General features: G+C 57.9%; 22 protein-coding genes across 48 annotated transcripts in view; 12 read left to right on the top strand and 10 right to left on the bottom strand.

Moving 5' to 3' along the window:
• Window positions 1-48,294, bottom strand: part of CTNNBL1 (catenin beta like 1) — a 56,172-nt gene extending 7,878 nt beyond the window's left edge. The window contains exons 1-13 of the mRNA XM_075768506.1: window positions 48,162-48,294; window positions 39,217-39,405; window positions 36,802-36,908; window positions 35,303-35,442; window positions 31,114-31,211; window positions 28,674-28,767; window positions 27,687-27,778; window positions 24,336-24,408; window positions 23,995-24,053; window positions 23,103-23,251; window positions 17,016-17,197; window positions 6,213-6,310; window positions 5,004-5,084 (exon numbers count right to left, since the gene is read on the bottom strand). Coding sequence (XP_075624621.1) covers window positions 5,004-5,084; window positions 6,213-6,310; window positions 17,016-17,197; window positions 23,103-23,251; window positions 23,995-24,053; window positions 24,336-24,408; window positions 27,687-27,778; window positions 28,674-28,767; window positions 31,114-31,211; window positions 35,303-35,442; window positions 36,802-36,908; window positions 39,217-39,405; window positions 48,162-48,191 — 1,392 coding nt within the window. The 5' untranslated portion in view covers window positions 48,192-48,294. The remainder of the gene's footprint in view (window positions 1-5,003; window positions 5,085-6,212; window positions 6,311-17,015; window positions 17,198-23,102; window positions 23,252-23,994; window positions 24,054-24,335; window positions 24,409-27,686; window positions 27,779-28,673; window positions 28,768-31,113; window positions 31,212-35,302; window positions 35,443-36,801; window positions 36,909-39,216; window positions 39,406-48,161) is intronic.
• A 13,622-nt stretch (window positions 48,295-61,916) lies between these two features.
• LOC142604150 (uncharacterized) lies at window positions 61,917-64,691 on the bottom strand. Of its 3 annotated transcripts, none has more exons than XM_075768782.1 (5): window positions 64,504-64,687; window positions 63,951-64,091; window positions 63,415-63,555; window positions 62,936-63,328; window positions 61,917-62,068 (listed from the first exon to the last, which is right to left on the bottom strand). In XM_075768782.1, exons 1-5 carry the CDS (start codon window positions 64,589-64,591, stop codon window positions 62,052-62,054), a joined length of 780 nt encoding a protein of 259 aa, XP_075624897.1. In that variant the 5' UTR covers window positions 64,592-64,687; the 3' UTR covers window positions 61,917-62,051. The 3 variants fall into 3 exon arrangements, with proteins under 3 accessions (XP_075624897.1, XP_075624899.1, XP_075624898.1); XM_075768784.1 differs by having other exon boundaries at window positions 63,185-63,328; window positions 64,504-64,681; XM_075768783.1 differs by lacking the exon at window positions 63,415-63,555 and having other exon boundaries at window positions 64,504-64,691.
• Window positions 64,692-67,017: 2,326 nt separating this feature from the next.
• WFDC2 (WAP four-disulfide core domain 2) lies at window positions 67,018-72,930 on the top strand. 2 transcript variants are annotated; one of them, XM_075768801.1, is made up of 4 exons: window positions 67,018-67,171; window positions 71,208-71,342; window positions 72,477-72,629; window positions 72,726-72,930. In XM_075768801.1, the coding sequence occupies exons 1-3, from the start codon at window positions 67,087-67,089 to the stop codon at window positions 72,626-72,628; spliced, it is 372 nt and encodes a 123-aa protein (XP_075624916.1). In that variant the 5' UTR covers window positions 67,018-67,086; the 3' UTR covers window position 72,629; window positions 72,726-72,930. The 2 variants fall into 2 exon arrangements, with proteins under 2 accessions (XP_075624916.1, XP_075624915.1); XM_075768800.1 differs by lacking the exon at window positions 67,018-67,171 and adding an exon at window positions 70,222-70,944.
• A 12,426-nt stretch (window positions 72,931-85,356) lies between these two features.
• On the bottom strand, window positions 85,357-86,621 carry LOC142604083 (eppin-like). The gene is made up of 4 exons (XM_075768262.1): window positions 86,489-86,621; window positions 86,112-86,285; window positions 85,586-85,753; window positions 85,357-85,504 (listed from the first exon to the last, which is right to left on the bottom strand). Exons 1-4 carry the CDS (start codon window positions 86,601-86,603, stop codon window positions 85,491-85,493), a joined length of 471 nt encoding a protein of 156 aa, XP_075624377.1. The 5' UTR covers window positions 86,604-86,621; the 3' UTR covers window positions 85,357-85,490.
• A 14,803-nt stretch (window positions 86,622-101,424) lies between these two features.
• Window positions 101,425-106,746, top strand: DNTTIP1 (deoxynucleotidyltransferase terminal interacting protein 1). Of its 3 annotated transcripts, none has more exons than XM_075768625.1 (13): window positions 101,425-101,568; window positions 101,639-101,709; window positions 101,956-102,052; window positions 102,247-102,345; window positions 102,840-102,908; window positions 103,268-103,324; window positions 103,999-104,060; window positions 104,532-104,577; window positions 105,049-105,107; window positions 105,293-105,353; window positions 105,758-105,829; window positions 106,215-106,270; window positions 106,552-106,746. In XM_075768625.1, exons 1-13 carry the CDS (start codon window positions 101,482-101,484, stop codon window positions 106,688-106,690), a joined length of 975 nt encoding a protein of 324 aa, XP_075624740.1. In that variant the 5' UTR covers window positions 101,425-101,481; the 3' UTR covers window positions 106,691-106,746. The 3 variants fall into 3 exon arrangements, with proteins under 3 accessions (XP_075624740.1, XP_075624743.1, XP_075624742.1); XM_075768627.1 differs by having other exon boundaries at window positions 101,444-101,559; XM_075768628.1 differs by lacking the exon at window positions 105,758-105,829.
• A 338-nt stretch (window positions 106,747-107,084) lies between these two features.
• UBE2C (ubiquitin conjugating enzyme E2 C) lies at window positions 107,085-108,562 on the top strand. The gene is made up of 6 exons (XM_075769012.1): window positions 107,085-107,323; window positions 107,396-107,423; window positions 107,517-107,603; window positions 107,799-108,003; window positions 108,151-108,210; window positions 108,352-108,562. The coding sequence occupies exons 1-6, from the start codon at window positions 107,223-107,225 to the stop codon at window positions 108,408-108,410; spliced, it is 540 nt and encodes a 179-aa protein (XP_075625127.1). The 5' UTR covers window positions 107,085-107,222; the 3' UTR covers window positions 108,411-108,562.
• A 196-nt stretch (window positions 108,563-108,758) lies between these two features.
• On the bottom strand, window positions 108,759-109,783 carry LOC142604170 (regulator of G-protein signaling 9-binding protein-like). Its single transcript, XM_075769009.1, has 2 exons — window positions 109,449-109,783; window positions 108,759-109,343 (listed from the first exon to the last, which is right to left on the bottom strand). Exons 1-2 carry the CDS (start codon window positions 109,639-109,641, stop codon window positions 108,898-108,900), a joined length of 639 nt encoding a protein of 212 aa, XP_075625124.1. The 5' UTR covers window positions 109,642-109,783; the 3' UTR covers window positions 108,759-108,897.
• Window positions 109,784-110,455: 672 nt separating this feature from the next.
• Window positions 110,456-112,384, bottom strand: TNNC2 (troponin C2, fast skeletal type). Its single transcript, XM_075769013.1, has 6 exons — window positions 112,279-112,384; window positions 111,463-111,514; window positions 111,201-111,344; window positions 111,002-111,116; window positions 110,788-110,924; window positions 110,456-110,708 (listed from the first exon to the last, which is right to left on the bottom strand). The coding sequence occupies exons 1-6, from the start codon at window positions 112,288-112,290 to the stop codon at window positions 110,677-110,679; spliced, it is 492 nt and encodes a 163-aa protein (XP_075625128.1). The 5' UTR covers window positions 112,291-112,384; the 3' UTR covers window positions 110,456-110,676.
• A 1,538-nt stretch (window positions 112,385-113,922) lies between these two features.
• SNX21 (sorting nexin family member 21) lies at window positions 113,923-116,470 on the top strand. 2 transcript variants are annotated; one of them, XM_075768963.1, is made up of 4 exons: window positions 113,923-114,232; window positions 114,465-114,762; window positions 114,919-115,066; window positions 115,384-116,470. In XM_075768963.1, the coding sequence occupies exons 2-4, from the start codon at window positions 114,479-114,481 to the stop codon at window positions 116,053-116,055; spliced, it is 1,104 nt and encodes a 367-aa protein (XP_075625078.1). In that variant the 5' UTR covers window positions 113,923-114,232; window positions 114,465-114,478; the 3' UTR covers window positions 116,056-116,470. The 2 variants fall into 2 exon arrangements, with proteins under 2 accessions (XP_075625078.1, XP_075625077.1); XM_075768962.1 differs by having other exon boundaries at window positions 113,933-114,232; window positions 114,465-114,758; window positions 114,919-115,073.
• Window positions 116,471-116,838: 368 nt separating this feature from the next.
• On the bottom strand, window positions 116,839-119,088 carry ACOT8 (acyl-CoA thioesterase 8). The gene is made up of 6 exons (XM_075768964.1): window positions 118,913-119,088; window positions 118,696-118,832; window positions 118,313-118,538; window positions 117,896-118,053; window positions 117,333-117,524; window positions 116,839-117,233 (listed from the first exon to the last, which is right to left on the bottom strand). The coding sequence occupies exons 1-6, from the start codon at window positions 119,047-119,049 to the stop codon at window positions 117,115-117,117; spliced, it is 969 nt and encodes a 322-aa protein (XP_075625079.1). The 5' UTR covers window positions 119,050-119,088; the 3' UTR covers window positions 116,839-117,114.
• Window positions 119,089-119,266: 178 nt separating this feature from the next.
• Window positions 119,267-125,172, top strand: ZSWIM3 (zinc finger SWIM-type containing 3). Its single transcript, XM_075768959.1, has 2 exons — window positions 119,267-119,527; window positions 120,817-125,172. The coding sequence occupies exons 1-2, from the start codon at window positions 119,373-119,375 to the stop codon at window positions 122,681-122,683; spliced, it is 2,022 nt and encodes a 673-aa protein (XP_075625074.1). The 5' UTR covers window positions 119,267-119,372; the 3' UTR covers window positions 122,684-125,172.
• ZSWIM1 (zinc finger SWIM-type containing 1) lies at window positions 123,052-125,172 on the top strand. The gene has a single exon (XM_075768960.1). The coding sequence runs from the start codon at window positions 123,052-123,054 to the stop codon at window positions 124,744-124,746; it is 1,695 nt and encodes a 564-aa protein (XP_075625075.1). The 3' UTR covers window positions 124,747-125,172.
• Window positions 125,173-126,858: 1,686 nt separating this feature from the next.
• Window positions 126,859-130,477, bottom strand: NEURL2 (neuralized E3 ubiquitin protein ligase 2). The gene is made up of 2 exons (XM_075768965.1): window positions 129,360-130,477; window positions 126,859-127,299 (listed from the first exon to the last, which is right to left on the bottom strand). Exons 1-2 carry the CDS (start codon window positions 130,039-130,041, stop codon window positions 127,184-127,186), a joined length of 798 nt encoding a protein of 265 aa, XP_075625080.1. The 5' UTR covers window positions 130,042-130,477; the 3' UTR covers window positions 126,859-127,183.
• A 141-nt stretch (window positions 130,478-130,618) lies between these two features.
• CTSA (cathepsin A) lies at window positions 130,619-135,253 on the top strand. The gene is made up of 15 exons (XM_075768961.1): window positions 130,619-130,723; window positions 130,967-131,124; window positions 131,225-131,336; window positions 131,459-131,509; window positions 131,770-131,856; window positions 131,960-132,115; window positions 132,495-132,586; window positions 132,943-133,027; window positions 133,165-133,256; window positions 133,472-133,550; window positions 133,700-133,848; window positions 133,921-133,996; window positions 134,106-134,195; window positions 134,352-134,453; window positions 134,571-135,253. The coding sequence occupies exons 1-15, from the start codon at window positions 130,673-130,675 to the stop codon at window positions 134,652-134,654; spliced, it is 1,464 nt and encodes a 487-aa protein (XP_075625076.1). The 5' UTR covers window positions 130,619-130,672; the 3' UTR covers window positions 134,655-135,253.
• A 367-nt stretch (window positions 135,254-135,620) lies between these two features.
• On the bottom strand, window positions 135,621-143,078 carry PLTP (phospholipid transfer protein). 2 transcript variants are annotated; one of them, XM_075769006.1, is made up of 16 exons: window positions 142,950-143,078; window positions 139,155-139,270; window positions 138,840-138,939; window positions 138,635-138,763; window positions 138,319-138,474; window positions 138,084-138,147; window positions 137,886-137,949; window positions 137,676-137,767; window positions 137,377-137,553; window positions 137,165-137,224; window positions 136,902-137,063; window positions 136,632-136,699; window positions 136,507-136,549; window positions 136,249-136,312; window positions 136,085-136,161; window positions 135,621-135,970 (listed from the first exon to the last, which is right to left on the bottom strand). In XM_075769006.1, exons 2-16 carry the CDS (start codon window positions 139,261-139,263, stop codon window positions 135,830-135,832), a joined length of 1,506 nt encoding a protein of 501 aa, XP_075625121.1. In that variant the 5' UTR covers window positions 139,264-139,270; window positions 142,950-143,078; the 3' UTR covers window positions 135,621-135,829. The 2 variants fall into 2 exon arrangements, with proteins under 2 accessions (XP_075625121.1, XP_010304621.1); XM_010306319.2 differs by lacking the exon at window positions 142,950-143,078 and adding an exon at window positions 140,020-140,158.
• Window positions 142,452-155,314, top strand: PCIF1 (phosphorylated CTD interacting factor 1). 2 transcript variants are annotated; one of them, XM_075769004.1, is made up of 18 exons: window positions 142,452-142,588; window positions 142,829-142,937; window positions 145,790-145,928; window positions 146,128-146,252; window positions 146,723-146,860; window positions 147,279-147,409; window positions 147,640-147,794; window positions 148,016-148,163; window positions 148,374-148,457; window positions 149,012-149,116; window positions 149,236-149,335; window positions 149,541-149,703; window positions 150,937-151,109; window positions 151,596-151,682; window positions 152,211-152,395; window positions 152,907-153,000; window positions 153,221-153,396; window positions 154,212-155,314. In XM_075769004.1, the coding sequence occupies exons 3-18, from the start codon at window positions 145,805-145,807 to the stop codon at window positions 154,459-154,461; spliced, it is 2,238 nt and encodes a 745-aa protein (XP_075625119.1). In that variant the 5' UTR covers window positions 142,452-142,588; window positions 142,829-142,937; window positions 145,790-145,804; the 3' UTR covers window positions 154,462-155,314. The 2 variants fall into 2 exon arrangements, with proteins under 2 accessions (XP_075625119.1, XP_075625120.1); XM_075769005.1 differs by lacking the exon at window positions 149,012-149,116.
• A 3,036-nt stretch (window positions 155,315-158,350) lies between these two features.
• LOC104640538 (E3 ubiquitin-protein ligase RNF182-like) lies at window positions 158,351-160,658 on the top strand. Of its 2 annotated transcripts, none has more exons than XM_075769007.1 (2): window positions 158,351-158,610; window positions 159,058-159,947. In XM_075769007.1, exons 1-2 carry the CDS (start codon window positions 158,418-158,420, stop codon window positions 159,813-159,815), a joined length of 951 nt encoding a protein of 316 aa, XP_075625122.1. In that variant the 5' UTR covers window positions 158,351-158,417; the 3' UTR covers window positions 159,816-159,947. The 2 variants fall into 2 exon arrangements, with proteins under 2 accessions (XP_075625122.1, XP_075625123.1); XM_075769008.1 differs by having other exon boundaries at window positions 158,480-158,614; window positions 159,058-160,658.
• Window positions 160,659-165,358: 4,700 nt separating this feature from the next.
• ZNF335 (zinc finger protein 335) lies at window positions 165,359-175,981 on the bottom strand. Of its 10 annotated transcripts, none has more exons than XM_075769048.1 (28): window positions 175,751-175,981; window positions 174,973-175,204; window positions 174,320-174,593; window positions 173,841-173,918; window positions 173,334-173,663; window positions 173,056-173,187; window positions 172,820-172,978; window positions 172,444-172,702; window positions 172,161-172,338; window positions 171,965-172,077; window positions 171,741-171,759; window positions 171,418-171,534; window positions 171,253-171,329; window positions 170,974-171,134; window positions 170,607-170,836; window positions 170,424-170,532; window positions 170,240-170,334; window positions 169,803-170,086; window positions 169,557-169,695; window positions 169,096-169,485; window positions 168,864-169,006; window positions 168,406-168,545; window positions 167,775-167,878; window positions 167,564-167,641; window positions 167,297-167,380; window positions 167,059-167,124; window positions 166,783-166,864; window positions 165,359-166,185 (listed from the first exon to the last, which is right to left on the bottom strand). In XM_075769048.1, the coding sequence occupies exons 2-28, from the start codon at window positions 175,171-175,173 to the stop codon at window positions 166,067-166,069; spliced, it is 4,161 nt and encodes a 1,386-aa protein (XP_075625163.1). In that variant the 5' UTR covers window positions 175,174-175,204; window positions 175,751-175,981; the 3' UTR covers window positions 165,359-166,066. The 10 variants fall into 10 exon arrangements, with proteins under 10 accessions (XP_075625163.1, XP_075625168.1, XP_075625162.1 ...); XM_075769053.1 differs by having other exon boundaries at window positions 172,459-172,702; XM_075769047.1 differs by lacking the exon at window positions 175,751-175,981 and adding an exon at window positions 175,630-175,719.
• A 510-nt stretch (window positions 175,982-176,491) lies between these two features.
• Window positions 176,492-191,669, top strand: MMP9 (matrix metallopeptidase 9). Of its 2 annotated transcripts, none has more exons than XM_075769059.1 (13): window positions 176,492-176,614; window positions 187,449-187,687; window positions 188,064-188,212; window positions 188,484-188,612; window positions 188,695-188,868; window positions 188,945-189,118; window positions 189,257-189,430; window positions 189,560-189,715; window positions 189,805-190,024; window positions 190,146-190,285; window positions 190,399-190,549; window positions 190,656-190,759; window positions 191,058-191,669. In XM_075769059.1, exons 2-13 carry the CDS (start codon window positions 187,536-187,538, stop codon window positions 191,165-191,167), a joined length of 1,833 nt encoding a protein of 610 aa, XP_075625174.1. In that variant the 5' UTR covers window positions 176,492-176,614; window positions 187,449-187,535; the 3' UTR covers window positions 191,168-191,669. The 2 variants fall into 2 exon arrangements, with proteins under 2 accessions (XP_075625174.1, XP_075625173.1); XM_075769058.1 differs by lacking the exon at window positions 176,492-176,614 and adding an exon at window positions 186,360-187,228.
• A 983-nt stretch (window positions 191,670-192,652) lies between these two features.
• On the top strand, window positions 192,653-226,453 carry SLC12A5 (solute carrier family 12 member 5). 3 transcript variants are annotated; one of them, XM_075768574.1, is made up of 27 exons: window positions 192,653-192,839; window positions 207,574-207,668; window positions 207,920-208,051; window positions 208,256-208,402; window positions 209,046-209,100; window positions 210,149-210,279; window positions 210,479-210,720; window positions 210,797-211,008; window positions 212,923-213,090; window positions 214,005-214,103; window positions 214,271-214,328; window positions 215,055-215,229; window positions 216,004-216,122; window positions 216,461-216,559; window positions 216,691-216,810; window positions 216,960-217,064; window positions 217,152-217,320; window positions 218,209-218,404; window positions 218,496-218,665; window positions 218,759-218,890; window positions 219,132-219,239; window positions 219,414-219,536; window positions 219,617-219,804; window positions 220,133-220,147; window positions 220,738-220,871; window positions 221,407-221,515; window positions 221,655-226,453. In XM_075768574.1, the coding sequence occupies exons 1-26, from the start codon at window positions 192,731-192,733 to the stop codon at window positions 221,496-221,498; spliced, it is 3,393 nt and encodes a 1,130-aa protein (XP_075624689.1). In that variant the 5' UTR covers window positions 192,653-192,730; the 3' UTR covers window positions 221,499-221,515; window positions 221,655-226,453. The 3 variants fall into 3 exon arrangements, with proteins under 3 accessions (XP_075624689.1, XP_075624688.1, XP_075624690.1); XM_075768573.1 differs by having other exon boundaries at window positions 221,407-226,453; XM_075768575.1 differs by lacking the exon at window positions 192,653-192,839 and adding an exon at window positions 199,965-200,252 and having other exon boundaries at window positions 221,407-226,453.
• Window positions 226,454-228,508: 2,055 nt separating this feature from the next.
• Window positions 228,509-248,737, bottom strand: NCOA5 (nuclear receptor coactivator 5). Of its 5 annotated transcripts, none has more exons than XM_075769070.1 (10): window positions 248,626-248,737; window positions 245,051-245,237; window positions 244,403-244,510; window positions 240,336-240,399; window positions 236,406-236,765; window positions 236,022-236,137; window positions 235,744-235,870; window positions 233,241-233,440; window positions 230,958-231,281; window positions 228,509-230,529 (listed from the first exon to the last, which is right to left on the bottom strand). In XM_075769070.1, exons 2-10 carry the CDS (start codon window positions 245,211-245,213, stop codon window positions 229,874-229,876), a joined length of 2,118 nt encoding a protein of 705 aa, XP_075625185.1. In that variant the 5' UTR covers window positions 245,214-245,237; window positions 248,626-248,737; the 3' UTR covers window positions 228,509-229,873. The 5 variants fall into 5 exon arrangements, with proteins under 5 accessions (XP_075625185.1, XP_075625187.1, XP_075625186.1 ...); XM_075769072.1 differs by lacking the exon at window positions 248,626-248,737 and adding an exon at window positions 248,126-248,238; XM_075769071.1 differs by lacking the exon at window positions 244,403-244,510.
• A 1,990-nt stretch (window positions 248,738-250,727) lies between these two features.
• CD40 (CD40 molecule) lies at window positions 250,728-257,228 on the top strand. Of its 2 annotated transcripts, none has more exons than XM_075769077.1 (9): window positions 250,728-250,808; window positions 252,331-252,412; window positions 252,998-253,123; window positions 253,236-253,379; window positions 253,600-253,699; window positions 254,638-254,699; window positions 254,973-255,071; window positions 255,491-255,513; window positions 255,841-257,228. In XM_075769077.1, the coding sequence occupies exons 1-9, from the start codon at window positions 250,761-250,763 to the stop codon at window positions 255,991-255,993; spliced, it is 837 nt and encodes a 278-aa protein (XP_075625192.1). In that variant the 5' UTR covers window positions 250,728-250,760; the 3' UTR covers window positions 255,994-257,228. The 2 variants fall into 2 exon arrangements, with proteins under 2 accessions (XP_075625192.1, XP_075625191.1); XM_075769076.1 differs by having other exon boundaries at window positions 254,970-255,071; window positions 255,491-255,546; window positions 255,841-256,143.
• The last annotated feature ends 11,141 nt before the right edge of the window (window positions 257,229-268,369 follow it).

Genomic DNA, 268,369 nt, shown 5'->3' with positions numbered 1-268,369 from the left:
CTTTTCCGTTCCTCCTAGAAATCTAGCTTGCCAGTGAAAGAACAAGTTAAGTTTTAAAAAAATGCCTAGTTACCAAAGCCATGAAGTCAACTGCTTTGGCTACACTCCAGGATGCTTTAGCATCAGATCCTCTAGACTCTGGCACTTGCATAAACATAATTTACTTCAGGTTCTCAAAATCATGGGCACAGGCATGACTGGGCAAAACCTGCATACAAGTTCTCGCCAGTGAAAAAGAAAAATCCAATTTTGTGCAAGGAGTTACTTTCCTCACCCTATATCTGTGCCAAATCACATGAGTCTGATCAAATCTGGTCTCCTAAGCTAAGCAGTGGTGACTCTGGCTAGTAAGAGATCAGAATACTGACTGAAATATCCAAAAACCCCATTCCAGAAAGATGACAAGGCACTTGTTCCCAAAACTACCGCTTACCCTCCTCACTGAACACGCGGTCATTGGCTACTCTTCTCAACAGTGCTAAATTCCTGAACAGAAAAACATCAACAGGCCAGGATTTTGAATCTCCAGAGCAGGAAACAAAGGCCATGTCTGTTCTGTATTCTGATCCAAGCACGGCGATCACAGGAGCCGAATCCAGGCAACTGCTGTCTTGATTACACAGAGAAGGCAGCAGTTATAACAGCCCCTCTCGACAGAGAAGCAAGATTATTTTGTGCCAGTAAATTAAGCAGATATGAATTAGAAGACAAGTACAGTTTTAAGGTGCCTTTTCACAGTCTGTTTTTTTTAAGCCACAACCACCCTTTAAATGCTAATCTGCCTCCCAGTACAGTACCAAATAGCCACCTTTCCACTTTGTCTCTCTTTCAAAGCTGTCAAGTCGCTAACCTCCAAATGAGCACTCAGATGCCATTTCTAATCTGCCAACAATATGTACTGAGAAGCCCCTTGCTGATGGGAGAAGACAGCAATAAGATGGGCTTCTGTGAAGCTAAAATGAGCTTCTCTCACACTAATGAGGCAGGACTGACAGGCCTCGAGGTGTCAAGTAGAGACTCGAAACCTAAAGATACAATGGATCTGCCAATGCTATACAAAAGATCACATCTGCTTCACATAGTCACTGCCGTTGGGCCCAAAATATTCTCTGCATCCTCCTCCTTCCTCACCTACCACTCACCTTCCCCAGCACACACAGCAATGCTGGGCAGAGCAGAAGGGATGGGCGCTGATCGAGAACAGAGAACATCGCCAGGATCCTGGGTTTATTTCCTCACTGGGTGGGATCCAGGGCATCAGAGACAAGAAGGCTCCGAATGGCCATGCACGAAAACAACTGTCCTAACTTGTCTCCTACACTAAGTGCAGATTCTCTCCCCTTACTACTTTCTGTCCGTATTACTGGGCAGGGACAAGCGATGCAAGCCATGCTCAGGAGGTGCTTTCAGACCACAGGCAGGTAGTGAAATGCAAGGTCATCTCTAAGCCTTTGGTCAAAAAGGACACACAGGAGACAGAGATGGACACTTGCAAGAGGAGAGGAGCAAGCAGAAGCCTCTGGTGAAGTCAGACCATCATAACAAGGACGGCCCAGGACCATCTGGTTTCGGCTCACAGCTGTGACAACAATTTCCCCAGGAGTCTCTTTCACACGCAGAGGCTGCAGACCGCGCGGTCTCTTCAGCAGACTGACCAGCATTTTCCTTGAAACTCAGAATGGTTAGGACTGAGCCCTAGTCAGGTCATGGACTCGACTGCAGCCTGGAGAGCAGGCAGACATCCAGGTCACACCAAGGTGACCAAGCTCTCAGAACCACACAAGAAACCATCAGAGCCCTCTGCCGCGGGAAGGACTTTCTTAATTTCTGCCTTACAAGCAGAAACATGCTTGAATTTCTGTCAATTGAGCCTCCAACCTGCAAGAGCTGAAAAGCTCATTGTGATTGCTACAAAGCATACCATCGCTTCCCAGTCAGGAGAAGCAGAGCAGCAGCTCCTGCAAGAGCGTGAGCTCAACTTCAGCAGCAAGAAACAGGAACCATGTTAGGGCAGTCATCTGAAAAGGCCCACCAGTCTCAGCAAGAAAGTTACCTCAGCTTGCTGGCCGTTTGCTGGAAGACCTCACAGTACAGACAGTGCAAATTCAGCCCCACTCCAGAACACTACGTCCTGTTGTCAGTACAACGCCAGGCAATTCGGTCTTTCTAAACCAAACTGAAACAATGGGCAAATACAAATTCCTATTTCAGTTATCCAAATCTGTGGACACTGCTCTCATGCTAGGAGTTCCACCTCTCCCTTTCAAGGATGGAATGACTTAACTGTAGCACAATTAGCATGTAATTTGTAAGTCATTATAGTGCAAAGCGTCTGATGAGAATATTTTATCGAATAAACCTGCTGAGCATGATTTTCTGTGGAACTATAAAAATATTAAACCATCTCCTGTCTTTTCCTACCATTTTTAGAGATCACTAAGGCAATTGCTGCTGTCTGTAATTATGCCTCATTTTAGAGGGAGTTAAAAGCAATAGGGTTTTGCACCATTTCCTACAGAAAGAATTAAAGAATTTGAGAGGGGATAAAATATTTTCTAGGTTTTGTTAACTAACTCTGAGAAAAGTGCTAAGACAGGCATCAGGTGTTGGAGACAAATGCTCACATGGGCTTTGCTCCTGGGTTTCACATGGCAATTAGGGTAATCACTAATATAACCTCTGATCACTTCTGAATAGATTCCACAGAAGCAAACAAGTGGATAACACCGAGAAGAAGGGAAGCTCTCCCTCTGGACCTCATCCTGTTTCCTTGTCCAGATTCAGGGAGCAGTTTCATTACAACCGTTCTTCCTCAGAAACTTCAGAAATTCCTCCCCTCCCTTCTACCTCCAACTATTCCCACACCTTCAAACCACCAGAGTCAGAAGGGCTGGGCTACAAACCAGATCACTACAATAAGCCAAGTTAAAAGAAAGAAAAAGGAAGAGAGCTGCAGGAGCTTCTTATGCCAGCTGCACTGCTAAAGATAGAACATCAGGTATGATAAACTCAGGCATTCCTTGTATAATCAGGTTTTAACTTCTTGTAGTGCAAGACTTAGAGCAGGATACTCTGTCCACCAGACTTGGATCCCACTCTCATCAGTATAAGCTGAATCTGCAAAATCTCATCAGCCACCTTTTTTCTTTGGGGCAGGGAAAAAGGTGAGGATCTTTATTCCAGATTTTTGGGGTACTATGTCCTCTACTGCAAGAGAAAGGTCAATAGCCCCCAGGTGACATAGCACAGTTTCTAAAGGACCAAGCGTTCATACCATCCACGTCAATGATTCATGTGCCAAACTAGAAACATTAAAGTGCTCCATAAATCCTGTCACAGCCAGACAATGCCATGATTTGATGGACAGAATGATGGCTTTTGCCTACTTCTGCATGGGAAAACTGCTTGAGCCACTTCAGATCTCAGCAGACTGTGTCCCACTGACCACTGAGGACACTACAAAACAAAGCAAATGATAATTCCAAGAACATTCCAAGCTAGGAACAAACCTCAACATCTATTTCATACACATTGTGCCCAATATATTGCACATATGAGATGTTTCTGCCAAATCCTATTATTAGCTCTAATAGGAGCAAAGAATTGAGATCCATTTATTCTAGCCATTCCAGCCTACAGAGACCTGCAGTGGGGCAAAATCCTTCTGGATACAGGAGGAAAACCTGAGGTTCTTTTGATTTCTCTTCTCTTACGCATCAGTAAACATGAATAGGTTAATATTATTAATTAAAGAGCTTTTACACAAGCTTATTCACAAATTCTCCTCACTCCTGCTTTGTGTTGGCTGCTTGCTACAGGTGTTAACATTTGTAAACTGCTTCAGGATCTTTGTGGATAAAGGGCACGTACACCAGCTCTGCATGTTGCATTTAAGGGCTCTGTATAGCAGCTGCCCATATGCTGCCCGACTTCAGCCAGAAAAATCCATTCTGGTTTTTGAGTTCTAAAACCCACACACCAACACTGAAATGTAAAGAATAAAAAATTTCTTGCTCTGTTCCAAGTAGGATGAATGGAGTGTGAAGGGATAGCAGAAAAGGGTAAAGGCTGTTTTTCTTCAGGCCACCGTTCATTTGTGAAGCTGCAGTTGTCCATATGGAGCATGAATGCTGGCAGCAAAAGCAACTCCATTCACCGCTCACCCCCATGCCTTTTAGAGCAGCAGCAGCGCTGCTGAGCTCTGATGCCCTCAGAATGTTTGCCAGCGCCCAGAGAAGTGGCCTTGGCCGTGGGTAGACAGCTGTTTGTCGGAGCCTGGTGGGGGGCTGCAGCCCATGGCACGCTGAGCTCGCCCACGTGCGGGGACGGCGGCTGCAGTGATTACTCTCCGTCAGTGCTAATCAATCTCACACCCTCTTCAGTGCTGATACAGATAATCTTGTGGGAAGCTGGCCAAGCTTGCTAACAGCTCTGCAAGCTGCTTCCTGACTCCAACAGCTCGCTCTCTTTCAAAAAGCCTGTTCCAGCTTCAGTTCCAAGAAAGTACTGTGTGGTACCAAGGCTCATGTCATTCAAAACGATTCACTGTTGGTGTGCAGAGAGCACACCAGCCCTTGGCTGCAACCTCATCTAACTAATCAAAATAGACACTTCCTCGCAGCTGATCAGAACTCTGAAGACCAGGGTAGGAGGCCTCGAACATTATCATGTAATTGTCTCTCTGCATTTCACTTACTCTCCATCTGCCAAACCAAGCAAGATTTCAGTCAAGTAAAAATGAAGGCAAATTGAAGCACAGACGTAGGCCTTCCTAGTAAAATTCACTCTGAGAAAACATCAGAAGCACTTGCTATAGAGAAGTTCTCAGCCCATCTTATTCGAGATTAACTGGAGAGTGGGGCAACAAGAATTAAGAGGTAATAGCACAGGTATGAGGGCTCAGCTCAGAAGAGTGACGTGGCTGAGCCAGAAGTTCTGTGCAGAGAACACACCTGTACAGAGGTATCATAGACGTGAGCTGGCAAAACTTAAGCAATACATACGTGTTTCTCTCCATCAATCTTCTTATCTGCTGCCTGCATTGCATCCAGGTACTTAAAATACAGTTCCATCAGCCTATCAACCTGCAAGAGCAGAAGAGAGAGACCTAAGCCAAAAAAAAAAAAAAAAAAAAAAAAAAAAAGAACAATGCAATCATCTTTAATCCTTCATGCAATGTTGTTTTCCTCCCAGCTGCAGTCTTCACAAAGTAACAGACAATTCTGTCACTCTCAGGAAGGAATACATTACAGAAGGACGGTACAAGCGTTCGTCAGATAAGCACGCTGAGTCTGCAGGCATTTGAATGTATCACATATCACAATATGGTCTCGTCAGCTCCAGCTAGAAGGCAGCAAACAGACAGGTGTCCCCTGCTCGCTCTCCATCCCGTGCTGTGCTTCTCCAGGTCTCCTGGTTTCTTCAGTGGACCTTTCTGCCTATGCTGTATGCAGCCAAGCTTACGTTAAATATATCAGACATGTTATGGTTCTCCTGCTCTCCTCTGAACCGTATTAGGGAACTGAAAGCCAATCTAATAATGGGAAATTTTCTGTAGTTGGTAGACCAGGTTATGAAAAACACCTTTAAGACACACTAATGAGGAATACTAGAGAACCAGTATTTCCCCAGTGGCAGAATTTACAAATCCCTTGGGAATTACTGGCTTGCAAAAGCTGCTGTTTCTGTTTCACAGCTGTTTGATCTATCCATCACCATGTAAATATTTTGGAAAGAATTTCCCAGAGTAAACACCACTAAAGTGACACATTCTAGGAGAGGAATGGGGAATGTTAAATGTCTACTATAACAATTTCTAAAGTCTCTGCAAAAGAGCTTCATTAGAGAAAGTGGCACCTTTCCACACTGCCCTGGTCTCACAGAGCCAGCACAACGTACCACCACACAACACGTGCTGTATGATCAGGCTTCAGCCGAGACACACAACCCAGGGCTGAGAATCGCTACTACCATGTGCAAGAGCACCAGAAAACAAGAGCACATATGATGTGGGGAGGCCAAGCACTAAAGGCATTTCCAGTTCTTCAGTTTGTAGATATGCGAGAATGATTGCCTGCGAGAGTGTAAGACTCTATAGGCAGGTACAGTAACGGCTTCTCAGTAACTTAGTGAGCGTAACAGGCACCCTGCCGTTATCAAGTATCCTCCCAGCCTGGTAGCCCAGAGACTGCAGACACACATTCAGCACTCACCTTCTCACTGTCATTCTCTGTGAATTTATTCAGTAACCGTGTCCTCTGCTGCCCTCTCAGGTTTCGCAGAAGGGAGGCCAGGATAGAACAGACATGTTCTGGAGATACAAAATGAAAATTGCATGCTGAGATCAGGAACAGGAGCTTATTTTCTCCGTAACATGCCATTAAATTTACTACTAGCACGCCTGCATGTAGCCATTGATAAGCGGAACCCCAGTTCCTTCCCATCACCGGGGAGCAGAGGCAGAGCGGTGCCAAGAGCAGCAAGCCATGTCTGCAGGGAGCACAGGCAGCTCCTCGCCCATCACAGCCCAGCTAGCAAGGTCTCCTCTGGCTCTGCTGCACTCCTCCTGCCACACTGATCCTGCTTTTCCTCGGCGACCTGAAAAAAGCGCCTTATGTAAAGCACAAATTCTGCTCCGGTTTACCTCCCCATGCTGGCACACCTGCCTAGCAGCACACGGTCTCTTTTTGGCACCCTCCATCACAGCTAAAGGCACAGCACATGCTGCCTCCTCCCTTGGGGCTAAAAGGAATCCAGGCCAAAGCCAGCACTGTCACTCAAATGACCCTTAGTCTGACAAGCAGGGAACAGTCACTGAAACAGGAAAGCTTGAAAAAGGAATAACTGCCAGTGTGCAGCTCCTGCAGAGACTTAACCGGTATTAGCTAGAGGAAAAAAAAAAAATCCTCAAACAAACCACTTGTATTTACAGAAAATCCCGTGGATTGAATATGAATGTGCCACAACAAACCAGAAACCACCAACTAAACACGTTCTACAGTCTTCTCAATTGCACTTGGGGGTCATACTTTACAGCACAAGCCTTGGAGCCAAGTAAAAAGTCAATGTTGCAAGCACAGAAGAGACAACATCTGTGTAAATGTCCAAGCACAGCTTCACTCCGGAAGGTGACTGAACCAACTGCCCCGACCCCACAGCAGCACTGGTTGTCTTGAGGAGCGGGACTGAGCTCTGAGGAGGTGTGCAGGAACACAGATGTCCCTCAGTAGGGAACCACCAACGGAGGTACCAAAGGGCCATGTGGCATTGCTGCTTCTGTGCCTTGCACCCCTTTCCGAAGCTGCTTCTTCCCAGCACGCCCCCCCATACGCCGTCCCTCTCCAACGCGGTGCACTGCCTCAGCGCAGCCAGCTGCTGCAAAGCGCCGGGTTCAAGCAGTGTTCAAAACCACAGCTCTTTGCTCCTTGAGCGACAGAAAGCGACATGACCTTCTCCAAAAGCACTATTTTTTACCTACGGTGTCTTACACTTCTTTAACCACTAATATTTGGCTGTACCAGACTTCAGTGAAGTACAAAAGCAACTGCTTCTCTGTGTCCTTGTTTCTTCAGAAGGATTCACCAGTTTTATATGCAATTTATATACAATATACATATAAATTCATACCGGGTTTGAAACATTTCAAGTCAAGCTCTCAAGTTACAACTCTCATGCTCTGGCTCTTTTTCATTTTGCCCACGAACTGTTTCCAGGGGAGAAGAACCCAACTCACCCCTGGGAGCTGACACGAGGTGAGGGAAAGAGCCCAGGGAAGGCGTCCGCCTTCCTTCTCTCGTGAAAGGGAAGCAGAATGCCCACACCATGCTCGTCCGTACCCCCAGCATCACTCCTACACGGGCACAGGAGATGCGGAGACACAAATTATTTGCAAAACGTATGCCAACACCAGGAACGATGTTGGCAGTATCAAAGAGTAGATGGTTTTAATATGGGGAAATAAAATCAAGCACAAAGGCGCAAAGCAAATGAGAGAGGCATGAGCTTCTCTCCCTTGCTAAATCATTTGGTATTGCTTCCTGCCTACAGGTCTGCATTAAGCACAGACCTTATGTGTTAGATATCTCAATATATTCAAAACTAACTTCTCCAACACGTCCTCACTTTAATCTTGCTGATTAAGACTGATGAACAATAATGGCCATAAACATTTCCGCACCCACAGCCCACAGGGATGGGGAGAGGAGAAGGGAGCATCAAGATTTGTTGTTTTCAGAGAGGAAAATGCAATGTGCAAAGGAAAGGGATCATCATCTTATTGCCGTCAAACCATTTTAACATGCATTTCCACAGTGCTGCCTAGCCTGGAGCCACAAGAAGCCTTGATCGATTGCACCAGCGTACAAAGAACAAGCGACACCAATGTGTTTGCAGGGAGCTTCTGCACTAACTGCCAGCTTACGCTTCTGCGGAAAGGCGAAGTCACAGAGGCTGCTTGTCCAAGTTGTGTCTGCCCTCTCCGTAGCACAGATTATCTGCATACTACACAAGGGCAGCAAACAGAAGAGGCTGTACACGCGCACGCACACCCCCCATTTCATTAGCTACTTATAAATGTAGCTTCCTTAGAAACAGATTTCTGCCTGAGGTGGTGTCAATTTTTCATGTACCAAAGAGATTGGGAGAGCTGCTGGCAGGAGGAGCAGAGGAGATAACAGGTTTATCGGGTGGCCAGCACCGTGCGGCTGCTCTGTCATTTCGACAGGATAACACGGGGGTGAAGGATGGCTCTGGGTATGTCAGTGCACGCTCTCGCTGCAGAGACACAGTTATTCCACAAAAAGAGACACCAAATTAAGTGTCTACCTCAAAAATATTGTAAAAGCCTCCGAAGTCCTTGCAGATCCTGTTTTCTTAAGGTGAAAAAAAAAAAACCAAAATTAAGACTTTTTTTTAAACTACATCCCAACAGATGCTCTGCTGTTTAAGGAAGAAGTCAGTACTCTGTATTTCACACTATTTTTTTCCAAACCTTTCTTTAGAAGTGTTTAGAAGTGTTGACACAGTATTTTAGTAGTAATATTCTCACCAATGATATATCTTCATTGCTTTTTTTCAATACTCCTTTACTAGGAAATGTATTTTAGCCATCATTTTTGCTTTGGTGCTCATATGCAGATATTTATCCATTTTATCAATAAAATCTTTAAAACTACTGAGAAGCCTAAAGAAGCTGACACAGACTTTTTAAGAATGAGGTTATTCTTTCAACATACCACTCCAGAAAAGCCAGGAAATATTTAGTTGCCTGGTCAAAATGTTCAAAAAAAGAATTCTATAAAAACATTTCTGAACTACCTAAACCTTTTTTTTTTTTTTTTTTTTAATCAGCTTCCTGAAAAAATGCACCACTGTGTTTTGTACTCCTCCCCCCGCCAAAAATAATGACAATTATGCCATAATGCAACTCCTGGCCCAATAAACACCAACATCCATGTGCAAGGACACCAGCCAAAATCAGGACAAACCTTGGGGTAAGAGAAGTGCGATGGGATAATTCCATTATTCAATGAATTAAAGCACAAGTAATCAGAAGGGAGAGTGAAGGTTTCTGCGGATGGGCCGGGGGGTGTGTGTGCATGTGTCTTGCCATTTTCCCACAGACTGCACCAATATCTCTCTCACATACACAAAATTTTTAAAGTCCATAATCACAATATCTGCTCTTCTTTGGAAAATGATGAGTAGCTGGTGCTGTTCTGAGTCCTCGGAAAGCAAAACCTGCAGCTGCCCAGCTTTGATCTCAGCTGACAGACAGAGGCCACAAGCTGCACATCGCCCTCAGGCGACACCTGGGGCAGCCTGCCTGCCTCTGAATATTTTGGGAAATCCTAAATAATCCTGCCAACGCTCAGCCAAAGTCCACATCACCTGCACAAAAAGAGTCATTTTCAAGGAGGGTAACAGACAAGGCCAGAGGCAGAAGTTGCTGCCTAGCCCTCATTTCTAAGAACGACTGAATGTATTTCCTTTGGAAAGCAAACACCAAAATGAGCTGTGCTCAGCACCACCAAAGATTCCTTTAAAGGAATAACGGTTATCAGCTAGCAGCTAGTATGCATCAAGAACAACTTTTTTTTTTCCATACAAACATCCCAAAATCTCACAAATTCGTGGATATGGGAAGACAGAAGCTTCTTTCTGCAGTGCAGCGCACCGTGCCAGCCACATCCCTGGTGCCAGGGCAAGTCACATCACACGAGCTCACCCAGCTGCACCAGCGTCCTCCTTAGACCAGGATCACCTCGGACTCTCGGGAGCCTTTCCTTTTCCAGACAGGCACGAAGACTTCAGAATGCAAGCAGTGTTTAAAACACCCTAATTAGATCGATCTTGACTTCAGCTGCGGCGTGTTGGAATACAGATTAATCTATTCCATGGCTGGCACTGGCAGCTGCAACAGCAGGAGGTCCTGTCAAATCAAGCCGTAACATTACACTCCTCTGCCTTTATTATCCCCCCCCCCTTTTTTTTTTTTTTTTTTACATTTCATTATAACAGACATCTGCCTAGCAGGGGAGGAAGCTCAAGCACGCTCCCCTGCAATACTGACGCAGATGAGGCAAGCATCCTCCAGAGGAAGGGGAAGGAATGTGCTTCTGGGTGCAAGGGGACAGCAGCCATTAGGTGGATGAGCAGGGTATTCTGGTGAATCCAGTAGAATATATTTAAGAGCCTTCTGTCTTGTAAAGAACTCTTAAGATAAATTGTGGTTTCTAATTAGAAGCAGGAAAGCACCAGAAAAAAAAAAATCAAAAGCCATCTCTTTCAGAAACTTCTACCCTTCCTACACACAAAACTCTGCAGCTCCGTGTCTGTTTGCTGGGAAACCCGGACAAAGCCCACGGCACATCCCAAGGACCAGCAGCTCCCCGGCTCCAGGAGGGAGGATGCTCATGGCAAGCGCCAAGGCCACGCTGCCAGAACACCCAGGACCAGGCACGTGGCCACCCCAGCCTAACTCCGCAGCAGAAGAGGAGTGCCGAGAGCGACTTCTGGTTTCTCCTCCACGTAGCTTTCAGATGCCTATGAAATGAAACCTCACAGAGAGATTTTGCAATGCAGCTTGTAAAATTACGGAAGACTCACCACTCCTGCACTCCACTAGTGTTTTGGTTCATTACAGAATTACGGGTAGAACCAGGGACATGCTATTCCAATGCTGTAGCATCTAATAAGCTTACCTGTTTTCACATGCATTAATACTCTTTGTATTTAAAGAGTAACCCACTCAAGTATCTCAAAATATTTTGCCAAGAAACATCTTATCTTCAGGTACTGACAACAGTAAGAAATACTGATATTACTGGTGGGTAAAGTGGGGCTGGAAAGGTCGAAAAAGCTCTACACAATGTCCCTGTTAAGCTGGAATCCAAGCATCATGCTGAATGTAAACCAAAAATCTATCAACTGAGAAAGTTTATTTTTGTGATGTTCTTGTAACAGAGAATGCTAACTTTAATTGAGATAAATTTAACTCTGCAGTCAGCATCATGGCTCATTCAAGCAACAGATTCCTGTCGTCTTCTGGAGAGTTGATGGTAAAATAACAAATTGGCATAATAAAGTTCTGTTTAAACAGACTGATGCCTTCCCTAGGTATTCACTTAGGAAGGCCACCAGATGAAAAATATTTTCTGCTGGCTGGCAGAGGGTTTTCAGTTAAAGATATTCTTTATCGGGTCATTTTTCTGTTGCTGCCTTTTCACTTTTCCATGCCCAGGGAACTTAGTTCTGCAGCAGGTATTCACTCCAAGGGCTTTGCTGCCTTTCAGTCTATGTCACAAAGGAGTAAGAGCAGATTTACTTAGAAATGGGGTTTGCTGCTGTTGTTTTTTTTTAAAAGAAGTGTATAACTGAGCATCTCCAAAAGAGGCTTCCTTATTGTTAGAGGGCAAACCGGCAAAAAACCACAGTGACAGGAATTCTCATTTGGAAATTGGCTGAACTAATTCTCAGGTTATCAAATTAAGCACTCCTAAGTAAAACTGACATCTAAGTCAAGAGAAGGCATTTAAATGAAGATGAATTGGACAAACATCCTTTTATAGTTCATTAGACTCTCCAAGTGAGCAAAACTAGACTGCAAATAACTGTCCTGAGAAAGAGCAGGAGAATATACAGCCTATCAAGCAAGTTATGATTGCTTCGCTACCGACTCTCTAATTCAGAAGGAATTTGCGTTTTCTCCATTTTTAGCTCACTGAGACTGTTCAAGAATTTCAAGTTAGCAACCAATGCTCCAATTCCACTGTTGCTGCGGAAGTCTAGTACCAAGAGACCTTGCACCCTTATGGACAGCAAAGACAAACTGACCCTCAGCTCTGCAACAGAAGAAATTTTGGAACACAGACACCCATACAGCATCCCCCACATTTCAAAATTCACGATACAGTAGTATTATTTCAAATGTTACCCCATATTTATGCAAAGAACCATGCAGTGCCAAATTTCTGTTCATTCCCTGCAAGCGCACACACTAGACACTTGCCTCTCTGCCCTCTCTGCCTTTCCAGCTCAGTTCCACCAAAGCCACAAGGCAGCCAGGCTCCTCTCAGAGTGCCCCATCAGAACACACGAACCCTGTAACACAGCAAATCTCACCATTTTATAAGCATAACGTAGTCCCCGGTCTCAGACTGACCAAGAGCACATTTTGTCCACAATTTCGCCTTACCTTTCTACCAATGCTCACTATAGGTAGGCTATATTATACTACCATGTGTAACTTACTGTATGATAAGCCACAACCAAAGGCTACAGGCAAACTATACTGTATCGTACCTCACATGCGGTACTCAGTGTCCGACTCTACACCTGTCTGGATTACACTTCTGGAGGGATCACAGTCCTTAATCAGGAAGATTACAGGGAGCGATCAATCACAAAAACAAACACTGAGCATCTAGTGGAATTAAATGGGTTGCTGCAGTAATACTTGTTATTAATTCTCCACCTCTTACAACCTGCCTCATCTGCCTTTCTATCCACTCCACACAACACCAAGCAGCATCTCAGGGGGACCCTGCTAACGCTGTTCAACAAATTCACAACAAAACCCTATCTGAGACACACTGCTTTCTACAACAACGGGCTATTTCTCTTTAAGGCTAGCCAACTCGGCTGGATACTCACAAGTATTTTGACCCCACAGACATAAGAAAACGCTAAGCCATTTCTGTCTTCAACTGCAAAATATTTGTTTTGAGTTGCTTCACTGCCTCAGAAAAAGGGAAATTGCTTCAAATGAGATTTTTCTCCCAAACCTAATACCCTCAGAAGTATATAATGATCTGCACAAAGTCAGGCAAAATTCAATGTAGATAATGTGTAGTCAGTTAAACACCACCAGCTCAATCTTCGGGCTCAGACCATCCATAAAGATACTTAAGAAATTTTCCCTTTCTTTTTTCCTAATTATGTAGTGTATATAAAGCATAAATATGTGCAGTTTGGATTTAAATTGTTCATGGGCTCCCTAGAGTAAAATAATTTTTAAACACTGACAGTGTTTAAAATGCAGCTAACCAGCACCGCCACCTTTATGCTAGCTTTTAAAAACAGAAATACATTACAGGAAAGTTATTTTTATCAAATTTAATTTGGATTATAAATTTCCGTAATAAATAAAAGCTCATCAAGTCACAGTGAGATTTTTTTCACTAGGGTATTTATTATTTTGTCACATTCAGAACATTGCCTTCGATATTATTTTATGGACTATCTCCTGTGTAAAAAGCGACATTACTATAAAATAAAGACAAAAGAAGTATTTTCCTACCACCATCAGACACATATGAAAGATTTTGTGCTCTAAAGATGGAGCATTGGACGCTCAATGAGAAGAGTGTCTCTGCAGCTAACTACTAAAGCATCCTCGAGCCCCAGCTGCTGCTGGTACCTGCAGCCTGGCAGCACTTCTGCAGCTGCAGACAAAGGGACACCCCGGACAGACTGAAGAGGTTGAGTCTCAGTGGACAAACGCTTCTGGCAGAGCTGTTTGGTACCTCACTCAGCGCTGAAGCATTTTAACAGGATTGTCCTTTAAGCAGTTGTAATTAGGCTCCGGGGTTAATAGTCCATTAATAATTTCATATTTTGCAGCATAACCACAAGTGTCTGTCCCGACGCAGTCTCAATGGCATTACAGCGAATGCGTTCACAGCGCAGTTCCTTAGAACTGCTTTTTAATAAATACTGATGCCTGGGCTACAAAGCCATTCTAGTTAATCCTTTAAAGGAGTGTGTTCCTCCATTTGACATCTACATGAACACTCTCCTAGCAGAAGAGGATCATTCTAATTCAATTGTGATTTTTATTTTTTTCAAACAGTTTGAACACAGGATAAAGTTTTTACAAGGAAGGATGACGAGAGAAGACTGAACACTAGCATTCTTTTTGATAAATAAACAAAGAGATATGCAGCATGTTCCTAGAATCGGCACAGTACAGAGGGCATCAATTCTGTCTCGCTATACCTGCACCGTTTCCTTTAAAATCAGCAGGCACCAAGGAGTCTTCGCAGTATTCCTGTTCAGCCAGTGGCTCACAGGAGCTGACCATCAACCAGCAGTGCCCCCGAGCACACAGTAATTACTGTATTGCTGGTGCAACATTTGGCAAAGTAAAAACATATACCGTGCTGCTTATGCACATGTCAGGACAATGGCTGTGACAGGCTCCAGGGGAACCCTGTTAAACATCTCAATTAACTCCCATCGTTAGAAATTCAGTAACTCACCTGCCCAGCGATGCAAAACAAAGAAAATTGGACTTACTACCACAGCGTTTTAGGGAGAGTTTATTTTAATAAAACTGATTTCTGGACTCATCTTAATGTCCTCCATTTCTTCTGAATATTAATGAGATGGAGGTATGATATGAAGACTGTTTGCACGGATCACTCCATTTTCCTGAGGGCAGATTTGCTTTTTTCCCCTATCACAGAAATAGTTAGGAACTGACCCCTTTAGGGCTTTCCAGACTGCTACCTAATCCTCACAGTAGCCAAGATTGCATAGAGATGTCATCTGCAGTCTCAGGACGAAGCAGATGAGACAGAGATTAACTCACTTTCCCAAACTGAAAAATTTAAGTCAATGACAGGAGCTACAGACCCAGATCCCTCTACTCAAAAGCTCATATTCTAGCTTGAGCTTTCTCTCAGTAAGAAGAATTAAACCTTATTTTCATACTGCAAATGAAGATTTCAGAACATCCCCAAATCCATCATCTAAGCGCAACTGCACTCTCTGCAATTTTATTACATGAACACACGACAGCGTTTCTTCCTCACCATTATCTATCCAAGACAAGCAACACAATACAAGACAGATAAGGCAGCCAGAACTGTCAGCCTGTGTGTCAATTGTTACTATGGCTGGTGCTGGGCTGCAGGTAAGGCCCTTCCCTTCTCCCGTGCTAGGACAGCAGTCGCTGCCACATGTTCCCCCCATCCTCAAGAAGGACGAGAAGAATCAGATGCCAACCGAGCTGCCCCCAGTTCTGCAGCTATTCCAGAGAAAGGGGCTGCTCAGTCCCAGCAAGCATCTCAGCCCAGGTCTGGAGGAGACAGCACCTCCCTGCCTCTGCTTTGGAGAACATCAGGACATCTGGTTACACCAGAGTTGCGAGGACTGTACCAAAGCAGGGTATTTGGGTTTAAAGCTTCCATTTTGTCGCTGTCTCCTTCCATTTTCCCTTGGTTTGCTGCAAGAGTTAAGGATGGATACTAGGCAAGCCTGAGACCCACTCACACCTCTTCTGCTTTTGACAATATTCACCCTTTATAGAACTGAGATGAGTAATGAACTGGCAAAAAACCTCAAGCATCACTGGCAGCATTTAAAGTTTCTTCTAACACACAGTCAATTATCAACAAAATGGAAAAGGTAATGTTACCAGACGCAGGAGGGACTGACCCTAGATTCAGTTCAGCATAAGGTCCTGCAGTAATACTCCACAGCAGATTTCTGGTAAAGCAGAGTTTTCCAAGGGAGAGAGGAAAAAAATAGAAAAAGGGGAAGGGGGAAAAAAAAGCAACTTCAAAAGCATGCAGTTTATTTCTGCAATGCCTGATGTTCATCGAGTCACACTTCAGTGCTCAGAGCCATGAAAACACTGCTTTTGAGGTGACATTTGTAGTTGCCTCATTACTCTTTTCAAAAGAGTTTTGCATCAAAGAGTCAGAGCTTCAAACAACAGACCCTACAGGAGTAAAATAACTTATTAACAGCACATGAAATGGAATTGCCAGGAACTGCTGATACCAAAACAAGCAGGGCAAGTGTGTCATCAAGAGCTAGCCTGCAACAGGGAGCGGGCAGGCTGCCTGGACCTGAAAGCTGCAGGAGGAGCTGTGAAAAGACTGGTGATGTGCCATTCCCTCCTTGTTGCAGGCACTTTTCAGACACTTGCCTTCCTGTCCTAGTTTCGGCTCGGACAGAGTTAAATTTTCTTACTAGCAGCTGGTATAGTGCTGTGTTTTGGACTTACAGTGAGAATATTTCAGTTGTTGCCAAGCAGTCAAGGACTTTTCAGCTTCTCACAGTGCCCTACCAACGAGAAGGCTGGGGCACCAAAGAAGCTGGGAGGGGACACGGCCAGGACAGCTGGCCCAAACTGGCCAAAGGGATATTCCATACCGTGTGACATCATGCTTCGTACATAACTGGGGGAGTTGGCCAGGAGGTGTGCAGCTCAGGAATTAGCAGGGCATCAGTTCCGAGTGGTGAGTAAATGTGGTGTGCATCACTTGTTTTGTATATTCTATTATCATTATTATTATCATCATCATCTTCCTTTTCTGTTCTATTAAACTCTCTTTATCTCAACCCACGAGTTTTACCTTTTTCTTTTCAATTCTTTCCCCCATCCCACTGGGGGGTGGGAAGCGAGCGAATGGTTGTGTGGTTGTTTTAGCTGCCGGCCAGGTTAAACCACGACACTTCCATTCACCTCCTCCATGACAATAAGAAGGATCTGGAAACACGCCTACCTTCGTGTTCTTTTTCAGTTGTTCCAACTTTCTTTATCTTTTTGGGCGATTTCATGAAGAGTGGAAAGATGGTCCTCAGACCTAGAATGTCAACAAACTTGTGACAGTTGTCGGTGCCCTCCGGTCCAATCATGGCATGGTCCAGCACCTTCAGGGCACTGCTGCGGGAAATCTTCTTTTCTCTGTGAAAAGAAAGCTGCAAGTTAAAATTTTCAGGGACATGAGGAGCTTTGGACCACACTATTTGAAAGAGACAAGATGAAAAGGGGAATGAATGTGACAAAGGAAGGTATGAAGAGTCTGAGCACAAGCTTTAAGTAAGAGTTTCTTTAAGAAACCAAAACGTTATATCAACAAATACTATTTTCAAAACTGTGGTTGAGAATATTCTCTTGGTTATTTCTTTTTTAATGTCTTTTATTTCTTTTTCTTTTCCATTTTCTTTTTATTTCATTTTTATATATTTTATTTTTATGTTTGCTTGGGCTTTTTTTTTTTTTATTTCTCAGCTATTAAAGAAGGTATTTCATTACCACCTTACAAACACTAGCACAAAACGGCAGGGGAGACTGGGCTGGGTACACAAGGCAAATACTGTCACACCAAGAAGATCAGGATTTAGATCTAGCAATAATTCAATTTAATAAAGGAGTAAGTTTGGTAAACGTAGCTTGGTGGTCAGCTATCATGAAGAAAATTCCACCTCTAGAAATCACATTTGGAAGGAAGCAGATGGATTCTGGGCAGTTCTGGTTTAATGTGAGTTCAAAATGCTGATGCTGGTAACTCACACCGACAGCACACAGATGGTCTGAAAATGATCTCCAAAAGCTCTGTACCTCTCAAACCAAAACCAGAGGAATTTGTAATTAATCCAGGGGAAAATTTAAAAAAATCTTGTGGAATGTGAACTGAAAACCCAGTCACTAATACGGCCCATAAAAGCAACAGACCAGGTAAACATCAGCAGGAGTTAACGTTGAGCTGAAGAACAAGAGCCCTCAGCGTCCCCAAAGGCCAGGCCAGGAGGACAATCCCCCAGGAAGAGGACGGTCACAAGCCCCACCACTTTCCACCCCCAGTGCACGGCAATCTCCTCTGATTTTCTCTTCTGTAAGATAATTTATTCTCTACGAATACATAGCTACAGGCACATATAAAAATAAATCCCCCAGAAACATGCCATGCTCTTCACCTGAAGTGACAATGAGAGAACAATTCTCAGACAAACACCAGTTGCTCTGTGCTACCCTAAGGTGCTCAGGTATTATTGCAGACCTGGAATAAGGATCTATGAAGATCAAAGCACTGATGCAGTTCAGCCCCCTCCTGTTTGCCCCCGGGGAGGCAGCAGCACCCACACTGCCCTTGCATGCACCTACCAAACCCAGCAGTGCAGGAGCAGCCTGCCCACCTGCAAACAGCACACGCTGAGCTGCCCGGACCTCACGTCTGCTTGTCCAGGGCTTCCCTAAAGCTCAAGCTCCAGAGAGCTGTGAAAAACACATTCCCTTCAAGGACTGAACTTTGTGAACCCCTAACAATACACAAACTAAAAAACCCCAACCATATATTAACAGCCTAGCCTAAAAGAAAGTTACTTTGCCCAGTGCAGCCACGGGTGCTTCCAATGGGCACAAAGCGGTTGTTGAAAGCACCACACGCAGCTGCACGCTGGTGCAGCAGCAAGTTCTACCAGCGAGCGAAGAGCAGTGCAAGAGGGTAGCTCAACACCCCCACCTCCCCTCTACAGGGAGCTAGAAATAAAGTACTTCTTAGGCCAGACAATGTAAGAAATGTTTTCAGGGGAAGTAATTGCATATTGATCAGCATTTAGGAAGGTTGCACAGAGCTGATCTCTGGAATATTCATTGGGTTTAAGTTCAGGCTTTTAGAGATCAATAGCTGCTTGACTGGACTGTCTAGAGTTGATTTTATTTGAAATATTTATTCTGCCAGAGGGCAAGCAGTTTATCTTAGTCTCATCTGTGCTTATTGAGGTAACTTTTAGCTGAACACTAATTCAAAGACAAGCGTACGTGAGTATCACCAAATAGGGAGTGACCTCGGTCTTCATAGGGAACTCTGAATTACAACTTTATTTGCTAACCATTGGTTTCCTCCTTTTAATACCTTTCCATCCCAGAGAACTCTGTTGGTACATTTATTATTTCAAAAAGAAGAGGTGCTAACATTATTTGGACTTTCCACATCAGCATAACACAACCTCTCCCTTTCCAAAACACTAGCAAAAGCAGAATACTAGATTTCCTGGAAAAGTGCTGCATAAAATGGTTCCGTTTAATTAACCAGAAGATTTAGTAAAAAGACAGTCTAAGTTTCCATGGGGTCATTAGGAACAGCAGGACAAGAAAACATAAAAAGATTTTAATAATAATAAAAAATATAGTCTGCAATAGCTACAGTCAAGCTTTGGGAAGCCATACAGAGTTGTCCATTTTCACCTTGCTTTTGCTGTCCAGGAGCAAATGCTTTTCTGAGGGTCAAGAAAAGCCACTTAATAGCTGCACAATAGAAGACTGTGGTGCCCAAGTGATGCACATTTCTGTAAGCTCCCTTTGCTGCATTTGTCTATGTGCATACACGCGCGCCTTCAGTTAATAACTGGGAAAGCCACATGTCATTTTTCCTATGCAACAGAGAATCTTTCTTGACACATCCCCCGGGAACCGAATGGCTGCATCTCCTCCAAACCTTAACACAATTTTACAGCAAAAGCAATAAGCTTCCTGTCAGTATGTGCAAGAGAACTGACATTACAAGCCTGCTTTTGTCTCTTTTGGCTTTGTAAGGTAAACTGCATTTAGGTTACCAAGGCAAGGCTAAGGGACTGCGTGCTAAAAAGTGCTTCCTAACCTAAAAAAAAATAATTTCATTTAATTCTATGTGACATTTATAAACTTTTCACTGGTGGCTACCACCTTGATAAACCATCTTATTTTTGATAAAGACACTCCATAAAATAAACAAGCCTCCATTGCTGTACAGATGCAAATCAAGTAATTGTATATACCCATGCTCCCATACTACTTCAAAACTTCCTACTTCATTTCTGCTGTCACAGGCTCTGTCCTTCTCAGTCTGGTCTTCTCCCAGACCCCTCTGCTCACCTCCTACGTTACCTGCTCCGTGAAGCTCCACTCCCACCTGCAAGTCCAAGACCACACCAAATCCAGGGCATGGCTTCCTAAAGACACACACGTAACACACATCAGCCACATCGTGCCCACTTTCAGGAGTCACCACCGTGTCCCCATAAACCAGTAGAAGTTCACACAAAACGACAACATCTTCTGCTGTCAGTCATACGGTTTAAGGCTCAGCATAACAGAAAATAGTCCTGTTTTTATCACCATCTATAGGAATCTCTCAAATATGTTAAATGCTCAGCTGAAAGATGCTATACTTCTCTGTAGGTCTGTGTACCTGACCATTATTAGCAGAACAACTTGGCTAGATGTATTGGGCAGATACACTAGATACAGAATGCTATGTTCTCTGAGACAGTAATGGAGATTCAAGCCTGATATCTTTATTCTCACACAGCTTATCTATCTCACATCATGTCAATAAACTTTCAACTTTGCTTATTTGTCCTTTCATCTGCACAGACTATGGTACAATGATTAACCACTTCCAAAGTAAAACCAGAAAACAACAGATCTCTCCCCCCAGTCTTCAGACGACACCGACAGGAGAGAAAAATATTCTGCCCTGTTTGTGGGCGAGGTGGTCAATCACAACCGAATGGCATTTCTATTCTTTGTTGTTTATCATGAGTGTATCAAGAAAATACAGAAGTATAATACTCCTGTGCAGCTCTCTAGATCACAACTATCGAGGTTCACTCCCCATTTACAATGTTAGTCTGTGGTTACCAAAGCAATACTAAGAAAAACTGAGCACCTGCAACAGCTTTTAAGCATACACCAAGAACACTCCCAATGATAACAGAGGTTAACAGAATTAATAGCTATTTAATGTCTTCTGGATATTAAAATATGTAAAAAACCCACAAGGAGCAAACAACAAAACCTTGCAGCATCAGTTCTCAGATACTTTGCTTTGTTTGGTGGTTTGAAAGCTACAGAAATATGCTCTGTTTTCCTCACCAAAGCACTAAGTCCAGCAGAGTTTTCTACCTTCAATCACATCACAACCTGCAAAAACAAGTAATCCCCCACAGCAGCAGCTGAGCATGCCCAAAGCTTCTCCTAAAGTAGGCACCTTCTCCCAGCATCAATTCCCTAATTTTCATCACCACAAACCAGTGCTTTTCCCTTAATCATCTCCTATGCTCTCCATAGAGCACTGGACTCATGTAGTGACTCAGTAGTAGTAATAAGAGAATGAATGATGCTAGGTATCACTGATTTCACATGTTTTAAGTTACGTGCATGATTACTTGTGTCAGAACCCTGAAGTTTCATTCATCAGGTTTATTAAGACAAAAAAAGAAAATTGCATATAGGAATGAACTGACGTGTCAACAACATAGGTAGTGTGAAATACTATGAAAAGTGCTTGGCAGCTCTTCAAAAGAAGAAAAACATCAGTCAGCAATAAAAACACGAGCTTAACACTTTCAACTGTAGTCTGAAGACATCATTAGAAGTTTACTCTCTCTGTCCAACTAGGTGCTGCTCTCTCTAAAAGAGATTTGCAGTGTAGGAAAAGTCAGGGTCAGAAGGGAGCTGGTTTGGGAACAAGACTCAGTCAACTATCAACTCACATTATTTGCTCAAACAGCCAGGTAAGAAGAATTTCAACTTCTCTACTTATCTGAACTATATTAGAAGAGTTTAAAAAAAAAAAAAAAATCAACTGTCAGTATAGTCCATGTTTATGGACAGTAGCGATATAAGTTTCTAGAAAATATTCCATGAATTGTTACATTTTTTTCCATTGTCGCTTTACCAATCTCATTCAGACTGTAGAATAAGTTAGGATACTAAGCATCAAAAGATTAAGGTCTTGGCAACTCCTTCCATTAGACATAGCTGCTGCTGGCAGCTAAGTCATGCTTTGTCCCTCCTAACCCCTTCACAACTACTGGGAGTGTTAAAAGAAAAATGCATCCAGGGAGAAATTTTCCTCTTGTTGTAATTTTCCAGCTGGGATCCTGGTACAAAAATGAGGAAAAACTGTTAAAAATCCAAACACTGAGTCCCACCCACATGGCACAAGAACTCCAAGTAATTAGTTCTGCAAGGCTTAGTACTCGAGGCAGAGGGAGGCTTCCCTCTTGTTCTTAGTTTTGGAGGTTTTCTTTAATTAGCCTCAAGAAAACCCAGCGTTCCTATTTGAATAATCCACGTTTGGTTATTTATTCAGTTCCCTGCTGCTGCACATTACCCAGCCATCCGCCGCAGGAATACATCATTTCTTGCTGGCGTTTGCTAACCAGCCACCGCACGCAGCCTGGCACACTGGGGAAAGCCAGACAGAACCCCGCTGCGCCCAGACCTGAGGTCTGGAGGAAGCCAGTCAGCTCAGAAGACACAATTCAGTACCAGGCTAGGACATAAAAGTGAAGAGAGAGCAGAGAAGCCCTGGAGATTCACCGTGTGACAAAACATGCCACAAGAAGAAAGACATGCTTATTTCACAAAAGCAATTTTTGTATCAACATCCACAAAAATTCACCAGCTCAGAGGATACACAACACAGTGAAGCTGGAGCTGTGGAACAAAAGGAAAAACATTTTCCCTAGAGACATCCAAAGGGTCCCTCTTACTCTCATAGGGGTCTTTTAAATCCTTAGAGGATTAGCGGCCTGACCTACAGCATTCTCTCATCTGGGTGTCTGCCACATAGACCTGTGCTGTTACTTTCCAGCAGCTAGTGTAGTAACCCCAGTTCTTAGGAAATGAAGCTAAAGACAAAGAGTTGAGCTTATCTGTCTGAGAAGGTTCAACTGACATGCTGGGAAAAAAAATAAATAACCAGGAAACAAACAAATGTGCTAACACAGAAATTTTATAAACAGAGAACCACAAGTATCTAGCCAGAGTGCGTGTTGGTACATCAAAAGCAGGCAAGAAAATCACAAAGTTATGTGGGTACCTAAGCATAAGATTCATAAGCTGTAGACCCTCGCCTTTCAGGAAGCGATCACGGTTGGAACTGAGCATTAAGCAGGAGCAAAGGGAGTCAAACAGGTTCTCCATCATTTCCTGTTCTTCCGCTGTACTAGGGTTGTGTCGTTTAAACACCTGCATGACAAAGAAAACACAATTACCCCAAAATGGAGGGCTCACTGTTGTACAGTATTCATGAACATTCTACATCACAAGCCTCCAGCATGTGATATGCATAAGCCTGCAGTCCTTCACATCAGTGATGCATTCTCCCTTGTAACTCTGCTGCCCTTTTTACTGCCTGACTGTATGCCAACAACCCCACAGCTGAAAGACAATAAATACAGGGCCTCCAAAAAGAAGGGGAAATTCCCCGATTGCACAATTCACAAAAGTATGTGGATAAGCTTGTTACCAGAAAACTCCCAGGCATAACACAGACCTGAGGGGTCTGCTCTGCAGCACCCTAACCTACTGACAGTACTGCCTCGAGAAATAAAAGTCAACTAAGAACACATTACCTTCAGCTACCTCAAATGTAGGCACAATGCAGCCCAGTGCTCGGAGTGGAGAATGCTGAAGATGGCCAAATTCTAACTCTGCCTATCTCCAACTTGCCACATAATTATGACAAAATAATTTAACTTCTGTGTACCTCTACATTAACACCTGTAAAACAGGGATTAACCTCACTTACCATGGATGATACACTTGCATGGAAGTTATTCAGGGACTATGCCACCACTAAACATAAAGCACTGCTATGCTTCAGTATCTGCAGATTGCCAGGACAGCGCTACACCCAGAATCTGTTCCACCTCCTCACACCCAGCCTGCAAGTCTCCTGACGGTAGAGAGGGTGTATGTGAATTACTCACAGATAACTGCTGAAGCAGCACATCGATCCCATCCAGCTCCCCAAGCAATTCTCTGTTGTCTAGACGGAGGTGGGGGGAAGGGGGAAAAGAGAGAGAAAAATGAAGCTAACTGTCAGATTTTACAGCCATCTAACACTGATACATCAGCAAACAAAATCAATACGGCTTGACAGAGTACAAAAGCTGCAGAGAAAGAGAGGGCGCATGCCTATGTGAGAGAGTACACGCGCAGGAGAGAGCGCACGAGCAAAAGGAAGACGAAGGCAGAAGAGTGCTGCTGTGATCTGAAAGAAGCCTGGATCCTACCCTAACAGAATATCGATACCAGAGGCACGTCTCACCATCGTTATTCTGGAGCAAAATAGCCAGCACCTCGCTGCAGTACAGCTTGTTGGCATCAAAAGGCATCTTAGCCTGTTGGTGAAGAAGGAACAAGAGACTCATCAGGGCACGGCTCTCAGCGTTTCATTGATTTGAAGAACACCTTAATCAAATCACTGAACGTATGAGCAACACTTAAACCAAAATACAACAGCGGTAATTTTGCAGTATGCCTCAGTGACAAAACAGTAATAATTCTCTCTGATTCAGGGGTGACGGGGGTGGGGTCTGTGCACTCATGCGCACATGTGGAGAAACTCAGCTGTGATCCTTCACACTGTCCAACAAAAGTAGGTTTGATCAAGTTGGCTCAAAACCTCGGAGAACAGTCTGCAGTTTTTTGCAACATGGAATCTCCTTCCTGTGATAAATTTTCCATGATGTTATATGAGTGTGTGGGGCTTATTCCTATTCTGAAAGTCTGCACATGTCATCAAAACCAAAATTTCAGAAAATACATCACAGTAACATTAAATAGTAACTGCCAGAGTTTTGTATGAGGATCACAATGTCACAATCAGAAGTACATGAGAAGGTTTAGCCTGCACAGTCACATAACTTTCATTTCATACATTCCCTCCATACTTTCATAATATGTTAAAAAATAAAAAAAACAACAATGAAACCAAAATGCTGAATTTGAAGGGAAAAAAAAAAATCCTGAAGTGGGATTCTCAACAGGATCCAATGCTTTTGCATGCTGCCAAAGCTGCTTCATCTACAGAAACAGACTAAACATTAACCCACCAGATAATAACGCGAACTGATTTACTGAAGAAATTCATAAAAATAAGCAAAACAATTCTAAAAATCATCAGTTACCAGTTATTTGTATTCCACTGCTCGAGAGGGGAAAAAAGCAAGCAATAAGTACTAGGCTTAAAACATATCATTTGTCACCCACAATTTTTTTTCCCCAAATGCACGACTACCTGCAGCTTGATTGAGTGAACCTGCCTGCGCAAGGTTACGTGTGGGCTAATTATCCCGACCTGCTACCAAAGAAAAGGTCACAAGACACAAGTGCCATGCAACACAAAAACATGAAAAGCAGGAAGATCCCAAGTGGATGGGATCTACTACCAAGTATTTGACTTTAAACAAAGCTTTTCATTCCAAATGATCCCCAACCACTCTTTAGATGATGGTATTTATAGCAACCACGTAACACTTCCAAACCATCAGTGGCTTGAGAGGGGGAAGGAGGCAGGCGCTCGGTGCTGTACAGCTCTGCTGGCTCCTGTCACGGTGTGTACCAACTGCTGACCAACAGCAAGCATTAGGAAATAACACTCTGTTCTCTCAAGGCTGCACACAACATCATCAAACCCTGTTTCTGTTTGGAGAAGTGAGCTATTAAGCTCTCCATCTGAGCTTTCCGAGGTGGTTCTGACAGTCAGAATACAATTATGCAACCTAAAATGTAGTCAGAAAACAGAAATTCACACTCTGTGCTGTGTGCCAGATGTCCTTACCGACACCTAAACAGAACCCTGATTTTAAAACTTATCCCGTAGACATTCTGCAGCAGCACAACACTCAGATGCTGAGATCCTGGTTTAATCCTAAACACATCTGTCAAGGCGAGAAATTCAAGATCAAGCACCAGCAATAGCAAAGGTGGCTGGGCAAGTGTTTCATTAGCATGCGGCTCCCCATGACAGCATCTAAGTAAGAAAAAGCACTGCCTGATCACATATCCCCAAACCCAGACAAAGTTAGCACGTGCCAGGGCAAAAGAAAGACACATTCGGCACCAAGTTTCGAAGGCCTTTAACATTCATTTTCTGTGGCACTAGTCAGGGGAATCCAAGTTGTGATTATTTTGTTTTCTCAAGTTGCTAAGTCTTTCAGCTGCCAGAGTAATTACAAGGCGGGCAGCAGACCTACACTCAGTACACACCTGCCTGGAATAAAATTAACTTCACTTTTTGTTTTTAAGCAAAAGGAATATAATTACGTTACTACACGTAGTGAGAAATTACAGGTTACTTCTGCTAACAAGCATATGAGGGACAGAGGGGTATCTGCACACTAACAAAGCCGGGAGAGTATTTCTGTGATTCAGAGGACTTCTAATTGTAAAGACATTTAAGTGTGGAAGTGGTAATGCCTTCCTAACAGGGTTAGGAAAAAGCCAGAATCAGTTTGCTAAATTCCCTTCACTAGCTCTGTAAGAGAGCTGAACTATCCATTCCTTTCCTACAGTATTTTCCAGGAAGTGTTTAGGCATCTTATCACACAAGACAGAGTTAAACTCTGTAACTCACTGCCACAGGATGCTAAGAATATCAAAAAGTAACTTTGAATTCAAAAGGCAATTAGATGAGTTCAAAGAAAAAGCCACCGCCAGCAGCAGTTAAACAAAGACATCACTTGAAACTGAAAATACTGTTAGAGATGTAGGGAGCAAAGGCATAAAGTGGTCTTTATAGTTTCCCTGCTCACTAATCAGCTTTTTCATTCCTCCAGGTCTTAGCCATGGACCAGAAATCCACCATACAGGAATCATACAAACAGAAAAAAAGACTCTTTCTATGGTAAGATGTTTACAATATAAAGACAAGACTAAAGTATGTCCATTTAAACTAAAACCACGGAGGACACAAACCCCGAATTGTAACATTTTGTCCTTAACTTGGCTTCAACACACACACAAAACTGGCTTATTTGAAATGATCTTTTAAGTTCATGCTAACTGGTCTATGGAAGGAAGGCGGGTGCTGGCAGAGTTCCAGCACTTTTGATGCCTGAGCTAGGAATGCCGCGGTTCTGCAGCTACAGGGACCACCACATCGGTGGCTGCAGCCCGACAGCCCGAGTGCTATTTTGCTGTGCAGTGAACAGACCAAAACTCTGCAATAAAGACCACAGCTCTCACAGCAGGACCAGGGACATGTTACCAAAAAAGAACTCCCACAGAAACAAGTAAAACCCAAAAGACATTCAAGAAGGCTCAACATTAGATACTTTCCCAGGCAAACACTATGAAAATGAGAGTATTTCTACTCACGGACTCGCATCACGTTGTGTAGAGCTTCTTACACATAAAGCCAACTCATTTAATTTTGCTCGTTTATAATAAGTTGAAAGGGACATACTTCCCAGTTTGAGGTGAGTTTTGAATTCACCTCATTCACAAATGTTAGAACCTATCACAAAGATAACCTATACAAATGGAAAGAGCCAATAATAAATAGCCTTGGGCCTTTAATGTTGTGCCAAACATCGTCTCACGCACATCAGCTTCACAGTGGCTTGTACATTTTTATTGTGATATATCCCAAATGACAACAGGAAAACAAGCTCACCTTCAGCCTCTTGAGCAACCACTGCATGAGGCCCTGCTGCGCAGCTTCCGTGCACATCTCTGGTCGGAACTCTGCCATGTTCTCAACGATTGCTGAGAAGAAAAGCACAGAAAACAGCCAATTTTCCCTACCTGCAGTGCAACTCAGGCCTGTATCAACACTGTTCTGCCAGGTCCTTCCTAGGGCTGCACTGCTTTTCTCAAAGTTACATCTTATTTGCAAAACTACCTTTTTCTGAGTGAGGCTTAAGCTCAGGTCTATGATACTCTCCCAGTTTTTACATCGCCCACACATTCCATCCTCAGAGTGACACCAGCTCCTGCTGTAAGGAGCCTAAGATACCTTCCTTTTACTCTAGCAGCAATTCTCACTGCACAAAACAAAACTAACAGTGGCAGTAAAAATTCCAAAATTCATGTTTCCAGTCTCTCTCATTCTTCCAGTCCTGAGGAGATTACCATCCCAAATGACTGAAAGGAGTGCATGATGGTCTAAATGTTAATAACAGCAACATACTGCAAAGCAGTTACTGTGTTGTGCAAAGACTGGGGAACAGAGAGGTAACGATGTACTTACAGGAAATACAAATGGTTTACTACCTGCAAGTTAAATATATTGTTAAGACATAAACAGCTCTCATAACAGAGTAAGTAGAGCTCACAGATAAGTACATAGTAAATACATAGGCAGGGTATTTACTCTCTTTCTGGTGCAGTGCACAGTCTCATCCGTGTACCAGCACCTCCCTACATAACTGCTTTGGGAAGAGACACCTTACCAGCAGCCATGCGACAAACACTGGCTCAAGAGACTAGGCTTTACCGTGAGTTAAAGCTGTGCTTCAACAAAAGCTGCACTAGGTCATCTACCCCAGTGTTGGCAGTTCAAGGGGACAGGAGGTTGGGAAGAAAGGAAGGGGAGGGATAACACGTACGCCCTTTATATAAAATACTGGAAGAAGCAAGAGGCTGTGCAACAGCCACTTACCCAGGGTGTTGTGGACACCATCAGCTTCCTCTTTCACGCTTTCATCCAGGCGCTCTAAATTCTGGACCAACAAGGCCACGACCTGGCCCTCCACCTAAATCACCAGGGTCATAGGAAAGATAAAAAGATAAGAAAGACGACTGAAAAAAGGAAGATGAAGGAGAAAGAACAGGGGGGTTAATAAATAATAAAAATCAATAAGCCCTACTGAAAAATCCTGCCAGGCATAATCAGAAGACATTAACAATCTTGCTCTAAAATCTCAGAGGAAGCAAAGGAATCACCAAGTAAATCTGCCACTATGTTTGTTCTAATTAATTAAACAACTTTTGTGTTTCAGATTAAACAGAAAAACATCTGGAGGAAAACATGCACCTTGTCACAGTCTTATTTCCTGAACCAGCCTGATTGATTTATAATCCCTCAGCATTCTTAAGTGCGAGGCACCACAAACCACCATGGATGGGCTAGCTATCAGCTCTGCAAGCAGCTCCACTTTCAACCATTTAATGCTGGTCTGCCTACATTTTTGTTACTTCTTCCACCTTAATAGGTACAGAAAGCTGAAGGAACAATGCTCGCACATGCAGATTCAAATCCAAAAGCTGAATTATCACCAGCTGAAGCTTTGCATTTAAATCCTAGCAAGATGAATGTACCAAGATGACTTCAGCAGGCTAACATAACCCAGACAAATCAACAGCAGGAGCAGGAACCCACATCTGCAGGTGGAGCCTCCTAATCAAAAAGCTAACACAAGAAGTATGCTTTTAAAGCTACAGTTGGACAGACTCCAGCTTGACTTTGGCTAACTTGCCATTGTGGATATGAACTTGGAAACGTTAAACAAAATAATGTTAAACAAAATAATGTTTCCAATTCAAACACTGTTAACTAGCTTAGGGCCCAGTGAACATGCAGAAAAAAATACAAGTATCAGCTGCTGCGGAAGGTAGTGCAGCAATCTTCACAGGTACCCTACACTATACCTACTTAAAAAAAAAAAGTAATCTAACAAGCAGATATCTAAACATTTCTCCCAAGATATGCCTGATGTTTTTTTTTCAGAGGACAATAAAACCTCTAAAACTTGGCTATTATCAGTGGGCTGGTGACAAGGAAAACAGAGAAAGAACTTCGCTTGATTTACTACCTCTCTGCACATTTTATAGAAAACATCTTCTCTAGCAGTTTCTCTCTACCACTTCATTCATCTAGCAATCTTTCCAAGAAGGCAGAGTAATTAAGAACAGCCCAGAGGCCAGCTGGAAGAACTCAGCTCTGGGCCACTGTCATTAACCTTTGAAAGGTAACATTATAGTGACTGGACAAGAAGGATTGTAGGAGAAAACAGAGCAGCCAAACAAAGCAAACAAAAGAAAACCCATAATTCCGCATCTTTCAATTTCAACATAATAGTTACAGAACAAGACACAGCCACAGTGATTCACAAACACAGCAATTCACTAGCAGAAGCTGCCCAAAGGTAGGACAGGCATGTAAAACTCAAGTTTTGCTGGGCATTGGTTCTTTAGAGGGCTTCTGCTTGGTTCGGCATCCTCCTCCCACAGCCGAGGAGCAGGAGGCATCCAGCACAAATGCCAAGAAAAGGGGAAGTCCTACACCACGGACGCCAAGAGGCGCTCAAGAGAGTTAACCAGGCAGGGAGCACTTAAGACAGAGCAACGCATTTTCTACTGCACGTAGATAATTTTCTGGGCTTGTTTAATCTCTATGCCAAAAAGAATTGTTACCTCTAAACCCTCCTTCACCCTTAAACTGCTCTTTACATGAAAACTTTCATGCTTTTACTTCTTGTTAATAAAAACACGTACCCTCACTTTAACAACGGATGTCCCAGTTCAAGCGCAGCTCAAGCAAGATTTTTTGGTTTGAAACAAGAGTTACTGGGTAGAAGATTACTGGTCTCCCATGCAAGAGATTCGACTGAAAGATCGCAACAGCCCTGCTGTCCTTCAGATAATAACCTAAGCCCTGTTACAAACCTCAACTTTTCACGGGTGAACAGAGGTCACCCTTTTCCGCAAGAAGGAAGAAAAATGCAAATCAAGCTCCTATTTTCAATAGGACACTGTCCAAGTCACAAATATTACTTCATTTTCCCTCCCTGCAGGAAAAAATCTCCCAGCCTATACAAATTTTGCAATATGAGTGTGTTCCTTCCAAAACAGTAGTAAACAAGGTGCAAGAAGAATCTACTCCCCAAACTCTGGCATTCCGTTAAAAACACCCATCGTGGTCCTCAATAGAGCATTTGAGCTACAAGAAAGCAGGCTCCCAACCTGGCTAACTTCATCGCAGTGTTGGCAATACAGACAACCACGGCTGCGGAAAGCGTGGCAGTTCAGCATATCCTCTGCTGTGCTGCATAAGGCAGACATTGTACAGGTACTAAAATAATCTGGAGTTTATTACTTACTAGAGCGTCTATGAGGACTTCAGCTCCTTCTTCACTCTCATGGAGAGTATCTATATCAGTCAGTTCTTGAAGCAAGTCTACCACAGCTATGGAAACATGTACTAGGTGTTAAGGACAACCAACGCAGAAGTAAACACATTTAATATCAAACACAGATTGCTTTTAGGCCAACATGCTCATGACACAATCCAAAACAACTGGTAATATATTACAGCAGTGGGCACAGGAACACCAGAGCCAATAGCAGAGAGACCACTTCAGCAGACAGTCTTCATAAGCACCAAAATCAGGGAATTCTAACAATTATGAATGATAAAAACAAATCTGATTGCGTGCTAACTGTATCAGGCAATTTTACTGTTTCTTGATGATACTTATTTTTTCATTGTTTCAAAAATTGTTAGAGGTGGTATAACTAGACACCATCTTGCATTGTCAAGACTGAATATAAGCGAAGAGAAATGAGTTACAATAATATGATTTGGGTATTCTGCTCTCAGCAACACCCCCGCTAACCTGATACGGCCCGCACCTAACAAGGCCACTGCAGGAAGCAGGAGCGATCAGCCCCTTCTGCCTGGCCCAATTAAGACAGCATGCTCCTCTAACCGCGGACCTCGCAGGAACAGCATAGCTTCTGCCAGCCCAATTTTCACTCATTAACTCTGGGCTGCATAACACCCGGTTCCCCTGACTGCTACACAGCTCTCTTGTACGACGAGACATATTCCACCTCATTAGACCCACTTTCCTATTCTCTCAGACACACTGATCAATCTTGCCCGAGTCCCAGTGGGGTAGAACAGGACATGCAGTTTTCTGCATGTCCTATATAACAACTTTGTGATGAATCTCTTTAAAATGCACAAGCTAACAATCCAGCCTCCCAGTTCTGCTATTTGTGCATTTGCTCAGACACACAAGCAGCAGTAGGAAAAGTATTTTCATCTGTCTTTTCTTAGCACGGTTTCAGTCATGATTTATCTAATCCCAGGAAAGACTGTAAGAGAACTGCCTATCCCAAGTGTCTAGGTGCTGCAGAAGATGTGTATCAGTAAGACTACTATGTTCTTTATACTCTACAGCACCCCTTAACCAAGCCAAAGCTAGCTGTACATTTTCTTGATGGGGGAATGTCACTTCCAGTTGCAACTGCCATCAGGAACCAAACAGAAGGGTGGTTACTCCTCCCTGGGCAGACAGTCACTGATGCTTATCGAAAAATATGGCCAAAGGTGCCAGGGTACAATTTTTAAAGCAAGTTGGAGCGTGACTCAATAAGCAAGTTAAGAGAAAATAACCTGCCTTACATTTATTCTGCAAGGAATCAACTATTAATTAACAAAAGCTGGAGGAACAGGCCAATAGGAGCCTCATGAAGTTCAACAAATGCAAAGTCCTATACAAGGGAGGGAATAAGCCCACGTGCTGGGGCTGACTGGAGAGGAAAGCTCTGCAGAAGAGAATCTGGAAGTTCTGGTGGATGAGTTAAGGCAAGTCAGCAATGTGCCAATGCAGTGACAAAGGCTAATCACAGACTGCGCTGCATTAGCAGCGGCAAAACCAGCAGGTCAAGAGAAGGAATTCTAACCTGCTGCTTGGCACGCATGAAGCAACACATAGAATATTTTGTCCAGTTGTGGGCTCTCCCAATAAAAGAGAGACCTTGACATACTGGACTCAGGAGACTGGAGGACCACTGAGATGGTCAGGGGGCTAGCACATGATGTGAGGAAAGACTGAGGGAATGGGGTTTGATCAACCTGGAGAAGAGAAGGCCAAGGGAAGAATTAATTGAAGACTACTGCTGCCTACTGGGTGCTGTAAAGACAACTAAGCCAGATTTTTCTGAGAGTGCACAGCAAAGAACTCTAGCAGTCAGAGGAGATTCATCTCACAGGGCCTTCCTGTCTAGGGAGCTTCTCTTGAGGCTTCCAGTGAGAGTATCAGTTGTCCTATAAAATTTAGGGGATAGAAAAGCAAAACCTCACTTGAAGCTCTCCTGTCTTCCATTAATAAAATCTTGCTGGTGATCATCTTTCATTCACATGTTTTGTGTAAAACTGCATGAATCATTCAGCAGATTATTTGCTCCCCCCGGACACTGCTTTTGTCTCCTTGCATTAGTCCCTCAAGACACTACATTTAAATCACATCTGAAGAGCCATTTGTTTAGTTCTGTCCTTGAAGAATTCATTTTTAAAATCCTTTTCCATTTGTTTTAACAAAAAGTCATTAGAAAACTCGAGCTGTATCAATTTAGTTTTATGTTTAGATGCTTCACTTTAATAGTGTTTCTATTGTGTGCATAAGCAGCAGCAGCACAGCGGAGAGGCATGACTACAGCCTGCGTCCTGCCTCCAATGGATCTGAAAACACTTCAGCAGTTTTATAACAAGAAATATACTTTTCCCAAAATTGCAATTCACAGGGCAAATTTCTACCCATAAACTAACTGACAGGCAAGTTGCAAACCAATTAAAAAAGAGTTCACAGTGGAAATACTGACAAGTCTTTGACAGCAGCAGTGACCCTAGGACACAGCTTTTCATGGCTGAGAGGACAAAGCAAGCTGTATTCCTGTGCTATGTGTATTCCAGCTATGAATCAGCTCTGCTATCCCAGTCAAAATCCCATTGTTTATATTTTCCCTGTGAATGAGAAATTCAATATAAGCTTTTAATATCATGCACACAAAAAGCCTGTGGTGTCTGGCAAAAAAATAAGTAATGAAACTACGGCAGCCAGGAAACTGTTTAGGCATGGTAGGTGTTTCCCACTGTACAACAGTAAATTGTTAAGAAACATTTATTTGAGAGTAATTTCCATCCCAGATCACAGATAAGGAAAGCTGTGGTGTTTGTTGTTTTGCAGGGACCAGCATTCACCACATCAAGGTTCAGCTAGATACAACTCAAAATACCCAAACACATAAGCAATGCTTTCTAATATAAACTGGTATGCAATAAAATATTTATGTTTTGTTTTTATCTTCTGATCACTGCACCCACTTAGAAAGAATGAATTAGGAATTCCTAATGCATAGTACTATAAGGAAAAGTGCTAAAAAAGAAAACCAAGATCTGTGCATTGGACCACAACACTCAGTACTAACAGTCCTTTTAACATTACATATTTCAAAACATCTCAAAAAACCTGCTAAGTATTATCTACCTCTTTACACATACAGAAAAGTAAAGAATAAATTACCTTCCTAAGTTCATGAATCAATAAAAAAGAAAAAAGAAAAGCCTGCTGTAGTCCCAACTGTAAGTCCATTGCCCTTTCCACCAGGCTTCACTGCTCCCTCCATTCACTAATGTTTGTCAGGACACAGACACACGGTCTCTCAAATCACATCACAATTTTTCAGCTTGACCTACCATAGAACATTTTCCAAGCAATGCAACCTGAGCTCTGCTTTTAAAGACTGCACAATAGTAAGCCAGACATAGTTCTATTTATTAGCTGACAGCTAAGCATCAAGACACCAGGATATTCAAAAAACGACACCGTTTTTGTTCAAAACTACCAAAATCTTCAACAGTGTAGACAGAAAACTGTCTCTGAGATGTCCTCAGATCTTCAAAGGAACAAGAGACAGCTGCACATAGGGATCGAGTTCAGCGACACAAGAACTGAGCACAGAAATGTCTCTGGATATTTACGTAACCAGAGGGCCAACCCACAACCTCAAGCTCTGAGCACACCAAATTAAAGGTATGGGCACACGAAGAATTTATCACATTTACAAACTAAGGTGTAGCACTGTGGTGAGCTAGTCCACGGCAAATAGCTGCAAGTGTGACAGCTCAGCTCTAAACAAAAAGGGGTTAATCAGATTCAATTTTACTGGGCACTATTCCAAAGTAAGTTTGCACACAGTTCAAGGCTATATGCTGCTAAGCCCAGACTTTAGCTTTCCCTGTATTGTTCATCTGTTCACACTCTAACGCAGCCACTCAAACCTAGATGAAAGGTTCATAAAACAAGAAAGGAGAATAACAGCACTGAAAAAATTCAGAATCAATATTACTTGAACAAAGGTTTTCACTTGAGGAAAAAAAAGAAGACATAAATTCAGTGTGGTGGGAAAGAAGAGAAGCCTGTGAAAGCAGGATATAAGAGATTACAGAAAAGTCTGTAGAAAGCTTCTCACATGAGAGCTACTTTAACAGCTGAAGGATATCTGTGTTGTCGTGTCCCAGCAGCCCGAGAAGAGACTGCACAGCATTCAGCTCCACCAACAGGTGATACAGGTCTGGCATCGTGGCGATCACATGCATTTCCTGAATGATGTCATTTAAATCCAGTTCAGACTCCATGAACCTGAAGCAAGACAAAAAACAGTTAATAAAAATCAGTTGTGTTCAATGCACAGCTCCTTTCAAAACAGAGACCACCACCTTCCCAGAGATACCAGGGAAGACTTGTCACCCCTGGCATTTCTGATCCTTTGTGGTCACGTCAACGTCTCCGAGTCCAGAACTCCTAGAGGCAGTCTGCGCCTCATCCTGTCCTATGCCTGCCCCTTGAAGTTTAATCACATAGTAGGATAATCCTTCCTACTTTACATAGAGCAAATAAGTAGATTTGTTCCGATCCTGTAAATCGGTTCTAGAATGTAAAAAAAAACCAAAAAACAAAAGGTTGTAGCTACACATGAAAAAAACTCTGCATATAAAATAAATTCTCCAGAGTGATGCACCTGCCCTAGCTACCACCTATTAGTATGTGGGTTGTATTAGTCTGAAATAAAGTCCATAAAAAGAATTTGGGTGAGGGAAAGAATAGCAAACTGAACAAAAAATAATGGCACTCAAGTGGGGGAAGAAATTCATTTAACATGAATAACTAAACTCCGTGAAAGGAGGAAGAGGCTCACTAGAACCACAGGTGTGGAAGCATGCACACACACACACACACACACACACACAAAGTCTGGTGGCTTTCAGACCCCATCCAGCCGTTCTGCTCACCACAGCATCTGAAAACTCCATAATATGAAATTCTTTTCTTCCCACACAGACCGCTAACTGCATATGCAAGAACGACACCTTCACACAAAATAATGGTATGAAATCTTTAATTATTTGGAAAGTAAAACTCACCAATCCAGGATCTCGCTCTTTCAGCCCACCCCCCCCAAACACCTCCCACCTGCCTATCAGTGAGGAAAAGACCACTGCTCAGAGACAGTGCAGAGAAGAAAGAACTGAAAAAGAGAGAACTGCAGCGCTGATGGCCCTGCAGTGCCAACTGCCAAGAGGACTGATGTTGGGAGAGCTCGTTAGCACTTACTTTTGAGAACAAAGCCTTAGATACCTAAACCGAAACCAACAAAACCTTATTGAATTTGCACACTCCCAAAATAAAAACGTCAACTCGAGTTTTAGTACAGAAGTTTCACAATCTATCATATTAAAACCAGCAAGAATTTAATAAAGTAAAAATTTTCCCTTCATTGCTAATTATTCTCTTTGTGCTGCCACCAGAAGTCTTGATAATGTCATTTTTAATTAACAAAGTTAGCTTCAAATACAATTTAGAAGAACTACATGGCAATAACTGCTGTTACATAAGCCTTATGTAACTGAAAACGTCTGTATATTCAAGAAATTAATTTAGGGCTGAAATCTAAAATCAAAGGAAAAAAGGGTAATAGAGAGGGGCTGAGCATAATCTTACTTCTCTGGATTGTCAGGAAACTTAATCCGCAGCTCCTGGTTTTTGTAAGATCTTTTCTCAAAGGTGAGAATCATCTTCTTCACTGAACTTTCATCCAAAGGTTCCTCCTAACCAAATGGGAAAGGGTAGAAATCAGAGCTTAGCATTTGGACAGCTGGAACAATTACCTAGCAAAACACAAAAGAGTGAGTACGGCAACCCTGGAATTCTCACTGCAGAAACGTGCCAAGACTTGTACAACCCTGTTATTCATTTATTGATTTACTCCAACTCTGACCTGAGCAAGCTCCCCTGTGCAAAACCTCCTAAATCGGGTTTTTATAAACCAGAGGTTTACCAACGGAAGGTTCTTTGGAAAAGAACCAGAAGAGCTTCCCTACACTTTCTGAAACTGACTATCAATGAAAAAAACCCAGTTTTTGCAATGGCCTGTCTTCCTTGAGCTGTTCTTGTCAGCGCGTATTGAGGCTTATTTTTGCTTCTGACATTAGAGTAAATTTGCATTAGCAACTTACACCTATGGACAGTTTCTTTTCGGAAGCTCATTGTGCTTTTTCTTTTTGTAGGTCTACATTTAACTGCCCTGAGTTTATGTTCTTTTGTATTCTCCTCACTTGGATAAGCTTTCACTTCTATTTTAAAGTCTTTTTCTAAAGAAAAAAAATAATATTTTACTCTAGTACTTTCTTTTTATTTTTTAAATTCTTCGAAGGTGTTTCTCAGTTGGCATTATATGTTTACCGTACATCAGTAATATAACTTTAGCTACCTTCCTGCCATTTACAAACACGACTCTTATTTTCCTTGTTTCATGATTATAATGCATTTCTTTTATTAAAACATTGATGAGAGATTTTCTTGTGTAACCTCTTCCCTCTCCTCTATTTGACTATGTTACAATCACTATTAAAGAGAAGTTCTCAAAACAAAAAACAATCTTCACATCTTAGGCCAAGTTGTGTGTCCCATCCCCTGTTCAGGATTAAATCAAGAGTCGCTTCTGTTGTTGAAGATTCTTTGGTTAGCGACTCTAAGCACCAATCTTGTACAAGATAGAAAATTTCAATTTCTTCAGCAAACTCCATTACCATATTAACACCAGTCCAAGTCTTCCATTATTATTGGATTTCCCACATTCTCAAGCCTGACCTGTCTTCGCACCATCCCACTCATGTCACCATCACATTATGGCAATCAATACTACAGTGCCCAACCATATTCTTCCTGCAATGGGATTTCAATCCACAAAGATATTGTCACAGATGCTGACACTCCTTCCCCCTATTTCATTTGATTTTTTGCTTTCTCTAACACATATCACTACAGTATCTCCATTAGCATCTGCTTTGTATCTGGTATTTAATTTGCATTCAGTATTACAGTATCCTACAGATTAGCTTCCTTCCATCAAATTTACTGGTACAAAGCGCATTTTGATGGCACTTACATTAACTACATAAACAAGAGATTTTGGTTCTAAAGAAACCTTGGACTTCAGCTCTTAAAATGCCAGGATGGGAGAACTCCACTTGACAAAGACAACGGACTAGTGCACTGCAGGAATCCACAAGACTGTAGCCAGTCAAGAGGACTTTTGGCTACGTCCGTTCATCTTGAAGTCAAAATGCTACAGAAATCCTGCATTATCTTTCTCTGTTATCAGCAACAACTGTAATGGCAATAGCTCAACATCAAAAAAACCGAGGGAGATTTTCAAAGACAAATGCTAGCAATGCTGTATACAATGGACAATGATATTTTACAAACCTACATGACTCTGCAGTAGTGAGTATCACTTGTTTTTTTATCAAACAGGACACAGGCAGCAAGAAGCAAATACCTTCTAGATTTATACCAATCCATGTGTCACATTTATAAAGTGATCTTTTCCCTGGCCCTTGGCAGAAAGGCCAATGCTGCATTGGATTTCTGTCTCCAAGCCTTGAAATCATTTACCCTTGACAGCTGCTACCCCCCTCCTCTGACCCAAGACCTTTCTTGTACAGAAGAATGTTTATTTGCTGCTGCTGCACAGCTACAAAGAGGGGGAGAGTGGGAGAAGCTGCATGGCTGGGGGAACTGGTGAGAATAATAGAGTTAAGAAACTGGAAGAGTTAGGAATACAGAAGCTATTTCCTAAAAATATATTTTAGGAGGTGATTTGGGTATTCTCAGCCTAAAACAGATTAGGTTTGAAAACTTTCCCTTCTCCCTTCCTTATGCCCCCACTTTAAACCTTTAGAAGATATCTTTGAGAAGCCTGTTGGAAATTAATAAATATCTGCTGGGCAGGAAAGTAAAACCATAACCTTAAGCTGTATTAGGCATGTGAAAATCATCTACATGGTAAGAAATGGAAATCATGGAGAAGTGATTTAGTGTTTGCTTATTTCCCACAGGACACTAGTGATTTACTTCCTCCTCTTCCTCTTCTCCATCCCTCTCAATTATCTGTAGAAGTTTCTTCTTCTCATCATCAGTTTCTTCCAGTGCAACAGACTCCTCTTCCCTGTGACGACTGTGCTCTCGTGCACTAGCTTGTTTCCGACGTGCTTTGATTTCTTCTTCCTCTTCATCACGGGGTCTTTTTGTCCCTCTGTTAGGCTAAAGTCAGAGAAAGAAGGTGAATGAATACACATCTTTTATGACCCTTACAAACCAGAATACCGATATTACAAGACATACTGAGGACATTCTTACAAGTTGTTTAAAACATTTGCTTACACAACGCTTAACAACTCTGAAAACTGGGAAGGAAATTAATTTAGTGAAGTGGAACATCACATGAGTAGATGAATGGCTCTGCCAAGAGCTATGTCAACATCCTACCTTGTTTGATCTATGAACACAATTCACAGGAAAATATCTTCACAGGCAGCAAAGACTAGTATTTCAAAGACAAGAATTGGCCAAACTGAACTGTTCAGCAGCTGTACAGCTGACCATCTTAAGGATCTGGAATCAGCTTAGTCAACTGAGACAACCTCATTTTTACACACAGAAGACCAATATGCTCAAGCAGATAGCAGTGAAAGATAATTTTTTACCCACCTAGTATATGAGATTATATTGAATTCTCGTGTGCATCCTAATTCACCTTGACTTCCCCAGGCCCTTGAATGCAGGATCAGACCCTAATTTAGAGTACAGGACTAGTGTTGCTTGCTGCAATTCTGCAGGGGCTCAGCACCAGATTAAGCAGTGCCCATACCTTTATGGTTTGCTTGGAACAACCTATTATGTTATTCCACAATTTCTATTTAATTGTCAAAATTAAAGGTAATTTGCCAGGGACAAGAAAAAGTCCATTAACCCTAATCCCATGTTTTAATTTAGGCAAAAAAGGATGAAAGCATTTGCAATAGAAGGAAAAAATTTCTCCCGTCAAAAACTATAAGGATATTAAATCTGGTTTCTCATATTTTTTTGGAGGACAACCAAGCTGGAACAGGAGTACTCCATCCTCTATAACTACAGGAAAACAAAGCTTAATTCTTTACTATTTAAAAGGAGCCTGTGTGTTAAGAACAATGAAAACAATAAGAAAAACAGTTTTACTTTCTATCACTGCTCAAGTTCCCTGGTAGATGATTTTGTAACCCCATTAGGTCTAACATTTGTCCAGTCTGTTTCATAAAACATTAGTCAGCAGGAAGACCTCATTCTTCTTTGTGGGACCCTTTGTCTAAAATCATAAAAGTCACATCATGCTTTCATGAACATAAAGCCTGCTTTTTAACTGGGATTTAGATTATTCGCAGTTTTGATTCCAAGAAAGATGCAGAGGGAATAGGGGACAGCGTCATCCTCCTGACAGGTCAAGGTGGGAACTTCCAGCTCCTCAGCAGGTTGGGAACTTTTGGCCCGAGAGGGCAATAAATCTTTCAGGTTCATGAGGCAATCTCACCACGATTCAGATGCACATGCTGCAGACCAGCTACGGCTGCTTCTCTGCACAACCCAGACAGCATTTATGTCTTTATTTCAATATAAATGAAAAGCAAGCAAATGAAAACTCTGCTCTCAAGAAAACTCAGCTTTCAGGAGAGATGTAAAAAAACAAACCACAAATGCAAACCAAAAAGACCGCCCAAAAAGTACTTGAAGTGTTAATTATAACGGGAAGCAAACTGGACAGCAGACTGACCAAGATCATGTTGTTTTCAGGGTTACCACGTTGTCACCACTTTGAGGAAGATGCAGAATCAAGTTTCCCAGACAACATATTAGCACAAATCAAAGCTTTAGATGCTTGCTCCCAGCTAGACCTATTCAAACTCAGTTATCTGTCTTTTTTCTCCCTACATCATCTCTGCTGTTTCCATTAAGGATGGTACATTCCTGACTTAAAACTCTTCTCAAGTGCTGTGATGCACTTTTAAAGCAGTTACTCAGCTCATAATTCAATAGCCGTGAAGTAGAAGCATACCTGGACGTTCTTTGAAATGAAAAATTTATTTGCTTGGAGGGTTTTCTGGTAGGTTTTGTGGGTTGATTTTTTTTTGTTTTTTTGGTTTTTTTTCCTTTTTAAAGCAGATTCCAATTACTTATCTTCTAGGTACATTAAAATATAATTTCACATAGGTCCATATGGAAACAAATGCATCACTGTCAATGAGTAATTCAAACCCTTCCCAATCAATCAGCAACCCAATAAAGAAAAGAAAAAAGATGCTTTTCCAAATGACATTATCTAAGGAAAAAAAACTTTGATAAATACATATTCCTTATTCAGTGCCCTTAATGGCGCACAGGTCTCTGTCCTTCCTATGTCCTTCCACTCACTCCTCAATAACACCCAATTCATCCTCAGCCATCTTTGACAGATGAATGTTACAAACAGAGATACAGAAATTAGTGACATAAGAAGTCCTGAACTTTACAGCAAAACGCCCTACAAGATCTGCCTTGGATGTTCCTAATTTAGGGAGCCAGAATCTCATTCCTCACTCTCATTTCTAAACATTAAAAAAGGAACAAAAACTTCAATGAGACTGCAGCTGTAATGAGGGATCAAGGGAACTGGTGGTTTGTCAGATGCAAAGTAATGTAGCATGGGAAGGGACTTTATCACCAGAACAAAATCTAAATTAAAACTCCATCATGAAACCAACCCCATTTCCTCTGAGTACACAATCCTCAGTATCAGAATTTACACCCTGTTTCAATCTCAATTATTTTATCCTTTTTTTTATTTATGCATTGTTGGGGAAGAGGAATCTTCTATAATACATAACAGAAATCATGATAAATTATGGAAGTGCCCAGCATGCAATTATTAATGCTGCCAACATATTGGCAATAGACAGTAATTGAATTCCCGGGCAAATGCTATTAAGCAAGCATTAAGGTTTTTCCTTTCGTTATTGATGTTATGCAAAACCTTACTAAGAATATTGCAGTTTTCCAACCAGCACTATTAAAACTAAGAAATCAAGGCATAAGTGAAACACCTGGGTTTCTGCTCATTTCACAAGACATGCACAGTCACGAACAACTGATTTAAGAGAAGCATTAGCTTCTGTTCATTGATTTTCATCTTTGGTTTGCATTTGTATTTTCTAAAGGACCGTTACCAACCAACAGGAATTAAGCCCACACACTGTTGCACTGAGACTGGTGCATTTTGCTAAGCAAACACATATATTGTGTCTAAACACATTTATTTAAATAATTTCATAGCTTCACACACATCTACACAAGTTTTGCTTTCTGGTAGAAACGGGAAAGTTAATCATTTGATAAATAAAATGTGGGGGTTTTTTTTACTCAGTTGAGCTAAGGTGCATTTGGCAGGAAGATGGAATTCATTAGAAAATGCACAAGAAAAGCATTTTTAAATTGTTTTGTTAGTTAAGCTTAATTTTGTTCCTGTTGAATGCAGTGCATTCACAGTAATTTATTCAGAAGACATTTTCATTTAAATCTAACACTGATATCACCACACAAAAAACAATGAATACAAAAGGGTTTAAAAAAAGCTGACATTTACAAAATACAATAAAGTAAACAAAAGCTGGTGATAGGTAAAGGGAGAATTATCTTCCTGCTTCTCTTCTAGTCTTGAGCTGTATTTGCGTTGGATGTTAACTGACATATCCAAATCGGTTACAGCCTGGTCCAAGGCTTCGGGCGGCAGATTTCCTCTAGAAATACACCCTGGACACAGCTCCTCATTTGTGCACGGACACGGAACGCGGAGCCTGCCCTTGGTCTGGGCAGCAGAAACAACAGCACCCCCCTTGTGCACGGTGCAGGTGAGAGAAATGACGTTCTAAATCAAAGAACAATGATCTGCCTGGGGCCTCTGCCTGGTCTCCCTCAAAGCAGTGATTGCACATTAATATCAGGATTAAGTATCCCATAGAATCTGAAAACATATTGTTTAGGTCCCTGATCGCTTCCAGCCTTCTCCAAATATCAGGAAGGTTTAGGGAAGTCTCAGTAATGGAGTTTCATATTACTAAGACATCTGCTTTGTAAGTAACCTTGTTACTGTGAAGCTCAGAAATTATTTGTTAATGAAATCTGAAATAAATCTTCGTAAGCGATGTAGCTTCTTTTGTGACCACATCTCAGCCAGCTGCAGCCTGCCCAGAAGAGCCACTGAAGAAAGCTACGCATTAGCTGTCAATTTAGGACTTCTGAAAGCTAGCCCCAAATCTCCAGAGGTATCTTCACTAACTTCTTAATTTTGTTTCTGACATTTGTGATAAACCAGGCTACTATCGATCCTACTTTTCGTTGGTTTTTTTCTTCCTGAAGGACAACATTTTTAGATGGTGCAGGATCTGAGCGTTAAAAACTGGAAGAACTGGTACCAGGAAAATCTAGTAATCTCAGGAAGTCCCAAGAGCTCCAAAATCACCCAAACCGAGGCAAATGAAATGAAAGATGTGCACTGCACCTACATGGGTACAGACTATTACTTTCAGACAGAATTAACCCCTTTCCTCTTCACTCTTCCACTCTGTGGGGTACACAAGTCCTCAAGGCAGCTTGCCACTGTGAAAAGCACGTAGAGGAAGACAAGACACAAAAGCAAAACCTGAAGTTTCATCTCCACATCATAAATTAGAGCTACCATATAATAAGACACAAAATAGATTTATAAACAATGACCAAGAGATGCATGTTTGTATGGAGGGTACAAAGACTGGTTATCCCAAACCTGTTCCTGTAGTTCCTTACTTTACTTCATTCTGAACCAATGCAAAAATAGATGAGGAGAGAGATGACAGCCAGTAAAAGCTTTAAAAGGACCAAGTCTTGTGTGAAGGTACATCAAGAACGAGCACATTGTCTTCAGCAGAGACAGCGATCTGTTTGTATTCCTGTAGGATCAGCCAGAGAGCCCAAGGCTACAGCCTCAGCACCTGGGCTAACAGTGGTCCTATGGCTAAGGCTGTTCCCACGGCCCCCTGCACACCTCCCTCCCTATCTGTCTTCTCCCATCCCTACAGAGGTGACTGCATCCATCAGCGCCCCTCAAAAAAAACAAGCAGGAAATCTGCCTCCTGCAACTGTATCCAGAAAAACCACTATTAAACCTGACAATCGTGAACCTGCAGCTGCCCACCTGAAGAAGCTCAGGAGAAGCCGGTCACGTGTCCCCGTCCTGGCTTCAGTGGCTTTGCCACGACTGGGACGGGACTGAACGAAACTCAGCCATTGGGACCCCTGCGGGGAGGTGCGCAGGCAGGGATCTGCCTTGACAGGCTTTTACACACACTCCGATTCGGCAGCCGAAGATTACACACCAAATAGTAAATTACAGAGTTGTCTGCAACCCTGTTAACGTACCAATGCAAGCTCTGTAGTGTGGGGTGACAGCTCCTCATTTTAACCCGCAGGCAGGACAAGAGCTAGCAGGGTAACAAGCCTGTACGTAGTCAACAACCTGCTCAGCTGAGCTGCCTCTGTCGTCAGACGCATCCATTACATTGCAAATTTACAGTAAATTATCTATATCAGCAGCAGAAATTATTATGTGCCTCTACAGAGACATGGAGATGCATCCCACTACAAAGGACACTCAACTCATTCAAACAACAAGGACGTCGCCCAGCTCAGTGAAGTCAGACTTTATCCCATTATTTACTGCTTCTTTTGTTATTTCATTTTACTAATATTCCATTAAAAAATTAGCAATTTGCAATGATCACTCACAGTGGTGAAATCTGCATTTAATGAGAATTAAAATAATCTCCTTTATTCCCTCCCAAGACAACTAAAAGAGATCTCTGAAAAGAAATGGAGTTGGCTTTGTCCCCTTAATTACCCTTCGTAATCAGAGACCAGACACAGGATCTGGGCACAGTCTTTCTGGGCAGAACAGCAGCAATATTTAATCATCAGTTTAGACCATCTGCAACTGTTTTGCAGCAACACATAAAGTTTATGGATTCCTGAGCTTTGTATAAACTGCCAGGTGCTGTTTAATTGTATTTTTTTGTTGCAAAAGGTTCCTTTTCCCACTCTGACAGACACTTGGTGCCGAACTGGTGGCACAGTGCCTGAAATCTTCCATGCCAAGTTTGGCACTGAGGGAGAACATCATCTTGATTAAGCAAGGGCACCGATTAGGCATTCAGAGGAGACAAATTCAAAACAATATAAGTGAAAAGCAATTATTTTGGGTTGTGCTGAGGGAAGCTGAGAAGACCAACTCATTTCCAGCAAGAGATTAAAATCAGACAGCGGAGATGCACACCACCCATCATTCGGCCCTCCCATCTGACAGTCGGTGCCACCCCTGCAGCAAGGATGGATGAGGAGATCTTGAACCAGCCCCGCTCCTCAGCCCAGCGCAGGAAAACACCCAGACCTGTGCTCAAGTTAACCTTACAGCAGCAGGCAGAAAACCGGCGCAGGTCAGGAGTTGTTGTATGAGGCACTGAGCCATCCTCCTCCCAGCAGCCGCAGCCCATCAGAGGGGTACGGCGGGTACAGCAGGCAGCCTGGAGCAACGCTCACTTTGTTTACCTGCCACGCACAGGTCAGTATCCTCTCTGTGGCACAGGCACAGCGGAAGCCTGATTATTCTGAATTTTATACGTTCAGTGGACAAGAATGTACATTTCTAAAAACGATATAGGAGGGCACCTGCTTCGCCTGCCTGTGAGAGCTGCAGCAGATGCCTGACCCGTGCAGGGTGGGAGGCAGTGAAACCTGTTGTTTCCAACTTTTGTTTCTATCTTTCAGGCAGAAGTGCCTTCACGGAAGGGAATCTCATTTTCTCAGAATCAGAGCTGTTTATCTGCCTTCTGCTACTCCACTCCTTTCACCTGTATTCACTGTTTTACCTAATTCTGGACACCTGAATTCCGTGACACTGAAATCCAACATTTACTCTGAAGCATTATCTCATCTACTAACACAAGAACTATTCATATTTGGGTGAGACACCAGAAGACCACAGAGCCAGGACAAACCCTTCAGAAACAATTCCAGTAGTTGGTTGAAAGCTGCAGAATGTTTTGTCCCGCGGCTAAGAAAAATTTCAGCAGCAAGGAAAGAAATTGAAATTGTAATACCCAGCAGCTAAGCAGCATTTCTTTACCTCTAGCCTCACTGCAGTATAGAAAGCTCATCCACCAGAAAGCTGCGCAGAAATCAAAGTGATCGAAACAAAGTGGACGTGCACTTTCCTCCCGAGCAGAAGGGAATCCTGCGGACTTCACATTTTCAGAACAAGAGAAAAACCAGCAAATAAAAACCCAAACTAGAGCCTAGTTAAAAAAATTACAACAAACAGAAGTTCAACACAGGTTTACCTTTCTGCGCTGTGGGTGTAAATTGCATCACAGAACAAGGAAAGGGCAGCATCATTAACCATAACTGAGGCAGAGAAGACCAAAGAATTAAAAGACCATGAGAAATTATCGTTCTGATTTGATATTGAAAAATCACACAGGGGGGAAAAAAAAAAAAAGTAGGTAGAGAAATACAAAAGTAGAGCAGATCTCAGAATGGCAGAACTACGCTGTCAGCACCGCACAAACGGATGAAGTAGGAAGGATGTTAGAGACAGACAGAGCAATCCACAGAAGAAAACGTCCTGGAGCTGAATCAAGTAGGAATCTAGTGGAGTTCTCAGAGAAAGACTATTCCTACGGCCATAGGCCAGAGTATTTTGGTACCACTGGGAAAAGAAGATGGGAAATTTCTCAGACCTAAAGGTAACTTTCCCTCTTCCCTGGGCATCTCAAAATAACACATTCGAAAAGGACAAACATGTACTGAAGAGTAGGATGCTCTTTTCACCTCTGAACACATGTGGTGCCCCCGCAGAATAACGCATAGCAGGATGGCACGTACGAAGGAGTTCCATAAAGCATCCTGGGTGCTGAATTAAAATGTAGTAATTAAGTAAAGTGACATAACTCCTCAATTACTTACAAGGTAGATAATGTCTTAGAGTGTTTTTCTTACCCACTGATTCAGCAGGGAAAGGCCACTGCTGCAGTTTGTCTAGGAATTAAAGTACAAGTCAACGCTATCGCGTGCACAAATCCCAGCACAGTATCAGAACATTATTACAAATCAGTGCTCTCATTCCCCGATCCACAGGGGAACATGCTAAATCCACTCTTGTGACAATAAATATGTGCTTAACCACATCTGCTTCAAAACTGACCTCCAAATACCAATCACATGCCGAGAGGGGAGAAACGCTCACGAGATAAAAGGAAGTTTTTTATAAGAAGGAAAACTTTTTCAGAAGACTTCGGTAAAAATCAAAATTAATGGGTTGTGTCATTAAACAGGTCGAAAAAAGGAAGGAGCCCCAAGCCCTGAAACAAGCAGAGGCTTTACTGCAGGAACAGGCGCACGCCAGCGAAGACATCAAACTGTGCCCGTCTGTGGAAGAACCGGCATCAGCAGAACCGTGTTCCCGAAGAGCCCCCGGTAACCGGGTCCCACCGAGGCACTGTTTCCCCGAATGGGGGGGAGAAGCCCCCAAAAGTTAGCGACACCGTCACCGGCTCCTGGCAGAGCGCACCGAGCGCGGCTGGGCCCAGGCCCGGAGCTGCCGCCCCAGCGGGGGTACGGGTGAGGGCACCTCCGCGCTCCCGGCCGGGGCGCTGGGGACCGCGGCCTCTGCCACCCCCAGCACGGCCCGGCCAGGGCCGCGCTCGTCCCTCCCCAAGGTGGGGGCAGGAAGGGCCCGGGCTGTTCCCCGCGCACCGAGCGCTGCCACCGGCACGGGGGGGGGGGGGGGGGGGGAGGGCGGGCAAGGCCGCCGCCGGCCCAGGCCCCGCGGGAACAGGCAGGCCCCGCCGCCCTGACGGGCCCCTCCACCGCCGGCCCCGCTCGGTGCCCTCCAGCGCCCCGAGAGCCGCCGCGGAGCAGCTCACCTGGTAGCTGAGCAGCTCCCCCACATCCATGGCACCGACCGGGCCCCGCCACCGGGAAACTGTCGCCACCGACCGGAGCCGCACGACACTGTGCCGTAAGGCAGGAAGCGCGGGGGTGAGCCGGGAGGGCGCCACTCTGCCGGAAAGTGAGAGGCGGGAGGAGTACTGCCGGAAAGTGAGAGGCGGGAGGCGCCACACTGCCGCAAAGCAGCCCCGGGATGTTTGCGGCCGGGAGAGGGCAAAGGGCAGAGGGCCGGGCAGCCCCGCCGCGGCGTGGGTGAGGGGTGGGCGTCCCACGGGCCGTGCCGACCCCGGGGGGGCCACCCCACAGCCCCGCGGCTGGGGCAGCGGCTCAGGGGTCCCTGGAGCTGGACCCTGCTCTGCTCCCCAACCCGGCCACCGCGGCCCTGGGGGTACCCCTGGCCTCCCGCCCGTCCCACGGCAGGCTCGGCCTGCTGCAGCGGCCTGGCCAGGGGAGCCGCCGGCCCGGAGCTAAACGGGACTGACTGATACCCAGGGAGGCGGGGGGAGAGTGGCAAAGTGTGCTGCCTGCTGCGGAACAGGGAGAGGGCGAGTCCCCTCCCGGGGCACAGGGGCCCCTCGAGCCCTCGGAGACCCGCCCGGGCCCTGGAGGGAGCAGCGTGACCGGCTGGTGCCGTGGGTGCAGCGGGGACCGTGGGTCCCATCCGCGGCTGTGCCGCCGGAGCTGGGCGCTGCGTGGGGCCGGGGCTGCCGTCACCCGAAGTCGGTGGGTGCGGTGCCCCAGCAAAGCCCCCCAAGAGCCGACCCTCACCGCTGCAAAGCGGAGCTACCTAAAGTCAGTGGTTTCTTTTGATGCTGCTTCTGTAACCTTCCGCGAATCCTTCCCGGGGCTGAGGCAGGCTTGGAAATGCAGAAGGCTGTTGCCAACGTTTATTGACAACACACTTCTATTTATATACAGCGTCATTAACCGCTTTCACCTTGAAAAGAGGCCAATAACTGAGCGCTGAATGCAGCAGGAGGGGACGTGACAATCCCTCTGTTTGCTGAGGTTGTGACAAATCTGTAATTCAACAAGGTGCAGAAACACAGACAGATAGAAGCATTTTTCAATTTAACAAATATGAATAATTAGAAGAGAGTCAACTTGGCCAAAATCTTACTGAATTTATTTCAACTATGCTTTAAAAAACAGCTTTGAACTAAAATAATTTTTCATAACATAATGATCATAGCTATTATGCAGTTATCTCAGTAGGAGTCTGGTTTGAGAACATTCACAAAATTAAAAATATATATAATGTCTTCAAAGAACTCCCTAGCATCCCCTGTTGTTTCAATAAAATATAGGAGATATCAGTCATGACAAAATTAACTCAACAAATCTGCATGTTAAAGAGGAGATAAATAGAGGATAATTATTGGATCATCTGGCTTCACTTTATTGAGTGTTCAGATAATTCACCAGCTGCGAAACCAGAACATTCGCAGTCGCTCGAGGAGTGTTGACACGTACTTGTGAACATGATACAGCTATTGGGGACCCTGACCAGCGATGGCGGTAAACACAACAAGCCGTTGTAAAACACAAGCACAGCAGGAAAGAACTGACCCTCCGTCTAAGACAGAAACACCAGGCATCATGATCTTCTCCCGCTCCGATGTTTCTCCTCCCGCTCTCTTCCCTCACTGCGCAAATGCAGGCGGGGAAACGCATTCGGTGCTGGAGGGGGGAAGTCGAGGAAGGTAAAGGGAATCGTCTTCAAATTGGAGAAAAGAAACCTGAACGCACCTAGCGAGGCCGGCATCTCCTGCCTGAAGTTTCTCCTCGTTAGACAAAGGGATAGAAAATGGTTGTTTTGCTTCCCTGGAAGGACTGCGAGGCTGGGGGGGACGTTCAGGAAAACAAAGTTAGGAATTTGGGAAGTGGCTGCTGCATTAAGCAACTTAAATAAAACTCAATAGCCAGAAATCCAGCCTCATGGGAAAAGCACAAAAGCTCAGGTGCTGTTTCTCTCTGGCCAAGGCACAGCCCAGCACCCCACGCCTGTGAAGTAAATTAATTGTGAAAACACTGGCACTGAAAGGAATGAACGCAAACCAGAGACTGGGCGTCTCCTGTCCCTTCTGCTGCATGGGGAGGACAGTTGAAGCCCCCAGGATGCGGCTGGGGACAGAGCCCGAGCTTTGGTTGTCGCAGGGCTTGGCAGGCGGCAGCACCGGGAGGGTGATGGCGACGGAGAGCGGGCGGGAGCCCCGCGGATCCATTGAGCCGTCGTGGGAAGGTTCCCAGCCCGCGCAAACCTGGTCCCCAAGCTGTCTTTAAAGCCCCGCTCTATCTGCAAATGGCATCTAGAAGTAACCCGCAAAGGCCCTCTTTTTGCTGCGATGGTTTTGCCCTTCGCTGTGCTGGGTAAGACAGAGGCAGGGTGGGGAACCACAGAGCGCAGCCCAGTGCAGTTCTCACTGAAACAACCACCGGCTCTGCCGGCTCCTCCCGTCCCCCCTCCCGTCCCCGTGCTCTACCGGCCTCATCACGCTCCGAAACGGCCGTATTGCTGCCTGGGAAACCCAATTCTCACCAAGCCGCTGCAGGGCAGGATTCAATAACAGAGAGTTTTTATCCAATAAGGGGAGTTGGAGCACAGGGACGAAATATTGAATTAAAAAAGCAAAACCAGGAACGAAATCAAAGTATAAAAAAAAGCCCTCAAGGAAATGAAACGATGGGGACGAGCCAGCCATGCTGGGTGGTGGGCTCCGGGGCCAGCACCAGCCTCTCCTGGGGAACTGAGGGAAGGGGCTGGATGCTCTGGACAGGCTGGAGCAAACCCTGTGACTTAGCTTGGTCGGGAGAGCGAGGACCCCAGGGAAAGTCGGGCTCCATGTCCCCAGGCACCCACCTTCCACAGGGCTGGGGTATTGCCAGTTCTGACCACAGCCCCAGGGCTGCCCAGCCAGAGGCAGTGGGACCTACAGCACCTTCCCCCACTTCCCTGGGGACACCCCCAGGGCTCCAGGATGTCACAGGACAGCCCAAACCGGACTTTGCCTGACCTCTTTCCCCTAACCGCACCGGCACAAGTGGGCAGTGATGGGCAGCTGGCCCCCCAGTGCTGCCAGCTGGCCCCACGGCCTCCCCAGCTGTGGCTCTGGCCCTGGAGATGGGCACGGAGGAGCTGAGACCCAGCAGCTGCCGGCGACTGGGAGAAGTCCCAGCCACTGCGATGGTCCTGGCAGCGCCGCGTGAGTGCCGTTGTGGAAACAACGGTTCCTCAGCGTGGCAGGGCCACGGGGAGATGCTCAGCACCGCAGCTGGGAGCAGTGGCAGGAGGAGGCAGTGAGGAGGAGAATCCTGGTTTAATTTTATTCCGAGTTCAGGTTTCAATCCAGATGCCTTGAGATCTAATTCCGAATAAATAATTGTACTGAGTAACCCAGGTCCCCCGGTGATTAACTAAACACACTGAGGCTCGCTGAAATTGAATTAGTGGTGTGCACTCAGCCGTTATTACCCTCCCCACATCATGAATATTAATGAGGGGTTATTAAGAAATGTAAATGATGCCTCAGGGGGTTGGGAGCACGGGGGGGGGTGCAGGGCGGTGTGGGCTGATATGACAAACCATTAGGAAAACAGCCTGATTGAAGCCACTTTTTAATTATGTCACATCTCGCTCTTTCTTGGGTGCAACGGTGTTTCCGGATGCCTTTGGTTTTATTAAAATGAGAAAAAGGGAACAAGTTATAGCTGGAATGTAAAATGAGCATTTGCAAAACGGAAAAGCTGCAGCCACTAAGCACCCTGGCAGGGGAGGGTGGTGGCAGGGCCCTGCCCGCAGCTGCCTGCACCCCACAGGCTCCCCACCGCCCCCAGCCTGGGCCAGCTCCCAGCTGGGCTTCCCCTGTGCTGCCGGCATGGAGAGAGGGACACCGGCACCCCTGCGGCACCCACACCCCAGCCTCGGGGGCCCCTGCAGCCCCTTCCCTCCCCTGCCATAGCCCCGCTCCCTGCAGCCCCTTCCCTCCCGGTTCAGCATCGCTGGCCAGGAAAGAGTGGCTGTGATAAAACTCATGCATTTTAACAGGTTCTCGCAGGCGCTCCCCGCGCCGCCAAATAAAAGCTGACAGGTGCAGCTGAGTTAATCAGAGTGGATAATGGAGGGAAAGAAAGAAATCTCAGACCAAATTGCTGGAGAAATCATGAGCCAGGGCTCAAAACTATCCAATTAAATGGAGATGAAGCTTAAAGGGGAAGACGGCCATTCTCCGAGCCCGGTGTCCCACCAACAGAGTGTCCACAGAGCCCCCGACCCCCCGCAGGACGGCAGGGGGCTGCCGAGCGTGGAGGACCCCCCGTCCCGCTGGAGGAACGTCCCGCCAGGGCCATGCCGGGCATCTCGGTCTGACCAGCGCTGCCACACCGGCGGTTTGCTTGTAAAACAAAGCAGGCCCGGGGGCTGTCTTCTGCAGGGTGATGTTGGCTCAAACGCTTTGATGGGGCGACAAGCGCGGCACCCATTCAGCCCCGGTTCTGCCACGGCCACCATACTGCCATTCTAACGCCCGCTCCCCTCAGCGGCCGCTGTGCCCTGCCCGCAGCGAGCACCCAGCCCATCACCTGAATGGCTTGGGGAGGGCTGGGCTCTCAGACAAGTGTAAAAATGTGCATTTAATGTAGTCGAGGCGCATTACTGCAGCCGGTGGAAGTCTGCTGGCATTTCTGTGGTGTTAGCATGGATAGATCGGACGGCCCGGGATAGGAACACGCACGGGAGTTTGTTAGTATTCAGGTCTCTCCACGCTGATAGCTTCATAACGCCAGGTTTGCCTCTTAATTGCACCCGTAAGTGTTGAAATTACTGAAAGGTAAAATGCAAATAGGCTGTAACCTTTCCGGAGCTCACCCCAGCACCGCCGCGCCAGCTCTGCGCCGGAGGGGAGGCACCTGCATTTCTTCCATCTTTCTTAATTGCTAATGGGGCTGCTGGGCAATTCCCTCCCAAGGCCCCAGCAGGGAGAGGAGAGGCCCCTCTCCAGGGTTACACACCAGTTCCGCCAAGCTGGAGGCACTGGGGCAGCCCTGGGAGCTGCCCCCCGCCCCAGGCTGGCCGTGACGCCTGCTCCAGCCCCGTGTCACCGCAGCCGGCCAAGCCCGGTGACAAACCAGAGTGCGGAGCAAAACTTGCAGCCTTTGCCCTTTCTTTCTGGTGCCGCCTTTCCAGCCCGAAGGGGTTCGGTGTAACACCTGCCGTGACTCCTGGCCAGCGTCCCGGGGTGCCGGCGTGCCAGGGCAGAGTGCTTGCCGAGCCGGCCAGCACCATGAGGGCCGGGAAGTGCCGGAGCCGGTGGGGAAGCCAGCTGTGGAGTAAGGTTAATGAGATTTTTATGAACCTGCCGATTCGTTTGGCAGGCAGGCAGGGGGGGACAGGACCCAGCTAATTAAAGGGAGTTGACCTGTGAAATCAGGCTGTGAGGGGCTGGGATGAGCAGAGGGGAGCTTGGGCAGGGGGAAAGGTGCAAGGGGAGAGGGCGGCTGGTGCCTGTGAGCCCCGGTGGGGTGGTCGTGGCCATGGCCGTGGCTGGGCTGCTCCCTCCTTCCCACCCGCACCGGTGCCACTCGCTGTCCTGGCACAGCTGGAGCCTTAATGCCGGAGCAGCACCTTATTTATGGCTCTGCTTCCCTGAGTTAAACTCCACAAAGTGTGACAATCAAAATTAAAGATTTCTCTAGAAAGGCAGCCTGAGGGGAAATCACTGCTGAGGCCGACAGAGATTTCCCAACGGTGACTTTTAAATTAAAGGGGAAAAAAATTTCTTTAATTTGGCGGCGTGCTTGGGATGCAGCTCACTGGGCACGTTATTATCCAGCTCAGCAAATGCTCCCAGAATTCGCTCGCGCTCCAAATTACCGATCTCTCCATGAGGCAGCACGTCCCTCCTGCACCAGCATCCACTGGCACCAGGGGCCTGTGGCACAGCCTCGTGGGTGGAGAGCGGGGCTGGGATGAGGCTGCACCCTGTCACCCCGGAGCCGAGCCCTGGTGGGTGCCCCCTCCCCATGTCCTGTCCCAGCTCCTGACGGGTGGAAAATGGCCAGATTCTGCTCCTGCACAGGACGAGCGCAGCCCCAACCAGCACAGCCATGCTCCAGGAACCCCTACACCAGCACAGCCCCGCTCCTGGACACCCCCGCCGGCACAGCTGTGCTCCAGGACCCCCACACCGGTGTAGTGGATTCCCAGCCCCGCTCCCAGCCCCGCGCTGGTATTTAGTGCTGCAAATCCAGATGGATCAGGGCTGGGCATATCGGCACCGCCGGGCACACATGTGTCTGCCTGCCCGTGGCTCACCCGCTAAATACCCGCCAGCGCCATTGGCCCCTAACAGAGAGCCGGGGTTATCGGGGGGACCCAACGTTTTAAGCCTTTCTTTCCAAGCAGAGCTTCAATGCTGCCGAAAGTGAGACCCTGCCTGCAACTCCAGCTCAAGTGCCAGCTCTGCCTCCTGCACTGTGCGGTGAGGACGATGGCTGCTCCGGCATCCCCATGATGCTGCCACGCACAATGCACCCAACCACCGGGGCGGTCGGTGCGGTCCCTTACCGAACGTGAGGCTGATTCGGGTGCTTGGCCCAGAGCCCCAGGAGCCTCTGCACACCCACCGTGTCAGCACATCCACGGGGCCGCAGGTCCACAGCTTTGCTGGCTGGACCCAAAGCACCAGTGGAGACCGTGACCATCAAAGCCTCCTCACTGAGATCAGAGGCACGCACACACCCAAGACACGCGCCTCGCCCTGCTCTGCCATGCCGCACCATGTAGCACGGTGAGCACCGCAGCACAGCAAAGCACCGCAGCACAGCGAAGCACTGGAGCACAGTGAAGCACGGGGGCACGGCGAGCACTGCGGCACAGCAAAGCACTGCAGCACGGCAAGGCACCAGGGCACGGCGAGCGCTGGGGCACAGCAAAGCACCCTGGCGCAGCAAAGCACCGCGGCACACCGAAGTGCTGGGGCATGGCAAACACTGCAGCACAGTGAAGCCCCAGGGCACAGCGAAGCCCTGCTGCTCCCACCATCTTTGTGCTACTCCAGGATGCTGCAGGGACGTGGCACCGTCCTGTGTCCCCATGGGAATGCCCCAAGGCCTTTCCTGTGCCCCACGGGTGGGGACTCAGCTTCTGCCACCCACCTCGCCCCTGGGCACATGCCAGCAGCTCTCGCCAGGCTCCGGTGTGGGGCACGGCAACAGGGTTTTTCTGCCTGAGCTGGAGAAGTTGCCACTTGTCCCTGGCATAGGAGCTGCCCCAAGTGACAGGGGCTGGTGGGACGGGAGCGGCCCTGCCCGGCCGGGGTGGGGGGCACGAGGGGCATGAGCAGCCCGAGACCTGCCTGCCCTGGCACAGCCTCTTCCCGTTCCTCTCCCCCTACCCCTTCAAGATGAAGCAATGAAATTATTTTTCTACTTGAGTAGTTTTCAATTTAGATTAAGAAAAATCTGTGCTCCGTTAGCGACGTTGCAGTAAATCACGAGCAAGCGGCACGCCGCAGCTGACAGCCCGATCGCTTATCGGCTGCAAACCTTTTTTCAAGTTGACAGGCACCAAGTGTGACATTGAGCGAGGGCAGCGGCAGCCCGCTGCGGACACCATGCAGGGAAGTGGACCCCTGCCTGGCACACACCCCGGGGCACCGCAGCTCAGCCACAGCTGCGGGCAGTGCCCAAAGCGGGTGGGCAGTCCCAGGCAGGATCAGGCCCTGGGCATCACAAGCTGAGACAGACCTGGGGATGCAGAGGGCAGCACCAGCCCCTGCCCGGTTGCAGTGCCGGCTCTGCCAGCCTGCAGCACCGCTTTTGGGGCTGCCCACGGGAGATGTGGCAGGGGGATGTGCTGGCTCGCCGCCGTCCTGCCTGATCCCCACCAGCCCCAGCACACCTCAGCGGCATGCTGGGGCTACACTGAGCATCTGGGCCGCTTGGTGGTCCAAGACCTCGGGTGGTCTCGCCGAGCCCTCGCTCTCACCCATCCATCACCGCTGGTGACATGGTGGTACCCAATACAGCTGTGATGATGCCCGTCACTGGCTGCCCTGCGGCCACATGAGGAGCGGATCCCCATCCTCGCACCCCTCTCCGTGCTGCTGCCATCCTTGTGCCAGCACCATCAAAAGGAGCATTTGACAGAAAACAAACCTTTTTTTTCCCCTCTGGTTCTTCCAGCTCGTTTATTGCTTGCACGGGGCAGGCAGAGCTGTCAGTGCCTGAACCTCACTCATCCGTTTAACCTTGGGGGAAGAAACACATTTGTGCCGGATAACGTGCATCAGATGGTGGCACGGGGAGCGCCTGTAGCTGCTGCGCCTGATGGATGGGCTACACGGGCCTCGCCTGACCTGTGCTTGTATGTTATCTGCATTGCTGCGGGAGGCTTTTCATCACGCCGACAGCTCCAGCATCACCTGCCTGGCAAGAGCTCCTCGCCAGGGATGGCTGCCGGCAGCAGTGGCCAGGAGGGGCCCAGCCACGTGGCTGTGGCTGGCACCACGGGAGGCAGCGAGCCACCGTGCCAGGGGAGGGGAGAGGCTGCCGTGCTCAGCACGGGGGGTCAGAGGCTGTGCCCGTGCCACGTACCCGGCTGCGGCAGGGCTGGAGGGACAGGGACGGCCCCACCGGGAGCGGAGCTGGTGCCCACAGTGCCCGAGGGGATAGAGGACGCCCTCGCCGCCGGCAGTGCCGCTGGCTCGGGTGGAAGGGAGAGACCGAGCCATTGCACTTGTTCTTTGGGTGACATTTTGCCAATGAGGGGTCCTACGACAGTGACAGAGAGGGTATGGAGCTGGGCAGCCCAGAGCCCCGGTGACGGATGAGCGCTGCCAAGTGCCGACACAAAAGCCATTTGGTGTGGGGAAATGATAGATGCTAACACTAATTTTAAGCACAGGCAGCCGAATTCCTCCAGACAGTCGTGGCGCTCAGGATTTAGGGCACAGCTGCTGGGTTCAGATAAGGTGTGAAATCAGCCCGGCGTGCAGGGTGTTACTTAATAATGAACGTCTCGTGATGGATGGGGGTGGCTCAGCGATATAACCTCCACATTTGGAGCCTTTCAAATATCTTGCCATCAATCCTGGTCCCTGCCAGGCGGCAGGAGGGGGAGCCGGCAGCTGGCAGCAGGCTGACACCCTGCGGGACTGGCACCACGGCTTGGGCTGCGTGACTCCCACCCTGTGCCATGGGCACCTTCACAGGCCGTTGGCAGCGCCGGAGGGGGTCTGGGACCGGATCCTGCCAGCGTGGCTGCAGCGGGTCCTTCTGGTGCCACCGGCAGCACGGCACCACGCACCTCCTCTCCCTCCCCCTATGAGGACCATCGCTGGCTGCTTCTGCGTGCCGGCGGAGAGCTCGGCTGCCACGTGAGGATGGGGACTGCGAGACGTCGTGCCCTCCCCAGGGACGTCCCTGCTCGCCCAGCACTGCGCTGCACCTGGAGCGGCTCTTGCCCTGCGAGCGAGTTCTGACCCACGTGGGCAGCGCAGGGACATGGCGCCAGCCCAAAATATTTATGGTACAAGCGATGCTGGAAATGGCAAGTGCTGTGCTTGTCTGTAGCATTTAATCTTTCTTCTGACCTTATAAAAAAATCTATTTGTGTTGAGATTTTAAATTCACTTCTTAAATCACCCACTACAGGCTTCACACCGTATTAATTTCTCCTCAAGCAAATGAGTTTGGTATTTGCTCTTTTCCAATACCACCAATACCAAAGCGTAGGGAGGATGCACGGCATGCCTGCTTAGACCTGCAGCCTGCACCCTCACCCTACACCTGCTCACCTCCATGCATCCCCCTGCATGCACGCACGCACCCTCGTGCACGTTCACACCCCCCCCCCCCCCATGCACGGTACACACAAGCACCTCGGAAGGGATCCCATCTCCTCCAGCTCAGGGGAGGTCTGAGCAGGATGGCCACTGCTGCCACCTCCCAGGAGGAGGATGACTCAGAGCTGGGGATGAAGGCGCGGGGCAGGAGCACCCAGCCAAGGCTCCACGGAGGCAGCAGCGGGCTCTCTTGGGCACATGGCTCCTGCACACACCAGCCCCCAGTTCCCCCAGCACCCCCCCACGGGGGAGGCCCCAGCACGTCCCTACAGCCGCGCAGCCCCCGAGGCGCCCGGCCCTTCCCACCCTGCGGCGTCGCGGCTGCGGGCATGCCGGGGCGGCCGGGGCAGAGCAGCACCGGGGACATGCGGCACGGCTACAGCTGGAACAGATGAGCTTTCAGACGAGCTTGCCGGCACGGTGCCATCGATTTGGAGGTGATTGCTGCCGGGGTGAGGCATGGTCAGCTCGCCTCATTATTGTGCAAATTGCTGGGAATGCAAATCTGGGTACACCTGGGGAAAATGTATTAACAATATTACTCCTGATTAAGGACACAGGGCACTCTCTGCTTGTTCAGTGAAGCCTGGGCTCCCTTCCCTCTTTGGAATCTAATGGTTGGTTTATTTTTATATCTGTGACTGTGGGGTTTTATCAGGCGCTTTCAAATCGCACTCTTGCAGTCTGTTGACAAGATCCTGCCGGCAGTGCCGGCCACCCTCCTTGGGGTGCGGGATCAGAGATTGCACTGGAGCCCACTGGGATGTTGGCCGAGCCCCTGGATTTACCCCAAAAATGCCCTGGCCGTGCTGTGCTGTGGAAGGAGCCGCAGGGACAACCATGCCACTGCCGCCGGCAGCTCTGTGGGTTCCCCACTCACTGGGCAGCCCCCTTGGGAAGGGACGGGGATCAGCCCTCCAGCTCCGCTGGCGTGGGAGGAAGGGGCCGCTGGAGCTGAGCATCGACGGACACCAGCACCCCTCCAGGCGTGGGACAGCTTGTGGCTCCTCCAGCCCCAAAACCCACCCGCTGTTCCCATCCCAAAGCTTGACACTTAGGAGGTGGGAGCACCGCCGGGCACCGCCAGCCCTCACATTGGCACAGCCCGGCCCCGGGCTGCCATGGGGCACGGCCCCTGCCACGCCGGGACCCGCCATGGGGCAGGCAGGGAGAGCTCATGATCTGCTTAATGGGCATGAGCAGGGTGCCAAACCGCCGCTGATTTATTGCCAAGGAAATACTTAATTTAGGCAATGTATTTAAAGGAGCTAATTAGAATTGTATTAATATTTATGGGCCTTATGGAGAAACTGATAGTCGCTATTCGAGGGTATTAACTGTTATCTTACACTGGACAGGACCATAGTGTTTGGAGGCAACTTTAATTGTGGTGAAAGCAGTCGAGATCTCACCAGGAGCCAGTGACAGCAGCCTACCCAACGCTGCGCATCCAAACTGTGTTTGCAGCACTAATGAATATCTGCTGGAATGAATAACCCTCCCCACGTGGCCCTTCCTCCCCGAGCATCTCTCCGATGAGGGATGGGTGCAGCCACTTGCTTGGGGCCATGCTGCGGGCAATGGGGGGCCAGGGAAGCTGGACCCACACACACTTCCAGCCCCCCAGAGCAGCAGCATGGTCCCCACACTGGACATGATGCTCCTGATCCCTCTGTTGCTGGTGCCCCCATCCATCCGCCCAGAGAAGGGAGCCGGGGGGGGGCCCAGGGGCAGGCGGCCTCAGCAGCCCCTGGCTCATCCATAACCAGCTCCCTGCCCGCGCACGACCTCTCGCTATAGCAAAGTTCACATCAATTTTCCTTCCCCTCATTTGTCTGTAAACCATGAAGAAAAATCACCGCCGTCTGCCCGCATCAGGCCGCCGCGGTGATGTATGGCTGTAATAAAAACCCCATTTTAGGAGGCCGCCTTCCCCATGCCGCCAGCCGGCGCGCCATGCGTGGCCGTGCCGCTGGCCGGGCTGCGCCATGGGGCCAGGGCTGCCGCCTGCCTGCGAGCAGCCAGTGCCATCCCAGCCCCGGTCCCCCCGGGCCTCCATCTCAGTCTCACCGCAGCTGGCGGTTATGGATAGGAGCTATTAGAGCTGTTACGGAGCAGCAGCCTCTGCGCTGTGTTCAGGCAGCCGGTGCCATTAACCCCCGAGAGCCGGATCGTGGGAGACGGCCCAACGGGGGGCTGGAGCGGGCAGCACCATGCCTGGGCTGGGCACCCTCCTCACCCCAAGCTGAGGGACAGCCCCGGGGCCATGCACCGTGGCCTTGCCTGAGCTCTCTGCACAGCGGTGCCAGCCCCCTCTGGGTCTGGCGATGGGCTGCTGGGGATGGGGTGCTGGGGACGGGGTGCTGGGGATGGGGTGCTGCCTCCCCACCTGCCCTGCACAGGGACTTTCATCTCAGCAGCCAGCAGCAGCCACGGCACCAGCTCAGGGCCAAGCAGAGCAGGTGGGGAGGGAGCTGAAAAATAAATTGGCACTTTCAGGAGGTTTTCCTCTTTTCTGTTTCAAGTTCCTTGCTGTCTCTGCCTGCAGAGCTCACCAGCGGCCACCGCCAGCAGCACATGGGGAGGGAGCGTGATGGCACTGTCCAACTGCTGCTGGTTTGACACAAAAGCTCACTTCTCCCAAAAAAACGCTGCCTCTGAGGCATTTCTGCTCCCCAGCCTCCAGCTCCCCAGATCTGTCCCCGGGGGGCTGGGAGCACTGAAGCGTTCCCAGAGTGGGTGGGCATCACCCACCAGTTTGGCATCAGCTCCCTGGTGATGCCCAGAGCGATAGCCGGAACCAGGGCTATCCTGTGGCTGCTCCATGATTCATTGCCCCCGTGCCTGGCAGCTGCTGCACCAGACGCAGAGGAGGGAGGCAGTGCAGCCCCAGTGCACCCTCCTGCTCCGTCCACCCCCCCGGCCCAGCCCTTGGGTGGCAGGCAGAGGCCAGGGTGGCACCACTGCGGGATGGCCATGGAGGTGCCACTGTCCCGGAGCACAGCAGGGTGCTGTGTGCCCTCGCTCAGCCTTCCCAGGAAGATCACCAGCATCTGCAGGCAGCGCACTCATCCACAGCCCGCTCCCCTCTCTGGGATCTCATTAATTAGCAAATTAATAAGACAGCATGAACACTGACAGGAGGCATTTCTGGGGAAGACCTGCAGGTCCCTGGCTTGCAGGCAGCAGTGCATGGCAGGGACGGTGCCACCCGCGCGGGAGCTTTTCCTGCACCTGCCCCAGCCCCAGCTGCACCCTGTGCCCACTGCCCGTGCTGAGACCAGGACGAGCCCCGGGCAGCAGTGGGAATGCAGCAACTCCCAGGATGGGCACCGGGCTCGGCTGTGCGCTGCGGGCTGTCACTGAGCAGGGAAGGACATGAGCCCTCGGCCCCAGCTCAGGGCCAAGCTGGTGGCAGAAGCAGAGGATGGCACACGGAGCATGACCTGCCTCCCCTGGCTCTGCTCTTCCAGGGTCCAAGCTGGGAGCGAAGGGCTGTGGGCGCTTGGCCAGGGCAGTGCTGGGGGCCATCACCGCAGGGCCCCTGTGGACCACGGAAGGGGCCGTGTCCGAGAGGGATGTTTCACACCAGGGCCTGTGATGCCCGGCTCCGTGCAGCCATGTGAGGTGCCAGGACCCCTGCACCGGCTGCCTGCTGGTGGTCTGGGCTGAGAGCCAAGAGCCAGAGGCCAGCTGGTGCTACCTGCCACCATGAGCAAGCCCGCGCCCCATGTGCTGGGTACAGGGTCCTCGGGGTTGGCCAGGGTCTGGGCTTGCAGCTCCAGCGCAGCTGGATGCGGCCGGAAAGGGAAGCGGAAAGGCACTGTGCAGCACATGGAGCTGCTGGCACTGCGGAGGTGCAGGTCAGGCAAGACAGCGGAGGCTGGGCTGCTGCAAGCCAGGCGTCCTGGCGGCTTTATTGCACGGGGCAGAGCGTGGCAGCCAGCACTGCCACAGACTGCAGCCCCTGGGTTGCTGGGCCCATGGAGGGGTCTAAGCCCCACTGCCGCCTCCTCCTCGGGGTCACTCCTTGGCTCTCCCTGGGGGGAAAAAGGGGAGGGTGAGGAGGGGGGGTGCAGGCAGGGTGGGGGGAGGCAATGGGCTGCCGGTGCTGGGGAGCAGAGCTGGCCCCATACTGGCTGTTGCCCTCACCCCCAGTGCATTCACCCCCCCCAGCATCCACCCTGCAGCCCCAGGCACAGGCTGCCCCTCCTGGCCCACGCTCCCCAAGGACATGGCACAATCAGGAGCAACTCTTGTGTTTCCGGTGTTGCATGGAGAAACAACCGCTGTGCCAGGGAAGCCAAGCAGCCGCGGCAGCTGTTCAACCACCAACGGCCCCAACTGCCCGTGGCTCCACTCAGAAACAAGTGTCACAACCAGGTGAGTGCCCACACGGTGTGTGTCCCCCCCCGCAGCGGGGGCTACTGTCGCTCCACCAGCCGCCTGCCCTCCCAAGCATGCACTCTGTGCCAAACACATTCGGCAGAGATATAGGAAAGCAAATTGCAAGAGCAGGCTCTTCCCTGCACCCATGTGAGTTGAGCGCCTTGGTGGTCAGGTTTCCTACTTTGATAATCAGCCTGCAAAATTATGATTACTAACACTATTGCCTAGTTCTGACCAAAGACGATGCCAGCTCCCAGAACTGAGCTGTGAGCTGGTTGGAATCACCCAGCAGAAACACCCAGAGGCCCCCGTGCTGCACGCTGAGGCCCAGAGATGCCGTGTGCTGGACGGATGTGGGATGCTGCTGCTCTCCCTGCTGCGGGGAGGCTGGCAGACCCTCTGGGTCTGGCTGCCTGGCTGCAGGCAGCGCAGCTCTGCACTCCCACTCTCCAACTTGGCCCCTGCCTCCGCCCTAGCAGGGGCAGCCCAGTCTGGCCCAGTCCAGCCCCTCCTCTCACCCGGTTGCTGGCAGACCTGCTGGCACTCCTCCACCGTTCTGAAGTTGTTGGGGTTCCCCCCACAGCCACTGTAGATGAATGGCTGGCAGGTCCCCGTGGCAGGGTTATAGGCATAGTGACGGAAACGTCCCCTGCATGGGCCAGGCACGGGCGGGAGGTGACAGATGTCACCCGAGGACACAGGGCCGCTGGAGGGAGCGGGACCCAGCTGGTGGACCCAGGCAGCGGGCAGGAGCAGAGCCGTGGTACCTCTGTCAGGAGGCAGGCAGCCAAGGCCACAGCCTGTGAAGCAGCACTTCTCGTAGCGGGGACAGTCGGTGTCGTCCTTGCAGGAGCTGCTGCAGGGGGCGAAGGTCTGCAGCACCTTTCTCTTGGGGCAGACGCCTGGTTTGGCTGCAGGTGGGAAGGGAGATCGGCTCACATGTGGGGTCTGTCCTGGCCGTGGCCCCTCTCCCACCAAGCCCCCCGGCTGCCCTTACCTGTGACCGACTGCACGCAGTGGATGTGGCAGCCCATGCTGCAGCACTTTCTGCTGCCTTGGCAGTCGCTGTCTTTGCTGCACTCCACCAGGCAGATGGTCATCATGGTAGGGTCCAGCCGCGGGCAGAAGCCTCTCTTGGCTAGGGGTGCCCAGCAGGGTCAGAACCCCACCAGCCCCTGCATGATCCCACCGCCCAGCCCACCCTTGGGGTGCCCACCCCCAAGCCCTGGGGGCAGGGAGAAACAGGCACCCCTGTCCCCCTACACTACAGGGGCTGAGAGCGGGAGGATCGGGTGCAGGGACCACCCATGCCAGCCCTTGCGGGTGATGCACCCCACAGGCAGCGGCTGTGCTCCAAAGAGCCTGGACCTGGCGCATCCCATCCACATGCCAGGATGGGGCACGGGGGCTGGCGGGGCTGCAGGACCCACTCCCCGAGGTGGCTGCAGTCCCCGTCCTCGTCCGTCCCCCCCCCCCTTGGAGGGCAGAGCACAGGCTCGTTCGGGGCTGCTGGGGGGGAAGGGACCCTCTCACCTCCCGCGGGGAGCCGGCACTCCCGTCCGCAGCCGGTGCTGCAGCAGCGCTCGCTGCCCGGGCAGTCATCGTCCGAGGAGCAGAAGTTGTCGCAGGGCTTCGGGGGGATCCTGCTGGGTCGGGGGCACTCGCCGCGCTTCCCTGGGAGGGCGGGCAGGGGGTTAGGATGCGCAGGCAGGGCCCCCCAGCCCGGGCAGGGCACCCCCTTGGCCGGGACCTGCTCTGCCCTGGCAGGGGGGCACGTCGCGGTGCAGAGCACCGGTGGAGCCGCCGCTTCGAGAGCCCGCGGGGCCGCCCAGCGCCTCGGAGGCTGCCGGCGGGTGAGGCGGGACGGGGAGAGCCCCCTCCCCGAGCCCCCGCGCTGCTCCCGGGTGCGGGCTCTGCAGCAGGGGACGGCGGGGCTGGGCAGGGTGTCCCGGCGGGCCGTTCCAGCTCGGAGCCCGCGGCCCCTCCAGCGCACCCCCACCAGCGGGGCGAGGGGACTCCGGGGACACTGGGGCGGTGGCGAGCAGCGGGGCCGAGCTCGGAGCGCATCCCCCGGGCCGGGGCTCACCTGGCAGGCGGTGCCCCGAGGCCAGCCGGCAGTGGCCGGAGGGGCCCGGGGGAACCAGCAGCAGCAGCAGGAACAGCCCCAGCTTCATGGCGCTGACCCCGCACCGCCCGCGGCCGCTTAAGTACAGCCCGGGAGCCCCGGGTCCGGCCCGGGCTGGCGCAGCGCCCCGCGCCGGTCTCCGCCTCCGGGGACGGGGATGGCGCTCCCGGAGCCCGGCAGAGCCCGGCCCCGCTCCCCGGCCCGGCCCGCTCTGACGGAGCAACAGCCTCCTCTGCCGGCCACCACCCGGGATGCCCACGGAGCCCCGGGATGGTCCCCGCAGCCCACGGAGCCCACGGAGTCCACGGAGCTGCGAGACACCACGGACGGGGGCACAAGCGGAGCTGCGCAGCCCAAGCCCCGGCACTGGCGCGGCACAGCGGGGAGGGGGCTGCAGGCAGGGAGGGGGCTGCACAGACCAGGGGCACCATTCCCCACGGCCGGGGCACGGCGGCAGGAGGACACGCCAGGCTTCACACCGCTGTGTGCCGGCAGGACTCGAACACACCGTCATTAACGACACACAGCTACACGCCATAACGTGCGCCGGGCATGCAGCAGCAGGGGCAGGAAGGGCGCGAGGCCAAAGCCCGCGGAGTGAGGAGCCACCAGTGCCAGCCGAAGGACCGGGCACTGCGTGGGAGAGGCTGGCGACTCCCCACATCACCGCTGCAGCACGTGCCATGTCAGGGTAAAGGTGTGACTCAGAGGGACCCTGTGCACATAAACTGGGGACACGACTGCTTTCACAGTCCCCACTTTTCTTGGTAAAGTTTCCCTCTGTTTTGGACCCAGAGTTTATGTAGCAACAAGTGTATTTGGCCACTTGGAGCCAAGATGATGCAAACAGGAATTTCCAAGCGGGGAAATACGATCGTTGAGCTGTAAAACCTCATATGAGACCGCAGAGGTCACGTCGGCCTCAGCACAAAGACGCTTGCTTCCTGCTGGGCTGGCCTTGCGACAAACCCCCAGGCAGGGAGCGTCCTTCCCCGCACACCAGGCCCTTGGCCAAGGCCTTTCTCCCCATCTCCAGCTCTGGCAGAGGATGAGCCCCTTCCACCAGCCCCTCAAAAACCCAGGTCCTGCCCCTCTCCGCCCACCATGGCCACGGGGTGCCCCCCATGCCGTGCTGCAGCCCTGCCAGCCCCACCTGCGCCAAGCAAGCCAGGCTGCCTCTACCCAACCTGCTGGCAGCGCTGGCCTGTGCCCTTTGCCATTCGGTGGGGCACAGCAAACTGTGCTGGCATGGCTGCAATTCAGCAGCAAGAGGTGCCCTGGCGCAGACCCCCGGCAGGGACGCGCACAGCCCAGCCATACCCCCACACTGTGTGGGACAGTGAGCAGAGAGCAAAGGTCCCGCTCAGCAGAGTCTCGAGGTGTGGCAGTGGCAATGCCACGGGGTCCCCGCAGGCACGGAGCATACCTCACCCTCAGCACGATCACCCTTTGCACGCTTGGCTGTGCCGGGCTCTCTGTCAGCTCCCCGCACCGTTAACCTTGGGCTTCCCCACCCCTTCCAGGGCTGCCTCCCGCCGGTCCCGGTGCACGGCAAGGTGAAAGGCAGCCCCGGTGCTGACCCCGCTGGAGCACCCGTCTGCCAGAACACGTCTCCAGCCGGCTGACGTGACAGCACCCAGCCGCCCGCCTGTCCCCACAGTGGAATGGTGCTTGGTGCATGGCGCGGGGCAGTGGGTGCGCCCAGCCTGGCACGTTGCACAGGCTTCCCACGCTCCGCTCCCCACGAGGCCACGCTCACCTGTGGGGACCTGGCTGGCTGTCACCCGCAGCTCTGTGGACAGACACAGTGGGACATGGGACAAAGCTGGGGCCAGGGCAGGCAGGTGCCAGGTCTCCAGGGCAGGTATGGCCAAGGACAGACCCTCAGCTGCTCCATCCCAGAACACCCCCGTGCTGTGCTGCCATGATGGCCACCACCCCAGGGGAGCATCCTCCTTAGTCCCCCCCCGGGTTCCTGTCCTATAAACTTGTATAATTGCTTGTCACACCTTGGCAGTGCTTGACGTCTGCAGTGATGAGTCCTGCAGCTCGGTGAGGAGACCCTCACCCTCTGCCCCTCGCCTGAGGGTCTCCCCCAGTGCCCCCAGCTCCTGCAGTCGCAGGAAGAAAAGTCCCGTCTGCACCTCCATGCCACTCTGGATGTTCCAGCCTCCATCCTGCCCCCTTATCCCCTCTTTCCCAAGCCGGAGAGTTCCAGCCCCTTCCTCTGGGCTCCCCATGGCCACTGGGGTGGCCCCGTCATGTGGCCTGCGTCTCCCTTTCCCCCCCCCGGGGAGGGTGCTGCTGGGTGCTGATGTCCCCGCCCTGGCTGCAGCCTGGCTGCTGGGGCTGGAACAGGGCCGTGGTAAATGATTTCTCAGGCAATAACACATCATGGGGCTGTCGCTGCCTCGGGCACAACTGTGAAATGCAGTGAGAGTTTCAGCACCCAAAGGTTATGCGCACAGCAGCCCCTCCCCGGCCCCACGCAGATATAAACCCCTGCCAACCTGCACTGGCTATCCGGCACCCGCGGGGAGCACCATGAAGACCGCTGGAATTTTGCTCGTGGGCATCCTCACCCTGTGTGCCCAGCTGCACCTGGCCACTGCGGCTGCCGGGGGCATGGGTGAGTGCTTGGGTTGCATGGGGCGGCTGTGTCACACTCACTCTTGGGGGGCTGCGGAGCTGGCTTGGGGGTCCCATGTGGGATGAGCAGGTAAGACCGATTACACCGGCACAGAGCCAGGCACTTCCTTGGCTCTGGAGCACCCCATGGTGGGCTGGGGTGGCCCTGGCCACATACTGCCATCGAGCCATCAAGGTCTGTGCTGCGTGGGCAGCACGGGCCGGGGGAGTGGGCTTGGTGGCAGCAGCAGGACACAGTGGCGCAGCAGGAGCCCTCCTGCCCGTGGAGGGCACTGGCCTTCAGCTGCCAGCTGGGTGCACAGCTGGGCCCCAAAGGGGTCAGATATTCCCTGTGCATCACCCATGCACACAGCACAGGGACCCTGAGCTGCTGACTGCCTGGGCTCGAAGTCTCCCAGAGGAAGGGGCGTCCCTCTCTATCACCGTACCCTGCTTTCCCCACTCCATGCCAACAGTGGGAGGCCGACTAGCTGCCTGGGGGGCACCTTGCCTGGCTCAGCAACGCTCCCCTTTTAATCATTGACTGCCCTCCCTCAGCAGGCAGGGAGACGTGACTCCAGCACCTTCCCTGCTGCCATGAAGGAGCCACGGTCACCCGCAGGGTTTGTGTGCAATCAGCGTGACTGGGCTCAGCGGCGGTGGGCACTGCCACCCAGGGATGCTGCAGGGAAGAGCCTTTGGGGTTGGGCTCATCTGCTGGTCCGATATCCTCATCCAGGATCCTCTCCTGGGACATGCCTTGGCACGAGGATGGCTGCCCGTGGCCACACCGGCAGACCCCTGTGCTCCCCACAGCCATCCTCAGCCTCTGTCGAGGAAGTGCCTGGCAGAGCTGGGGCTGGGACTGCAGCATCTCATATGTCGCGCATTGGGGACAGGAGCCAAAGCATTGCTGTCTCCCGGAAAACGATGCCGAGTGCATGGGCTGGAGCCCGGCACAGCCACTGGCCCTGCCGCCAGCACGTTCAGTCTCTCTCCAGCTGCTCCAGCTGGCTGCAGGCAGCTCCAGCTGGATCAGCCGCTTGGCAGCCAGCCGGGCACACTAGGGCCAAGGCACAACCTTGGGCAAACCCACCAACACCCACACTGCTCCCTGCATCTCCCGCCTTCCTCTGCATTTCGCCCTCATCTCCTGCCATGAGCCCATTTCTGGGCTCCCATCTGCTCCTGTCCAGCTGCTCCGGAGCAGCCTGGCTGCTGGCATCTGCACTCTCAGCCTCCCAGCTCCGGATGCTCACCGCCAGCACCAAGGACATCCCATACGCTGGGGCAGAGCAATTACAGGATCAGACCAGGGCAATAACGCTCAAAGGCAAGTGCCACTGGCAGTTACAGCACAGGACCAGCAGCTCAGTCGTGGTGGGACACCAGGGCAGCCCCTGCCCTGGCAGTGGGGACGGTGCTGCTGGGTGGGCAGTGTCAGACCGGCAGCAGCACTGCTGCTCCAGGTGGGCTCTGTCCCTGCGCAGCACAGGCAGGGACAATGCAGGTCCCTTGCCTCCATCGTGGAGGGCAGTGTGAGCCAATGCTCGCACTTGCAGCCACCATGTTACCATCCCCATCCCGCCCTGTCCACTGGAGCAGTGTGCCCCAGTCCTGGCGCAGGGAATACCAGGCTGCAACACGGCTGCCTTTATTCAGGGAGTTCTGGTGTCGGCCCTGGGCTAGAAACACCAGCCCAGCCCTTTTGCCCATAGCGCTGTCCCCAGTGGGGCCCAGCCACACGGGCAGAGTGGGAGCATCCTGACCAGCCCGAGTGTGGCCAGGTCCTGGCAGCCTCTCTGGCAGCTCCTCAGCACCCAGCCACCGAGCAACCGAGCCCGGAGGGTACAGAGATGAGGACTGCCCTGCCACTATCCCCACCACTGCCCTGCTGCTCTCCCTGCCGCCCCAGGCCTGTCCCCTGTCCCCTGTCCGCACGTGTCGGCTCCCGCTGCCAACGGTGAAGTGCAGAGCGGCGGCTGGGCAGGCAGCTGGGCCATCCGCATCGGCTCCTGTTACTGCATAAACACCCACACCGGGGAGGGGACCGCAGGCAAAAGCAAACAGTTACTGATTTACTGCCGCTCTGCTCCATGCCACATTGTTGACTCTGAGGTTAAATTACCTGGAGACAGACCCAGGCAGAGCGGACATCAGCTCGTGACTCGGGACAGGGACCACTTCCCCTGCCCCATGTACCCCCGGTCCCCACGGGTCTGTGGGATGCTCCAGCCCAGTGCTGGGGCTGTCCCTGGAACCTCTGCCAGCGGCAAGGGCACATCACTGGAGACGGGTCTCACCCTCCTCCCTGCACAGGAGAGGCTCATACTGCAACTGTGCCCAGGATGGGGCCCGGGGAGCTGGGATGCTCTGGGTTTCCCCCCAGCAGAGGGGTTCACCCTGTGACTCCGGCCGGGCAGCTCCAGCATGCACAGAGGGACCCACGTTGTAACAGCAGCCAAACAACCCAATGCATTAAGCTGAAACCAGGAGCTGTGAGCAAAGGGGCTGGGGCCCTTGCCCCCCGCCCCCCAGCACAGTGCTGGGTGGCTCCCAAACCGTCAGCAGCCCTGGAAGAATTGAAGCCACTGCCAACAGTGCCTGTGGAGGAGACGGGAACTGGTGGAGCAGCAAACCCTGGTGAGAGTAGGGCAGCCACTCTGGGTGATCTGGGCTGCTTGGCTAGGCTGCATCTATCCAAACAAACTCCAGCTCAACACTGTCAGGCACCACGAAGCATCCTGGCCTGCCAGAGGGCAACACACGTGCCATGGGAGTGGTATCCCGGACAGCTGCCAGGCCGAGGGGGTCTGGGATCCTAGAGCCCCTGGCAACGCCATGCCCCGGAGCACCAGACACACAGCTGGAGCATGCTGGTGGCTCACTCCCCACCATCCACTCGCCCAACCGGTGCTGCCGGCTGGTCCGGACCACGTCCCCAGGGCTGTTGGAGTCTGCAAGGATGGCGAGGGCCATGCGACAAGGCTGTGGCCAGGCAGAAGGAGCTCCAGAGGCTGCTGGGGAGGCACAAGGGAGCCTCGGGGCAGGCATCTGCCTGGAGGGCCCTTCAGTCGAGAAGCAAAAGCTGGAGGAGAAGTGGCTGCAGCAGAAGCCAGGAGAACAGCAGCTGCAGCCAAGCCACAGCTCCTGGCCATGCCACCAGCTCGTCCCAGCCTCTGGGCATCAGCAGCTCAGGCCAGGGGCTCCACTTGAGCTTGTGACCACAGCCAGGGCAGTGGCAGGGCTGGACCGTGCCCCATCCCTGGCACATCCATGCCAGCACTTCCCGCTGGCAGTACCAGCAGCATCCCCACGGCCTCTGGCGGCAAAGCCCCATGCAGGGCCATGACAGTCCTGCACCCCACTGGCTCGGAGGCCAGGGACGGCTGGGGTCCAGCGTGCGGTGCACGGGGGCCGTGGCCGGCGGCGCTTGGCGGCTGTTCCTGCCGGGCAAGTTTTCAGTATGGCCGCCCAGTCTCCTCGAGGCTCCCCCTTCCTGGTCGGCAGCCAGCAGCACCAGATACCTGATACTCGAGTTGTGCAAGCGTGAAGGGGGAGCCTGGCCCTGCCCGGCCCTTGGGAGCCACCCGGAAGGCCGAGCCCTCCCGCCTGCCGGCCCCACCTGGAGAGGAGCTTAAAGGCCGGCTGAGCGGCCCCACAGGCGCAGCACCGGCTCCCGCACCATGCCCAAGGCCCGCAGCGTGCTCGTCCTGGCGGGGCTCCTGGCTCTCTGGTCAGAGCTGCCTCCAGCATCCGTCCAGAATGTCACCAGTGAGTATGAGCGCACCACTCGGCAGGGCTCGGCACAGCACGCCCCGGGCGAGCAGCCAGCATCACTCCCAGCCCCGGGGCCTGCTGGGGTGGGGGCCAGGGCTGAGAACCAGCCAGTGCCCAGCGCGGTTGGGCTCAGCAGCATCCCTGGACACAGCCCTGGGACTGGCGGCAGCATCTCCCGCCTTGGGACAGCAGCCCTTGTCCTGCCGCAGGGCCGGCAGCCCCGGCGCCTGCCCACGCCCTCCGCCTTTGCCTTACAGCGAAAGCCGGCGTGTGCCCCGACCCGGCGACGGAAGCAGTGAACTGCACAGTGGGGTGCCAGTCTGATGGCGACTGCGAGAGCACCCTCAAGTGCTGCCCAGCAGCCTGCGGCAAGGCCTGCCAGAAGCCCGACGGTAACGCTCACTCCTGCTCCCGGCCCCACTGCCATGAGCTGACAGCCTGTCGCAGCCAGTGGCACCGGTGGTCCGGGGTGCGGTAGCAGCTGTGGGCCTGGGCGCCCGTTGCGCATCCAGCTGCAGCACGGTTATCGGGGGGCTGCGCGGGGAGCCCAGCGGGGCTGGGGTATGCTCCCACGAGGCAGCCTACAGGCATGGTGCACCCGCTGCCCAGGCTTGCCAGGGCCACGCTCACCCCTTCCTCCTCCCAGCGATATGGGGGTTGAGCAGACATCTCTGAACGATGCTGGGGCCAGTGCAGAGGGCAGGGGGGTGCACCGTTCCCCCTCACAGCCCTTGGTGCCCACTCACCCTCATGGGTGGCCGCCAGCCCAGGACACGGGCACTGTCCTGCCTCCCAACACCATGCCTGGGAAGAGTCTCCCAACGGCTTCATCCCCAGCCTTGCGACAGACAGGGCCCCACGGCCACCCTGCTGAGTACGCTCACCACGCTGGTCCTGTCGGAAAGCAGCCCAGGTAGGCAGGCACAGGATTTGGGATCTGCAGCCACAAACACATGGATGTGAACTGGAGGCTCCAGTATCTCTATCGCTACCTGCAAGGACAGAGCTGGCCTGGCTGTGCTGCAGCAGAGGATGACGTGGTGCAGAGCCGAGAGCCCAGCACTGGTGGCAGGCAGCGCCAGGCAGAGGGATGGCAGGGGCCCCACACAGCCGAGGTGCAGGCTGTCTGGTGGGGATGTGCACCCCGCCAAGGCCCAGGCTGAGCACCAGCCGGAGCCGTCCACGGTGGCTGTGGGGAAAAGCGGGGCCAAGGCTGCCCTCAGGGCTACATGCTGTGGTTGTGCATCCTGTGCTGGCCACGCACCCCTGAGTGGGAGGCTGAGCACAGGGACTGTGGGGGGCTACCACGCCACGTGGCCTCCCTGACATGTCCCCATCAGGTCAGGCTGGCAGGAGCACCAACAGGCAGAGCCATGGGTTGGGGGAGCCACCGGCTGGCACGCGGGTCCCTCCTCTGCGGCAGCCAGGGGCCAGGGCCATGCCCACGGCTCCGGGAGCTGCAGGGCCAGCCCTGCCCCTCGTGCCGGGGCTGGCGGGTCTCAGGCCGTGTCCCTTTGCCTTTGCAGAGAAGCCTGGCACCTGCCCGCCTGTCAGCCCAGGGATCCCCATGCTGGGCATCTGCGCAAACCAGTGCAAGACAGACTCCAACTGCTCCGGGATCCAGAAGTGCTGCAGGAATGGCTGCGGCAAGGTCTCCTGTGTGACGCCCCTCCACTGAGGTCAGTCGGGCACCCACCGACCCTGGGGATCCTGCGGCGCTCACAGCACAGCACTGGCACACCCGTCCCACTCACGGCCTTCTGCTCCTTTTGCAGGCACAGCCGCCTCCTGCCGGACCATCCACAGGGAAGCTGCTGCCCAACACGAGTCCCACACGCCCAGGCCCTGGCCCTGCACCATGGCCCCCGGCCCGGCCACACTCCCGGCTAGGAGCCTTCAGCCTCAGCTCCCTCTTTGGGGTCCCTTGCTTGGGGTGCACCGCAGCCCCCCACACTCACCAATAAAGCAGCCTCTCCCTGCCATGCTTGTGGCCGCCTCTCTGTCCCACTGTGCTCCCAGCTGGGCAGCAGCTCTGCCTGCTCCTGGCCACATCCTGCCCACCACAAGCTGCCGCTGGGCGCTGGTGCTGGTGCCAGGGCTGCCTGGAAGGGCTGCACACAAGAAGCACCAGCACCAACCGGCTGCACAGTGTGTCCAAGGGTCCCCAGCCTGTGTCCCTGCCCAGGGCTGCCCCACAGCCCCACCGTGCCCCATAGCCCAGGCTGCCCTAGCACACCAGTTCCCCCACCTTTGTCCAGATGTGGTCAGAGAGGGGCCATCGCAGCGCAGTCATGTCCATGTCCCATCAGAGTGGAGCTGCTCTCTGCTCTGCAATGGCCAGGGGACAGGGAGGCTGCCAGCATGTGCCATTGCACAAGCATCGCCTAAACACCCTCCTGCCCCCCCGGTCCGGCAGTGGCACGTCACTCATGGCAGGAGCCCGAAGGATCCATGGGCCCGAAGGATCCAGGGGCAGCCCACCCGCCCCTGCCCCATCCCTGCCCCATGCCTTCCCCCTGCCCCCTCCCTCCCCTGCCTGCTCAGAGCTGGGCCTTGCTCCTGCTCCTGCCCCGCTCTCCCTGGCACCTCCTGCTCCCCGCAGGGTTCCTGCTGTCCTGGCCCTCTCGCACTCACCCCACTCCCACTCCTGGCTCCCAGGACCCGAGTAAGCATTCCCACCTGCCTTCAAGGGGCCAACACCCCCAGAGCCCCTGCCTTTGTTACGGGATAGAGCACAGCTGTCCCCTGGGGCAGAGAAAGCCCTGCACCCTGCCTGGCACAGCCCGGTGCCCAGTGCTGGTTTCCCCTCTCCCTGTGGTGTGGGTGCAGACCTGTGCACCCTGGCTCAGCGCCACAGATCTCAGCAGCAGCTCTCCCTGCTCCACGTGTGCCGGAAGGCGACTGGTGACGCTCCCTGGGCAGGACCGAGTGGATGCTGAGGACCAGGGATGGCACACTGCTCCCCTGTGTCCCATCCCTGCTCCCCTGTGTCCCATCCCTGCTCCCCTGTGTACCATCCCTGTTCCCCTGTGTTCCATCCCTGCTTGCTGTTGGGAAGCACAGGCATCGGGACTCTGGGAGCACTGCCTGTCCCCCCAGCCTGGCTGCTTGCGGGTCACCGGTGACCTGGAAAGGTTGTGCTGCGGAGGATGCGTCAGCCGCGGGCCATGAGCCCAGCACTGCCCCGGGAATCTCCCCCAAGCCGGATTGTTTGTGCCCGGCGCTCCCACAGTCCCGATACGGTGCTGCCGTGGGAAGGAGCAGCTCGGCTTGGCCAGCCCCTGCTCTGGCAGGGTTTAAATCCCAGGCCAGCAGCACGGTCCCCAACAGAAGCACAATGTCGCACAAGTGCACCCTGCTCCTGATGCTCCTGGCGCTGTTTGTGGATCTGCCGCCCACCCCAGCCCAGCAGCACCGTGCCAGGGATCAGGACACTGCCCCTGCGGCCACCCTTGCACTGCACCAGGCCCTGCAGGGACGCTGGCCCCCCGCCGCCCTGCCTGCCCCTGGCAAAGCGGGAGAGTGCCCAGAAGGGGGGAGCAGGCCCCCACGCCCCCCCAAGCTGTACTGCCTCTCGGACTACGGCTGCCCCGGCGCTGAGAAGTGCTGCCAGAGCGGGCAGGTCAGGACCTGCCTTCTTCCCACCACAGGTATTGCCGGCTCCCCTCGAGAGATGCCAGTGTGGGGACTGGGTGATGGGTGGGATGCAGGGGGGGGCCAGTGTCCATGTTGGGTGCCCCTGGTGCGAGCCCCACTCCCCGGACACATTGCTGCGCTGAGCATCTCCCTCTGCAGAGAGCCCAGGCTACTGCCCCCGCGCTGGCGTTGCCGGCGGGGCGACCTGTGGGACAAGCTGCCACAATGACACTGCATGTAGCCCTGGGGAGAAGTGCTGTGCCCACAGCTGCTGTGCCCACTGTGTGCGTGCTGAACCAGGTAAGGTGGCCCGGGTGTCCTCATGCCAGGCTGGTGGTGCCACAGGGCAGCCCCACAAGTCCGCAGCCCCCCATCACTCTGTCAGGGAGACATGGGTGCCGTGGGGCCAGGCTGGGGCCAGGCCAGCTCCACGCTGAGCCCTGAGCCTCCCCTCCCCTGCAGCCAAACCTGGCCTCTGCCCACGGAAGCGTGCCCGGAGGAGCGCCGCTGCCTGCCCCAACCGCTGCACTGATGACCGGGACTGCCCCAGGGACCACAAGTGCTGCTTCTCCGGCTGCGGGCTGGCCTGCACTCCCCCAGAGAGAGGTACATCCCCTGCCATCCATGGGCTGGGCACCCGTGGGCTCTGCTCCCCCAGGGCCGGGGCTCACCAGACCCACTTCTCCAAGCGGGTGCGTCCCAGGCACTGCCCACAGCTGCCCCGCAGCCACCCTGCAGCCACCCCACATCCACTCCACATCCATGCTGGTGGTAGCATGGCTCTTCCTCCCTCACAAAGCCTGGCGTGTGCCAGACCGTGCCCGGCCAAGTGTGCAGCCGGTGGCAGCCATCCAGGCCTCAGGGAACGTGTGCCGCTGACTGCAGCTTGTGGTGCCACCTGCCCACCCCGGGCACGCCCTGGCCTTCATGAGCTCCTGGGCAGGAGCAGACCCCTGGGGTGCTGCAGGAAAAGATTGCCATGCCAGCTCCTCTGTGATGGGTGGGCCACGGCCCTGAGCAGGTGAGGGGCTGCACACCATCTGCACCCCCATCCTGCACTCCCATCCTGCACCCCACTTGGGCTGGGGGCTGGCAGGGACTGCGGCCAGGGTTATCCCTCACCACTCCAGCTGCCAGCTGGCATCACACGTGCAGCTGTGACTGGTCTCACTGGGACAGACTGGTGTGAACATGAGGCTGGCAGCTGAGGGCAACACTGGGCTCTGGGAGGGAGGACGTGGGGCAGGATGGGGGCAGGATGGAGTCCCAGGCCATGCCAGGAGTGGGGCTGGGGGAAGCAGGATCCCGGCATGGCTGTGGTCTCTGTTGTCACCAGGGAGCCGCCGTGCCACAGCGAAGCCTGGCGCGTGCCCTGTGGTGCTGCGGGGCTCCCTGGGACCCTGTCTGGAGCTGTGTGACAGTGATGGCAACTGCCCTGGGACTGCAAAGTGCTGCACCACTGGCTGTGGCCACGTCTGCAAACCACCCACAGAGGGTAAAGCCACCAGCCCTCTGTGGGGCAGAGACCCCCCACATCCCCTCCCTGCCCTGTCCCAGGCCAAGCTCCCCCAGCCAGGGCTGGCACCTCCTTGGCTGCGCCTGCCCTCCCCAGGGGCTGCCCCTCACCATGGCCCTCCCTGATGAGCAATGGGGACATGGGGACCCAGTCCCTGTCCCCATGGGGCAGGAGCCAGGTGAAGGGCTCATCCCCTATGGGCAGGGCACCCCTCCAGGGTAGGGGAGCTGCCCTGCCCACAGGAGGTGAGTTCCTCACCCCTCCCTCTCTCCACATGTGCCAGCACGGCCTGGGCTCTGTCCCCCTGCATCTGATGGTGACCAGGTGGCCGAGTGCCTCCTCCTGTGCCTGCAGGACAAGGATTGTCCCCCTGGCCAGAAGTGCTGCCTGCGGGGCTGCGGCCGGGCATGTGTCCCCCCACTGCAGGGTAAGGTGTCCCCCCCAGTCTGCCACCTCCTGGGTCCCAGCAGCCCAGGGTACCGCGCAGGTCTCACCACTGCAGCGGGTCCAGCCTGGAGGGGGCTGAGAGTGGCCCAGGGTTGGGGCATCTCAAGGCCCCCCATCCCTCAGGGTGGGAGCACCCATCCTGCACTGACTGCCTCATCCATCTCTTCCAGGCACAGTCTAGCCTGGGCTGCGTCAGAAGCTGCCATTTCGAGGCCACTCCCCACCCCGCTGCCATCACAACCCCGCGGATGAGCAAAGAGGTGCTGCTGCCAGCAGCACCCACTGTCCCCTGACCCATCCCTGCGCAGGACCATCTGCACTGCCAGGAACGTGGCACTGACATTGATCTGACAGGTCCTGGCCAGGGTCTCCGGCACTCCAGCTGTGCCATCGAGGGCCGCGCAGTGCCCACATCACCCCACTCCAGGCCAAGGCTTCTGGCAGCCCTGGCACGGAGGCAAACCCCTGCATCCCTGCTGGTCCCAGCCGCTTCACATCTCTGAAAACAGAATAAACCGGCACATAGCCACCTTCTGCTCTGGGTCACCATTCCTGTGCTCAGCTGTGGGTTCCCAGAAGGCACAGGCAGCCCTGGGCTGTGTGCAGGCAGGGAGGTGCAGGCAGGTGCCTAGCAGCTGTCCTTGCAGGCAGGTGCTGCCCTGGGGCAGGGAGAGGTTCCCGTTTCCATGCGGGTGCCCTCCAGCCACCATCACCCCACTATGACCATCCCGCCAGGTCCAGGGGCCGCACCAATGTCCCCTCAGCAATCATGGACTGGAGTGCAGAAACCAGTTCCCTCGGATTCCTTGCACCAAGGGCGGGCTCATTTGCATCCCAAAATGTGAAAACCTGGTTGGAAAAGCAGTCACGGGTCAAGGTAGATAAAGCACCCGGGCAGGGAAGGGGGCAGGGAGGAGCAGCCACGTGCCAGGGACCACGGCAGGACCTGCTCACTCCCGAGTCCCAGCCCAGCCCTGTCATTGTGCTGGGACACTGAGCTGGCCGAGGACACCTCTCCCACCTCATGGTGCTGGACACCAAGCAGTCCCATGCTCAGAGGCTACACCTGGCTGAGCCGAGCCACAGCTGCGGACCATCACCGTGGTGGCAGAGCCCATCTGGCTGCTCCCGCTGCCGCATCGGAGCCAAGATGTGGGGTCTGTCCATGACCCCCACCCCGGGGAGGCGAAAGGCAAGTGGGACTGGAGGGAAACCCAGGCAGGGGGTCGCAGGGACGGGGCTGTGTGCCATGGGGGACAGCAGCCACCCGACCCCATCTGCACTCCCCAGACCTGCAGGTCGCTCTGACCTGAAGCGCGGCTCGGCCGGAGATAAGCGGGATGGCTGGCGGGGCGCCGGTGGGTTCTGGGAATTGCCCCTCCTCCTGCTCCTCCTGCCCACGGCACAGCCAGCCTGCCACGGCTGGCAGCCCGGCTTCAGCTGCCCTGTCACCCCAGGCACCCCCGCCAGAGACTTTAAACCCAGCTCCAGCTCAGCTCCAGACACGCACGACATCCCTGGCAGCACCATGAGGCTGGGGGTGCTCCTCCTCCTGGGGGTCCTCATCCTCAGGGCAGAGCTGGGTACTGCACCAGAGGAGAAAGGTGGTGAGTACCGGCAGGCAAACCTGGCAACTGCCAGGGACAGGCATCCTGGGGCCAGCTCCTTGTACCCCAGCCCCCCTGTGCCCCTGCCATGCCCCCCCTGTCCCTGCCTGGCACAAGCTGGCACTGTCCGGCAAATGCTGGTGGGCACTGTGTCCTGGTGGGCTGCAGCACCTGCGCCGCAGCCCCGCTGCCTCGGGGACCCCACTCCCACTCTGGGCTGCACAGGCGTGTGTGCATACCCTGCACCCCTATGTGCACCCCTTGCACCCTGCGTGCACAGCAGCTGTCAGCACCCAGGGGTGCTGCACGTGGCAGGGGCCCTCCTGGCCTCCCTGGACACTCCCGCACCGACACTGGCAGACCTGGATTTGGGACGCCTGTGCCAGAGCCCAGCGCCTGGCCCGGCCCTGAGGAGGGGTCTCTGGGCAGAGATCTCTGCGTGGCAAAGGTGGGAGTGAAGAGGGTGCTGGCAGGGGCAGGTGGGTGCTGGGCAGAGGGCCGGGGCTGCATGGACCCCTGCACCCACACCCCTGCAGTGTCTGGGCTCTGCCCCTCACACCTCCCATCCCTTCCCCTCCCCTGCATGTGTTCCCCGACCACACAGACGGACCCAAACCCCAGCAGAGGTGTCTGGGCTGTGGGTGCTGCTTCCTGGGAACGGCTCCCTGCTATCGAGCCCCCCCCCCCCACCATGGGGGTGATGCCGGGGGCGGTTATGCCCAGCTGCGGTGCTGCTCTACCCACCCCAAGACAAGAGCTGGGTTCCTTTGTTTTAACGAAACAGCTGCTGTTTGGAGTGAAACCTCCCGACAGCGTCTCTGTTTGCAGCCCAAACAGCACGGCCCTGCCGAGAGCCAGCAGGGATGTTTGCAGAAACTGCTGCCCCCGCGGTATCTCCCGGCTGGCGGGCAGAAGCCGGGCACAGGCGCCAGCTGGAGCTCACCCACGCCTGTGCCAAAGGCAAGGCTCGTCCTGATTTTCCCAGCCTGGCTAAGATGAGCACAGGGTGCCAGGAGGAGGAGGAAGAAGAGGAGGAGGAGGAGGCAGCGGCAAGGAGCGTGCCACTTGCAGTGAGGATGCATTGGGCAGCAGGATGCTCAGGGACGGATCCTGACCTCCAGCTGGTGCTGGCTCGGTGCTGGCTTCTCCCTGGCAGGGCCAGGGACACTCCTTGTGGCACTCGCTGCCTTGCGAAGGCGCACACAGCCCCGTGCCGTGCCGTGCCGTGCCATGCCACACTGTGTCGTGCTGTGCTGTGCAGGTCTCTATGTGGGGGTACGGCAGCCCTGGGGCCGTGCTGCAGGGGAGGCTCCAGCCCCGCTCTGACCAGGCCCTCTCCTGCCATGACAGCAGGGCTGCCCGCACCCCAAGTTCAGCCTGGCAGCCCCAGGCATTGCCGTCGGCCAGGCACTGCTGTGCCAGCGAGGGAGGGTCAGCGTGAGCCAGGCCCCTAGCCCGGGACCCCAAAAGCTCCTGACAGGACCCTATCCCCCCGGGATGTGCTCCCCTCTCTGGTTGCCCCCGGGGGGACCCATGAGCCACTCCCCAGCAGAGCGAGGGGCTCTGCCACCCGGCGCTGCCCTAATGCCGCCGTCCCACTGCAGGGGAGCTGCAGAAGCCAGGGAGGTGCCCACGGGACTTCACACGCTGCCTGCGCCTGGAGCCCCCCCTCTGCACCAATGACTCCAGCTGCCCCGGCTGGCACAAGTGCTGCCCCCGGGAATGCCGGCTCCGCTGCACCCCCCCGGCAGAAGGTATGGCACCGTGGCACAGCCACCAGCACCACCTCTGTCCTGGGGCAGCCAGCACCCTTTGCCCCCATCCCTGTCCCCATACTTGTGCTGTCCCAGTTGCCACAGAGCAGCTCTCTGTGCGCTGCTAAGGCTGGGATGGGGCACACAGAGGGGTCGGGCAAGGGCGGGCAGTGGGGTCCAGCCTGGGTGGGTTTCCCAGCACTGCCCTGGGATACCGCTGGTGCAGCCTCACCTCTCGGCCCTGCGCTACTCGGTGTTGCAGAGAAACCCGGTGCCTGCCCAGCGGCGGCTCCTGAGGGGCTCTTTTACCCCTGCTCCTTCCCCTGCCTGGAGGACAAGGACTGCCTGGGAGCGCAGAAGTGCTGCCCACTGGGCTGTGGCCCCGCCTGCCTGGAGCCGGTGCAGGGTAAGGTCTCCGGGGGGCCCGTTGGGAGCACAGTAGCAGGAGAGCCCCGGCTCACCGTGGGGCAGCCCCATGGCCCCTCCATGCCATAGACATGTGCCACCTCCCTACCGCCACAGGCCCCCACGGCAGCTGTACATCACTTCCCCTACACTGGCAGCTCCCAGCAGCTGCCAGCGAACCCCAGCGCCAGGACATGGGCGCCAGGCACATGTGGGCCACGGTGAGGGGCCAGGGAGCCCCGGGGCGGGCAGGGCAGCCGGTCGGGGATGCTGAAGCTTCACGCTTGCTCTGCTCTGCCAGACCAGCCCAAACCTGGGGAGTGCCCTGCGGCGCAGCCGGGGCCTGCAGGGCCGTGCCAGGAGTGGTGCCGAGGTGACAGCGACTGCCCCGATGTGCAGAAATGCTGCAACAGCAGCTGTGGCCGCCAGTGCCTGCCGGCAGCCCCATCCGGTGAGACTGAGACGGGACAGGACAGGCAGCACAGGCAGGGCCATGGCTCAGGGACCAAGGGTGCCCCAAGGCACGGAGCTGTGGCACAACAGGGACCCCTCACCCCGGGCTTGCCAGGCTAGGCTCTGCCGAAGCTGGCGGGGCTGGCAGGAAAGCCACTGCCCATCCCTGACCTCTCACTGCTGTCCCCAGTGAAACCCGGTGCCTGCCCCGCCAGCCCCCCACTGGACAGCGACCCACCGTGCCGGGCCCCCTGCACCCAGGACACCGACTGCCCCAGCAGCGCCAAGTGCTGCCCCCTCACCTGTGGACTCACCTGCCTGGCCCCGCTGCACGGTGAGCCTGGCTGTGCCGGGGGCCAGCGCCACCACTGCCCCGCACCCTCCCCGTGCCGGGGCCTCCTGCCAATGTGGTGCCGCAGGAGGCAAGCACTGCCGGCGGTGCAGTGGCTTCAGCCATGCACCAGCACGGCACAGACATGTCTGTGGGTGGACACATGCTCATGGCCATGGTGCCATGATAGGCAGAAAGGGGCTGGGGTAGGGCTCATGGCTCATAGCCACCCATGTGGCTCCTGGGTGGGTGCTGGAGTGGGGAAGGGATGGTGAAGCCACTCTCCAGTGAGGCCACTGTCCCCATCTCACCTCCTCCCTGTCGGTACCACCGGCCGGGCCCTGCTCTGTGATGCAGAGGATGCCAGCCCTGCCCCAACCACCCCGCAGCCACACCACCGGCAGAGATGCCACCAGGACCAGGACTGTCCCCCATCCGAGGTGTGCTGTCACCAGCGGTGCAGACGGGAGTGCCATGTACATGGCCGAGGTGAGGGGGGCAGGAGTTGCCCCGGAGCTTCGGCAGCTCTGCCCACCCTGGTCCCTGTGGCCACACCTGCAAGCGGTGCCAGGAGCCGAAGCGGAAGGGAAGGGCTGGGGGGACCCACCCAGGCTGGGACCCCTGGGGACCTGCACCCTGTCCACCTCGGGGTCCCTGGTACCAAGCTGTCCCATGCCATGGTTGGGAGCGCTTGGCACATGCAGGGCAGACACTTCCCCAGCCCCACCACTGCTGCCGTGAGTTCAGGCAGAGAGGGCTGGTGCCAGCCCAGTGGTTCCCATGGGAGGAGATGCTGCAGCGTTGCCACGGGGCAGAGCTGTGCTGCGGTGCCTGGTGCACTCAGGGCCATGGTGCTGAGGGGGCCGCGGTGCTGAGGGGACTGTGGTGCCATGGGGCTGTGTGCCCCATGGGGGTGGCTGGGCAGCAGTTCGGGTCTGTACAGCCAGGCTCAGGGGCACTGCAGCCACCCCGCGCCCTGCCCTGCAGGGAAGGCTGGTTTCTGCCCAGCCCGCGCCGGGCTGTTCCCCAGCTACGACTGCAGAGCCTGGTGCCAGCACGACACTGAGTGCCCCGGCAAGGAGAAGTGTTGCCTGCATGGCTGTGACTATGTCTGCCTGCCCCCGTCCCGAGGTGCGAGCTGCTCAGCCCCGTGCTGGGCAGGGAAGCAGCGGGCAGGGGTCCTACCCAGCTCCGGGGGCTGCGGGTCTGGGTCACCCCCCACACCCCCAGCCCTGCTGTCTCCTGCCCCCCCAGAGAAACCGGGCATCTGCCCCCTGGCCGAGGAGGTGCTGACCACTGCAGCCCCGTGTGGCACCGCCTGTGCTGGGGACTGGCAGTGCCCGGGGGCTGAGAAGTGCTGCAGTAGCAGATGTGGCCACGTGTGCTCGGCCCCCGAACGAGGTGAGGGGACAGTCACCAGGAGGGCAGTGCTACACACCACCGGGAACACTGGCAAACCTCCTGCAGGGCAGGATGTGGGGCAGTGCTGCTGCAGGGCAGGCGCTCAGACCCCCTGGGGTGCAGCCATCAGGGTGCTCCAAGGCTCTTGGAAGGCGGGTGCCCGCAGCGTGGGGGGGATTCTTGCCCCTGCCCCTGCTGCCCCTTCCTGCCCCTCTCAGACAAACCTGGAGAGTGCCCAAAGTTGAGGCCACAGCAGACGCCGGAGCTGTGCGCAGAGGTGGACTCCTGCGCCCACGACAGGGACTGTCCCCGGCAGGAGAAGTGCTGCTTCTCTGGCTGCGCCATGCACTGCACCCGCCCTGCCAGAGGTGAGCGCAGGCAGCCCAGCCGCTGGCACAGGGCAGAGGTGTATGAGCGGGGCTGGGATGTGGGGGACCCCACGCCCTCGGTCTGGTCCCCTCCTTCTGCAGAGCACCCCGGGGAGTGCCCCCGGGTACAGCCATGCTGGGACCCCCGGCGCAGACGCAGGAGCCAGTGCCTGGACGACAGTGTCTGCCAACGAGAGGAGAAGTGCTGCGACACTGGCTGCAGCTGGGAGTGCATGGCCGTGCCCAGAGGTAGCGGGAGCAGCCTGCCCAGGGGGAGCTGGCTGCCAGCCCCCCGGGGCAGACAGGTGACCGCGGGTCGCTGTGCCCCTGCAGAGAGCCGGGACGGGGCCGGTGGCCAGTGTGCAGACGAGTGCAAAGCTGACTGGCAGTGTCCTCAGGGACAGAGGTGCACCAGCACCGGCTGTGGCCGCGTCTGCATGGACATCCCTGGAGGTGAGAGCCAGCCAGGTCTCCCGGGACCCCTGTGGGGCTGCCCTGGGGTGCCCCACAGTGGGGTGCTCCCAGCCGGCTGCCCCCCAGCTGGGTGCTTGCCTTGCAGGCAGAGTGGGAGTGTGCCCCCTCCCCAAGGACGGGGGGACCTGCCTGGACCTGTGCAACTTCGATGAGGAGTGTCCTTGGGGCCACAAGTGCTGCAGCAATGGCTGCGGCCATGTCTGCATGCCAGCCTCTCTGCAAGGTCAGCCCCTTGCACTGGGGTGTGAGTCCCCCGCGCTGGCTGAGCCCAGCAGGGACAGAGCCCAGGGTCCCCTCAGCACCAACCCCTCAGGGGCATCCTGGCCCTCTGTCCCCAGTGAGGACCCCATGCCGTTACCGTGCTGGAGTCCCCTGCCCCGGGGCTGCCGAGGCAGCTGTGCCCACAGGGTCCTGCTCCTACTGGCTCCAGGAATGCAATCTGTCCCCGTCCTTATTTCCATGCCTCCCCCTCTCCCATGCAAGTGATGAGCATGCATGGCCTCAGCTCAGAGCCGCCACGTGACTGTCCTCTCCTGCCTGCAGAGCGCGATGCCGTGGTTGCGCCGCAGCATGGTGCCAAGCAGTGCACGGAGAAGTGCGAGGCAGACTCACAGTGTCCCTGGGGACAGAGGTGCATCCACACCAGCTGCGGCCGCGTCTGCATGGACATCCCTGGAGGTGAGATGCAGCTCAGCCAGCCAGGACCCAGGCATTGCTCCAGGAGCTATGGGGTGCCCCCTAGTTGGGTGCCCCATGGCAGGGTGCTCTGCTTTGCAGGCAGAGAGGGAGCGTGCCCTGTCCCCAGGGGCCGTGGGACATGCCTGGACCTGTGCAGCCTGGATGAGGACTGTCCCTGGGGCCACAAGTGCTGCAGCAACGGCTGTGGCCATGTCTGCATGCGGGTGCCTGGTGGTAAGAGGACCCAGGGCCACTGAGCTGGGGCCAGCACCGGGGCACGTGGGGTGCCAGCCAGACCTGCATGAAGGGCACAGCCCTCAGCATGCTCCTGGCTTGGTGTCGCCACAGAGCCGGCTCCTGCTGCTGCCCCATCGCTCTGCTCCCAGCAGAGATGCACTTTTGGGGTGAGGGGACCCAAAGGGACACTGAGCAGGATGAAGCTCTCACCAGAGCTGGCTGTGCTTGACCACAACTGTGGCCTCTGGTCCCTTGCCCCCACAGCCTTGGGGCTCCCTAAAAGCTCATCTTCCTTTTCAGACTCTGTGTGACGAGAGAGCAGCAGCTCCGAGGCAGGAAGATGCCTTCGTTAGGGGACACAGGGCGGTCACAGGCCCCAGCTGGCCTGTCCTCTCCCCACCACCTCCGGCAATAAAGCGCATCCATAGACACCTCCAGCCACCTGCGAGTCTCAGCAGCACCAGGCTGGCTCCACCAGGCCCTGTAACAGCCTCTCGTGCTCCTGGAGCAGCCCCGGCATTGCCCACAGCTCGCCGGGAAAGCGATGGTCCTACCAGGGCTGGGGCCAGGGGGCTCAGCCCACGCCAGGGTCGGTGCCATGGGGCCAGCGAAGCGGTGCAGACACAGACCCACGGGGCCAGGGGCAGGTTGCGGGACAGGCAGTACCCTGGGTATCCATCGAGGTGGGGGCCATTTCTCCTCCGTTATGTCGCTTTAGCTCCCAGCCATGTCACATCAGCAGCTTGGGGACAGAGCTGGGGCCCATCCAGACACAGCGGAAGCTGCGGGGTGGTGGCCAGGGTGAGCCCTGGGGCCACCACACGGTGCTCCTGAAGGCACTCATTGCCCAGTCCCAGCAAGGGAGGGTGGCCCAGAGGGACGGGCACTGCCTACTCCTGCCCATGCAGGCAGGAAGGACCAGACCCAGACGTGCTCATCCAAGGACTTGTCCTTGTATTGAAGTGTCACAGCCCCAGGGGAGGAACAGGCTCCTCTGGCCCAGCACCACAGCACAGGAGGGGGCAGCCACACTGCCGGGGGCGCACGTCCCTGCCCTTGCACTGGCAAGCATCCCTGGGAAAACCACAGCCCCTGGAATGGCCACCTCGGGCAGCAGCACCCATGGCCACCAGCCCCACCTCCCTGTGGGGACGGGGATGTGGCTGCCGGCAGCAGCATCTTCCACCAGGCAGGGGCCGTGCAGAGGCCACCACAGTCCCTGGGCTGGCCCTATCAGGCACCTGGAACTGAGAGATGGGGGGTAAGGAGCTGGGCCGGGTATCGCCAGGGGCAGGAGCAGCTGCCAGCCATGGCACATGGCTAGTTACCGATGTGGGAGCAGGCCTGGAAGCACTCGCTCTCGGTCTCAAAGTTGTTCCTGTTGCCGCCACAGCCACCATAGATGAACTCCTCGCACTGCTGGCTGGAGGCGTTGAAGAAGAAGCGGCGGAAGAGCGCCTTGCAGCTCCCGCAGACGGAGGGCAGGTAGCAGAAATCTGCGTGGTCCGAGGGGAACAGGCTGAGCTGGGGACAGGACTGGGACGCCGCCAGGCTTGGTGCTCCTGGGGCCCTCGGAGAAGTCTGCACAGCTCGTGTGCGCTCTCACCGCCGAACCCTTCCTGCTGGCAGCCAGCTCTGTGCCCGCCTGCCCCACGGCCCCACGCACCAGCAGCCCAGGTGCTCCCCCACTGCACAGCACAGTGCCCCGCTGGACTCTGTAGGACCCAGCAAGAGCTCGGGGGCACCCCAGGAAACCCCCTTCCCGGTTTGCTTGGCTGACCCCTCCTGTCACCCGCCCCTGCGCTCACCATGCCGCCTCTCCAGAGCCCCACCACCACGGCACTGAGCCCTCACCCAGCACCGGCTCCTGGCACGTGTAGCCGCACTTGCTGGGGCAGCACTTGGTGGCACCGGGGCAGCCAGTGTCACCGGTGCAGCGGGAGCAGGAGGCATCCCTGCGGCAGGCACCGCAGTCCTCATCCAGCGGGTTCTCCACCTCCGGGATGTGGTAGCAGTACCCGGGCTTCACTGCGGGACAGAGCCGCCAAGACACTGGGGAGGGCTGTGGAGTGGGGGGCTGAGCAGCCCCCCAGCACCCCAGGGCTGGACCCCAATCGCCCAGAGCCCCATCCCCCCACAGATGCTTGGCACCACACAGGGCACAAGGAGCACTGGGCAGCAGCGGCACCCAGAGCATCCCCGTCCCAGGGACGTGCCCCGGGCGCACTCACCCATCCCTGGCTCCTCTCTTCCATCTGCGAGCGGGGCTGGGCCAGACCGTGCGACGAGGGGCAGCAGGGCTGCGAGGAGGAGGAGGAGGAAGAAGCAGCCAGGCGGCAGCTCCATGGTGCCCTGGGCAGCCGGGTCTGGGCCTCGGGTGCAGGGGGCTGGGATTTAAGGTGCGGCAGCGGGGCGGAGGGAGCACGGCTGGCGCCCGGGCCCGGCTAATTCCTGCCATGCAGGTAATGAGCCACACCCAGGCAGGGCCCGGCCTCCCCGATGGCATCCCAGCCACAGCCCTCAAGCCGGGGAGACCGGTAGGACGGGAAGGCTGCCACGGTGCAGCCCTTGGGGAGCCCAGGCGGGTGGCAGCAGCATGCCCGAGCTGGGCTGGGGGCACCACCGGCACCCCTCTGCAGCCCCTTGATGCGGTGATGGGGATGGGCAGGGGGAGGTCGGCGCCGGCCTCTCCAGTGCCAGTGAGCGTGGCAGTGCCATGGCAGGGCATGGAAAGCTGCCGGCTCTGGTGCAGGCATCAGCCCGGGAAGGGTCTGGGGGCACCGTATGCTGTGGCATTGCTCTCCCTGTGGTGTAGGTCCTCAGGGAAAGGCTGCACGAGAGCCATGCAGGGGATGTGCCCCATCTCCCATTTCTCCAGCACTCCCTCCCAATTGATGGAGAGTATCCCTGGCAGGATGGTCCCACACATGGGGCTGAGCCCATGGGTACCACCTCATCTGCTAATCATCGCTGCTGGGGAAGGGAAGTCCCGCAGAACCATGATGCTCCCGTCCATTCACACTCTGCAGGCACCATCGGTCCTTTGCCACCCACTTCATCACCCTCTCCCGGCTTGGGGCCATCCCCTTCACCCATTCCCCTCCTGAGGGACTGCCTGCACAGAGCTGCGCCACCCTGCAGCCCCCTGCTCCTGGCAGTGGGTCCGAGTCTGGCAGCTGTATGGTGCTGGCACGAGAGGCATCCCCTGGGGATGGGACGCGGCTCGCAGCCTGCCCCACTTTTGGCCAGGGGTCAGACCCACCACAGCGCAGGGCGCCCAACACTGGGCTGGGTGGCAGGCGGGTCCCCAGCATCCCGTTGATCCCACTGGCACCTGTGGGCGGGCGTGGGGGTGAAACCTGCCAAAAGGAGGGAGAAACAGATTAAGCTGTTCCCATTCATCAGGAATAATTGTCTTCCTAATTACTGCTGTAATTACTGTCCCAAGGGGGAAGTGGAAAGCGAGGAAAACTCAGTGGGGAGAGGCCAGGAAAGTTGGACACGGGCCGAGGTTTGGAGGGAGGTGCCATGACCTGTCTGTGCCTCACCACAGCTTCTCCCTGCCTCTCCTCCAAAGCACCAGGACAGAGACCCTGGCAGCATCCCTGGCATGGGACATGACGATGTGGCAAGGCCTGAGTGGGGCAGGAACAAAGCCCCATGCTGGTGGCAATTGGGGCGCACAGGGTCAAGGCAAGTGGTGGGAAGGGGACCCCTCCATGGGGACTGCGGTGATCCCAGGGCCATGGTTCTGCAGCTGACCTCAGCACGTCTTCCACAACCTTGAGCTGTCCAGGACATTCACGGTGGCACGGAGACTCCCAACCCCACACCCCAAAGGAGAGCAGGGCCACAGCACCAACAGAAAACCGTGCACCGTGGGGACCCATGTCAGTGACCCCCACCCTGCCCTGCTGCCGTGTCCAGCTCACATGGCCGAGGATGTGCAGTGTGAGTAATGGGCGCAGCCGCACGGGGCAGAGCCACCAGCCAGACCTCCACCGTGGCGGAAATAGTGACTGGGGCAGCCCGGCCCAGGGAGCACCCAGGAATGTGGCACCTCCCAGGGCGGGCACCCAGTGGGGATGGGGACAGGGACGGAGCTGTGCCACCAGGATGATGCTCCTGCCCGGACCAGGGTGCATGGCAGGAGAAGTGCTGGGGGAGACGAGGGGCAGAGCAGATCCCGCTGGCCGTGGCACGTCCCAGCTGGCCCCGCACGGAGCCCACTGGCCTGTCAGGGCTGACACTGCCTGGGGCTGACACAGGCCAGGCACTGTCCCTTGCTGCCCACCCAGGGACAGGGACAGGCCCTGCGAGGAGTGGGGACACCTCAGCACACTAGAGCCAGTGCTCCCCACTGCTCCTCTTCTCCCAGCTCCATGTGCTCCTGGGGTGTGTCTTCCCACCTGCACGTCGCCTCCATCCCGCATATGGGGACACAACGATGGGAGAGGGTCCCCATGCAGCTGGCTGCTGGCAAGCGTGTGGTGCTGCCCAGCCAGCCTGGACTGCAGACGGGCACACATGGGCACGCACAGTTTAGATGGCACGTGCACACGGAGCATGGACTGCACACACGCACACGCACACACACGTGTCCACACCTGGCCGGCTTGGATTGCACGTGCACACATACACGCACACGCAGGCAGCCTGCCCGGCCGAGCGTGCCAGAGCCCTCCTGCCTCTCGCAGGGACAGGCACTCCCGGAAGGAAGCCGGCAGGGAAAGTCCCTGCAGCTCCGGTGCCTCCATCCTTGCGACACGCAGCACGAGCAAATCCACTTGCAGCCTCACATGGCGCTGGCACGGTGCAGCCCTGGGGACAGGCAGCAGCTCACGGGACACCCCTGCCACCGGTGCTGCCTGTGGCACGCTTACAGATACTCGTGAGCAGTGTGGTGGTGGGGGTGGCTTCAGGGTCCCCGGGAGAGCCAGGGCCCAAGTGATTGCCATGGTGCTCTGGGCACGGGCAGAGCTGTGGGTGGGAAGTGCAGCCAGACCGCGGAAAGGGCCATGCCCCTCTGAGCAACGGTGCTGGTGCAGATCCATGCCCACGCCCAGGGACCGGGGTGGCCATTCCTGCCAGCCCCATGGAAGGGAGCGGGAGGCGAGAGGGAGCTCCGGCACCATGTGACAGGGACCCAGGCACCCACCCCAACCCCGGCAAGGACACAGGACCTGATGCTAACGCTGCACAGCTCTGGTACCTGGGCAGAGCCCGTTTCCCCCCCGCAGCCTCCAGCTCCCTACCCCCAGCACCGGGGCCCCATGCCCCCCCCGACCAGCCCTGGACCCCGACTGCTGCCCCAAGGCTGCTGGTGGCAGCATGGGGCTGTGGACCATGTCCAGTCACAGTATGTCCCTCAGGAGCCGGCGATTGTTCCCAGAGCCAGAACAATGCCCGGAGAGCTGCCAGGGCAGCACGGCCGCTCTGCAGCACCTGGCCAGGGAGCCACCTCCACTGCCTCGGCAGGGCCAGCCCCACACCAGTGTCTCCTGGCCCCTCGCTGCTGCCCAACCGGTACATGTCCCCTTAATGAGAAGCTGAGCCGACTGCTCTTGGCTTGTAGCATGGCATGGCATGGCACGGCATGGCACGGCACAGCTCTCTTGGGTCTGCACGGAGCCCAGTGACGAGCAGCAGCACCTTCGTGCCTCCTCATGCAGCTCGTCCAGTGGCAGCAGCCCGCAGGAGGGAGGGGACGGGGGAGTTCACGCTCAGATGGAGCGTGCCGGGTGCTGAGGCACGAACGGGGTCACTGGGACCAACCTCCAGCCCCAGGAGGATTTAAGCCCCTGCCTGTGCCCAGGCAGGCAACCCCCACGCTGCCCGCCCCACACCATGCGGCTGCTGTCGCTGCTTCTGCTCCTGGGGCTCTGCTGCCTCTGGGCCCGGCTTGTGGCCGCAGGTGAGCGCGGGGTGGGCACGGGGTGGGTGCAGGGTGGGCACGGGCAGGCGCGGGGAGCCAGTGGGATGGGGCTGTGGGAGGATATGCAGCCACATGTAAAGGGACAAGCACTGCCATGGCTGAGGTGCAGCGTCCCACACAGCAGTGCTGTCTCCCCGCACATCCTCACATGCTGCAGAAGTGACTGGCAAACCCCTCGATGGCTCCCCCAGGAGGGGTGCCTGGGGTCTCGGGTCCCCTTGCCCGCAGGGCCCTGCTGAGGAGCCAACAGCCGCACCCCGGTGTACTCAGAGGTGAGGGCTTGGGACACGGATGTTTCCATCTCCCCTCAGGATTCACCTAGCCCCCACCTGGACCAGGACTGAGGACCCCACATGTGCAGCCACCCCACCCCACCCTGCACCGGACAGCCAGACAGCCAGAGAGCTGGCCGTGGAGGGACCCACTGGCTACAGAAGGAGCACCCATCTCCCCGTCCCACCTCACCCTCCACTCAGTGCTGAGAACAGGACTCCCTGTGTCCTCCCCAGCTCCCAGTAAACCCAATCTGTGATGAGTACTGGCTGGCTCCTGCTGTGTCATTCTCCTGCCAAGCCCCCACTGATCTCCATGGGACCACGTCGGCCCCTGTGGGAGGGTTGGGGTCCTGGGCAGGGGCTGTGCCACCGCAGCTGGCATGTCCTCAGGTTCCTGCTCACAAGTCCTGCCCAAACTTCACGGGTCCATCCATCCATCCATCCCTCCCTGCTGGGCTCGTTCCTATTCCTGGAGACCCTCCTGGGAGCAGGAGCCCTGGCAGGACCCCATTGTGCCCCTGGAGAGGACGCAGGCTCGCCCCAGGGCCATGGCGGCACAGCCAGCTCTGCAGTGGGAGCGTGTCGGGGCTGCACTGAGCCCTTGGGGGTCAGCTGGGGGTGCCTCTCTCATCTGGAACGGGCAGTGGTCCCCCAGCTCCTGACCCTGCTGCTGGCATGGCACGGCACAGGTGAGACTCCAAGGGGCACACGAGCTCCCAGCACCCTGGCACACCGCCTGTGCAAAATCACCAGATCCGTGACCCGTGGCTGTCCATGCCCGTGTGGCTCCTGGCCAAGCCCTGCCACGGCAGCTGCTTTCGGAGGATGGTGGGGGGGGGCATTGGCCATGGAGCAGCTTGTCCCAGGGTACTCCAGGGAGTCAGGGGCAGGATGAAACCCAGGGAGGTTTCTTCTGGCCCAGAGATGCTCTGCTGTTGCCTGGTCAGGGCCGTCCCTCTGGCTGTCCCACAGGGAAGAGTCCCGTCGCTGTGCAGAGGGTCTGCCAAGCCCGTGCTGGGCAGGAGCAGATGAGAGAGCTCCCAGAGCCCCAGGCAGGGCTGGGGCAACCACGATGGTCTGGCCATGCCAGGCAATGACCAGGGACAGCTTGTCACACCAAGCCAGTGGTCCAATGTGGGGTTTATTAGGAAAGAGAAGGTCCTGCCCGAAATGCTGTTGGTGCCTGGGACCGGCCCTGGCAGAGTGAGGCAGAGAGGGGGCCAGGGGTGGCTGCCCCTGCACCCACCCACCGCGGGCTCTCCTCGCCCTACACACTCCTCGCACACCCTGCACGCCCTGCAGCATTGGTCACCAAGCGTAATCACCACCACCATCATCATCACTGTCATCATCATCATCACTATCGTCATCATCATCACTATCGTCATCATCATCTCCGTAGTCATCATCGTTGTCATAGTCGTCATCATCATCACCATCGTCATCATCATCACCGTCATCATCATCATCACCATCATCGTTGCCGTCACTGTTGCCATCATCGTCGCCCTTGTCACCATGGTCGGCATCACTATGCTCGTTTTTATCATCATCGTTGTCATCGTCATCATCATCATCGTCACTGTCATCATCCTCCCCACTGTCACCCTGGTCGGACTCAGGCTTCTCTCCTGCCTCAGGCTTCCCCTCACTCTCTGGCTTCCCCCCAGTCTCTGGCTTCTCCCCCAGCACAGGTTTCTCCCCAGCCTCTGGCTTCCCACCAGCCTCTGGCTTCCCTCCAGTCTCCGGCTTCCCTCCAGTCTCCGGCTTCCCTCCAGTCTCCGGCTTTTCCTTAGGCTCAGTCTTCCCCCCACATGCTGGCTTTTTCCCTGAACTTGGTTTCTTCCCAGTGTCCAACTTCCCAGCCAGTGTGGGCTTGTTCCCCGCCGCAGGCTCCCCCCCGCTCACTGGCTTCTTCCCCGGCGTGGCTGTCACAGCAGTCACTGGCTCAGCCCCGGGCAGGCGCTGGTCCTTACCCACCCGCTCCACACCTGACTCCCACTTCCCATCTGGGGTGACCCTGCTGGGCTGCGGACGGGGCACCGTGCTGGGCTCTTCCGCAGGCAAAGGGCTCTTCCCTGGCAGAGTGGTTCCAGGCTGCCCTGGCTGCGGCTGCCTGGCAGGGGCTGCTCCAGGGCACCCTGGGAGGGAGCAGAAAGCAGCAGCGTCAGCTCCAGGGCATCAGTCGTGCACTGCCCTCCCACCCACTGCTCCCACCCACAGATGCCACCCACTGCTCCCACCCGCAGCACCCTGCATCACCACACAGGGCTCCCGGAGGGGAAAGCCTGCAGGGATCTGCCCCGTGATGGCTCAGGGTCTCAGACTTGGCACTTTGATGCTGAGCTGGGGCCATGAGGGCAGGATTCTCCCCGCACTCGCAGCAGCCAGGTTTGCCAGGGTGCTGTATGGCTGCCTTCTCCTCTGCGGCTTTTCCTGGTGGGTTTTCAGGGATCTTCTTGACCTCTGCTGCCCGCACGGCCAGAGTAACGCAGCTCCCCGGGGCCATGCCAGTGCCTCCCGGTGCATGGCGGCATCATGGTGGGACCGGTGCCCAAGGGGCCCTCGTTGCCGGCAGGAGCTGCTGCAGAAGCCACAGCACACCTGCCCGCCCCGGCAGTCCTGAGCAGCTCTGCACCAGGGCCAGGACCTGCCTACAGCTCCAGCTGTGCCAGGGCACCAGGGAGAGATGGCACCGCACTGTGCCACAGCCCACCCCGCCACCCATGTCGCCCCACATCGCCCAGGCTCATCCCCACCCCGCGCTCCCCGCAGCTTCCCCAACCCTTTCAGGCAGCAACACCAGCAGCTGCCAGCGCTTTGAAAGCACCGGCCTCCCCGCCAGCTGCTCCTGCGGCACCCCAAATCCCACCCACCGGCAGGCAGCCACCGGGCTGATTGTGGGTGCAGGGCTTGAAGAACTTGGAGAGGAAAAGCAAGAAAGTGAGAGAGAGAGAGAGAGAACGTGTCTGTCTGTCTGTGAGAAGTCAGTCTACATGCTCTCCTGTTGAGCAGCAGCAAGCGATCCCGCTCAGCAGCAGAGCGGCGCAGCACAAGGCTCCCCACGGACAGGGAGCCCCTCGACATTGCTCTGAGGCGGGGAAGGGGACCAGATCACGGCGTTAGCGAAGGAGGCGCCAGCACTGCCGGCTTGCTGGCGTGAGGCTTAAAACCAGCCCGTAAGCTGAGACCAAAAGAAGCTCAAGTTTCTAGAGAAGAGCATTTGGAAAGTGATGACGTTTCTGCTGACACATTTTCATCAGCGTGCGATGGCCCCAGCGTCTTATTACAGAGTGACAGCAAACCTGGCTCCCGCTGCACAGGAGCCGTGGCTACCTCGGAGTTTAAGCCTTAGGATAAACCAGCCTGGCTTGCAACATGGGCAGGAGCATTCAGAAGGAACGGGTTCCACAGAATCTCCAACACTGCTCTCAAAATCACTTCGTTTCTCATTCAAATTCTTTTTTGAGAATTTCCCTTCTGTCAGAGCAGCACATCCCTGGGGGGGCTGGTGCTTTCGGAGGGTTCACGGAGGGGGAGATGCCCCGAACCTGTCACAAAGCAAAGCGCAGGGGCAGCTGCCAGCCCGGGCTAGGAACGTGCTGCGCTCTGGTCCAAGGCAGGCACAGGTGGGCAGGCAGCAGAGCTCAGCCTGCTGGAGCTCAGGTCTAACAACCTGCATGTTCTCATTTTGGCTAGAAATGCCCCAAGCAGGGCTGTGAGAGGTGGGGGGTCCCCATTTGCTCCAGGGGGGTCCCAGCCCTGCGGATGGAAGCTGCTCTGCCCAGCCGGGAGGGACCATCCCAGCCCCCCCAGGCAGCCCAGTCTAGGTCCAGTCCAGCCTGTCCCAGTCCTGGGGCTCTGGCCGGTCCGCGCCCTGGTCACTGGTTCAACTGACAAACCTCCTCCTGAGCATCCCTACGCCTGCGTGCTGGTACCACTGCTGTCTCTGTCCCCAGCAGGAGGTTTGCCGAGCTCAAAGATTATAAAATTTAAGCAAGGGCTAAACCTCGCAAGGGTTACAGCTCTTCACAGGAAACTTTCATAAATACAAGGATTAAAACAGACATTTAAACACACATCACTGAACAGCGTCATCAACACTGATCTAGTTAAAGGTGTCCCTGGTCATTGCAGGGAGGGTGGACTAGGTGACCTTAAAGGTCCCTTCCAACCCAAACCATTCTATGACTCTATGAAAATACAGAAAATATTGTTAAAATCTAGAGAGGCCAGGTGTTTCCAGCACGCCCATACTTGCCTGCGGTGGGTGCTGCCTGCAGCTCTGCCCCCAGGGCGAGGAGCCCCAGCAGGAAGATGCCTCTCGCTGTCATGCTGCTGGAGCCAGTGGCCGGGGCTGAGCCGGGCGCAATTTAAAGTTCCTCCCAGGCAGCCCCGGACCAGGAATGGGAGGAATCAGCTCACAGGTGACTTGTAAGAACCTCCCACGTTTTACTGTAATTCTGTTTTCTAAAGAGCCACTCCAGCTGCCTTTCTCCACCCACAGCCAAGGCAGGAGCAGGATCCAGAGACAGCTGCGTGCCGTGGGGAAGACAGCACGGGGACGGGGAGGAGGGAAAGGGGAACCCCGGCTGCAGGGAGGTGGATTCTTCACCACTGCCCTTGACAGGAGTCCCCCCACCTTGCTGAAGGCTGTGAGCAACCCCTCCACCACTGCCGCCCAGCAGCACCCAGGGACAAACCATCCTCCCCGAGCCCCAGCGTGCAGGATGCTGCCAGTGCGTCCCTGCGATGCCAGGCAGGAAAAGGCAGGGCTGCCTGCACCCGCTCCCAACCGATTCTGTTCCTGCTGGTCCCTCTGGACAGGTTCCGGGGTCCGGGATCCTTCAGAAGGTGCCGGTCCTGCCACCAGCCCTGCCTCTGCCGGGGCATCTCCCATTTCCTGAGAGCGTTCTGGGATGCGTGCGAAGGAGCGGGCCTCCAGCGCCGTTGCTTTATTAAACGGGATTTGCAAAGACAGTCCAAGTTAGCTGCAGGGAAGGGAAGCACCAACCCAGAAGCAGCCCTGTCTGGAACGGCACCGTCTGCCACCATCCCGCGGGAGTGCAGCGCTCGCTGCATGGGTCCTGTACCATCACTTCTGTGAACTGCTGTATTTTAAACCCAGCCAGAGCACTCCCCGTATGGCAGCACCACCAGTTTCTTTTCTTCATGTCACTGCTGTGTTAAAACTGTGAGGGAGAGAACAGTGGGAAGCACTTACATACAAAACCCGGTGCAGTTTTAAAGACATGAGCTCTCGATCGAGATGGGGCTGCTCAGGAGGCAGACATTTGGGAAACTGTGAGCGAGCAGTGGCCACATGCGCTGCCCCAACGCTGGGCTCTGCCCGCAGGCAGGACCCCGTTCCTGACCCGCAGTCCCAGCCGAAACGGGCGCAGGGTATGAGCACCCACCCAGGCAGCAGCGCTGGGGAGCTCCCTCCTCCCACATAGCAGCCACTATTTGCAGATTTCTGCATACCCCATCTTCAAGGCTTCATTCGAATATTGGCTCTAAATCCAATATCTCATTTGTTTGTTCCATTCATGAGCAGTGTGCTCCAGCTCTTTCAATGTTACTAATGTAAATCCCCAGGTTTTGCCATCCAAACGAGTGAGCTCAAAGTCTCCTCAGTTAATTAATTCTGTCCTCTGGCCCCACGGGGTCCTTGTCCTTTGTGCCCTCCCCAGACCCCCTGCTACTGCAGGGCAGCCCCACGCAGACCTGGACACGCATCAGGAGCAGGCAGTGCTCGGTGCAATCCTTCATCCAGCCCAACTGGAGACTCCATCAAGGCGCCCTCAGAGCAGATTTCTGGGAACTCTTGAGCAGAAATTGCAGAGTTTAGTGTCCATGCATGAGTGCCCAATTAATTTAGACATGAGCATTCAATAATTGCATGCTTGAGCACCAAATGAGTTCACACAGGAGCACGCAGTTATCACACGCACGAACGCCAAATTAGTTCCCGTAGGAGCACGCAAACGGCGCAGCACGAGAACCCAGGGGAGCACACGGCATCCGTAGGCAGCATCAGTGCCCAGCTCGTGCAGGCGTGAGCACCCTATCCATTCACCTCTGAGGGCTGTTTTGGGCACGGATTGCCTGGTTTAGGCAGCAGGGCATGTGCAGGAGGAGGCCACGGGCTGCCCTGAGCCACAGCCGGTGGGCACATCTGTTATCTCTAATCAGTGAGTAGAAGTTTGTGTTAACTGGCAATAGATTAAATTAATCAAAAATTCCCTTGAGTTGAGACTATTTTGCCCACGGCTGAGACTCCCCAGCCTAAGGACCAGGCTGAGCAGCCCCTTACCAGGTCGAATGCCCACAGTCTCGGGAGAACCGAAAGCAGAGGAACCCTTTCCCTTCGGCAAGCCACGGGCTGGAGCTCAGGCTGCTCCCCCTTGCCGCAAATCCAGCGGAAGGGTCTGCTCCGGTGAAACAGAGCTCTCTGGAGGAAAAAGTCTCAGAATTTCAAGGACGAGAGCTCACCCAAGGCAAGAAGAGCACAAGAATTTGCCTTCAAACCCCAGGGCCAAACTGCCAGCCTTCACTGGAGATTCACACTAAGAGAAAGTGAAAAAGTAAATGCACTGCCACATTTATTTCCCTTTTATTTTCATCTGTTTTCAGGGCAAAGACTTATTTAATATGTCTCAGGTAACAGATTAAGCAGTAACTTCAACTATGTGAGTGTAAACCCATTTAAATTAAGTTATTCTCATGTCACACAGGAGTGCTAGTTGACATCTGATTTTGCAATTTTTTCCTTCCCTATTTAATTATTTCTTCTTGAATTGCACAGAAAGCAAAGTGCAATCAATATTATAGGAGAACTTAAGGATTGGTCTGGCCAGGACACACCAGGCAAGAATGGGTCGGACTCAAAAGACAAAGTTTAAATCTGCAGCTGTGAGGCAAATAAAATTAACTGGTTTGAGTTTGACGTTATTTCTACAGTTCTAAGTGCACGCCACTTGACACGAACACTGAAAAGCCAAAGTTCCTGCTCAAAGAGCTTTCTATCAAATTCACATCGAAGTGATGCAGGGGCAGTGCAAGAGACATGACTCGGGACCGGGAAGGTGCACGGCTCCGTGGTGCCAAACCTGTGTGGGAAGAGGGCTCATTGCAAGAAATACGCTTTAAGTACAGGTTTAGTCTTCTCCTCCTGGTCGTGACTCAATTCGGATGCAATTTCTATGCGAACCGCCCGTGTCTGTTGAAGAACCAGTGTTCCACACCTTGCAGCTCCATGGCTTAACCTGACGGCCCGGTGCTTATCGCACGTTGCTGTCGCTGTTAATCACCGTCGAGCAGGACGCGCTGCGGAGCAACCTGTGCGTCCTGCCGGTGTCGGCAGCATCGACTCCCTTCCACGCACCTGGTGAACGATCCGGAACAACTTGCAGGACTGCGGGGCCCCTTCCAACCCCAGGACTGCCACAGCAGAGAGCTCTGCCCCTGCCTGTGCCCCTGCCCGTGCCCCTGCCCGTGCCCCTGCCTGTGCCCCCACGCTCACCCAGCGGTTCCTGCTCTTTGGGAACAACGCTGTTGTTTTGGCACATTTCCATTTTAGCAGACTATAATCTTGGTTAACATTTATGGAACTAATGAAGGAGAATGCCTTACGAGCACGTTTCTCTACTGAAATAAATGCCTCAGAGAGATGAATGCTGCAGGTCCTATTCCAGCAACACGACTTGGGTCCCGCAGAGCAGGATCATACCTGCACCCATCACACACGGCAGCGCAGGGCCATGGAGAGCAGGATGTGCGCCAGAGCCCACCGGCTCGCTCTTGGGAACGAGTAGAGATCACTGTGTGCCCACCAGGAACATTATTTGGGTCTCCAAATGGTTTTTGGTTGTGTTTCTCCTCTCCTCGTCAGTCATTTCCTGACTCTCATTGATTACCTGCAGTGCAGCACCAGTTTCATGGGAGGTCAGAGGGCGAATACAGAAGATTAAACCAAAGAAGCACATCTGCTGCTGCGGCAGAATGTGGCAGGTGTGTGCGGCCCCTCACCAGGATCTTGCAGACACTGGTACCGTGGTCATTTGCAAAAGAAGCTGCCACAAAAAAAAAAAGCAAATGCCCGTGGCGACAAGCAGCACTGCTGCTGCGCCCAGATCCTCCCAGGGACAGCTGGGCTGTGGCCAGGGCAGATCGACACTAAACCGATGCAGAGCTCGCAGCATCCGCAGAAATCCCACTTCCACGGGGCAGCAGGAGCTCGACTCAGACCCCCCACACACATCCACCCGGCTCCGCAGACACGGAACGTCCCTGCTGCCTCCTGAGGCTGACATGGATTGACAGGAAAGGGGCTCTCGCCATTCAAACCGCTCGGTTTCTCTCCCTCTTCTGTTCCCTGTCCTACCTGCCTCAACCCACTGGAACACAGACTCCTCTGCGATGTCCTGCTGGCTGTCTTTCTGTGGAGGCTGGTATAATTTTCATGTTTGATGCCAATAAGTAGTGTTATGCAGTTAAAGTTTACCAGCTACAATCCCATTCCTCCTTCCTGGCCCCCCGTTGCTGCTTGTCCTCCCACACCGCAGCCCTGCGGTGACCAGCAGGATAACGAAGCTTTGCCTGCTGCCAAACCGGGACGTGGGATTGGGTTGAACAGGCTTTCCGGTGCCACCAAAAGCCTGCCCGTGCTGAGGACGCTGAGGGACAGACGGGACTCATCCAAAGTCTCTCTGTGAATCTAAAAAGAACTCAGGTAACCTCAGCTGTGAAACGGCTGTTCACGTCTGGCAGGCATTCGCAGGCTGGCGTGTTTTGTCATGTGCACCTACCACACAGATCCATGGAAAAATTACCATTAAAAACCAGGGACTGGAGGAGATCCAGACAAGTCACCTCATCAGCTACCTTTAGGTGATCCCTGACAGACATTGCTCTGATATGCTCTTAAAAAGACATCCCTACCCCTCCAAAGATGAGGACTGCTTTATTGAGAATTTGTTCTGGGATTTAAGTGTTCTTGTAATTGGAAGGTTTTTCCAAAGATCGAATCCAAGTGTCACTTAATTCAAACCAAGACAAGGACCTCTTGTCCTCTCACGGTGACCTCTCTGCAGCACATGTACAGAGCTGACCCCTCTCTCCATCAAGCTTTTGCAGGTTAAACAAAACCACTCTTTTCACCTTTCCCCATGAGTTCCTACATCCATAGCTTTTTTTCCTCTCCTCTGGACAATGTCAGATTTTTGCTGCTCACAACTTGGAGCAATCAAAATAAGCACATAAAAATCCTGGTGCTGATGATAATGAAGTTATGGCCACACTGATGATGACTCGATTGGCCCCACATCCGCAGGGCAGGTTTGTGTAACAGCCTGATCTCATCCCAGGCTAATGCAGCCCTGGCCGAAGTGGCAGGAAGGGGACAACAAGGGTAGGAGCCTCCTCCAGCACGTGAGCCGTGAGTCACCCAGCCTCTCCTCCTGCAGCCGGCTCCGGTCTCCCGTGGGTGCCGAGCGTGGTTACTGCTGGCCCGACAGCTACGACGAAGAATCACACCGGTCACGCTGGGGGGACGCAGCCACAGGCTGCAGCGACAAATGCTGATTGACGCCAGCAGACCATTCTCTGGAGGCCCCACCACCATCCCCGCACCACAGACACGGGTCTGGAGCATCTGGCAAACCTGGCAGAGGAGGAGAATCTGCTTTCCCCTCTCTGTGGCATGGTGGAATGCTTCCCCGCTCGCACACAGAGCGCGTGAGGACAGCGATCTGGAAACCACTGCTCGAGCACCGCCTGCACGCTCAGCACGGCTCCACCGTCTTCCACAGCGGCCGCTCTGAACGCGAGACACCGAACAGCCTCAATATCGTGCACGTTGGCAAATCCCGTTGTTTTTTATCTTACAATCGTCTTGAAAGTAATAAACACATTAACAACAGAGAATAATGTTTTTTAATGTGAAATTGTTATCCAGCTGATACAACAGCAAAGCTTCTTGTTGGTGATGACAGAGGGTAAGAAGGTCTGGGAAACGACGAACACGTCATTTTGACTATTCTGCACATGTTGGACAAGCTGAGGAAATGCTGGTTTGGAGCATTACCTCAGATAAACAATGAGATTCCAGAAAGATGAAAGACTTGAGGAAAAAGACACAGAGGTGGAACAGCAATGAGTTTATTTTTCTATTTCAGAGGTAGAAAACAATATAACAAAGAACACGCAGATTGTGGAAACACAAACATTTGCATTTCTGCAGCTGCAATTACTCCTGTCTCATGGGCAAGGTCAATGCACAACCAGTTTCATCTGAGACAGGCCCAGTTCCTAGCTGGAATAGGTGGAACAGCGTCACTTTGTAAGGCTTTAGGACTTACAATAACCGTCCATCACTGCATTCACCCATGAAGCTGCACTTCTTTAGCACCAAGGATTTCTTTATTGCTGTGTGTCCTTACCTGACCTCGCACTCACGTATGTATGTGAGGGGCTACACAAACCAAGGCGGGAGGTTTAAAACAAGCCCTGAGGAAAAAACAATGGTGGAGGCACGGCGCGGGGGGGAAGCAAACCTGGCTGTGTTAATTCACAGCGCCGATGTCATCCCTCCTCGCCCCCTCGGGCTGTTTGCATTCGACTCTCTGCTCTCCCTCACCGCCCCCGATCGCCGCCGCTGCGGGGGTTCCCGGGGGGAGGCTGCAGCCCGCAGCCCGGCTGTATCCTCCAGGCCGCAGCCCAGCCGGCAGGACGGAGGCCGCTCGCCCCGCGGCCACCTCCTCGGAAACCGCCCCGCCGCCCCATCCCCATCCCCAAACACACACGGAGTTACATCCCCGCCCCCCCGGGGCTCCCCGCGCACCCCGCACCGGGCCGGTCCCGGCTCCCGCATCCCCCGCCCGGGCCCCGCCGCCGCCGTTGCCATGGCAGCTCGTCACTTCTGCCGCGCGGCCGAGGCGTCGCGGGCCGATGACGCGCGCGGGGCTCGGTGCTTCCGGTCGGGCGGGCCGGGAGCGGGGCCGGGGCCGCCGCCATGGGCGCCGCCCGCGATGCGGAGCAGCAACCGGGGCCGCCGGGCGAGGGGGGTCCTGGCGGCGCCGAGGAGCAGCTGGTCAGCACGGTGAGGCGGGAACCGGGGCCGGGGCTGGGCGGGGAGCGGGCGGGTCGCGGCTGACGCGTGTGTCCCGCAGAGCCCCTGGAACATCATGATCAAGCACCGGCAGGTGCAGCGGCGCGGCCGGCGCTCCCAGATGACCACCAGGTACGGGCGGGCCGCGGCCTCCGCGGGACGGACTGGGCCGGTGGGGAGCGGGGCCGGGAAGGGGCTGGGCTGGGCTGGGCTGGGAGGCGGGGGGGGGGGGGGCAGTCCGGGCTGGCCGGCCCCGCGGGGGAAGGATGAACAGAGGGACGGGGCTGGGCACCAGACTGGCTGGACTGGGGGATCTGGGTTAGACCAAACTGGGGTAGGGGAGGTCCTGTGCCCCCCACCTGACTCCTCCGCCATCAGTTTCACGGACCCGGCCGTGTCCATGGACCTGCTGCGAGCTGTCCTGCAGCCCAGCATCAACGAGGAAATCCGGGGCGTCTTCAACAAGTACATGAAGGTGAGAGCTGCAGGGACAGGCCACGCCACCCCGTCCCATCGTGGGCTGTGTGGGGACAGCTCGTCTCCCAGGTGCCACACGAGGCTGTCACGGCTGCTGGTGTGTGGGTGCAGTGCGGGAGCTGGGCCTGTGTGCCTGTCCCGATACTGCCTGGCTGCTGTGGCTCTAACCCCCTCCTGCCGCCTTCTCTCCAGTTTTTCCAGAAGGCAGCAATCAATGTCCGCGATAATGTCGGGGAGGAGGTGGACCCGGAGCAGCTCATCCAGGAGACCTGTCGGAGCTGCCTGGAGCAGGTGGGCACTAGCAAGGGGCTCCACTGCTTCAGCAGAGCCCAGTGCCTGGCTGAGCAGAGCAGCCCAGCTAAAACACATCCCTCATAACGGCTTTGTCATTAGTCAGGGGGTACATCTGCAGCCGTTCTGTGGTTGCTGTGCTTGGCTTCATTCTCGCCATCAAGAGGAGAGCAGTCAGGGCTGGGCAGCCAGTGCTGCTGCTTTCCACTGCTGCTGTCGGCACGTGTCACGTGGCTGGAGCTTCCACAGAGACCAGCCCCAGCGCCTGTCGGAGAGTCCTGGGGGAGGGGGATTTTTTAATTTCACGTCTTGCTTTTATCCTGCTTGCCCAGACTTTATCACGCTCAGATTGTGCTTTTGCATCTCACCATCTGTGAATGTGCTGCACGGCAGCACTCTGAGATCAGAGCTGTTACAGGGCTTCCGGGCAGATATGCAGAAGTGCAGGTCCCTCTCGGCTGAGAATTGGGTAACCCTTCTTTCTTTTCCTGCAGGCCAAACTGCTGTTCTCTGACGGCAAAAAGGTCGTTCCCAGGTTGCCCCATGAGCAAGCAGTACCAAAGGTAAAAGTTATTGTTCCAGAGGCCTGAATGACTTGTAAGAGCTGGGAAAAGGAGGAGGAGGGTTGGAATTGCTTTGTTCTCTGCCTTTTCTTGTCTGTCAGCGCACTAGCAAGGAAGCAGAGCTGGGGGATGTTGGCCTAGGAGAGAAGGGTACCTACAGGGCAAGGAAAATCCCAGGCGTGGTCACTGCTTGTTGCGGTTTGGTGCTTCTTACTGAGACAGAGTGGGGTCGGGGTTTCCCTGTGGGCTTGTGCTCTCTGCCTCGAGCGCGGCAAAGGAGAGAGCGGCTGGCTGGATGGGGCCTGCATGACTAGGTGGGGAGAAGGGCCCTGCTCATCCCACTGCCATTCCTCTTCCAGCGTGCCCGACAGATGGATGAGGAGCTGAATCGTCGAGGGAGCCCTGTTCCCAAAAAGGTAGGAAGGTTTTCTGTACAAGGGATTTTCATAGAATCATAGAATGGTTTGGGTTGGAAGGGATCTTTAAGGTCATCTAGTTCCAACCCCCCTGCCATGGTGAGGGACACCCTCCACTAGACCAGGTTGCCCAAAGCCCCATCCAACCTGGCCTTGAACGCTTCCAGGGATGGGGCCTCCACAACCTTTCTGGGCAACCTGTGCCAGGGCCTCACCACTCTAACAGTAAAGAATTTCTTTCTAACATCTGATCTAAATCTGCCCTCCTTCAGCTTAAACCCATTCCCCCTTGTCCTGTCACTGCACTCCCTGATAAACAGTCCCTCTCCATCTTTCCTGTAGGCCCCCTTCAGGTACCAGAAGACCACAGTTAGATCTCCCCAGAGCCGCCTTTTCTCCAGGCGGAACAATCCCAACTCTCTCAGCTTGTCCTCATAGGAGAGGTGCTCCTTTTATGTTTCAGGAAGCCTGTTCCTCGTTCCTGGCCATTCCCACAGAGTGTGAGGATGTGCAAGTGCACAGGCAGCTTTTGGGGTGCCTCAGAGGTGCTCGCTCTTGTGCCAGCCAGCATTTCTGCTCATGACAAAAAGAGCAGCTTCCCTGGGAAGGAGCGGGTAATGAGAGGGTTCTCTTGGTCTGTACAGCTGTGTCACTGAAGGTTTTCTTCCATGCAGAGAAAGGGGCGGCCTCCAGGACAGAGCCTGTTGAACGATCGTGGGGTCTCAGGCATGGCTGCGTGAGTATGGGTCCTGAGTTGGAGCCCCTGGTTCGGGAGGGCCGGGGGGGAAATGACGCTGCCCAAATGGGGAGTACAGAAACCCTGCGGTCTCCTTCCCCTCCTGCAGAAAGGAGAGGTGCAGGGGGTGCCAGAGGGCAGGCAGAAGGGGGTTAGGTCGAGCTGTTCCCCCTCCAGGAGGCAAAGACCTTCGAGGAAGCAGTTTTAAACGGGGTGAAGGGGTGAAAAGGTCCAGATGGACCATTCAGAGTGAGCAGTGTGAGACACAGGTGGTGGTGGGATCATGGCAGCTGGGGAGAGGAGAAAGTGCAGCAAAGATGAGGGTGCGGAGGTGGGTGCTGCAGGGGAATGAAGGGTGTAAACAAAGGCAGATCTGGAAGGGCTGGTGCTCAATCCCTGCCGCTGGTGCTGAAGTGGTGACTGCACTGGTCCTGCAGGGACTCGTTCTTACTGCATTTTCCTTCCCCTCAGGTGGAAGCTCAAAGTCTCTGAGCCCGTGAGAAGGGATGGACCAAAGGTATTGGCTGGCCAACACTGCTGGGCTCACCCTCTCCTCCCCTTTGCTTCCGCCAGCAGAGCCCTACTGCTGCAGGAGTGGAGGACAGCGCTGAGCTGTGCTCTGCTCCGACGGACCCCTGCAGTGCAGGAGAGCAGCAAGAAGAGGAGCGAAGTACCTGGAGGCCTTTGCTTGTCTCCCCAGGCACTGTAGCCTGTAGCTCTGCGGTGTGGTGCCGCTGTTAGGAGACCTGGGGAGAGCAGTAGTAGCCAGGAGGATCCCACAAGTGTTTCCCACTAGGGAAACTGCTTAGATCAGCCCAGAGGGAATGTAACTTCCCTCCTCAGTGGAAGTCCGGAGGTCTGTGGCCAGCTCCCTCCTTCCCAGGCTGGGGGCGGTCCCGAGGTTTTCTGTCAGAGAGCTGAGGCTCGTGGAACATGGGCCGGCACCAGCTTCATTTCTAATGTTGCCCCTTTTCCAATTGCTCTGTAGTGGGATCCATCCCGACTGACTGAAACCACAACCTTTGTGCTGGGATCTCGAGCAAACAAGTAAGGAATGGCCCTGTCGATGGAGGGTGGTGTCTCCAAGGCAGGAGCCCGTAAGACTCCTCCCGTCACTTCGCTTCTCTGCCTCAAAAGCAGTAGGAAGGGCTTGGGGAGGAGAGGAGGTGTCCCCATACCACCACAGCCACCCTCTGCACAGGCGTAACGCCCCCTTCGTGTTCCTCTTTCAGAGCTCTCGGGATGGGAGGAACAAGAGGGCGACTCTACATCAAGCATCCCCACCTCTTTAAGGTCAGATGCAGCAGCAGCACACTTCCTCCTTTGGGGTTTGCTCAGAAAGTTTCCGATGGGAATCGGGAGCATGTGCTTGGGCTCGCTTGTTTTCTTCCACCCCCACGCTCTTGTTTGTTATTTTAGAGCACGTACTCACACAGTCTGGCTAGCACCCTGGTACATAAGTTAACGGTTTAGTGCAGCCTCCGAGGCGGTGGATTTGCCCGGAGCCAAGGCTTGAGGTTGGAGAAACAGCAGGCAGAGCCGAGCCATGCCCCCCTGGCAGTCCCCAGTGGGCAGCACCGTGGGGGGCAGCACGCTCGAGGGAGCGCTGGAGTGGGACGCAGCGTCCCAGCAGGAGGGTGGTCAGAGCGGAAGGTCTGTTGCCTGTGTTCAGCTAGGTCCTTGCTGCTTTATTGCAGTACGCAGCCGACCCGCAAGATAAGCACTGGCTGGCAGAGCAGCAGCACATGAGGGCCACTGGGGGCAAGATGGTGAGTACGCCCGGGCTCGCGGCTCCTGCAGCCGGCGGGAACCACGCAGAGACCCACCGCAGGGCTAGGACGGGCGGAGGAGCAGCAAGCCAGGGCGCGTGCAGCAAGCGGCGTGCTGCGGTAAAGGCGGCTTTGGCAGGAGGCTAGGCAGGGCGTGCGGAGGCAGAGGGGCTCCCGGCGTACCGTGGAGGTCTGTCCGCTGCCCCTCGGGATTCAGGCGTGTGCGAGGGCAAGTAGCACAGGCCAGGAGATGCAGCCGGCTCCTGGGGGAGCAGCGGCTCTGCGCTGGCTGGGGACAGGGGATGCGGCGCTGCCCTCGCCGCCCCTCCTGGGTGCTGGAGGGGGTGCACGGCAGCCCTGAGGTGTCCCCCTCCTTGTGCTGCAGGCCTACCTCCTCATCGAAGAGGACATTCGGGATTTGGCTGCCAGTGACGATTACAGGTGAGGACTGAAGCAGAGGTGCCCTGTGCCCCACCACGCCCGTGGCTGCTCCCCCGGGGGCCTCTGCCGCACCCCGCCTTGCTGCTTCGCTGCAGGGGTGCCCCCGTGCTGGAGGGGACCTGCTCTGTGCTGGCTGGGGCGCTCAGTGCAAGGGGTTTGGGGGCTCTGTGCGAGTTCGGGGTCAATGCCCCAGGTCTGTGGTGGGTGCCAGTTGGGGGGCTGGACGCCTGGGGTCTGTGGTGGGTGTTGGGGTCCCCCCATCTCACCCCACCTCTCCCCAGGGACTCTGTCGACCTGCGGCTGGAGGAGCTGAAGCCCTTCGTCCCACCAGCGTGGATGACTGAGAAGATGCAGAAGCACATGGAGACGCTTCGCCGTGGAGGGGACGTGCTGCCCCCCGAGGGCCCCCCCGAGCCCTGAGGCCCCGCCCCCCGAGGGCTCCCCCCGGGCCCCCAATAAAGCCGCTTCGCACTCGCCTCCGCCGTCTCCTGGGGACGGGGCGGTCTGGGGGGTGTCTGGCCCTTTAAGGGCCCGCCGGGACCCGCGGCGGCTCCCAGCGGCCAATCCGCGGCCGCCGGCAGTTACCGTAGCAGCCGCATCCCCGGAGAGCGGCGATTGGCTGGCTTGAAGGCGGCTGCGCTCTGATTGGCGGAGGGGCCGCACGTTGGAAACATTCAAACGGGGCGCGGGAGTGGGGCGGGACCGGAGCGGACGGCACGGCACGGCTCGGCTGCACCGGGGGGACCCTGCGAGGAGAGCCCGGGCTGCCGCTCGGCACCGGAAGAGCAGCGGCGGGTTCCGAGCCCGGTGCCGAGGGCAACCGCGAGCGAGCGGGAGGGAGCGGAGCTCGGTACGGTGCAGCCCGGGAGCGGGAGCCGCGTCCAGCGCCCGTGAACCGCCGGGCAGCGGCGGCCGGAGGCGGGTTCGTCGCCCAGCGCCGTCGGGAGCCGCCATGGCCTCGCAAAACGCCGACCCCGCTGCCGTGCCCAGCGTGGCCGCCCGCAAAGCGGCTGAGGCGGGGGCCACGGCGGCCCGCGGCTCGGTGGGGAAGAGGTGAGCTGGGGCCGGGGCGGGGGATGGGGCTGCCCCACCGGACCGGACCGGTAACGTGTGCTTCCCCCGCAGGCTGCAGCAGGAGCTGATGGCGCTCATGGTGAGTGGGGTCCCGGGGCTGAGCCTGGGCGGGGGGGTCCCGGGGCCGATCCGGGGGGGGGTCCCGGGCCGCCCTGACGCGCTGCCCCCGCAGATGTCCGGTGACAAAGGCATCTCCGCCTTCCCCGAGTCCGACAACCTCTTCAAGTGGATCGGGACCATTGACGGCGCTGCCGGCACGGTGAGCGGCCGGGACGCCGAGATGGGGGGGCCCCGGGTCCGCCCTGCTCCCCCCGGGCTGAGGGCGGTCTCAGTCCTCTCCCCCCGCCCCTTCCCCCCGGGGCTGGGGCTCCCCCTGTACCCCGTCCTTCCCCCCGGGGCTTGGGCTGCCCGGACCCCCGGGGTTGTGGCCCCCGCCCCTGACTCCTGCCCCCAGGCCTACGAGGAGCTGCGGTACAAGCTGTCGCTGGAGTTCCCCAGCGGGTACCCCTACACGGCGCCCACGGTGCGGTTCCTGACCCCCTGCTACCACCCCAACGTTGACACCCAGGGCAACATCTGCCTCGACATCCTCAAGGACAAGTGGTCAGCCCTCTACGACGTCCGCACCATCCTGCTCTCCATCCAAAGCCTGCTGGCAGGTGGGTCCCACGGCCACTCTACAGTGGGGTGCTGGGGTGGGTGTGTGTTGTATGAGCTGTGCCCCCACCCCCCCCCCAGTGCAGCACTGGGTGATGGGGCTCAGGGGTCCAGGCCACCCCACCCGCTGACCCAGCCCCTGTCCCCAGAGCCAAACATCGAGAGCCCCCTGAACACACATGCCGCTGAGCTCTGGAAAAACCAAGTTGGTGAGTGCCTGGGGTGGAAGCCCCCCCTCCCTCTGGGGTGGGCAGCCGTGCAGCCCCCCCAGCCCTGCTGTGTCCTGCTGCCTGCCCAGCCCCACGGCTGCCCCGGGACCCTCAGCCCCCTACCCTCCCCTCTCTCCTCAGCCTACAAGAAGTACGTGCGGGAGACGTACGCCAAGCAGGCCAAGAGCCAGGAAACCTGATCCGCGCTGTCGCCTCTCCCTGTCGTACTTGGGTCTCTGCCCGCTCCCTGTCCGGCCGCTCCCCCCGGCTTTCTGTATTATAGGCTGTTTTTAAATTAATTTTGCAGTCCGAGTCACGGTTAATGTATAAATAAATGCATGTTTATAACTTTTCTTCTGGGGGTTTTGTTGCAGCCTGGCACCCCATGAGTGCCCAGAGGCACCTTCTCTCAATCACCCTGGCCCCAGGGTCCTGCTCTCCCCTCTGCAGGCGTGGGCAGGAAGGGAGGAACACACCCCCGTGGGGTAGCAAAGGCTTTATTAACACTTGGGGTGCCCAGAGCTGCTCCAGTTCCCTCTGCAGGGGGGGGCAGCCCCCAGCATTGCCTGCCCAGGCTGGGGACTGGGGGCAGGGCGGGGTATGTACACAAGGCCCCATCCCCTGCTCTGTAATGTCATGAGCGTGTAAGGGCAGTGCAGCCCTGTCACCTCCTCTCCTGCGCCCCGCTCAGAGCACCCTGCAGCAGTGCCCAGCACGAGGTCCCCCCCGAGCCACGCCGGCCACGGGGGCTGCGGTGCCACCCATCCCTGCCGGCTGCGTGGCCTCCACTGTCCACGGTGGGATGTTAGCTCTACTCTCCATCTCCACCAGCGTGGCCCTCACCTGCTCGATCTCCTCCTCCAGGCATGGGACAGCTGGAGGCTGCACAGGACCACCCCGTCGCCGGCTCCCCTTGCGGCTGGGCAGCCCCCGGCCCCCCAGCCCAGTGCGCAGCAGGGCTGTGCCACCCCCCTGCATGGAGAAGAGCTGGTAGAGGTGGTGGGCTCGGTGTAGGTCCTGCAGGAACAGCTCCAGGGCGGAGAGGAAGAGCACCCACAGCCGCTCCAGCTCCTGTCGCTCCTTGGGGCTCACCATTTCCTGCCGCAGCCCTGCCAGCAGCGCATGCTGCAGCCCTGCATACAGGGGGACACTGAGTCAGGGTGACCCTCCCAACAGCCCCGGTATGGGTGCAGGGGTGGTACCATGGCCACGGCCCAGTGCAGTAGCCTCCTCCTTACCGGTGCTGAGCTCCCGGGCCTCAGTGCTCCTTCTGCGCCGCTCCTCCCGCAGCTGAGGGCTGTCCGTGCTGCCCCCGAGCTGCAGCACCAGCTGCCGGTGCCCAGCCGTGGCATTGCAGAGGGCGGCCTGGGCTGCCACACACATCCCTGCTGCCCCCCATGCACGGCACGTATCCCTTCTCCCCGGTGCCATCGTGCCCTGTGAGGACGGGGCAGGGTCAGGCCCCTCTGCAGCAGCCCCCGGATCTCCGGGGGACTCAGTTCTCCTGTGTTGCAGCACTGCACCGCAGGGATGCAACAGGCTTTGAGCTGTGTCCCACTAGCTGCGCGGTGCCGGTCCCTGTGTATGCTGGGCGTTGCCTGGCCTCCCACCCACCCCGAGCCTGGGAAGGGTGCCCCCCTCATCCCCCTGACAGCGCTCCTCCTCCACTGGAGAGGCTGCACGGAGCCTCTGCGAGTGCCCGGGAAGGAGCAGGTCCCTGGGGAGCAGCAATGCTCAGCAGGTTGGCACAGGCTGTCAAGGCACAGAGGTTCTAGCATCTCCTTGACCCTGCAGGGAGGGAGCTGCTGCCCCCCACACCTTATAGCCAGGTCCTCTGCACCCTTCCAGATGGGACACCAGGGTCCTGGTGGAGGATGTCAGATTCCCTGTGGTCCCACACTCCTGCCCCAGAGTGGGCAAGAGCTGCCCCTCAGGGCCCCCAGCTCCTGGAGCCTCCCCGCCTGCTGGGACCCCTCAGAGCCGTGGCTGTGCTCCCTCGTCTGCTGGCATGTGAACCAGCTGCTCCGCATGGAAAGTCTGAGCTCAGCGCTGGCGCCTGCCCAGCAGCCCGTGGGAACCACAGCCCTGCGTTGCCCCTGCGCCACCCCGGCACGGCCCTGCAGGGTGAGCCTGACCTGCACAAGGCACGCACCCAGACATGTCCCCCTCCCTGGGGACCAGTGCAGGGGGCACAGCACCCTGACCCCCTCCCGACACAAATCTGGCAAAGTTCCACACCAGCAGCTCAAGCCTTTCCCCTTTTATTGAGGCTCAGACTGAAACCACACGCGACAGACTGGAGGAAAAGCTTGGCCGCCGGTGGTGGGGCAAGACCGGGGCCTCGGTGCAGGGCAGGGTCCCAGCTGGCACGGGCGGCCGGGGGCCGGGCGCTGCGGAGCTGCTGCTCCCCAGGCGGCGGTGGAGCAGGGCTGGGCGCAGCGGCAGGCCTGAGGAATGTCTGGTCCCTTACTGCACACCCTCCATCATCTTCAGGAACTCTGCAAGAGAACAGCACGCTCAGCCTGTGGCCCTGCCTGGGGCATGCAGCACGGGTGCTTAGCCAGGGCTGTCGCTCACCGTCGAAGTCAATGCGGCCATCGTTGTTCTTATCCGAGTCCTTCATCAAGTCCTCTATGTCCTCCTCGGTGACGTGCTCCCCAGTGGCCCTCAGGATCTCACCCAGCTCCTCGATGTCAATGAACCCGTCCGCGTTCCTGCAGGAGGGTGAGGGCAGGATGCAGCCCCACTCGCCCCCGTGGGTAGGGGTGGGCAGGCATCACCCCCCACTCACCGGTCGAAGATGCGGAAGCAGTTGGCCAACTCCTCCTCAGACTTGCCCTTGGCGTCCTCCTTCATCTGGCGCACCATCATGACCAGGAACTCCTCGAAGTCGATGGTGCCGCTGCCTGCAGGGAGGAAGCCGAGCATGGGTCAGGCTGCCCACCTGCCGTCAGCTGCCCACCTGCTGCCCACCGCCGAGGGCTGCTCACCGTCCTCGTCCACCTCCTCTATGATGGCGTCCAGCTCCTCTTTGGTGGGGTTCTGGCCCAGCATCCTCATCACTGTCCCCAACTCCTTGGTGCTGATGTCCCCGCCACCATCCGCATCAAACATGTCGAAGGCAGCCTTGAACTCTGTGGGGAAGGGGGTCAGGGCTGGGCAGCGTGCGGGATGGGGCTGCAGCAGTGGGACAGAGCCTGGCCCCATGCCTTGGCCGCGTCTGGCCCCTCTCCCCACTGCCCCCACGCTCACCCGCAATCATCTCCTCGCTGAGGAAGGCGCGGGCTTCGGCCTGCTGGTCCGTCTGCAAGGGAAGGGAGCGGGGTCACCGCGGCTGTCTGCATTGCGCCTGGGAGCCCCTAGCACAGCGCAGCCCAATGGCGCAGGGGTGTGGGGAGAGGACTGCCCGGCTGGAGGACGATGTCATGCTGGGGCAAGTCACGGCTCCTGGCAATCCCCACAGCTTCGGTGCTGCCTGGGAACCTGCGAGGGTGGTGGGCTGTGGGGAGCTGCCTGCCCGGGGGCCCCTGCCAGCCAGGGGGGCTCCATGGCACAGGGGCCATGGTCCCCATGTGCAGCCTTGACATCCCAGGCATGCAGTGCTATTTTTGGGATCTCCTTGCCTCCCCTTATAGGGATTAGTGAGGCTGTGGCCACAGGCACCTGTTGGCCCCGATCGAGTTTCTCCTGGAGGCGCGAGTCGGACGCAGAGCCATCGGTGCCGTCGTGCTGCATGACCCAGCGCTCAGCTTTCAGCCACCCCTTGCCATCACCGCCTCCACGCAGCTCCGAGCTCTGGCTGGTGCTAAGCCAGCGTCCCTGGGTGCCCATGACCCTCTGGCAGCCACACACTCCCCGCAGGACATGTCCCGTGGGGACCCTGCACCACCCCGATGTCTCCCTGCTCTTGCCCACCATGGTCAGCCTGGCCCCACCGCCATCCGTGGAGGCACTTTGGCAGCCCAGATCCCCTGGGCACATGCGGTGCCTCCTGCCCTGCCAGATCTCGCCTCGGCACGCAGCACATGGCATGCAGCACACAGCACACGGCAGCACGGGGGCTCTTACCATTGAAGCCATTTCTGCCGCTTCCCTCCCTCCCTCAGGGAGTCACCACCTTCTGCAGCAGAAGCCCCCAGAAGCTTCCTGGTGCCCCTGGCACCCCAATTTGTAGTGTCCCCACCACACGGCATGCCCCCAGCCACTGCCCCCCTGGCCCCAGCAGCCTATCAGCTCCCCGGTGGAAATCCGGCCCCGCTCATTGGCAACGGGCACATTTTACCTAATTTAGCCAAAGCGTTATTGGCCAAGAGCTGGGGATTAAATGTGGGTCTGAAGCTGAGATAGAAATTCAAGCCCTCTGGGGAGGGACACTGGAGCCTTGGCAGGAGGGCGGTTCTGCCCCCCCTCGCAGCAACCCCTGCTCAGGGCGGGTCAGCAAGGAGGGGGTTAAAAATAGCCCCAGAGCCGCCAGCATCACTGAGACAAGGGGGCCATGTCTTTCCCCTGCGCCAAGCTCTCCGCCGCAGCGCCATGGGCACGGACCATCGCCCACTCCCCTGCCGAACCCGCAGCCCTGCCAGGGGCTCCCAGCACGGGGCTGAGCTCCCCTGGTGTGGTGTCCCCTCCCTCACCCCCACAAGACCCCAGGGGCTCCAGCCTTGTTCCACCACCTCCCTTCACCCCCATTTTCTGCTCGGGTAGGCTGGGGCAGAGCTGCATTGCAGCACTCTGCTCCAGATGAGGAAGGGGCCACTGGTGGGGCCCGGGGTGCAAAGCCTGAGGGGTCACAGAGCATGCTCCTCCGCGGTGCGAGATCCCCCGTGACACTGGTACCCGGGTCTGGAAAAGGCCCCATCTTTCTGTGCTGCCAAGAGAGTGGGAAATCTGCCCAGGTGCCTCCTCGAAGGCTCTGCCCTTGCACACCACAGCCCATGCCAGCCACCTTTGCCAGTGCCTGGCCAGGGCTAGCAGCTTTGGGGACACGCTGGCCAAGTGGCCCATGCCCTGAGATGCTCCAAGGGGATTTCACAGGGTCTTGGAGCTGCAGTGAGGTCTAGCTGACAGCACCCTGTCCTGCAGGTTCCCAGTGTCTGGGACATCAAGAAGGTTCCCTGGCTCCTGGTTTTGCCTGGACCCCCATTCCCCGGGTGGGAGCTGGGGATGGCACCGGTCCAGACTCCCATGCATCCCACTCTACCCAGCAGCTGGGCAGGGAGGGGCTGGGGAGGCTTTGGGGCTCCCCAGGCACTGGGTGCAGAAGCCTCCATAGACCCACGCGTGCCCAGGGGAGCACAGAGGACCCTGTCTGAGCCCAAGCAGGGTGCGGGGTGCTGGAGCAGGGCACAGCGGGCGAGCAGGGGCAGAGCGATGGCAGCAGCTGGGCTGGTTCCTCGATATTAATAGACATTCCCAAGAAAGCAGCGAGGAGGGAGCAGGCGTGGTGCTAAATAAGGCAGGGCGAGTGCCGGGGCTGCAGCCCAGCCGCACGGGGCGCGTGGCGAGGCCAGCCAGGGCAAGGGTGGTGGGGTGCCAGGGCAGCCCAGGGAACATCCCGCAGCGGCTGCAGCACAGCGGGATCAGGAGCCTGGGTGGAGGGTACCGGGGTGCCAGGGTGTCGGGGTATTGGAGTATGGGATATGGGGGTACGGGGGTATCAGAACCTCGGGACCCCGCAGTGCTAGGCGCCGGCGTGCGGGGCTCCTGTGGCCCCAGGCGGGGGGACCCGGGGCCCTGCCAGGACATCCCGGGCAGGGGAGGGGCTCGGCCCGGGCAGGGGCTGGCAGCCGAGGGCAGGGACTGCGGGCAGCGCCGGGCAGAGCTGCCGCGACCCGGGCGGTTCGTGCCAGGCAGCGCCGTGCCGTGCCGATCCCAGCTGTGCCGGGCCGTGTCGGCCCCTCCGTCGCGATCCGGGTTCCCGGCGGAGGCGGAGCCGCGCAGGGAGGATCCCGGGACGAGTCGCGGCGGAGCAGCCATCGCTCGGCACCGCCCGGCTCGGCACGGCCCGGCCCGGGCCAGCACGGTACGGACCGGGCCGGCGCCGCCCGCAGCGGGGGCGCGACTGTACCGGGCCGGGGCGGGAGCGGGGCCGGGGACGAAGAGGGGGGCCCGGGGCTGCACCAGGGCGGGGGGGGGGTGTGTGTGTCCCCGGGCCGGGGTGTCCCCGGCGCTGCGCCGGGCCGTGGCGGGCAGCCCCTGGCCCTCTGCCCGTCCTGCCGTGGTGTGGCACCCGGGCCTGATCCCCCCTTCGGCAGCTGGGCTGGACGGGATGGCCGCCCGCATCCTGCATCGCCTGCGGCACGCGTTGGCCGGCGAAGGCGACCGGGAGGAGCGGGTACGTGGCGGCTCTGAGGCCGAGGAGTTCCCGGAGAGCTCGGAGCTGGAGGACGACACGGAGGGGCTGTCGACGCGCCTCAGCGGCACCCTGAGCTTCACCAGCCACGACGAGGAGGAGGAAGAAGAGGAGGAGGAGGAGGAGGACGGTGCTGGAGAGGAGCTGGGGGAGCCACTGCAGCCGACAGGAGCGGCAGCGGGTGCAGAGGACGGAGGCAGGTGCTGGGGCCTGTGTGCTGGGGGGGGGAGGCCGGGGCAGCAGCACCCTGGGGGGGGGACCCAAGCGATGGTGGGGGCCAGCAGCTCGGAGGTGTCAGGGTGCTAGGAGAGCCCCGTCCCCACGGCGTGAGAGCTGACACCCCTCTCCCGGTGCAGAGTGGGGCTCCACGGCAGAGCGCCCCGGCAGCAGCCTGCTGACCCGGCAGCTGCAGGAGCTGTGGAGGAAATCGCGGGGCAGCCTGGCACCGCAGCGGCTGCTCTTCGAGGTCACCAGCGCCAGCGTGGTCAGCGAGCGCTCCTCCAAGTACGTGGTGAGTGAGCCCGGCGGGGCTGGATGGGCGCGGGGTGGGCCTGGGTCCTGCTCCCTCCTGGGGCAAGAGTTCCGCAGGGCTGGTGCTTATTTCTTTCTGTCTTTCCCTGTGCTGCTCGGATGGTGCTGGCGGCTCAGATGAGCCTCAGGTAACTATCACCAGTGGGTTCTGCTGCTGCAGCAGCCCAGCCTGCTCCCTCTTGCCTGGGCAAGCCCCCTGTGGCCCCTCTGCGGCCGCACACCCGTCTCTGCTCAGCCCCGCGGGAGCAGTGTGCCTGCAGCACTGCCCTGACACCCAGCTCCCCCCACAGCTCTACACCATCTACCTGATCCGCTCCGGCCGGTTTGACAAGGCCCCCGCTGCCATTGCCCGGCGCTACTCGGACTTTGAGCGGCTGAACCGCCGCCTGCGCTGTCGCTTCGGCTGCGACATGGCTGGCATCGCCTTCCCCAGGAAGAGACTGCGCCGGAACTTCACCGCTGAGACCATTGCCAAGCGGAGCCGAGCCTTCGAGCAGTTCCTGTCCCACCTGCACTCCATCGCTGAGATCCGCCGCTCCCCTGAGTTCCTCGAATTCTTCTTCTTGCAAGACCTGCAGGCTGCACAGCGCCTGACCTGCACCGGCATGTACCGTGAGGCCCTGGCCACCTGGGCCAATGCGTACCGGCTGCAGGACCGGCTGGGGGTCTGTGGCTCCGGCCGCTTTCTCCTGACGCTGGCTGGGCTGGCTGTCTGCCACCAGGAGCTGGACGAGCTCGGTGAGGCCCACGGCTGCTGCGAGCAGGCGCTGCAGCTGCTCGAAGCCCAGGGCAGCCACCCGCTGCTGGGGCCCTTCCTGCAGGCCCACGTTCACCTGGCCTGGAAAGTGGGCAAGGACAAGCGGCGCTCGGAGGCCTGGCTACAGGACCTGCGGGAGGCAGGGCTGCCCCTGCAGCAGCAGCCCACCCTGAAGGAGTGCCTGATCAAGGAGACTCTGGAGTGAGCGCCCCGCCATGCTGGCACCTGCACTGGTAGGGGGGCAGGGGTCTGTGTGGGGCTCATACCCGAGGTGGCCGAGAGCAGCGAGGGTGGTACCACGGGTGGGGATGGGGCAGGGAGGCAGCGCTGTGCTCCGGTGGGCAGTGTGGCCCATGCCTGGGAGCTGCCTCGAAAATGCACTTTCTCTGTGGTTAGTCTGTCCCGTGGGGCCAGGTGCTCATGGGTGCTCGTCACCCACACCGGCACTGCTGAGTGCTGGCTCCCCCTCTGTGGGGGGCTTCTACAGTGGACGGGACTTCAGCTGGGACATACTGGCACTGCATAAGGGAACGGGAAGGCTGGGTCTGGAAGGAACTTCCCATAAAACTTATATAATACAATAAAAAGGACTTTATTTAATAAAGTCTTGGTAGGAAGAAGAGCAGGGCGCCTGCTGTGTCTGTTCAGCTTCACTTCCCCTAGGGCCCCATCAGCAGGAAGCCTCAAGCCCCCCACACTGAGGTGGGAGCTGACTCATCCCCTTCCCTGTGCTCCCAGGGGCTAGGCCCCCCTGGGAGGAGACCAAGGGTGAGCAGAAGCGGTGACTGACACACCACGGCACAGGGAGGGCAGGAGAAGTGAGAAGGGGAAGCCACATCAGCTGCAGTATTGCTTTCCCCTCCTGGGGGGCAGAGTTGTCCCCCAGTGCCCCCAGCACTGCCTGCCCTTCCCCTGCCAGGAGACGCTCCCTTGGGCGAGCACAATCATGGAAGCCAAGGGACAAAGTCCAGGGGACAGACCCCAGCTGTTCACTTGGTGGCTTTATTTAAGGTAGGTGAAGGATGGCTGATTGTGGTGTGTGGTTACGTGCTGTGCAGCTGGCAGTCGGTCACTGCGGATGGCTCTGTGGCTCCCCATCCCCGCAGTGCTGGATCCAGCCCAGTCTCCTTTGAGGCTTCTCCCTGCTGCTGCTGCCTGGGGTCCTGCCTTGCCCACCTCTGTTTTGGTCCTGGGGTCCCTCCTTGGCGTGCCTGAGCCCCAACCCGCAGGGGGTTGGTAGAACCACTGTTGCCGGCTTCCTCAGCTAGAGCTTGCTCTGGTTTGGCATTTGCTCCACCCTGATGACTCCTTCCTGCGCGCAGGTGACAGCCAGGATCCCGTCCCTGCGCCACAGCCGTCCCTGCACCAGTCCCCGACACCCGCCTGCAGAGAGGGACTGTCAGACCGCGACCCACCGCCCCCTGGGATGGACAGGGCTGGCCTTTGCCACATGAGTCCCCAGGGAACAGAGTGAGGACTCACCAGCCCAGGGGCTCTCGCACTCGTACAGCATCCAGTGGTCCGCTCGGAAGGACGCGTGGAACCACATGGAATGGTCAAGGGACACCATGAACTTGATGCGGTACTGCCGGTGCGGGAGCAGGGCTGTGCCCAGGAAGGCGTAGTCAGAAATGTAGGCGGCCACGCAGCAGTGCACCTTCATGTCAGTCTCTCCTGCAAAGCAACCGGCACTGCCAGGGGTGGCTGTGGAACAAGCCTGCATGCATAGTGCGAGGCAGAGACCCAGGAGCTCTGCTTCCCCAATGGCTAGCTGCTGGCAGAGCTGAGATGCTCTTTCAGACCTGCTCCCCTTGCCATGCGCCCGGGGAGAGCCCACCAGCACACAGGTATCGCTTCATGCTCCCGTGCCCACACCTGTATTTCAGCCTTGAAATCCCCAGGCTCCCCTGCAGGCTCAGGGCGCAGACAGCCTCTGAATCACGACCCTCTCAGTCCACTTCCTCGTGAGTGTGCTCTGCAGCATGAGCTTGAGCTCAAGCCCTTGGCTCGTGAGGCAGCTGGACCACTCTCCTGGCAGGACCCACCTATGTAGCCTCGTGCTCGCACCCAGAAGAGTTGCTTTGGTTCCTGTGGCTCTGAGCAGAATATATCTGGCGGGTTCACGGGTTTGATATCAATCGGCACATCTTCGGCTTGAATCTTGTTGAGATGCTTTCTGTATCTCTCTGCCAAGTTAGGATTCCTATAGAGCAACACAGAGAAGTAAGGTTAATGCCAGGCAGGCCAGGAGCACATCCTGCTGGCAGCAGCTTCAGCCCAGGGATCCAGGGCCACGCAGAAAGGCAGGAGGGGCACGGCTCCTGCCCTGTCCTGTCCTGCTCCTATCCTCCCCTCCCAGGTGTATTTGGGAACTCCTCAGGCAGTCATCCCAATCCCTGCACCTCCCTAAGCCCTAGCCACAGAGAAAGGCATCCCCGGCATGCCCCTTCCGCCCCGCTCACTGCAGGAACTTCTGGATGAGCTCCTCTTGTGTCAGTAGCTCCTCAGGGGGTGGCACAGCAGGCATGGTGAACTGGTGCTGCACTGGGCTCTCCTGGGAGAGCTGGAAGGAGGCCTGGCAGGTGAAGATCGGCTTTCCGTGCTGGATGGCCTTTACAGAACGAACAGAGAAGCTCTTCCCTGTACGGGTCCGCTCCACCTCATACAGCACCGGCACCTTGGGGTCCCCTGGGACAGAAAAGGGACATTCTGCCGTTGGGCCACCCCGCCCCCCCCCCCCCCCCAGTCCCTGACCTGCTCCTCCCAGCCCGGCCCCCCCCAGCCGCCGGGCCTCAGCAGCTCGGCCCCGCTTCCCGCAGCCCTGTTCCCCCCGGGCCCGGCCCACCTGCCCGCACGAAGTAGCAATGCAACGAGTGGATCTGTTCGTCGCGGCTAACGGCGCGGGCGGCCGCCACCAGGGCCTGCCCCACGATCTGCCCGCCGAAAAGGCGCTGCGTAGCGGGCACCCAGTGGTGCCGGCCCCTGCAGGGGAGAAGGTGGCGGCGGTGAGAGCGGCGCCGGGGAGGGCGGCCCGGTCCCGGCGTCCCGGCGCCCCCGCGCACCTGAAGAGGTCGACCTCCAGCCGCTCCAGGTTCAGCACGCTCGTGATCAGCACGCTCCGCAGGTCCCCGGGCGGCGGCCGCCCCGCCACCGGCCCCGGCTTTCCGTCACCCCCCTCGGCGTCGCCCGGAGCCGCCATGTCCTCAGCGACCCGGAACCGGCGCCACTGACAGCGGGAAGTACCGCCCACCCGCGGGGCGAAGACCGCTAACTGATTGGGCCGCCGAGCCGCCAATCACTCGGTGGTAGCAGAAAACTCTGGATTAATTGGCTCGCCTCCTGCCAATCCGAAGAGAACGTCGCTGATTGGCTAGATTCAGGGTGTGGGCGGTGCCCCAGCTAGTTTAATACAGCCGGCGGGGGGAACAGGTTCTTTCCTGGGGTCGTTCCTGGAGCAGCGAAGCCGGCGGGGCCGGGCCGGGCCGGGCCGTGGTGCCAGGGGGCCCGGGCCCGGCGCCCGTCATGGAGCTGGGGGCCTGCTTCAGGAGCTACGAAGACTTCAGGCAGCGCTTCCGCGCCTACAAGCTGGCGCAGGGGTGCCGCTACGGCCTGCGGAGCTGCGTCTCCGTCCGCTGCCACAACCGGCAGCACGGCACCGCCGTCCGTGAGGATGTCATGTAAGGCTGCCCCGCCGCCGCGGCCCCGGGTCGCTGCTCGGCCCCCCCGCCCCCGTGCGTGTCCCCGCCAGGCCGGGCTGGCTCTATGGCCCAGCGGTCCCCGAGGCGGGGCTGTGGGACCAGCGCTGCTCTCCGGGCAGGGTCGGTGCCCCCGGGAGGAGGCCCCACGCGGGGGAGCGGGGCCGCGGAGCACGCCGCAGGCAGAGCCGTCAGGCAGCTCTCAACCCCCAAACCAGGGCTCTTCTGCAGGGCGTGAGCTCTTGTCTGTACCTGGCTGAATGCCTTGATAACCAGGCTGGCTGTGACTTCCGAAGGGTTGATCCTGACAGTGTTGTACACCTGCAGAGAAAAATGCTGTTGGTTATGTCATGCACTTGCTGTTTTCATAGTCTCAGCTGTTCTTGTGTCACTCTTAGCAAGCCCCGGGCTGCCTAGCTGTGTCCCAGCCCTCTCACTGCCCCCTCGATCCCAGCTGCCACTCTGCTGTCCTGTGTCTGCTGCTTAGCCCTGCCTGACTCTGCCTTTTGGTTCGACAATTCTCTCTGCCTCTTGTAGCAAAACCCACAGCTTTGATCTTTGAGGTTGCTGGCAAACTATAGCTCCTGCCTTTTTCCACTCAAGTAGCAGGATGCTAAATATTGGCATCTGTTAGCATTCCCTCGCTGCCTTTACCTCACTGCAATGGAGAGGTTTTGTCAGGTTTCCCTCCAGCAGTACTTGATTCCACAGCTTTCGCTTATCTGAGCAGGTCTAGTGATGCTGTCTTGTTTCCGTCCCAGTCAGTGGATCTGCTTGTGTGTGAAAAGGCTGCAAGGTCATTCTCCAGTTACACAACTGTTCCTCTTGCCTTCTTAAAATATAATTTAATCTCATGCCTTGAAGCCTTTCTTGCTATGTTCTAGCCTGGTCCTCCAGATGCAGAGTTGTTGCAGAAATGATATGTGCTTTAAGGGAGTAAGACACAAACACGCAGATATCAAGTTTTTGTTGATGGCTTTGCTGTTTCAGGAGAGCAGAAACAGAGGCACCATTGGGAACAAGAGCTGGGGATGCTTTGTAATGTCTGGTTGTGGCTGTTGTAACTTTTGGTTCCTTCATTTCTCCTGTGTTGAGTTTTTTTTACCCCGGGCTTTGCTGAGTAGAAAGCCATCCCACGTGTCTGAGTGGCATGCGTGGTGTTTTGTGCTCACTAATTGAATATAGAGTTGGCATGCAAGAAAAGTCAAAGTGAAATGCTAGCAGTCTACACCACCATAGCTTCCCCGGTAACGCTTTCTCAATGTTTGTAGGTTCATAAAGGTGAAGTTTGGTTGTGCCCGCACCCAAAAATACAGCAAGAAGAGAAAGCAGCAGCCCAGCTTGTGTCCAGCTTATTTTGTGTTGCAATACAACGAGGACATAGACCGGCTTGTGATCAGCGAACTGAATGACAACCATGTCCATGCGGACCCAGTGTTTTCCCTGAGCAGAGCTACCACTGCGACAGCAAGCACCACGGCACGTGGCAGCCCCACAGCAAAACTGTGTAAACAGCAGCAGGCGAGTGAGACAGAAAGCGGTGCTGCAGTGGATGAGGACTTGCACGTGGTCACGGGACAACCAGTGGACAGGGTGCCTGTTCCATACAGGGCTCCTGCACTCCCTGAGGCAGCAAAGGAGAACGCTTCGGCCTCTGCGCTCGTCAGGGTTGCTGAGGTCATGAAAACCTTCCTGAGGGTGGATGGGGGCTCACTGGCCTCAATTAGTGCAAACACCGACCATGGTCTGGACAGACTCAGCTTCCAGACCAGCAAGATGAAGAGCTCATTTATGCAGTTCCCCGAAAGCCTCCTGCTGCACAGGGTGCCAAGTGAGGGGGAACACGTTCTCTACGCTTTCCTTGTTGAGAGTGAGGAGCGAGTGGGAAAAGTGGTGCACTTGTCACTGCTGAAGGATGACACAGGACACAGCGTCAAGAAAATGCTGACAGTCTTCAAGGAGTTCAACCCTGAGTGGCAAAAAGTCCAGGCTGTTTTTGTGGATGTGTCCTTCTTTCACAAAGCCATCCTCCATGAGCTCTTTCCCTCTGCTCAGGTGCTCCTTTCTGTCTATCACACTGTCCGACTGCTCGAGAAGAGTGTGAAGGAAGCAGAAATCTCCTCTTCCTTCAAGGAGAACTTGACGCTGGCCTTGCACAAGGCCGTGTTTTCCCCTTCAGCTGCAAGTCTGGATGCCCTGTCCCAGCTGGTGAAGTACGTGGTCAGCCCGGAGCTCTATGACTACCTGCAAGCCAACTGGTTCTCCTGCGAGCTGCTGTGGTGCATGCACAGAGAAAAAGGTCTGTACTCCTGTGACACGCACATGGACAGCCTGGACCTCATCACACACCGAATATCGGGTCTCTTTGGCCAGCAGCCGTCCTTGGAGGCAAGTGTTCTTTGTTTTCTGGAGTGTGCAGACTCCCTTGATTGCAGAGGCTTGGAAAGCCTGAACTGGGATTTGTCAAGCACCGAGGATGGTGGGAGCAGCCTCTGGGAGAAGCCGAACACGCATGCTGGTGCTGCGGCAGAACCAGGCCCTGTTTCTGGCTGTCCGACTCTTGCTGAGCGCCCTGAGCCTGCCAAGCCGGCTGCTGCAGCAGGGACAGGCTGCATGCTGGCTGCACTCCGGGAAAGCTGCACAGACCTGGGCTACTGGCTGTGCCTGAAGGAGTGGGAGGTGGTGCAGACATCCACCCAGCTGCTCAGCCCCGCACCAGGCGGCCTCGTGGTTCGGCTGCTGGAAGACGCGCACCGGGCGAGCCTGGACTGCCGGAGCTGCAGCTGTTGCTTCCACCGTCGCTACCGGCTCCCCTGTAGGCACATCCTGGCCGTGCTGCAGGCGCACCGGGGCCGTGTGGAGGAAGGCATGGTGTGCAGGCGCTGGCAGAGGAGGTACCAGCAGCTCCCGGTCCCCAGGGACAGCCTCCTGGGCCGTGGCGGGGGCTCGGTGGGCGGCCAGGGGGAGCGAGTCCAGTCCCTCAGCCTAGAGCTGGCCAACCTGCTGATGCAGTGCGAGGGGGAGGAGCTGGAGGAGCGCAGCTCCGCGCTGGCAGCGATCCTGGCTGCTTGGGCTCGGTCACCGGGGCCGGGGGAGGCGGCCGGGAAAGAGCAGGTGCCCCCCCACTGCTCCGGGTAATGGGAGTACCGAGGAGACGTGTGATGGCAGTGGGGAGCTCCCGACGGTCCCCGGCCCTCTGCGCCGTACAGCGCCCGCGCCCTCCGGTCGCGCCGCCCCGGCAGCGATGTGCTGCGTCCAGCCGGTACCGGCGGGTGGTGCGGGGGTCCCGCTCAGCCGGCAGAGGGCCCCGAGCGCTGCCTGACGTCACGGCGCACCCCACGGTGATTGGTGGCGTCCCTGGCGGAGAGCGGGGCTTGCCGGGATCTACTCCCCGGAAGGGAGCGGGGCATGCCGGGATGCACTCCCTTGGGGGGGGGTGGAGCGGGGCATGCCGGGATATGTCCCCCCGGTAGCAGCGGTCTGACCCGACCCTGCCAGGGCTGGCGATGGCGCAGGCCCCGCCGGGCCCGGGCCGCGGCTCCCTGGTGACCTACGAGCTGGGCGCGGGCGGCAGCATGGCCTCTGTCAGCTTCCAGAGCGCCGCCATGGGCAGCGTCTTCGCCCGCTTCCCCCGGGCGCTGCTGGTGCACCGGGCCGCTGGGCCGGCAGGCCGGGCGCTCTATGTCTTCCTGGTGGCCGAGCCGGCCCCGACGCTGCGGGGTGGCATGACCAGGGTAGTGCATCTTGCTGTCCCACGGGATGAGTCGGTGGGAAGCCTGGCCCGTGTGTACGGGGCATTCAGGGCCTTCAACCCTGCCTGGGCCGAGACCCAGCTCCTCCTGGTGGGCCCCGGCCTCCCCCAGCAGCCAGCGCTCGCCCAGGCCTTTCCCACAGCGGAGGTGCAGCTCTCTGTCTTCCACCTCTGCAAGCACCTGCAGCAGCAGATCCAGCAGCTGGCCTTGGAGGGCCGCACCGAGCGACTGATCCTGGCCGCCCTGAGCGACACCATGTCCGCAGCTACCAAGAGCAGCCGCAGGAAGATGCACGCCCTTCTGAGGGACCTCGTGATGCCAGACTTGCCTCAGCTCCATATTCACTGGCTGCTCAATGATGAGATCTGGGCCGCACACAGGGAGAGGAGTTGGGGGCAGAGCAGTGACTACTTTAGGGACCTGGAGTTGGTCACCCAGGGGTTAAGCCAGGTTTTCAGTGCTGGGCTCTCTCTGGAGAGCTGCATCACCTCCTTAGCCCAGCACTACCAAAAGTGTGTTTCTAAGAGCCCTCCTGATGCCTTGATGCACTCTGCTCCCCATCCTGATCACCATGCTGCTCGGGGAGCTTCCCAAAGCCTGCCTGCCTCGGGTCTGCCTCTCACCTCTCTGGCGTGCCAGGGTAAGCCATCTCAGAACTCTGTCCAGGCCTCCCCCACCACCACCGCAGCAGCGCAGCAGCCAGTGGAAGCCTCTCTCACAGCTGCTAAAAATCCTGTGATTGTTCTCCAGAGTCCACCAGAAGCTCCTCTGCTCCCCACAGCTCTTCAGCCAGAAGCCCCCCAGGCTTTCCTCCTCCAGAGTGAGCCTGTCAGCCCTCAGTCCTTGTTACATCCTTCATCTCCTGTGGCTAAACTGGAGGCCATGGAAAACCTGGAGGGTGACAGTGAAGAGGAGATTAACCGAGGGACTGAAGAATGCATCAAGCAGTCTTTGAATGCTATTTGCACGGATCCTGCTGCCCGGCTGTGCCTGAGCGAGTTTGCGGTGGTTCAGAAGTCTGTGCAGCTGATAGGCACTGAGGAGGATGCTCTCAGCATCCAGGTCCTGGAGGATGCCCACAGGGTGGACCTGAAAGGCCTGAGCAGCTGCACTTGCCACTTCAACCAGGTCTTCCAGCTGCCCTGCCGGCACATCTTGGCTGTGCTGAATTCAGATAGGAAGACCTTGCAGCCGGAGATGCTCAGCAGACAGTGGCAGAAGGGATGTGATGCCTGTCAGGCCGGGCAAGATAGTGCTGATGGCCTCTTGGAGGTCCTGAAGAGCTCCTGGAATGAGTCTTTGGATAAATCCCTGGTGGTGTCCTTTCTCACGGCGGAGATCAGCCGGCTTCTCACCCACTGCAGCGGGGAGGAGTTTGAGCACAGGTACAGGACCCTCCGGGAGCTGGCTGACAGCTGGATTGGGCCCTACGTCAAGGTGAAGCTGTAGCACTGAGTGGGAGCTGAGCTGGCCGCTCTGTGTGCGGGTCCTCGGGAGCGCTGGTGCAGGAGCCTGTTCACCACTCCACCGGTGTCCCGGCTTCCACCTTTACTCCCCTCAGCCTGTCACTTCCTTGGGGCTCAGCATGGAAGGGGCAGTTTAGGTCCTTTATCTGCTGATTGAGCGTTGCATCTTGCAGGGGGCAGCTGGGGAACCGGCTTGGGAACTCCTGATCATGCTGGATGGGTAACCAGTCGCTGACCTGGCTAACAGATGTGGCTGGGAGCCAGCCACGGGTGGTGCGGCATGGGAGATGATGGTATAATAACATGTGACAAAATTATTTGATCTGTGGCCAGTGCCTGCAGGTTCTTCCAGCATCCAGCTGTGACGCATTGTGCAACAAAGCCAATAAATTGGCCTTGTATCGCTTGGGAGCTGCGTCTGTGTCTGTGCCAGCTGCGGCCGCCCCTCCCTGCCAACGGGACGGTGGGGTTCCGTGAGATCAGGCAGGGCTTTGAACGGTGCTTCTTGGAGGTCTTGTCTCATTGCGATGCTCTCCAGTTAGTGGAACGAGCCTGCTTGTTAGGAGGCAGCAGATCCAGAGGGTGGCAATCTCTGCTGCGGGCAGCATGGCCCATGGTCTGGAGCAGAGGAGTTGTTTGTCTGGTTACGGCAGCTGCTTTCAATTCCTCCAAAAGGGGAACCCGCCCTCCCTTGTCAACAGCTCAGTGTGCTGGGGGAGGCGGGAGGGATGCTGGGGGTCACAGCAGTGCAAACAAAGCTGCGGTGAGGTGGAGAGCAAAGGCTTTAAACACATGGGGTGGGGGAGGAAAACATACCAAGAAGAGCAAACAAGCCCTGGCCCTCGGGCGTTGCTCTCAGGCTGGGTGAGCTCCCCATCCCCTCTCACCAGTGAGAACAACCCCAGCACCCGCAGCTCCAAATCCCGTCATGCTGGGACGTGGCAGGGGGGCGTCAGAGCCCTCATTGCTGTGGTTCAGTCACCATTAGTGTTTTCTGTAATCTGCACTGCCTTTGTTAACATTTTGGTTTCGGTAGAGTTGACCTGTCACAGGAGTAGGACTGCTGCGTGGTTGGGGATTTCCTCTTGATCGAGGGTTTTGTAACATTATCTGATACTATCAAATCCCTCTGACTAAATATAGTGTATTGTTTCCTAAAACACCTTTCTGTAAACTTGGAGCTGCTTGTTTCACCCCTCAGCTGTGCTGTAGAAGAGGCCTGGAAGGCCCTGCCTGCTGGCCCCCTCACCATCTCTCTTCCTGACACGTGTGGGCACCCCTCCAGTTTTCGGAGGGCTCTTCCCTTTGCCTCTTGCTCTGCACAGCTCTGACCCTGCCTCCCCTCCCAGCCTGGCACAGGCGCTGCAGTAACGCCAGCTGCCATCCCCACTGGCCGGAGGATGAGGGGTCTGGAGGAGGGCCCGGTGCCAGCTCCTGGAGCTGGGGAGCGCAGGGATCCCATCCCCAGCCGGCAAGGTCACCGTGACTGGCTCTGTGGCTGAGCAATGAGTGCTGTAGCATGGCTCCCTGGGTGCTGTGGGTTTCCCTCCAGCATCCTCCCTGCTGGGAGCACAGGAAATAACTCATCCCCACTCTCAGGGTAAACATCTTTCCCAAGAACGAAACTGCCTGGCTGGGACAAGCACTTGGCTGTAATTTACCCTCTGCGTGAGCATCAGGCTGTTCCCTCCTACGCTGCGCCTGGCCCAGCCCTTGCTCTGATCCACCCGGGTGATCCCAGCTTCGTTCATGTGCCCAGCTTCGTTCCTTGCTGGAGGGGGGGGCTGCTGAAGCATGGGGGAGTCCCATCCCCCCAAGCATGTCTTTGATGGGACTCTTCCCACCTTACTGGAAGGCAGGTCCCCTGAAGCAGCCCCTGCAGCCACATGAAATGCCCTGACATGGAAGGGGAAGAAAGTCCCCTTGGCTGAGGACAAAAAACCCAAAACCACAGCTTCATCTCACAGACAGGAGCTGGGCAGCACCAGTGGTTAGCGCAGCCCTGATGGCAGGAGGCTGTGGTGCAGGTCAGGCAGCAACCCCTGCTGCCCCTGCCTTGCTTTATGCACCAGCACTCCCCAGAGTGTGTTTGCTTTCTAGCTGGAAGCTCTTTATTGCTCGTTCTGCCCAGTACCACCCTCCTGACTGCACACCGGCCCTGTCACACCCATCTGCGCGGAGTGAAGTCCCTCTGGTTCTCTGCCGCGCTGCCCATGCTCTCGTGTCAGCCCTTCAGCAGCATATGCTGTGCATCCACTCACCCTGGGGGCGAGGGGGCTGCATGCCGGTGGGTCCCGGGAGGTGGAGGGGGCAGTGGGGGGCATAGGGGCAGTGGGGGGCATAGGGCCCAGGCAGCCTGCTGGCCATCTCTGGTGGGGCTGTCAGCACGGGGAACAGCCCGGGGCAGTGCCCTCGACACCTCACTCATGTTTGCAGAAGCTCTTTAGCGGCGGGGGCAGGTCCAGGCCGTCAATGGCCAAGCGGTGGACAATGTGCTTCTGGATGACCAGCCGGCAGAGAGTCTGCAGGGAGGGAACTGGAAGAGAACAGAAAGAAGCAGCTGAGCTGGCCGAGTCACTGGTGAGGCCAAGAGCAGAGGGCTATGGAAGAGATGGGCCCCGAGGCTCCCCAGGGGAGTGAGGTCTCACATGCCCATGCTGCATTTTCCTTTCACCCCACTCCTATGGTCCGCTTACACCAGCGCTGGTGTCAGGCTGCCGGGTGGGTGCCTGCAGGCTGGGGCTGTGCTGCCTGCAGAGACCGGTGATAACTTTGCAACAACCATCCTCTGAGCCATTCCCGTGGCCACCCGCAGAGGCTCTGCCCTGTTCCTGTGACACGCGTCCCTGTGGGATTCCTCTTTCTGGAGCCCTTGGTGGCTCAGCAGCGTGGGTGCAATTAGCTGCGGCCAGCGCTCTCCTCAGATTTTAAATAAGAGCTGACTCAGGCACAGCCTGTGGGCCTTGGTTCATCCGCTGCCTCCAAGAGCCAAACCGGAGCAGAGCACCCCAGGCCAGAGCGGAGACGCAGGTGGGACCCGGCTGTTTCTCCCGCTCGCAGCTGAGCACCTCTCCAGCTGTGGGGCTGGTGCCTTCGGGGACTCGTGCCAGCACTGGGCAGAGCTGAGCTCTGCCGAGCACAACCCCGCTGGGCCCAGCTGGCTCCCGACCTTGGGGCTGTTTTTGGATGGCTGGAGGGCTTATCTCTGCCTCAGCGGCACAGGGCTGCGTGTGCCGAGTGCTGGATGATGGGTGGCAGATGCCCTTTGCCTCTCCTGTCCCCCCCGTCCCCCTCACCGCATTGCACATTGCCAGCAGCTCCGCTGCTCACTTCTGGTTTTCACTTCACCAGCCAGACCCTGCCCAGGAACAGAACCGCACTGAGACTAATTCTTAAACCCTGCGGAAGTGTTGCAAAAGCCAGAGCTACTGAAATCTTAGTGGAGGGGAGGAAGCCAGATTGTGCCTCTGCAGCGGTGCCTGTGCCAGCCATGGTGCTCATACGGATCCACAGCCCGTGGCCACGGCAGGAGGGGGCAGCTCTCCCAGAGGTAGGTGCTGCCAGCACCAGTCCCTTGCGAACGGCCGGGGATGGGCTCTCTGAGGCGACTCAGCAGCCTGCTGTGGCATGCTCCATCTAGTCGCCCCAGGGACTCTCGGGCACATTTAACCTCCCTGTTCAAATAATCCAGCTCACAGCAGCTGGCAGGGAGAATCCTGGATTTCAGCCTTGAGACAGAAGCAGCTGAACTTTGCACCAGCAAGAAAAGCGGTGGCTCCCAGCAGTCAGGGGCAGCCAGCACCCAGGCGCTAGCTCTCCTCCTGGCTCTCACCTAATCCTCAGCATCTGCTGATTTTTCCAGTATGGTGCTAATTAACTTTTATTAGCCTGATTCCTCACAAGACCCAGTGACCAGCACTAGCCTTCCCGGCCCCTCCCCAGCCAGCCAAGGGATATTGCCCAATCTCCAACAACATCACGGGGTGTCTGCCCAGGGCACCCCGCAGCCGGGGCACATGGCAGGCGCGGGGGCACAGTGCGCGTGCCAGGGCGGGCCGTGGGGCACAGCCGGATGTTTTGATGCTGAGGCAGTATGTCATTTGTCCTTGGGGCAAGGCTGGGCACGGCGAGGGCTCACCAGCCCCCAAGAAGCAGTTCCATGAGTGCCAGCGTGACCAGATGGGCTCTGGTCAGGGGCATCTGTCTGTTTGGGGATGAGTGTGGTGCTGCGGGGGCACAGCTCTGCGGTTGCAGCCCCCGGTCCGGAGCAGCCCAGACAACCCGCCCCCATCGCTCCGCTCAGGAAGGGGCAACCAGGCTGGGCTCTGCCCCGACCGCCACTGATGGGAGCTGGTGCAAGCTTTCCCCCTGCGCAGCAGAGCTTTCAGAAGACACTGCATGTCAGTGGCAGTGTGGGGTCTTGCCTGCGCCCTGCAGGGGCCGGGCCTCTCCTGTGCCCTCTACCCCGTGTCCCTCTGCCCCGTAGCACACTCTGACGCTCCCACTGCTGAGGACTATGAGGTGACCCCACTGGAGACCCCCCCCCCAAGCTCCTGGCCCGTGCAGGATGTGCCCCGGGGAGGGACAGGTACCTACAGCCGTATTCCACTGGGATGACCCGGACGCTCTTGGTGGAGGCGAAGACGTCGACCACGGCATAGAGCGGGCGGGTGACGGGCAGGCGCCTGGCACTTGGCCCCATGTCCTCTCCATTGATGATGATGTGCATGTCGGCAGTGCCATCGGGCTGCGGGGCGTACAGCACGCCGATCCGGCTGCGCCGGGCGGTCGCAGGCAGCACGTTCATCTTGTACAGGTCATCCAGGATGTGGCTGTAGCGCCCGGGCCTGCTGCGTCCCACCAGCGTGTCACGGGGGATCCTCACCCGCTCAATCAGCAGGAAGGGCTCCCAGGGGGGACCCCGTGCCCGCGCCGGTGCCTCCTCCCCCTCTGCCGTAACGCGGTTGTGGCTCCGGGTGATAGCAAACACCCAGGTGTCCCCCATGTTGACCAGGTCCGGCAGCGAGTACTCGGGCACCACCTCCAGGCTCTGGGGGTCGAGGGCCGTCAGCCCCACGCGCAGGTGCCCGCACCAGCCCAGCTCCTTCTCTTCGATCTCCACCAGGAAGATCTGCCCGGGCGCCAGCGGCTCCTGGCTGAAGCAGATCCCGTTGGCGAAGCTCTCCACCCGGGTGGCCCGCGTGCGCGAGGCGTCCAGGCGGACGTTGGTGCCGTGGACGCGGTGGAAGCGCGCGGCCAGGCGGCACCGGGCAGCCATCGCCGCCGCTACTATTTTTAACCATCTCCGTCACAGCTGCTGCGAGGCGGCGATGGCCCTTCCAGGCAGGGACAGCTGGGGGTGGCTCGGAGGGGTCCTAGTGCCGCGGGGGAGGGCGGGAGGGGACCCTGCCCCTGGCTGCTCCCACCGGCCTCTCCGGGCCCGCGGGGGCTCCACGCGGTGTCGGGGTGCCCGGCTGTGCCCAGCGTCGCCTGGCAGTGCCCGGTGGCACCCAGCTGTAACCGGTGGTGCCCGGCGGCACCCGGCTGTGCCCGTCGGTGCCCACCGGGCCGCCGCACCCCCCGCCGCCGCCTGCCGCCGTCGCGCCCGCAGGGGGCTGAGGGCTCCCGCCGGGGCCGGCTCCCCGCTCCCTCCCGTGCCAGGGCTCCCCGCGCCGCGGGCACCGGGGGGGGTCCTGCGTGGTGGCGCGGGACAGGGCACCGCGTGGCGCCGGGAGCGCGGCCGCCCCCCCCCCCCCCCCGGGGTCCCGTCCCGCGGGTCGGGGCCGGAGCCGCTCCCACGTGCGCGCACGGGACCGGAGCAATGGGCCGGGCGTCTCCGGGGCGCTGATTGGTCGCTGCGACACCCCGCCCCGCTCACGTGAGCAACGGAGGTCATATGGGCGGGTGTCATGTGCCGGCCGGGATCGCCGCCTGCGGGAGCAGCGCCGGGAGCCGCCGGGGTCAGCGGGACGGGACGGGACGGGACGGAGGCTGGGCGGGCGGCGGCACCACTGCGCCGGGGCGGGGGGGCACCAGACCAGCCCGACACCGGGGGAGCGGGGCTGGGACCGGGGGCGGCCGGTGGGACAGCCGGGGCCAGGGCTGTGGCAGTCGGGTCGGGTGCGGGGCAGCCGTGGGGCGCTGCCGGGGCCGCGGCCGTTGCCGGCGAGCAGCGCCCCGACCTCCCCTTCCGCTCACCGCAGATGGGGCCGGTGCTGCTGTGCGCGCTGCTGCTGGGGCTGAGCCGGGCCGCCCCCCGGGACCACGAGGTGGCCTTCCTGCCGGGGCTGGCCAAGCAGCCCTCCTTCCGGCACTTCTCGGGCTACCTCTGCGCCGGGCCGGGCAAGCACCTGCACTACTGGTACGTGAGGCCGGTACCGGGACTGGTGCCGTGCTGTGCCCAGAGCAGCCAGGGTGGGGGCCTGGCCGGGCACCAGGCACTGACAACCATGTGTCCGCAGGTTTGTGGAGGCCCAGAGCAACCCCCAGAGCAGCCCCCTGGTGCTGTGGCTGAACGGGGGCCCTGGCTGCAGCTCTATGGAGGGCTTCCTGAAGGAGCACGGCCCCTTCGTGGTCAGTAGTTGCAGCCGGCCCGTGGCTCCGGGCCACTGGGGGCTGGCAGGCTGCGTGGCACAAGCCATCCTGCTGGGCCCAGCCTGGTTGTGCCCATCGGTCGCTGCTTTCTGCTTCCCCAGATCCAGCCCGATGGGGTCACGCTGAAGTACAATGACTACGCCTGGAACAAGGTACGGGGGCAGGCGGCTGCTGCTCTCCACAGCTGTGGGGAGACGGTGGCTCTGACCTAGTTCCTTCTGCCCTCTCCATGGAGCTGAGTCTCCCGCAAGACCCCTTCCCAATATACCCTTCTCTCAAGTCTGCTGTCAAGCAAGGCACGAATGTGCCCCATCCCCATTGCAGCCCCGGGGCAGGCTGGGCACCCGTGGGAGCCCTCTGCTTTGCCGAGCCAGGAGGAGGTCTCCATTGATCTCCTCTGCTGTCCCTGTAGATTGCCAACATACTCTACCTGGAGTCCCCCGCTGGTGTTGGCTTCTCCTACTCCGAGGACAAGAAGTACACCACGAACGACACCGAGGCGAGTGACCCAGGCTGCTGGGAGGGATCTGTCTCCTGTCTGCCCCAGCCTGGGCGCTGGTGGTCCTGCCCTACCGCCTGACCCCATCTCCTCCTGCCTGCAGGTTGCTCGCAACAACTACCTGGCGCTGAAGGACTTCCTCCGGCTCTTCCCTGAGTACTCCAAGAACGATCTCTTCCTCACGGGGGAGAGCTATGGGGGCGTCTACATCCCCACACTGGCAGAGTGGGTGATGCAGGACCCCAGCCTCAACCTGAAGGTGAGCAGCTGGGCTCTGCCACTGGCCTGGGCTGAGCCGGGGAGCAGAGGGTTTGACGTGGCCTTGCTGGGGTTCTTGAGCGGTACCAGGGCTGGGGACTGGCCGTGCAGCCAGCGTGCGGGACCACCTCTGGGGCATTGGGTGGGTCTGGTGCCGCAGCCTTTCATCTTTTCCTGGGGTGCTGGCAGCAGCTGCTGGCGGACGTGTCTGTCCCTGCCGAGTGGGACCCAGGGGAGCGTTCTCAGGCACCCCCGACCCTTCCTGTTCCCTCTGTGGAGTAAACAGTGCTGCATCTGCTTCCTGCCTGCCGCTGCTTGCTGCTGCAGCTGCCCTGTGGGGAGCTGGAACACAACAGAGTTGTTTTCTTCTTGCCTCGCAGGGAATCGCTGTGGGAAATGGCCTCTCCTCCTACGAGATCAATGACAACTCTTTGGTTTACTTTGCCTATTACCACGGCCTGCTGGGGACCGAGTAAGAGGAGGGGGAGAGCAGCTGGAGGGGGGAGCACTGCTGCTAGATGTGCCGTCCCTGTGTGAGCAAGATGGGGGCATGGCCTGGGATGGGGCTGGCTGAGTCGGTGGTGTGTGAGACAAGGGAAGGTCCTGGCCTGACTTGGGCCAACAGTTGGGCTGTGGAGATAGCCCCTTGTCCTGGGCAGCTCTCCATGGCGCATTTGTTCATGGGTCACGCAGGGCACTGGGCTGAGCCGTGTGCTGTGTGGCCACTGGGCAGGGAGCCTGCCGTGTGGCTGTGGCCTCGGCCACTGGCTTTGTGTCAGTGCTGCCATCTGGGCAGTGCAGTCCAAGTGCCCTGGTCTCTGCCCGCAGGCTGTGGAGGGACTTGCAGGCCTTCTGCTGCTCCCAAGGGCAGTGCAACTTCCACGACAATTCCAACCTGAACTGCACGCTCAAGGTGAGGGGAGCCAGAGCCCCTGAGCGCATGCCCAGCACCGGTGTCTATGAGCAGCACTCATCTGCCTGGCTCTCGATGGGCCCACGGTCCCTCAAGCATCCTACTGAGTCCCAAATCCTTCTTGTGGCTTGTTGCAGATGGAGGAGACGATTCAGATTGTAGAGGAGTCCGGCCTCAACATCTACAACCTCTATGCCCCGTGCGATGGTGGTGTCCCTGGGAGCATGAGGTGAGGGTGGCCCTAGGGGAGACGGGTCTCCGGGCACTGGCTCGCTTTGGTTTGCAGCACGTGGGGTCCTGGCTGGCAGAGGGATGTAGCGGGCTGGGCAGGGGCCCCTCTGGGACAGGTGAACTTTGGCTGCTGTCACGGACTGCTCCAAGGAGGGCCCTAAGCCCTTGTTTCTCCAGAGCTTTCAGCCTGTCCCGTGCTCATTCTGGCTGCAGGTACGAGGGTGACTATCTCATCACACATGACCTGGGCAACTCCTTCATCCGGATGCCGATGAGGTTCTCCTGGCGGCAGGTGAGCCTGGATGCCCGTGCCACCAGGCTGTGAGTGTCCCCTGCCCAGCCAGCGGTGCTGCCGGTGGGCAGGAGGGGGCAGAGCGTGGCTGCTCCTGTGGGGCAGCACCACGTGCTGCTGCAGCACGGAGTCTCCAAACTCTCTCCTAGAACCTGTTCCGGATGCCAGTAGCCCGGAAGAAGGTCCGGATGGACCCACCCTGCACCAACTCCACAGCCCTCAGTGCGTATCTGAACTCCCCAGAGGTGAAGAAGGCTCTCCACATCTCCCCTGACGCCCCAGAGTGGCAGGTGTGCAGGTGAGCAAGCTCCTGGTGGGGAGGGACCACTGCAAGCGTGAGCACTGTGTGACACCAACACTTCCTCCGCAGCTTCGAGGTGAACCGCAGCTATAAGCGCCTGTACATGCAGATGAATGACCAGTACCTGAAGCTGCTCGGAGCCACGGTGCGTGCAGTGGAGCCCACTGGGCCCTGGGACCGGCTCTGGCAAACCAGCCTCCTGCCTGGCCAGGGCTGCTCCCCTGCGAAACGCTCACCCTCCTTCTGTTCTGCAGAAATACCGGATCCTGGTGTACAACGGGGACGTCGACATGGCCTGCAACTTCCTCGGGGATGAGTGGTTTGTGGACTCCCTCTGCCAGAAGGTAAATGGGCAGAGGAGGGCCTAGGCCAGGCTAGTCACCAGCTCCAGGCTATGTAGTTGGCTGCATGTCGGGGCTGGCTGCGGCAAGGCCATGGGCAGGGCTGTGGCCGCCTGCCTCAGGCAGCCAGGACACTGAGGGCGCTGTCACCGGTCCCAGGTGCAGGTGGCTCGCCGGCCCTGGCTCTACACTGAAGGAGGTGAGAACCAGATTGGGGGCTTCGTGAAGGAATTCACCAACATCGCCTTCCTCACCGTCAAGGTAGGGCTGAGGGGCAGCGCCAGACTGAAGCGGTGCTGGCTGGGCTCTGGGCAGCCTCGGTGCTCGCAGGGCAGTGGCAGCCCCGTGGCCAGCACTGACCTGCCACCTGTTTCACAGGGAGCTGGCCACATGGTGCCCACGGACCGGCCACTTGCTGCCTTCACCATGTTCAGCCGCTTCATTAAGAACGAGCCTTATTAGGAGCTGTGGAGGCAGCGCCTGGCGCCCCGGCTGCCCTCACCACCCAGCACTTCCCACACAGCCCATCCTCGCTGCTGCTCAGCTGTGCCAGGGCTCCCCACACCATGAAATGAGTCACTCCTGCAGCGGGGGCTCCCCCCTCCAGCCCAGGGGTGGAGGATGGGGCTGCCTGCGGTGGGTGCAGACTGAGGGGCGAGGAGTCCCAGGGGCTCTGCCTTGCTGGGTGAGGAGTAGTGCCCCTGCTGCAGCCGCCTCCTCGTTTGTGGCTTCCTGTCTCGCCTCCTCCCTGGCTGGGGAGGCAGCTACTTCCCTCCTAGGAAGGGAGCAGCCCCCACCACTTCCCCTCTGCCCCGCAGCCCCTGCACGCACACAGCCCTGGGCAGGCTCCGAGGCAGCTGCCCCCTGCTAGGAAAGCACAGTTCACGTGGCGGCTGCGGGCAGCTGGGCACTGCTCCTGCAGGGACTTTCTGCTCCCCTCCAACCCGCTCGCACATCTGATCCTGGTGAAGGAGGTGTACTGTGAAGACAATCCCACCACCCACTCACTGCCTGGGGCATGCGGTGCTCCTGGGAACTCGCAATAAACTCTCTGAACAAGGTGGTTCTGCTCCTCATTGCCCAGCTCCTCATGCTACTCTGCTACCCCCTGCTTTGCTTTCCTTTGCTCTCTGAGGAGCACCACTACGTGCCGAGGTTCCAGCAGAGGTGAGTGCCGGCATGCCATGCTGGGGAGCCAGGGCCTGTTCCCCCCTCTCTGCAGGGGTTGCTGAGGCCTCGAAACATCCACAAGAACAGAGGAAGTGCAGTTGCTCTGAGCCCCTCTGCCACCATTCTGAGCTGTGTCTGCCTCCCAAGTACCTGAGCCACGGGAGCAGCGCTGTCTGCTTCCTTCCCCATCTCTCCCCATGTGCTGGCAGCCGTGCGGTCCAGCGTGGACACATCCTTCAAGCAACGAGGCCATGCAAGTTGGAGTCAAGTGGTTTATTAGTGTAACGAGAAGGGGTGCAGCAGGGGTTCCCAGAGTGGCCATCTCCACCTTGCTGCTACCCACCAGGGCACGGGCGCCCTGCAGGACATGCCAGCGGTACCGGGGAAGCGGCTTCCTACCTACAGTCTACGGGTCCAGCCCGGGATCTGCCCTTGGTCTGGGGTGAAGGAGCAAGTGGGGAGAAGAGCTAGAGCTGGTGGGGGTCCATGCTGGGCTCTGCGGGCCACAGGCTGGGGTAGGTGGGGGTGGTAGGGGCTGGGCGGTATTTCTCGATCACCTCCCGCAGCCCCTTGGAGAAGTGGAGATCAGCTCCCACTGTGAGGAATCCCTGCAAAGGGGAAGAGGATTAGCACAAGGCTGGGTGAGACTGTGCCCTGTGCCCTCAGGACGTGGTCCCTGTGCCTCCTGAGGGGGCCCAGGCTGTCCCCATCCCACCACGTACCGCGTGGTTGGTGACCACCTCCTTGGTGAAGTCCATGCCTTCTGGCAGTGGGATCTGCACCCCCTTTTTAGTCCTCTCTGCAGGGAGGGAGAGATGCAGTGAAGCAGAGTCCCGCTGTGCCCCTGCCCCAAGCCTGGCTGTGTGCAGGCAGCAGTGGTGCCTACCGTTAATTATGGGCATGATCGTCAGCTGCAGCAGGGTCTTCAGTGGGGCCTGCAGTGAGAACAGCTGGAGGGGAGAGAAGTGTGGGTGAGCACACAGGCAGCGGCAGCAGACCTGCCTGGGCAGGGCATGCCTGCACCTAGCACTGGGTGGGCTAGAAGAGCGGGGGTGTCCTGTAATGTGCAGCCCCTCCCTGAGCCTGCCCCACACTGTGCTAGTGAGGGAGGCCAGACCCCCTGGGCTGGCACGGGTCTGCTCACCGCTAGCGACTCCAGCGCGGACTGCTTGGAGTAGATGCGAAACCTGCAGGGGAGAAAGCAGATGTGAGCAGGGCACAGAGGGGACCTTCCCCACAGTCTCCACAGGAACCCAGCACAGGCCCTACCTTCGCAGGTCCAGCTGCACGCGCAGTGCCTTCCCTTGCAGAAACACTTTGGCGCTCAGCTTTGTTTCCTGGGGAGAGAAAAGGCTGAATCGCAGGCAGACAGCTGGCCAGGCTGGCTGCTCCTCTTGCCCCACAGGCCCAACTGTCCCTCTGCCTTGGGACACCTGAGCCTTCCTACATGGAGTGAGAGACACTCTTCCCATGTGCACCAGGGTGGCTGCACAGGGAGCCTTGGCCCCACACACCCCTCCCAGCCAGCCCCCCACTCACCATGGCCATGCTGGAGAGCTGGACGGCAGGGCGGCCCGGGGGCACCAGTGAGATGTTGAGGAAGGCAGAGACCGAGACAGAGGTGCCCGAGGGTTTGATGGTGCAGCGGGGGGGAGCCGACACCTGCAGCACCAGCCGCAGGGGAGCGTCCACAGCAGGGCTCTGAGGAGGGCAGGTGAGCCGGAGGCATGGAGCTGGGCAGGGCTCTGCTCTGCCCTAGGGGCTCCCCACTGCCTCCCACCCCAGCCAGGTGCTCCTCTCACCAGCATGAAGATGGTCCCAAAGAAGGTGGCTCTCAGCAAAACCTCCAGGTCCTTGGGCACCTGCAGGGAGGACGAGCCACCGGAGGGTAAGCAAGCCGTTGCTGTTGATCCCAGCAGAGCTGCTGCCTGGATGGCACCTCTTCCGCTCTGCGGGCAGAGCCCAGCCCTCCCTCATGCCTGCAGAGAGCTGCCCGTGTCCCAGCACTGCTTACCTTCTCCCCCTGGAGCTCTATGGCCAGCACACCTGCCTGGAAGTATGCGTGCATGGCTGAGTCAAAGAAGTACTCGGAGAAGGCAACGTAGACCATGCGCTCGGTCTCCTTGATCACTGGCTCCACCGCATGATTCTCCAGCTCCTGGTTCTCTCTTCCACGGGGGAAGAACATGCCCTGGGACAAGAACAGAAGATGTTTCTGCAGCCATAGCACAGCCCACCCTGCTCACTTTGTGGTCCCCAGCGTGCAGGCTGGCACAGCTGCTCCCACGGAGGGGAGCAGTAGGGCAGGATCACCTTGAAGTCTAGGTCAAGGGTGTCCGTGGAGACAGCCGGATCCCGCAGGAGGGAGTAGTCAATCCCGATGTGCTCATCCACGTAGTTCCTTACTGCCAGGGAAGATGTGCTGTTTTGACCAAGCCTGCAGGACACCCAGCACCCTGCTGCCCAGCTCTGCGCTCCCCACGGTGAGCAGGGGCAGGTCCCTTCCCCCAGGGCAACACTCACCCGGCACAGTGTCCAGCACAGAGTTCAGCAGCACCAGGCTGGCATGCTCCAGGGAGGGGCAGATCTGAAAGGCAAGGGACGAGGCTAAGAGAGGAATTGTTCCCATGTCCAAATGAGGACCTGGGCCCTCCTCCTGCTGCAGGGCAGGGTAAGACTAGGCTCCCTAGGGCTCCATCGCCTGTCTCCACTCTGCTGTACCTGCTGGCTGAGGAGGAAGCGCATCCCTGTGACGATGAAGGTGCTAAGGAACTCGTAGACCTTCCTGTAGGACACAACAGCAGCTCTGTGGCTGCCTGCCTCCCCCTGCGGCTCCAGCCCTGCTCCTCCATCCCGCTGGAGCACACGGCTTGGGCTGGGGAACTCCCAGGGAGCCAGGCACAGGCGAAGCTGGCCTGGCAGAGGGACAGGGCTGCTGCAGTGGGGTTGGGTGTACCTGAGTGTGCCGGAGAAGCCTGCATGCATTCTGGCAATGGAGGCATTGCAGGTGATGTTAGAGATCTTCAGGCGCCCAGCCTCATCCTTGGACAGCTGCAGCACTGTGTGGATCTGGACGCCATCCGCAGAGGCATTGATGGACCCAATGTCATAGCTGGAAGCAAGGAGAGCAGATAAGAGGTGCACACAGCTCCTACCAGCTGCAGGGCAGCAAGGCACCTCTGGCACCCAATGGGCATGGCCAAGCAGTGGCTGCAGCCCAGCCATGGGGTAGGCTGGTGCCTGGGAGGAGCAGGAGGGGGAAGGTAGCTCACAAGAACCAGTAGAGCAGCTGTCTCCGGAAGCGCAGGCTGATGGAGGCATTGTTGATGTTGAAAACGAGGTGCTGCTGAGGCTGGAAGTGCAGGTCAGAAAATGCCAGCTGCAGGTCCATCACCTTGACCCTGCAGGGGAGGGGACGGAGATGGTCGGACAGACAGATGGACAGAGCCGCATACGCATGGAGCAGGCAGCACTCACTCGCTGATGTTGTAGTGGAACTGCCCCTCCTTCCCGTGCAGGTCTGACACCGTGATGTTCTGCAGCTCCTGCTCCACGAAGCGCAGGCCCTCCTGTTTCACTGCAAAGCAAAGTGAGCCTGGGCTGGCCACAGCCAGGCTGTGCCACCCTCCCAGCAGCATCACCCCCCAGCCAGTCCCCCGGCTCCTCTCCAGCTGCCCCACATGCAGGCAGGGGTCCCAGCCGATAGCTTTACCCAGGCAAAGACCCCAGGAGCAGCGTCCCAACCTGCCTCTTAGCCAGGCCCCAGGAGCAGGGTCCCATCCGGCCCCTTACCCAGGTCCAGCCCCTTGGAGGTAATCCGGATCTTGCAGCCAGGTGGGCTGTGCGAGGTTGTGACCAGCCAGGGCAGGAGGAAGAGGAGGAGGCAGCTGCCGGCAGCCATCTTGCACCTGGAGGCAGAGAATGGGGTCAGCAGAGAACGGGGTCAGCACGGGCTGGCCTAGTGGGGCACACGGGGGACACCTGGCCACCCTGGGAGGGAGGCGGCAGCTGCCCAACCTGCTCACAGCCCTGGGGCAGGGGACGGCCCCAAGGAACACCCCACAGCTCTGCTGCCTCCCACATCCCGAAACCTCCTAGTGCTGCCCAGGTCCCCATCGCCTGAACCCCCGTGGACCAGCAGCCCATGAGTGGCAGAGCCCCCACCCCTGGGTGCTGCGCACAAGACCCCAGCACGGGCCCTGCAGGGTCCGCAGGGTCTCACGTGCCCTGGTAACACTCGCTCCAGATGGCTCCTGCCGGCCCCAACAGCGTCCCACCCTGCCCTGAACGTACCCAGCTCCCAAAACTGCACGGCAAGGCACAAGCCCAGAGTGCGCTGCTGCAGCGAGGAACCCCAGCATCCCACAGAGAAGGGGCCCTCCTAGCCCCGCAGGCAGCCCCAGCTGCCCCCCCATGGAGGTGTGCTGCCTGCCCACACGCCAGGCTGAGACCAGTCCATCCAGCAGCAACAGGCAGAGCTCCACTTGAGGCTGCGGGGAAGGTCCAGGGCTCCCCCCACAGCATTTTCTCCCAGTTCCCTGCAAGGCAGAGGACGGGGGAACCCTCCTGCCCAGGGCCCAGAGCCGCCATCCTTCCCTGAGGTTGTGCAGGGACCGGGATTTTGCCTACACAATGCCAGCTCAGTTTGGGTACTTACAGTGAGGCTTGTCCTCGGCTCCCCTGGTGTGGGGAAGCTGAATCACGTGAAGGGAGGGAGGGAAAACACCAGTAGCTCCAGGAGTTTCTTTTGAGCTGGCTGAGGTTCCCCTGCCTTTATATATCCCACCAGCTGCCACTCCTTGCAAGCCCACAGCTGGGAGGAGACAGCGGGACGGGGAGGATGCAGGTCTCCAGCACGCTGAGCCCCGGCTGCTTGCCAGCACAGGCAGAAAGACAGCGGGTTGCTCAGACACCCAGGCTCCGGGCCGAGCACGCTGCCTTCCTCCCCCACCGCAAACACAGCTCCTCATGTCCCGCATGCACAGCCATGCACCACGTCCTTGGGCCTTCCCAGCACCCCAGCAGCGCTCAGCCCTGTGAGGGGCATGAATGCAAATAGGATCTGAGGGGTTTGTCATGTTGGGGCAGCCCCCTCCCCAGCATTATGAAGCCTGTCGGCACCAAGCTCCCCAGGCCACCCCCTGCCAGCTCCAGCCCTGCTCAGCAGGGTCTGTGCCAGGGCCAGAGCCTGACACAGGCCCCATGGCCCCGGAGTGCTGACACTGGTGCCCATCTGTGACGTGAGCCCAAGGCAGAGAAGATGCTGAGGATCCGACAGCCGCTGCCCAGGCCCCTGGCACGAACCAGGCAGCTCAGGGTCTGCAGGACATGCCTCTGCCTGGACTTGCCCAGCTTGCTGCTGGCAGCCTGGCAGGCACTGTGGCTCGTGGCACTGTGAGGGGTGCTGCCAAATTGACCCCAGCAGCACCCACGCTGCTATCCCGCTCCTGCAAGCACCCGTCATGGACAGGACAGGCAGCTCCTCAAGCCAGAGTTTCCTTCCCCAGCCCTGGAGGGCCCTGCCCGAGCAAGCTGTGGGGGTTGTAGCCTGGTTGCTCGTCCCAGGAGGGGCTGAGGGGCTGCCCCTGCCCTCACCACCCCCTTCGGCTGCTCAAGCCTCCTTGCTTCAAGGAATAAGGCTTTGTGCTGTCCCTCCGCAGAGTCCCCTCTCCCTCCCAGGCCGTACAACAAAGGGTCGGTCTGAGCCAGCACTTTGCGCTCCGGGAGATTATCTGTGCTGTAGGGCAGCAGAGCTGGGCTGTGTGGGGCTCGTGAGCCGAACACAGGGAGACTTGGGAGACTTAGTGCTTATGCAGCACTTATCCTTCCAGAACTGCTTTGCCAGCATTAACTCATTAAACTGACCTCGGTGATCTCAGAGCAGAGGGCAGGACTTCTGGGAGAGTGTCCCCCTTCCCCACCCTGTGTCATGTTGTGCTGGATGCGGACTGGCCCCATCACGCCGTGGGCACCATACCCTCTCTTGGGATCTGGGCTCCCATGCCGCAGCTGGCAGAGGCACACCTGCCCCCATGAGCGTGCAGCCCGGGGCTCCCACAAGGACGCAACCAGTGGGCACAGAACTGGTGAGGTGGGCCCCGGGGGAGCTCCAGCCATGCCAGGGAGCGCGGCTAGGCACGCACCCCATGGGGCCGTGCAGGAAGGCAGCCATGCTGTGGCTCCTGCAGCAGCAGCTACTGGTCTCAGGGCCAGGGAGCGATCCCAAGGGCCGGCAGAGGAGCGCAGCTTGCCCATCCCTGTGCCAGCGCCCAGCTCCACCTGCAAAGCGCCGCACCAGGCACGGGCAGGCACGGGACTGTGCGCACCCCTGCGCAACTGTCCCATCACGCATAGCCACCGGAGCCTTTCTGAAACCCGACCTTGTGGGCCAAATTAACAACTAAATGAGCGGGTGCGTAGGTAGGAACGCGAAGTGGATGCTCCCAGAGGGATTCCTGTCAGCAGGCACACGGGCATGAACAGCGCTCGGGGCGGCCGGCTGCCAGGAACCGGCCCGCGGGCCGGGGCGTCGGCAGGGAGCGGCCGCTGGGCCCCGCCGGGCGGTGGAAGCCCCGCTGCGGGCACCCAGCTGGGCCGCTGCCGCCCACGGCCGCCCGCGCCGGCACATCAATGCGCTGCCCCCGCCCTCGGGCCCGGCCGCCCGCTCCACCCCGGCGCCGCCGCACTTCAAAGGCCCTTTGGTGGCGAACGCTTGCTGCCTCGCCCTGCCTGTGACAGGAACCGCCCGCAGCGGGCGGGCAGGGCCGCCCCGCAGCGGTCACCGCGGGCCGCAATGACAGGCTGCGCGGCCCGAAATAGCGACGGCAGCGCGGACCGCCCGGGGACGGCGGCGGTGCCGTGCCCACAACGGGGCGGGCCGCCGCCGCGCCACACCAAAGATGGCACCGGGGCAGGCGGGGGGGGGGTGGGGGGTGGCCACCGCCCGCCCTCCGCGCATGCGCACTCCCGCACGCCAAAGCGCGGGCCAGGCTCCACGCAGGCGCTCTGCCGCCGGACCGGGGCGCGGGGGGGACCGCGCACGCGCCGGGCGGCGGCAGGGCGGCGGCGCCTGCGCAGTGCAGAGGGCGGGGCGGCCCCGCGCCTGCGCACCGGCGGCCCGCGGTCCCGGCGCAAGATGGCGGCGGTGGGGCGGGCGAGGCGGAGGTGGGGCGGCGGCGGGAGACGCAGCGGTGCCCGGTGCTTACAGCCCCCGACCTCACGCTCAGGTAAGCGGTGCTCCCGCGCGGCCGGGGCCTGCCCTGGAGGAGGGGGAGAGGACGGGAGGCGACGGGCTGGCGGGCGGCGCAGGGGAGGCGGCGCAGGCCCGCGGCCGCCATCTTAGAGCGCGGCCGCCGCCGCTACGCCCGCCCCGGCTGCGCTGGGTGCCGCGCTCCCGCCGCCGCGCCTGCGCGCGTTCCGGCGGCTCCTCCCCCGCGGCGCGCCGTAACGGCCTCCTGTCTCCGCAGCGGCCCCCGCGGGCCAGGCGCGGGACGCCCCGCTATGAGGATGCGGCCCCGGCGCGCCAGCGGCGAGCACGGAGCGACGGCCACGCGTCCCGCCAGGCAGCCCGCCACCGTAAGTACTCGCCTGCCCGGGCGCGGGGCCGCCCGGCCTCCGCCCCGCTTAGACCGTGTCCCCGGACTCCTCCTGTCCAGCCTGCAGAGTTGTCGCCGCCGCCGCCTCCGCTCCGCACTCGCTGGGCACCGGCGCCTGTGGCTGCCCGCCGGTCCCGGCCCGCCGCGCTGAGGAGCTCCGTCCCGTCACCGCCTCCGGGAGGGCAGTCCCGGGAGCTGCCTCCGCGCTGCCCGGCAGCATGCTTTCCCTCGGCAGACACGGTCCCGCGGTCCCCAGTGCGCTCGTCGCACGTGTGTGTGCCGCCTCGGGAGCTCTGTGCTCTGCTTATCCCCTGTCCCGCCTAACCAGGCGAAGGGCTGGCGCTCGGGAAGGGGAAGAGTGCCGATGGAAGGAGGCAGTGGCCTGGCTTCCAGTCTCCCGAAGCAGCCGTGGTTCTGGGATGAGGGAGAACCTTGTTGTGTCCCAGGGGGCTGTTGCTGCTTTCCTTTGTCTGCATTTGCTGTTGTCTTGTGTAAAATCCTACCTCGGTGAAATGGAAACAAATAATGATCCTGTTTGCTGTACTTCTTTACTCTGTGTCTTTCACCTTGCTGTGGTCTCTCTGGTTGTGCTGCTGCTCCTAGGTTGTAAGCTCTCTGGGCAGGGACAGTGTTCTACCGCGTCTGTGAAGTACTGTATGCATTGCCATGGTGTATAAAAACTATACCGTAATCACCATAAAATGCTTACTCTGGATCCCTTTCACTGTCTAAATTCCAATACTAGTTACATAAAAGTACAGTTGCTTCTGTCAGGATTCCTCTTAGTTTGCTTTTTCCTTTTCCCAGACTTTAAGGGTACTTGGATTTAATACTCATCAACACTGATCAAGTGATAAAGCTTCTTGTCTACTTCCACCATTCTAGTTTATCCATAAATGGGAGAAGGCAAAACCAGTGAACCCTATTTGACAGCTGTTTTGAGTGATCAGTGGTGGAAAAATCGCTGGCAAGTCACTGCAGCTGATGTGTGCTGTCCAGTCTAGGAAGATCTTGGTACCCAGCGCTCTCTGTAACATCTTGAAATACAACCTTGGCTCCCTTTGGGAGGTCTGGTCCTGTCAGTACAACACATTGTAATGCGTTATCTGTGTAATGTGCAGGACACATCAGCAACTGCATGTGCAAGTATGTTTTTAGTTTAAGGCGGAGGGGCTAAACACATTCTCCAAAAGTTCCTGCAGTGCTGCCTGCTGAGGGTCCTACCCTGCAGCCCAAGGGCCCCTTGGGCCCCGGTGTGCTTCCTTGCCCTGACGGCCTTGACACGATTCTGAGCTGCTGCCGTGCTGGGCTAACATTGCCACCTTTCTGGCAGCTAGCTGAAGCGAAGTGACTGTAGAGGGCACGGTGGGGTTGGAGTTCAGGAGGAAGTGTGAGTAAACAAATATTGTGCAATGCTCACCTGCCGAGGCAATTACATGTCTGTGATTGCGTTGGTATGCTCTGTAGCAGGCGCTTTTGCCTGTGGGCTTGGTTATTGTTATCTGCCTAGTTCTGAGCAGAGACCGAAACTCTGGGTTTCTGCAGTGTCCCACACCTTTCCTTTCATACCCTTGCTGGAAGAACAGAAACATCTTCCCAGATGCTGGAAGGGTCAAGTGTTCCTCAGTGCTGGCCTGCATCACACTGATTCCACAACTGGAACTATAGACAACTTAGCTAGTGCCTCCTAATTCTTGATCATTGTCAGCTCCTATCATCCTGCTCTTCTGAAATAGCCAGCACAATTTTATGGACAGGAAGGGGAGCAAGGGTGAATAAATCCAAAATAACTTGGCATGCAAACCAAACCAGAATTTTTACTTAAGAGGTGATAATACAAGGGAGCTACTGCTGGGGCTACTGTGGTGTTTGGTTAAAAAACACACTTCTGTATACAAGACTCTGCTACTGCAGCCCTAACTTTGGTATTGTGTAGGGTGTTTCCAAAGGCCTGAATAGAGTTAAGTAATTGAGGTAGATGGTAATTATTTAAAATGTTTTGTTTCCCCTCAGTTCATTGCCACTGTATTTAAGGCTGCCAGAGAGGAGCAATCTGCAGTGCTCTTTCAGAAACTTCCCCGGGGGGAAGAAGGGTGACTAAGAGAGGAAAAGCCTGGCTGCTTCTCTCCAGCTGGCAACATTAAATTATGATTAAGATGAGCCTTATTGTTTCAACAGACCTTTTTTTCAAATAACTGTTGTTATGAAGATGAAAAAGTACCAAAGGCTAAAACAGCCTGGCTGAGGCCTTACGGCTAGTCTGGGCATGGGCCATACTGAGGAAAATTGTTCAGGAGTTTCCGACTCTTAACCTGCAGTTCTCTGAACCACAGAAGTTGTTATTAATGAAGCACTAGGGCTATTTAACATAGTAGAAGGTTTTTTATTAATAAAGGCCTTTTGTTTAAATTATGTGTGTGTAAATGTTGATTTAAACTGTCTCTGAGGATTACAGATCAGCTATGACTAGTAGTATTAGCATGGCAGAAGGTGATACGTGTTTACAGAGGAGTGTATTTTATTTTTTATGCTCTCAGTCCTGATGTATGGGACCAGGCGCTGCACTCTTAGGAGAGATCTAGCTGAAAAGTGAGTATTTTGAATGCTGGCCTTAAGAACTCCCTGGTTGACAGCATTTAAAGCTCAGCATTCCTCATAGCTAGCTGTATCTAGGATAACAGGTATTTTTCAGGAGTTGGGTGCTGTTTTGTGTGTACTGGTTCAAACCCTGTGTTACTGTCAGAATGAACCTGTAGTGTTACAGCCGAGTGGGCCAAGCAAATCTGGGATCTTTCCTGCTGTAACATGGATTTTCTGTGTATTTCTTTCTAGTGTGGTTGCTGAGAAATGGCCAATGAGAATCACGGAAGCCCTGCGGAGGAAGCGTCTCTCATGAGTCACTCACCTGGCACCTCCAACCAGAACCAGCCCAGCTCCCCCAAACCTATGCGACTGGTACAGGACCTGCCAGGTACCAACTCTGGTTTTGGGAAGGCTGAGCACGGAGTTCTGCAGGGCCCACTGGCAGGGGAGAGAAGGTGAAGCGAGGCCGCTAAGAGAGGCTAGGAATGATGCATATTTCAGAGTGTGCTGTGGCAGTAATGGGGACCTGAAGGGCAGGGCTGTTATTCAGGTCTGCTCTTCTCCTGACTCTCTCACTGTCTTCTCAGATGAGCTGGTGCAGGCTGGCTGGGAGAAGTGCTGGAGCAAGCGTGAAAATCGCCCTTACTACTTCAATCGCTTCACTAACCAGTCTCTGTGGGAAATGCCTGTTCTGGGACAGCACGATGTCATTGTAAGTAAGCACTCATCTTGAGGGGCTGTGCCAATATCGGGATATTCTACAGGCGCAGATGCTGTGGTCTTGTGAACTTCAAATTGCACATGTGGGAGGGCCTTCTCTACCTTCAGAACTCCTTGCTGAGTCCAGTGTCTGGCTTGGTTCTGATGAAATATTCCTCCTTCAGGTGCACGCTCAGGTAGTGCTGTTCCGGGTGTAGTGCACTGCTCAAAGAACAGTCAACCTGGAGGAGTTGTGTTGCATTTTTCTCATATAAGTCTTAAAAAAAAAAGCATACGGACACAGGTCTAGAAGAGATTTTTTTATAGCTTTCTACAGGTGTGAGTATTGGTGTCCTTATGTCCATCCACGTGGGAGCCTGGGGCAGTGAAATGGGAAATTAAGAGTCCTTATTGCCTTTGTTTGGGACTCTGCAGTGCCAGCTGATGAACTAACTCGTGCTATTGTTGTTTGGATACTTATAGTCAGACCCTCTGGGATTGAATGCGGCTCCAATGCCACTGGAAGGTGGGATGATAGATACCTCTGTGGAGAGCAAGCAAAGGAAGAGGAGATTCTCTGAAGAGGTTCCACCGAGCGGCAACAGTGTGAAAAAGCCCAAGGTGGGTCTGCTGCTGTGAAACAAATAGGCTTAAGGATGTTGTTCAAACTGAAACCTAGGGAGTGTGGAGCTTGGACCTATTGGGGTTTTTTTTGAACTGTGCAAGGTCAGGCCACCGTAGTAGAGCTCAAGCTGTGACAGCTGACACTCACAAAGTACAAAAGTGGAAACAGACTCAGGTCCTGTGAAGTTGCCATTTCTCTCTTACAGCCTGAGGTGGAGTATGGGAGTTGGGAGATAACAGATGATGACTGAGATACATGTTATCTTGCATGTCCATGTTAACTTATGCCAACAGCAGACAAAATGTGCTCGAGCAATTCATGGGGGTATCCTGAGAGGTGCAGAATTGTTAGGTGTACTGGGCTGCTTCCCCTTTACCTGTCTGTGGGGCAGTAATTCATCTTTTACACACCCAGGTGGACGTCCCAGGGAACCCAGCTGCTCAGCCAGTCCCCAGCTCTCCCAGTATTCCAGGAACCTCTGTTTTGAAGGCATGGTGTGTTTCACCCGAAGATAAACAACAGGCAGCTCTTCTACGACCAACTGAGTGAGTTGTCTCCATTTGTTCTTTTCTCAGTGGTAGATTAGAGACACCTGGTTTTCCAGACATCTTTGAAGAAGAACCTGAGGGATGTAAAACCCCCTTATATCTTTGCAAGGAGTCTTGATAGTTCAATTTCCTGGTTGGTGAAACAGCCCAAGGAAGCATCTTTAGAAGTAATATTTGATAATTAGTCGATGATCTGGCCATCCTGATGACATTTGCTTCTACTATAGAGTATATTGGGACCTGGACATTCAGACAAATGCAGTGATTAAGCAGAGAGCACCATCTGAAGTGCTTTCTCCACACCCTGAGGTGGAGCTGCTTCGATCCCAGCTCATTCTCAAGCTGCGGCAACATTATCGTGAGCTCTGCCAACAGCGAGAAGGTAAATTTCTGTTGGGTTCCCCTTACTTGTCTTCTAAGTCCTGCAGTACTGTGGGGTTCTTCCTTCTGGTTTATATCTGTCTTGTCCTTGTGATCTCTTTTTGTGATGGTTATACTCTGTGACGTTGTTGGTTGTGAACTCATTAGGCAGAACTCTGATGAAGTCCTTATCAGAGCTTCTCTTTATCGTATTGATTAGACCCTTTTTCTGTGCTTCTCCAGGGATTGACCCCCCAAGGGAGTCCTTTAATCGCTGGATGTTGGAGAGGAAGGTGGTTGATAAAGGGACAGATCCTCTTTTACCGAGTGACTGTGAGCCAGTAGTGTCTCCTTCCATGTTCAGAGAGATCATGAATGACATTCCCATCAGGTACTGTTCAAAGACAGGCCGTCTTGCTGGGATGTTTTTGTCTTGGGGCTAGTCCAGTGATTTGCCTGCTGTAGTTCTGTGCTTTTGTGTTTTACTTTCGCTGATGAAATGGTAGGTTGCTGGTGATGTAAAGCTTGGGAACTGGACCTGGCCCTCCATGCCTTTGTGGCAGCTGTGGAACTGATGCATGTGAATTTATACTTACCTCAGGTTATCCAGAATCAAGTTCCGCGAGGAAGCCAAGAGACTGCTCTTCAAGTATGCCGAGGCTGCGAAACGGCTGATTGAATCCAGGTGAGAGTTCCTCTTACAGTGCTGTCACGTTCAGAAAAGAGAAAAAGGTTGTAGGGGCTTTAAGAAAGGGCTGCTGCATCCCACCTTATACAGCGTTGGTCATCATTTTACTGAGGAAAAGTAAGATTAGGAATGTACAGGAAAAAACCAACAGTGCTGGAGGTATCTTTTGACAGTAAAATCAAAATTTAATTTGATGTTTAATTTAATTAGTAAAATTTCATGTTGGGAAGCTGACTGTATGCAGAGACAAGTGAGAATCTGAAATACTGGACATGGAATGCCTTCTATCATATTTATCTCTGAGAAAAAAAAACACAAGAGTGCTTGGGCACTCACTGCTATTAAAGAGCAACAAGCTTAGAGTGGCATTTTATTATACCCCAGGACAGAATTGAGGAAGATAGTCTTATGGGGAAAATAAAAAGCTTGTTAACGGGGTAGTTTTCTCAGTCATGAGCTCCTAGCAGTGGCTGCATTTGGAAATGAGAGGCAAGATCAAAATGGACCATTTCCGTGATAGATAAATGCTTTATCTGCCTCTCCTGTTGCAGAGAGGACAGAAGACAGCTACACTGTTTTGGAGAGAGCATGGCAGTTCCTAGTCATACAAATGTCTGGAAGCACTTTCCAGAGGAGGCCTGGAGGGGAGTGAAAGGGTAGGGCCTTGAGGAAGTGTCAGCAGCTGTGTTCCGCCGCTGACAGAAAACCATTGTGATGGGATGGAATATGTTGCCGTGCAGCTGTGGGTTAAACTTTGCTTCTCCGTTTTGTGCAGGAGTGCTTCTCCAGACAGCAGGAAGGTGGTGAAGTGGAACGTGGAGGACACCTTCAGCTGGCTGCGACGGGACCATTCTGCCTCTAAGGAGGACTACATGGTCAGTGTCCCTCTGCTCGTGCAGCTGAGCGCAGGGAGCCTAGGAAAGGATGGGGGGTGGGGGGAGGCGTGCTGGGGCCAGATAAAGGTCCTTCTGGTCCTTGGCTTTGTGAAACGGGAGTGACAGCAGCACGGAGACTCTCCAGACCTCTGGGGAGTCCAGTGGTGGGTTGTGTAAGGGACTCTTTGGTTCTCTGGTTCTGCAGGACCGCCTGGAGCACTTACGCAAACAATGTGGGCCCCACGTGTCTGCTGCAGCAAAGGACTCTGTTGAAGGCATCTGCAGTAAGATTTACTACATATCCCTTGAATACGTCAAGCGGATCCGGGAGAAGCATCTTGCCATCCTCAAAGAGAACAATATATCTGGTACGCAGTCAGCTCTGAAGACCTATAGGGCTATAGCGCTGCAACCTAGAGGCAATGTGCTCTGGCCTGTCCCCATTCAAATAGTGTTATCTGTTGGGAGAGCTGTTTGAGTCCACAGGATTGAATTTAATAGAGTCAGAAATAGCCAGTCCAGCATTGGTCTTAGCTGGCAGAGTCGCATAGTGTCTGTGCAGTAGCAAGGTGTCTTCCATCAGGTACTGTTACCAGTTGTAATATCAAACATCATAAATGTGTGATTTGTTAGGATTAAGTAACTTGTTAGGAGCTGACCATACCGAACAGGGCATTAGCTCATTTCCCTGGACTGTGCTTTTTTTGCTCTGCTTCATGAATTCCTGGGGACAGCCGACACTCCCCTTCCTAATGTCAAGCGCTCTCTCCTCCCTGTATTCTCCTCTGCCCCATTTCTTGGGTTCTAAGCACCCTCTGCACTCCTCTGCCTCCCAGTGCATCACTATGCACCCTTCTTCCTTTCCCAACAGAGGATTCATGTTCCTTGATCTTTTCCTTGTTTTCTTCCTAGTTTATGTCTGTACCTCTAGTCACCTTTTCCTTCTTCCATGGTCCCTGCTTCCTTTATCACCACCGTTCTGTAGTTCTTTTCCTTTTCGGGTCGTAGCTCTCCTCAGACTCCCTTCAGATCCCAGTATCTGCCTTTCACTGCTTGTTCCTGCTGCTTCTTTTCCCACCCAGTTGAATCTGTGATCCTTTCCGATTGATCTTTCCCATGAGCTCTCTTTTTTTCCTACTGAAACTGAGGCTAAGCTGCTGTCCCTGATGGATAACCACAAGGTGGCAGGAAGATTCCTTTGCCTCCTGCACTTGACAGCCTGAGAATATTTATTGTGCTTTGGATCAGCTTGGGACAACCTGAAATAATAACAGTAATGACAAGAAAAGTGTTTTACTCATCTGGAACATGCCTCACAATGCTGGAATGGTTGTGTACAGTCTACAGGTCTGCTGCGTTAGAGATAGAGAAATACTGTGAAATGAGTCCTCTCTATGCTCTGGCAGTGGGTGATGGAATTAATTTGGGTAATCAGACTGAACCTGGGTAACTGCCTACAAGATCTGTGAAGGACCACTACGGTGTTGTTGGGGTAGCCAGTCTGCTCTTTAGCCCTGTTCCTGTCGCTGCATGCTTTGAGGTGGAAGGTCTGTCCCAACTATCCTTGGATTCTAATGGGCTGTTTTCTCTGTTCTCCCTAGCTGAGGTAGAAGCTCCTGAAGTCCAGGACAGGCTTGTATACTGTTACCCAGTGAGACTGGCCATCCCCTCCCCACCACTCCCCAGCGTGGAAATGCACATGGAAAACAATGTGGCATGTGTGCGGTACAAGGGGGAGATGGTGAAAGTGAGCCGCAACTACTTCAGCAAGCTGGTAAGGGCTGATTGCTGGTCCTGCATGACTTGTCACAAATTGCGCTTTGGTGAGAGGTTTCATTTCTCCTTGTCTTCCCAGAGGAGGGATGGAGTGCTGACATGGTGGAGGCTGTCAGACACTGCCCTAACAGTAGCAGAAACGAGGACAGCTACTTTCACCTTAGCCAGGGTCAGGCTTCTGCTGGCCATACTTACAAGGTGTTTCATGTATGCTGCGGATACATACTATGCTGCAAGAATGGTCGTACTCAGAGCAAGGCAGCCCTTGATGACAGGCACTTGCTGATGCAGTACATTCATTCATGCTAGTAAAGAGCTTGTGGTTCACTCAAATGATAAAAGCAGATGTACTGAAAAGCCTCCACACAGGGCTCCACCTGCTCCTGTTGTTCATCAGTGTCCCTCTCCATGTCATGGCATGTTTGTGTACTGTCATGTCTTTGTTGATTCTGTTTGTGTGTAATGGCTGGGCTTTCTCTTCCAGTGGCTTCTCTATCGGTACAGTTGCATTGATGACTCTGGCTTTGAAAAGTTTCTGCCCAGGGTTTGGTGCCTTCTCCGTCGATACCAGGTACTGTGTCATCACAGTCATTGTACATCAGAAAGCCTTAGTAAGAGTGGGGAGCTGAACTTACTGTCTTTGCTATGGGGGAGGTCCACAGCTCTGGGATCCTGGTGCAAATTAGGGCTTAAACCGGGTCTGTCGTCTGCTCCTGGTGTTTTCAGATAGGACTGCAGTCTGGGGAGCAATTGTGATCTTGATAGGAGATGTCAGGGTGGGTAAAGATAAATTTTTATGGAAGAAACCTTCTCCGCGGTTTCTGTGAGAAGAAACCTTGACTCTGAGGGCCAGCTAAAGGTTCGTGGGGGGTATATGTGAAAATTGATAGTTGGTTTGTGGGGCCTGAGCCGGATGAAATATCTAAAGAGCATTCTTGGGTACATGCAGGGGACCTACACGAATTTGAGAAAGGACGAGGGGGCCCTGCATACCTAGAGGAGTGGGTGCATGGACGTGTGGCCCCGGGTCCGTGGTCAGTGAAGGGAGCAGCAGGAACAGCGAGTGCAGGCACGGCTCACCAGGGTTTGCTCTCCTCAGATGATGTTCGGTGTGGGTCTATACGAAGGAACTGGTCTGCAGGGGGCACTTCCTGTGCACGTCTTTGAAGCTCTCCACAAACTCTTTGGAGTGAGTTTTGAATGCTTTGCATCGCCCCTGAATTGCTATTTTAAACAGTACTGTTCGGCCTTCTTGGATACAGACGGGTATTTTGGATCCAGGGGGTGAGTTTTTTGTTCCGGTGCCCTTGCTGTGTTTCTGTGTGGGTGCGTGCACGTGCAATGACTCAAGACAGGCTGACATGTCTGTGCGTTCAGGGTGGAAGCTGGTTGTGTGATGTCTGCTCAGAAGGATGTGTACTTTAGGCCTGCCTGAAGGCAATGAGTGGACACAGATTGGCTGTGAGACCGTCAGGAGTGTGCCGTTAGTGTAGTTAGAGGGCTCCAGTCCCTGGAGCAGTGCAGTTTATAGGTCTGCCAGCGCGCGCCCTTGTTCTGAAGAAAGGGAGACCTGGGCCCTCAAGCAGTCAGCTTGAATCAGCCGTCACCTTCCGTGACTGCAGAGGGAGTGTGTCCCCAGTGACCAGCGCTGCTGTTAGAAGTGGCGGGCCCTGTACTGCTGGGAATTCAGGCATTCTGACAATATGACTGCCTTTTCTGAGGAAACAGGTGATTTTTAAGGCGTGAAAATTGGAAGTCTAGCTCCTCTGACAGGGATTTTCCCTTTTTCCTCCAGCCCGTGCCTGGATTTCTTCCCTATAAGTGGCTCTTTTGAGGCAAATCCTCCGTTCTGTGAGGAGCTGATGGATGCCATGGTCTCTCACTTTGAGGTATGTTCCCTCACCCGTGGAGTTGTTCTGAACGGAGCTGCACAGTCAGTCCTCTTCCCGTTGCTCCCGCACCCTCACAGCAGGGCTGTAATGCAGAAGGCAAAGGACAGCGACTGCTGTGGCACCACTCTAGGAGCAGGAAAGTTTCTTTTCAGCAGAACTCATTAGACATGTCATTGCTCAGCCAGTCCTGAGATTGTTTGTTTTCTTGTTGAACTAGAAACTGCTGGAGAACTCCAGTGAGCCTCTCTCCTTTATCGTCTTCATCCCTGAGTGGCGGGATCCTCCTACACCAGCCCTGACCCGCATGGAGCAGAGCAAGTTCAAGCGGCACCAGCTCATCCTGCCAGCCTTTGATCACGAATACCGCAGCGGGTCTCAGCACGTCTGCAAAAAGTAGGCCTTTTTCTAGAGTCCTTCTGGGAATGTGTTTCTGAAGCCGTATGACAGAAATATCCTATCCCAAGTTTAAATCAATGGGAAGTAGCGAGCAGGCAAGGAAAAACGTAGCGCATAATCACCCTGGACTTTTAAGATAGGCATACAGAGTGTTGTGAATTTTGCGTTTGTTGAATGACTACTGAGTTACTTCACTAACAAAAAGCTGACCCATCCAGTCTGAACGGGTCATGCATGTGGTGCTGTGGTGCTCGTCCCCACTTCTCTGCCAGCCCTCTGGTCTGGTGAGCCAGCTGAGCGGTGTTTACTGGGCTGCCAAATTCAGTGTCACTCGGGGAAGCGGAAGCAAGGGGCCGGTGGGATCTTGGTCGTCAGTGGAGCAAGCTGACCATTGGTCTGCTGTTTAAGCAACAAGTTCAAGCAACAACTTGCTTAAGCAACAAGTGCTTAAACACTAAATCCTCTGTACCTAGTTACAATTGATGCCTTACCATGGTGAGTCCCCTTCTTCAAGGACAGCAATGTCCCAGTGCACGTCCTGGTAGAGAGCTACATGGCTACATGGCTATGCAGCATCAGTGCTTCTCCTCTGAAAGTTCACGAGCCTCTACCTTTACTCAGAAATGCCTGACACTGCGCTCTGCCTGCTCTTTTCCTCAGAATAATGAGAAAAAAGGACAGAGACTTGTCCTAAACACGACATGCAGGAAGAGGAGGAGCAGGCGCTGGGAAGTGTATCTGGGTGGCAGTTGTGTGACTTCTGAGCAGGTGGGCCAGGGTAGATGCTGAGTACCTGTGGTCTTCCCTTGCAGGGAGGAGATGTACTACAAGGCCGTGCACAACACAGCCGTCCTCTTCCTGCAGAACAGTGCGGGCTTCGCCAAGTGGGAGCCCACGCCGGAGCGGCTGCAGGAGCTTGTTGCAGCCTACAAGCATTCAGGCCGGACCCTCAGCTCCTCATCCTCTTCCTCGTCATCCTCCTCCTCTTCCTCCTCCACAGCAGACAAAGAGCGGGAGCTGGGCCGAGAGCAAAGCAGCAGCCGGGAGACCAATCCCAACTAAGGTGCAGAGGTGCAAGGCAGCAGGGGAGGTGCCGGCGGCCCCAAGGAGGCTTGCTGGGGCAGTGGAGAGACTGCTGGCTGCGCAGCACCGGCCTGGGGGACTCTACCGCAGCAGCTCCACGGCACCTGCTTTCCTCTGCGAACTGCATGCCGCCCCTGCCCAGGAGCGCCAGGGAGCACCCGGCCACCGGCGGGGAGAGGAGGTTCAGCTGCAGCCCTCGCCGGAGGGCAAGGGAACCCAGCATGGCGCGGCAGGAGGAGCAGGCAGCCCCTTCGATGCCAGAGCGCCGAGGGAAGGGGCAGCCGGAGCTGGGTCACACGCACAGGTGGAAGGACAGCGGGACAGATGGAGGGATGGATGGCAAGCGCGAGTGCTCGGCGCCTAGCGCCGTGGCTGGAGGGGCCCCAGCAGCTGGCCACAGCCCGGTGCCGGCAGGAGAAGGGCGGGCAGAGCCCGGGGGCTCCTGCGGCCGGACTGGCACCAGCACAGCTCTGTGTCCATAGTGTAAATAGTTCTGTCCGTGGCGCCCGTGCTCCTCGCAGGGCTGCTCCCATCGCATCCGTGTTTCTTTCCCACATGTGTGAGTCCCGTGTTCGCTGACGCTGTGTACCGTATAGGGGAGGAGTGGAGAAGAGGAGTTTCTTTGGTGTGTAAAGACGTCTTTGCAGCTGTTTTGTAGTCGTTGTGGTTTTTATGCGGAGCCTCCGGGCTTTATTTAACCTCCTTGGGTTTTGTTTTGTAAGGATTAATTTAACACCGCTAACCATTTTATTACTTTTATCAAGAAGAGCAAAGTCTATTTTTGATTTCTGTTTCCTAGTTCTTAGGAACATTAAAAACCAGCATACAGCTCTGCCCGTGTCTGTGCCTTTCCTTCTCTGTCGGCCAGGGGCCTGTGGTTACCCCCTGCCCTCATCTCTGTCTCTGGCTGAAAGGTAGAAAAACGTTGGGGTTTTTGGTTGTTATTTTTGCAGAACTATCTGGCATCTGACCGTTCTGTACTGCAGTGCCCTCCTGCTGAGTTTTTATTCCTAATGGCGAGTGCAAACCCCCAAAAGCAGCCTGACCATCACCCTCTTGGTTCATTGTCTGCCGACACTGTGAGGAGTTTGGCTTTCTCTTCCCTGTAACGGCCATACAAGCTGAGCAGGCAGCTGTCGTGGCCCTCAGCCTCTTCAGGGCAGAACCACTCAGCTTTTTCTCCTGGGGTCTCTGCTCCGGGTCTCTTGACACTTTGGTAGCCCTTCGCCCCGTGATCGGGAGGCCCGGGCTGAGCCATGTTGCAGGCACAGCCTCATCGATGCGGGGCAGTGACTGGTGCGGTGGTGAGAGCTTGGCTGGGCTTTCCTGCAGTCAGTCCCTAATGCCGGCCTGGGGGGGATGTGTGTGGTGAGCGAGCGGGGAACTGTCCTGGGTAGAGCGGCCTGGAGGTCGATGCACCGCATTCTGAAAGTGCAGACCTTCCCCAGCTGGACTGGTCTTGCTTCAGCTGCCAGCCATCGATCTCACCCCCTCCCTGTCTGTTGGATTAAGGAATCCTTCACTATTGCAACTTGGCCTAACAAGGTGAGGGCGGCTCTGGGAGTTAAAAGCAGTGGTAGTTCTCTGGCCCAGCTTTTCTGAGGTTTGGGAATTTTCCGGTTTTACCTCCAGAGCCCACTGTGCCTCTGGGTAGGCTGCAGGCCCCGTGGCAGCCTGTCTTCCCTGGCTGTCCTAAAGGAAAATGCTCCGGGGTGGGTTAGTGTTGCCTGGAAGCCTGTAATCCTGCAGCTGTGTGGGGCTGTGCTGCTTGGCACAAGTCAAACAGGTCATGAGATTTATTAGTTAAAAGCCATGACATGAGGAAGCACCACGAATCCTGGGTCTGTGTCGCACACTGGCACTCTGCGGCCAGCAACACTGGTGCTGCCGTGGTGCTGCTCTGTGGTGGGCAGGAACAGCCCAGGCTCACGCGCTGCCTGCTCAGCCTGCTCCCAGTATCTCAGCAGCTCTCCAGGAATGTTTTCAATGACAGAGACGAGGAGATCATTGACCTCCTTTAATGACAGCTGGGAACTCCAGCAGTGAAAGCAGCAGTTTGTAAAGACTTTTTTTTCTTTTATTCATTATTTTGAGCCAAGGCAGGCTGCTCCTGAAGTGCAGGTGACCAGAGACACACCTTGATGCTGGGAAGCATCAGCAAACCTGCTCCTTGGTCAGTCTGTTCTCACCGAGTGCTTTGTCTGGCTTGCTCAGCTGACAGCCAATTACCTTGTTACATATTTAATTGCAGGATCACACCAGGAGCTGAACCCTGGCAGCAGAGGTCGGTGGGCTCTGGCTCTGGCGGAGTGCAGGGACAAAGCAACAGCTGGTGGAGGATCTGGATGAGGGCGGAGGGGCCGGGCGTGCATGGCCGGGACAAGGAGCAGGTTCTGCTTGCAGGACTGAGCTGCCCAATCCTTGGGGCAGCAAGACTGGCCAGCACTGGGCACCCACATCAGCCCAGTGGCAAGACAGGATGTGACGCTTCCCACCAAGACACTCGGTGGTGGCCGTTCTGCAGCACCCAGGACTGCTCACTGCCCAACCGAGCCGGTACCAAGGGTGAAGCCAAGGGCAGGTGACCAAGGCCAGGTCAAGCTGTGTGAGAAGCTGCAGTGATGGGGGCAGCTGGGGGCACAGCTGGGAATGGTGTGGGGTACAAGGTCAGCAGTCACACTGGGAGCTGGATGCTGCTTGGTCCCCTGGAATAAAAGCTCTTTCAGATTCTGCCAAACCTTGACAATCTGAACTGAAAGGCCACTCGCTAATGCTGCTCCGGGCAGCTCCAGCCCAAGTGGCTGCTCTGACGTGGGCCAAGCTGCAGCCCAACACTGCGCTTGTCAGGGTGTGAACAATAATTACCTGGGCAGTTCCCGGAACTCAGTGAATAGAGCCCTGCGTGGAGGAAAAAACCCCGTAATTTTCATGTTAACCAGCACAGATACTCTGTCCTGCACCCTGAGGAGGATGAGGGCAGCAAGGTGTGACCCCATCACTGCCGAGGGGCTGGAAACCCCCGACATTGCCTGGGCTCAGGACTGTCTCCAGGTCAGCTGTCACTGCATGGGGTCCTCGCCGCCGTCCCCACAAGCGCTGCTGCCCATGGTTGCTGCCGCTCTCCTGCCTGGCAGCGCAGCAGGAGGGAGGTTTGCCCTGTCTGCACTAGGGAGGAACCAGTGCTGCCAACCTGCCTTCAGCCCTGGGCAGCGAGGGGGTCTCTGACAGCTGCTGCCCCTCAGGGCTGCTGGAAACACCCCTGCAAGGGCTGCAGCTGCAGGGGGGGGTTGGCATGGGCTGGGGAGACACAACCTGTGGAGAGGGATGTGACAAGGGCTTAGCCATGCCCAGCCTGGATCTGGCAAGCGTTGTGGCCCCTCAAGTGCCCCCAGCCCTGTCTCCCTGGGGTGCAGGAGTGGCGTTAGGGGACCAGGCATGCGTTGCTGGCACTGAGCGTTTCTCTGCACCGTGGGATTTCCTGTGCTGCTGGTGACTTGCTGGGCTCCAGTATGGGTGTACAGAGCCCTCCTCACTGGGCACTTCATGCCTGAAGCAGCTTCTCTCCCTGGTGCTAAGCAGGAGCCGCCTGTTCCCAGGCCAGGGAAGGGCAGAGGCTCTGCCGCGCTGTGGCAGCCACCCTCTCCCCCGGGCTGGGGACTGCAGGGCCCCAGGGACCACTGCCTGCAGTTCCCAGGCAGGGAAGGAGCATCCTCAGGGCTGCCCATGAGCGCAGGGCTGCAGGGAGCCGCACCACCCGCCCGCACCGACCCGCTGCAGCCCGGCGGGGGGCCGGGGTACCCCGCTGCCCCGGCTGTGCCCTGCGGAGCGGGTGGGCCTGACCCTGTCCTAGTGGGGCTCCGCACGGCACCGGCACCGGCATCGGCCGTCCGAGCATCCGCCTCCCGCTCCGCGTTGCCAGGCCAACGCCGCGGAGGATGCTGGCAGCCCCTGCGCCTGGGCTGCCTCCGCAGCGTGGCGGGCAGCGCGCCCCACGCCTCTCCATGGGGCTCACACCGCCGCCGGCATCCTGCCTGCTTCTGCGGACAGGGCCGCAGCTCGGCCCACCGGGGCCGCAGGGCCGGGGACCGACCCACGGCTGCGTCCCATCCAGGAGCCCCGGCGCAGACCGTAGGTACGGGGCGGGGGGGGGGGGGGGGCGGGCTGGGAGCTGCCCTGCGGCGGGGGGTCCCGGCAGCCAGCAGAGCCCGGTGTCCGGCCCTGCCCCGGGGCTCTGGGGAACCTGCACGCACGGGGAGGGACAAGCCGCACCCGGGGCCCCCCACCCCCGCAGCACGGAGGGGCCCCGGGGCCGGTCCCATCCCCTGGGAAAGATGTCTCCCTCCCGCCCACACGTGGAGGCCGGGGAGGGGGCGAGTCCCAGCGCTGGTGGCACCAGCCGGTGGTTAGAGCCGGGCTGTGCCGGCCCTGGGAGGGGGCTGCTGCCCCTGCCCCGCTCCCCTGGCCCCACTCTGCCATGGAGCCCAAAGGGCTGAGCAGGACCCAGCCTGGGGGGTGCAGCAGGGCCTGGAACCTGCCCCCCAAGGCCTTGCTCACAGCGTCTTCCCTCTCCCCCAGCCCAGACAGCCCCTGGCCAGCCCTCCAGCAGCATGGCCCACCAGGACGACGAGCGGGGGCTGCAGCCACCGGCACTCACGGGCCCCGAGCTGGAGTGCAAGATATGCTACAGCCGCTATGACACCCGTGCCCGCAGACCCAAGCTGCTCCGCTGCGGCCACCGCCTCTGCGCCAAGTGCCTGCGCAAGATGGTGGTGCTGGGGAACGTGTCACCCCACCAGCTCCGCTGCCCCTTCTGCCGCCAGCACAGCCCAGTGCCCGGTGGAGACGTGCAGCAGCTACAGGACGACAGCGAGGTGCTGGTGCTGCTGATGGGTCATGAACGGGCCAAGAAGCAGGGTCTCCCCCGTTCCCCTGAGGTCCTCCTCTGCCCCAGCGTGCTAGAGCCTGCACCCAGCCCTGACTGCCTGGTCGTCACCATCCTGGAGGTGCCGGAGGATGTGGCCCCACCGGAGGGCCTGGGCGGGCTGGACGTGGTGCGACTGTACCGCCCTGCCAGCCTGGGTGCGCTGCCCTGCCACGGCCCTGGGCAGAAGTGGCGCTCCTGGGGGTGGCGAGCCGTCCCTCGCTTCATCCTGGGCGTCCTCTGCCTCCTCTACTTCAGCTCCCTGCCCTTCGGCATCTACCTCCTGCTCATCGAGCACCACAGCCTGGGCATCGTCCTGGTCAGCCTTGTGCCCTGCACCCTCCTCCTCTGCATCATCTACAGCCTCTGCCAGTGTCTATGCCGGGAGGTCTTTGGGTTCCCCCACTCCTGACCCCACATGGCCAAGCCCTGTGCCTGCACTGGGGAGGATTTGGGCACCTTGGAGCATTGTCCCTTGGGATACGGGTGTTCCCCGATCCATGGCCAACCCACAGCGTGGCAGCGTGCCTGGACCGCGGGGAGATGCTCAGCATCTGTTGCCTTCCCTTCCAGAACAGTGCGGGCTGTTCGAGTGGGAGCCCACGTCAGAGCGGCTGCAGGAGCTCGTTGCAGCCTACAGGCATTCAGGCCGGACCCTCGGCTCCTCATCCTCCTCATTTGTCATCCTCGTCCTCTTCCTCCACAGCAAAGAGCAGGAGCTGGGCCTAGAGCAAAGCAGCAGCTGGGAGACTAATCCCATAGAAGGAATCGCGAGTGCTCGGCGCCTAGCGCCGCGGCTGGAGGGGCCCCAGCAGCTGGCCGCAGCCCGGTGCCGGCAGGAGAAGGACGGGCAGAGCCCGGGGGCTCCTGCGGCCGGACTGGCACCAGCACAGCTCTGTGTCCATAGTGTAAATAGTTCTGTCCGTGGCGCCCGTGCTCCTCGCAGGGCTGCTCCCATCGCATCCGTGTTTCTTTCCCACATGTGTGAGTCCCGTGTTCGCTGACGCTGTGTACCGTATAGGGGAGGAGTGGAGAAGAGGAGTTTCTTTGGTGTGTAAAGACGTCTTTGCAGCTGTTTTGTAGTCGTTGTGGTTTTTATGCGGAGCCTCCGGGCTTTATTTAACCTCCTTGGGTTTTGTTTTGTAAGGATTAATTTAACACCGCTAACCATTTTATTACTTTTATCAAGAAGAGCAAAGTCTATTTTTGATTTCTGTTTCCTAGTTCTTAGGAACATTAAAAGCCGCCATACAGCTCTGCCCGTGTCTGTGCTTTCCCAGGGCTCCTGGTCCCCTCTTCCCTCCCCAGCCAGCTCCCCCAGCCCCACTTCTCACCCTGGGGCTGCGCAGAGCTGCCTGCAGGAGCCTGGCCCCAGCAGATGGGGGGACCCCGACACATCTGAGCCTGCTCCTGGCAGCCAGCGTCCTGTTTGGCGAGCAGACGGGTGCTGCTGCTCCTTCCTATGATCCTCGTGTGCAGTGCCTCCCACATGTCTCCATCGGTGCGTGTCCCTGTCCCTGCATGTCCCTCCATGTGCTGCCCCATGGCACAGGGCTGTGCCGGCAGTGACCACCCCTCCCAGTCCTGCACCCCACACGTGAGCCCCCCCCCCCCCATGGGACCAGGGAGAGGAAAGGGAAGGAGGCGTCAGGAAGGCACCGAATCACCTGGAAAAGCTGCGGGTCTTCCTCTGCCAAACAGGGGGAGCCCCCTTGGAGACCACAGCTGGTGGCAGGGGGCAGCGAACCCCCAGCAGCCTGGCCAGGCACATGGGGGGGTGTGGGGTGTGTGTCTCACTTTGGGCAGCATGGGGATGTCTCCATCAGGCAGACAGGGCAGTGCGAGGGCTGGAGGCAGGACCTGCCCTGCTCCCGGGGGCAGTGGAGCCACCCACAGCAGCGCTGGCAGTGGAGATGCCCGCATCCCTGCTGGCACCCATGTGTCCCTACTGGCGCGCACACACACCCCCCCCCCCGGCATCCCCACCATGTACAGGCAACAACGAGAGGTCCAAGACAGAGCATGTTTATTAGTGCTTCATGTCCCTCCCTGCCCACACCTACACCCCTCAGCCAGGCAGCCGCCAGGTCTCATGGCCATTTGTCCTGCCCTGCGCGGCCATGGGGCTGTCCTCTCCCCACAGCCCCAGCTCCCACCTGGCCCTCGGGGACTGGGCACGACCACCCAAGCCCTACCCCTGCTCTGGCACTGCTGGCATTCCTGGGGGGCATCCGCTCTTGCTGGGGGGAGATGCCAGCATCGTTGCCACGCTCCAGATCTTGGGTTTCTGGGGCTGCTTGCCTTGCCCAGAGCCTGGCCCCGCCTTGGGGCTGCCCTCGCACCCATCCTGCACGGGGCTGGGGCTGGAGTCAGGACCAGGGGGGGCATCCAGTGGGGCCCCCTCGCCCTCGCTTTCCTCGCCATCCGAGGTGCCACGCAGTGCCCAGCCTGCCTTGTTCTCCTTCTTGAGGCGTCGGCGGGCATTGGCGAACCATGTGGAGACCTGAGTGAGGCTCATCCGGCTGACCACGGCCAGCATCACCTTCTCCCCCTTGCTGGGGTAGGGGTTCCTGGGGTGTTGTGCCAGCCAGGCCTTCAGAGCCCCGGTGCTCTCCCGTGCTGCAGCTGCCTTTGCCCGCCCCGGTTCCACAGGCAGGGGCTGCCGGCAGCAGGGCGGGCAGAGCCCAGCGCTGGGCAGCAGCCCCGATGGCACCTCGTAGGCTGGTGAGACCTGGAGGGGGCACAGGGGTTTCAGGGCAGGATGGGGCGGGGGGCATCCGCAGCTGGAAGAGAGGGACTTCAGTCCTTCATGCACGGGACGGGGCAGAGCTGGGTCCTACCCATCCTCATCCTCTCTTGTGCCCAGCACGATACTGGGGTACAGGAGGGTGCGGAGGGGCGCACAGGGATGTCGGGGGGGTGCAGGGGATGCAGGAAACCCAGGACAGCAGCTCCCCAGCCCCAACCCCCCCCCCCCCAAGCTCAGCCCAGTCCCAGGAGGGGGTCCCACATCCCAGCCCCCTGGGAGCTGGTGTGCGGCACTTACCGAGGGCACCAGGAGGCTCAGGGTGGGCGGCAGCAGGCTGTAGCCAGACAACATGGGGCAGGGACAGGGCAGCAGGGCTTGGGGGGGCCCTCGCAGGGCTCCCCAGGCCCCCCCACAGACCCCTGGCTCTCGACCTGGGCTCCCCTCACCCCGAGGAGCTGCCATGCTGCAGGGAGAGGAGCTGGGGAGCTGCTCCCCGGCGTTTTATAGCTGCCGGGGTCCGTGGTGACTGACAGCTGATTAGCAGGTATTAGCACCCACGGGAGTGGCAGCAGGGATCTGGGGCAGCCGATACCGCCCCCTCCCCAGCTAGTGTCAGGCAGGGACTGGCAGGGAGCATCCACCCCACCTGCCTGCCCCCAGCCAGGTCATGTGCAGGACCTACACCAGGACCCCAGCCCCCCTCGCCCCCCGACCCTGCCTGGCCCCAGCACGGCCCACGCAGCCCCCAGGAATGGAGTGCAGTGGCACTGGGGAATGGTGCACGGGGCCCATGGCCCCCCACGGCCACAGGGACACACTTGGGACACGCACATGTTGGAGCCAGTCCAGAGGAGGCCGTGAAGCTGCTCAGAGGGCTGGAGCACCTCTCCTATGGGGACAGGCTGAGAGACTTGGGATTGTTCAGCCTGGAGAAGAGAAAGCTTCAGGGAGACCTTACAGCACCTTCCAGTACTTATAGGGGCTACAGGAAAGCTGGAGAGGGACTGTTTACAAGGACCTGGAGTGACAGGACAAGGGGGAATGGCTTTAAACTGAAGGAGGGGAGATTTAGATTAGATAGTAGGAAAATATTCTTCTGCGTGAGGGTGGTGAGGCACTGAACAGGTTTCTCAGAGAAGCTGTGGCTGCCCCTGGCTCCCTGGCAGTGTTCAAGGCCAGGTTGGATGGGGCTTTGGGCAACCTGGTCTAGTGGAGGGTGTCCCTGCCCATGGCAGGGGGTTGGAACTAGATGGGCTTTAATGTCCCTTCCAACCCAAACCATCCTGTGATTCTATGACACAGCACACGTGGGGCTCTACTGCAGTGCCAAGAGCCATTGGTCCCCATCCTTGACCTGGCCCTGGGGCAGGGGTTGGCAGAGCCCCCCACGCCACGGTGGCCTGGCTCAGAGGGCCAGAGGCTGGCGGGAGAACTTGTGCACAGCCTGGTAGGACACAGGCGGTGCGAGGTGCTGCCCCGGAGCCCACTCCTCTGCTGGCTTGGCCAGGTCCTCGCCCAAGCCCCAGTGCTGCCATGCCTGCAGCTGGATTCCCGAAGGGGAAGGGTCCCTGCAGCCCCGGGGATGGCCAGGGACCCTTTGCCTGGGTGGGGACCCAGCCCTGCAGGCGCTGGGGCGTTCCTGCCTGCTGGCAGAGCTGGGGCAGCGGGCAGGCAAGGCAGTGGTGGGCAGCTGTGCAAGGGGCCCCGAGAGCCTGCGACCCCCCGAGCTGCCTGGCTCCTGCCGCTGCGCCTCTCTGCTCAGACTGGGATTATCCCACAGGTTGTATCCGTCATTAAATACTGACTAATAACGCTCTCAGAATATTAAATATGTAACAAACCCGCTTAGCGCTGGCCGGGGACGGGAAGGGAAGGTCACCGGTGCTAATGAGCCCTGCCACATCCCTCCGGTGACAGCAGAAGGTCCCAAGGTCAAGGTGCCAGCATAGAGGGCCAAGTCCCCACACCACCGTGGCCCTGCTGCGCCCCATGACCAGACCCCCAGCAGCACCCGCAGCTCCCCACATGCAGCAGCCAGGAACCCAGGTCCCATCCACCCCAGCCCCAGCCCCACCTCAGGCTGGTCCCGTGCTCTCGGCAGCCCCAGGTCCGAAGGCCACCGGCCAGGAGGGGGATAGCCAAGCCAGACAGCTGGGACCAGCCCTAGCCACGGCCCCGTAACCTTGTCCCCACAGGACTCCTCCAGCCCTAATCAGCGCTGCCAGCAGCGCCACGGATCCACTTTAATTATTAGATAATGGGGCTGTAATCTAGGAAAGCGCCTGCGGATTGCTGCAGCGTGCCTTAACCCTGCACAGCACAGCTGGAGAGGGAGGGCCACGGCCAGCCACCGATACAGTGGATGGACACAGCTGGATGCTGACTGAGCCATGGCTGGACAGGCACAGCCACATGCCAGCACCGATGGGCACAGACAGGGCTGCAGCCAGACGTGAAGATGGTGGGACACAGCCATGGCCAGGACAGAGCCACAAGCCCCTGCTGCTGCTCACCCAGGGGAGACATGGGGCCACCCACACCCTGCTCCCCAGCTGGGCAGGAAGATCAGGGGTCCAGGTGTCCAGTGTGCAGGCAGGCTGCTGCCTGCAGGCAAAGGACAAGCAGGAGACTCCCTGGGACAGCAGGAACCCCCAGCAGGCAGGGTGCTGCTCTCATTTTGGGCAGAACAGAGGCTCCTGTTCGCAGTGTAAGTCCCAGTGCTGTCCCCTTCCCCTGCAAGAGCTGGACTGCAAGCCCTGGGGCTCTGGCCTCACAGCAGTTCTTGCCGAAGTTGGGTGGTTCCAGGCCTTTTTCTCCCTCTGCAGATAATCAGTTTAATGCAAGAGCATAGAACTAAAACTCTGAGATTAGCTGTTATAATCACATGTAAATACTTCCAGACAATCCGCTCAGGGAGGGGCAGTGTATGTAGTTTGGGACAGAGTTACACGGGATTTACGCTGTTTACCACTCGATTAATTTCATGACTCCAGCCCCAAACCCATCCTTGCACCAGCTGCCCAGCTCACTTCCCAGAAGTCAAGGTCACTCAGGCAGGAGGAAGCCGATAGCACAAGGCAGCCGCATCTGCCAGTGCCCAGCTCTGGGACCCCAGCCCCCAGGGACACGCCAGAGGAGGTGGCAGGAAGGCTGGGCCTGCCTGTCCCCACTGGCCAGGACACAGACCCTCCGGGCAGGCACACAGGCAGGTTTCAATCCCTTTTTATTCGTAAGCATAGTCAAAGCTTGAGAATGTCAGAATCAAACCCCTCCTACAACCACCTATGAACCAACTCCAGAGTCCATCCCTCTTCAGAAGAAAAATAGAACATCTTCCACCTATGCTTCTTCCTACTCTGGGTTTCTCCAGTCCAAAGCTGTGCTGCTGCCTGCCTGCAGGCCGGAGAAGCCAAGGGGGGGACAGCTGCCCTCACGCCAGGACCGCACACCCCACAGCTGTGGAGCAGGGAGCGCGTGGCTGCGGGTGCACACACCTCACCACTCACACCATACTGCGTGGCCGCGCTCGGCCCCACGGCACTCTCGCAGGATCCTCACGTGCCAGGCAGAAGCTGATCCGAGTTTGGCCCACGCAGACATAATTCAGGAAAAGGGATTTCAGTCCATCAAGTGCAACAGGCAAAGACACCAGCCACATGAGGAGCGCTGCCACGGGGGAGCCTGCCTCGGCTGCGGAGCAGTCTCTGCTGGAAACAGCTGCCTGTGCCAGGGAGGACGCACAGGACCCTCGTGACGCATGGCTGAGTGGCAACATGTCCCCGCCACAGCGCACCCAGGCACGTCCCTTGTAGCCCCGAAGCAATAAGGCAACTGCTGGCTGAGGAGGCTCCTGCCTGGCGCAGCTGTCCTGCTCAGCACGGGTGTCCCAGTGCCAGCCGGGCCTGGCCCCAGTGCTAGTCTGCCAGCGTGATGACGTCATAATGGATCCCCTGCTGCAGCTGCTGGATCTGCTCAGCCGTCGCCTCGGCAGTGAACACGCCCTGCGCCTGAGCCATCGCAGCATCAGCCACTGCTGCAGAAGAGAGGGGGGGTCAGTGCCTCCTCGTGTCTGAGGGCAGGGGGGAGGGAGCAGGTGGCTGCCCAGAGGCCCCCTCCATGTTCGGCACCTGCCTCCAGGGAAATGGGCAGGCGCAGGCAAGCACAAGGGCTGCCACGCCTCACACGGTGAGCCTGGCCCCAGTTAACTCTGCAAACGCGCATCAGGGTGTCTCCACCCTGTGGAAGCTGCTGCACCTCCCAGCACAGCAACTCATCTCCAGGGGAAGGGAGCTGGTACTGTTCCAGACTGACATGCTGGGGCCAAAGATCTCCCCTCAGCCACGAAAGCTAGCTGCTTCCCAGAATTACAGGGACGCAGGCAGCAAGGTGGCAATCTAGCCTCGCCTACCCCAGCCCTTCCGCCAAGGGCCGCCGCACAGCTGCCCTGCCAGCCCCTGCCAGCTACAGTGAACGAGCAGCCTCTGCAGGCAGAGCTGGGCTGAGACCACGGTGTCTCAGTGGCTGCTAACAAGCATCACAAACTGCCTGGCAAGACTGGCACACTGAGATTTGGAAGGAGACGGGACTGCCAGAGCTATGCCAGAGCTCGGCCCCGGGGCCCCTGTCCTACCTGAGACTGCTGAGTGTGCAGCTGCTTCCAGCTGTGCCTGGGTGACAAGCTGCTGCTCAGGCGAGACAGGCATGTACTGGATCTGCAGAGAGGAGAGAACAGGAGCGTCTGGGACTGGGGACGGTCCCTCCTGGAGCACTGCTCTTGCCACAGATGCTGCAGCAAGTCACCAACCCACGTGCACCTTCTATTTCACACCCCTCCCTCTCCAGCTGTGTGCTCAGAGCCCATCTCACAGCAGCCCCTCAGCTCCAGCCACCATGCCTGGCCCCTTACCTGTGGCTCCTGGAGGAACTGGCTGCCCTGCTCGTACTGGATGTGGGTGATCTGACCATCTTGTACCTGGGGACAAGAGCCGCAGTGAGGCTGTGTTAGGACTAGCGAGTCCTGCCCCTGAACAAAGCTGTGATTTGAACGGAGCAAGCCACAGGAGCCGGACAAGGCCCAGCCCCACACAAGGCACCCTCATGAGCCCTATCCACCCCAAAAAGGGAACAGACAGCCTGAAGCTTACCTGGATGTGATGTCCCTCTGGGACAACAACATACTCATGGGGAAGCAAGTGCTGTACGCCATCCTGGGCAATGATGTACTGAACCTGCAAACACAGGGATTCAGACCCAAAAAAGGCTGCTGTTACCCACCCCCCACACCACAACAGGGCTGGTTCTTCTCTGTCTGCTGTGCCTGTTTCCACTTCACCTCTCCCCACTGCCTCCAGCTCTCCCCACTTCAGTTGTGCAGAATCCTTGTGTTCCTGGGATGTGCCCCTGCCCCTCACCTGGTTGTCAGAGGTCACTAAGTGCTGTACTGTCTGTCCGTCGGCAGTTGTGATCTCCTGGATGTATGTAGCCTCCTCCTGCAGGTCAGCAAGAGCCCAGTGCTGTCAGTGGGGGTGGGCCTGACTGCAAGCCCTCTGAGGAGGGAACCCCCACAGCTCATGGGGAGCAGTCGCACAGGGCGGGAGGATGAGATTGACAGGCCTGACTCACCTGGCTCGTGACGCTCTGCTCCTGTGCAACAATGATGTGTTCCTGCCCCAGGGCCTGCTGCAGCCGCTCAGGAGCCAGCACCGCCTGGCCGGACTGCAGAGCCGCTGGAACACGGAGAAAGCCGGTGCAGACACTGCCGGGGCTGCCGGCCAGCCGCGCTCCCGAGCAGCCCCTGCCAGGTGTCCACCCCAACAAGCGGCACAGGACAGTCTCTTAGCTCTGCTCAGAGCAGGTCAGAAGCTAAACCAAACTCTTCCAACACAAACGAAACTAGAGGTCACTATGGGCAAAACACAACCTCCACATCAGACCGTAAACTCCACTTGCCATTTCAACCGTGAGCTGCTCGCAGCATTGCTGCTCCCACAGCGCACTGATCTACTGGGACCTGCTTGGAAGAAACACTGGATCTGCACAGACCCACAACAATCAGAGAGGTCCCTGTGCCCAGCCCCCTTGTCTCTGCACCCACCGAGTCCTGCTGCCACTGGCAATCCTAACTTTCAGCAGGAATCTCCTGGCCCCGACACTTCTCAGCCCTGCCTGGCCCACAAGCTGGGTGAATCCCCGCACAGGGCTCTGACTACCGGAAACCCACAGGACACCCCCCCGTCACAGGGACACATCTTACTCTGCAGGGTGGCCAGTGTGTCCTCATCACTGTTCAGTATGATGGTCTGCTGGGCAGCAGCTGCAGGTGCCCCCGGCCTCTTCCCCTCTGAGCTGTGCAAACGCTGCATGTGGAACTTGAGGTGCCCATTACGGTTGAACCTACAGGAAGAACAGAGCGAGGTGGAGTTTGCCATGGGCAGCACCAGCACATCCTATGACACGGCCTGTCCCAGCTCCCCAAACGTTTCCATCAGTGCCCAAGTACTAAACCTCCCCTTGGAGAAGTTCCCTGGAGACAAAACTGGGTCGAACTGCAGCAGGACCCATTCTCAAGGGCAGAGTCCCCTCTAACAGAGGGCTGCTCCCAGGGGTAGGGTGGGGGCAGCCAGCTCTTTGCCAATATCCTGTCTACTCCTGAGCCTTGGAGAGCTCTGCAGGATCTCTGGAAGCAGCAACAACCTAGCAGGCTTCACTCACCTCTGCCCACAGATCTGGCAGGCAAAGGGCTTCTCATTGGTGTGCGTCAGCATGTGCCTGCGCAGGTCCTTCTTGTTCTTGGAGGCGAAGCTGCAGTGGGTGCACTTGTGTGGCCGAAGGCTGGCATGCTGGACCATGTGGCTCTGGAGGCAGAAGGACAAGGGCAGGGTCAGAAAGCCCCCATTTCTCCAAACCTCTTGTTCCCAGGGCTGCTCTGTGTCCGGGAACCTACCCGAACCTCCGGCCAGAGGGCTGCAGTGAATGGACAGTCGGGACACTTGAAGGTGCTAGGCCCAATGTGGGCTCTCTTGTGACTCTCCATTTCTGCTCTCCCTGTGAACATGGCTGTGCAAATCTTGCATGAAAACTTTTTGGCTGTGGAAATCTTGCACGAGAGCTTCTTGGCTGTAGAAACCTTGCACGAGAGCTTCTTGGCCATGCCTTGGAGCGCAGGCCACTTGACCTTTGGGGATGAGATTTCCTGCCCCTCGGAGGCTGGGGATAAAGACGAGTCCTTCTGGAGCTGCCTGGTGACACACTGCACCAGGGGCCACTTGACACCGGTGGGCTGTGCCTCCTGGCCCTCCGCAGGCGAGGGAACAGCAGCGTCCCCGCTGAGGGGCTAAGAGAGAAACACCCAGTCACACCTGCTCACACTGCTGCCCAAGACAGGGAGAAAGCTCAGCTCCTTACCTCAATGTGATGGAACTGGCTCCCTGGGACGCTGGACGACATGATATAGTGATTGCTATGGTCCTTCAGGGCCTCCTCTGTCATCACAGCTTCGCTCACCACAACAGCGTGGGAGGTCTCTGCAGGGCTCTCCTCCTCACTGCCGGAGAGGACAGGGTCAGGGAGGATCTGCCTCATCCTCACCACTAAAGCCTCCTCATTTGAGGTCAGAAGTGCCTGTCTCCCTGCTCCTCCCATACCGCTGACCTGTACAGCATGCCAGGAGCCTGAATCTCCTCACTGATGGGTGTGATGATGCTGTACTCTGTCGTCCCACCAAAGGGAATCGTGATCTGCTGCAGCTCCGAGCCACCCAGGGTCGCCTCCTCATAAGCCTCCTGCACCAACGTCTCTGCAGGCTCTGCCATGTGCAGTGTCACCAACTTCTGCTGCTGCTGCTCCTCAGCGTCCATCTCTGCCCCCTCCTCCTGCATCTGTGGCTCACAGGGGGCCTCCGCCTCTCCCGAATCACCCGGCTTCACCACCGCCACCTGTGGGGGAGACAGCAGCTCAGCCAGAGGAAGGCAAGGCTCTTGCAAGACACCCCTGAAGCAGCTGGGCACTGTGGAAAGACTGTGGAGGGCTGGGAAGCCTCCCCTGGCCATGCCCCCGGTAGGGAGAGCTCCCCCCTCAGCCCTTCTCACCTGCAGCGAGCCCGTGGCCAGCTCTCGCTGAGTGCTCATGTTCAGCAGGAGATCCAGGGCGGTCTGCGTGGCCAGTTCTGCTGATCCAGCCACATCTGTCGGGGTCAGGAGGAGAGGGTCAGGGCACCCGCATGCTCGCCCACCTCCTCCCCATCCTCACCTCCTTCCCTGGGAGTTCACTCGCCTTGTTCGTAAATGATGGTGGCCCCTCCCAGGGAATCCTGAGAGAGGATGGGGGGCTCTGCTCCTGGGACAGACTGGACCGTGTGGTAGGTGACGGGGCCAAGAGGTGCCTGTGTGAGAAAGAGAGCTGACGCCGGGGCCAGTGAGCACCAGGAGGAGCCGGGGGATGGGCAACGGCACTCACCGGCGGACTGGCCTCTGGCTCAGCCGGGGCCTGCACCTGGCTGTGCTGCTGCTTCAGCTCCTCGATCTGCTGCAGGGTGAAGAAGGGGCGGCGGCGGCAGGGCGGCTCCTCGGGGTGCCTCTGCGCCCACTCCTCGAAGGAGTCGGCATGGCGGCAGTGCACGTGGAGGCGCAGGTTCTTCTTGTGCTTGGTGGTGAAGTGACAGAACTCACAAGCAAACGGCTTCCCTCCTGTGGGACACGGGAGGCAGGAATCAAGTAGGGGGTCTCCAAGGGACGGCAGGGAGAGCAGACATGCTCTGACCACCTCCTGGAGAAGCGGAGGTGTAAGGCGTCAGGGCACAGGGCAGGCAGGCAGCTCCTCTCACCCGTGTGCTTGACAGCCATGTGCGAGACGAGGAAGTCCTCCCGGAAAGTGGAGTACTTGCAGAAGCTGCACTTGTAGGGCTTGTCATTCATGTGTGACAGCTGGTGGTTCAGCAGAACCTTTTTGTCCTCGCAGACGTAGTCACAGAACTCACACTTGAACCTGCCAGGACAACGCTGCCTGTCACACGGGCAGCAAGGACCTTCTGTCCTCCCCTCTGAGGGGGAGCCGGAACACGGGCTCTACCAGGGCAGACCGCAGGCTGTTGCCAGGCTCCTACCTGCGGTTGGCAATGGCCTGGATGTGCGTCAGCAGGTGCATCTTGAAGGTGTAGCGCTTCTTAAAGGACTTCCCACACTGCAGCGAAACAAAGCAAAGCAGCATTCACCTCCTGTCCAGCCCCACCCGCTGCCAACCCTTCCCCAGGCTGTGACCGCCGCCTCACCTTGTCACACATGTGTGGTTTCTCTGTGCTGTGCGTCTTCATGTGCTGCGTAAGCCTCTTCTGCATGGGGTAGATACGGTTGCATACTGGGCACGGGAAGGAGTTCAGTTTTGGGGGCTGGAGGGAGAGGACGAAGATGAGCTCACCTGGGAGGGGCTCACAGTTTCCTTACCCTCTCCCCACTGCAGGACCTGGGCTGCCTTTCCTCAGGTGGTCCAGAAACACTGCCTTCAACGAGGCACCAAGAATTTGTGGAAGACCCAGACATGCCTCTTCCCATATAACAGTGCTGAGAGACAAGCCAACAGGGTACTCAAACTCACCGGATCAGCTCTCTTTTTCCTGAAAAAGAAAGAAGAAAACCGCCCTGTGTCAGCCACATCCCAAGCCCGAGCTCCCTTGTACCCAGACACCAAAACTACCTGTTTTGGAAAGGGCCAGAGGTCAGGGGAAGGGGCAGCCGTGGCTGCCCTCCCAGGGCAGGAGGAACGGTGTTAGTGCATTCAGCCAGGCCGCAAGACAGTCTCTAGGACTGCACTTCCCTTACCTGTCCCGGCTGTGCACTGTGGAGTGCCGGATGACGTCCTTCTTGTACACGCTGGTGTAGTTGCACTCCTCACACTTGTAAGGCTTGCTGCCCACGTGGTTGAACATGTGTTCCTGCAAGAAACAGAGTGGGGGTCGTGAGACCTGGGGCCACCAGCTACCCTCGTGGGTACGGAGGCAGGACAGATGGCACTCACCTTGAGGGAGGACCAGCGCCGGGAGCGGTAGCTGCACTGAAGACACTTGAAGAGCTGTGGGTCATTTGCCTCGTGCGAGTTAACGTGGAAACGCAGATCATCGTGCGTGAGGAAACGTGAGCCGCAGATCCGACACAGGTAGGGCCTCATCAGGGGCTTGGGTGACTTGTAGTAGTACCTGTGGAAACAGGCCCAGGCTCAGAGCTGCGGGGACAAACAGGGGCTGGACCGGCCCTGGGCACAGGCCAGAGGGCCCAGCGCCGGCTCGGCACACACCCCTCACCTGCGCCCCATGTACTTGCGGTATTTCTTGCCCAGGAAGCGGCGGGAGGGCCGCCCTCGCCTCCTGGGGATGACGTCTGCCTCCTCGGGGCTGGTGTTGGAGGAAGGGTCCTTGTTCTCGGAGTCGGACTGGCTGATGCTGGGCTCTACCAGGCTCTCACTGGTCCCATTCTCCAGGCCAGAGGAACTGGCTGCTTCCGAGTTCTGCAGCTCGCGGCTCGGTGTGCTTTGGGACGTCACCAAGGGCTCCACCTCCCCTCCTGCTCAACAGAACACAGCACAGCTCCGTCACACACCCTCCCTGCGGGCTCCTGGGAGCTCATGTACCGCCCCCTGCTCCAGCCTGGCACGGGGCTTCTGCCTCCCGCTTCCCTCACCTTCAGGCACATCCTGGGGCATGTCCTCCAGGCGAGGAAACTTGCGGGGTCTGCCCGGGCGTCGACGCGGCCTCTCCTCGCTGGATGTGGGGACAGTGCGACTGTATTTGGGCTGTCGCCCACGAGGTTCATCCTCAGCTGGATTATAGTCACTGTCCTCTGGAGGTAAGTGGCCCAAAACATCAGAGACTGGGAAAAGACTAAGCTACATAAGACGTGGGGAGGACGAGTCCTACCTTCAGGGTCATCAATAGCACCAGCATCCATGATATCATCATCTTCTTCTTCTGGGACCTCATCTTCCGCAGTCTTTGGAGCAGATCCTGCCTTTCGTGAACGTCCTTTCTTCAAAGCCAGAGCTGAACCCACTGCCACAGAGAACAAAACAAACACTCTTTACCAGACCATATGCCGGAACCAGCCCTTACACTCATACTCCTCCTCTCATTTCTTCCCAAGAAAGACCAGGGCCCATCCGCAGTAAGATAAATTTTCCCCAGCCCTTAGCACACACCTGGCTGGAAGTGCCGTTCTTTCATGTGGTTAATTAGCGTTTTCTTGGAGACACTCTTGTACTGACACATCTTGCACTTGAACTGCTGCACCACCACCACCTCCATCATCTCTTCCAGGGTCTCCATGTCTGGCTGGTCCAGCTCTTCCCCACCATCCACCTCTCGGGCCTGATCTGGCTGTGCGGGCAGCTCCAGCACTTCCAGCTGCTCGGAAGGGTCTGAAGGGCCGGGCTGGTCAAGGCATGTGGAGGTAGGCCCATCAGCAACAGCTTCTATTGCTAAGCTATTGGCCAGAGCAGAGGTGGCCATCTGGGACACCATGGGGGCACCTGAAATGCAAAAACCAACTCAGCCAAGGAGCAGACCCTCAGTCAGCACATCCACGGGGACTCTGGTACAGAGGCCGTGGCCGATGTAGCTGGCATACCTGTGCCAGGCCCCACTCTTGTGGAACAGGCTCAGAGACAAAGACAGGCACCACCGGACGCCCCAGGGCACACCCTTACCATCATCAGGGCCTTGCAGAATGAGGTACTGCGTAGTTTCTGCTCCACCATCCTCCGCACTGGTCACGGCAATGCAGCCTGGGAGGAAGAGGAGAGCAGAGTGGTAACTGCCAGACATGGGGGCTGTGGAATCACTGGGGCTCTCCCACGTTCAGATACGAGTGAGAAGGGGTGAGGAAGGTCGGGCTCCAGGGACAGAGCCTTCCCTGGGCTGCTGGCACTGTGGCTGAAAGAGCAGCCAGACAAAGGGAGGGCTGTCCAGCAGGCACAAGCTCCTCATCAAACCCTCCAGCTACATGAGAAACCCCCGCTGATGGAGGTGCTTACATATACATGTACACATTCCCCCCTCACCTCCCAAGGTGCAGCACAGCAGCAGCTCCCTTCCCCAGCACCCTGAGCCATCTGCACACCGGGCACTCCAGAGGGAGAGCGGGCAGGTCTGCCGCGTGTGCAAGCAGCTGGGAACATGCACTCACTCTGAATGATGTCAGGCCCAATTGTGGACTCGATGATTTTGTCAATGGCAGAACCTAGGTCCGAGGAAGTGGACGCGGTGGAGTCTGACACGATTGTGGCTCCATCAGTGATGACGCTGGAGTGGACCAGGACTTGTGGGGACTCTGACACCATGATGGACTGGCTCACAGTGGACACACTGGAGACCAAGGTGGACTGGGCAATGGAGGATGAGTCTGGCAGGTAAATCCGGGGAATGGCATCTGTGCTGGAGCTGCTCTCCGACACCTCTTCCTGGCAGAAAAAAAAGAGGCCAGAAGAGCTCAGCTGAGAAACCTTTGCTGGGCCAGGCCCTCAGGGGAGCCAGTGTATGCAAACGTAACTGGTGTATCACTGCAGAACCGCCAGAAAAGGCATCAGAACAATTCCTGTGGTATTGCCAAGGACCCCAGACCTACAGGGCTGTTCTTGCTACCAAGGAGAGCTCTCCTCCTCAGATCGGCAAGCAGACACCCAGCTGGTGTAACACCGCCTGCTGAGGCTGCTGAGCTACAGAGCTGGCTCCTAAGCTCAGTTTGCCAGAAAAGTCTAGAGAAATTCTCAGGAACCAGAACTGCAGTTGCTCTCCCTTCCCCACGCTGACTGCCACCCCATCTTCCCCGTGAGCTCCTACCAAGGAGACCCCGCTGCTGTCAGAGCTCTGGCCGACACCGGAATCATCCGCTCGGGAAAGGGGACCGGGGGTGGAGGCGGCGTCGCTGCTGTCTGCCGACACGGCTTCCGAGGTCCCGACGCCCAGGCCGCTCTCGGAGGGCTCCTCCCGCGCCGCCTGCGGGGCCGCGTCGCTGCTGCTCTCCACCGCATTCTCCTCCATGCCCGCCCTCCCGGGGCCGCCTAGGCTCGACCTGAGCGGGGGGGAGGCCGCCGCCGTCAGGGCCGCGGCCCGCCGCCCGCTCCCCGCCGACCCGGACGGCCCCGGCCGCTGCGGGGGTCCCGGCCCGCGGGGTCGCGGTTCCGCGCAACCCGGCTCGCGGGCCCGGGCCGCCCCTCGGGGCACCCGCGGAGGGGTCGGAGCCGCCGCGGCTCCATGCCCGGGGGGTCCCGGCCGCCCTCACGGGGGACCCCGGCGGCTCCCGGCGTCCCCGGTCCCGTCATGCCCCGCGGCCCTGCCCGGCCCCCGGCCGCCATCTTGCCGCGGGGTCCCCCCCGCCGCCTCCGCGCGCGCGCACACGGCGGGGCGGCCCCGGTGCGCCGGGGTGGGGGAGCCGCCGCCGACCGCGGGGCGAGGGGGCCCGCCGCCGCCGCCCGCCCGCCGGCCCGCGCCCCTCACCCGGCCCGCCGCGGCCCCGCCGCCCCTCCGCCGGAGCCGGCATCACGGCGGCCGCCATGCCCCCCCGCCCTCGCGCCGCGCAGCGGTACGGGAGCGCGGCTCCCGCGCCGGGACTACTTACCGCGGTCCCCGCCCCGCCTGGGGCGCTCGCCGCCGCGGGGCCGCGTTCCTCGCTCCGGTCGCCGCTGCCGCCTCCCGGCACCGAGCGGCGCTGCGCGCCGGCCGCGGGCTGGGGAAGGCCTCGGCGCCCCGCCGGGAACTACTTTCTCCGCGGAGGGATCATAGAGAAGGTGTCGCGAGACTGCGTCATGGCGTCACGAAGCGGCGCCCGGGCCCTGAGCGTCGGCGTCGCGCCGGGTTGCGCCCGTCACATGACGAAAAGGCGGAAGCGGAAGTGGCAATGGCGGGTCTGGGCCGAGCCCGGGCCCGGGGCCCGGGGCTTGGGGCTCCCGGCCCGGCCGCTCCGCTCCCGGCCCGGCTCAGCCCGGCTGAGCTGGCCGTGCACTGCGACCTCGCCGCAGCCGGAACCAGAGCCGTGGTACCGACCGGCGCCGTGGCCCGCGCCCGGCCCGGCCCTGTCCCAGTGGCGCGGCCCCCCCCAGCCAGCGGCCGCATCTCGGGTGGTTCGGTGCAGCCCCGGCGCTCCGGGTCCCCTTCTGTAGCCCGCGGTGGGCACGGAGCTCGGTGCGGCTCGTGGTCGCTCCTGCGGACCCAGCTGGGGCTGCCCTTCCCCGGAGCGACCCTGGCCGAGCTGCGGGGGCCTCTGCCGTGTCCTTCCCCGGAGGGGCCTTACCGTGTTCAGCCCCGGTGGCCGCACACTCTTGGACTGTTCAGCACTTTTCCCCTTGTTCTCCGGTGTGGAAATGGTGCCTGACAGGTGCTGTGGGTTTGCTCTGTCTTACAGAAGCCAAACTTGCCTCTTTTGTTCTGCAGCTGAACAGTAGCTGTCTTCCTCTGTTCTCTCGCTAATCAAACTGTCGTCCAGGTTGGTTTACACCCTACTGCAGATGCCAATGGGCGCCTGACTTGGTAGGTGTGGGTTGGCTGCGCTGGCTGCTGGCAGCACCTCCAGTGCCCGTGCTCGAGACACACAAGCTGGGGGGCTGCTCTGGGCTGCCCGGGGGCTCCCAGCACGCTATGGGCAGTGGGGCTTTGCTGGCACCTCCTGACACTGTGGCATCCCCACAGGGATGCACTGGGGAGCTGCTGCTGCCCCAGCTCTCCAGCAGCGATGTCAAGTGTGGTGGTATGCCGTCTCCTCCAGCCGAGTTCAGCTGTGGATGGAGAGCCTGGACTTGGCCTCTTTTGGCTGAGGCCCCTGGCTCAGCTAGCCCCTTCTCTGCACTGACGTCTTTAACGAACTCCTGGCTTGGGTGGCAATGTTTTCTCGTGTTGCAGTGCTCTACTGAGAATGGCTCTATGCTATGTTTTGTTCTGGAAGAAAGGCAGCCGTGTTGTGCTTGTGCTCTTCTGAGGCTGGGACGTGTCTGGGCCAAGCCTGGCTGCTCAGTCCCTGTGGCAGGGACACACTCGCTGAGTGAGGGGCCAAGACTCCACGTCCCTGGTCCCGGGGCTGCTAGGACTGAGTCAGCCTGCAGTGCGGCTCCAGAGCAGGTCTGGGCAGGCAGTCGCATTGTCTCACTGGCCAGAACGGCTGGTACAGAGCTGGTGCTGACGTGGTGCCAGCTGCAGGAGGACAGACAGTGTCTCATCTAGCACAGTCTGTGAGTGCAGAGTTAGCCTGCCAGAAATCTGAGTGGATGGGTGTTGGACAAGAGGTGTGGGCTGGATCAGCACTCTGCGTCGTTTGGCAGTGGTGCTTCTGGTCCAGGGTGAGGAGGGTGGTGGCTGGATTCAACCTGGGGCTCCTCCGTGGGGCTCTGCGGGTCCCTCGCATCCATCCAGCACCTCCTGCCCTGGGTGAGACTTCCCAGAGGCGCCGTGTGCCCAGTAGAGGCAGCAGAGGAGCCACCACTGAACCGCCAGCCTGGTGCTTGTGCATCTTCCGGCTCTTTTTCAAGCTAATTAAATGCATCCTTGAGAGGTTTATGCCCTCGTCTGTCACGGGGTGACAACATCAGTGAGACCCATCCCTGGCTGGTGGGACCTGAGAAGAGGCTGGCTGCACGAGTGCTCCTGCTGCAGCAGCGCTGCCTGACAGTGACTCAGGTGCCGAGTCCCTGTGTGTAGCCAGCAGCTGCGATCGCCATCATGCCAGAAGCTGAGATGGACCAAGGGATTGGTGGTTTTTTGTTTGGGTTTTTCTTTTTTTTTTTTTTTTTATTTCTCCTCTTTAAAACAACCCTGCATGGCTCTGGAATTGCTGGGGAGGTGGAAGGAGTTGGGGAGGACACGGCGGGCTCCTGTGGTCGATGTCCCCTCTCTGATGTCCTCTCTTTGTAGTTCTGTAGCTCATGCCAGAGGAGCCTGACACTGCCTGTGACTGGCTGTGGGGCCGGCTCCATCTGTGGGGCTGAAACATCTGTTTTTCTGCCAGGGGGATGGGTTGGAGGAACCCTTGGCAAAAGCTGCCTCCCAGGTAGAGGAAACAGGATGGATCTGTGTTGGACTAGCAGGTTTCCTCTCTTTTTGCCTTTGGTCAGCTGCTGTCTGAAACAAGTGAGGGATTTTCCCAATGGATGATGGTTCCAGGGCAAAGCAACCTGATCTCTGGGAGCTTCAGGGGCTTGTGTGGACCCTCCTTATGCTGGCTCGACTGATGGAAAGTTGCTTAAAGCTTCCCTGTTACCCTGCAGAGATACCCCATGTCCTCTGTCTCAAAGGATTGTACCAGCAGGAGCTTTGCTGAGATGGGTAACCTGCTATTTTTAAAAATGCTGTGTGCCCCCAAGCAGGGTTGAACAGAGAATTTCCAAGCCAGGCAAAGCACAGCTCCCGTGCTCTGCTCTGGAGGCACAGCTCCTCTCTGATAATACTCTGCCATTGTGGCTCCCATGCCTGAAATCGTTTCAGGGCCAAAGAAAACACAAAGAAATCTCAGCAAGAGGCTTAAGAGAATCCAAAAATGGATGCGGCACGCATTGGATGCGTGTCCAAATACCTTAGCAGGGGGAGCGCCAGGTTAAAGGCCTTTTGGGAGCGGGCTGAGAAGACAACACAAATGCTTGTGCCTGGAGAATGAAGTGATAAGACTTGAGTGGGACATGAAGCTGTTTTTTAACAAGCCAGTTGATCAGCTGCACTGACAGGCTGTCCCAGGAGGTGGAAGGTTTCCCAGCTCCACGCTCTCCAGCCTGGATACAGCGCTTGGAAAGAGCTACAGCCAGACAAGCTGCCGCTTGGGGCAGGGCAAGAGAATGCCGACCGAGCCACTCTGGTCTGGGTCCTGCTCTTGCTGGCGCCCCTCAGCCATGCTGGTCTGCCCCATCCCCAGCAGCGGTTTGTTCACCACGCTGACCCGGCTCGCGGGCTTGCCCTGCTCCCACAATAGCTTCTCCGCAAGCTAACAGCTTCGGTCAGTGTCCCAGAATAGGTGGTGGCTGGTGCTGTGCGCAGTGCCCAGGGCTGTGCCCCTTCAGCTTCCCTGCAACCCGAGCCCCTGGACTTCCACCGTCAGTGATTTTTGTCATCCGTGCTGTTTGTTCCTCCTTGTTTCTTTTTTTTTTTTTTTTTTTCTTTTTAAAGAAAACATTGCTGGTGATGTTTGTGTAGCTGCAGGGCATTAATCCACATCAACCAGGCTCGTATTTATATCCCACCTGGGAAGGGCAGTTGCATCAGCACATTTTGTAAAACGTTGAGCAAAACAGCCCTTGCTGCAGGAAATGGTTTTTTTCTTCACAGCAGATTGCTTCACCGCTCAGCTTCTTCCCAGCAACAGCAGCTCCTGAAGAAGGCGTCTGGGGCTCTCCTGGGGGATTGCTCCATGCTGGGGTGGCAGCAAGCCGGGACAGCTTCCTCCCGGGCACCGCTCCGGCCCCTCTGCCATGTGCCCAGGGCTCGCTGGGCCACCGGTGCTTCTGCGGGGAGCAGCCTCCCTCTGGTACCGGCTGCGCCTGCTGGGATCTCCACTTCCCAGGGCGCTGGTGCGGGTGGGAGTGTTGTAGGATAATGCCCCGTTTTCTGTGGCTGCTGAGGCTGCGGCTGAACCCATGGCCTCAGCCGTAATGCCACCCTTAGGCTCGGGCAGGGCGCTCCCAAGACGGGCAGGAGCCGCTCCCAGCTGCTCCCCTGGGGCTTGGAGCAGAAGCCTGTGGCGAGGCCACTTATCCTCACACAGTCCCTTGGCAGGAGGCGGCTCACTGGCCCTGGCTCTGCCCGGCCTGGCTGGGCCAGGAGATGCTGCTGGCAGCTGCACCGCAGGCACAATGGGGCTCTCCCCGGGGCAAGGCAGTGCTGCGTGGCTGCACCAGCTCCAGACAGAGCGTGCAGCCCTGTTCCCTGCTTGCATCCCTGCTACCGCTCTGCTGGGTGCTCCTGCCTGCCAGAGGGGACTGTGGTGCCCTCCTCGTGTCCCGTGCCCACTGTCCTGCTCGCAGGCTGGAGCAACGGCAGCGCTGAGCTGTGCTGTACGCTGTCTGTCCTGTGTGTCTTGTCTTGCGCCCGGGTCAGAGCCATGGCTGCCAGTCCCACGGGGCTTCAGGACCATTGACGGCCTTTCCAGGATGTGTTTGGAGCTGCTGAATGCAAACAGCCGCGGCCCCTCCTTGCCTGCCAGAACTGCTGCTGCTGCTGGTTGTTTTTTTTCCCTTCTGGAGGGATCCTGTGGCTTCCTTCCCAGAACCTGAGACCTCGGAGCCACGGTCCAAGGCCACCGGCTTCCACCCTCTCCTGCACTGCTGATTCATCATTGCTGGTTAGTTAAAAAAGAATAATCAGCAAATTACTGAAATATAAGTAAAATAAACAAGGTGGGCAGGAGAACTGTTGTGTAGCAGGGCCCCGGAGTCCTTCAACGTGTGTTGTGCAGGCCATTCCCGTTGCCTGCGCCCATCGCCATGAGGGCTCCCAGCCTGTGCTGGCCCCACAGCCCTGCCTGTGCCCGGACCCCCTTGGAGGCCAGAGGGGCCTTGCGCTCTGGGACAGTGGTGGTCCTGAGCCTCGCCAGGCAGTGACCAGGTGTGGTGTTGGTCTGGTTAGTCCCCCTGCCCCATGGAAGGGGGTTGCCGGACCCTGAGTCTGAGTGGGCAAGCTCCAGGGCTGCTCTCTGCCACGTGGTGTTTGGGGGTGCCTGCAGGGCGTGGGGCACAGCAGCTCCCGAAGGGCTGGTGGCTCTCGCCTCAGTGCTCTCCTGCCCTGCTTCTTCCCTGGCAGCTCTCTCTGTCCCCAGTGCTCCCACAGCCCGGCGGCTGCCTTCCTCCCCTGCCGCAGCACCTACGCCTGCAGAAGAGGTTTTGAAAGACCCCAAGGGTCGTGCAGCCCCGGCAGCTCCCCAGCTGATGGCCAGGCCGTTTGCCATTCCCCAGGCTGCCTGCGTTTTGTCCATATGCCTGTGTTGACAACTGAGCTGCTCTGAATTAATTTGGCAGCAAGCATTAGAACAGTTGTCAAATGTTTTACTGAAATCCGAGCATGTTGCATCTACCGTTCTTCCTTCTGCTTCTTGTAGTTTACAATTAAATACAACCAGTTTTGCCCATATTTCACCTCCTACAAACCCCCACTTCTTATTCCTGAGCCACTTTGTCGCTGACGCGGGTTCCTGATGCCACATTGTCCCCTTTGCGTGCCGGACAGGCAGGCAGGTTTGCCGTCATTGTCACAATTGCTGCTCTTCCCGTTTTAGCAGGCAGCTGCCGTGCCTGTCTCGCCACGGGGGAACAAAGCGCTGCCCACCCATGCCGTGCCATGCCGGCTGACGGGCCGGTGTAGCAGCTGTGCCTCGAGGAGCCTGCGGCCACCCAGCGCTGTCCTGCCTCGCTCCCCTCCCAGCCCCTGCCTTACCCCGTGGGGTGCAGGAGGTCACCTCTGTGGGCCTGATCCAGCAGGTCACCCTAGAGGGGATGGCCCCGGGTGGCTGAGGGGATGACAGCAGCAGGGCTGTCCGTGGACACTCCTTCCCAAAGCCACCACAAGTGGTAAAGGCTTGGTGCTGCCCTGTGCAGCCCATGGAAGCCAGGGCAGTCCCAGTCCCTGCACCCCTCTCACATGCCTGAATGCACTGCGCTCCCGCTCCTGGCAGGTGGGGAGTTTGGTAGAACAAAAGTTGGTCAAAGCCAGAGCCAAAAGCTGGGATGGGATGAGAGTCAAGAGATGGGGAATCAGTTTACAGCAAAGCAAGTCATGAAACACAAGAGCCCCATGGCGTTTGGAACTCTTGCACCCCTTTTCTATGGCCCCGGGGCTGCCCGGGACTGCCAGGCTCTTCACGCCGCTTTCCAGCAGATGGGACGGTCCGGGCTGCTTCCCTCTGGATTAAATACTAAGGTGATTTTAGAGATCTCTGCCAGAGGTTGACTGGTTTCTTCAAACCCTTCCTGCATTTCCCACCCCGAGGGCTTCCCAGCAGGGCTTCCTCATCCTGAGGAGATGAGCAGGGTGCAGGTGAGCACAGGGGTTTTGCTGTGCGGCAAGGGCTTTGTGCGGGAGTCTGTGAGGTGCTGGGTCCCCTCCCGGCGTTGGCAGGGCTGTGCTAAGCAGGGAGGCTGCCCGGCTGCCTTGGCACAGGCTGTGCCGCTGTGTCCGCCGCTGGTCCCGGTGCCTGGAGGCGCAGAGTGCTGGGTGGGAGATTCCTGCTCCAGCATCCCTGTGGGACCCAAACGAACAGGGCGTTCCCAGGGTGTGAAGGGGAAGGTGTGGAAGTGGGATGTCCCAGCCCGATACAGGGAGTTGACTGTGCCACCCACCTGGGTGCCTGGAGCTGGTGTGACAGCCGGGAGGATCCGTCATGTGTGATTTGCAGCTGGGATCGGTGCTGCTGAGTGATGAAACTGCAGTGCTGGTTTCAGTGCCTGCAGGGCAGTGGTGATCCGCCCGGCTGACGCCGGCTGTGTCATCCTCGCCCAGACAGGAGGCTGCGGAGAGCAGTGCCACTGGGGCTGGGGGGCAGCGGGGCTGGGGGGCAGCATGCCACCTCCTGCCCAGACAAACAGGGGTGAATGATTTGAAAGAAGCTTGTGCTGAGGGGACAGGGGGTTCCCCAGGTGAAGCAAGGGACAGGCAGGGAGACAAGCAGGTGTATCCACAGAGCATCGGGCAGGCAGGGAAGGCATGTGGGGCTCGGCACCAGCGGTGCCGGGAACACTGCGGGGCCACGGCATGCAGTGTGGTTTGCCAAGAAGGGTCCTGGGCCCAGCTGGAGGATGCAATCCCAGCCCACGCAGGGCCCAGCGTCAGGGCAGCAGATATGGGAAGCGTGTGCAGGAATGTTGTTTCTGTCTGGAGCCCTTGAGCAGGAGCAACGGGGCTTCCAAACCTCTGACGCAGAGCTGTTCCCTGTGCCTTCAGTCCCGTTCCTGCGCCAAGTGCCACCATGCCCGGGACACTGCACTGTATGGCAGACCAGTGCTGGCCATGGCAGCCGGTGCGCAGGTGGCCGCTCTGCTACCCGAGAACAGGGTGCTGCAGAGCCTGTGGTATGGGAGCAGGGCTGAGCTTGGGGCAGTGGGGCTGGCAGCTGTGGCTGCACGGCTTGGCTGGGGGCACACACTGGTATCCTGCCTGCTGGCCAAGGAATCTGGCTCTGCTGTGGTGGCTGTGGCACTGGCACTGTGTGTGGTGGCTAACAAATCTGAGCAGCTCCCTGCCCTCCGCATGGGCCGTGCTTCCCCGCAGCAGCCGGCGCTGTGCTCTGCCCAACCTGCTGCTGTCTCACACACACAAGATGCTGACTCCCTCCCGCCCAGCTTCCCCTCTGCCGCGCTCCTGCCCAGCCCCTTGCGCTGGGAGGGCATCCAATGCTGTTTACACACTGGCCCTGCCCTTCGCTCCTACGTCCTCCCTGTCCCCTGTCTGGCTCTTTGGGCTCCCCAGGTGGGAGGCAACAACTGTGGTAGCCAGGTGTCCCCTTTGTCCCCTTGCCCCCTGCTCCTTGGCTCTCCCACTATCTTTGCCACCCTGGTGCACCCCGGGGCTACGGCTGTCGGACCTCTCCCCTGGCCGGCTAGTGCCGTGCTCCCTCCCCAGCTGGCCCTCACCCCACTCGCCTGCGCTGCGGGAGTGGAGCTGGGGAGGGTCTGGTCCTGGGTCTGGGGATCCCCAGCTCCATCAATCCATTCCCCCCCCCAAACCTTGCTGCTGGCCCATCCAGCACCTCCCATCTGGAGACCTGCAGCCTGGCCGAGGTGCTGCTGTGTCCTGCCAGGCTCTGCACCGGGCAGGGCTGCTGCCTCCCTGCTGGCAGGGATCCAGGCAGGTGTCTGGCCCCAACCAGGGTCCCAGACCTGTTTCCCATGGGGGTCTCCCCGCACTTCCTGCCTGTGTGAGGGTGGCCATGAGTAAGGGTGTGGGAAGGGGCTGCGGTGGCTGTTCCTTCCCCTTTTGGCGGCGGCGGCAGCGGTGACAGGCAGCCTCGTGGCTCGGGCAGCCGGCTGGGACGGACGATGTCTGTGTGGGTTTTTCCATATCATTCGTCCTTACAGGGGCTCTGTGTGTAAACAGTATCCCCGGGCAGATGCGGGCTGGGCATAGCACCCAGATGCTCTTGGGGTCCCTGGCAGCCAAAAGCCCTCTGCCTGCCTGCTGCACTGCCTGTGCTTACCACCACCCTCCTTTCCCACCAGTAACAGCGGCTGCTATGAGCATCCCTCAGTGTCTGCCCGTGCCGAGGGACCCGTGCCTCACCCCAGCTCCCCAGCTTGTCCCAGGGCTTCCTGTGGGGTTTGTTCTTGCAGTGCCAAGCCTGTCCCTGTGGAATTCCCCTGCCCAGCTCTGAAGCTGCCAGTGCTGCCAGACACGGGGGTTTCCCTACGGCCCCAGCCCTGCCCCTGCTCCCTGCGGAGCCTCCAGAGAGTCACCAGAAAATCCCCCAGGCTGGTGCCAGGAGGAAGCTGGCGAGTAGGGCCGTGAGTCAGTGGGAGAGGCCGGGCCAGGGAGCAGAGCTGTGGCTGGCAGCCCCCACCGGGACACCGGCTACCCAGCTCGAGGATGCTCGGGGCCATTGGCCATGAACCCACCAGTGCACCCCAGAGCTGGCCAGGGCCAGGCAAGCGTGGGCTTGCCATGACAGGCTGCGTGGCGTGTGGGGCCCTGGCTCTTGGCTCCTCCTGCCAGCTCTCTCCACCAAGCCCCATCCCGGTCAGCACCGCTCTGCTCTGCTCAGCCATGGCTCTGCCCTGAGGGGTGCTGCAGGTGGTGCGGTGCGGTGGGTGCCATGGCAGTGTGCCCAGGCTGTGGGAGCTGCGGCTCCTGCATGCGGCGGAAACAAGGGATGGGAATAGCATGGGAAAGGCCCAGGGATTTTGCCACAGCACCAGGGAGGCCAGAGCCAGATTTGGCCTCCCTGGCTGTGCTCTGAAGCCACTGCCAGATATCCCTTTGCCTGGGCTGTCCTAGGGGTGCGTCCTCCCAGCAGTGCTTTTGCATCCAGCTCCGGCACCATCTCCGTGTGCTGTGGGACGAGATCCTGGCAGCCTGGAGAGCAGAGGACATGGAGCAGTGCCTGCTCCCTGTGCATCCCAGGAGCCGTCGGCTGCAGCGGGGGCCTCGGGGCACCTTGGCAGAGCCCCATCCTCACCCCAGCTACCAGCCAGGCAGGGAGCACAGGGAGCTGCTGCCTCTTGCCTTACACAGAGCTGAGCCATGCACAGGGGTGAGGTGACAGGCTGGAACCGCAGGGAGGGGAGATGGGGTGGCCTGGCTGGGGGGGTCCCTGTTCTGCATCCTGCCAGGATGGGGTTGCATGTGGGCGCTGTGGGCTGGACGTGTTTGTCACATCGGGGTGCAGGATGGCGGCTGCTTGTGGAGCAACTTCCTCTGCCTGGGAACTGGGGCTGTTCTTGCAGGGCTGCGGCGGGGAGTGAGGCAACCCCATGATTTCTCAGCGCTGCTTCCTCCTGGTGGGGCTTGTGCTGCCTGTGAGCTCCCCTCACCCGGCTGACCATGGCCCTGGTGCTGCATCCCGCCGGAACCGAGTGCCTGCTGCTTGACAGCTCCCCTGTGTGCAGCTGGGCTGGGAGCAGGGCCACAGGAACCCAGCTGGGTGGGGAGGGAGTCTGGCGCAGAGCCCACACCCAGAGTGAGCCCCCTCAGTGAGCCCATTTGCCCCACATGGATGATGCTTCCCCAAGGATGAGTCCTTCCTTGAGCATCGGGGCTCCTCTGCAAGGGCACAGAGGAGTGTGGCCCCTCTCCTCTCACCGTCCCCCAGCCTTGCTGGAGTCCAGCATAACTCAGCCAGAGCCGGGGTGATGCAGAGCCAGGGGTTGCTGCAGGGGCACAGCCCGGGCTTAGTAAGAGCTGGGAAAGGGGGACCCATCCTGGGACCTGTGTCTTGGGCAGTGGTGCTGGGCTGCACTGGCCCTCCCGCCTCCCCCAGCTGACGCTGCACCTTTCTCTCCACTCTGCCATCTGTTTTGCTCACACTCCTTGTCCCTGTTTGCTTTCCTCTTCACCACTCCCGTTCCCACAAGCGTCGGCACTTTGGGAGAAGCAGGAAAACACCATCCCATGGTGAGGTTTGTGCTGCGCTGGGTGGGAAACCGAGTCAGCAGCACCCTATGGAGCAGCCAGCAGCGAGGATGGGGCACCCCCATGTCCTGTGCGTCCCACTGAAGTGTCCCTGGGCATGGAGCTGCTCCTGGGCAAGCGCTGCCCCCCATCCCGTAGGGCTCTGCTGGGTGGCTACCAGCAAGCAGGCTGAGAGACACCCATGGGTGATGAGACATAAGGACCTCCTATGCTGGGAACGCTCTGCCCCACCAGTGTGAGGCAGCTGTGGTGGGGGACATGGGGACAGTCACTGCGTCCTGGTGAGGGTCTGAGCTCTGGCATCTATTCCAGACTGGTGGGCTGCAGGCACTGGCACTCTGGGCAGGGGCCCTCCTGCCAGCTCTGCCCACGCAGCCCCGGTGCCCACCCAGGTCCCCGCGGGTCTGGCTCTGGCAGCATCAGCCCTTGGCCAGCCAAGCTCAGCGCCGGCCAGTGTGGCAACACAGCAGCAGGGTCCCGAGTGCCCAGCTGGCCCTATGTCCTCCACGACCCCCTGCTGTCCCCACTGCCACCACGGCCTTGGGGCCAGCAGGGCAATGTCCCTCACCGCTGGCTGCCCCACCACAGGGCAGCCCCAGGGCTGTGCCATGCCCCAGCGCAGCCGTCCGGCTGCTCAGCCTCACCGCGGGACAGACTGTGTTTACTAAACAAGGTGATGAAACAGTTAAGGCAGAGAACGGAGAAGCCTGAGTGTGCGTTTCGTCACCGTGGGAAGGGATGGTGGCTGAGGGGTCTGAGGGTGACTCACTGCCCTCCTCAAGCCATAAATAGGAGCGGGAGCCTGGCGGCACCCAGAGTGAGCGGCGGGGACCCAGCGCAGCCACAGCCCTCCTGCCACTGCTGCACCATGGCACTCATCCTCCTGGCCCCGCTCGCCATGGGGCTGCTGGCCCTCTCCTGCTGCGCAGCCCCTCTCCAGAGCAAGCCGCAGGCAGTTGTCACCTTCCCGGGGGAGCTGGTCAGCACCCTGTCAGACCTGGAGCTGGCAGAGGTGAGAGGAGCGTGCGCCACGGCCCCCTCCTGCCACCCAGGACCCTGAGGGGCTCCCAGGGCAGCAGCATGAGGCTGCGAGCTGAGCTCAGGGGCTGCCGGTCTCCCTGTACCCCAGGAGGTGCTGGGGCTGGGGTTGGGCACCAGGGGTGTGCGGTGCCCGGGACTGTCCAAGCCCCCTCCTGCCTCCCTGAGCACCTCTGGCTGCCTTTCCTCCCCAGAGCTACCTGCTGCGGTTCGGCTACACCACGGAGGCAGAGGCGAGGACGGGCGACAAGCACGTGTCCCTGGCCAAGGCGCTGCGCAAGATGCAGAAGCAGTTGGGCCTGAAGGAGACGGGGGAGCTGGATGCCAGCACGCTGGAGGCCATGCGAGCCCCCCGCTGTGGCGTCCCTGATGTGGGAACCTTCCTCACATTCGAGGGGGACCTCAAGTGGGACCACATGGACCTGACGTACCGGTGAGTCTCTGCCCTAGGTGATGGAGCCTCATGCCCATGGGGTGATGGTGACCCAGGGGATGGAGATGGGTAGGAGGGCCCAGGCAGGGTGGCAGCCTCAGCTCAGCCCGTTGGCCATGCCTTGGCACTGCTGACACAGCTGGGTCTCGGTGCAACCAGGGCCAAGCCTGCACAACGGTAGCATCTGCTCCCTGGTGCCTGGGAGAGCATCTGAGCCCTGGCTTGAGGGTGGTGGCTGGCTGCTCTACCCTGCCATGCCAGCGCTGCTGTCCTCTCCCAGGGTGGGGGGCATCTCCCCGCCATGCGCCTGGAGTAGGGTCACTCCTGTGGCACGAGCTGGGACCTTGCAGCGCTGACCCCCAACTCCCCCCGGCAGGGTGATGAACTACTCCCCCGACCTGGATCCTGCTGTGATTGATGATGCCTTCAAGCGAGCGTTCAAAGTGTGGAGCGACGTGACCCCCCTCACCTTCACCCAGATATACAGCGGCGAGGCAGACATCATGATCATGTTTGGCAGTGGAGGTGATGTGTGGCAGGCAGGGAGCTGGGACCTGGCTCAGCCACAGGGAGAGGGCTGGTGACATGCCCTGCCTGTGAGACCACCACCTCACATCTCCCTGGGCTGTGTCCCAACGTGCCTGGGGTCCCTCTGCCCGTGTGCATGCCAACAGGCATGTGTGCATGCGGGCACGCAGGCGGTGTGCAGGGCTCACACACTCAGGGGTCCGTGTGCATGCTGGGGGCATGGGGGCTCCTTTTGTGGGGCCGGCTCTGAGAGTACTTGTCCCTACAGAACACGGGGACGGATACCCCTTCGATGGCAAGGATGGGCTCTTGGCCCACGCCTTTCCCCCAGGCCAGGGGATCCAGGGCGATGCCCACTTTGATGACGATGAGCTCTGGACGCTGGGAACCGGCTTAGGTAATGGCAGGGCTCAATGGGTTGCAGGGGGCCAAAAGCATCTGCCCCAGCCCCATCGCTGAGCCGCCCCTCTCCTGACCAGTGGTGAAGACCCGCTATGGGAACGCCAACGGGGCCAACTGCCACTTCCCCTTCGTCTTCGAGGGCCAATCCTACTCCCGGTGCATCACAGAGGGGCGCACGGACGGGCTGTCCTGGTGTGCCACCACAGCCAGCTACGACCGGGACAAGAAATATGGCTTCTGCCCCAGTGAACGTGAGTAGTGGCAGCTGCAGCCCCTGCCCGGCCCCACGGGTGCCTGGGGCTGTCCTCACCCCTCCTCCCCCTGCAGTCCTCTACACCAATGGTGGCAACAGTGATGGGTCCCCCTGTGTCTTCCCCTTCGTCTTTGATGGCACCACCTACAACACCTGCACCACGGACGGACGCTCCGATGGCTACCGTTGGTGTGCCACCACCGCCAACTTTGATCAGGACAAGAAATACGGCTTCTGCCCCAACCGAGGTGTGAGCGGGGAGGGGGTCCATGGAGAGGGGGCACACGGGGTGGCTGGTCCCCAGCCATGGTGCACAGGATGGGTGCCCAAGGGGTTTCGGGGCTGTCCCGGGGGCCAGGGCCAGCCCCACTGATGTTGCACTGCAGACACGGCGGTGATCGGCGGCAACTCCCAGGGGGACCCGTGCGTCTTCCCCTTCACCTTCCTGGGGCAGTCCTACAGCGCTTGCACCAGCCAGGGCCGGCAGGACGGCAAGCTCTGGTGTGCCACCACCAGCAACTATGACACCGACAAGAAGTGGGGCTTCTGCCCAGACAGAGGTACCAGCCCCTGCCCATGCCCTCCAGCCCCATGCTGTGCTGTGGTGATGGCACAGTCCCCATGGGGGTCACAGTCCCCGGCTGGTGTGTCCCGTCCCGCTGGGTGCTGAGGCCGGTGCTTTCCCCCAGGTTACAGCATCTTCCTGGTGGCTGCCCATGAGTTCGGGCACTCGCTGGGGCTGGACCACTCCAGTGTGCGCGAGGCGCTGATGTACCCCATGTACAGCTACATCCAGGACTTCCAGCTGGATCCAGATGATGTCCAGGGCATCCAGTACCTCTACGGTGAGCAGCTGTGCCACAGCCGGGTATGCCGGGGGTCCCGCGGCACAGGCCCAGTCCCCAGCCTCATGTCCTCCCCTGTATTCGCTCAGGTCGTGGCTCTGGCCCCAAGCCCACCGCCCCTGTGCCCACCGAGGAGCCCCAGCCCATGCCCACAGAGGCTGGCAGCACCTCCACCACTGAGGAGGAGGAGGAGACACCAGAGCCCACAGCTGAGCCTGTTCCTGTGGACCCCAGCCGGGACGCCTGCATGGAGAAGAACTTCGATGCCATCACAGAGATCAATGGGGAGCTACATTTCTTCAAGGATGGGTGAGCAGCAGCACCCAGAACCTCCTGCCCTGACGAGGGGATGTGGGGGGGCATGGGGGAACATGGGACAGCCAGGCCAAGGTTACCAGGACAGCTGAGGACAGCTGACCTTCCCCACCAGGAAATACTGGACGCGTTCATCCTTCTGGAAGTCTGGCATCCAGGGTGCCTTCTCCGTCGCAGACACCTGGCCCGGCCTCCCCGCTGTCATCGATGCCGCTTTCCAGGACGTGCTTACCAAGAGGGTCTTCTTCTTCGCTGGTGAGCTCTGCCTCTGCTGTCCTCAGCCTTGGTCCGCTGGCATCACGCGGAGCCCGCTCACTGCCCTGGTGCCCTCAGGGCCAGCTGATGCCCATGCTCTCTCCCGGCTGCAGGTCGGCAGTTCTGGGTGTTTTCTGGCAAAAGCATGCTGGGCCCCCGGGGGATCGAGAAGCTGGGCATTGGGAAGGAAGCTGGTCGCATCTCGGGCGCCCTGCAGCGTGGCCGCGGCAAAGTGCTGCTCTTCAGCGGGGAGAGCTACTGGAGGTGAGCAGGTCTGGATGGCTGCGGCAGCACCTGCCGGCTCCCCCCAACAAGGAGCTGGGACGGACAGCTCTCAGCAGCCCTCAGCATGGTTCTGCTCTCCCCACAGGCTGGACGTGAAGGTCCAGAGGGTGGACAAAGGCTACCCCCGCGCCACTGATGACGTCTTCACTGGCGTCCCCCTCGACGCACGCAATGTCTTCCTCTACCAAGGTGAGTGTGGACCTGGTGGGTGGGGGGCATGCTGTCACCCCCAGGCTGCCTCAAGCCTCCCGTGGGCAGGGGCTGCCCCTCCTCGCCTGGCACAAGGCAGGGGCTGCACCGTGGGGAATGGTCCCGGCACAGGGTATGCCATTGGCGATGGCAGGTCCCTGCGGTGGGGCTGGCCGTGCCCCGGTGAGGGCCGTGTGCTGGGGCCAGTTATCCGCATGCCTGCACTGCTTGGGCGGCCTCCAGGACAGGTCCTTGTCCCTGCTCACTCTCTGTTTCTTCCACCTCCCCCCTCGCCCAGGCAAGTACCACTTCTGCCAAGGCAGCTTCTACTGGAGAATGACGCAACACTACCAGGTGGACCGGGTGGGCTATGTCAAGTATGACATCCTGGAGTGCCCCCAGCACTGAGGGCCCAACCTGCTGCCCGGCTCCGGCCGGCGTGCTGCTCCCTGCCCACCGCTCCCAACCCCCAGGCTCCCATCTCGCAGCCTGATCCCCCGGGGCGCTGAGGGCCAGACAGCCTCGTGGCCGTGGGGCAGCCCCTGCTGAAGTGGGGGCTTTGCCATCTCCCTGGCAGGAAGGGGCAGGGAGTCCTGGGGTCGCCCCTCGGAAGCTGCCTGGCCCAGGGAGCCCCGGCTGGGGAGCAGGACTCTCGCCACAGCCAGCCCCGTGCTGCCCCTGCCAGCGCCGTCTCTGCCGCGCAGAGGCGTTTGCCTGGTGCAAACCACACACGGATTTGTAACTTTGTCTTTTTTTCTGAGCCAGCCGTGCCGGGTTGGGCTGGGCTCCGCTGGGAGCTGGAGCCCCGACACTTGGCCGGGGCAGGGACGTGGGGCTCTGCCTTGCTCCTGCCTGCTGCCCGCTCTGCCAACCTCCATCTGCCCGTTTTTAATAAAAACAGTTCTTTGGATGCGGCCTCCGAGTGCTCCGTCAACCGGCTGGGGTTGCGAACCCCCGCATGGCATGGCGAACCCCCGAGGTGCCGGGCCAGGGGCATCACCTGCCCCTGGGGTGTGGGGTGCCAGTGTCAGTGGGGAAGGGGTGCTGGGCGAGGGGGGCTGCAGCCGAGAGCCCTTCTGCTGAGGGCTCTGGGATCCCTAAGGGACACTGGGTCCCACCAGGGAGGTCATCCCGCAGTCCCAACATCCCACGCCACCGGCCCCACACCATGTCCAGCCCCCCCGTGCACCCTCCACCCTCCAGAGCCCCTCCTGTCCCCCAGTCCCCTCCCAGGGCCTGGATTCCCCCGTACCCCGCCAGCCCCCAGCCCTCCCCTGTGTCCCCGACTCTCCACCAGCAGTGAGGGACGCGCGTTTGTCACAGGCCGGGACGCGGTGTGTGGCCGGGCCCCACAGAGCCGCCCTGCCCCCTCCCACCCGGCCCGGCCCAGCGCGGCCCGCGGAGCCCAGCGGCGGGGCCAGGGCCGTGTCCGGGGGCTGCCCGGGGCCATGGCAGGGCGGGGCGGCCGCAGCCCTGAGGCTGTAATTAGCTGTAATTAGCGGCCGTAGCTCCGCGCAGGGCGGGGGCACAATGCCGTGGAGCGCGGCTCCGTCCCGTCCCGTCCCGTCCCGCCGGGGTCCGGTCCCAGCACCCCCCGTGCGGCGGTAGCGGCTGCAGGGCGGCGTGAGGCCGGTCGTGGCAGAGCGACCCGCAGTCCGTCCCGTCGAGCCGAGCTGAGCCGACCTTTGCTAAGCCGAACCGAGCTTAGCCGGGCCAGCCGAGCCGAGCCGGGCCAGCCCAGCCAGCCGAGCCTGCCGTGCCGAGCCGTGCCGTGCCGTGCCGAGCCGTGCCGTGCCGAGCCGTGCCGGGACAGGCCGTGCCGAGCTAAACCGGGCCAAGCCGGGCCAGCCCTGCAGCCACGGGGGCGGCGCGGCGGGCGGTGCCGCGGGCACTAGGACCCCGGTCAGCGCCCGGCGGGGCCGCGCTCGGCGGCCGCCGGGGCCCGGAGCCACTTGTGGAGGCGGTGGGGCCATGAGCCGGCGGTTCACCGTCACCGCGCTGCCCCGCCACGGCCCCACGGCCGCCCGCGGACCCGACCGCGGCGGGGGGGGCGGCCACCTGCCCGCCCGCGACGGCAGAGGTGAGCGTCCGGGCACGGCCGGCGGCGCGGGCGCCGGGGGGGGGGCTCCGTGGGGCAGGGTCCGTGGGAGGCTCCGTGGGGCAGGGTCCCTAGGGCAAGGTCCGTGGGCAGCGTCCGGCGGGGCAGGGTCCGCGGGGCAGAGCCGGTAGGGCAGAACCCATGGGCAGGGCAGGGTCCGTGGGGAAGGTCGGTGGGGCAGAGTTCCCAGGGCAGGGTCCGTGGGGAAGGTCGGTGGGGCAGGGCAGGGCCGTCGGGGCACTGTGGGGGTGCATGGAGTCACCCCGGGCCGATGGTCGGGTTTCTGGGCCCCTCAGAGCTGGTGGGGACCCCCGGAGCAGGGCTGGCATGGAGCTGCGGGGCTCAGGGGACAGAGGGTGCGGAGCAGTGAGCGGGGCTCAGCCACCTGGGGAAGGACCCCTCATCCCCGGGCTCTCCCCGGGGCTGCCCCCACTCCCTGGGGAGCTCCCCTACCCCATCCCCATGCTGGGGGGTCTGTCGAAGCAAGGTGGGACCACCATGATTGCAGCCAGTGTGCAGGGGGATGGCTGCGGGGCACGAGATGCGCACTGCTCCTTGGGGAGCCGTGGAGGAGGGTGGGCTGCGGGGCTGCGGCTAGGCCAGCGTGAGGGCACAAGGAGGGCAGGCTGCGGCCAGCCCATGGCTGCGGTGGCCCACCAGACTGTGCTGGGTGCTGGGTGCTGGGGTCGGCAGGCCACTGCCTCATGGTTCCTGGGGGACATGGCAGTGGGACTGCGCCGTCACTGGAGCCATATCGATCCCAGAAACCCAGCCGACAGCAGCACCGTGCTGCGCGGAGCTGTGACCTTGCGCCCTCAGCGAAGGGCGCTGGTGGGAGGCAGTGAGCAGCCGGACAGGCGCCGTGACACCCAGGCCAGGCTGTGAGCCTGCGAGTGGGCTATGGACCCTGAGGCCCCCTGCACGGATCCTGGCCATGGTGGGGCGGCATGGGGCTGGACCTGGCGGTGGGTGGGTGTGGGGGCAACTTGTCACCCCAGGGCATCCCAGGGCGGCTGAGCCTGGCCCATGGGCTGTGCCGGGGGCTGAGCAGCTAGTGCTGATCTCTAGCCATGACTGGAGCCCACGGCCCTCCAGGAATGGCTTATCAGTTCGGCGGCTGATCTACTCACAGGGGGCCAGGTGGGCCGGGCAAGGAGCAGGCCTGGCCGGGGGAAGCTGGGGTGGGCATGCCGCAGGGGCCGCGGCAGGGGAGGCGCAGGGACGGCATCCCTCCCAGCCTGAGCTGTGACCTTGCGCCCTTGAAGAGGACAGCCAGCAGCCCAGCCCTGCCTGCAGGCACCCCAGGACTGACCCTGCACCGTGGGTTGGCTGCAGCCATGACAGGGTGCATGCTGAGGGGCAGGGGCAGCGTGCCGGAGAGCCCCCAGGCCCCAATTCATGCCCCGCATTGCTCCGTGGCCCTGGGGCTGCAGATGCAGCCTCCTGGGGGGATGGATGGGAGGGGGTGCCGTGGGGCTGGGCACCCGTGGGGCTGGCGTGGGGCTGTGGATGGCAGAGCTGTCCGCATTGCGCTGGGGAGGGACCAGGGCCCGGGCGGGTGCTCGATGCCGCCTGGCCCTTCCCAGCATCACGCGCAGGGCTGGCAGCAGCGCAGGGGTGACGGAGGCCCGGGGACCTCGGAGCAGGTCCTGGGGCGGGAGCAGGTGGGTGCTGCAGCCGGCCGTGCTGCTCGGTGCCGGGGTGGCGTAGGGGCCTCACAGGGCGGCGGGAGGATCCTCGGCCCCAGCGCAGACCCCGGCGCTGCGGAACCACCTGGCTGCCACGGGGTCTCGCTCCCGGCTGGCCCGGCCCGGGGGCAGCCTGCCCGGCGGGACCGTGCCGCGCTCCCTGCGCCGTGCCGGGGCCCTGGGGCTGCCTTGCTGCCGCCCCTCCCGGCCGGTTCTGCCCGTGGGCGGCCCCACGCGGCCGGCGCTGGGGGTAGCACTGGGGAGGGGTTTCAGCCCCGAGCGGACCCCGCGCAGGAGCGGCCTGGGGCGGCCGCGGAAAGGGACTTCCCGGTGCCGGGCCGGGTGCAGGGCAGGAGACCGCAGCGGGGACCCCGGGGCTGGGCGCAGGTTGCTGCTACAGCACGGCCGGAGCCGGGGCTGGGCCAGGGAGATCGGGACGGGACGGCCGCGGCCGGCGCGGGGGTCTGTGCGGGGCCCGCGGGGGTCGGCGGGGGCGGCCGGGGCTGCGGGGGGCCTCGCCGCCGCCAGGGGGCGCTGCAGGGCCGGGCCGGCCTCCGACGGGGGGTGTGTCCCGCCCCGCCCCGCCCCGCCGGGTGCCCCGACCGCCCACGGGACCCGGCCGCTGCGGTGGCCCCCCACGGGGGTCTCCCCCAGCACCCACGGCGTGGGGGGCCAGGGATCGGGTGGGCCTCCTCTGGGACCCAGCTGCGCGGGGCTCAGCCGCCCCTGGGACGCTGGCCGTGGGGCTGGGCCCCCACCCGCGGGCGCTGGCTGTGGGGCAGCTGCCCTGCCTCGTGGGGGGCACGGGGGCATCCCTGGAGCGGAACCCCGCCGTGTCCCGAGGCAGCCGGGCTCGGCGGCAGTCGCTATGGCAACCAACTGGTTAAGGAGCCTCTCTCGTTGCCATGGAAACCGGACCCGGTGTCATCCCTGCCGGCGTCTCCTGATGCTGGGGGAGAGTTCAGTCGCTCTCCCAGACCCGCGGGGGGAGGGCGGGGCCGTGGGGCCGTGGGCAGGGCTGTGTGAGGCAGCTGTGCCGTGGGCCGGACCCGGGCAGGGGGTGGCATCCGGGGGGGGGGAGTGGGTCTGGGTGGCAGGGGGGGACCCCACCACCAGCCCTTGCTCATCCTGGCTGCGCAGCTGCTGCCCACAGGGACACCCCACCGTGGGGCTATGGCCCTGGGGGGGCCTGGAGTGCGAGGGTGGGGCAGAGCCCCCCAGGGGGTGCTGGGGCAGGGTCCCTGCAGCCCCCAATTGAGGCAACAGGCACAGGGTGCAGAGGGGTGCATGCCAGGGGCAGGCTCTGCAGGGACTACGCAGGTGGGGGGCTCGGCCTCACCTGCCCACTACCCCCTGCTGCCACAGCCCCCCAAGCTCCCACAGCCCCCCCAGCTCCCACTGCCCAGAGCCATGCAAAGCAGGTCAGTGGGAGACAAGGTCCTCTCAGAAGGTGTTGTTAAAAGCTCCGAGGGCCTGTGCTGTGAAGGGGCTGTGTAGCATGGGGTGGTGTGGGACTGCTCTTGGGGGGGCTGGGGCATCTCAAGCCCCAACTGCTGCCTGCATGCACCTTCCTGAGGCCTCTCTGTGCCACCGAACCTGCCATGGGGTGCTCCAGCAGGTGCCGGGGGTGCTTGCACAGGCTGTAGGGCCTGGCAGGGGCTACTGTGTAGGATGCAGGACGCCCCAGTGCCTCGGCCAGCCACGCTCCCACGCCCAGCTCTTTCGGGAGCAGCCAGCAATAGCTGTGCAGCCGCTCCTCAGCCGGCACTGCGCCTTCCGACCCTCGCTCAGCTGTAGCAGCCCGGTGTCCCCAGGGTGCTGCAGCCGGCGCAGGGCTGCTCTGGGGCTCCTCGGCTGTGCTGCCTGGAAGCAGGGCCCAGCGGGAGGATGTCACTTCCACGGCTGATCCCTGTGCCTGGCTGTCTGGCCGCCCGCTGCTGCAGCCCTGCTGCCGGCAAGACATCTGGGCAGGGCAGCTGGGGATGCCACACCAACTGTGCACAGCGCGGGGCTCTCGTGACGCAGGAGGTCACGTCCTCCTGCCCTGCCCCGCTGCCTCTTACCCTGCCCCACTGCTGCCCTTCTGCTCTTAGCCTTGGGCAGCTGCACCAGCTCCCCATGCCTCTGCTCCCAGCCCCATAGGATACCGTCCCTCTCTCCACATCCTGTCCTGCAGCTGGAGCTGGTGGCAGGTCCGAGCTGGTGCCTGTGTCACCTCCAGGCTCTGTTTTTGCCCTGGTGCTGGTGGCAGGTCCCTGACCTGTCTGGAGAAGGGTGAGCAAGACCCCTCCAATCCCCCTCCAGTCTCACTGAGGTGCTGTGGGATGTGCTGCCACCGGGCTCATGGGGCTGGCAGGACAGAGTGGTGTGAGGCACACCATGGTCCAAATGCTCTGGCATGGCCCCTGGCTGGATGTGTGCATCGCTGCCCTCTGCATCCTGCTGCACTGCCGGGCTCCCCCTGCCCCCATCCCTCTGTCCTCTTGGGGTCTCTCCTGCCCCAGCTCCTCTTTTTTCTCCCGGGGGTTGCCTGGCCTCGTGCCCTTGAGCCCCCAGCACTGCAAGGAGCACCCTGCTGAGCCGGGTCTGCTGTCCAGGCAGGGTGTGGGTCGGGAAGGCTTCCGACAGTGCCCAGGAATCGCTGCAGGTGGTGCAGTGTGCTGACCAGCATCTCTGCAGCACGACCACCCTCACCTCCTGGGAGAGCTGCTGCCAGGCGTTCTGCTCCATGCCCTCAGGAGGTTTCCCAGTGCCTCCAGCATGTGTCTTGCTCCTGGGAGGTTTGACCGCTGCTGGTGACAGGACAGGCAAGGGCTGTGCAGCCGGCTGCTGGGATGCCTGCCCTGGGAAGGGCTGCAGGGACGGTTCCCCCCATCCAGAGTCTGTGTGACATGGCGTGTGCAGGGGGTCTGGGAGTGGGGATGAGCTTGGGGGACTCTGCAGGATCTGCAGTGGCACAGGGCAGTTTGCAGGGATGCTGCATGTCCAAGAATGACTCTAGCTCTTAGGGGTCTTGCACAGCTCAGCAGTCTCCATCTGGGGAGGAGGGTGCAGAGGCAACATGGGAGATGGTCTGGCTGTGCCATGCCAACCCCTTGGCCGGGCAGAGGAGCTGCGCAGCTCTCCCTCGTCATTCCTGGGCAGCTCTTGCAGTTAAGTGGGGCACTGATGCCGTGCCTGGCCCCATGCCAGGATCCTGCCTGTGTCCAGACTCGGGGGCCACTTGCAGCTGATCTGCCCCCATGCCCAGGGAAAGCCACCTGCCTCTCTCCATCCCCAGTTCCTCTGCCCATGCCCTTGCCCTGCCTGCAGCCACTGTGCAACACCCCTTTCCCGGCACACTGTAGCAGCACCCAGGGTGCCAGGAAAGGGGTCTGGCATAGGGGCTGCAATCAGCAGAAGGGCATGGGTGCTACCTAAGCCATGCGAAACCTCTCTACTCCCAGCGTGCTGGGGCCATGTACCCCAGCCCCGGGGCATCATGCTCACAGGTCAGGGTTAGGTCAGTGCTGTGCTGAGGAGTTGAGCCCCCTCAGTCTGGCTCTGCCCGGGGGACACCCTCAATATGCCCCCCCCCCCGATGCCAGTGCGCACAGGCTAAGCAAATGCAGTCGATAGCGTAGCCTCCTGCGTTGCTGGCAAATCCCAGCCCCTGAAATGGAGCCATAATCCAGGGATTAGGGGATTAGTGGTCTTTCACGTGCTCCCTCCCCCCCATCTGTTTTAGCAGGAAAATCCCTCTTGTGCAGAGCCCACGCGCTGCGGCCTCCTGTGCAAAACCGCTCTCTTGGTGCTCAGCACTCGCTGTGGCTGGCCAGCCCCCGTGCGGCCCCCGGCCCGCTCACCCTCTGCCTGGCCATGGCTTCCACACACGGGTGGGTTCTGGAAACCCCCCAGGACCCGCCAGGGAGAGCAGCTCTGCCCACTGCATCCTGCCTGCAGCCCTGGCAGTGCAGGCAGTGCCTGGGGGCCAGTCCCATCCCTTGGGAGTGGGCCAGCCCCTTGCTCCAGTGCTGGCTCCTGCTCAAGGCTGAGGGACGCGGGGGCGAGGGGATGGTGCTGATGCAGCTGGGCAGGGGCAGCCCCATGCTGCAGCCAGCTCGTGGGGTCCTGGGCAGGGACGTGGGCTTGGGGGCTGAGCGAGGTGGGGTATGGCAGTGCTTTGCCCATGCTGAGGCAGCCCCTGAGCTGCCCACCCTGCACGCGGGCTGTCCTGCGCCATTTGCCACGAAGCTGGGGCTGTGCCGCTGTGGCTCCTGGGGGACGCCAGGGCTGGGGGTCCTGGCTGCTGTAGGCAGGGCAGGGGCTGGGGCTGCTGGTGGGGCTGCTGCGAGGGGTCCGAGCCCTCCCGCCCTGCCAGGTGAGAGCCGGGGAGCCTCCGCGCTGCAGAGCAGCTGGCCCCGTACCAGGAGAAAGTAAACAATTAATTACAGCCGTCAAGAAGTAACTAACGCCAGCGGGCTGTCATGATCTCAGCCTGCTCTGGAGGAGATGCCGGGAGCTGCAGCCAGCTCTGGCTCTGGGATCCTCCTGGATTAAGTGGGTGAGAGAAGGGGGTGCTGTGAGCGGCCCTGTGGGGTCAGCACAGGGTCCTGTCAGCAGCCCCCGTCCGAAGGCAGCCCTGAGCCCCGCAGCCCTGCCAGGGGATGGGCTGCAAAGGCCAGGGGCTCCGCAGGAGACAGCAGGGCCTGGGGGGGGTGTGTGTCAGCCCCTTTGCAGACCTTCTCTAGGATCAGCCCCGGACCTGCGGCACTGCGGGTCTGAGGGGAGCTGTACCAAGGCGTTCCTGGGTGCGGTGTGACCCTGGTCCTCCTGGAGACCCCGGGGTTCAGGCCCAGCCTGCTCCCATCTGCAGGCAGTGTTCCCTGCTCTGCAGGGCTGCTGCAGCCCGGCTGGGCAGAGTGGGGTCAGCAGCCTCTGCCAGACCCCTGGCCCTGCTACTGGGTGGTCTGGCCGTCCCCCTCCTCCCTGGGGTGCGCTTGGGTGATGGTGGCTGCGGGCCGGTCCTGTTGCTGGGGCCCTGCTACCTGCAGAGAGGCAACACGGCCCGACCCGGGAGCTGCCCCCACCCGGGAGGTGCCCGCCGCTGGCCTCGCTGCAGGCAGGGAACGGGGCTGCCCGGGCAGGTGGTTCTCCTGACCCCAGGCCTCAGCGTTCCGTGGGAACGCGTCGGTTCCCGCAGGCGCAGGGTCTGTCCCACTGCACACCCCGAGACGGGTGCGCGGTCCCGGGGCTGCGCCGGGGGCCGGCACAGGGTGCGGGGGTCGGCGGCGGGGTGCGGGGGACCGGAGCGGGGTGCGGGGCCGTCCCGCCCGCGCCAGCCGGGGCCCGCAGCGTTGCCGTGCCCTAGTTCCTCCCCCCGCCTGGCTCAGCCGGGAGGCGGTGTGCGCTCCGCTCCGCGCCCTCCCCCGCCTCGCCCCTGCCTGCCGCTGCTCCCCTCCCCACAGCGGCGGGGGCAATGCCTCCTGCATACGTGATGAAGTGAGTGGCCAGGCTGGGCTCCGCCGGCAGCAGCGAGCCGAGAGCCCGGGCGCCTCCGCACTGCAGCCCCCTCCCACCGGCGGCGGCGGGGGGCGGCGCGGGGACGCGGCTGGCTGCGGAGCGCGGCGCTCGCAGCTCCCGGGCAGCAGCGTGCGGCCGCGGGCAGCCGGCGCCATGCTGAACAACCTGGCCGACTGCGAGGACGGCGACGGCGGCGCCAGCCAAGGTGAGGGGCCGGGTGCCGGGACGGGGACCGGGTGCCGGGGGAACCCGGGGCGACCGCCCCTGCCGGAATGGGGAGCGGGGTTCGGCGCCGAGCGGGTGGCAGAGCCGGCGCCGAGCCGGGGACTGCGAAGGCTGGGGGTGCCGCGGCCGCCGGACCCTGCCGCGGGGCAGGCGGGCAGCACCGGCACCGGCCGCGACGGCGGCTCTTGGTTCGCGGCCCCGCGGGGCTGCGGCGGGCGGTGCGGGGCTGCTCCCGCTCCCGCTGCCGGCCCGCGGCTGCGGCTCCCCGCGGCGGGCGCCTCCACGCAGCCCCGGCCCCGCTCCCGACGCTGCGGCAGCCCCGGGAAACGGCGGCACGGCTGGAGCAGCGGCCGCGGCGGGGCCGAGCCGTGCCGGGGGCTTGCCGGGGAGCCTCCTCCCGGGCGGGGGCTGCGGCTGCGCTCCAGGCGATCCTGCCGGGCGCCGGTCCCTGCCTTCTCCCGGGCAGCCCCCGGCAGCCGCTGCACCGGCCCGCTCGGGACCCCCGGCGGGGTCCCCGCGCCCGGCTGCCTCCCCCCCCCACCCCGGCTACCTCCTACCCATCCTTCCCTACCGCCTCCCCCCCTCCGGCTGCCGCCCACCCATCCCCGGCTACCTCCTCCCCATCCCTCCCTACCACCTCCCCCATCCCCGCTGCCGCCCCCCCAGCCCTCCCTACTGCCGCCCCCCATCTCCGGCTGCCGCCCCCCCAGCTCTCCCTACCGCCTCCCTCATCCCCGCTGCCGCCCCCCCGATCCCCGGCAGCCGCCCCCCCCCGTCCCTCCCTGCTGCCGCCCCCCCAGCCCCTCAGCCCCCCCCCCCGCATCCGCCGCCCCCCGGGGCCGCGCGGGGGCTCTGCCCGCCCCGTGCCGCCGCCGCCGCTGTCCGCGGTGCTGAAGCGGCCGCCCGGGCCCTGCGCCGGGGCCGGCAGGAGCCGTTCGGCCCGGGGCCGCTGCGCTCTGCAGTGCCGAGCCGTGCCGAGCTGTACTGTGCCAAGCCAAGCTGAGCCGTGCCGTACCGAGCCGTGCCGAGCCAAGCCGAGCTGGTCCGCTCGGTGTAGCCCGTGCCGTGCCCCGCCAGTCCGGTCCAAGCTGTGCTGTTCCCTGCCATCCCGTGCCATGCCGGGCATGCTGCAGCCCCGGCGCAGTGCAGGCGGGCAGGGCCGCTGCGGGCAAGGGGACGGGGCTGAAGCCCCACGGGCAGTGGGGCCGCCAGGCCCTGGCAGCCGTCACGCCACTGCTGGCGCTTTGGCCTGAGCTCTTCCTGGAGCACCCACCTACAGCTGAGCTGCTGCAGAGGGTCCTCAGGCCCCTGCGGGGCCATGTCCAGCCCCAGACAGCGGGGCCTGTGCAGCACCCTCTTCTGCAGGTGTTTCTGTCGGGCACAGGGATGGGTTGGAGCCAGGAAAATGCAGCGATGTGCCCGATGGGACCTGCAGTGCCTCTCTGACACCCCACAGCCTCCCACCAGGTCCCCTCACCAGGTCCCTTCATGAGGTCTGATGAAAGCCCCAGCCAGGAGGGGACAGTCGGCTCTGACAGTCGCTGCAGAAGTCCCCGGCAGCCTGCAGTCAGGCTCTGGGCACAGCCACGACAAGGCTTTTGGTGTTTGCTCTGCTCCGCCAACCTGAGCCTGTTTATTTGCTTATTTATTCACAGCTGCACTCAAGGTCAGGGCTGGAAGGAGTCTTCTAGGGGCACCTTGCCGGGCAGAGGGGAGCCGTACTGGCCCCTGGCCATGCCCTTCCCTGGGCTCTCACCCTCCCCTTGCCCTCTGCAGCATCAGGCTCTATCCCACTCGCTGCGTTTCCATCACAGCAATGCTGGCGGCACGGCGGCAGGCGTTTCTGCCTTGCTGGGGTCTGGCAGGAGGGCTGGACACAGTGCCACTACAGATGGACCAGGCAGACTGTCCCTGGAGCCGGGCCTGGTGAGATAGTGCCCTGTGGGCTGGCGGGCATAGGGCTGGAGGTGACAGGGGCCCTGTCAGGGGAGTGTCTCCAAGGAGGGGCACATCAGGACCCTCCACACCCGTGCTGAGGGTGGCTGCTGGGGGGGGGGATTTCACCCCCCCCACCCCGGAGGGTTGCACTGAGCTTCCTACAGAGGGTCTATCTGTGGTGACCGTGGATGACCCAGGGCAGTGGCAGAGCTGTTGCATGCCAGTGGGGCCCCCCCAACGTGTCCCGGCTGCTCCAGCATTGGCCGGCTGACGATTTGCCAAGCCCAGCGGAGCTGCTGAAGCCTTGGGTGCCACTTAGGCCATTTCTGTCGGGAAGGCTGAGCAGCAGCCCCACTGAGGTCCCTGCTCTGAAGCCTGCAAGTGCCTCATGACAAGGGCTGGAAGGGCTCCAGCCCTGGCAGCCAGGCAAAGGTTGGGCTGGTGGCAGACCCTCTGGGGAGGTGGCAGGGAGCAGGGGAGCAGGCAAGGCTCCTGCAGTGTCCAGGCTGACAGCTTGCACCGCTCTGTTTGGGGTGTGGAAATGTCAGACGCAGCCCCACTGCAGGCTTCTGTGCCGGCACTCCAGCCTGAAGGCACCGGGCTGCCCAAGGAGTGGAGACCCAGGCCCGGAGCTTTGCTGGAGCTTGTGTCTATGGCCATTTCCAAGGCAGGGATCAGGCTGTTGGAGAATCTGGGAAGCTGTTTAAATGCAGCCAGCCAAAGCGCCTGTGCTGGAAATCCTGCGCCTGCAGGGCCGGCTGATCAAAGGGAGGATAATCCCAGGTTTAGGAAGGAAGAGGATAGGTCTGAAGTAGCAGTTGGTCCAATTTGGGTCAGGCAGTGAAAGAATCCAGCCCAAAAGGCCACTCGGTGTGCCTTGCTGGCTGGAGGGGCAAAGTGCAGCCCCAGGGTGGGGGGGAGCATCCAGTCGTGTCCCCCCCCCCCCCCGCCGTGCTGCAGCTGGCAGCCAGCACTGCTGTGCATGCTGCCAGCACGAGCCAGTGCTGCTCCAGCCACCGGTGGTCTCTGTCTTGGCGGGGGCTGCAGGGACTCCGTGGCCACTGCCTGGGGCGGTGGGCAGATACCCTTGCTCAGGGGAGAAGGAAGCCTGGGTGGGAGCAAAGGTGCCAGCTGCCATAAGGACCCCTTGGCCATCCCCATCTGCCTTAGGTACCCCCAGGGCGAACAGCCCAGGGCCAGGCCAGTGGATGCGTGGCCAAGTCCCCTTGATGGCCAGGGGTGACAGAACAGCACCGTGGCCTTCCTGGCCAGCAGCTCCTGCAAAACGGCAGCAGTTGGGGACATCAGCCAGGGCCACGTGCTCACCCATGTGCTCGCTGGGCTGCTGGGGTCACCCTGGGGTGCCCCTTACTGCTGCTGTGGGCAGAGCCCTGGGGAGTGGGAGGAGGATGCTCACCAGCTGGTGCCATCGAATGCTCTGGCAAAAGTCAAGGTGCCCTGTGCACCTCCAGGGGAGCCCTGGGGTGTCCCCGGGTGCCGTGAGCATCCTCTGCACTGCTGCTGCCCCAGGGCCTGGTGGGACTGCTGCCGGGGGGTGGCGCAGGAGGGGCCAGTGGCCAGACCCATGCAGGGGGTCCCTGAGCTGTCAGCACCCCTGTGCCAGCACCTGGCAGGCCCTGTGCTGCTGCAGGAGCACAAACAGGCTCAGGAGGAGTGTGGGGCCGGGGCTGTCCCTGCCATGTCCCTCCTCGCCCGCTGCTCCTTCTGGCCGGCGCCACAGCCCCAGTGCCCAGTGTCCCTGGCCAGGGCTCGTTGTGCACGGCAGCCGGCCTTCGTGGTGTGCCGTGGAGGGGATGGATGGGCTGGCCACGGCAGGAGCAGGCAGCGGCCCCGGTTAATTAGCCCGTAGGGTTTGGCTGCTTGGGCTCCCCCCAGTCAGTGCTCAGTGCCCTGCGCCATGTAAAGCGATTAGGGAGGATTTGGGATAAGGGACATGACGCTTCCCAACCCAATTTAGGGCTGAGTAAAAAGCCATTAGGAGATCTCATTGTGGCTGGTGCTGCAGCCCCAACGCTGCCCTGTGGAGTGGGTGAGCTCCCGCGGGCCCCGGCCGGCTTTGGGATGCCCCGGGCAGGCAGGGTTGGTGGTAACCCCCGCCATGAGCGGGACCTGCGCAGTGCCCACAGCGGGGCTGCGGGTTCCTGCCAGCAATCCCGCCGTGAGCCCTTCCAGCCGCCGCAGCAAATTAAAAGGCCGATTCATGTTGAGTGATCCCTGGGGAAGGGGGGGGGGGGGGGCGGCTGAGCGCCGGGATCGAAGCCTGGCACGGCTCGGCTCGGCTCCACTCACGCTGCCTCTCCCGCGCGGGACTGCCCGGTCTCGGCGCTGCCCAGCCCCGTCCTGCGCTCCTGCCCCGGTGCCGCTCGTCCCCGGGCTGCGCCGTCCCGCGTGTCCCCGCGACCGGGAGGTGTCACCCCCTCGGTGCCGCCGGGCAGGGACTGGCCGTGGCCGTGGCGGGTGGGGGACGGGGTGGACCTTTGCCCGGGACGGGCTGCGGTGCCCTGCCTGCCTCTGCCTGCACACACCACAAATCCTGTGGCAGCTGCCGGGGAGAGGCTGCACCAGCCCCTCTGCGGCAAAATGGTCTCCGGCAGGAGCGGGGAGCGCATCGTCACCTGGGACCCCGCGGCCCTCGCACTTAACTCCTTCCAGCCTGCGGGGACAGGGGCGAGGCGGGTGGCCGGGCCCCCCCCGCCCCGAGCCGTGTCCGCCGGAGCTGTGCTGCCTGCACGTCCCCGTGTCCCCACCTCCCGCCAGCCCGGGGCCCCTTCCCGGTGCCGGTCCTCCCGGTGGCACCACCAGGCGAGGGGCTCCTGTGCCTCGGGCCGGCCCTGGCAGCCTGGGCGATGCCAGCACCGGGCCCCGGGCCCTGCGGTGCCGGAGAGGGGCGGTGCCCCGGGCCGGGGGGTGGATGGACTGCGAGGTTTGGGTGCTGTTGTGGTGCCGGTGGGTTGGAGCCTGGGCACCCTGGGGTGCTGCTCGCGTCTGTCGTGTGGAGCCGGGCAGTGCCCGTCCCGCGGGGTCGGAGCGGGCTGGGGCCGGGGGGCCCGGCCGTGCCGTCCGGCGGGTGCTGGTGGGCCGGGGCGCGGGGGCCGTGCGGGGCCGGAGTCCGGCCGCCTGCGCCGTTACATAAGAGCGGGAGCCGAGGCGGCCGTGGCTCGCCGTTGCCATGGAAACCAGCACGGTGATGTCGTCGGCCGGGTACCAGGCGATGAGGCGAGGCCCCCGCAGGCTCCGCTTTCCCCGTAGGGTCCCAGGGCCTCACCAGGCTGTGAGCATGTCCCCCCCTGCCAGGCTGCCCCCACCCCTGTGCCCCCGAGGCACCTCCCGGGCCCGCTCTGTCCCAGGGGGGAACGTGGGGTCCAGGCACCCCCCATCCTGCACCCTCGTGCCCATGAGCTGGGGATGGGCCTTGCCATTGTCCTGGAGGGCGTCTCTGTTGGCGTGGTGGACATCTCACATCCGTGCAGTCCCCGGAACTGGTGTGGGTGGGAGCAGTGGTGAGCAGGTGGGTGCCAGCCCATACCACTGCTGTTATCTAACGCGCGGTGGGTGCAGCACTTTAGACCAAACCTGGAGCAAGGAGAACATTGGGTCCCGGCTGAGAACCCCAACGCGCACACCCTTCGGTGCAGGACATGGGGCAGGGCACGTGCTAGTAATGCAGCACGTGGTGCTGGGCATGCGTCCAAGGTGGCTCCGGAGTGAGGCCGGTTGGACCCATGGGCTGGGGTGTTCTGGTGCTGCCGCCATGTCCGTTCCTGCCCAGGAGGAGCCTATGGGCTCTGCCCTGCAGTTTGGCTGTGCCATCAGGGACACTGCTGCCTCGCTGCACCGTGCTGGAGGAGCCTGGGGACCGGCGGGAGGCGGGGGGGCCAGGTTGTGGGTCAGCATCACCTGTGGCGCTTGGGGCTTCACCTCCTGGTCAGCCAGGAGCGCCGCGTCTGCCGGGGAAATTGCGGATGGTGAATCACCACTGCACGCAGGCAAACCGACTCCCAGGATCCCGAATATGAGTCAACTGGCAGGAGGCAGGCGGTCTTCAAAGGACCGGGCTGCTCCAAACGGTCGCAAGGTCTGTCCCAGGGCTGCTGTGGTGTGTGGGTGGCTGCACCGCCCTGGCCCATGGGTGGCCCCTGCAGTGTCCCTGTGTCCCTGGGCACTCCTGGGCTCTATGCAGCTCAAGGCTGGCGAAGGGGACAGCTCTCACACTGGGCCCAAAGCGTGGAGTAGGTTTGTAACCCTGCCTGTGCAAGCAGCCTGCCCAGCGGTGCTGCTGCCACCGGAGTATGATTGTCCTGGCTGCCCGGCCATGGTGTGGGGATGGGTGCATGGCGGGGAGCCCCACTCCTCCTGCCCAGGGCCAGGCCCAGGCCCAGCTGCCCAGGTTTCCCTGTGCTGCAGGGCCCATTGCCTGCCAAGCCGCTCTGCCCAGCACCATGTCCTTTGGCTCCCTGGCCCCACATGGCCCCTGCCCCCCTCCCCTCTGGGCCTCCGCTCAGGGCTGTGCTGCTCCGGCAGCACCGTTCTTGCTGCCGCTCCATTTCCAGCCTGATTTATTTCTGCTGCTCTGCAGCTCGGCTGTTTTCCTTGCTATTAAGCCGACTCTGGGTTTCTTCTGCACGAGGTCGTTAATGCAGCAAGCAGCCGTGGTCCTGTCCCAACAGCTCTGTGGGCTTTGTGCCACTGTGGGCGGCTCCGCTGCCCCGGGCAGAGCAGCAGCACCTGCCCTTGGTGGTGGCACCGCTGGACACCTCCCTACCTTGTGGTGCAGCTGGCATGGCTGCGGCCCCTGCTCCTGTGTTGCATGTCAGGGAGCAGGACCAGACATCCGGCCGCTCATCCCGCTCTCAGGCACCGCACTGGGACCATCCCCTTCTGCGGTGACGTGCTGAGCAGCCGGCTGGATCCTACCCCTCGAGACGCAGAGCTGCGGGCAGCCCCAGTGCGCTCACGCGCGGGCGCCCCACGCCGTGAGTTATTGCTGCCAGCCATCCTGCCGGGAGGGTTTCCCCTGGATCCACACCACTCACCTCACTGTGTGGATGCACTCCGGTGGGTCCGCGTGCTGGCCCAGCTGGGCAGGGCAGCGCGTGGCTCCTGGGGACAGGCAGCCCTTCCCCGTGCATGGCGCAGGAGGCGATGCTGGCAGCTGGGACGCAGGGGCTGCTATCACCTGTCCTGGGATCCGGTGTGAACATGGTGCCCCCCACCCCGGCAACCCTCCTGTGGGAGCTGGGGTGCAGCCGGGACCACTCGCAGTGGCAGCCCCACGGGGTGGATGCAGTCCTGGTACGGGCTGGGGTGGCGGCTGCCTGGCTGACCCAGCGGCATCTCTGCAGGCGATGGCAATCCCAAGGAGAGCAGCCCCTTCATCAACAGCACGGATCTGGAGAAGGGCAAAGAGTATGATGGCAAGAACATGGCCCTCTTTGAGGTAGGGCACGCGGGTGGCGGGGCAGGGAGGGTCCCTGGGGAGGGGGCCGAGCTGGGCAGCTGTCCCACAGCACCCCGACCTGCTCCCTGGCCACTGGGGCACGCCGGAGCCCGAGGCCAGGGTCCCCCAGCTGCCACAGCCATGCCCAGTGGGGCAGGTGGTGGGGTGGCATCTGGTGAAGTCCCCTGGTCCCGAGGCTGGCCAGGGTCCCAAGTGACTGTCCTCACGGCTCGGGGCTCTGCTCTCCGCAGGAGGAGATGGACACCAGCCCTATGGTCTCGTCCCTGCTGAGTGGGCTGGCCAACTACACCAACCTGCCGCAGGGCAGCCGGGAGCACGAGGAGGCTGAGAACAACGATGGGGGCAAGAAGAAGCCGGTGCAGGTGAGGGATGCAGCCCCTTCTCCTGACCCCTGCCTGTGCAGTGCCGGGCCATGGGCTGCCCTGGGGACAGCTGGCTCCCTCGGCCCCTGCTGGGGGGGGGTGGTTTCACCCAAGGTCCCTGGCTGAGTTGCAGGAGGAGCAGGACCCCTCGCTCCTCTGCCAGCCAGGCCTGTGAGCCCTGATGGCTGCCCGCTCCCTTGGCAGGCCCCGCGGATGGGCACCTTCATGGGCGTCTACCTGCCCTGCCTCCAGAACATCTTCGGGGTCATTCTCTTCCTGCGCCTCACCTGGGTGGTGGGGATCGCCGGCATCATGGAATCCTTCTGCATGGTCTTCCTCTGCTGCTCCTGTGTGAGTGATGGAGACGGCTGGGCCCCCGCTGGCCTTGTCTGGGGTCTGGGGGTCACCAGCCAGGCTGGCTGGGCTGTGGAGAGGTGCACTGGCTGCTGGCCCACCCTGCCCTGCCCCTGGCCCTGCCCTGCCCCTGGCCCTGCCCTGCCCCTGGCCCTGCCCCACTTACAGCAAGGAGAAGCCTCCGGCTTCCCAAAGGAATCAGCAGCAGAACAGTGCTCAAATGGCGACCCAGATTGTAGCTGCCGTGTGGGGGAGATGTGGCGGGGGGTCCCCTGCTCTGGCCCTGCACGCCGTGTTGCAGTGAGCCATCCTACCAGGAGAGTGACCCCAAGGCAGAGGCTGGGGCGGCTGAACATGGGCAGTGTCCTTGGCAGCCTGAGGACCCCCCCCTGCCCCTCACAGTGCTGCTGGTCCCTCCAAGGGGCTCAGCCCCCCAGCTCTGCTGCTGGCCAGCAACTCTGCCTGCCCATCCATCCATCCGGTTCTCCCCAGGAATCCTGGCCCTGTGGCACATATCATGGTGGCCCCAGGGAACCCCATGTCCCAGCATGGTCCCAGCTGTCCCTTCCCGCTCCCCTGTCCCTCTCCCCCAGTGAGGAGGGAGCTCTGCCGGGTGCTGACAATGTGTTTCTTCCTGCAGACAATGCTGACAGCCATTTCCATGAGTGCAATCGCCACCAACGGCGTGGTGCCAGGTAGAGCCGAGCCCGTGTCTGTATGTGTGCCAGGGGCAAGGGGAGCTGGCTGCCTGCCGCGTCGGGCGCCTGTGGGGATCCCTGTGCCCCAGAAGGGCTGGGCCAAGTGTGGCAAAGGGCTTTTCCTAGAGAGCATCCCCCCGTGGCTGTCCCGCTCCCTGGGCCATGCTGGCCGAGCTCTGTGGCTGCCCTGTGCCACGCACGGGAGGGCAGACATCTCTGCCAGCCGCTCCCCGGCCTTCTGCCACCAGCCTGCGTGGGTTCCCCGTGGCCCTGGGGTAGCACGGAGCAGGAGCTGCCACGCGTCCCCAGAGCCGTGAGGTGCAGATGGCAGCGAGAGCCGCCAGCCACGGCTCCTCCCTCTGCCAGACTGGTGAGCCCGCGGGGGAGCCAGGGAGACATGCCGGCAGGAGGATGGGGAGCTGGGCGTGCCGGGCACTCTGGGCTGGGTGGTGGGGTGGCCTCTCCCACCGGTCTCCCCAAGCCACGTCAGATGTGAGGACATTGCTGTGTGCGGACTCTACCCCTGGGGAGGCACTGGCAGGGTCTGGCTGTGTGGGTGCCCCTGGGCTGCTCCCCCAGAGTGTGCCCAGCTCTGCAGAGCCCTGGGGAACTGGGAGCGGGTGAGCTGCACCAGCCCAACTAGTCCGCTGAGCTGGGCATGGCACTGACAGCCCCAGCACAGGGTGTAATTAAAGCTATTTATCATCCTGCTGCCGCAGTGGGACCATCGATCCCGGCAGCCTGGCTTTAAGGGCTCCTCTGGGAGGATGGAGCAGGGCATGGCCCATGTCCCTGGGGCTCCAGCGCCTGTTCTGGCATCCCAGGGACACATCTCCCTGCGGCCATCACACCTGGCTGCTGGGCTCCTGGGGAATGGCTCTGCCAGTGTGGTTGCTTCTGCTCCAGGGCCCTGGGGAGTGCATCCTGCTCTCTGATGGAGCGGGGTCCAGGGCTGCCCTGGCTCCATCCTGCCCTCCAGGATGCCTGGCAGGGCTGGGGGTGCTTCTGGGGTCTGGCTGGGACCCACCTTTGCTCTCTCCGGCAGCGGGTGGCTCCTACTACATGATCTCGCGCTCCCTGGGACCTGAGTTTGGTGGGGCCGTGGGGCTCTGCTTCTACCTGGGCACCACCTTTGCCGGCGCCATGTACATTCTGGGCACCATCGAAATCCTGTTGGTACGTGCCTGGTCCTTCCCCCCATGTGATGCCAAGGGCTTAGGTCCTGGCAGGGCAGCTCTGCCCTCGCTTGCCTGTGCTGCCCGCTCCTTGTGGCCTGTCAGGGAGCTGAGGCTTTGCAGTGGGGCCAAGGGACCCTTTCCCAGGGTCCCCTCCGCAGGGCTGTTAGCCAGGCAGTGATGCCATGACTCTCTCCCAGGCCTACATCTTCCCAGCCATGGCCATCTTCAAGGCAGAGGACGCCAGTGGAGAGGCAGCCGCAATGCTCAACAACATGCGCGTGTATGGCACCTGCGTGTTGACCTGCATGGCCACCGTGGTGTTTGTGGGGGTCAAGTACGTCAACAAGTTTGCCCTGGTCTTCCTGGGCTGTGTCATCCTCTCCATCCTCGCCATCTACGCCGGTGTCATCAAGTCGGCCTTTGACCCACCAAGCTTCCCGTGAGTATGGCGTCCCGCGGGGCTCTGGTGGGGCTGAGGTGTGCAGGTGCACGGCTGAGTGTCTGCTCCCCCCCAGGATCTGCCTCCTGGGCAACAGGACCCTCTCACGCCATGGCTTCGACCTCTGCACCAAGATGGTGGTGGAGGGGAACGAGACAGTGGGCTCCAAGCTCTGGGAGCTCTTCTGCACCTCCCGCTTCCTCAACGCCACCTGTGATGAGTACTTCACCATGAACAACGTGACCGAGATCGAGGGCATCCCCGGCGCGGCCAGCGGCCTTATCCAAGGTGGGCACGGCATGGGAACAGAGGCACAGGGACAGAGACATGGGGATGGAGAAGCGGGGACGGAGGTATGGGGATGTGGGCAGGGCACAGAGGTGCAGAACAAGCCCCAGGGGAACCATGGTGTGGCAGTGGCCATGCCTGCCAGGCAGCTCTGCTGGCAGGGCTGGTGGAGGGGCCAGTGCTGTGGGGGGGCTGTCGTGCACACAGGCAGCCGGCCTCACGGGCGTGCCAGGCAGGTGTTGTGGGGGCAGGTGGGCAGTGCCAGGTCCAGGTGAGGGGGTGCGTGGGCAATCCCTGCTGTGGGCTGCTCTGCCCCTCAAGCACAGTGAGCCGGGCTCACACCGTGCCAGGCAGCGGGACGGACTCCTGCACCGCGTGACCGAGCTGGGCACTGCGGCTGCCCACATGCGGTCTGTGCCAGCCAGACCACAGTGGGCTGGCTCCAAAGGATGCCTGAAGTCTGGGGAGGAATAAATCCTCCCTCTGCTTCCTCTTGGCCTGGAGAAAGGCTGGTATCGATCTGAGGTTTCATGAGAAGCGATCGCCCCTTGGGGGCACTTTGCTGCTGCGGCCGCAGCTGCACTGGTAGAGTGGCCAGGGCCGCAGGAAAACTCTTGAATTTGTTGGGAGGAGCCACTTTTGACCTGTTTTTCTGGAGCTGATGGTACGTTTGCCAGGTGCTCATACTCTGCAGTGGGCATCAGAGGCTGATGCTCAGTGCCACACTCAGAGGGCATTTGCAGACCCCTGCTCCACAGGGCTGTGCCGGCAGGACCTGCTCTGGGCACTCCCGCGCCAGGGTGCACGTCAGGGCTCAGGAGTGCAGTACCCTGTTGGGCTTCCCTGCCTGTGGAGCTGTGAGCAGGATCAGCCCTCCCCTGGTGCAGCAGCCGGGCCGGGTGCTCCTGCGGTGCTAGGCTGGGTGTCGGGGCAGTGGCTGTGCAGCACGCCAGGTGCACGCAGTGAGCTCATGGCGGCTCCGTCTCCGGTGGGTCCTTTGGAGCAGGGCAGGAGCTGGGACACCTGGGCACAGCTGGCACTTGCCACGGGGCAGCCCCAGCTGTGTCTCTGGTGGGCACCAAGGCTGAGACAGTGCTGGGGCAGCTGTGGGGCCACTCCAGCCTGTTCCTGCCATGGTGGCTGCATGGACCCAGCTGCAGGAGCTTGGGCTTTGCTAAGTGTGTGGTGCTTGGGAGTGGGGGCTGCCAGCACTGTCTGGCACCTGAGAGTGGTCAGGGGAGGTCACACAGCTGGGGAGGGGTGCTCAGTGCTGGGTGCTGAGGGCTGGCCCCTGGGGGGCCCCTTTGAACCCGCTTAGCAGCCCCTTTGCAATGTCATGGCGAGGGCTGTCTGCCTCTCCCTGCCTGCCCGGGGCATTGGCTGCTCTCTGCTGCTCCAGTTTCTCACCACGATCTGTGGCCAAGGCAGCACGCGGAGGGACACTAAGCCTGTTACATCAGCCCCGCGCTCGTAATCCCATCAAAAACATTATCAAGTTACTTTGACACGATCCACTTTCCTTAAACCTGTGTTGATCAGCATTAATTATATTACCTTCTTAATTATTTGCTACTACAATCCCATGTCAGCTGCTCCAGTATCTTGCAGGGACAACGCCAGCAGCAGGACAGACCTGCTCTGGTCACCCACCTGCACCGCCGGGCCTGTCCCCAGGCTGGGTGTTTCGGCACATCTGTGACAGGCTGGGGATGCCACATCCCTTGCCTGCCGGATGCCAGCGGCCCCGGCTGCCAGCTGTGCCAGCTGCTTAGCGAGGCTGGGGGCGGCAGCGCTGGACACCCCTGTGCTCCGTCCCTTTGGGCTGCGGGGCGGGAGGGTGCTGTGCCGGGCGCAGGCGGTTCTCCGGCATCTCCTCACGCCAGCGGCGCTGCCCGGCCTCCTGCCTCCTCGCAGAGAACCTCTGGAGCTCGTACCTGACCAAGGGCGTGATCGTGGAGAAGCGGGGGCTGCCCTCCGTGAGCCCCCCCGACACCCCGGTGGACATGGACCAGCCCTACGTCTTCAGCGACATGACCTCCTACTTCACCCTGCTCGTCGGCATTTACTTCCCCTCGGTCACAGGTGGGAGCTGCCGCCGCCGGTCCCGCTCACGTGCCGCGGGGCACCGGCGGGCGCACGTGCCGCGGGGCGTGCTCCCGCGGAGCCCCACGTGCACCCGCTGCCGGTGCTGGGGAGGGGGGGGGCAGGGCCGCGGGGGTGGATCACAGCCTGCGCCTCCCACGCAGCCGCCCGCGCTCCAGATCTGACGGTGCCGCTCGGCGCCGCGCTGACGTCCCGCGGCTCCGGTATTTATAGCTGCCCGGGGGCGGAGGAGCCCCCCCCCCGCCCCAGTCCCGCTGCAGAGCCGCCGCGGGGCACAGCCCGCCAGGTCCCGCCTGCAGCTCTGCCGGTACCCCGGAGCCGGTGGGACCCCAGGGCTGTCCCAGGCACGGTGATCGCTGGCGGGGTCCGGCACCGGACAGGTCCTGCGACGCCGCTTGGCACACGGACCCCGGCACCTTCCCACCCGGTGGCCGCTTACCGGCGTGTCCCGGTTTTTGCGTGGTGCGTGTGCCCGCAGCGATGGGGGCTGGCTGCGGGGTCCTGCTCCGCCGAGCGCGGTGGGACGGCAGTGTCCGACCTGCCGTGTCCCAGCCTGGCCTCCCGCCTTCCCAGAGCGGTGCCGAGGCCGGAGTCTGTCCCTGTCACTGCTGCAGTCACCGTCCCTGCTTGAGCTAATTAAGGGCTAATGAGACTTAAGAGCGTTTTGAGCCTAATCCTTAAGTGGCCTCAGACTGCGGCTCGGGGCGGGGGGGGGAAGTGCTGGGGGGATGCAGGGAGCAGGCTGGGTGCTGTGTGCCCGCTCCCCGGCCTGGCACGCCGCCGAGCCGCTGCCCTGCCGCGCCTGGGGCTCGCACAGTGCCGGGCGTGAGCTCTCCTGGGACCGGAGAGGGCTGCGTCTCTGCCCGCCGTGGCACCGTCCCCTCTTTCCCCAGGCATCATGGCTGGCTCCAACCGCTCTGGAGACCTGCGGGACGCGCAGAAGTCCATCCCCACGGGCACCATCTTGGCCATCGCCACCACCTCTGCGGTCTGTATCCTTCAGGGCTCGCCTGGGCCATGGGGCCAGGGGCGGGTGGGTTTGCTGTGTGGGACGGACCCGCTCGGGTGCCCCACCGGGTGGGGCTGGGGGTCCCGGTGTCCCCTGGCAAGGAGTGGGTGGGAATCCCCGTCCTCCTGGCTCTCCTTGACTGCCCCGCAGATATCAGCTCCGTTGTCCTCTTCGGGGCATGCATCGAGGGAGTCGTCCTGCGTGACAAGTGAGTGTCCTGGGGCCGTGCAGGTCGGCATGGGGGAAGCCCAGCAGCCTCGAGGGGAGGTGGGGGCTTGGGAGGGCCTGCAGCTGGGACACACTGGGTGGACAGGGTGGCACAGAGGGTCCGCAGGGGTCCCGGGGTGAGAGCGCTGGGGTGGGGGGGGGTCTCAGGGGGACCCGAGCTTGTAACAAACACTGGTGGCTCATGCGTGCCCTGACATATCCCCCCCAGTGTTTTGCTGCACATCCGCAGCCCTTCTTCCCGCTCCAGGGCTGCAGGCAGCGTGCTTGTTTGTCAACAGGCAGGGCTGTTGACAGGGCTGCCTATCTGGGGCAGCCCAGCTTGCTGCACACGGCAGGTGACACTTCTGGGTCGCCAGCACCAACGCAAACAGGATCCAACCGCACGCGGCCTTACTTGGCCCCCTCCTGGCGCAGGGGATGGGAAGCCCCCGGCCCACACCTTCCCCTTGCCCTCCCAGGGCCATGGGTGGGGGGTGGGGATGGACCCCAGCTACCTGAGACCCCCCTGCCTTGCTTGCCCCCCATGGAGGGTGGGGGCCATCAGCAGCCGGGGCAGGGCCCGTCTCCGGTCCCATGTCTCCCCTCCCCAGCGGTGTCCCTCAGTGGCTGACCTGCCCGAGGGGCTGGGTTGTGCTGTCGTGGTGGCGCTGGCGCTCTTGGGGCTCGGCCATGGGATGGAACCGTGGGTGATGCTGGTGCCCCGCAGGTTTGGTGAAGCTGTCAACGGGAACCTGGTGGTTGGCACCCTGGCGTGGCCATCCCCATGGGTCATTGTCATCGGCTCCTTCTTCTCCACGTGTGGGGCTGGGCTGCAGAGTCTCACTGGAGCCCCTCGCCTCCTGCAAGCCATCTCCAGGGACGGGATCGTGCCCTTCCTCAGGGTAGGCACCCCCCCGAGCCTGGCACTGCTGGCCCTGAGCACCCCGCGCTGCCTCCTCCCGGCACCGCCACCTGCCGCAGCCGCACAGCTGCCCTGTCCTGTCCCGCCGGCACCGGCTGGGCCGTTGTGGTGGGTTTGGCCACGGTGTCGGTGGGAGGAGAGTGCTGGGAAAGGTCAGGATCCCCCCCCCCCCGCTGTGCCGCTTCATATTTTATCTGCTCTCTGAAGACGTGTTCTCACAACCTCATCGCTCCAAATCCAACCCGACAGCTCCCCCCAGGGAAGAGCAGGCTAATTTTATCCTCCCTCCTTCACCCTGCCAGCCCCAGCCAGAGCTCTTGCTCGTTTGCGCTGCCTGCACCCTCTAATGCGTCCAGACACGTGCCCCCGGCCCCCGCCCTCACACCCGCACTCCACGCTGGCTGTAGCCAGGCTGAGCTGGGCTCATCCCTGGGTGGGTGTCCCGGGGGGACAGGGGCTGCTCTGGATGCAGGGAGAGCCGCGGAGTCTGCTGGGAACAGGGCTGTACCGGCAGCGGGAGCCAGTCCTGCCGGCCCTGGAACCGCTCCCCCAGCGGGACCCGGCTCGGGACATGTGCCAGCCAACTCGCGGCAGTGCTCGCGTGGCCCCGGCGCACCCAGTCCCTGCTTCCAGCCAGGGCCGGGTGGATGGGAGGGTCCAGCGCCATCAGGTTGTGCCGAGGACCCTCACCCAGGGCCACGCAGCGCCGGCATCTCAGACCCCTGACGCACCCCTCTCCCCCCTCTGCTCCCAGGTCTTCGGCCACGGCAAAGCCAACGGGGAGCCGACGTGGGCCCTGCTGCTCACGGCCTGCATCTGTGAGATCGGAATCCTGATCGCTTCCCTGGACGAGGTGGCTCCCATCCTCTCCATGTAGGCAGCATGCTCTGTCCACCCACATCTTCGCGAGCAGCAGACGGGCCCGTGCCCCCTTGCCCCGGCCAGGCGGGTGGTGCATGTGGGTCTCTGCTCCTCGGGGGGGGGACACCCCCACCACCGTGGCCCCTGCCTGGGAAGAGGGGAGCCCTACAGGGAGCCCAGGGACCCTCCTCAGCCAGCATGGCCTGGTTGCTCCACAGCCCCGGCTCCCCGTCCGTTCGCGGGGCCCGCTCCTGCACTGGCCACCCCGGGGCTGGGAGGTGCAGCGGGGCCTGGCTGCGGCCCCGGTCTGGCCCGGTGCGCCCCGCTCAGCCTTGTGCTCTCCCCTGCAGGTTTTTCCTCATGTGCTACATGTTTGTCAACCTGGCGTGTGCTGTGCAGACACTGTTGCGGACACCCAACTGGCGTCCCCGCTTTCGCTACTACCACTGGTGAGCTGGGATGGGGTGGGGTGGGACAGGAACAGATGGGATGGGGTGTCCTGCCACCCCCTGAGCCACCCCGGGTCAGGGACCCTGGCACCACTGCTGGGGCATGCTTGATGGCATGGTGCTCTCTGCAGGACCCTGTCCTTCCTGGGCATGAGCCTCTGCCTGGCACTGATGTTCATCTGCTCCTGGTACTACGCACTGGTTGCCATGCTGATCGCTGGCCTCATCTACAAATACATCGAGTACCGCGGGTAAGCGTGGCCGCAGGGCCGCAGACCCTGCCCAGAACTGACAGCCATCCCTCGGTGCGGGCTGCTCCTTGTGGGATGTTCTGGGGCGCTGGTGCAGTGTTCCGTGGCTGGAGCCGTGGGGATCCCTTATGTGCTGCTGGTTCCTGCAGGGCAGAGAAGGAGTGGGGTGACGGGATCCGGGGGCTGTCCCTGAGTGCAGCCCGCTACGCCCTGCTGCGGCTGGAGGAGGGTCCCCCACACACCAAGAACTGGAGGTGAGACCAGGCTGGGGTGGGGGGCATGGGGGGCTGGGGCAGGGGCCAGCCAGGGCACGGGCACTAACTGCAGGACTGTCCTTCTAGGCCGCAGCTGCTCGTCCTGGTCCGTGGCGATCAGGAGCAGAACGTGGTGCACCCACAGCTCCTGTCCTTCACGTCACAGCTCAAGGCTGGTAAGGGCCTCACCATCGTGGCCTCCGTGCTGGAAGGGACGTTCCTGGACAACCACCCACAGGCGCAGAGGGCAGAGGAGGTGAGAGCTTCCCGCACAGGGGCTGCTGACTGTGCCGGGCCAGGTTCTGCCAGCAGCGGGTGCCCGTGTGGTGTTTCTGCCACACGGCCAGGGCTGGTGGCTCTGACTGGCCAGGAGAACACCGGGGTGGCACCGGGCAGAGCTTGAAGACTCCATGCTTCACTGGTGCTCGGGGCACTGTGAGGGCCTCCAGACCCCTGTCTCCCTCCCCAGACAAGAGACACCAGCGCCAGCTAGGCACTGGTCCCAGTCTTGGCCAGCTGCTGCGGGGCTTGGCACGGCACAGCACGGCACGGTGCCTGGCCAGGGGCTGCAGCAGCCCCTCAGTTGCCACACGGCTGCTGCAGCCCCGACCGTCCCCACGGCCCCTGTGGTCCCCACAGCGCCCTCGGCCCCGGTGCCAGGCAGGGTGGGAGCCAGGAGCCTTTCCCTGCTGGAGTGAGAGCCCTTCCTGCCCCCTGTACCTCTGCACCAGCCGGGCAGCACATTAATGAGATTAAGCCGTCGGAAGCAAACAGTTTCTTTCCCATGCAAACATGTTATAATTTCTCTGAGTAAATAACTCTAATTGCTGCTCCGCCGCCCGTCAGAGCCCTGGCACGGGGACACCCTCCGCTCAGCACAGCGCAGAGCCATGTGCCAGCTCTGCTCACCGCCGGGCCTCACCCTTCCCGGCCCAGAGCCACCAGCCTGGCATGGGGCAGAGAGACCTGGGCACTCCGCGGGGACCTGCGCCCCTCACCCTGCACTCCTCACCCCACACCCAGTACCCCTCACCCTGCACTCTGCCTGGCCAGGGTGCCGCTGCTGGGGCTGGCGGCCGCAGTGCCTGCGGCAGGTGCCTGTCCCCGGGCTCTGTGGTCTCTGACCCCCCTCTCCCACCACCAGTCCATCCGCCGCCTGATGGAAGCAGAGAAGGTGAAGGGCTTTTGCCAGGTGGTCATCTCCTCCAACCTGCGGGACGGCATGTCCCACCTCATCCAGTCCAGCGGGCTGGGGGGGCTGCAGCACAACACGGTGCTGGTGGGCTGGCCACGCAGCTGGCGCCAGAAGGAGGACCACCAGACCTGGAGGAACTTCATTGGTAGGCACCGCGGAGGGTGGGTGCCACTGGGCTGGGGGGGGGGGGGGTGTGCTGCAAGACGCTGCGGCTGACTTGGCCCTTCCCCTCCCAGAACTGGTGCGAGAGACCACGGCCGGGCACCTGGCCTTGCTGGTGGCCAAGAATGTTGCCATGTTCCCGGGCAACCAGGAGCGGTTCTCGGAGGGCCACATTGATGTCTGGTGGATCGTCCATGACGGGGGGATGCTCATGCTGTTGCCCTTCCTCCTGCGGCACCACAAGGTAGCTCTGGCCCCGTGGCGTGGGCGTGGGGCAGGGGGCTGGGCCCAGGGCCTTCCCACCCCTGAGCCGTCCCCATGCTTCCTTTCCTCACAGGTCTGGCGCAAGTGCAAGATGCGTATCTTCACGGTGGCGCAGATGGATGACAACAGCATCCAGATGAAGAAGGACCTGACCACGTTCCTGTACCACTTGCGCATCACTGCAGAGGTGGAGGTGGTGGAGATGGTGAGTGCTGGGATGGGGGCATGTGCCACAGCCTGGGATGCTGCGCATGGGAGAGCCAGGCAGATCCTGCCACGGGGGGACATAGCACCATGGGAGGACACAGCATCACAGGAACATGCAGCTCCACAGGGGGATGTAGTACCATGGGGATACATAGGTCCACAGGGACATGCAGGGCCAGGCTGGGAGCAGTGGATGCAGCTCACCCTGCCCCATGGTTTCTTCTGTGTGTCCCCCACAGCATGAGAGCGACATCTCTGCCTACACCTACGAGAAGACGCTGGTGATGGAGCAGCGCTCCCAGATCCTCAAGCAAATGCACCTCACCAAAAATGAGCGGGAACGGGAGGTGAGGATGCAGGGTGGCTTGGGTGGGTTCTGGCCCCTGTGGTGGCTGTGCCACTGGCTGAGCTGCCTCGTGGCTTTATGCACTCATCCTGCTGGGAGCTGGGGCTGCAGGCTGGGGGCTGCCTGGCCAAACGCTCTTCTGCTCCACTCCCCTGGCTGACCCTCTCCTGCACAGATCCAGAGCATCACAGACGAGTCCCGTGGCTCCATCCGGCGTAAGAACCCGCCTAACACACGCCTGCGCCTGAGCGTCCCTGAGGAGCAGGTGGGCGACGGTGAGGAGAAGCCGGAGGAGGAGGTGAGGGGCTGCACCAGGACGGGGCCCGGGCAGGCGGCTGGCCCCGGCCCCTGCCCACCATCCCCCTCTCCTCTCTGCAGGTCCAGCTCATCCATGACAAAAACGCCACCACCTTCTCCAGCAGCTCCCAGTCCCCTGGCGACGAGGTGGAGACGGCCCCTGAGAAGGTGCATCTCACCTGGACCAAGGAGAAGTCTGTTGCAGAGAAGAACAAGAGCAAGAGCCCCGTCAGCCCTGAGGGCATCAAGGACTTCTTCAATATGAAGCCGTACGGCCCTGCATGCTGCCACCCCATCCCACCCACACCCTGCGTCCCTGGCCATCCCTGCCCAGCCAAGCGGGTGCAGGCAGGGGCCAGCAGCACTGGCCAGGTCCTTGCTCTGAGGGGGGATTTCCAGCAGCCTGGATCCCCTGAGCTCGCCCCTGTGGAGGGGCTGGGTGGGAGGTGGGGTGGGGGCCTCGTGCAGATGTGTGCAAGGGACGTGGCGTCTGGGCAGTGTGCACTTTGGGGATTCAGGGTGCACACCCAGCACTCACCTCCTCTCTTTCTCTCCCTCTCTCTATCTCCACCCCCGGCCATGTCGTGCTCCTGGCAGGGAGTGGGAGAACCTGTAAGTCTGGGTTTGGCTGGGTGCTGGGTCCTGGGGGGGGGGAACTGGGCCACTGCTCGTGGGGCAATGCACCCAGAGCCATCGGGGTTGCCCCCATGTGCGAGGGCAGCTTGGTGCACCGTGACAGCTGCTGCTGGCACGGTGCTAGACGGCTCACCCGGGCGGCGTGTGGGGGCCGTGGCTGCCAGCCCCTGCGCAGACTCTGCACATCGTGCACTGCCCGCACCGCGTGCTCCCTGTCTGCCCCGTTACGCTGCCGGCAGCTTCTGCAAGCCTGGGCTTGGGCACCCGTGGCGATTGTCACATCATCTGCTCCTGCTTGCTCCCACGTGGCTCGGCCCCAAGCAGCCGTGGTGTGCCACTGCCTGCGGTCATCATGCATGACCCTGCAACTCATGGCCGCCGGTGCACGCTCAGAGCCACCAGCTGCTGTGTGGGGCAAAGCTTACTGCGCCCTGAGCTCATGCCACAGCCTAGCCCTGGACCCCTCTGGGGCAGGAGGACAGCCCACCCTGTGGTCCCTTCGGTCCGGTGTGGGGCTGGAGACCAGCTATGCCCATTTCTGTGCCCACACGTGCTCTCGCCCCCAGGAACCAGTCCAACGTGCGGAGGATGCACACGGCTGTGAAGCTTAACGAGGTGATCGTGAAGAAGTCCCAGGATGCCAAGTTGGTCCTGCTGAACATGCCGGGGCCTCCCCGCAACCGTAAAGGGGATGAGAACTGTATCCTTCCTGTGGGGCCGCTGCCTCGGGGCTGGTGCCAAGACCCCTCTCCACAGGGGTGGCCGGGGGCCAGGGGGCTGTGTCTTCCCCAAGGCTGGTGGAGCTTGCAGGTGAGTGTCGGGGCACAGGTCCAGCGCCTGAGCCCAGACCTCATTGCGTGTCCCATCTCTGGCTGGGCCCAACAGCCATCATTGGCACCAGCCTGCCTGTCTGGCAAAGCTGACACCTGTGGGGTGGGTGGTGGGGCCATGTGACGTTGCACCCACATGCGTGAGTGTGACAGCACATCGCAGGGGTGCAGGCAGAGATCTGCGAGGCTCGGCAGGCTGCTGGGGTGGGCTCAGCCACAATTCTCATCGCATGGTGCCAGCATGGGTGGGCTCCCTCAGCTCAGGCCTGACCCCACCAGCTCCCAGCTCCGGTGCAGTGGTGTTGTGCTGCAGGCTCGGCTCCCCAGGAGTGGGGCCAGGCAGGGATGCCATCGGGCTGTCCCCGCGCTCCATCATGGCGTTGCTCCTCCTTGACGGCTGCGCAGACATGGAGTTCCTGGAAGTGCTGACGGAGCACCTGGACCGAGTGCTCCTGGTGCGTGGTGGGGGCCGGGAGGTCATCACCATCTACTCCTGAAACACGGCGCGCGAGAGGTTTGTCTGCACGCTGAGAGCCCCGCCACCCCTTTGCACCGTGCTCCTGGAGGGGAGGAGGGAAGGCCTGATGGCAGCCGGTGCGCAGAAACTTCACCTGGCTTTGGCCGTGCCCCTGATCTCTCCATTCGAACTGCAGCACCAGATCTTCCGGGAGCATCCAGCACCAGAGCAGCTGTTCCTCATTGCAACATCACAGCACTGCTGTCCTTGTTTATATATAAATATATACACTGTACCGCGGACTGAGCACCAGAGCCCAGCGCTGCCGCCACCACCCGTCCCCGGCAGGGCCAGCCCCACTGCCAGCCCCAGCGCTGCTGCTTGCAGCCCCCGGCCGGGCAGGAGGGTGGCTGCGTTGAGACGGGCACCCGGCCCCACCGTGCCGCTACCCCTGCGTGAAGCTTGGCTGGACGCGCCTGTGCCCTGTGCCCGCCTGTCGCTCGCGCCCTACCTCCCCGCAGAGGTGCTGGGAGAAGAGAGAGGCCACCAGCACGCTTTCCTCGCCGGACGCTCCTCTCCCCACCTCCGGCAGCGCTGGGGGCTGCCTCCCCTGGCACTGCCCCCCCTGGCTGCCCCTCACCACCATGGACCCAGACAGCCGACCCGGACAGCCCCACCTCGCTGCTGCCCGACTCTGGAGGCCGTGGGCCGAGCTTGCGGAGATGCAGCGTGATGGTTTGGAGGGGGCAGAGGGTGGGGGGCAGCTGCGGGGGGGTTGGGTGCTGGAATGCAGCAATCCGTGACAGCATGAGCCCCGGCCTGGGGTGGGTGGGGGGTGCTCCCTGTCCCCTTCCCTGCTGACTCCAGGATCTCTCTGCCCTGGTGCTCTCCTGGTGTTTGTGCAACGGTCACGGCGTGGAGTTGCAGTGTCTGGAGCCAGGCAGACCCCCTGCCGTGTGCAGCGTGTGCTGGAGCTACTCATGCGTGCTGCTGACCCTGGGAGGCACCAGTGCCTGCTCTTGGCCCACTCCCCTGCCACGCTGCACTGGGGAGCACCGGGGGCTCTCAGGCCCCCAGCACCCCAGCACCTGCACATGCATCTGGGTCCCCCCGCACCCTGCTGTGCTCCCTGCTGCTGCCCAGGGCTTCGCTGCTAACCCAGCCCCAGGCAGTTGCAGCCGTGAGGCTGTAGGAAAGTCCGGATCTGTGCATAGTTTGGACATATGCAATGTCTGTTTGCTTGGTCTACAGGGCCGGACCCCGCAGCAAGGGGTGGCTGTAGGGGTCCCGCTGCCCGCCCCCAGAATCACAGTATTCCCTCACCCAGCTGGCCAGGGCAACCCAGGCACTGGCCACGTGGCCACTGCAGCCCAAAGCCTGTCCCCTCCAGCGAGCCCGCGCTGCAGCAGGCAGTCCCTGCGCACAGGCAGCAGAGCGCACCGGGACGGTTCAAACACGTCTCACCTTTGGCAGCAGCTGCAGGGTTGTCCCCCATTGTCCTCGCCCCCTACCCCCCCCCCCAGCATCTCTCATTCCAGAGAAACTGAGGAGCTTTTAACAAATGTGAATGGTTCCAGGAACCACGCAGGAAGCGGTGCCGAGGGCAGCCAGGGCGCCCGCTGGCGCCTGCCCCGGCCCCATGTACATAGTGTACATAATACAGTACGTGTATTTTTAAAGTGATCATATTTATGTTAATAGAACCAGATGAAGTCTATATATAGAGATCTATATCTATTCTGAGAGATGCAGGGCTCTGCTAGCACCAGGCCATGGGGATGGAGAGCCGAGACAGGCTGCTCCTGCACGAAACAGGCACCCATCCATTGCACCGAGTGCTCTGGAGCGGTGGTGAAGGCTACAGCCTTCCCCGGCCACTGGCAGCCCCTGGGAAAGGGCCAGGTCGCAGGTTCATTCTCTTCTCAATTTAGCTTCTTAAAGAGTTTTCAGGGAAAAGAAGTCACAGACTTTTCTGAACTTGTTTCACAGCAGATTTGAGCTTCCACTCAAAGTGCAGCCTGCTAAGAGTTGCCCTCTCCCGGCAGTGCTGGCTGCTCTGCACCAGCCTGGCCCAAAGCAGCAGCGCTTTGTCCCCCGGCCAGAGCTGAGCCCCTGCGCTGGAGCGCTCGCTTCCTCGGCCCTCCCAAACCGCTCCCCAACGCTGTCCTGCACCCCAGCAGGCACCACGCAACCTGCAGCCTCTGGGATGGCGCAGAGGGAGCGGGTGCTGCCACGACATCCTTGTGGGTGGCCTGGTGGTGGCTGCTTCTTGACTGGCACGGCTGGTCGCAGCGTCCAGCCCCCTGCCTGCACATCCCTCCTGCCTGCTGAGAGCAGCTGCAGCCCTCGGCTCCTGCCTCACTGAGGGCAGGAAACTCCCTCTGCACTGGGCGACTCCACTCCCCTACTTCTCCAGGTCCAGGCCAAAGCTATTTTGGGCTGCTGCGATAAAAAGCACTGGGTTTTTTGATTTTTTGGGTTTGGGTTTTTTGGTTTGGTTTTTTTTTTTTTTGCTTTAAGATACTACTTGGACACACTCCCAGACCAAAACCAGTCCCAGCTGCACATCTGTGCCTGCTCATATCTTGCTCCTACATTTCCGTCACTCCCAAAGTGCCTCCCTTCTCTCCAGCAGCAGCCACAGCCAGGCTTTCTGTCACGATAGCTCAGCTATCTGCACAGCTGCATCGGTCTGTGTTGCAGACTCTGGTGTGGAAGTTAGTCCCAAGGGCATGGGGAGCTCAGCGTTTACAGGAGGTGATCGTCAGGGTGAGCTGAGACCTTGTTTCGGCACAGGAGCTCCAGGCTGATGAATGGTGCAGATGCATAGGGCAGCACTCTCTGGTCCTGCCGCTGCCTCAGCCGCTCAAAAGCAGGCAGGCGTCTGCAAGTGAACAGTTCCTTTATCTCTGGGAAGGGGCAGCCCCACAGGAACCAGAATTTGCCAGTGTCTAGCTGCTCTGCCCCTTGGAGCTGGTCCTACACCACCACACACAAGCTCACCTGCTGTTTCCAGCCTCCCAAAATTTCTTGAGGCACTTCTGCAGCAACGGGGGAGGCATGCACAGCAACCTGCCCACTCATCTCATGTGCTAGCACCACGCTTGTTGGGCCTAGAACGCTTGCCAGCTGCTCTGCCTCTTCTAAAGATGCCACCCACTCCCTGCAGTCACCCTCTAATTACAGCTTAGCTGTTGTCCCGCCGCGCTGCTGGGCCTGCAGCTGTGGATGCTGTCCCACCGGTCCCCTCCCGCCGCGGCGCGGGGCCCGAGTGCAGAGGCAGGTTGTGCACAGCAGCCGCCAGCGCCTGCCTCTGCTGAGGCCGCACACACCATCCACTCAGGGCAGCGTCAGGGCAAAGAGCTCTTCCTTTGGCCGCAGGTACAGGGCAGCAGGGAGCGACGTTGTCGAGCAGCGGTGAGGCAGCAGGCCAGGGCATGCTTCTCTGCTGGCAGCTTTGCTTCATCGCCTCCCCAGCATCACCAGTGGATCCCATTCCCCCTTGGCACCACTTCAACACACACCCCCTCCACCTCCCCCCTGCCCCCGGTAAAGCTGCGGTCCCAGCTTCCCCAGGGAGCAGGGAGGTGAGCCCCTCCTATCACTACTGCTGAAAAAAGGAGTTCCCCTTCCTCATCCTCCAGCAAGAGCAGGGACACAGCTCTAGACAGAGCCAGGGCTGCCTCAACACCCCTGCCAGGCAAATTTGGCTGTGGCAAGGAAGGTGCTGGTTTCCACAGCGAGTTCTCACTCGCTGTTGGCTGGAGAGGGCCAGTTTTAGCAGACAGCACTGCATGTTAGTTTACAAACCCAGCCCTGCACGTTTGGCCTCTGTGAGTGTTCAGTTTCCCCATGGAGCACCCTTCTGCTGTTCCACCTTGGTGAAGACAGTGTCCTCCTCTGGTAGACATGCAAGTTCCTCCTTGGCACATGCGCAGACACGTTTCGGTTTTTTTTTTTTGTTCCGGACAGGAAGGTCTTGACCCCCCCACACCCAAGTTTGTTTCACAGGCAGGCTGCTGCCAGGAGCAGCGCTGAGCAGACGTGCCCCACCAGGACGGTGGGACGGCAGCGTGGCCCACAGCAGGTGGAGAGCACGCACAGCCACAGCCGCATTCAGCCAGCACGCAGCGCTGGGCTGGCGATGGCGTACGCTCCAGGTCCTGCTGCGGGAGAGGTGAGCGGGGAGCCGCCCTACCCCTGTCAGCTGGGCAGGTGCAGGCCCCGCGCGCAGCAGCAGCAGCAGCAGCAGGCAGCAGCAGGCAGCAGCAGGCAGCAGCAGGCGACAGCTCACATTGCTGCAGCCACCACATGGTACAGGCACCGAGCCACACGACAGCACTTGCGGGAGGCGCAGGCAGCGTCCAGCCTGGGTCGGTGTTGGTCCGTGGCTGATTGGGAGGAAGGACTAGATACTGCACAAGGGTTAAGAGTTGCACTAGAAGAGTCAAGACCCTCCTCTGTGTAGCAGGACTAAAAACTAGCAGAAAGACCGACAGGTCTGAGATTTGCTGGTTACAACACTTTCTGTGCTACATGTGCAATATATTTGTTATGAATGTTATCACAAAGTCAGTTCATTCAATAATCTTTTAATCACTGTAGCTAGATGTTCTACGTCCATTCAAGTGACTTTTATTCGAGTGCAATATTTCAGTAGACATGTAGTGACCTAGTACGCTTTGTGTTTTAGAGAATCTGTGTGCAGAGCAATGCAATTAAGTTTAAAACCTTGTAAATAAAACAGGTTGCAAACCAAAAAAAAAAAAAAAAAAAAAAAAAGTATTCGGCTTGCATTTAATTTCTGTGAGTGTTTCAGTATTGTGCATTAGGCCGCCACAGTACAGACCCTGTGTTCTCTGTGCAGGTATTAATGGAGGAGTGGCTCCTCGGCTGTTGAATGCTCCCTGTTAATGCTTTACTGCTTTAACTGTATTCATTTTTCTAGACTCCTGTCTGCACAAAATGCAATAAATGATTTTATTACACCCTTCACTACTTGCATGGGGAGTTTTCACTTGCTTCCAGGGTCTCCACAGCTATTTTGCACTTGGCTGCTACCATTTCCCTAACAAGGAGCAAGCCCCAACAGGGACAGCAGATCGCAGAGGAAGCAAAACATCAGGAGAGGAACAGCCTCTCCCAAGTGCCAGTTCCCATGTTTAAGCTCACGCAAATTTCTGATTGCCCCAGCAAAGCTGCTTTACCTGTCTGTAGGGTTGTAGAGATGGAGAAAGGGCTCTAAAAAAAAAAAAAAGAGACTGGAGGAGGAAAGGTGGCAGACATACTTTCATCCAGTTTCAGGTTGTGTAGTAATGGCAGCACAAAGTCAAGGAAGGACAGTGCTAAATGCACAAGGAGTTGTAGCCCTGACTTTGAGCAGGCCCTCCTGGAGACTATGCTCAGGCACACGGAAAATAAGGAGGTGACTGGTGACAGCCAACACAGCTTCACTAGGGGCAAATCGTGCCTGACAAACTTGGTGACCTTCTATTATGGGGTTACAGCGTCCATGGACAAGGGAAGGGCAACTGACATCATCTACCTGGATTTGTGCAAGGCATTTGACACTGTCCCGCACGACATCCTTGTCTCTAAATTGAAGAGACATGGATTTGATGGATGGACCATGTGGTGGATAAGGAATTGGCTGGATGGTCGCACTCAAAGAGTTGTGGTCAACGGCTCAATGTCCAAGTGGAGAACGGTGATGAGTGGCGTTCCTCAGGGGTCAGTACCGGGACCAGCACTGTTCAACATCTTTGTCGGCAACATGGACAGTGGGATCGAGTGCACCCTCAGCAAGTTTGCCGATGACACCAAGCTGTGTGGTGTGGTCGACACGCTGGAGGGAAGGGACGCCATCCAGAGGGACCTTGACAGGCTGGAGAGGTGGGCCCCTGTGAACCGCATGAAGTTCAACAAGGCCAAGTGCAAGGTCCTGCACGTGGGTCGGCGCAATCCCGAGCACAACTATAGGCTGGGTGAGGAATGGATTGAAAGCAGCCCTGAGGAGAAGGACTTGGGGGTATTGATTGATGAGAAGCTCAACATGAGCCGGCAGTGTGCGCTTGCAGCCCAGAAAGCCAACCATGTCCTGGGCTGCATCAAAAGAGGTGTGACCAGCAGGTCGAGGGAGGTGATCCTGCCCCTCTACTCTGCTCTTGTGAGACCCCACCTGCAGTACTGCGTCCAGCTCGGGGGGCCCCAGTACAGGAGGGACATCGAGCTGTTGGAGCAAGTCCAGAGGAGGCCACAAAGTTCATCAGAGGGATGGAGCACCTCTGCTATGAGGACAGGCTGAGAGAGTTGGGATTGTTCAGCCTGGAGAAAAGAAGGCTCCAGGGAGACCTAATTGCAGCTTACCAGTACCTGAAGGGGGCCTACAGGAAAGATGGTGAGGGACTGTTTATCAGGGAGTGCAGTGACAGGACAAGGGGGAATGGGTTCAAGCTGAAGGAGGGTAGATTTAGATCAGATGTTAGAAAGAAATTCTTTACTGTGAGGGTGGTGAGGTACTGGAACAGGTTGCCCAGAGAAGCTGTGGATGCCCCATCCCTGGAAGTGTTTAAGACCAGGTTGGATGAGGCTTTGGGCAACGTGGTCTAGTGGAGGGTGTCCCTGCCCGCAGCAGAGGCGTTGGAACTAGATGATCTTTGAGGTCCCTTCCAACCCAAACCATGCTAGGATTTTATGATTCACGCAGCAGCCATACAATTAACAGCAACTGCAGCACAGACACAGGACCAGCTGCTGGTCCGAGCACACACCCTCCCCTTCCACCACCAGCAGCCGGAGAAGCTTCAGACCTCTCACGCCAGCCCGTGCCACACGCTGCTCCAGTGCGTGGGTCCCTCAATGGGCTCCAAGTCCACTGTGCGAGTAACTATCTGTGAGGTACTTCAAAACCCAAGTGTTGTAACTGGACAGACAATATTCTGGGCAGCGTCTGACACAGCTTATCTGGAAGAAGAGAGTAATGGCAAACACAGTGAAATAACGTATTCCAGTAGTACTCAAACTGTCAAGTGTCAAAAATACAACAAAAGGTTTTTCCTGTCTTTTTATTAAAAAGTAATGTCCTCTTGTTAACAGCACAGAGAGAAAAAAAATGCTACAACACAAACCACCTGGGACAAAGAAAAATCCTCTGCTCCAAGAACACTGCTTTCTTAGTTTCTTTCGGTTCTCTGCAGGAAGCCTACAGACTCTAAGAAGGCCGTGATGGGGAGGATCACATAGTTAAGAGATGCTTTGTGTTCTGGTATCAAAGTATGTTACTGGTTAAAAACATGGTGAAGAATCACTGCCTGATTTTCCACTCAACTGTCCGCTGCAGCTACTGAAGTGTTGAAAAAAATGTATAAAATTATGATATTGCATCTTGGCACTGCCTCTCCACCTTAGATGGACAAAACACCCATCAAGCAGTGAGATGAAGTTTCAGAGAGCAGACATTCACCACCTGGTAACTGGCTGCAGGAATTCCCAAGGGAGGGTCAGCAGCACATCACCCGGGCTGCGGCTGAGCTATTGGGCTACTGTAACCAATCGTCCCACAGCAAAACTGTAGGAAAAGGAAATTTATATGCCAAATTTAACAGATTGATCTTAACACTGACTACGCGGTGTAAGAAAATTGACAGACCATTTGAAATCTCTGCCTTGGCTGGAAGCTCTTGCGTTTCAGATCTGCCATGGTATTCAGACCAAAGCTGCCAGTTTCCATGAGCTGGCTGAGGTGAGGAGCGTTTCTCTGCCTCACTCTGCCAGGACGACTGTCCAGCTACGGAAGGACCAAACCTGGAAGGTCCCAGGTTACTGAGTAGTACTCAGGCGTGTGCTTCATGAGTTCAGCTGCTAGCTCTACCACCATACTTTCCCACTGGCTTATATGCCATTAAAAAAAGAAATAAAAAAAGATAACCAAAGAAAAATAGTGCCCATTCCAAAAAGGTGGGTCTCCCAAAAAGGCCCAGCCAGTGTACCGCTCTGTTCAGTCCCCTACTTCCTCAAAACCACTGACCCAAACTATACTAAGGCCATTTAGCGAGACCAGACTGCATCGCAATGTGAAGATGCACCAGCTACTGGAAGTGAGGAAAATGCAGGAGGACCACCGTTGCAGCAGCTTCTGGGACTGGACAAAACAACCGATTATCCAAAGCTGCTCTTAGCACATCGTGCCACTGAGAAAATAGAGCATACTCCTCCAAACACTGCTAACCAGACCAAGGTGAGGAAGGGCAGCGCTAGCAACAGTCAGCAGCAATGCCACTGGGGGTACACTCTCGCCAAAGTGGAGAGGACATGCATATCCAGGGGCATCCATCCTGTGTCAAGGACAGGAGACTCTTTAAACAGCTGTAAGTATGGAATGGCGAAGGGAAGGGGAAAGGGTCTGACAGCTCAGCTTTAATAGTGTCGCTGGTAGGAACCCATAGGTTGCTGGGCTGAGGACCCTGCTCGCCCCTGGGCCACGGTTTGGCTCACTAGGTGGGAGAGTGCAGGACCGCTCTGGATAAGGGTGTCCAAGGCTTTCTGTACACTAGGGTTGTCAAAGTTGATACCAGAAGATACTGGCCTTTGAGCAGGTACGTTGCCAGGTGCAGGGAGGCGATTTTGGTGCTGACCATAGAGCGACTGAGCTTGTGGAGGAGCTCCAGGTCTTGGACCTGCATTTCTTGAAGGGCCTTGGAGAGCAGGAAGCTGCGTGCTTGGAGTCTGCAATCTCTGCTGAGCCTGGTTTAAATTTCCAGCACCCATCTGTGCTGACCGGGCTTGACCGCTGGCCATGTTAGCAAAGTTCTGGTTTGGAGTGCCACCTGAAGTGCCCGCAGAGGCTGCAGAACTGCTGTTTGCTACAGCAGCTGCTGCCGCTGCCGCCCCGCTGTTGAAGAGACTGAGGATTTTTGCTTGAAGCTCCTGCTGAGGATTAGAAGAGGACACTGGAACAGAAGGAGCAGAGACCAGAGGCTGTGAACCTTGATGAGCCTGAGAGCTTGGAAGGCTGGACTGACTACCCAGAGATGATCCTGAAGGTGCCCCCAAAGACTGTCTTGACATGGATGCTGGGAAAGAAAGGAAAAAGGGTTAAAGCTCTGCAAATGCCCTTGAAGGGGCACCTAAAAAACCCTAGTGAAACAGCTACCAAAGCCACAAGCATCAATGAATACCCACCCTCTGAACAGGAGAGCTGCCCAGCTCTGGGGAACCCAAACCATTCAGCAGAACTGTTGCCCTTCGTATAGCAGCCAAACCAGTTACAGCAATCCCGTGGCGTCCCTGAGAGAATCCAATCTAAAAGTTCTTTCACATTGAAGATCTGAATCGTCTCAGGACTCCCAAGGATACATCCATCTCAATAAAATGAGGTGCTGTGTGAGGAAGTTATGACACCGGACTCCTCTGCAGTCCCAGGACTGTTTTCGGGTCCCAGCCCAGAGAACCCACAAACCAAACAATTAATAATAGCCTTGTCTGGGGCTGAGAAACTCACCCTGCAGAGAATCAGTGCTTCCCCTCAGTAACCGTTCCTTCCGGTCTCTCAAGTAATTAATTACTTTATCAGTCTCCTCAGCAGTTAGATAGCGATTGTCTGCCAGCAGGTTCAAGAGAGTCTGAATCCCTGGAGGGTGACCTCCTCTGACACCCTCCTCCATGGGGGGTGGGCGCTCCCGCTCCTGCAGAACAGCTTCATCTGCCATCTTGGCAGCCTGCCGGGCGATTTCCTCACGCTCCTTCTCCCGTGACTCTGTTTTGTAGCGTTCGTAATTCCTTGCCACCAGCACCATGGCATCAGCTTGGGGCATGTTGCGGTGTTCTGCACAAGGAAAAGAAATGTCTTAAGTAAACTAAAGTGATGTCAACAGGAGGTGCCTTGCCTCACGCACACTAGCGCATCTCATTCAGCAGGCAGGCACTGCTTTGGGATTTCAAGCATAGACTTGGGAAGCTCCCTAGGCACACAGGAACAGTTCAATTCCCTAAGCCAACAGAAGGCTCAAGGCTATCACCCGGCAAGGCCATCCTTTTCTTCCATAGCTGGGGGCTCTGAGAAGATATTGGATCAGCCCAAGAAATGTCTTTCTTGCCTCTCACCCAATTGAAAGGGAAAGGAGCTCCCTCTACCTCTCACATAAATTCTCCATGCTCCAAGAGGAGACAGCTGCAGCCCTTCTACTGCTAAAGCCTTGAACAGATCCAAAACTTGCCCTCTGAAGGCTGCTGACGCTTCCCAGAGCAGGACAGTGATGGGAACACTTTTTGGTTCTGTACTGCCAATGCCTTAAAACAGTGTGTGTGTGCACACAGGAGTTAGGGAGGAAAGGAGCACTGGCTCAATGTCACATTGCTGCTTATGTTTACTAGTCTGGGGCAATAAGCAGCAATCAAGTTCTTCTGTAATACAATGAATAATGGTCAATTCCAACTTTTTTTTTTTTTTTTGCACTTGCCTTTTAAAGTTTTTGAGGTCATTATTTCCACCTCACAAAGCACACACACAAATATTCCCCTGAACACAGATTTAAGCAAGGAGATCAAAAGAGAAGGCCTTTACCTTCCAGAAAGTGCACCAAGCTCTGGGGACCTTTTCTGCAGATCATTGAATCCTGCCACCCTTTTCCTTATAACAGGAAACTGGGGTTCATTTTGACATTATGTTTTGCACAAATTGTGAAAGAGTTCCCTGAAACTAATGTGAATAGGAAGGTGGCCATGTGCAGTTCGAGTGAGTGTATTTAATCTCTAGAAAGAGCTGTGGATGAGCTAATGACTGGGGTTCTTATCAGATTTGATACACTGTTAGATCCAGTAAAGAAGAGAAGCTTTGGTGGGAGGATGGGTGTTAAACTGAAGGAGTCAGACTTAAAACCAAGGGCAGTGGAAAGCCTGGTGAAAGTGTGAGCTGTGTTTGTGCAGGAAATAAGAACCCTCCTATCACATCTGCATCTGATGTTAACAGAACCCAGGCTTCTTCAGTCCATAAGCACACAAAAACTGGTGACTGCGCACTCAGAAGTTTACTCTCCCAGATGAACCTCACAAAACATTACTTGAGAACACAATAAGGGAGAAATAACCTGATTAGAACAAAAGGCTGGTTTCTGAGATCACATTCTGACAAGATGTTTTTTTAATACCTAAACCCACCCTCCTGCTCAAAACAACCAAGTCACACCCTGAGATGGAAACTGATGCGAGAAGAATAAATGACACTAAAATGCTAAAAAGGTGGAGCATGTACACCAAATCACTTTATAGTTGTATCTTTTTATAACTTCCCAGTTTCACAATCAGATCTTTACCTTGACCGAATATGCTATCCTTATTCCGTTTTCCTTAAATCACATTTGGTGTTAAAATCTGTGCTGTAATTTGTCACATTCCAAACATGCTCTCTTTGAGAGCAACAACAGATAAACTGAGGTTGGACTGGTATTACTCAGAAATCTACCAAGGCATTGCAGGCATTTCTAGAGCGGGGGTTCATGACTTGCCCTAAGATGCAAGGGCTGGGGATGTTAGGTGCTAAGAAGGCAGCCGAGATTCTCTCTTTGGCAGAAATTAGACAGTCCTTTTGAGAAGGGACAAATAAAGTATTACGGAAACTTTTAAATAATGATATTCACATTTATGACATGGTGTCAAGTCATTAATAACTACTTATGTCACAGCAAGGATGAACTTTGTCCTGTGCTTGAAAGAAAGTGTTCTAAAGCAGCACTTTGAGCGGTTCAGAGTGACCACAGAGCTACACAGCTCACTGAGACCTCAGTACCTTGTGGGGTGCCAAACATGATGTTAACAGTGCAAGAGCGGTGAACTTGATGCTGCTGGGTGATGACAATGGCAAAAGGAGACCCTCCTCTGCTCACATCGTCCAGGGCTTGCGTCAGTGACATCTCTGTGTTGAGGAAGATCAGGTCCACTACCATGCCCAGATCCCGCACCTTCCGCCCCACTGACTCCGCGTACTCCCTACCACAAAGCAAAGCCAGCAGAGTTTAACAAGTCAGTCACATACAGAAACAGAAACCCTGGCACATTCACCCTCTCCGTCATCTCAGATTTGTTGTTCTGATGACTTGCCAAACTTCATAGAGTTTAACAGGACAGTATTAAAGCAATCGCATTACAATAATATAAAAGCCCATATCCTACCCTTATTTTGATCTGAATCAGTCATTTCAGTTCAACTGATTACAAATCAAGCATCAGCCTAGCTGAGAAAGAGAGTGTTTGCAATGGGATTTACACTATTTAAAATTTGCTTACATATAAATGTGTTTAAACTGAGCTCAATGAGGTAGTTTACGCCTGCAGAGATCTAAGGGGTACACAGCAGAGCAGCTAACCTACAGAAGTCAGTTACTTGTGCTACGTTCAGTATCTTAACTGTTCAAATGTGCCTTATCCTAATTCACTGTAGCACAGACCAGCTTCTGGACTTGAAGATTAATTTTCAGAGCACAACTACCCTTCCATAAACATTCCCTTGAGTTCCAAATACATCTTATCTTGCTCTTTCGTTCTACTAGCTGCTTTCTGCTCTAACATCTGCTGTGCATCAACACAGCATCCATGAATCCACTGTTCCTGTGTCCACTGCCCTGCAGACTTCCCATTCCAAACACAAACCACAGCTCGCACAGCTTAAAGTTTTCAAGTCTTTTTTTAAGCTTACTATATTCAGTACCAAAACTGCAATACTGACTGCATATGCGTTCTGAGAAATTTAGTCTGCATATACACACACCTTTTGAGAGAGGTTCAATTTATCGTCTTTGGATGTAAACATTGTAATGGTCACTAAACCTGTCTCCCCCACCAGGATTTCTAAGTTACACCGATTTCTAAGGATTTCCAAGCTACACCGATTGTATATCTAAGTTATTTGGGAGTCATCTTTCAACAGGTCTATAGTAGGTGACAGCAATGCTTTAATACCCAAGATTTATTAACACGCTCCAGGTCTTAAGGTTTGTAGCTGTTACAGAACAAACAGCCCTTAGGATATTAAGCTGATCCTCTTGCACACAAAAAAAATTCTCCCTGTATCAAGTAGAATAACGTGTGGTCTACTAGAATATCTTCCAAAGGCTTTTAGTCACCAAGGGATAAAGAATCTAAAATTTCCTTTCAAGATTTGTTCCAATAGGTAATCAACTCCGTTAAAAGCAAACTACAGGAGTCTATTTCTAGTTTCACTACTTCCCTTGTTCCAATTTCCTGCTGTCTTCTACCACCAGATCAGACAAGAGCCAGCTCTCTCTTTCTGCCTCACAGATAGAACAAGTTAAATAAAAGTAACTCTTGATCCTTTTTCCGATGGGCTAAGGAAACAGAACTTTACATTTCCCCTTGACAAACATCATCTTCAGACCCCAGACCAGATTTATGATTTATTTACATCTTTGCTATTCTTTAATATATTTATTTGTAAGGATACAGACATCAGACTGGTGCCATCATTACAGCCCCCTCCCACTGTACCAGGCAAGGTGTACCCCTCTGTTCCCAACACAGTGCCCGCTCTCCAAACTAAGGCCATACTAACATTTTTGACACAAGTCCCTTTGACTCCTAAAATTGTTTTAAATCCTTACATTCCAAGAGAAAGCACGCTGTTCTACAGGGATGGCTTGCAGTTTTGTTTCTAGGTAAACAATCTTCCATTTAATCCAATAAAAAGACACACTGTTTGAGTGGGGACACCTCAGTAAGTGTTCAGACTGCCATGTGAGATTGCCCTGATTACTACTTACCCATGCTTTTGATATCGTTTATGACTACTTTCAGCAGTGAATTTGTACTTCTTGCACATTGGATTAACGGTAATGACAGGTATCTAACCTAGTAACCAATCTGACAGGAGCTCTGAAACGAACACCCCCACAACTCCACCCCTATAACTGCTCTGTACTACATGCTGGTTGGCACATATTAGTAAGTTCCATGTCATTCAACCCATGAAGAACAAGTACAAGCCACTATAACCTGTTGCAACAGTAGGCTGATATGAAGAGTATGTAGAAAATATCAGGAGAAGGTATAGTGATAGGTGACAAGAAGGAAATAAAAGTAAAGCACAAGATAAAACATTTCTCCATCTCATTAAAATATATCCTCAGAACAGCAGCAGGAGCTGTAGCTTTCTGAGGGCTCTAAAGCCATGCTCCTCAAGAGCAACCTATAAGACAAACAACCTCAAGGCAGGACTAAGTTTAATTCCATTTTCTTCTACCACGCAATAATAAAATTGGTCATAACAATTTTCTTACTTTGTCTGTTTATTCACCACTATCACAGAACAATCCACAGGTCTCTCTGCATCAAAACGTCTCTTGATTTCCTCGTAGTACTGACGGTACAGCTCCTCTCGGCGCCGCTCCTCACGCTTCAGACGGTCTGAAAGCAAGCCACAGGGACAGAACAAATAATGCCCTTTGGACCTGCTTGGAAAGTCACAGAACACAATGCACTCGGCACCGCTGGCATCTCCCGCATCCTCCCAGAGGGAGGATGTGAATCTGCCCATTGTAACGTTACAGGTACTCACCATCCGAATTCACTGGTGCTCTATCAAAATGCTCTTTGTAACGGTCGTAATAAGAGTCATCCTTCCGCCGATAGTAGTCTTCAAGGCGAAGGTAACGGTCATAAGCTTCATCTCGTCTGCAACATTTACAGAAACAGCAAAGGTTTCCAGGCTCCAGCAAAATTTCAGGCAATAACTTTGGCCAATGCATTGCACACAGACCTTCCTCAAGTTTAATTTCTGAAGTGCCCACCTGCTCCCCACAATACACAAAGCAGGCACCCAATTGTCCCCAGTCAGAGCAATTTCCTCATTTTAAATGCCTGACACCACTCAAACCAGTGCAGCCATTGAGGCAGGATCACCATAAAAACACATTGGCAAACACAATCCTGCAGAAATTACCTGTATAAAGGGTCCCGAGGGTCTCTCATGTCCCGTGGATCCCTCATATCTCGTGGATTCCTCATATCCCGTGGATCCCTGTATCGATCATACAGTGGCTCCCGTGGGTCACGAAGATCTCTAACATCACGAGGGTCCCGCAAGTCTCTTGGATCCCTGACATCCCGTGGGTCTCGCAGGTCTCGTGGCTCCCTGTGGTCTCTGGCATCCCGCATGTCTCTAGCTCGAATGTCTCGAGTGTCTCTGGAATCTCGCCCGTTTCTACCATCCCTGCCATCTCTGGGGTCTCTCCGTGGGCTCCCCCGAAGAGGGGAGCGGTCACGTCTGGCATCTCGGCCATCCCCGTAGGCATATTGCTCTCTGAGGAAAACACCAGGGAAATTCCATTAGACTGCTAATGACGTGAGTACTGTAACCCCTGCTCTCTTACCTGAGGTGCCAATGCAACCCTTCTCTCAGCAGCTGAATCCTCCCTCCTATCCCACAACAACAAGAATTGCTCAAAGCCCATATTTGTTGAAGCAGCCTGGAGAAGCTTCTTAATTCCAATGTTTATCACAGCCAAAACAAGACCCAGAAAGCTCCTTAATGGAGCATCACTAAAAGTGTAGAGCACCTGTGGAAGAAGTGAACAGGCACCTCAGAAACCATCATTTCAAGGTCTCTGGCCTCAAATATCAGGCACAGATCATCTACCAAACAGATTTTTGCAAATTCTTTGAGAGACTTCAAGGTGCTGGAGCCTAATACCCACAAATATGCAATAGCCAGCACTCAAGGGATCCATTAAATTCACTAGTCAATGACAGCAGAATACCTGAAATAATTTGTTATCGGCATGTGATTAAAAAAGGAGCTTGTTGTAAGCAAAGACACTGTAGGTTCTGTGTCGTGGCTGGGTTTGTGCTGCTAGCAGAAAGCAATGATAGCTACCACTGTGTCCAGGACTTGAAGGGATAGTTTCTGTAGAAAGCCAGTCTTATGTTTACGATGCCCCATGTTAAGAGGGTACTAAACCCAACCAGCATGGCATCCCCAGCAGCAACAGGCTTCTCTGTCGCATCTGAATGATCCATCTCATTCAGACTTTGCACTGCACTGTCTTCAGAGGCAAGAAAGAATAATGTTCCAGTCTTCATCTTTTCCCAAAACAGTAGTGTGTTTTTTCCAAGTCATATTTTGTTTTCCAGAAAAAAACCATAACTTTCACTGTAGTCTAAGCCAAACATAAAAAAATCTTGCAGAGAAATGACTGAGCTTCACGTATTTGGAATGCTATCTTTCCAAAATACTGACAACTATTGGAAAAAAACCCAGCTTTTTGAATCTTTTTATTTCCAAAGACTTTGAGAGTTCTCTACCAGCCTTATCTAGTTTATGAAAGATAAGCAGAACATAAATCTGCTTCCACTACAGTGCATTCACATACTGGTCACCCGGAGAGAATCGCAGGAGCAGTGAGTCACATGCGCCCAAGTTCAGTGTCAGGTAGAGCAGACAGTAAGGAGATGGATGTGCAGTGTCTGTGCATGGACTGCAGTGGTTAGACACCCAGCTGTGCTGGGGGATACACAGCAGCACTGCCATTCTCTTTTCTTTTCTTTTTTTATGTCAGATACAAAACAGATCTTGAGGCAAACCAGTGTGTTGCCACCAAGAGCATACATAGGCTCCTCCTGGAAAAGAAACACTGTACTTGCACACAAACAAGTGTAAACTTCTTCAGCCTCTTGGACACACAAATCCACTTTTTTGTTCATGATCTGTATTGAAACCACATCCCATGAGAGATACACATCATTGCCCCCTTCCCCCCAACCTACAATGAACAATGGCAGAAGCTCAGGGGAAACTTCTGATTTGCTCTAATCGATATTGAGTAACTGATCTTTCTGTAGCTGTAAGACTATATAGCAAAACAGCCAGATGCAGGGTAATTGTTTGGCATATGACATTTATTCCAGCTGGAGTGGGGGTGACCAGAACAGGCCACATTCATTATCTGTAGAGACAAAAAGATCCAGAATGAACAATGCACAACTGCGACAGAAGTACCGACGTGGCGCGGCTCTCCTCTGCTCTTGCATCTGCATTGCTGCCCTGCTGCTTGCAGAGAGGCAGCAGCACGAAGGCACAGCAGTCTTCTGCTTCCATGCCTCTGTCACCACGGTCCAACTCCCGCAGCATCAGCACCACTGCCCGCATCCGCTCAGGACTCTGCACCGCTGGCCCAGCACTGCCGCCTCTGGCACAGCGGGACTGCGCACCCTGGCATCAGCAGCCATTGTTCACACACCTGCAGCACAGTCCAGAGTCCATCATCCACCACCTGTGCATCTGCAGCCATGATCGCATTGCCATCCGTGCCCACGGTGCTACTTGGGACCTGGTGCTAGTGACACAGGATGGCCATGGTGTCTGCAGTGCCCGCTGGAATCCAGTGCCTGTCACAGTGTCATCAAAGCCTTTGGCAGCCATGGTGGGAGTCCGCTCTACAGCCTGGTGCCCATGGCACCACTGCCCACGGCTCTCACACCTCCAGTGCTCCTTGGGGCCCAAGACGTGGGCAGCTGCTCTTGCATAGATGCAGGATGACACAGGTCCCAATGCCCATGGCATCAGTGCCTGCTGCTTGCCCCTCTGCAATGTGGTCCAAGGACCAACACTCACGGCATAGGTGCCGGCCTCTCACATTGAGTGTTGTCCGGCACCTTCAGCGTTACGCACCTGCAGTGCCACCGAGGCCAAAGATGTGCCATCAGTGCCTGCTGCTCATGTACTTGCAGTATTCTTGGGCTCCTCATGCCAGCACCGAGCACACCTGACACTGCCCAGGCCCAAGGCTTGCCACATCTGTAACAGGAACCCCCAGCTGTGTGCCCAAAGCACTTCCTGGCAATGCCCACGTGCTGGTCTCTGCAAGTGTATTTGGCCTTGTGCACAACAGGGTAAGTGCACAACATACAAAAGATTGAGATGATATCAAGGATTGCAGCTACTCATTCTCTGATTTTTGGTGGTAGATGTCTTGCTAGTTGCACTTTTCCCCCATTTTTTATAATTTAACAGGCGAAGTTAGTAGAGCACACCAGACATGTGGGAGCTTGATTACCTTCAAGTCCAACACACAACACTCCTTTGTGTTGAAAGCTTTACAGAATAGACACAGAAGATGCACGCCTTATACCAAAGTGTAACCATGGCACGTCTTTGCGCGCTCCCTAGTAATGCCATGGAAAGGAAACCAAAGTCATCTTCCTGCGACAAGACAGTCTGTGTCTTCTCCACTTGCCTTGACTTCACACACAGAGGATGTGCAGGAGCTGCACACAGCATGCCTACCGAGGGGTGGGAAACCGGGAGAAGCTGACAGGTACACTCTAACTGCACAGAAGGGCACTGGTTCCAGGTACTGACAACGCAAGCACATATGCAGACAGGACAGTGCAATAGAGATGTTTGCTTTGTCTTGTGCTTTGCTCGCATGTTCTTTTCCAGTCTCATTTCAGCACTGGAAGCTTTCGACATCAGAAGAGGCAAGATCCTGAAGTCCTCTGCAGCATGGCACTGGGAATGCCACAGCCCCTTGGCATTCTCTAGATATGTCTTGGCTTCTCTGATACTTGAGGCAGGAGCAAACATGAAGTGTATTCTTCCTCACAAGTCTCTTACAACCTGTGCTGCAAAACATAACGCTTAGCTGTAGTAACAGCAGCAGACACGAGGTTTCCCTCATGCCTCCTGAGGTGTCAGCGCCAGAAGGGCTCTTAGAGGTGGAGCAGCCATGTTCCGACTGTCACGCTTGAGCGTCTCCATTTGACTGGGGAGGTGGTGGTAGGGAAGAGACACAGACATTTAGCACAGGCCGCTGGGCTCATGCCCTAAAAGCCTGACCTTCTTAGTATAACTCACTGCTTCCAGGTACTTTACCTTCGTGCCGGACTGGACCTTGATGAAGCCTTATTCATATTTCTTCTTTCCGCTGCTTTAATATCTGTAAAGAATAATCAACCCATCTGTTCAATGCTATGGAACAAAAACAAGATCATCAGCACAATTCAAATGAAAGCAACTTAAGCTCAACAACATCCAGATGGTGCAAGAAAATCCATTCAGCAGACAGACATTGCCACTTTGACAATTTTTTATTAAGTTTAGATAGTACAACATAATGAAATTTTCATGGATTTCTCTGACTTCAAAACAGGGTGGGCAGCTTGGGTGAACTTTTAACCCTTTATGTTCAGGCCTACATCCAGACTCTTCATTCTGTAAGAGAAACTCTTTCTTCTGCAGTCTATGAGCGAGCAGAAAGCAACTCATGGACTCTAGGAGAAAAAGCAGAGTCTGAAAATCTCCAAGAAAGGAAGCTGATGGCCAGCACAGTCTTAAGTTCACAGCCAGTCCTGTTCAATGGAGCATGCCGCTACCCTTGCTGAAAATAATCCAAGGGTTCTCAAGTGGCACGTGCAACTGCGTTCCAAGGGACTGCTGCAGCATTAAGTTGTACAGCCTCCACCACTGAGGAAACGGGATCCAAGGAGCCTGAAGCACAAGCTCCTTATGAAGTCAACATGGTGCATTCGAAACACCACTGTTAACACGATGCAAACTGATGCAACGGATCAGAAATTTGAAAATTGATTGGCTTCTGAGCATCTCCATGAAAAACACCATAAAGTGAAATACAAAGAAGAGAGCTGAAGAGACAGAGTCTTGTCCTCAACCAGAAAAAGTGAAGTTGCCCAGAACTGGCAGGGACCCATATTGTTCTACTGTGAAGAAACAAAGCCCTCTGTAACAGCTGACTGAAGATGAAATAATGTACTGGAAGGGGGCAAGAACAAACAGAAATTACTTCAGATCTTTTACTCCGAGAGCCTTTTAAGGAAAAGAGCAAAACAAACTTAGGTCCTATCTGCTCCCTGAGAATCTATTGACAATAAAAATTTCCTATTAGATATTTACATTAGCTACTTTCAAAGCTCTTGCGAGCGAACAAATGTGCCACAATGCCTTTAGGCAAACTTAGTCTTAACATCTTCTGTAACTTCCCAAACTATCCTTCATTACTTTCAAGATTAAAAACAGAATTAACGCATTAGTTCTAATTTTTGCTCTTGTTGTCAATCAAGAAGCAGCGTGATCTCTTTTTGTAGGGGGGGAAGAGAGGCAAGCGCAATCTGAACATTAACTACAAATGCAGCATAACAACATTCACAGGACCACAAAGCAGTCTCTCCACCATAAAATACAGCTGAATTGTCTACTGTCACAAACTAAATTTGAAGGACATTTATTCCCTACATAGTTTTGCTCATTAAAGATATGAAAACACTTCTATGCATTTGTGGAAGTATTAGTATAATCCAATACTGGAGTTAAACTCTCCCAAAGCCTTTTACCTTTTTGTGTTATTAGCAATTGTATTTAATACTCAGACTGCATAACTGAAGCAGCTGTTCTCCTTGCATTTATTTTTTAGTTGAGAGTTTTTTCCCCTTAAAGTCAAGTGTTATCTTTAAGCAAGACACTATCTGCTTTCTTTGGTTTAAGATTATTTTTATTGTCCGTTTTAAGATGCAGAAACCTATTATGATTTTTTACACTCAATACCATACATTTCTTTCAAATAAAAAAACTACGTATTTAAACCTGAACAAAAATATTTTACTAGAAGAAAAAACACCTTTGACAGGGATCCTTCTCTTGTGCAAAATGAACAGATTTAATAACGCTTTATTTAATGCCAACAGCATTTACAGGTTAAGTATTTGAACATTAACAAAACTTCTGAGGCAAAAAAAAAGTCTTCTGTCTTGCAGGATTTTGAGATGACAGGGCCACTGTAATCATACAGTGTAACCTTCTGAATAAACACAGGTGGCAAGTTTCTTGAATCACATTCCTATCTCAAGTGCAACAGCAGCATTAAACTAGAGCTTATCTTTTAGCAAAACATCCAATTCCAATTTAATAGTCTTCAGAGCACAGAAACCACCAAAGCTCCAATAAGTTATTCCAGAAGTAAATTACTTTGCTGTTAAAAGGAAACTACTTATTTCCATTTAAGGACTTGTCATACCTATAACTACCAGATTAAAACTCACTTAACTCCAGGTCTGCTTGTAACACACAGATCACAACAGTCCTTTATCTTGAGGCTTTTGCTAGGGCTTGTTCTTCAACTCTTTAAGCCTTCTTCAGATTTTTCTGAGGCTTCTCCAATTTAGCATTATCCTTTTGAACCAGGCATACCAGAACTGAACACGGTATTCCAGCAGCAAAAACCCACAAGTACAAAAACCTCCCTGCTTACAAATCTGTGTTTTGTACAGCTAAGGATGACAAAACCACTCCTGCAAGGTGCAGATCTTCCCTTTTAGCTTTACTGAAAGTTCAGTTCTGTCTGCATCCAGCTTAGGGAGTCCGGGTCATTTCACCATCAATGACTCAATCTTCATTATTTCATTCTCTCTTTTTAAAAGATGATTGTGTGTTTTCTTTCCAAGTCACTTGTAAAAGCACTGTATGGCCAGGAATCAATTTTTCCAGAACACCATTCAAAGCACTAACCAATTCCATCTATGTTACACTGAGATTCATTTGAAATCCATTTAACCCTATGTTGGTTTTAATTGTTCGAGTTTCTTAATCAAATCAAACATCTTACAGAAGTCTTAAATCAACACTGCTACTTTCGGCCATAAAACTTGCAGTATCATAAGAATAAGTTAGTTAGACAGGATTTATTTTGATTGGCATTAATTAATTCACTTCTCACTGAGAGTCAGGTGAAAGAATACCTTCGTTACCAGGGGCTGATGCCAGGCTCACCCCATTGACACTGCCTATTGGCACATCTGCAGCGCTCTGCTAGGTCCCTGGAAACTCCCTAGTTTTCCAAAGCTTGTGGAAAAACAACATTAATAGCCTAGGCAGGTCTTCATTTCAGTGAGCCTCATGGATGTTAGATTTAATTTTTTGGAGAGCTCTAGTTTTGGTAGCTGCTGGTTTACCTTTTTTTAGTCTCCTACTGAAATGGAAACTATATCAAAACTGACACCTTCTGCCTCTTCAAAAACAGCAGAAACATTAACTGAAGACTAGGTGGTCCTTTCCAGTGAGAAATTTTATCATTTCCAGACAGTTACACCTCAGCTTCTAAAACAGCCACAGTTTTTCCTATTTAAGCTTCTAGACTTCAACAATGCTGGCCATAATTTCTTCTTTTGTCCTTCTACCCTCTTTGTATATTTGCTTCCATTTCCATCTTCAGGCTCATCTTTCCTACTGTACACACACCTTCCCCACAAGTTATTTATTGCTCCTTTCATTCCTTCCTAAGTCAAACTGTTTTTCTTTAAATTAGCATAGGTTTACTTTGAAAGTAATTTTTTTCCTTGCATTTAATAGATTACTCTTAGATTTCTAACCATTCATTTCTGTTTAAGTTTGCTCCCAGCATATTTAGCAGAATTATTTTCATCTTTATGAAAAAGGCCTTTTTAAAGCATCTGGTATTTATAGCACTGCTTACAGATTGATTTCACACGTGCAAAAAAATCCAAGTTAAGATTACTTATCTAAGAAGCCGCTGAGTGCTGCAACCAGTTCCTCTGAACCTTCCAAGATGAAGCCCAATATTGGTTCACAAATGTTTTTAAAACTACACGTATGAGGTTTCAGTGATTGCTTTCCAGGGCTTACACATCGAACAGTTTCTTACACAGGGTAATAGAGATTTTTCAAATACTAACACACAAAAATAAGTTCAGAGTAAGACCTAGGTAGCAAGAGAAAACACTGCAGATGAACCACACAGCACTTACAGCAAGTAACTCAGAAGGCAAATACATACCTAGTAAAAGGGATTTTAGACTCGCGCCAGGCAAGTTTCACATAGTGATCTTTCCAGAGAGCTTTAAAACAAAAGCACTCTTTCTACCAGAACGCATGCTAGGGTCAGTAGGAGAGCACGGATCAGTTTTCCTTACCTAATCTATACCCTTTATAAAGGCGACCCTTCTCACCGTCCAGAGCGGCCTGGACATCTTCTAGACGGTCATACTGCACGAACCCATAGCCATGGTACATGCTGAGGGCTGGAAAAGTTAACAGCAGGGCAAGACCGGTTACAACTAAGGGACAGTACTAACCCGCACCCAGGCCATCACGTAACCCCACCAGGTGAACAAGCAAAGGGGCTCTACCCAGAAATGACTATGCAAGTTTCCTGGGAAAAAACAAATCTACCAGGATCAAAATACAGAGCTTAAAGACTCTGAAATATATTTCATAGATCAACTTCCTTCTGACAAGGCAGTGACCAAAATACAGTCCATGAAGTGACCAAGGTTTGATTAAGAGACTATGAAGTCACTTGAAAGAGTGTTGTAACATCACACTGCAACCCCAAAAGCTAAAACATAGCTGATATATATATATGCATTACACTTCAGCTGTACTGAAGGAATCACTTTTTCAGAGAAAACGCAGGCAGAGAAAATTATCATTAAAAGGTCACTTTTTAGGAACAACATTAGTCACTCCTCCCATCATCATCAAACAGCAATGTGACAAGCATGAAGTTATATTTCTCACTGAATTCCCAGCCACAAAAAGGCATAAGATAATATACTAACCCCTGATTTTGCCATATTTTGAAAATATCTCTTCCATTTCTTCACGAGTCATGTGGTCTGTGGGCAAATTGCCGACAAAAAGTCTTCTCTCTAAATCCTGAGGATTGGTGCTGTTAGTGAAGTCGCTCTGTTTGATGCTATTGCTCTTGCGTCCTCGAGCCATTTTGCTTTCGTTCCAAATCCAACTCTTCGCAAAAAAGAAAAACGGCCATGCATATAATTTCAATCCATGACATTAAAATTAAACTGGAACAAGATTAAACTTAACAGCTTTGCAGACTAGAAGCCAACTGGGTCTGCTTGACGCAAACTTCACTCCAGAGAAATCTTAATACAAGAGATATAGAGGTCTGGCAAAAATGTATACCGCAGCATTTTGGTTGAGCTTTTCTGTAATACTGAAAGGTAGTAAACCTAATTATTTTGCAGATAAATTTTAATGGTTTAACTCCAAACTAAGATAACAAATAACACTCATTTGTCACTAAAACATCTTAACTTTAAGCTTTTCAAAACACCCATTGTTGTCATATCTATTTCTTCAGTCCACTGGTAAGAAGTGTTGAAATTTATGCAACATTTTAACAAGCAGAAAGGAAACACTCATTGCAACATTGCATAATAGGACCCAAATATTTCAATACAGGCTTTGAATGAGACACCAGGAAATACTGTTTGAATGTTAAGTGACCACACTCGGATCCCTTTACTAAACGTGAAATTTCAGCTTTCCAATACCAGAAAACACTGTTTCTCATTCATACCCCTACTAACCAGCATATCCTTGTCCCCATAGAGACATCAGCTCCCACAGAAGGCGGGTCCACAGCTGGGAATTTAACCACCCCACGTAAATGCTGTACCGCTACCTCACCTCCCCCCGTACGGCAAAAGTACACTTTGTTAACCCACACTACTGTAGACAACGCTGGAGCAGTCAGCAACATTCACTGCAAATTGACCCAAAGAATTACACCAAAAAACCCTCCACAAACAAACGTAACAAACTCTACTGAGCCAACAAAAAAACCTCTGCCAAACTCCACCCAGGATTCATACTTTCTGGTTTTAAAGTTACCATTACATAAAGCTTAAAAAAAAAGTAAAACACTGAAACTGTCAAGATTAACTTGAAAGTTTGCAAACTATTTAATAAAGTTGTCATATTTCCTAAACATTCATCTACAGGAATGCAGGGCAGGATTTTCTAACATGTAAGAATTCTGGAAAAAGAATGTATCAAATTGAATGAAATTGAATGTATCAACAGAAACTTTTACTGGTCATCATGAGATGCCTCCAACCAACACACTCCCTAACAGTAACCTATATTTGCTACAAGTTAAAAGTAGCCTATAAATAAACAAGTCAAACATCCAAAAATACAAAACACTTTCACATAAATACTTCTACAACACTTAACTGGCATGAAAAATACATCTACTCCAGATTTGAGATATAAAATTCTGGGGTTTGCACCTTCTCCCCCCCTTTTTTTTTTCCTTTTTTCTTTTTTTTTTTTTTTTTAAGATTACATTTGTATCACTTTTCTCCTTCTTTTAGGAAGCCCTCAGGGATGGGAGGCAGAGAACGCCTCCCCATCTAGTAAACTTTTTAAAGTAAACTGAACTGCCAGAACAGGAAGGAGGGAAACATCACAATACCGAAACCAAAATCAAACAAAAAAAGTCCTTTCTTTTACCACAGTTGCCTCAATCCTCCTGTAAGTTTGTCCACCCACGCAGTTTTACCTCCCCGTCAGAAGTACCAAATCTTGTTCCATTTTTCCATATAGAAGCACTAGACTTCTATTCTACAATTGCACCTCAAGTTCTCATGAGTTGAGGGGAAAGAAGTTTTCAAAATTCTCCCAAAATAATTAAGTGGCTATAAAACACAGAACGACCCATCGAGTCCAAGTTCCCATTCAGATCAGGGTGATGTCCAACTTGGATCCAGCAGTCACAGCCTTTTCCAGCCAGGCTCCGAGCATCCCCAGGGATGGACACTCGGAGCCCCTGCAAGCACCCGCTCAGGGAGCACAACCTGTGCACGTGGTCTCGGGACATCACATATACACACAACAAACAGATGTCAATGAGACCTGTAAATGTTCCTGGCAGGACGTTTCACTTTCAGTATAAAAAGCAGTAAGAAATTCCCTTTTCTGTTTCTTAAGAGTGGGGATAGTAAGGAGTGGCTGGGGAAGACGATGCAAGAGCTTTCCATATGAAGAAAAACTATTTTTTCCACTTCAAGTCATTTTCAAAACAAAGCAATAAATCATAAACACTCAGCTTGAATTACTAGAGAACTTTCTTAAGTTAAGGGCCATTTACTAATCGTAAGACTGGAATAAATGTTGTCCCAGCTTTAGGCATGCTACACCAGGTGAACAACTGATTGCCACATTAAGTCTTTTTCTACAAATGCAGCCAGAGAGACCAACTACGCACCTGGGCGGCTTAAAGGTGCTAATACCCCTATGCAGAAACCGAGCGCCAGGCTGAACAGGTTCCTACAACAGGACAGCCCACAGCTTGTGTGCCAATAAATCCTCTGGAAGTTAATTAAAGCCACATTTCCCTAAAAATCTTTTACATAAGAGTTATTTATTAATAGCGCTACAGCTTCAGAAAGCAAGATACAGTCAAAGTGGGATGTTGAAGCTAATTTGATGTGAGTGAAATGTTACACCGAAGTCTGTAGGAAGTTCCTGGGCTAGGTAAAAAAAAAAAAAAAAAAAAAAAGCCACCCACCACAGAAAGGAACGGTGCTGAGGAGCAGTAAGCTTCCCACCCAGCACCTCTCAGCACCTCAGAGCCAAGCCCTGCCAGGCAGCCGCCCCAAATGCCTGGCCCGGGGCCAGGAGGGCCGTTCGTGGGCAGCACCCACCTGCCTCGGTCCTCTGCACCCAGGACAGCAGGCAGACACAGAGCTGCCCGCAAGGAAAACACACTGACACAGAGAACACTTTCACCTTCCTGCCTGAGGACCCTGCTGCTGCTGTGAGAACGCAAGCCAGGCTTCTCCTCTCCTGCTCCGGCCAGCACCCTTGCCTCTGTCGGTACTCACAGCTTTCTCAAGCGGCGGTGAGGAAAAACCACATCCCTGACGCTTCACCGGTGGCCGCAGTTCTCCCACCAGGCCGCAGGTGCTCCCTTGGGCCGCGCTACCCACCCATATCGCGACAGCGCCAACGACATCACCCGTTGCACATCTTGACCGGGGAAGAGGCGCCTTTCAACTGCGTTAACCCTGCGTACCGACCGGCCCCAGGCCGCTGCGGGAAGCAAGGTGCCGCCCGCGGCCAGTGCCGCCCCCGCCAGGGGAGGGGAGCGGAGCAGCTCCAGAGAGCCCGCGCTCCCCCGCTGCCACTTCCCGGACGCGCCGGGCGGTGAGGCGGAGGCGCGGCCAGGCCGCGGGGCACGCCCGGCCCCAGAGCGGCGGCCGGGAAGGACTCAGCCCTCCACAAGGTTTGCTGTGGTACGTCTTTTATTCGAACGTTCCGCGTAAAACCGCACCGCCGGCCCGGAGCCCCGGGGCCACCACCGCCCGCCCGCCCGCAGACTTACCGCCGCGCCGGGCCCGGTCCGCCTCAGGCCGCCGCCCGCCAGGACAAAGGCGCCAACCGCCGCTGCCGCACGGCGACGTCGCAAAACGGAGGGGGAGCACCGCCGGTATGGCGACGCCTCGCGCTTTACGGCACGGCGCGCTGACGCACTGCTCGCCGCCATGCCTGCCGAGGCAAGAGCCCGCCGCGCGCGAGGCGGCACGCCTTACCTGGCTCCGCGCATGCCCCGCGAGCCGCCGCCGCAAGGCAGGCTGGGACTTGTAGTCCAGCGGACAGCGGCGGGGCGAGGCCGCTGGGTGGCGCCACGAGACCCCGCGCGAGGCGAGGCGAGGCGGGGCGCTGGGGCGGCGGCCGGGACCGGGACCGGGACCGGGACCGGCCCCCGCCCTTGCCGTCGCCCCCCTGCCCAGTGCAAGGGTCGGGCTCCGCGGCGGCGGCGGTGCCAGCGCCAGCGGCTTGACGCCCGCGGACCAAGGCGTGCCCACGGTGAGGGGGGCTCCGGGCCGCCGCCCCTAGCCGCGGGGGCCGCACCGAGCGGCAGCGCCAGCACCGGCCTGCCGCGCTGTGCGGGCACCCGAGACCGGGGCATGCTGCGCGGGCCGCGGACTCCCGTCTGAGCAGCTCCTGCCGGCCGGGGAGCACCGGGCCCTGCCACCTCCGCGGCGCTCGGGGCTGTCTCGGGGCCGGGAGCGGGGAGCACTCGCAGCTCGGAGCCGCAAACGTGTCCTGCACGGCCGGTGCCCAGGTCTGTGGGGACTTCCCAGGCCAGGCCCCGGGGAGCCAAGCCCAGAAATCCCCTTGCCACCTTTGCCTCCTTGTCTCTGCCGTTCAGACTCCCCTGGGACCCTTTGTGCTCTCGAGTGAGTCAGTTTTGGGAAGTGACGGCAGGCTGGGGAATCCAGAGCACGCGGTTCCCGTGGCTGCCCACCCTGCCGTCACTCTCGGGGAAGCACGCTGCCTTCCCCTCCGGCCAGCCACTGCACGGGAGCAGGAGTGACCTGGCAAAGCCCACCGGTGGCCGGCAGTACAGGGCTGGCAGCCTCAGAGCTGGGGCTGAGGCAGTGATACTGGCCGGGAAGGTTGTCACAGTGTGGCCACACAGGCATCCGGGCACAGCGTGGCCGTGGGGGGACAGGGCGGCAGCGCGGTGTGCGACTGGGATGCAAAGGGATGCTGAGAGGCCATGGCTCCTGCCTGGCCACATGCTGTGATGGAAAGAGGAGCCCAGGGAAAGTCTCTAGGTGGGCAGGGAAACCTGGAACTTCCCTGGAGACCGCTCGGGGACTCCTCTGAGGGAACTGAACCAGAGGCGGGTGGCTGGCCGGAGTCACAATCAGGCTTCCAGTGCTTTTGCCCCTTCCCGTTTCTGGGCTGACGTATTTGTGGGGACTCCGTGCAGAGGCGAGGGCCTGCGGGCAGCAATGAGGGGCTCTCCAGGGCCACCGCTCTGAATTACCGTTGGGAAAATGAAGTGAAACCTCAAACTTCTGCCTCAGGAATGAGCTGGCGGGGCACAAGCAAATGCTTTCCTCACCATGGCCCACAGCTGACTCCTGCCCATGCCTGCACCTTGTTCACCCTAGGAAGGTGCAGGCAGGGATGCAGCTCTATGGGGCTGGCAGGGAGCTGGCGGGATCCATCTTCCCACCTCCAGCGGCAACAAGACCTTCACATAGAGCCACCGTGCAAAGGCCCCCAGTCCCAGTGGCTCTGCTGAAACCCCGGTGGGGGAGCAGCCATCCGGGCTGGGGGAGCCGGGGCCCGGGCTGCTCCCCCACCGGAACGGTGACAGGAGAGGCCGGGGCAGGCGCCCTTCCCGCGGCCCCCGGTCCAGCATCGCGGGTGGGCCAGGCTGGGACCCGGGCTGCGGCAGCACCTCCCCGCAGCCCGGGCTGAGGGTTCGGCCCCGGCGGGCTGGCACCGCGGGGCTCGGGTGTGCCCGGGATGCGGGAGAGCTGCCCCCCGCCCCGCTCTCGCCCCCCGACCAGGCGCTGGCGGGGCTCCCCGGGCCCGGCGCCGCGGGGGAAGCCCCGGGAGGGGGGGTGAGGGGGTGGCGGGCGGCCCAACGCCCCCTTCCTGGGCGGGAACGGGCCGAGACGTTATAGGGCGGGCGGCAGCAGTGCGGGGCGTAGCGCCATGAAGTGGTTCGGGCTGTTGGGGCTCCTCGGCGCAGCGCTGCTGGGCGTGAGTGGGGCTGGGGCTGGGGCTGGGGCTGGGGCTGGGGCTGGGGCTGGGGCTGGGGCTGGGGCTGGGGCTGGGGCTGGGGCTGGGGCTGGGGCTGGGGCTGGGGCGCTCTCTCTCCCCTTCCCTCCCCTCTTTCCTCGGGGCAGCCGCCCGGCTTTCCGGGAAGGGACACGGTCCGGTCGGTCTGGCCCGTCCCCTCAGCGCGGCCCGCCCCCGCGGGAGGCCCACGGTCGGGGGCCGTGCCCGGGACGGCGGCAGAGGAAGCCCCGGCAGCGGTACCGCCCCGCACAACCCGAGCTGTGCCGAGCCGGCCGGGTCCGGCGTCCCCCGGGACCCCTCGCCGCTGCCTGGAAGCGCGGGCGTGGATGTGGGGAGGTGGAGAGGACAGGGTGCGGCAGGCAGCGCAGGCAGGTCCCTGCCCGCCGGCCCCTCAGCCCGAACTCGCTTTCGCTTTCCGCCCGAGGGAGCGGGGCCCGGCGGGGTCTGCAGTCCAGCCCTGCGCCGGGCAGGGACGGGTAGTGTGGAGCGCTGGGGCTCCGCAGCCCAGGGCACAACCCGGGCTCTCGGCCGGGGTGTCCCCAGCCCGGGGCACAGGTCGGGCGTTGGGAGGCTGTGGGGGTGCAGGGACAGGCCTGTCTGCGCCCCTTTCACTTCCCTTTCTGCCCAGTGTCAGATGTGTGTGGCGGGCCGGTTTCTCTGTGCTGGGTCAGGCATCCCCCGGTCCGACCTTGCCGTGCCCTACAGCCCCATTGCTGCCCCATTGAGCCAGGGCTGCCCGAGGGGCCCTGTGGGGGTCTGCAGCACCCGGCTGTGCTGGGCAGCGGCGCCCCTTGTGCCCAGCCCTCCCTTGCCTGCCGCAGCCCCATGTTCATCTTGCTCCAGGGCTCTGCCGGAGCTCCCATCCTGCTCCCTGGGACAGCCAGGCTCAGGTGGGTCTGCTGGGGGTGGGCAGCATGGGGACTGCTCTGTGTGGGGTTATGGTGCTGTGGGTGCCCTCCTGCACCCAGACTGGCCCAAGATCTGATTCCCTGCCTCCTCTCCACCCTTCCCTGTGCACACAGCCCATTGCTAGGGGGAGCAAGGAAGGGCCCTGGCTGACTGCATGGATGATATACTTGCCTGGGGGTTTCCTGCCCCTCAGGGCTGGTGCATCAGCCTTGGGAAGGGGCTAGCAGTGCTCTGCGGAGGCTCAGTTAACACTGTTCCCCCTGCTCGGGACCACAGTGCTGTTGGCAGGGGCACAGGGCAGCGTGAGATCAGTGTTAGGAAATCTGGGGAAACGTGGGGACGCCCTACTGGAATCACTGCCACCCCACTTCAAAGAGAGCACTGATGGCATCAGGTGGCGCAGGCGGCTCTGCTGTGGTCTGTGGTTAGCACAGGCATGGGAAGAGCCGTGTGAGGAAGCCCTCACCTCGGGACGTGGGTTAGCACACAGGCTAGCACACATGTGCTTGCAAGAAGCGAGGCAATGCTGGAGCGCTGAGGAGCAGCATGAATTCACAGGTCATGTTTCTTCCAGTGCTGGGAACCTGGTGATGCTGTAACATGCCTTGACAGGCAATATGAACACAAGGGCAGGTGCTGTAACCGCTGTCAGCCAGGTACGGAGACCCCTTCCCCTTCCTGAGGTGCCAGTGCCCACTGCCCAGCCACAGCGGAGCAAGCCCAGCTCGATGTGACTGAGTCCCACCCCCACCCCATTGCCAGCGGTGCCAATAGCTTCACCTCCCTGTGTCACCTCAGTGCTAGAGCAACTGGGGACCTCATGGGTGCCCTGAGAGACCCCCTGGATCTCACCAAAACTGCCACAGCTCTCTTGGGACTGCCTGTGTTCCTGCAGCCACAGGACCCCATGGCATGGGCAGCTTGCAGGGAGGGTGCTGGCCACTGGCACTACCAGATCATGGTGGTATTGGTCAGCTCCTGCTGTTCCTGTCAGATTGTTTCCAAGTCCTTGCAGTGCAGTGAACAGCCACTCCCACCCCCCTCTTCACCCAGACCTGTGCAGCCACTGGGTGAGCTGGCCTCTGCATCCCTGGCTGCCAGAGCGACATCAGGCTACTGAGCAGCATGCTGCAGCAGCCCTGGCATCCACAGCTGCCAGCGCTCCTCTGTCCTGCTGGCAGAGCTGCTGCCTGGAGAGAGGGAAAGCCCCCTTGCCCCCTCCTCACCAGCCTCTGTTGCAGGGGAAAAGCTGGTCTCCGAATGCAGTGGCACAGAACACTCGGTCTGTGTCCACTGTGAGAGTGGACACTATCAGCAGAGCTGGACCAAGGAGAGGCACTGTGCCCCCCACGATATCTGTGAAGACAGTAAGTGTGCTCCCTGTGCCCACTGGCCCCAGCTTGTGGGGGCTACAGCGGCTGGTGTCCCCCCAGGCTCACCTGTCCAGTGCCTCACCTTGCCTGTGCTCCCCTTGCCCAGATGCTGGCCTCATTGTGAAGACACAAGGAAATGCAACGCACAACACTGTGTGTGAGTGCCGGGCTGGCATGCACTGCTCTGACACCAGCTGCCAGACCTGCGTGGAGAACCAGCCCTGCCAGCATGGCTTCGGCTTCGTGGCAGGTGAGTCTGACCAGTTCCTCCCTGTCAGTGGGACTGAAGCCCTGGCAGTGTTGACCTTGGGTCTTCCAGGGGAAGGGGGACTCTACCAGCAAGGTGCCCCTAGCAGAGCTTTGGGAGAGTTCTGCCTGCCACTGTGCCTGGCAGCATTGCCATGGGGAGGGCTGCTTGCCTGACCCCCGCAGCCCACACTGACCTTCCTGCAACCTCTTCTCCTTTCCAGCCAAGGCCCTGGCCCGGATGTCATCCCCCTGTGAGCCCTGTGCAGAAGGCACCTTCTCCAATGTCTCTTCTAAAACTGAGCCATGCTATCCCTGGACAAGGTATTGTCTGAGTGCTGACCACATCCTTCACCCATCCTCAGCTGTGCCCAGTCCCCAAGAGCATGTCCTCTGCTGCCAGCCTTGGGGATCAGGCAGCCAGGATGGTCTCTGAGGGACATACCATCAGGCTGGTGTTAGGGCAGGAGCAAGAGGAGCAGAGCTGTCAGGGCGGTGAGGTCTAGGACAGCATGACTGAGCTTGAGGCAGACATCCAGGTGCTTGTGACTATCCCTCAGCATGTTTGCAAAGTGCTGCCCCCTCCAGGGATGCCCATGCTGTCATCCACACTGGGGAGCGAGGGATGAGAGTCTACAGGGACCCCCCCATGCCCTGTCCAGGCTCTCCCTCCCAGCATGTTCCTTGGCTGTAGTCATCAGCTGAGGCACCAGCCCTCTCCGTGGGGAGCCTGGCTTTGAGGATGCCATGGGCTGGCAGGTCATCCCTGTCTTTAGAAAGCTGCTGGAGGGTTAATTGCACTCCCTGGTAGAAATGTGAGCCTTATTTCCAGGCTGAATTAGTCTCGCTTCAGCTGCCAGCCATTGGATTTCACTTTGCTTTTATCTGTGCCCAGAAATTACTTCCCCATGGAGCCACTTGTAGCCTGTCATCGAGTCATCTCTGTGCTGTTCTGCAATAACTGCAGTGCCTGAGCCCTGGGGTCTCCCTGACTGGGCAAGCCTCAAATATCCGCTCCCTCCTGTGCCTTGTCCCCATCTTCAGCAGTTTCAGCAACTCCAGACCGGGACCACAGGGTGGGGTCCTGCTGTGTACCTGGTGTCCCCGTTATGCAGCATGGGCCCCTCCAGAGCCTGGCAGGCTGAGTGCAGGATGCTTCCTTGTGCAGCTCTGCTGGCTGCCCAGCCCCGGCTGTTCCTCCTCCGGGACTTTCCACGTGCTCAGACTGTGCTGTGGTTACACGGTCTTGTTCTTCCCTGCAGCTGTGAGGAAAAGGGACTGGTGGTGAAGGCAAAAGGGACGAGCACCTCAGATGTGATCTGCGGTAAGTGCCTGGTGCCCTGGGCTGGACCGGTGCAGAGCAAAGATATTTTACTCTGGCTTCCACAGCTCTCAGGAGCTGGCCTGGCCTGGCCTGTGGGTGTTTTTGGGAGAGGAGGGTCTGACCACACTGCTGGCGTGATGCCTTCCTGCTCCTCTCTGTCCCTGTGAGGGATTCCCCATGGGACTGGGCCTGGAGCAGAGGCAGCTTGGGGCACTGGGCGTCTCAGTGAGGGTGTCACACAGGTTCCTTCACTGACCCTATCTCCCTCAGCAGAGTCAAGCAAGCGCTCCTCACTGTCGGTGCTGATCCCCATCATGGCTGCAGTCGTCACATGCCTCGTGGGCATCTGCATCTACTGCTTGGTCCACACAAGTAAGTGGCTGGGACACAGGAAGCAATGCCTTGGCCAGAGGGGCCATACAGGGCCAAGGAGCTGAGCAGGGAGGATCGCGGCAGCTCTGCCAAGAGCAGGGCAGCCCTTCTGGGGACACTGCCAGGGCATGGCTCCCCAAGCCCATTGCCCTGTTGGGTCAGTGGGCTCTGTCCTTGGGAGCCAGCATGTTTGCACTGCTGCAGCCCAAGCTGGGCCAGTGCCAGTGCCCTGTGGGTCCAGCTGGGCTCCCCTGCCATGGCCCCCAGCCTCTCTAGCCTGGCAGTGGCAGCAGGCACAATGTGAGCTGCAGGACCTGTGGTGCAGCAGCACTAGCCCTGGTTCTGACCCCTGAGAGCTTACTGCAGGGCAGGAGCACTCCCCCCTGACCATTGCCTTCTCTGTCCCTCTTTCCATCCAGATCCCAGGCGACGGGTGCAGGAGGTGAGTCTGTCCAGAGCCCTCCTCCAGCAGCAGGTCAGGGTCCCTCCTGGGTATAGCTGGGGATGTGCCAGCAGCAGAGAGCAACAACAGAGCAGGGGCTGTGGCTCTGCAGGGCAGGAGGGGTGGGGGCTGTCCTAGGGCTGCCTGGCTGGAACAAGACAAGGGCTGGGGCAACCCTGGGCTGCTGCTGGCAAATTCTGAGACAGGAGGGAGCCACACAGGGTGAGTCCCTGCCCTGCATGGGAATGTAGCAGGAGCCTGTGGAAAGATGTGGCTGCAGAGGTGGGGGGATGTAGCTGTCTGTCCCTGACCTCTGCCCCTGTGCAGATAGAGGTTGTGAAGCCCAGAGAGATCCTGGAGCCCCAGCAGCCCGTGGAAGTGGAGGAAATCTTACCTGTGCAGGAGACCCTACTCAGGGGCCAGCCTGTGGCCCAGGAGGATGGCAAGGAAAGCCGCATCGCAGAGCAGGAGAAGCTGTGAGAGTGCAGGGCACTGCCTCCAACAGGAGCACAGACTGGGGCCAGCATAGTCTCCTGCATTCCCTCTCCAGCCTGGAAGGAAATCCAGCATCTGGCCTGGCTGCAAATAATGTGACGCTGCAGTGGACCATGGCACGACCACCCCCATGGGGATACCATGGCAATGCTTAGTCTGGCTGCCTGCCCAGGGCTGCCATGACAGAGCAAAGCTCAGCTGCCTGCGTAGGGACGCAAGAGCAGAGCCTGGTCCCACCACCCTCCTGGGGTGCCGCAGCAGAGCGCAGTGTGGCTGCTCGTGTGCTGACCCCTTGGCAGAGCCTGGTGCAGCCATGGGCTGGGACTGCTGTGGCGGAACAGAGCAGGGTGGCTGCTCATGCAGACTCCCCGTGGCAGAGCCTGGTCTGCCTGACCGCTGTGGATGCCAGGGTGGAGCATGCCAGCAGCTGGTGTGGGACCCCCCCCACGGCAGAGCACAGTTTGCCCACCTGCCGCGGGGGCTGCAGTAGCACCCAGCTGTGGGCCGCCTGCACAAGGACCCTACAGTTACTGGCAATGGAGGCCGGGTAGCTGCTGGCACTGGGGCAGGGCAGCAGCCCCCGCGTTGACCCGGCCCAGACGGGCTCCGTGGGCACAAATAAAGGCAGGACTCGCTGTCCCGGCAGTGCCTGCACCCCTCTTCTCTCGGCCGCGAGATGGGGGTGACAGGACCGCCGCACCGGTGCGTGGGGCCAGGCACCGACGCGCGGCGGCCGGGAGATGGTGCTGCGGGACCGGCGCTGCGTGGGGCGGGACCATCTGCGCTCGCCTCCAGCGCGGCCCCGCCCCGGGTGGGGGTCCGGGCTCTCTGCGGCCGCGCTCCCTCCGCCGGCCGGTCCCGCGAGGCTGGGCAGCCCGTGGGGAGGGCTCCGCTGGGCTCGGGGGGCGCCGCCGGGGCTGCCCAGCACGGCGTTCCCCACTGCCGCGGCGGTTTCCCCCCCTCCCCCCCCCCCACACTCGGGCACCCACTGGCACGTGCGCAGGCGAGGGCACACGCTGCTGCCGCGTGCCGCGCAGCCCGCTCCCCACGCAGCCCACGCGGCTGCAGCGCGCAGCCCGGCCCCGCTGCCTGCAGCCGCCCGCGGGGGGAGCTGCCGCAGTCGCGGCCACCGCCACGGCGCTGCGGGGGGAACGGCTGGACTCGATTCTTCTTCGCCGCTCCGCTGACAAAAAGCTGTAATTAAACTTTGTTATATTCTCTCACTGTGCGCGAGCAGCACGGCCTGCACCCCCTGCCAGCCCCTCCTCGGGCCTCCCCGCCTCACTGATGCCTGTCTGCACTCCTGGGACCGATGATAGGTGCTCCCAGGACAGCTGCTCCCACTAGAGGAGGGAAGGGAAGAGACACCGTCCAGCTGTGCTTGACCCCTGCCGCGGCCCCAGACCCTCCCTCCACTGTCCCCCAGCCTCCAGCCCACCCTGAGCCTGGGTGTGCTCGCCCTGCATCTGCAGTCAGCGTCCCCCAGGGCTGCCAGGCAATGTGACAGCTCCTGCCCGCTGACCCCTGCCTGCGAGGAGAGAGCAAGCACAGCCCTCAACCCTGCACCGCAGTGCACTGAGTGTACAGGCAGGGCTGCCTGCAGTGGGCAGGGTCGGTGCACCTCACTTTGCCAGTCCGTCACCAGATGCACTGTGTGGGGCCCGTCTTGCTGCAGGGTGCTGGGGGGGCAGCAGCAGAGCTGCCATGGGCCCTCACTGGCATGGGGCTGGCCGGCAGCCGCACCCAGCCCAGCACAGGCTCCAGGTATCGGCTGCAGTGCGTGACCTGCCACCACCCGAGCACATATAGCGTGGCGTAAGAAAAGCCGTAAATCCCAGAGCCAGGAGCAGCTGGAACAAGGAGCGACTTTTACTGTAAAGGCAGTGGCACGTTATTTAAGGCTCCTCTTAAAACCTAATGTTAGGTTTAATAAGGGAGATAAAAGCATGGCAGCAGCTCTCCCTCTCAGGGCTTGGTGCTACCAGCAGTGCCAGTGGGATGGTCCCAGGGCTCCGCAGCATGTCCATGGCACCACTGAACACCCTGCCCTGGGGACAGATGTGATACTGATTCCTGCTGGCCCTGCCAGTCGAGAGGGCTAGCATCGCGTGGGCCACAGACACAGCGCCTTTGGCCCCAAACAGCCCCCAAAGGACTGTCTCCCCACGGCTGTCCCACTGCAGCGGGCTGGCCCCTCTGGGTCCCTGCCTCACCTGGTGCTGACCTCTCCTTGCCAGCACACGGAGTGTTTAATGCCTGCTCCTGCATGTCAGACATGTGCCATCTCATTAGCGCGTCTGTCCCCCAAAGTGAGAAGGGAGAGCGCATGAGACCTAATTGAATGTAACTAATTATTCACTCCACAAATGCTCTGTTTAAATGGGATTGTGAGGGACAGAATTACTCATTCTGAAAAGGGGAGAGAAAGAGAGAAAGACAGAGAGAAAACAAATAGAGGTGGCTGCTGGAGCTGCAGCTCCCTCTCTCCCCAGAATACCAATTACCGGATGAAGTGATTGTATAAATCTTTACCGAGTGAACGAACTGTACTAGTCACTTACTCCTGTCCTCTTATTACGAGGAAGCAATGAAAAATCATCCAACTCTCCAGTCCAGTTAAAGGCTCCCGCTTGCTGTCTCGGATGCTGTCCGCAGCTGGAGCGCTCGTCCTGGTGCTTTCCCCGGGGAAGCGGTCCTACAGAGACAAGGCTGAGTGCCTGGCAGGGACGCACACCACTCCCGCTCCCTGGCCCCATGGAGGAGCAGTGACCACGTGTGCCCCGGTGGGAGCCAGGTGATGCGGTGCAGCACCCCAGGACATGGGGAGACTTGGGCTGGTTGAGGACCCCAATGCTGCACAAACGATAGCTCACCCAGGGACTCCAGTCCTGGCGCAGAGGCACTCCAGGCCCTTCTGCCTGTAACTTTCCTGCCTTCTCCTTTGGTGGGTCCAGGCCCCCAGCCCCTCCCTACAGGCTCCCACAGCACTCAGACCTCTCCAAGCACTCACCAAACAGGGAAAGCACGGTGCTTCCCAGCCTCTTCCCACACTGGAGTCAGCGTTTCTCACTCCCTGGTGTCTCCGCTCCACAGGCTGGAGAAATGCGCTCATTAGCGGCCACCTCCATTGCATTTCTCTGCCACATCGTTTAATCCCAGATCCCTCACACGGCTTCCTCCAAACACACCCGTTTCTGCCCTCGGCAGTGGTGTGGGATGGGAGAGAAGGTCTTGGCCACACGGAGCAGAGAAAGCCACACTGGGGTCCTGCTGCACAAGCTGGTGAGGACCCAGACAGTCCCACACTCCCTGCAAGCAATACTGGGACAGTCCCCACCTCCCCCATCCCCTGAGCACCCTGGGGGCTGGTTTACCAGGACAAAGGCCACCTGGTCTCCATGTCTTGCTGCCACCAGGAACAGAGATGCAGCAGCCCCAGGGTGCTCCAAGGAGGGACTGCACCGCTGCGTGGGTACCCCAGGACACTGCGGCACTCTGGGTGCTGTGGCTCCCCAGCTTGGCTGGGGGTGAGAAGCCGCTGGAGGAGTTGTGCTGTTGGGTCACTGAGGGGGAAAACAGACTGCCAGCAAGTCAGCGAGGAGAGGGCAAACCCTCCAGCCTGTCCTGCCTCCTACGGAATGGGGATTTGATTGTTGCCAGCAGTAAGTTTCCACGCACTGGAGATGTGGGTGTGAGGGAGAGATAACATCATCATCATCATAACAAATGCAGCTGTGCAGCTCCATTCTGTGCTTATTGGCTTTCTTCTGTTTATCTATAAATAATTGCAGGGACACAATACACTTTTAAGACTGCCAAAGAGTTTGTCTCCCTCCAGCAACCGTATTGCCACAGTGCTGCCACCTTATCTGCTTGTAGAAAGATGAGGGTGGGAAAAATATTTACTGTCGGGGATATTTGTCATCTGCAAATTACCCCTGCCTACAATCCACAGTGGGTTTGGGACTGACAGCGCTGATCTGTATTGCAGGCACCTGAGCCCTGAGGTTCTCCACGCTGCCCCAGACCCACCTGAGCCTCCTCCCTGTTAGCTGGCAGGGCAGGCAGCACTGTGCCAGGAAATCCACCATGCATGCAAATCCATGCCACAGGCTGCAACGGCAGCCTAAGGGGATGGGGGAAATGGCAGTGGATGCTGAACTAGGTACGCAGCAAGTGGCTTGACACAGAGGAGTGCCATGATAGGACAACTGGGGCACTGAGGAGCTCAGAGGTTTGCAATGCTGGCAGCACCTCCCTCAGCACACACCTGCACCCCCATGCTGCAAAGCCAGGGCAGCGTCCCCCCAGCACAGCAGCCCCAGGCACCAACAACCTTGAGAGTCCCAGGCCTCACTGCTCTCCTGCAAAGGACAAAGGTGCCACGTACTCCTGCCGCTCTCTCAACACTCAACATCCCCATCAGCCCCGCTCTGCCCGCTGTTGCCAACCCTGCCAGCTCATTCACCATTGGAATTCTTCATATCCTGCAGCCCAGAGGCTTTTGCACAGCACTTATCACTGCAGTATCCAAGAACCGATCTAATTGATGTGACACCAATTATTCAAGTATCACTAAATGCAGAACTAATGCATCTATGTGTACAAACCTCCTAGACCCTGACCATGAAATTATAACTCTGACATGAAAGGAGCTAGAGTGGGAGCACCAGCTCTCAGTTGAGCCCCCACCACCACAGCACTGGCCAGCCCTGCCAGGACACATCCCCGAGAGCTGCACGGAGAGGCAGCATCACACGGGACACCTGCAGGGAGGTCTGCATCCAGCTCACTGCACAGAGTCAGGGCCCGCAGCTCCCTGTAGACCGGGCTGCAGCCGTGGTGGGTCCTGCGCAGCCGAGCCAACCTGGGCAACATCAGCCATGTGAGCGCTGGCAGGGCTGCTGTGGCCATCGTGACAGCCAGCCTGGGGAGCTGCGCGCTCTGCAAGGCCGTGCAAGAGCCATTTCTGGGCTGCTCAGCACAGCCCATGCAGCTAGCAAAGCTCTTGGCTGGGACATGGACTGGTGCTGGGAAAAGCTATTCATTGCATTTGAAATTTTACTGTGAAATTAAGCTATGCCTGGACACAGAGAGCTTGGCATAGGCAGCAGTTTGTATTTTGTAAATTGCTTTCTACAATCAGTTAAAGAAAAGAGGTGGCTGGTGGCCTGGCAGGGGGGTGGGAACACAGGGTGGCTCCTCTTTGGGCTGGCTTTAGGTCCCTGCTGTGCAGCCCAGAGGAGCAGCCCCGTTCCCCAAGGGAACGGCCTCGGCACAGGGAGAGCCTGCACCTGGCGGAACGGGACATGGGCTGCTGCCCTCTCCTGCTGTGTGTGAGGGGGGAGATGGCCCCATCAGGGGCTGCTCTCCTGCCCCCACACCAGCACCAATGACCTGGGTGAGGGGCTCTTGCCCTCCCACTGCTGGACACCTTCTCCGCTCTGCACCCTACTTGATGCTGCGGTCACTGCTGTACGCCCCAACCCAGGAAGGAGCAGCCGCTGCCAGAGCCATGTCTCATCGCTGCTCCACACCCCCTTCTTGTGCCACTGGCATGGCCGCAGCAGGAATTGCGGGGCACAGCTCCACAGCGTTTACCACATAGCTGCTGGACGAGGCCCCACCAGGGTCCCCGCTACACAGGACATCACGCAGACCTGCGGGCTGGCCCCAGGTGTTGGCACCACACCGACCAGCGGCTGCTCAAGCTACAGCCCTCCTCTAGACAAACCTCTGCTGCCTCCCAGCCTCACCCCAGCTCCAGCACCCCCATCCCCTGGCACAGACTGGGGACCACAGAGCCAGGGGCACACCACGGTTCCAGCACTGCTCCAGGGCAGTCCCATGTGGACTGGGGGACACAGTGAGGCACAGCCAACACAGCAAAGCTCTGGCACCGTCTCCCATCACATTTGGGCAGCAAGCACGGCGAGCACGGTGCAAGCGTTGGGCTGCTTGGATGGCCGAGGGCTCGCCCTGGTTCTGGTTTGCTCAATGTTTTCATTAAGGACCTGGATGATGGAATAGAGAAAGCACTTATTAAATTTGCAGATGACACGAAGCTGGGAGGGACTACAAGTATCTTGGAAGACAGGATTAGAATTCAAAATGATCTTGACAAATTGGAGAAATGGACTGGAAAAAATAGGATGAAATTCAACAGGGACAAGTGCAAGGCAGTACGCTGAGCCGGGAACAATCAGCTGTGCAAACACAGGCTGGGGATGGCAAGGCCGGCGGCACAGAGCCCAGCCGGGCATGAGACTGTGCAGGCGCTCGGGCAGGAACGGGGCAGGCAGGACGCATGCTGCCTGCTCAGCCTGGTGGTCCTTTGGGAACCAGAGGAGCAGGGCCCACAGGGAAGCAGGAGGAACGGATGGAGGGAGTGAGAGGCTCTGCAGAGAGGAGAGGAACCTCCTCCTCTGGCCTTGGGCACAGACCAACTGCTCAGAGCTGTGCCACAGGCTCTCCTGGGGTCCTGCACGCCTCTTCCATGCCAGCCAGGAACCATGGTGAGGTCTGGCTGGACCGCAGCAGCTGTGCACACAGAGCAAGGCCAAACAGAGATCCCCCCGGGCTCTGCCATGCCCCTGCCTTTGCCAGCTCAGAGCCAGGGCAGCTGCTGCCCTGCGGTGCCCCAGGGAGATGCCCCTAAACCAGCCCCAAATGCTGCTCAGCCTTCCCTGTCGCAGTCCTGCTAAGGCAGAGCCCCAGGCACCAGCACAGCACTGGGAGTTTTGCTCTGAAGGTGCTTCCCATGCCTGGGGCTCAGCTGGGGGTGTGGCTGCAGCCCCCCACCCCTGCAGGTGGCCATGCCCTGCTCAGCAGCACATCTGCAGGGGATGGTGGCCACAGGAGGGGAAGCTCCTTCCCGCAGCCCCAGATGTGCCCGGGGTGGATGCGGCTGCCTAACCCAGGCTGAGCGCCCGCGGAGCCCCTCCTGCTGCCTTCCCCTCGCTCCAGCAATTAGAGCTCCAGCCAGCACCCTCCCAGCCTGTGCAAACACTGAGACTCATTTAAATAAATTAAGAAGACATAATAAATCAAAGGGAAATGAGGGGCTGTGCCTGGGGGCAGGGGAGTCACTCGAGTTTAATTACATTGGCAAGCCTCTCGCAATGAAAGCGCAGCGAGTCCCACATGTGGCGAGCGCAGATGTGCAGGAGCGGGCACAGCTCCACAGCAGGGCTGGTGGCACCGCCCCAAAGCCTGCGCCCGGCACAGCACCGGATCCACCGAGCCGCTTGCCTGCAGAGGTGGGTCCCGGCACTGGCTGCTCCCAGGGCCCCAGCAGCAGGTGCCTGCACATCCGGGCGGCACATCCCGGCGGCACATCCCAGCAAGACCCCCGGGCGTGCGGCCACTGCCAGCTCCCGTGGAGCCGCTGGCAGTGCCCAGTCCCGCAGGGGAGCTGCCGGGGCAGCCCGCAAAGCCCTGCCTGCCCCGTGCCCCTGCTCCGGGCCACGTGGATCCACCGAGCCTGGCCAAGGATCAGGGAGAAGCAGCAATGTCGGCAGCACCCCTCCACTGCCGCACAAGATTTACAGCCCGTCCCCTGTTGTTTAAAGACTCTTGCTCACGGCTGCGGTTGGGACTCCAGAAAGAGCTTTGTGTAGCAGCAGCAAATTTATGAGACTGGCTCCAAATCCCTAGTCACATCAGGGGCCAATTTGTCTTCCCAGGGCTGAGGATGAAATTAAATTATTGTAAAATAAATCTGTAAAAATGATGAAAAGACCATCACCCAGCAGCAAGGGCGGGGCACTGGGAACACACGCGCAGCCGTGACGGATGGGGCTCACCGGGTGATAAAGCGCCCGGGACCCGGTAGCTCAGGGATTTTTGCTGTAATCTCACTAAAGAGATGTTGTTTACAGAAAAAAGGGTATTTTGAGGAGGAAACTTCATTTCAAGGTTAAAGGAAAAAACCGGAGCAAGTTTCCCAGGGAGCCCACTTACATGCAAGACGGCAGCAGCCACAGTCAAGTGCGCGGGTGCCAGAGAACAGCCAGGCTGGAGGCAGCGCCTTGCACGCGTGCGTGCAAAGGACCAGGGCTGAGCACGTGCCAGCCGGTGTGGTCCTGGCCTGCCAGCGCAGGGTGCAGCTGATGCCAGGCTGCTGAGGGTCCCCACCCGGCCTCACCGCCGGCTCACGTGCAAGGCAGGGGCGGGCTGCAGATGCAGGCAGGGACCAGGGACACCCAGCTGGGCATGGCCCTGGCAGAGTGGGCAGCAATTGCTTGGCTCACAATGGGGGAGGCCAGCAGGGACTGTGGATCCAGGACAGCCCGAGGAGGCTGGGCATCCCTGGGGGTGCCACCGGCCCACCCTGACAGAGAAGCTGCTGCCCAGCCCTGGTGCTGCCAGGGGCCACCCTGCCCCACAGCAGACAGTGCCTGGCCCAGCTTGATGCTGGCAAACGCTTCCCATGATGAGCCCTGCGAGGAGGGCCCCGAGTGACCAGCACCCCCTGTACCCAATGCCCAGGGTGCGGGGCAGGGGCGCAGCTGAGCAAGTGCACTGCACAGGGATTGGCAGCTTCCCAGTTTTAGACTCATCCTATAAGATGCTGGAGAGATTTTATTTTTTTTTCTGGGATGATTGGAAAAATAATGACTTCATCTTACACTGTGTTGGCTGGCCATTTAACAATGGGCTATTAGCACAGCTCAGCATGGGGAAGGGATTTATTTAGGACACACGGGTGCAAAGACAACCCAGCACCAGGTGCTTAATAGTGTTTCAGAGGTATCAGAGTGTTGCAGTGCTCAGAAAATGCAGCTGTAGGGAGTTCAGAGACTTTATTCTTCACTTCTGTGAAATCCCACAATACCAGTAGAGATTTCTCAGCTCTGCCCTAAGCAGAAAAGCAGCGTGGAGAAAGCAGCGGCTTTGCAGGTTGAGGTGCCAGCCAGCTTCCAGCCACAGCTCATCCCAGCAGCCCTAGCTCTGGTGGGACTGGCTCCTGCCGGCACAGCTCGGCCTGGCACCAGGCACACCCACATCCTCGCCCCTATCCAGGGCCACTCACAGGGCCTGTTAAACCCAGGAACTCCCCTCTGACCCTAGCAAATGCATTCCAAGCACAGGGGAGGGAAATGTTTCCCTTTCCATCCTCCCAGGCAGGGCTGGACCCTGGCAAAAGCATCCCTTGCTCATCGCCAGCTGCTTGTGCCACTGCCCTGGGCAGCCCTGGGGCACCAGAAGGCTTTGCCTGAGCCTTCCCCATGCTTTGATAGCCTGGCCAGACACTGTCACCCCCCAAGAGTCTCCTCACTCCTGCAAACGCTGTGGCATAGCCCCAGCTCCAGTCCCTGTCCTGCCACCAGCGCTGGGGCAGCTCAGTGAGCACTGGATCATCCCTTCCCACTGATAAGCACAGAGCTCCCAAGAGCAGGGATGGAATACCAGGCAAGCCCCCTTTGTGCCCACCAACACTGTCTAGTGAGGGCTCTCTGCAAAGCCCCTGCCAGGGCAAGCTGGCAAGACCGCTGGGGAGGGGTCTTCCAGCACCCAGGGTCTCTGCAGCTCAGCGAGAGGTGCTGCACTTGCAGCAGCTACAACAATCAGCCCCTTCCCCAGCACAGCCCTGGGAGAGAGAGGATGGAGCAGCAAAGGCGAGCAGTGCAGGGGCCCTGGGGGATGCAGTCCTGCTGGCCCTGAGCAAGCAGAGCTGGAGCCCAGCAAGAGCTGACTCACCTGCACAGGTACAGCAGCTGCAGAGAGCTGGTGGTCCAGGCATCCACAGGAGCCCTCAGCAGTGGTGCAGAGCCATGACATCCCGGGGCCAGACCGTATCTGCACCCTCCTTGCCTGCCTGCCTAGCCTGCAGAATGCTGTTAGCCTCCCTGGACTGGGCAGGAGGCAGTGCCCCCCTCTCCTCCTCTTACCACCTGGCAGGGACTCGTTGAGCACCTCCCTAAATCAGCCCCATGTGCCCCTAATGGCCTGGGTCGCACCCACTCATGGCACAAGTGAGCTCCAGCTGGCTGCTCCAGCTGCTCCCATGCCCACTCCAGTACATCCCAGTGCATCCCACATCTCCTCTGGGGCTCCCATGGCTGAACAGCTACTGGCCTTCCCCAACGCCTGTGGCCAGCAAAGTGGAGCCAGGGAAAGGCGCTTTGCTGGACCCAGAAGCCTGCACGGACCCTCGTCCGCAGCCTTGCCTGTGAGCGGGGCCGGGCTGCGCGTGCTGCGGCGTGGCAAGGGGTCCCATGGCAGCGGGCAGCGAGGCTGGGGGCAGGAGCTGGCGGCCGTCCCGCACGGGCTGCAAGGCAGCAGTGTGCCGAGGTGGAAGTAAAGAGTTACTGAGCAAGCAGACGTTCAATAATTCATGGTCACTGAACTGCAACAGGAACAACGACAAATAATAATACAGGAAAATGGGGAAAAACCTGAAATCGTTAGGCCAATGGTTCAAGCATGAAGAGAGTGTGCCGGGGGAGTGGGGCGGCAGTCACGCCATGCATGGATGGAGGGGTCGATGCCAGCTGCACCACGGTGCCCAGCCCTCAGCCTGGCACCCCCGGCCACCCAAGGGCCCCTGATGGGGCCGTTGTCCCGCAGGGGCTGTTTGGGGCATGTGCCTGGCGCAGGGGACACTGATCAGCGCCGTGTGCTAGCCCTTGGTGCCCTCCAAGCCTGGTTGGCATGCAGGGAGCTTGTTCATGTCTCCAAGAGGCAGGGAAGGCAGATATGCTCTCCCTAATTATAATTAGCGATGCTTACCATGGGAGTTTGCAAACATGGTTTAATTAGAGCAGCCGGGCTCCCTCCACACGCTTACACCTTCCCTGGGGTCAAGGACAGAGCAGAGCAAGGGAAGCAGGAGCTGGGGGATGCTCAGCAGAGTTCGGCTGTGGGCTCACACAAGATTTACCCCTTCTCTTTGCCCACAGCCGTGGTCCAGAGGGCTGGCAGGGCTCTGCTGGGCTCTGCTGGCAGGGATCGCCCCGTGCCTCTGCACAGGACCCAGCGCTGCTAGGACTGCGCTCTGCCCCTGGGGATGGGGAGGACACCCGTGCACACCAACTCAGCCAGAGGCCAGCAGACACTGAGCTGGGAAATTTAATCTACAGCTACAAGAAAGGGTTGTGGAGTCTCTAGATGCATGAGCCTGCTTCTTCTGTCAAGAAGAAAAATAGGAAAGGGGCATAGGGAATTAGATAAAAGCCATGAAGCAGAGAGGGAGGGTGGGGGGGACTCAGGGAGAGCAGGTGGTGGCCGATGGCAGCCCCAGCATGGCCATGGCTGATGCTCCAGCCAGGGCAGGGCAGAACCCCATGGTGGGAAGGGCTCGGCTGCGCCTCTCTCTAGCCGGACCTTCCGGCAGCCTCTGCTCTCCCAGAGCCAGCACTGCGCAGCCTGTGCCAGGGGCTCCTCGGCTGCACCCTCCCTCCTGCCCCAGCCCTTTGCTGCCACTGCGGGAAGACTGCTGTGCCATTAACTGCTGGGGCTCTCACCCATCCTGCGGTCAGCGGGGCAGACACAGCTGTTCCCCCATCCTGTCACCTCTGAGAGCTGCAGCACACTTGTCTGCGCTGACCCGACCTTGCTCCGGGAAGATGAGGGTGGAGATGTGACTTGTATTTTGCTGAGGCTGAAGCGCCGTGCGTTGCGGCGCCGCCGAGCACAGCGAGGGTCACGCAGCTCCCTCTGCCCGGGAGCACGGCAGCAGGCTGGCCCCGTCCCAGCGCTGGCCAGGCGATGCCGTGGTCTGCAGCATCCTTTGGGCTCATCTGAGCCGGGCCAGGCTGGCACACTGTCTTGTCCTTGCAGCCTGGCCTTGGCCTGTGGTTAGTGGCCACATCCCCCCAGTGCCCAAAGCCCTGCAGAGCCGGGACCAGGATTGTGCCGCCCGTGCATGTGGGAGACATCAGTGAGTGCCAGGAGGAGACAGGGCTGAGCAAGAGCAAGCCCATGGCAGGCTGCGGCTCTCGGTACAGTCAAGCCAACCACTGCCCAAGTTGTCTCATGACTGATCAGGTTAAGTGGAGGGATGAATTTTGGCAACATGAGTGAGACCATCCCAAGCTCAAGGACAGTCAGCCATGGAGGCCAGGCAGCAGCAGGCAGAGCATCCGTGCAGGCTGAGCCGCGGGCAGGATGCCTGGGGTTGCTGCGTGGAGAGCAGCAACTTGGTCAGAGCTCTCTGCAGGTCCCAGGCACTGCACCGGGAACCTGGATAACTAATTGCCATTGTCACCAAACCTAATTAGGAGGCTGGCCACAGTCAGCTGGAAACTCTAGGTTTTAATTCTTTCTGGCGGGAGTGGTGCCCCGTCCAGGGGGCTCCTGCACCCCTGCCTGCCCAGAGCAGCTCCTGTCCCCAGCTGCCCTGCAGAGGCCCTGCCTG

This window comes from Balearica regulorum, chromosome 16 (genome assembly GCF_011004875.1).
Source record: "Balearica regulorum gibbericeps isolate bBalReg1 chromosome 16, bBalReg1.pri, whole genome shotgun sequence".
In the NCBI taxonomy this organism is placed as follows: domain Eukaryota; kingdom Metazoa; phylum Chordata; class Aves; order Gruiformes; family Gruidae; genus Balearica; species Balearica regulorum.
Note: the sequence above shows the minus strand (reverse complement) of the source record. Positions and strands in the feature narration are given on the sequence as shown.

Coding starts and splice junctions, on each gene's coding strand:
- LOC142604150 (XM_075768782.1), bottom strand. CDS start 64,591: ATGAAGCTGGGGCTGTTCCTGCTGCTGCTGCTGGTTCCCCCGGGCCCC. Junction 64,092..64,503: donor CTCGGGGCACCGCCTGCCAG/GTGAGCCCCGGC, acceptor CCGCCCTCCCAG/GGAAGCGCGGCGAGTGCCCC. Junction 63,556..63,950: donor GTGCCGGCTCCCCGCGGGAG/GTGAGAGGGTCC, acceptor GGGCACCCCTAG/CCAAGAGAGGCTTCTGCCCG.
- WFDC2 (XM_075768800.1), top strand. CDS start 70,857: ATGCCCAAGGCCCGCAGCGTGCTCGTCCTGGCGGGGCTCCTGGCTCTC. Junction 70,945..71,207: donor ATCCGTCCAGAATGTCACCA/GTGAGTATGAGC, acceptor TTTGCCTTACAG/CGAAAGCCGGCGTGTGCCCC. Junction 71,343..72,476: donor GGCCTGCCAGAAGCCCGACG/GTAACGCTCACT, acceptor TTGCCTTTGCAG/AGAAGCCTGGCACCTGCCCG.
- LOC142604083 (XM_075768262.1), bottom strand. CDS start 86,603: ATGGAGCTGCCGCCTGGCTGCTTCTTCCTCCTCCTCCTCCTCGCAGCC. Junction 86,286..86,488: donor AAGAGAGGAGCCAGGGATGG/GTGAGTGCGCCC, acceptor TCTGTCCCGCAG/TGAAGCCCGGGTACTGCTAC. Junction 85,754..86,111: donor GTGCCAGGAGCCGGTGCTGG/GTGAGGGCTCAG, acceptor CGGACCACGCAG/ATTTCTGCTACCTGCCCTCC.
- DNTTIP1 (XM_075768625.1), top strand. CDS start 101,482: ATGGGCGCCGCCCGCGATGCGGAGCAGCAACCGGGGCCGCCGGGCGAG. Junction 102,346..102,839: donor GTCGGAGCTGCCTGGAGCAG/GTGGGCACTAGC, acceptor CTTTTCCTGCAG/GCCAAACTGCTGTTCTCTGA. Junction 106,271..106,551: donor GCTGCCAGTGACGATTACAG/GTGAGGACTGAA, acceptor ACCTCTCCCCAG/GGACTCTGTCGACCTGCGGC.
- UBE2C (XM_075769012.1), top strand. CDS start 107,223: ATGGCCTCGCAAAACGCCGACCCCGCTGCCGTGCCCAGCGTGGCCGCC. Junction 107,324..107,395: donor CGCGGCTCGGTGGGGAAGAG/GTGAGCTGGGGC, acceptor CTTCCCCCGCAG/GCTGCAGCAGGAGCTGATGG. Junction 107,424..107,516: donor AGGAGCTGATGGCGCTCATG/GTGAGTGGGGTC, acceptor CTGCCCCCGCAG/ATGTCCGGTGACAAAGGCAT.
- LOC142604170 (XM_075769009.1), bottom strand. CDS start 109,641: ATGGCACCGGGGAGAAGGGATACGTGCCGTGCATGGGGGGCAGCAGGG. Junction 109,344..109,448: donor GGCCCGGGAGCTCAGCACCG/GTAAGGAGGAGG, acceptor CCCTGTATGCAG/GGCTGCAGCATGCGCTGCTG.
- TNNC2 (XM_075769013.1), bottom strand. Junction 110,925..111,001: donor TGCTTCCGCATCTTCGACCG/GTGAGTGGGGGG, acceptor ACCCTCCTGCAG/GAACGCGGACGGGTTCATTG. Junction 110,709..110,787: donor TGGCCGCATTGACTTCGACG/GTGAGCGACAGC, acceptor GTTCTCTTGCAG/AGTTCCTGAAGATGATGGAG.
- SNX21 (XM_075768962.1), top strand. CDS start 114,479: ATGGCCGCCCGCATCCTGCATCGCCTGCGGCACGCGTTGGCCGGCGAA. Junction 114,759..114,918: donor AGCGGGTGCAGAGGACGGAG/GCAGGTGCTGGG, acceptor CTCCCGGTGCAG/AGTGGGGCTCCACGGCAGAG. Junction 115,074..115,383: donor AGCGCTCCTCCAAGTACGTG/GTGAGTGAGCCC, acceptor CTCCCCCCACAG/CTCTACACCATCTACCTGAT.
- ACOT8 (XM_075768964.1), bottom strand. CDS start 119,049: ATGGCGGCTCCGGGCGACGCCGAGGGGGGTGACGGAAAGCCGGGGCCG. Junction 118,539..118,695: donor TTGCTACTTCGTGCGGGCAG/GTGGGCCGGGCC, acceptor TTTCTGTCCCAG/GGGACCCCAAGGTGCCGGTG. Junction 117,525..117,895: donor GCGAGCACGAGGCTACATAG/GTGGGTCCTGCC, acceptor GTTGCTTTGCAG/GAGAGACTGACATGAAGGTG.
- ZSWIM3 (XM_075768959.1), top strand. CDS start 119,373: ATGGAGCTGGGGGCCTGCTTCAGGAGCTACGAAGACTTCAGGCAGCGC. Junction 119,528..120,816: donor GCCGTCCGTGAGGATGTCAT/GTAAGGCTGCCC, acceptor CAATGTTTGTAG/GTTCATAAAGGTGAAGTTTG.
- ZSWIM1 (XM_075768960.1), top strand. CDS start 123,052: ATGGCGCAGGCCCCGCCGGGCCCGGGCCGCGGCTCCCTGGTGACCTAC.
- NEURL2 (XM_075768965.1), bottom strand. CDS start 130,041: ATGGCTGCCCGGTGCCGCCTGGCCGCGCGCTTCCACCGCGTCCACGGC. Junction 127,300..129,359: donor CATCCCAGTGGAATACGGCT/GTAGGTACCTGT, acceptor GTTCTCTTCCAG/TTCCCTCCCTGCAGACTCTC.
- CTSA (XM_075768961.1), top strand. CDS start 130,673: ATGTGCCGGCCGGGATCGCCGCCTGCGGGAGCAGCGCCGGGAGCCGCC. Junction 131,857..131,959: donor ACACCACGAACGACACCGAG/GCGAGTGACCCA, acceptor TCCTGCCTGCAG/GTTGCTCGCAACAACTACCT. Junction 132,587..132,942: donor CACGGCCTGCTGGGGACCGA/GTAAGAGGAGGG, acceptor CTCTGCCCGCAG/GCTGTGGAGGGACTTGCAGG.
- PLTP (XM_075769006.1), bottom strand. CDS start 139,263: ATGGCTGCCGGCAGCTGCCTCCTCCTCTTCCTCCTGCCCTGGCTGGTC. Junction 138,475..138,634: donor CAGCTGCTCTACTGGTTCTT/GTGAGCTACCTT, acceptor CCTTGCTTCCAG/CTATGACATTGGGTCCATCA. Junction 137,225..137,376: donor TAGAGCTCCAGGGGGAGAAG/GTAAGCAGTGCT, acceptor TCCTCCCTGCAG/GTGCCCAAGGACCTGGAGGT.
- PCIF1 (XM_075769004.1), top strand. CDS start 145,805: ATGGCCAATGAGAATCACGGAAGCCCTGCGGAGGAAGCGTCTCTCATG. Junction 146,253..146,722: donor TGGGACAGCACGATGTCATT/GTAAGTAAGCAC, acceptor GGATACTTATAG/TCAGACCCTCTGGGATTGAA. Junction 152,396..152,906: donor GGGTATTTTGGATCCAGGGG/GTGAGTTTTTTG, acceptor TTTTTCCTCCAG/CCCGTGCCTGGATTTCTTCC.
- LOC104640538 (XM_075769007.1), top strand. CDS start 158,418: ATGCTGGCAGCCCCTGCGCCTGGGCTGCCTCCGCAGCGTGGCGGGCAG. Junction 158,611..159,057: donor CAGGAGCCCCGGCGCAGACC/GTAGGTACGGGG, acceptor CCTCTCCCCCAG/CCCAGACAGCCCCTGGCCAG.
- ZNF335 (XM_075769048.1), bottom strand. CDS start 175,173: ATGGAGGAGAATGCGGTGGAGAGCAGCAGCGACGCGGCCCCGCAGGCG. Junction 173,188..173,333: donor AGAACGGCACTTCCAGCCAG/GTGTGTGCTAAG, acceptor TCTCTGTGGCAG/TGGGTTCAGCTCTGGCTTTG. Junction 168,546..168,863: donor TGCCAGATCTGTGGGCAGAG/GTGAGTGAAGCC, acceptor TTCTTCCTGTAG/GTTCAACCGTAATGGGCACC.
- MMP9 (XM_075769058.1), top strand. CDS start 186,425: ATGCTGGGAACGCTCTGCCCCACCAGTGTGAGGCAGCTGTGGTGGGGG. Junction 189,716..189,804: donor GGGCATCCAGTACCTCTACG/GTGAGCAGCTGT, acceptor GTATTCGCTCAG/GTCGTGGCTCTGGCCCCAAG. Junction 190,025..190,145: donor CTACATTTCTTCAAGGATGG/GTGAGCAGCAGC, acceptor CTTCCCCACCAG/GAAATACTGGACGCGTTCAT.
- SLC12A5 (XM_075768574.1), top strand. CDS start 192,731: ATGAGCCGGCGGTTCACCGTCACCGCGCTGCCCCGCCACGGCCCCACG. Junction 214,329..215,054: donor GGAGTCGTCCTGCGTGACAA/GTGAGTGTCCTG, acceptor GGTGCCCCGCAG/GTTTGGTGAAGCTGTCAACG. Junction 219,537..219,616: donor AGGAGAAGCCGGAGGAGGAG/GTGAGGGGCTGC, acceptor TCCTCTCTGCAG/GTCCAGCTCATCCATGACAA.
- NCOA5 (XM_075769070.1), bottom strand. CDS start 245,213: ATGGCTCGAGGACGCAAGAGCAATAGCATCAAACAGAGCGACTTCACT. Junction 235,871..236,021: donor AGCACCAGTGAATTCGGATG/GTGAGTACCTGT, acceptor GCTTGCTTTCAG/ACCGTCTGAAGCGTGAGGAG. Junction 231,282..233,240: donor CATGTTTGGCACCCCACAAG/GTACTGAGGTCT, acceptor TTCCTTGTGCAG/AACACCGCAACATGCCCCAA.
- CD40 (XM_075769076.1), top strand. CDS start 250,761: ATGAAGTGGTTCGGGCTGTTGGGGCTCCTCGGCGCAGCGCTGCTGGGC. Junction 253,380..253,599: donor TGGCTTCGGCTTCGTGGCAG/GTGAGTCTGACC, acceptor TCTCCTTTCCAG/CCAAGGCCCTGGCCCGGATG. Junction 254,700..254,969: donor CACCTCAGATGTGATCTGCG/GTAAGTGCCTGG, acceptor TATCTCCCTCAG/CAGAGTCAAGCAAGCGCTCC.